General features: G+C 36.9%; 2 protein-coding genes and 1 long non-coding RNA gene across 14 annotated transcripts; 1 reads left to right on the top strand and 2 right to left on the bottom strand.

Annotated features, from left to right (window-relative positions):
- The first annotated feature begins 52,611 nt into the window (after positions 1–52,611).
- Positions 52,612–138,103, top strand: FN1 (fibronectin 1). Of its 12 annotated transcripts, none has more exons than XM_001368412.4 (46): positions 52,612–53,130; positions 54,203–54,331; positions 55,377–55,514; positions 57,599–57,730; positions 59,165–59,302; positions 63,156–63,314; positions 68,076–68,267; positions 70,682–70,861; positions 72,263–72,439; positions 73,640–73,792; positions 75,159–75,287; positions 76,469–76,612; positions 82,724–82,845; positions 86,136–86,316; positions 86,550–86,726; positions 88,191–88,319; positions 88,423–88,512; positions 90,356–90,550; positions 91,466–91,738; positions 95,409–95,675; positions 100,686–100,780; positions 102,700–102,868; positions 103,331–103,417; positions 106,121–106,312; positions 107,923–108,195; positions 109,310–109,492; positions 112,449–112,538; positions 114,849–115,118; positions 115,609–115,725; positions 116,212–116,376; positions 116,904–117,059; positions 117,597–117,710; positions 118,585–118,854; positions 120,155–120,342; positions 121,827–121,914; positions 122,743–122,919; positions 124,158–124,247; positions 124,746–124,925; positions 126,103–126,192; positions 127,122–127,576; positions 129,297–129,435; positions 131,354–131,518; positions 133,629–133,754; positions 134,633–134,739; positions 136,517–136,627; positions 137,313–138,103. In XM_001368412.4, the coding sequence occupies exons 1-46, from the start codon at positions 52,968–52,970 to the stop codon at positions 137,394–137,396; spliced, it is 7,449 nt and encodes a 2,482-aa protein (XP_001368449.1). In that variant the 5' UTR covers positions 52,612–52,967; the 3' UTR covers positions 137,397–138,103. The 12 variants fall into 12 exon arrangements, with proteins under 12 accessions (XP_001368449.1, XP_007501835.1, XP_007501839.1 ...); XM_007501773.2 differs by having other exon boundaries at positions 127,191–127,576; XM_007501777.2 differs by having other exon boundaries at positions 127,470–127,576.
- On the bottom strand, positions 128,851–133,718 carry LOC130455779 (uncharacterized). The gene is made up of 2 exons (XR_008913882.1): positions 133,605–133,718; positions 128,851–129,508 (listed from the first exon to the last, which is right to left on the bottom strand). It is a non-coding gene; the product is annotated as an uncharacterized LOC130455779 (long non-coding RNA).
- Positions 138,104–152,651: 14,548 nt separating the features above from the next.
- Positions 152,652–183,404, bottom strand: ATIC (5-aminoimidazole-4-carboxamide ribonucleotide formyltransferase/IMP cyclohydrolase). Its single transcript, XM_007501783.2, has 16 exons — positions 183,125–183,404; positions 182,213–182,339; positions 176,093–176,169; positions 175,060–175,126; positions 172,338–172,426; positions 171,922–172,073; positions 171,630–171,786; positions 169,164–169,289; positions 168,258–168,365; positions 166,558–166,643; positions 165,896–165,985; positions 162,907–163,035; positions 158,647–158,739; positions 156,433–156,615; positions 154,426–154,581; positions 152,652–154,226 (listed from the first exon to the last, which is right to left on the bottom strand). The coding sequence occupies exons 1-16, from the start codon at positions 183,141–183,143 to the stop codon at positions 154,107–154,109; spliced, it is 1,779 nt and encodes a 592-aa protein (XP_007501845.1). The 5' UTR covers positions 183,144–183,404; the 3' UTR covers positions 152,652–154,106.
- Between the last annotated feature and the right edge of the window lie 104,954 nt (positions 183,405–288,358).

Raw genomic sequence — 288,358 nt, forward strand, 5'->3', positions numbered from 1 at the left:
ATCTTCTCCAATACTTTCTTAAGTGTGGAGTGTCAATAAATCGAACTTTGATTTTAGCATTTTCTGATTTATAGGGTATAAATACAATGAAAAATTAACAAAACTGAACAATCTGTCTCACATAAGATCCATGGCAGGCATATATAAATGCTTATTCCCTACCCCCTTTCCTTCTCTTCCAGGTGGCTCTCTGGAGCCTATTCCAACTGGCTCCAGCAGACTCCTGAAGTCTTCTCCAAACCACAACAACGCATTAAAGTAGGATTTTGACTGACTGTGCTGAACAGTACTCTGGTGAAACCCCAAGCCCTATTCACTCCACCTGCACAAAGCTCCTCCACTGAACTTCTGCTTCACTGCTGTTTCTGGTCTTTTCACCCAGCTGTTGGATTATTCATCAATCACTTTTTTTTTACTATATCCTCATCATTTATCTCCCATTCCCTCATCATGGGTGTTCTTTAGGACTCTGAACAAATCCATCTTCTCTTCTTTCTCCAAGATTTTTATTTGTTGACATCATTATCCATGGTTTTTCTGTGCAGATAACTCCCAATTCTCCACATCTAGTACAAATCTCTTTGGACCTACAGAGCTGCTTCATCAACTGCCTCACCTAACCTATTGCAATTCCTTCCTAGGTGAGCTCCATCCCTCTTCTTCATCATCTTCACCATCTTCCATATGGCTGCCTGAAACACAATTGTGACCATGTCAATCCCTTGTTCTAAAGTCTCTAAGATCAACTACAAACTCCTTGTTGCCTTTTTAGACAGCCACAATCTGGGTCCTACCTACCTTTCCATTTGAGTTTTATGTTATTCCCCTTCATGCCTTGTATGTTACAGATTGGACTGGATTCCATTTCCTACTTTCATGGATTTCTACAAGCCATCCCTCCTCCTCTTCTCATCTCTACCTTTCAGAACCTTTTACTAAGATTCAAACCAAGTAACACTTTGTGTTCAAATTCTGCTTCTGAGGCTTACTACCAGGCGGATCTTAGTCAAATCACTTAACATCCCTACACCTCAGTTTCCTCACATGTAAAACGAGTGATTTAGACTAAATAATCTCTGAAGTCCTTTCAATTCTAATCCTTTATATTCCATGTAGCCTTCCCTGATCCTTCCCCACCAACCAAAGTATTAGTCATTTCTCTTTCCTCAAATTATGTTATAGTTTGCTTATTTGTGTACATGTTATATTCATTAACACCACCAAGCAACCCCACCCACATATAGCCTACCCGCTCATCTAGGAGAATCTCATGCCTTTATTTTCATTTTTATTTTTGTATTCCCAGCAGTTACCATAGTGCACCGTCCATAATCACTCAATAAATGTCTGGGATGGAATTGAATTGAGAAAAAGTAAGAGTTCGTGGAGCTAGTTCATGGAGAGAAATAATATGAAGTAAGACTGGAACACAGACTCACCATTTCACAGTGTTAATTCTACTGAAAAGAGATTCAGTGCCAGTAAGTTATGGCTCATTCAAATATTCCAAACCTGTGATCATAGAATCCTTAGTTATAGAGAAGACAGAGAGAGAGAGATGAAGGCAAAGAGAGACCTATATATGCCTTTATGTAGATAAATAGATTCAATCTACAAATATGCCCATAGATATACTTATACATGAAGATAGATAAATACCTACATAGATAGTATTATAAATAGACAGACAGATAGATAGATAGATAGATAGATAGATAGATAGATAGATAGATAGATAGATAGATAGATAGATTTTGATAGATCTACAGACAGATAGACATAAAGACAGAGACAAAGAAAGCAAAAGAGAGACAGAGATAAAGAAAGAATTCAGGTCTCCTACCTATACTGTGAAATGTGAGCTCCCTAAACAATTAAAAGCTTCTTTAGTTGTCCCATACCTGGAAGACAATGTGGGGCCACCAGCTCTTAAACATCTGATGCTATTTTATTCAGAGAACAAGGCAAATAAGTGTTGAATATTGAATAAAGGGCTGCTTCTCCATTGATGGAAGAATACTACCAACCAGAACCAATTAGAGAGCAGGAAGGACACAGCAAGAACACTATATTTGGGCCTTGAATTTAGAGACTCTCAAATTTAGCAAAAAAATATCTTTCAAATAATCTCTTCTGTGAGAGAAAAAATGCCAAACTGTGAGGTTGCACAAAAAGTAAATTCTCTTACTGAACCAGGAGTTTACTTACATGAAAATAAAAACATCTGTTAAGTGAAGAAATCTGATTTATATCAGTTTGGGGAACCTTCTATTCAATGCCTTTACTTTGGAGGAGATTTATGATTTCATCAATGTATGGCTCTTACAATGAGGAACTCTGACTTCCAATGCATATAAGCAACTGTTCTGCAATTTTTACTTTTAGACGGCTGTTTGGGCCACTGAAAAATTAAATAATTTGCCCAGAATCACTTAACCAGCATGTGTCAGAGGCAGGATTTGAATCCATTGCTTCCTGACTTGAGTCAGCTCTCTCCTGCTACTTTACACTCTTGAATTGATCCTGTCCCAATATTTTATTATAGGTTTGGACCTTGAACTCAAAGAAGCCTTTGAATTTAGTGAAAACACTTAACCTTTAGCTTCAAGACAAAGCACCAAAATAATCTGAGTTCTTAAATGATATAGACCAATGGAATATGAATTCTAGATCACCCTATGAAATGATTCAGATTTTGAGGTTCCCACAATGTGTTCTGTCATCTGATTGGGATGTCTAATTAGGTCAGGATGACTAGGGCTCTGAATTTAAAAGTCACTGAAAACATTTCTGGTGGCTGGTAAACTGGGGTCTCACCATCTCTAAAACTTTATAGGATGGGGGATCAAAATGATTCAGTGGAACCAAACCTAGAGGTGGGACATCCTGGATTCAAATCTGACCTCAAACACTTCCTAGCTTTGTGACCCTGGACAAGTCACCTAACCTCCATTGCCTAGCCCTTTCAACTCTTTTGCCTTGGAGCCAATATACAGTAATGATTCTAAGACAGAAGATAATTTTTAAGCCCTATAGAGGAAGATGTTGGTGTATTATGAGTAATATAATCAGTAATAAACTGAAAGAGAAAATGAGCCCAGACTGAAACCCAATTAAGCCAAATCATCTCAAGATCACTTAAAGATGAAATTGCCCAGAAGATCATGAGCAGATGAAATGAAATGGATAGGCCAGCATTTCTGTTTTCCTCATTAAAGTCAGTAGAAACACCACATTTGGATTCTTATGCTCAGTCCCCTGTGTTATACATGTTTTATGAAGAAACATAAATGAGATTAAAGTACGCAGAGATTGGAAAGGCAGCTGGACCACTCCAAATTTACACAGAGAAAATTCATGCCAGAAGTGACAGAATTCTGAGAATGGTGAGAGATTATTTCTCAAGATATATAAAAGGAGGGAAGTTTATCAAATGTTCTGGGCAGAGAGGTGATGGAGTAGTTTCAGAACAAAACAGACATTTCTAGACATGGCTAATGGAATTTTTTCTCTCAGGAATATGAGTACTTTTTACAAGGATTGGCTTCTATTGAGGGAACAGTGGGTTAGTGAGAAGTAAAAGTGCAAAAATAAAGATAAAAGCATTAATAAAATATTTCTTAAATACACCGCTTTTCAAATACAAACTGGGCAGTTTTGCTACTATCTTATTAAATTTAATAATGTATTTTTAAATAGACTATATAACAAAAGCTTACAATCTTCTTTGTTCTTTTTAATACTGAAATGGTTTTGTTTGTTGATAATTAAGTTCAAAATAAACTTTAAAAAAGAAAGCAAATGATTAGGGGGGGAAGGGGGAAATATGGGTGATATCACTACCAAAATTAAGAGGGCATCTCAAACTACTGATCCATATGTCTATTTTAGCATCTCTACTAAAATTGTCATGAAAATGATTGATATCTATTTCAAAGGCATTCATAATGAAAATGGGAGAAGGAAACGAGCAGGCTTCAAGAAGGAGTACTGTACTTCAGACTATAGCTGCACACAATTGATTGGAAGATGCAGAAAATACAGGATGTTACTGTTTTCATTGTAAGATGATTACAAATGTTGCCTTAAAAACTTTCTTCCAACAAAGTATATCCATGCATTTATTAAGGCATACTACTTGACAAATGTAAAAACTTTGTTCAATCATTTTTGTTTGTTGATATAAAGCAAGTCACAAAATAGAAATATATATATATATATATGTGGATATATATATTCACCAATCATGTCTGCCACTGAAAGGTGCCCAATGAATTGGTGAGCTCTTTTAGATATTCCTTTGCAGATAATATTGTGTTAGTTATATCAAACCATAAAATACTATAGAGCCTTCCAAATGAGGTCCCTCAACTACTCAAAAGAGGTTTAATTAGCTTGTTGACAAAGTTCAAAAAATTCCTTATCATATAGAATCTCAGTCCAACTTGGAATACCCCGAAGGAGATCCGCTGCCCCACTGTGTGATAACAACAGTTCTTGGATAATTGATGCAAGAAAAAAAAGAGAGTGATAAAGTGTAATAAATATTGATTTTGGAGTCAGAGGACCCAGATACTAATTCAGACTCTGATAGTTATTATCAGAGTAGCCTTGGACAAGTTGCTCTTGGTCTTTGGTTTCCTCATCTGTAAAATGGAGGGGTTGGACTAGATGAACTCTAAGATCCCTTACAGTTCTAAATCAGTGATTCTATGAAGAATGTCTTTTGTACAGACTATTCATGCATTTGGGTGTATAAGCTATTAAATTGAGCTGATCCATTATTGAAGGGAAAGGGTTGGAGTAGAGATTTATATTTACCTACCTAAATATGGATTAAATTTTATATTCATATATGAATGCATAAATATACAAAATTTTATGTGTATATGAATAATTATGTGAAATATTTTCTTTGTATATAAAATTTTACATGCAATATGTATTGTTTAATCCAACTAACATGTAGAGACACATTTCATATATACATATATGTGTGTGTGTTAATTAACAAAGAGTTATTCCCAGCATTAAATAGAAGGAAGAGAGGAGACCAGGTGGCACCGAAGAAATTTTGTGATATTTTTCAGGGATACCAACATGCTTAATGAAAAAAAAAAACATTTTAAGCACAAATTTTCTTCTAGTGATGCTACATGACTATGTTTTATGGAACACATGAGTTTATGGAAACATTACAAAAAGTGGTGAAAGAAATCTGCTTATAGATAAGCTGGAGTACCTTTGAATCGACTTGAGAGAGCTGATTGTTAAATTTTCAATGTAAACATTTACATCTCAGAATCAACATAAACTTCAAATTAGGACTTGAGCTATTGTTTTCTTGATTTCTAGTATTAATAAAGTGATGAAACTGTTAATACTGCAGATTAAATTTTAAGATATGTTTCCCGAGAAGCAATGATTAAACATCTACCAGCATGCCATTGGCAGTAGGTTACCAATACCTGGCATGTAGTGGGTGTTCAATAAATGCTTATTGACTGACATGCATAAAAGTGGCATAAAACATCTGCAAGATGTATGATTTGAAAAGGAAGAAAGCCAGTTATGTAGTATGAATGAGGGATAAGAGACAGACAGACAAGTTTGTCACTGACAATCACCTAATATCAAAGGACCAGTAGCAAGAGTCCTTAACATTTTTTGTGTCATGGACTCTCATGGCAAGTCTGGTGGTGCCTATGGACTCTTCAGATTAAAGTTTTTAAATCAACAATAATAGTTATCATATATACGATGCTTTAAGGTTAGTAAAGCACTTTAAAAGTATTATATGATGTTATCCTCATGACAGCCTTAAGAAGTAGATGCTTATTATCCCAATTTTACAGGTGAGGAAACTGAGACTGACAAAGGGTAAGTAAATTGTCCAGGGTCACTCAGCTACTAAGAGTTTGAGGTAGGATTTTAATGCAGGTCTTCATATCAGGTCCATTACTATACCATATATCTGTCTTGCATACATAAGATTTCAAAGAAAAACAACTATGCTGAAATAAAAATATCAATTAAAGAAAAGGTTCCCAGACTCTATGTTAACAATCTAGATCTAGAAGTAGACCTTCTGTACACTGGATGGACCGCCTTTGGAGAGCTCCTGGAAAGAAAGGTCAAGAATCACATAGGACAGGCATTGCCTGTGACAGTGGATGAATTTATCACATGTGTGAGATCAAGAATCTTTCAAAGGGTTAAAACATTATTACTCTCACACTTAGAAATGAATATTTCATCCCAATATACCCATTTTATAAATGTAGCATTCATAGGTCAAATGATTCGTTCAACAAAAATCACACTGAAAATATCAGCAAAGCCAACTGCATCTTCCATTGCTTTGGAAGGGCTCAACAACCTTGCCTTTCCCAGAGTGTAAACTGAATGGGCCCCAGTGAGATGGTTATAAATTAGTGGCACTCTGAATCATCAGAACTCTAAAGGGAGGCAGAGTCAAGATGGTGGCCTAGAAGGAGCAGAAGTTCAGAGCTCTGAATACCCTTCCACAAACTGAATGCACCCAGGGGACAAGGAACCCTCCTGCTGGGCTTAATTAAAAAGATACACCCCCTGAAAAGCCAGAATCGGAGAACACTAGGGTTTAAGGGGAAGACAGAAGGAAGGTCCCAGAACCCATCCCCCCTCCCACCCAGAGCACTGAATTTCCAGCAGCAGCAGGAACTTCTGGGCGGGCAAAGGTGCTTGTCTGAAGGATATACCATGTGAGCAGGGCTATGCCAAGTTCAGAGCGTCCAACACAGACAGCAGGGAAGGAGATAGAGAGGGAGCATAGACCTGGCAGCCTGGCCAGAGCTGTGGAGATCCTCCATATTTGCTCCAGCCTTCCAGGAAGTTTTGGATTCAGAGCACACACAGCCCAACTAAGCTGAACTTAATCCCATCAAAAGTCTCTAGAACTCAGGGAAGTCCAGGCTCCACACCCATTCTCATTGACTGCTTGACTTTAATCCAATCAAAAGCCTCCAGAGGACAGGGAAGCTCAAACCCCAACAACCCCCCACCAGAGACTATACCGAAAAATCTCCTGTTAAAGCTCCAAGAGGGGAGACTGACAGAAGCCCCCAAAACCAAAAAAATGAGAGGAGCAAGAGCATAGACAAATACGGGGAGTAAAGAAGGTAAGTAAAGAAGAAAGTAAAAAAGTGAATTTGAGCAAACAACAGAAAAAGAAGAAAGAAACTACAATAGACAGCTTCTATTCAGCAAATGGAATAGAGGGGGAGAGATCAGCAAACAATAAATCAGAAATCCCACCAAATTGGATACAGGCTGTGGAAGAACTCAAAATGCAATTAAAGAGAAGCTGAAGACAATTGGGAAAAGAACTTAAAAATTAAGATAAGTCATCTGGAAACAGAGGCACTTGAACTAAAATGAGAAAATAGTGTCTGTAACAAAATCAACCAGCTGGAAAATGAGGCAAAGGAGGTGAAAGATGAGGTAAAGAGGATGAAAGACGAACTTCAAAGAAAATCAGACCAGAAGGAAAAGGATGACCAAAAAGCCAGGGTTGAAATCCAGTCTTTAAGAACCAGAATACAACTGGAATTAAGTGACTTCACAAGGCAGCAGGACACTATAAAACAAAATGAAAAGAATGAAAAAATTGAGGAAAATATGAAGCATCTCAATTCACAAAACAGATGATTTAGAAAATCGATTGAGAAGAGACAATCTAAGAATCATTGGTCTACCAGAAGACCATGAAAAAAGAAAAAGCCTAGACATAATACTACAGGAAATTATTCAGGAAAAGTGTCCCAATATCCTAGAACAAGAGGGGAAAGTGGAGATTGAAAGAATCCACAGATCACCTCCTGTATTTAATACCCACCTGACAACACCCAGGAATATTATAGCCAAATTCAAAAATTATCAGACCAAAGAAAAGATATTACAAGCTGCCAAGAAGAAGCCATTCAGATACTATTGAAACACACCGAGGATAACACATTGAAGAAAATGACAATGGTGAGACATCCTTTCAAAACCTATGGGATGCAGCCAAAGCAGTACTCAGGGGGAAATTTATATCCTTGAGTTCATATATAAACAAATTAAGAAGGGCAGAAGTCAATGAATTGGGCATGCAAATTAAAAAACTAGAAAGTGAACAAATTAAAAATCCCAAGATGAAGACTAAATTAGAGATCCTAAAAATCAAAGGAGAAATTAATACAATTGAAAGTCAAAGAACTATTGATTTAATAAATAAGACTAGAAGCTGGAACTTTGAAAAAACAAATAAAATAGACAAAGTACTAGTCAGTCTAATTAAAAAAAGGAAAGAAAAAACCAAATTGACAGTATCCAAGATGAAAAGGGAGACTCTACCTCTAATGAAGAGGAAATTAAGGCAATCATTAAAAACTACTATGCCCAATTATATGGCAACAAATATGGCAATCTAGGTGATATGGATGAATACTTACAAAAATATAAATTGCCTAGACTAAAATAAGAAGAAATAAATTACCTAAACAACCCCATATCAGAAAAAGAAATTGAACAAGCCATCAAAGAGCTCCCTAAGAAAAAATCCCCAGGTCTTAGATGGATTGACAAATTAATTCTGTTAAACATTCAAGGAACAACTAATCCTAATATTATACAAACTATTTGACAGAATAAGTCAAGAAGAGGTTCTACCAAATTCTTTTTACAACACAAACATGGTACTGATCCCAAAGCCAGGCAGGTTAAAAACAGAGAAAGAAAACTATAGGCCAATCTCCCTAATGAATATAGATGCAAAAATCTTAAAAAGGATATTAGCAAAAAGACTCCAGCAAGTCATCACAAGGGTTATACACTATGATCATGTAGGATTCATACCAGGAATGTAAGGATGGTTCAATATTAGGAAAACCATCCACATAATTGACCATATTAACAAGGAAGCCGACAAAAATCACATGCTTTTCTCAATAGATGCAGAAAAAGTCTTTGATAAAATACAACACCCATTCCTATTGAAAACACTAAAAAGCATAGGAATAGAAGGGTCATTCCTAAAAATAATAAACAGTATATATCTAAAACTATCAGCAAACATCATCTGCAATAGGGATAAACTCGAAGCCTTCCAATAAGATCAGGAGTAAAACAAGGATGCCTATTATCACCTTTATTATTTACTATTGTACTAGAAACACTAGCAGTAGCAATTAGAGAAGAAAAGGAAATTGAAGGTATTAAAATTGGCAATGAAGAGACCAACCTGTCACTCTTTGTGGATGATATGATGATTTACTTAAAGAATCCTAGAGAATCAACCAAAAAGCTAATCAAAATAATCAACAACTTTAGCAAAGTTGCAGGATACAAAATAAACCCGCATAAGTCATCAGCATTTCTATATATCTCCAACCCAGTTCAGCAGCAAGAATTAGGAAGAAAATTTCCATTTAAAGTCACCCGAGACAATATAAAATACTTAGGAATCTATCTGCCGAGACAAACACAGGAACTATATGGACACAACTACAAAAGACTCTCCACACAATTAAAACTAGATCTAAACAATTGGAAAAACATTGATTGCTCATGGGTGGGTCAAGCTAACATAATAAAAATGACAATCCTACCCAAACTTATCTATCTATGTAGTGCCATACCCATTGAACTTCCAAAAAAACTTTTTTACTGAATTAGAGAAAACCATAACAAAGTTCATTTGGAAGAACAAAGGATCAAGGATATCCAGGGAAATAATGAAAAAAAATACAAAGGAAGGTGGCCTTGCAGTCCCAGATCTCAAACTATATTACAATGCAGTGGTCATCAAAACAATTTGGTACTGGCTAAGAGACAGAAAGGAGGATCAGTGGAATAGACTTGGGGTAAATGACCTCAGCAAGACAGTCTATGACAAACCCAAAGACCCCAGCTTTTGGGACAAAAACCCAGTATTTGATAAAAAAAAAAACTGCTGGGAAAATTGGAAGACAGTGTGGGAGAGATTAGGTTTGGATCAACACCTCACATCCTACACCAAGATAAATTCAAAATGGGTGAATGACTTGAATATAAAGAAGGAGACTATAAGTAAATTAGGTAAACACAGAATAGTATACATGTCAGACCTTTGGGAAGGGAAAGATTTTAAAACCAAGCAAGATGTAGAAAGAGTCACAAAATGTAAAATAAATAATTTTGACTACATCAAATTAAAAGTTTTTGTACAAACAAAACCAAAGTAACTAAAATTAGAAGGGAAGCAACAAATTGGGAAACAATCTTCATAACAAAAACCTCTGACAAAGGTCTAATTACTCAAGTTTATAAAAAGCTAAACCAGTTGTACAAAAATCAAGCCATTCTCCAATTGAAAAATGGGCAAGGGACATGAATACGCAATTTTCAGTTAAAGAAATCAAAACTATTAATGAGCACATGTAAAAGTGTTCTAAATCTCTTATAATCAGAGAGATACAAATGAAAACAACTCTGAGGTATCACCTCACACCTAGCAGACTAGCCAACATGACAGCAAAGGAAAGTAATGAATGCTGGAGGGGATGTGGCAAAGTAGGGACACTAATTCATTGCTGGTGGAATTGTGAATTGATCCAACCATTCAGGAGGGCAATCTGGAACTATGCCCAAAGGGCGCTAAAAGACTGTATGCCCTTTGATCCAGCCATAGCACTGCTGGGTTTGTACCACAAAGAGATAATAAGGAAAAAGACTTGTACAAGAATATTCATAGCTGCACTCTTTGTGGTGGCAAAAAAAATTGGAAAATGAGGGGATGCCCTTCAATTGGGGAATGGCTGAACAAATTGTGGTATATGTTGGTGATGGAATACTATTGTGCTCAAAGAAATAATGAACTGGAGGAATTCCATGGATACTGGAACAACCTCTAAGAAGTGATGCAGAGAGAAAGGAGCAGAACCAGGAGAACATTGTACAGAGACTGAGACACTGTGGTACAATCAAACGTAATTGACTTCTCCATTAATGGCAATGCAATGTCCCTGAACAATCTGCAGGGATCTAGGAGAAAAAAACACTATCCTTAAGCAGAGGACAAACTGTGGGAATAAAAACACTGAGGAAAGGCAACTGCTTGACTATAGGGGTTGAGGGGATATGATTGAGGAGAGACTCGAAATGAACACTCTAATGCAAATACCAACAACAAGGAAATGGGTTCAGAAGAAGGACACATGTGATACCCAGTGGAATCGCGTGTTGGCTAGAGGAGGGGTGGCAGGGGGGGGAAGAAAATGATCTCTGTTTCCAATGAATAATGTATGAAAATGACCAAATAAAATAATGCTTAAAAACTAAAATAATAATAATAATAATAATAATAAATAAATAAATTAGTGGCACTCCACTTCTCAATATACTTTAGTTGCCCCCTACTGCTCCCAGTGTCAATTATAACATCCTCTTTTTAGTTTTTAAAGTCCTCCACAATCTAGTTCCTCCCTACCTTTCTAGAATTCTTATAATTTATTGCCCTAGACATGTGCTATGATGTAGCGACACAGGTCTTCTTCTTTTTTAAAACCCTTATCTCCAATCTTAGAATCACTACTGGGATTTGATTCCAAGATAGAAGAGCAGTAAAGGCTGGGCAATTGGAGTTAAGTGACTTGCCCAGGGTCATAAACCTTGGGACTATCTGAAGCCAGATTGAACCAAGGGTCTGCCATATCTAGGTCCAGCTCTCAATCCAAACACAGATCATCTTGCTGTTCCTCCCACGTCTGTTGACTGATCCTTGACCTCCTGATTTCCTGATTTCCTTCCAGACCCAGCTGAAATCCTACCTTCTGCAAGAAGTCTTTCCCATGACCCCATAATGCTAGTATTCATACTGAAATTACTTCTGACTTTCTCAATATCTTATATATATATATATATATATATATATATGTGTGTGTGTGTGTGTGATTGTTTAAATGTTTTCTACCCCCATTGAAAGGTGCACTCCTTAAGGGCAAGGACTCTTTCATCTTTCTTTAGTGCCTGGTTTATAGTAGGTGCTTAATAAATGTTTGTTGAGTAGAATTTCCTTCATTTCCAGTAACAAGCATACTCATAGCTGGATCATAATATTTTTCCCCTAGAATTGACTATGTAGCCTTCAGTTTCTCACGCTGATATTTCCTAACATCTTTGGTCCTCACAGATGTACAAAATTGGAATGAATGAATACCCTGCAGAAACATTGCCTAAATTAGGAAGAAGCTCAGTTCCTGACTCATTACCTCCCAAGTGTATAAACCTACTGAAAAAAAAAAGAAGACAAGAAAAAATGAAGGAACCCTGATGGAATTAGTTCCTTTCTCCAGGGGAGAAAATATGTCCATTGGTGAATGTTCTTTAATCATAACCTGTCAGAAATTACCTTTTGATTTTTATCAATGTTAAACTTCAACTAGGAACTTTTAATGCCAGCTCCCACCTTCCTAAGGAAAATGAATATTCTTGAATATAGAAGTTGATGCTGAATAAGTTTGATCATGTCTTTTTAAAGTTATGGTTATGATCTCTGACTTCATAACAAAGCATGCTTCTTTTAGTCTAATGTGATGCACACAATTTGCATTTTTCCAAGTTTGCATGTTTATTTGTATGCAAATTTAATTTTAAGAATAGCATATATGTATGGGACGAGAAATATGCATCAATATTTTATTCCTACTGACTTCTACCTCATAGACTACCTGGCATTCTCATTAGAAGTAGCAACATATATATATATATATATATATATATGTATATATATATACATATATATATATATATATATATATATAGTTAGAATCAGTTAGAAAGACCTAAGTTCAAATTCTAACTCTCCTATTTACTAATTGTAAGACACTGGAAAAGTCATATACACTCTCTATTACACAATATCATCTGTAAAATGAGATCAGATTTAGTGGCCTCTAAGATTTCTCTACCTCTATGATTGTGACAGAGACTGGCACTAAAGAAAAAGTGCCAGGCTAAAGAGTGTGTGAAATTGATCACCTCAATGCGGGAGGGGCCCCAAGGGATTGAAATCTTGAGGAGGGGAAGACTCCAGCTGGTAGAGGAGTTAGTCTCTTGGTCTTGAGAAACTGAAGAGAGAAGGTGGAAAAAGACTTTCTCCTGAGGGTTACCCACCTTTCCTGCTGGTGACTGGAAATCTTTCCCCCCAACATTTCCCAATTGAAAAGACTATTGAAAAGGAAGTCTGAGAAAGATATTTTAAATCTCTGTCCAACTTTACTTCAGCTCCTGTTGCCCTGAGTCTGAACTGTGACCAACGGGCCAAATCCAAGGTGAGTCAACCTGACTTTCTCTCAGGGGGCTCAGGCTGCCAAGGCCTGAGTTCCCCCCAAACTCAAGGAGGCAGAGAAAAGGATTTTAGAAAGAAACAGGGAATCCCTTTTCGCACTTTCCTTTCCCATTCTTTCCCTACTAGTTATTCTTTGTTAACCCCTGATTGAGTTGACATTAAAATAGTTATCTGTTCCCCAAGCTGTGAATCAAGTGTGAGTGAACAGATCAAGGGGAGACCCTTTGGTCTTGAGTAGTGGTTGGGGGACAGGAGGGATAAGAGCGAATCTAGGAGAGCAGCCTTAGCTAAGGAGGGAAGGCAGAAGGAGGAAAATCTTCAAACCCCCTCTCCTCTCTCTGAGCCAACCCTAAAAATTAGCTGTCTCCCCTGAACCCAGCTTTGAGAGGGGATGTCTGCACTCTTTCCCCCTCTCTATACTGAAAGACTGAACCACTGGGTTACAACTTAACAACCCCTCGAATACATGTTCCACCATTGTCCCATTTGTCACAATCTATGTGTTATCTGCAGTTCTTTACTCCCTCTCCCACATTCAATTTGTTGCCAAGATATATCCATTCTACTTTTCTAACATTTGTAGGCATATCCTTCTTTCCTCTAACACTGCTCTTACATTGACACAGGCATCTTGTCAGTTCATTTACTACAATGAGCTATTGCTCTCTTCCTCATCTCTCTCTAAACTCTAGTTCATTCTCCCAACAGCTACCAAAGTGTGTGTCTGACCATGTCATCTTCCGAGTCACTGAACTCTAATGGCTATCTAATATCTCCAGATCAAATGTAAAATTCTCCATTTAGCAACCAAATCCTTTTGTAGCCTGACTACTTGCTATCTCTGGGCTTCTTACACCTTATTTCCCCTCAACATACTCTAGGATCCAAGGACATTGGCTTTCTTGCTGTTTCTCACATAAAACACTCCATCTTCATATTCTATGCCTTTTTCACAAGAACTCTCATCATCAGAGAAATGAATTGGCTTGACTTAAACGCATACAACCCTGGCATAAATCCTGGGTCCTTCTTTCTGCTCATTGTTGAAGGAGGTTTTTTGGTATGTTTGGTTTGGGTTTTGTTGTATTTAATAAGTCCGGTGCCTCTTGGATTCACTCTACACACCTGAATTAGAACAGAAACTCATGACTGAGAGGACAATAGTGGGGCAAGATGCTCTTCTTCACTAGAGTAGGAGGTGTCTTTGAAATTTTCCTTTTTAAGATTTCATAAACCATAAAATTTCCTCCATAGGAATTAAAAATCATCTTTGCTGCCTTAATCTCCTGGGAAAATGGAAACTCCAAGAAACTTTTGATGGATTCAGCTTAGGAGTTTAGTTTGATGACCATAGAAATCTGAGAATGACTGATAACCACTACCAGTTCTGACTAATATTTGGGCTATGGTTCAAATGTAGTCAATAGATACTTGCCGATTAACCCATTACAAATAAATAAATAAATTACCTTAGAGAAGAAAGAAAAAGAATTATTAGAATCTACCAAATACAAGTTTATACAAATAAAACACAATTTAAAAGAAATGGACAGTTTCCTTTTTAAAATATGCAAAATAAACAGATCATGGGAGAAATCTTGAATAATTCAACCTCAGAAAATTAAATTGAACAATCAAAAAAGAAATATCCAAAGAATGCCAATCCAGATAGATTTAAGGTAAATGCTATCAAATATATAAAAAAGCAGTCAATACCTATGTAGCAAAAATTATTTTCAAGAGGCAGCTAGATGACTCCATGAATAGAGAGAGATCTGGGCCTGGAATCAGGAGGACCTGAGTTCAAATTTGGCTTCAGATTCCTCCTTGCTGTGTGACCCAAGGCACATAACTTAAACCCAATTGCCTAGCCCTTACTGCTCTTCTGCCTTTCACCTGATACTTAGTATCAATTCTAAGACAAAAGATAAGGGATTTTCATTAGTCATTCTCAAAAATTGAGAAAATTGAGAAAGACAATACCCTACCAAATCCTTTTAATGAGAAAAGCTAAACCTTTAAAGGAGAAAGCAAAAGAAAAGAACTACAGATGAATAGTAGTAGAGAATATGGATAAAAACATTTATCAAAAATAATACAGCAATATATTTTTTAAAACACCCATTATGATCAAGTTGGAGTTATACCAGTCTGGATATAAGAGAGTTAAACAATAGAAAAATAATTAACATGATCATATTGCAAACAAAAACACTCAAAGTTACATGACTATAGATAGAGAAATATGGAGAAAGCTTTTAACAAAGTACAGCATGCATTTATACTTAAAAAATACAAATCAGGGTCAATAATGAGCATTTTGATATGATAAATCTATATATGTAAATATAAATATATGAAGCTGTAATTAGCGTGACCTGATGTTCAAGCCTGGACCCTGTGGATAAGACTCTTCACATTGGTGGAGAGGATGATGACACAACACTACATGATCATTTGAAGGGTAGAATTAGCAAGAGAGCTTAAGAAGAAAGAAACCTTCTGGCTCCTTGTTTGGAGAAAAGACATAGTTCTAGACCTTTGGAGAGAAACTTAGAGAAGAGAGCCAATACTGGAAGGCTCTTCTACAAGTCACCATTTTCTATATGAAGCTTTCCTGATTCCTCTAGCTGACAGTGTCCCTTTTCTTCTGTAGTCCTTACAAACTATCAGTACAAGGTAACCACTGCTCCTTTCACAGGTCTCAATGGTGCTGACACCCAACAGCAAGCCAAACATACGATGGCTTTCATTAAACAAGAAAAAAATTAGAAGGTGGAAGAAATACCCATGCAGAGGCAGAAGAATAGTTCAAAATTAAGAAAGATTTCATGCAAACTCATACAATGAAGATAATGAAATGTTATGAAGAAAATCAAATTGAGCAACAGGGGGAAGAATTCAAGATCAATGGGGTAAAATTGACAAGATTAAACATATTCAGAGCCTCAAGCTATCAAATGAAGCAAAGCAGAGACTCTCCAAGGTAGTGAAGATTCAACCAGGTTCTAGATGCCTTGGAATAGTTTGGTCTATCAGGATTTTTACCAACTGCTGGAGACCTGAATGATTGTTCATTGCAAGAAGCTATATCTTCCACTGGTAAATGTTGATATGCAAAAAGTAATCCCATCATGCAAGATTGTAGTCAAAAAAGGATAGTAGTGTCCAAGCTGATCAGAAGGCATATCTCCTGGAGGAAATCTGGTTATTTTTTCAAATATTAGATACTTTTGTGTCTTATAAATGCAACAGTTAAAATGTATAGCTTAGTCCAAAATTTTTCTGTTGGCATTGGCCCTAAACATAGCACCAAAGACTTCTGGTATTATCTATTGGACTAGAAGATCCATTCCACTTCCCAGGGCAGCAGACATTTTTATTTTTTATTACACTCACATCTTGAAGGAATCTAGGTGTTCTGAGAGGCAAAATTGAAGAAGGAAAACTTTGTGGGCAGGGGTGACAGCTAGTCAAAGGCATGTGGATGAGAGGTGGAGTGTCAAATGAGGATAATTTATTTTATCAGCCATATTTTGCAGATGAGGGAACTGAAACAGATTCAACAAGTTGCTAGTGTATCTTTCTTCTGGATCAGGTTATAAACAAGAAACCAAATACACTTAATATTCATTTCTAATCTTCTGAGTCTGGCATTCACTCATTCATACCGTCATTCAATAGACATCACCATAGTCTACCATAAAATGTTCTTTGTTATCATAGTCTGAGTTATAAAACTAGGCTATATGGATTCAAGATGTCACCCACTGAAGCAATTTTGATATTCTTTCTGTTCACTTCTCCTTTCTATTTAAAATTTTCTAGGCACTGGTAAAAACCTTGTGATTCTATGATTCTGATTCTCTAAAATCTATCAGTTAAAACATAAGCTCAAAAGATGGCGACTTAGAGAAAGCTAAAGTTCAGATCTCCGGAAACCCTTCCCTACCAAACTCAAAATATATGCTCCTAGGGCACCGAAATTCAAAACGAACAACAGCATAGACCCTGGGAATCCTCCTCCTGGACCTGGATCAAAAAGTACACCCCTCCAAAAGCCAGAACCCGAGATCATTCGGACCTAAGGGGTAGGCAGAAGGAAGGTCCCAGGACCCATCCCCCCCAACCCAGAGCGCCGAGTGCAAGGCAGCAGAGGGAACCTCAGAGCCTCAGGGCCAGCTATTCTGAAGACCGCTTCCTGAAAACAACCTGACTCAGACAAGGCGACACCCAACAGACAGCAGGGAAACAGAGGGAGATGGGGGGAGCTTGTAACCCCCTGGCTGGATCCTTCCATCCGAGTCTCACAGAAGGAGTATGACTCAGGGCATACTCAGTTCAACCCAGCTAAAGCTAATCTTATCAGGAGCCCTTGGAGCTCCAGGAAGCTGCAGCCCCTCCCCCCTCAGAGTGCTGGCTCTTCTGGCCAGCTAAGGCACAGAAACAAACACCCCGCAGAAAGGGCCAAGCCAGGCTCAGAGCTTGGAAGTAAGGCAATGGAGAAGCATCAGGAGGCAACTGAGGAGGGCAGTAACATGGAAACACCAGCAATTCCTGGCTTCCCCGGGAAGACAGAACAACAACTGCATAGAACGTACAATCTGCCTGGGGCTAAAACCTCTGAAGACAAGACAGAGATAAGAAAAGCTAGTCCTCCCCACTCAGAGATGGCAAACTCCACAGAAGCACAAAAGCCCCAAAATTCCAAGAAAAACAAGAAGAAGGGGGCAACTTTGGACACATTTTATGGAGCAAAAATACAAAATACAGAGGAGATAGAAGAGGAAACACAAGCAAATGCTCCGAAACCTTCCAAAGGAAATGGAAACTCTCCACAAACCCATGAAGAATTTGATTCGGAAAGGATCAAAAAGATGGAAGCCTTCTGGGAGGAAAAGTGGGAAATAATGCAAAAGAAATTCATGCATCTATAAAACCAGTTTGACCAAAGTGAAAAGGCCAGGCTTTAAAGGTCAGAATTAGGCAACTCGAAGACAATGAAAAAAACTAATAAAGCAAAGCCAAAAGACCAAGAAATTAGAAGAGAACATAAAATATCTCACTGACAAGGTCATAGACTTGGAAAATAGAGGGAGAAGAGACAATTTAAGAATAATTGGACTACCAGAAAAGCCAGAAATAAACAGCAAACTCGACATCGTAATACAAGATATAATCAAAGAAAATTGCCCAGAGATCCTAGAACAAGAGGGCAATACAGCCACTGACAGAGCTCACAGAACACCCTCTACACTAAATCCCCAAAAGACAACTCCCAGGAATGTAATTGCCAAATTCCAAAGCTTTCAAGCAAAAGAAAAAAATCTTACAAGAAGCCATAAAAAGACAATTTAGATATAAAGAAATGCCAATCAGGGTCACCCAAGATCTTGCAAGTTCCACTCTGAATGACCGTAAGGCATGGAACATGATTTTCAGAAAGGCAAGAGAGCTGGGCCTTCAACCAAGAATCAGCTACCCATCAAAACTGACTATATACTTCCAAGGGAAAGTATGGGCATTCAACAAAATAGAAGATTTCCAAGTTTTTGCAAAGAAAAGACCAGAGCTCTGTGGAAAGTTCGATATCAAAAAACAAAGACCATGGAATACCTGAAAAGGTAAATATGAAGGAAAGGGAAAAGGAGAAAAATGTTATCTTTTTCTTTTACTCAAACTCTCTTCTATAAAGACTACATTTCTATCAATCTATGTATACTAACATGTGGGGAAAATGTAATGTGCAAATAGGGGGAAAAGAAAGACCAAATAGAATAATCTTTCTCACACAAAGATTCACACAGAAAGGGGAGGGGAAGAAAACTCCTATAAGAAGGAGAGGAAGAGAGTTTTTACTTAAACCTTACTCTCAGGGAAATCAACTCTGAGAGGGAAGAACATCCAGATCCATTGGGATCTTGAATTCTATCTTACCCAACAAGGAAAGGGAGAAGGGAAAACCAAGGGGGGTAGGGGGTGGGAACACAAAAAAGGGAGGGAAGAAGAGGGGGGCAGGGGGAGGGAACAAAAAGGGAGGGACTAGAAAGGGAAACATATCAAGGGAGGGGACAAGGGGGACTGATTTAAAGTAAATCACTGGACTAAAAGGTAGAGCTGAAGAAGAAAGGTTAGAATTAGGGAAGGATATCAAAATGCCAGGGAGTCCACAAGTGACAGTCATAACTTTGAATGTGACTGGGATGAACTCACCCATAAAACATAGACGAATAGCAGAATGGATTAGAATCCAAAACCATACCATATGTTGTCTTCAAGAAACAGACATGAGGCGGATAGACACCCACAAGGTCAGAATTAAAGGATGGAGTAAGACCTTCTAGGCCTCAACTGACAGAAAGAAGGCAGGAGTGGCAATCATGATATCTGATAAAGCCAAAGCAAAAATAGACCTGATCAAAAGGGATAGGGAAGGTAATTATATTTTGTTAAAAGGGACTTTAGGTAATGAGGAAATATCACTAATCAACATGTATGCACCAAATAATATAGCACCCAAATTTCTAATGGAGAAACTAGGAGAATTGAAGGAAGAAATAGACAGTAAAACCATATTAGTGGGAGACTTAAACCACCCATTTTCAAATTTAGATGAATCAAATCAAAAAATAAATAAGAAAGAGGTAAAAGAAGTGAATGAAATCTTAGCAAAATTAGAATTAATAAACATATGGAGAAAAATAAATAGGGATAAAAAGGAATACACCTTCTTCTCAGTACCACATGGCACATTCACAAAGATTGACCATACATTAGGTCACAGAAACATGACACACAAATGCAGAAAAGCAGAAATCATAAATTCAGCCTTTTCAGATCACAAGGCAATAAAAATAATGATCAGTAATGGTACATGGAAAACCAAATCAAAAACCAATTGGAAATTAAACAATATGATACTCCAAAATTGTTTAGTTAGAGAAGAAATAATAGAAACAATTAATAATTTCATCGAGGAAAATGACAATGGTGAGACATCCTTTCAAACCTTTTGGGATGCAGCCAAAGCAGTAATCAGAGGTAAATTCATATACCTGAGTGCATATATTAACAAACTAGGGAGAGCAGAGATCAATCAATTGGAAATGCAAATAAAAAAACTCAAAAGCGATCAAATTAAAAACCCCCAGCAGAAAACCAAACTAGAAATCCTAAAAATTAAGGGAGAAATTAATAAAATCAAAAGTGATAGAACTATTAATTTAATAAATAAGACAAAAAGATGGTACTTTGAAAAAACAAACAAAATAGACAAAGTACTGTTCAATCTAATTAAAAACAGGAAGGGAGAAAAGCAAATTAACAGCATCAAAGATGAAAAGGAGGACATCACCTCCAATGAAGAGGAAATTAAGGCAATCATTAGAAATTACTTTGACCAATTATATGGCAATAAATACACCAACTTAGGTGATATGGATGAATATATACAAAAATACAAACTGCCTAGACTAACAGAAGAAGAAATAGAATTCTTAAATAATCCCATATCAGAAAATGAAATCCAACAAGCCATCAAAGAACTTCCTAAGAAAAAATCCCCAGGGCCTGATGGATTCACCAATGGATTCTATCAAACATTCAGAGAACAGTTAATCCCGATACTATACAAACTATTTGACATAATAAGCAAAGAGGGAGTTCTACCAATCTCCTTTTATGACACAAACATGGTACTGATTCCAAAACCAGGCAGGTCAAAAACAGAGAAAGAAAACTATAGACCAATCTCCCTAATGAATATAGATGCAAAAATCTTAAATAGGATACTAGCAAAAAGACTCCAGCAAGTGATCACAAGGGTTATACACTATGATCAAGTAAGATTTATACCAGGGATGCAGGGCTGGTTCAATATTAGGAAAACCATCCACATAATTGACCACATCAACAATCAAACCAACAAGAATCACATGATTATCTCAATAGATGCAGAAAAAGCCTTTGATAAAATACAACACCCATTCCTACTAAAAACACTAGAAAGCATAGGAATAGAAGAGTCTTTCCTAAAAATAATAAACAGTATATATCTAAAACCATAAGCTAATATCATCTGCAATGGGGATAAACTAGATGCATTCCCAATAAGATCAGGAGTGAAACAAGGATGCCCATTATCACCTCTACTATTTGACATTGTACTAAAAACACTAGCAGTAGCAATTAGAGAAGAAAAAGAAATTGAAGGCATCAAAATAGGCAATGAGGAGACCAAGTTATCACTCTTTGCAGATGACATGATGGTCTACTTAAAGAATCCTAGAGATTCAACCAAAAAGCTAATTGAAATAATCAACAACTTTAGCAAAGTTGTAGGATACAAAATAAACCCACATAAGTCATCAGCATTTCTATATATCTCCAACACAGCTCAGCAGCAAAAACTAGAAAGAGAAATCCCATTCAAAATCACCTTAGACAAAATAAAATACCTAGGTATCTATCTCCTGAGACAAACACAGGAACTATATGAACAGGAACAACTACAAAACACTCTCCACACAACTAAAACTAGACTTGAGCAATTGGAAAAACATTAACTGCTCATGGATAGGATGAACCAATATAATAAAAATGACCATCCTACCCAAACTTATTTATCTATTTAGTGCCATACCCATTGAACTCCCAAAAAATTTCTTTACTGATTTAGAAAAAACCATAACAAAGTTCATTTGGAATAACAAAAGATCAAGGATATCCAGGGAAATAATGAAAAAAAATACAAATGATGGGGGCCTTGCAGTCCCAGACCTTAAACTATATTACAAAGCAGCAGTCATCAAAACAATTTGGTACTGGCTAAGAGTCAGAAGAATAGACTGGGGGCAAGTAACCTCAGCAAGACAGTATACGATAAACCCAAAGATCCCAGGTTTTGGGACAAAAATCCACTATTCGATAAAAACTGCTTAGAAAATTGGAAGACAGTGTGGGAGAGATTAGGAATTGATCAACACCTCACACCCTATACCAAGATAAATTCAAAATGGGTGAATGACTTAAACATAAAGAAGGAAACCATAAGTAAATTGGGTAAAGACAGAATAGTATACATGTCAGACCTTTGGGAGGGGAAAGACTTTAAAACCAAGCAAGACATAGAAAGAATCACAAAATGTAAAATAAATAATTTTGACTACATCAAATTAAAAAGCTTTTGTACAAACAAAACCAATGTAACTAAAATCAGAAGGGAAACAACAAATTGGGAAAAAATCTTCATAACAAAAACCTTTGACAAAGGTCTAATTACTCAAATTTATAAAAAGCTTAACCAGTTGTACAAAAAGTCAAGCCATTCTCCAATTGAAAAATGGGCAAGGGACATGAATACGCAATTTTCAGTTAAAGAAATCAAAACTATTAATAAGCACATGAAAAAGTGTTCTAAATCTCTTATAATCAGAGAGATGCGAATCAAAACAACTCTGAGGTATCACCTCACACCTAGCAGATTGGCTAACATAACAGCAAAGGAAAGTAATGAATGCTGGAGGGGATGTGGCAAAGTAGGGACATTAATTCATTGCTGGTGGAGTTGTGAATTGATCCAACCATTCTGGAGGGCAATTTGGAACTATGCCCAAAGGGGGACAAAAGAATGTCTACCCTTTGATCCAGTCATAGCACTGCTGGGTCTGTACCCCAAAGAGATAATGGAGAAAAAGACTTGTACAAAAATATTCATAGCTGCACTCTTTGTGGTAGCCAAAAATTGAAAAATGAGGGGAGGCCCATCAATTGGGGAATGGCTGAACAAATTGTGGTATATGTTGGTGATGGAATACTATTGTGCAAAAAGGAATAATAAAGTGGAGGAATTCCATGGAGACTGGAACAATCTCCAGGAAGTGATGCAGAGTGAGAGGAGCAGAACCAGGAGAACATTGTACACAGAGACTGATACACTGTGGTATAATCGAATGTAATGGACTTCTCCATTGGTGGTGGTGTAATGTCCCTGAACAATCTACAGGGATCTAGGAGAAAAAAACACTATTCATAAGCAGAGGACAAACGGTGGGAGTAGAAACACCGAGGAAAAGCAACTGCCTGACTATCGCGGTTGAGGGGACATGACAGAGGAGAGACTCTAAACGAACACTCTAATGAAAATATTAACAACATGGCAATGGGTTCGAATCAAGAACACATGTGATACCCAGTGGAATCACGCGTCGGCTATGGGGGGTGGGGGTGAGGAAAAGAAAATGATCTTCGTCTTTAATGAATAATGCTTGGAAATGATCAAATAAAATATTGTAAAATAAAAAAAACCATAAGCTCCTTAGAAATAGAAATCATTTCATTCTTTGTATTTATATCCTCCATTCCCAGCACATAATATTTGAAATGTAATAGATATTTATTGACTAATTGTTGGTCTATTATTGTTATCTATTATTTCATCTAAAAAACAGTAAAAAATTTAAGTGCTAAGAGAGACAGTGTGATGTATTGGGAAAACCACCACATTGGGAGTCAAGAGAGACCTGGGTTCAATTTCTTCCTTTAATACTTATAAAACATGTTATCACAGGAAGTTATTTAGCCTCTGTAAGCCTCAGTATCCTCCATTGCAAAATGGAGATAAAAATAGAACTTGCCTAAGAGGACCAAATTCAATACTGTACCAAAGTGTTGTTGGTTTTTTTTTAAACCCTTACCTTCTGTCTTGGAGTCAATACTGTGTATTGACTCCAAGGCAGAAGAGTGGTAAGGGCTAGGCAATGGGGGTCAAGTGACTTGCTCAGTCAGGGTCACACAGCTGGGAAGTGTCTGAGGCCAGATTTGAACCTAGGACCTCCCGTCTCTAGGCCTGGCTCTCAATCCACTGAGCTACCCAGCTGCCCCCACTAAAGTGTTTTGCAGACCTATAAATGCCAAAGAAGTGTCAGCAGCCATTATTGTTTAAATCATTCATAGTTTTTTGTAAGAATTAAATTTGTAATATTTATATATTTTCTCCTCTTATTCTCCAGTACAATTAAGAAATTTACCTGAGAACAAGGTGAAATTATCTCTCAAGGAAAGTGTGAAATATAAGGAGGTAAATGTATCAACCATGTGTAAATTGATTTCTTTTCAATACACTTGTGATATTGTTGATTGTAAATTGATGGAGAGGAATCATTGGTACAAAAACTTTGTCATCGTGTAATTCAAACATGTACTCCCATAATGATATGCCAGATGGAGAATTTAAACTTGAAAGGAAGTTATGCTGTCTCTCTATTTTGTGTAAATCTTCAAAGACCGAATTAAAGGCAGAAGATGTATCATATAGTTGCAGAATCTAAAAGTCTTACCTTACTCCATCAATCCTTCAGTGGCATAAAAGATAGCACACTCATCTGGCCCAATGGACAGCCTTATCTCCTCTTTGGTGATTTTGTTTCATTTGGAGATGACTGGGTGGAAGAAAAATGTACCCTAAAGTGAGCAGCACTGACTTGAAATGTTCAAAATGAACCCTAAGGCCAGACTGGGTTTATTTTAGTTTCGGTTAACAATGTCCTCTGTGATGCATCGTTTTCAAAGTTCTCTCATTCACTAAGTATTTCAATTTTTCATGGTTTTTGCAGTGTCTATTTGAGAGAAGTCTCAAATGCACGAAGAAAACTGGAAATGATTTCCAAGATAGCTGCTTGAAATGTATTTTATTTCCTTTTCATATTGCCTGAATAATGTATGTGATGCATTTTGCTACTTAAAGAAATCAAGAGCTTCCCAAAATGTTTTAAACTATGAAACCTTTTTTTTTTCTTGCAAACATTAAGCTTGTGGTCATAAAATACAGAATAAAACAAAAGCCTAATATAAAAGTATAAAACAGTCAAATAGATATTTTTGCATTAGAGCCATGTCCTGGAATGAATGAAAAAAATCTTAAGCCATGAAATGGAATATTGAAGATAACAAAACCTACTAAGGAGAATAAAAATGAACAAGAGAATGTGCCAATCATTCCTATCTTAAAGGGCTAGTATGCAGGTGTTTATTTGTTTCTATGATCCGTACTTTTAAAATTAATTCATTTTCACAAACATTCATTATCCATTACCTGAGAGTTATTTTGTGAGCTCTTTAGAGATGGTTGGGATTGTTTTGACCTTTCCTTATATTCCCAGCACTTACCCAAGTGCCTGGCACACAAGAGGCATTTAATAAATGTTAGCTGGTTGACTAATGACTGTATATTCACTTTAAAGGTACTTGGTACTACAAAGATAAAGAAAGACCAGATGCAGACCTTGACATCAAGGAACTTAAAAATCTAATCGGGGATGGGGTATCTAGGTAACACAGTGGACTGAGAGCCAAACCAAGCAATAGAAGGTCCTGGATTCAAATCTAACCTCAGATACTTCCTACCTGTGTGACCCTGGACAATTCACTTGCCCACCCCCACCCCCACCCTTTCCTACCTCTTACAACTCTTCTACATTGGGACCAATACACAGTTTTGATTCTGAGACAGAAGGTGAGTTTTTTTTAAATGTCTAATGAGGAACAGATATGTGAACAAAAAACTGCAAAATACTATGAGAAACTTGAGGAGTACCTTGTGTTCAATAGATACATAAATGTTACATAATAAAATATGTACTGATATAATATGTAAATATAAACAATCACACAAATATAAAAATGTAAATAATGAATATGTAAAAATATAAAATAAAAGTGATACATAATAAATAAAAAAGAAAAGATCATTTTTAGTTGAAGAAGAAAAAAGAAATGGGAAGAGTGCTCTGAGAAGCATCCTTGAAGGGCATAGCATTTCATTTGGTCCATGAAGAAAGAGAAATATTTCAACAGAAGAATCTGGGGAACAAGGTGAAATGACACTATATGTATATATTTATTCTTTATATACTTACATTTGTACATGTTGTCTCCCATAGATAGAATATAAGCTCCTTGAGAGAATGGATTATTTTCATTTTTTTGTCTTTGTTTCCTTAGCACCTCGCATGGTAGCACAGTATGCAAATTATTCGTACTTGTTTATTAAATTATTGAGACTCATTATTTTATTGTGCACATTGAACATGTATGATCTCATTTGATCTTCACAACAGTTCTTTGAGCTTGAATGCACAGGTATTCAGATTTGCATTATCATGATAAAGAGAAGTATTAATAAGGAAGCCAGTGGTTTAGGGGAAAGGCTCTGGAATCAGAGGACCTCCATTCAAATCCTGCCTCTAACATTTATACTACCTGTATGACCCTAAGCAAGTCACTTAAGCTTTGGATGGGTCGATTCCATCATTATAAAATGTGGAGGTTGAACTCAATGACTTCTGAGGTTTTGGTGATAACCCAGATCTACAATGCTTTTCTTCATTGGCCACATCACAGTGCCATGGTAGTCCACTGGATAGAATGATTATTTTAAACTGACTGACTTGAGGGAAAGATTCAGATCTCAAGTGAGGATGCGGTCAGGCAGTCACTCCCTACGGTCACTTCAAGCACTATGACAATGACAGTTGATGACCTTTGATTAACCTGAAAGGGAGTGTGGTTGGCACTGGGAAAATAAAGAGAGACAAGATGTAGACGCTGACGTCAAGGAGCTTAACATCTAGTGGTGGAAAGATATATGAACAAATAACTATGCTACTTGGCTACTTTGGCAAAATCCTATGAAGAAGTGGAGGAGTGTGGCTTGTGTCTTGCCACTAGGTTCCAATGACTCTGGAAGAGTGAGGCTGACAACTTCGTGCAGTTCTGCCTCACTTCAATCCAAGCAAGTCAAGACCTTATCCTCTGAGGTCACTTGTCCTCTTCAAAAATGAAAGACATACAAGGTACGTAATAAATGCTATTGAACCAAAAAAGGGTGAAATCACTTTCAGCTGAAGAAGGGAAAGGGGACAGGGAGAGAGGGTCAAGGAAGGATTCTTGAAGAAGGCGGTCTCCTCCTATAAGCCTATGACCAATTGTAGGAATTGAGTTGAAGAGTTCAAGCCAGTGAATAATGGAAATTTTTTTTGAAATCACATTTTTTTGCCCTCTCCCTACACCATCTGTGCATCGTTCAACAGCAGTGTATTGTTCCTCTTACAAAAGAGATTCTACAAATGTTTATTTTTCTTGTGTTTCCATTGTTAATGCTGGCTAAAGTTTCCTGGATTCAAACTTCTAGCAGTCACTGGGTAAGCAGAAAACCCAACTGTGCAAGGAAGGACTCAAGTGGTTTTATTAAAGGAATAAACATTATAGTTTTATTAAAGAAAACGATGCTTGGCTTTTTGAAAAAATACATATGCAGGATACATGTGGAGAAGACTCCCTAGCAGCTCATAGCAGAAGGAATAAATATTTATTTTCTCTATAGAAAACCAGAAGAAACCAGTCTTGATACAGTTACTTATCCACACAAAATGCAAGGAAACTAATACACGTAACTGTCTGCAAAATCCCCTGCTTGTTGGTTGAAATTCAAATGCTATTTTGGTTTCTTATGTGCAAATCATTAGATTGGGTACCAGGTCATAAAATCTGATGACCAGGGAGAAGGAATGTCATGGTATCATTTCTTAGCATTGCTGGTTTCTCAGACTAGCCCTGAGCAAAACTGGAAAGTAAAATACTTTTCATCTTCAGCAAACGCATTCCCTCCTCCTCCACAAACTCTCCCATTGGCACTGAGTGCCATTATCAAGCCTTTTGCCTTCCCTGGGCAGTAGACCTTTCTCTCTTATCCAACCTTCCCAAAGCAAATTGTACTTTTCCTTTGTCTCCATCCCTCTAGAACTTGGTATCTGAAGTGACAGATAATTCTAGAGGCTTGTGTGCATGCCTATCTGATGATCTGTTTTCCTTCCCCTCCCAGGGGAAGAGGAGGAGCAATAATAATGCCTGCTGCATACCTATGTATTACTACTTGATAAATGAATCAAGGAGGGGAAAATGCACCTCCCCCAGTCCCAACTCCCTAAGTAACCTATGTGGACTTTAAGTCACCAGATTCCAGAAATTATGATTTCAACCAATTGTGAGAATTTCATATATGGTGGAAGGCTAATTGGGAATTTGGTTAGGAGTAATTAATATACAGCTCAGTGAGTGTCCCACAATTTGTAATATGTGGAGAGAGGAGGTTTTCTACTGCTCCTTTGGTGTGACTCCAAAAGATGTCTAGCTAGTTGCTGGCCTGATTGGTGACATTTCCTTTGCTTAAAGACTATACAAGGGGCTAGTCTTTGACACACTAACATGGATAATGTCAAGAATGTCAATACAGTGAATACAGGCAGGTAGGTGGCAAGATGGATAAAACACTGGACCTAGAGTCAGAAAGACCTGAGTTCAAAATTGACCTCAAAGGGGCAGCTGGGTGACTCAGTGGATTGAGAGCCAGGTCTAGAGACAGGAGGTCCTGGGTTCAAATCTGAACTCAGACAGTTCCTAGCCATGTGACCCTGGGCAAATGATTTGATCCCCATTGCCTAGCCCTTACCACTCTTCTGCCTTGGAACCAATACATGGAAGGTCAGGGTTTAAAAAAAAAATTTATCTCAAACACTGTCAATTAACCTCTGTCTGCATCAGTTTCCTCAATTGTAAAATGGGGATAAGAGCACCCACACCAGAGTTGTTATGAAGATAAAATGAAATAATATATTTAAAGTGATTTGCAAACCCTAAGATGCTACATAAATGTTATCTATTAGTATTATTCTATTTATAGAATAAAGTCTACCACTAACATATATGACCTTATGTAAGTAATCTCACCTCTTTTGGTTTCGGTTTTCTTTTCTGTAAATTGAGAATGCTGGATGAAGTAAACTCTAAGATCCCTTCCTTTTCTAAAACTCTGAGTCAATGAATTACCCTTATCCTCAGTTTTATGTCCTCCTCAACATGCCTCTGTCTCTACATCTATTTTCTTATACTTCTCTCCCAATTTCCTCTTCTCCCAACATAATTTCAAAGAGAAAAGTTGCCTTTCTTGCTATCTGAAGCTAACACTCCATCTGTGCCACAGATTCTGTCTTCTATCCTTAGTGACTTTTGTTCTCATATTTAACTTTTCCCTCTCCAGAGTCTTCAGCCCCTTTCTGTTAATTTTTTCATTCCCTTTTGCCTTCAAACATGTTCAGATATATATATATATATATATATATATATATATATATATCTTGAAAAAACTTACCTGATTTTTCCCTCACCCCTTTGTATATTTTAATCAGTCAGGGAAATGATTTGTTGTTTTTGTCTACGTGTATCCTTGAACTGTGCCTTATACACTATAGACACTTTTTTTTTCTATAACCCTTACTTTCTATCTTGGAATAAGGACTAGGCAATGGAGTTTAAGTGACTTGCCCAGGGTCACACATCTAGGAAGTGGCTGAGGTAAGATTTGAACCTAGGACCTCCCATCTCTAGGAAGGAAGGAAGGAGAGAAGCAAGCAAGGAAGGAAGAAAGTATCATATATCCAAATGAGCAAACCAAATCCAAAATCTACTAGATCAGCACGAATATGAAAGAGGCAAATTGACACACAGCATGTTGAGGAGCTTAGAGGGGCACCAGTAAATCCTCAACAATCAACCAGAGGGGGAAGAAAAAGGTTAATTTGCATTATAAAGTTTTTCTCTATCACTAGTCTAGATAATCAAAAGAACAATAAATTAAATAAGCATAAAGTTCCATTTGGCTAAGTGGTTTCAGGACCTAGGTGATCAGAATACAGATAAAAAGATAAGGAATTCAACATAAATAATGTTATCAAACCAAGACTAATGCCAGTGGTCTTTAGATAGAAGCCATTCTGATTTTGTGGTCCCTGCTTGGGACATTAGGCACATAGGTACTAACAACCAAAGCAAGGTAGAGTTCTGCACGTGTCAGCATTTCCTGAGCAGAAGGTTGGGCCTCATAGGGAGTCCTTGTACTTCTCATAAATGCCAAGTCCAAACTCCATTTTTTTTGAGACTTTACTACATGGCCTCATCCTTTCCCTTCCCCAACCCTAAGATTCTGCTCTGCTCTATCTAGCTCTTTCTCCTTGCCATATACCACACACATTCCTGACTTTGGATCTCCTTCCAGAAATGTCTTATATTTGTATCCCTTCAATTCCAACTTGAAATCTTCCTCTCCCTTAATCCTTCCCTACATTCTGCCGCCATGTTGACTTCTCCCTTCTATGGACCTCGATAGAGTTACTATCTATACAACTAAATACAGTTTTTTAAGGATTCTTGTTTTCTATCAAATGGGAAGTCCCTCCTCCATGAATGATAAGCAAAACCTTCACACCTTGGTAGACCATCTTGATGAGATGGTCGGAAAAAATCATCAATGGGCAGTAATTATCCAAGATGAACCCCTCTGAACTTAGCCAGGCTCTTCCCAGAATGATGGATACATAGTCTATTGCTAGGGATATACTAAAATTCTTTTCATTTTTGTAAGACCTGCCAGACTTTGCACTCCATTGGCATAACTTTTGAGGACACAGGGTTACTCCCCTGCCATAAGACATGGAAAGCAGACACCAATAGAGGATGAAATTCCTATTTGTACTTAATCATACGCTTTCTCATACTGTCATCTGTTTCAAATGTACATGTCTTACTTCTCCAACTATATCCCATGTTCCCTGAGATTGGGAATTGTGGTTTAGACTCTTCTATATCTCCCTTTAGCCTAATGTTAAACACATTGCTGGTACTCACTAAATACTGACAGAACTGAATCAAATCTATTACTTGGCCAAAAATTGGCAGTATCTCAAAAACCACCAGAATCCTTTAAAGTCTCTCAAATCTCAAAAACAGAGTTTAGAATTTTTCAAAATCACAAAACGGACCAGAATTATTACTTTCTTCCTATTTAAAAAAATGTGAAGTTAGCTCAGAATATATATTTTATTCTCTGAGGCCTTTCTTAACATGTTAATTTTATTTCTTATCACAACATTTTCCAACCATTTTTTAACATTGAGTCATGAAATAGCATAAGTGGTATTTTATTATTATTTGGGGAAGAACTAAGATGAGAACAAAAACATAGCCCTCTGTAAGAACTAAACTGCTTCTTCTGTACAGACTAAAAAAATAAATAAATAAAACCCTGCAAGGTATGTCAGTTTTTATGTTTGACAATCTTGGCAATGCTGTTGGGATTTTGTCATCCAGTTATGGGCAGAGAAATGTTTCCAAGACGGAAATGCCACTATTGCTATTACTCATTTAGTAGCCAAAATGTTTTAGGTGATAAACATCCTGGGCTCTCTTTGGAGAGGGTTCTTGACTTCCATGAGCTGGCATCCCAGTCAGGAAGATATTGATCCATCACTTAATTGATCAATAAGCATGAGTTTATTTAAGGACCTACTATGTTCCAGGCACTGGGATAAGCGATAGAGATAAAAAGAAAAAGCACAAAAGAATCCCTGCCTTTGAGAATCTTGCAGTCTTAGAAGGGAAAAAAAACAGGTAAATAAATAAAAACTAAGATACATACAAGGTAGATGGAAGGTGGCTTCCAAAGCAAATCATACTTTTCCTTTAAGGAAGGAGGATAAGACACTAGTAACAAGGGGGACCACAAAAAGATTGTTACAGAAAGCAGGTAGGTAGTAGAATGAGTAGAGGGACAGAAATGAAGTCAGCAAGATGAGTTCAAATACTATTTCAGATAGCTGTGTGACCATGGGTAAGTCACTTTACCCCATTGCCTACCCCTCACCACTCTTCTGCCCTGGAACCAATATACAATATTGATTCTAAGGCAGAAGGTAATGATTAAAAAAAGAGAGAGATGAACCCTGAACTACAGTGGTAGCTATATAAATGTAAACATGTTAGAGATTTCCATAGGATTATAGCTGGAAGAGACTTCAGAGACCATCTAGTTTAACCCTTTCATTTGGCAGATAAGGAAAATGAGACTTGGTGCTATTAAATGAAAAAGATCTCACAAATGCTAAATAGCTAAGGCAGAATTTTAATGTAGGTTTTCTCACGCAAGAGACAGTGCTCCTTCCATCATCTCACACTACTAAGGGGTGAGTGAGCCTGAGAAGTCAAGGATGACACTGTTTTAAACAGTGATAGGGAAGTTTGGAAGTAGATTGGGTTTGAGGCAAAGATGGAATTTGAGATGGTTCTGTGACAACCACTTTGAGCTGTCCAATAGAAGAGAGATTGGAGTTGGATACATGGGTTTAGGAACCATCTGGATAGAAATACTACCTGGGAGCTGATGAGATTACCAGATGAGAGAATAAACACAAGGAAAAGAGAATCAGTAGCATAACAGCTGATGTGAAATTCTTGAGACAGAGAAAGAGCAATTGAGGGAAGGAGAAACCAAGAAAGAACAATGGCACAAAAACCCAAAGAAGAGAGAGTGTTCAGGAGATGATTTAACAGTGTTAAATTCAACAAAGAGGCCAAGAAGGAACAGTGTTGAGAAAAGACCATGAAGATTGTCAATTAAGAGAATAATTGGTAACTTAATGACTCTTCTACTTTTTTCTCTCATGCCCCAAATTAAAGAAATTAAAAGTATTTACTCATGTTGACCATTCCGTTAATTCTCCACTACAAAAAATTTCTACTGCTCCCTATTCCATCAATGCCTTTTGCTTTCAGATGCAAACCATAACTTCTCACTCAAATCTGTTTCTCAAGTACAATCTAGAAAAGACTCCCAAATAACTTAAATAGTTAATGATTTTATAGTGACATAAGTTATGTGGATTCGCCAAGGAAAAATAGGATATTTTAGATGATTTATTATTCATTTTCTATCTTTGGAACAATTTGGAGGAAATTATTTAAAGTCCTAGAGTACATGAAATAATTTACATGATATAACCCAATGGAATTGCTTATCAGCTCCGAGAGGGGGGAGGGAAGAGGGATGGGAAAAATCATGAATCAAGTGACCATGGAAAAATATTCTAAATAAATTATTTTTTAAAAGAATTTACATGGGCTGGACAGCTGATTTGAAATCAACAAATATGTGAAGATGCTTTAAAAATAAAGAATTTTAAAATAATTGCCATTGGCATAAACCCAGATTTTGACATTCCAACCAATCCAGCCTACTCACTTTCCTGGTATTACATCTCCATTTGTACAGGCTATCTATCTTCCTTGCCTAGAATATGTTCCCATGTCACCAAGATCTCTTAAAAACTTTCCTTTCCTTTAAGGCTCATATTGGGTGTCATCTCTACTGGAAAGCCTTTTCTGATCCTCCTATATGTTAACACTATCCTTTCTCAAGTTATATTGTATTTACTTGTTTTTTGTGTTGTATAGCTCCATCAGAATGTAAATAAGGACTATTTTTGAATTGTCGTTATATCCCCAGTATTTAGTATGGTTCTTTGCACATAGTAGACATTTTTTAAAGTTTGTTAAAAGGCAGCTAGGTAGTTCAGTTGATAAAGCACCAGACCTATAGATGGGAGGTCCTGGGTTCAAATCTGACCTCAGAAAGTTCCTAGCTGGGTGACTCTGGGCCAGTTGTTTAATCCCCCTTTCCTAATCCATACTGCCCTTCTGACTTGGATGAAACATAAATGTTTTTTAAAAAAATGAAAAAGCTCATTGAATTGAATTATGTAAACATTCAGCACTTAATTAGCTTTCAACAAAGATAAGATGAATTTTCTTACATATCCATATAAGATAGATTCTTGTATTTTATGAATATATGCATATTTTATGTACGTACAATATTATTTTCCCTTTGCCTTCTGCATATATATAGAGAGAGAGACATGGAAAAATGTGATAAAAGCCTGTAGGAGTGGATACAATGTTTTCTGTGCCACAAAATCAGTCTTAAAATGGAGCAAAACCCAAACAGCTCCTCCTAGTTGGCAGAGATATTAATTCCTAAATAGGCAGTTGCAACTCATGTCCAGCACAGAGGTCATATGAGGAGAATTTGTCCACATCTGGCTGTGATGATCAAAGGGTCCCTCATCACTATGCTCCTTCTTCTACCTGGTGCTTTCTACTGTGACCATGGGAATCCATAACTAGCTCACAACCTCCATTAGTCCTGAAAACATTCCCTAAACTCCATGTCCTAGACAATACAAATTCTTAGGTTCCCACATAAAAATCCAAGACCTGCGCTCAGATCAGACAAACTCATTTAGAAGCTTCAGCAAGTCACTAGTACATTTTAAGATAAATAGAAAGTTTTCCTAAGACTTACAGACACACATATTGACAACATTGCTAAGTCTGATCACTCCTGTGAGTCCAAACTTTAGTATGTATATATGTATATTATAAAATGTTTATTATATTATGTTGGTATATATTGTAATTATTATATTATATTATGTGTTTGTATGATCTATTACCTGAACATATGTATTATGTATATGTGCATTTCTAAAACCTCTTACTCTTAACAACTTGGATCAATACAATGACAACCATGGTTCTAGGTCATTTATACTTCTTCCTTTAAATGTGGTGTTAGATTTAAGATGCAGACTGAAATATATTTTTGGACTTGTTCAATGCCATAATTTGTTTTGCTTGACCGTGTTTATGTGTCAAAATGTTCTTTTTTCCCCCATAGGAGGGAAATGAGGAGATAATTGAAGAGAGAAAAAATAAAATTTAGTTTATTGAAAAAATATTGTTAGAAGAACAGCTTGTGTGTGCCCACCTCCAGAGAAAAAACTGATGAATAAAGATAAATAAGACATGGTTTTATATGTGTATATATATATATATATATATATATATATATATATAAATGTTTTGTCAAGCAATGCTTTCTCTAGTGGGAGGAAGAGAGAGGAGGAATTTTCTGGATATTTTAATATAATAAACAAATAAATAAGTAAATTTAAATTAAAAAAGAAGAAAAAACACTTTTTAAATAAATCATCTTGGGAGTATATCTAGCTATACATAGTAGGTACTTAAAAATGTTAATTGAGAGGGCAACTAGGTGGCTCAGTGGATTGAGAGCCAGGCCTAGAGACAGGAGGTCCTAGGTTCAAATCTGGCCTCAGCCACTTCCCAGCTGTGTGACCCTGGGCAAGTCACTTAACCCCCACTGCCTAGCCCTTACCACTCTTCTGCCTAGGAGCCAATACACAGTATTGACTCCAAGATGGAAGGTAAGGGTTTAAAAAAAAAAAAACAACATTAATTGTTAGATAGCCTGCGGATGTCACTTTGTTGCCTGAACCAGTGGTAAAACTGGGCTTAATTAGAAGGTTATTTTATTTCACCAGATCAAATATTTTTCAGTAGCAAACTTTTATAAGGTCATAGAGCAAAGTTCCGCCACTCACATAAAATCAGATTAAAGTCTACATTGTAAACCAAAATATATTTCAATAGAAATCAAATCCCACTTGGGGGACTGTAATTCCTGAACAATAGATTCTAATATATTGTTTCAGAACCTTTGAAAGCCACTCTTGAAATGTATTTTTAAAACACTCAAATGTAGTTGTTGCTCCCTTCAAGCCAATTGCATAGAAAGAAAGAAAGAAAGAAAGAAAGAAAGAAAGAAAGAAAGAAAGAAAGAAAGAAAGAAAGAAAGAAAGAAAGAAAGAAAGAAAGAAAGAAAGAAAGAAAGAAAGGAAGGAAGGAAGGAAGGAAGGAAGGAAGGAAGGAAGGAAGGAAGGAAGGAAGGAAGGAAGGAAGGAAGGAAGGAAGGAAGGAAGGAAGGAAGGAAGGAAGGAAGGAAGGAAGGAAGGAAGGAAGGAAGGAAGGAAGGAAGGAAGGAAGGAAGGAAGAAAATTCCCTTCTTTTTAAGTGAAAATGTCAAATTAAATAATAGTAATAAAGGATCCTGACAGTGACACTGCACATGCTAAGAAGTATGTTGGTGAATGCTTACATTCCTTTGCAATGAACATCTGTAGAAGAAGGGGCAAGGACTGTTTCGTTTTAGATATGCCTATTGGAACATTAAAATGAAATTCGTTTCCTTGATTTATTTTGGCTTTTGCTAAGAAATGACATGAATTCATGAAGCTTTACCTGTAGAGAATAGTTCCTTTTTATCATGATTACAAGGAATGAAAGAGGTGGACCTGAAATGGAGAAACACAAACAAAGGCCTCTTCCTTGACTAAATAGCAGTTTGTAAAGGAAAGTTTTTGTTTCTGGAAATTTAAGTTCTCATTCTTTGTTGAGGTTTGGTGAGGTATTTGATACAGACAACAGTTAAGAATACTGTACAAACCAACGGTTTCTCATTAAATAGGTTATTCTGATATTTGGAGCTTATGTAGAAAGTATCTAGTGGAGCAATAGTATAAAACGATTCCTATTATATACTCAGGCACTTTGGAATACAAAATAAGGAAAATGAGACAAAGATAGTTCTTTAAAAGATTGGCACATCCTAAATAATTAAGAGACTTCAGGAACCATTTTGTAAAATTCTTGAGAAGTGGAGGCTAAATTATAGAGTAGGTAAGCAGTTTATTCTAGGTCACACAGATAATAATAATAATATAGTTATTATTAATTATTATTTGTAATAATAATACTGAGTCTTTATATAAGACTTTGAATTTTATTAAACACTTCACAAATATATTATTAAATTTGATATGAAATAACATAATCCAGGGAGGTAAGTGCTAATATTAGTTCTATTTTACAGATGTGGAAACTGAGGCAGTCAGAGGTTAAGTCAGGATCACATAGCCAGTAAGTGTCTGAGATCAGATTTGAACTCCGCAATCTATCCTCTATACACATAACTGCCTAATAATAGTCACAATGCCAGGATTAAAAACTGATGTTATTTCCTTTTTTAATCATTTTAGCCAATCTGACTAATACTTCATAATTGTTTTAATTTGCACTTCTCTAGTTAATAGTAATTTGGAGGATTTTTTGCTATGATTATTAATAGCTACAATTTCTTACTCTGAACTATCTGTTCATATTCTTTTATCTTTTATCAATCAAGGAATGACTTTTATTCTTGTAATTTTTTTCATTTCCTTATATGTTCTAAAAATGAGAACTTTATCAGAGAAATTTCATGTAAACATTACCCAGGTACTTTGATTTTCTTCTATTTTTATCTTTGTTTTTGTTTTGTGCAAAAACTTTTAAAATTGTATGTAATCTAAATGATCAATTTTGTCTCATGTAAGCCTTTCTGTCTTATTTTGTCATGAATGCTATCCTTAGCCATAGATATGACAATAAATTTATTCAATGTTCAAAAAATAAAATAAATAAAAATAAAAACTGATGTTATAACAACATCAAATCTATAATAAAGACAATGAAATTTTAACTTTTCAACCTATCCCTAAGTACCACCTTCTTTGATGGGTTTGAGTTGCTTTCTAGACATCATCTTACTCTCAATATCATCTCAGTGAGGTAGATAAGCCAGGTGGAATTACCCAGTGATGGAACAAAGACACAGAAGTTAACTTAGTTTGTTTGCCATTATCCCGTTTGAAGCTGCTTTAGGAGGAGAACACATGAACTCAGTTTGGGACCACAGAGGTAAATGGAGCCTGGACCTGACATGCTGAAATACCTACATTCTCTTCTACCATTGTGGGCACACTAAATCGCATGTGCCTGCCCTATGCATTTCTATGGTTTATATTTATTGCACTGAAGTGGATAGTAGGACATCAGCAGTATCCTCTATGTTGCCTTAAGAGCATTCATTCAAAAAAGAAGTCTTTGAAACATAGTGAATCTATCCTTGAGGATGTCTGACTTATAACAACAGAGTGAATGAGTCATCCAGAGAAGAGATGACAACAGAATACCCAAGTAGCTTCTCCAGGGGAAGTTAGAGGGGTCAAAATGATAACAAACAATTCTGTTCCTTGAAGAAAATCCAGTTGGGGAAGGGGGCAGGTGATAATTTGTCTTAATTAGGTTAAATCATTCCAAGAGAAGGCTAACCAGTCCTCCATACAGTCTAGCTCACACCCAACAGCATCATAATAACTCCCAAACTCCCAATGCTTGGTTGGAGTTAAGAAGGACCATGGGAAGAAACTGGAGGTGCTTTGGCAATGGTAGAAGGTAGAACTTGGAAAGGGAAATGATGATGATAGAATATCAGAAAGGTAATCATACAGGGGCAGGCTGTCATGATATAGGACTGGCTGGCCAGAAGACTACCTTGATGAAGAAGGGTCCTTCTCTCCCATCAGCCACCACCATTTTAGCACCAAGGAGCAAAACCCTAGTTGCCCTGCCCTAGATAGGGTTTTAGATATTGAGTAACCAGGAGGAATCATTAGCTATAGATTGCCAGAAGATAACAGAAGTAAACATTACATGCAACAATAGCAAATGGCTAACTCCTTTTGATGGAAGGTCTCAGGAATACTAGGAGATAAGAGGCTATGCAGCCAACAAAGAAAGGCTCTAAAAAGAGCCAAAGAAAGTTGAAATGAAATAGTCTTCCTATTAGAAGAAGCACAATGATCTCTTCATCTCAACTGCACAAGTAGAACTCATTAGTAAACTCTTCGAGTACAAAGGACCACAATAAATCATTTTACTTTATTAGCATACTAATTAAATTATAATAGTAATATTTGATAATCTGCTAATTAGCTTGTTAATCATTTAATTCAGCACAGAAGAAGACTTTGGTTATAGCACATATTGTTGTTCTCCATGTTGTTTTCTCCCTAGAGAGTTCATTAAATCTACTGCCTAATTTCTAATTTCTAAATTCTACTGACATTTTGTGCCAGGGGAATCAAGTTTACATGACAAGAACTAAATAGCAACAAAGGTTAAATAGAGTGTGGCTTGAAAGGAAAGACTATAAAGTCAAATAAGTTATCTTAATGAAAACCTCTTTAAAATATCATTACATAATGAAATAAGGAAAATTAAAGATTGTCTTGAAACTCCCTCAGAAAATACCAGAGTCCCCAATTTAATACTATATAAAATGATGATTCTTTTGGCAACAATTTAAAAGAATATAGCACAGTCAAGTCTTATAGCCCCTGGGAAAAAAAAGAAAAAAAGATTTGAGAAGGAAAAAAATTCTCCCTAGTTCCTTCATTCATTGAAATAATGATTGTTCAGTCATGACAATCTCTTCACATACTACAATGGGGTTTTCTCAGCAAAGATACCGAAGTGGTTTGCCATTTCCTTCTTCAATGGATTAAGGCAAACAGAGATTAAGTGGCTTTCCCAGAGTCACACAACTAGTGTCTGAGCTCATATTTGAACTCCAGTCTTCCTGACTTTAGTTACAACCCTCTCTCCACTGAGCCACCTAGGTGCTTCCTAGGCAAAAATCAAATTACTTACTCAAGCTAGCAAGGGTCTGAGGTTGCATTTGAACCCGGGTCTTCTTAACTCCAGGCCCAGTATTCTATCCACTAAGCTACCTAGATGCCTCTAAAAATTATAGCTAGCAGTTTAAGATTTATATTTATTTATTTGATCCTCACAACAACTCTGTGAAGTAGGTACTATCATTATTACTATTTCACAGATGAAGAAGTTAAGGCTGGGAGATGTTAAATAATCTGCTCAAGGACACAGCAAAGTAAGTGAACTTTGAACTCAGGTCCGCATGATCCAAATTCTGAACTCCACTGAACCACCTAACTTTTCCCATTACTTCAAAGCCATCATAGATCCATAATATTATTGATATGAGTATTCAATCAATCAAGTATTTCTCAAGAGCCTACTATGTGCGATGTACCACACTAAGTGCAGGGATTCAGAGACAAGGGTTGAAATAATCCCTTCCCTTGAGAAGCTTCTATCCTAAGGGGATAAATGAAGTGCATGAAATGTATATGAATAAATGAAAAAGGATTTATTTCACACTAACTGTATGCAGAACAAATACAAAAATAATAAATATAAATAAATGCAAACTAGATCATTACAATATTATGAGAGACAGAAAGCATTAGCAGTTGGAGGAATCAGGAAAGGCTTCAGCTATATCTTAAAAGAAGAAAGAGATTAGTGGTGAGGGGAAGGTGCATTTCTGGCATGGGAGATGGCCAATACAAAGGCATAAAAATGGGAGATTCAGTGTCCTGTGTGAGAAGCAAAATTATTTATCTTAGATCTTAGAGTATGAAATTTGGCTAGATCTTAGAGTGTGAAAAGGAGGAATCAAGTACAATGAAACAAGAACAATATGGGGGTAAGTTTGTAGAGGACTTCAAAAGCTAAAGAGAGGAATTGATATTTGATCTTAGAAGCAATAGGGAGTCACTGGAGTCTATTGAGTTAGGGATTGATATGATCATATTGGTACTTGAGGAAATGCAATTTTAAATTTTATTTCTTTAATTAATTAATTTAGAATATCTTTCCATGGTTACTTGATTCATGTTCTTTCCCTCCCCTCCTCTCTTCCTGCTCCCATAGCCAATGAGCAATTCCACTGGGTTTTACATGTGTCAAGATCAAGACCTATTTCCATATCATCAATATTTGCAGTAGAGTGATCATTAAGAGTCTACATCCCCATTCATATCCCCATCAAACCATGTGATCAAGCAAATGTTTTTTGAGGAAAAACATTTTAATAGCAGCATGGACAATGGAATGAAGAGGAGTGAGACTTGAGGCAGAGGGAGACTGTTGTATTAATCTAAGCAACAAATAATAAGGATCTGAACTAAGGTGGTGACTATTTTAAGTGAGAAGAATCAAATGTAAGTGATATGAAGGAAACATCTGGCATCCAGAATTGGCAACTGAATGGATAAAAGGAGTAAAGGAGAAGAGAGTGAGGAGTCAAGGATAACACCTGGGAGTCTGGAAGAATGATAGTAGCTTTTATAAAAAAAAATAAGGAAGTTTGGAAGGATGACTGAGGGAAAGATGAGTTATGTTAGGATAAACTGAATGTGAAATGTCTCTAGCACATCTATGGAACTGGAGCTCAGAGAAATCATTGTGACTATATATCCTCATTTGTGAATCATCCAACTTATAGTAGGTGATAAGACAAAGACACAGAAGGGAGAGAGACAGAGAGAGACAAAGCGAAAGGGAGAGAGAGAGGGAGAGGAAGAGAGAGAGGTGGGGAGAAGAAAAGAAGAAGAGGAGAGGAGAGGAGAGGAGAGGACAGGACAGGACAGGACAGGACAGGACAGGACAGGAGAGGACAGGAGAGGAGAGGAGAGGAGAGGAGAGGAGAGGAGAGGAGAGGAGAGGAGAGGAGAGGAGAGGAGAGGAGAGGAGAGGACAGGAGAGGAGAGGAGAGGACAGGAGAGGAGAGGAGAGGAGAGGAGAGGACAGGAGAGGAGAGGACAGGAGAGGACAGGAGAGGAGAGGAGAGGAGAGGAGAGGACAGGAGAGGAGAGGAGAGGAGAGGACAGGACAGGACAGGACAGGACAGGACAGGAGAGGACAGGAGAGGACAGGAGAAGACAGGAGAGGACAGGAGAGGAGAGGACAGGAGAGGAGAGGAGAGGACAGAAGAGGAGAGGAGAGGACAGGAGAGGAGAGGAGAGGACAGGAGAGGAGAGGAGAGGAGAGGAGAGGAGAGGAGAGGAGAGGAGAGGAGAGGAGAGGACAGGACAGGACAGGAGAGGAGAGGACAGGACAGGACAGGACAGGAGAGGACAGGACAGGACAGGACAGGAGAGGACAGGAGAGGAGAGGACAGGAGAGGAGAGGAGAGGACAGGAGAGGACAGGAGAGGAGAGGAGAGGACAGGAGAGGAGAGGACAGGACAGGACAGGACAGGAGAGGACAGGACAGGACAGGACAGGAGAGGACAGGAGAGGAGAGGAGAGAGGAGAAGAGAAGGGAATGGAAGAGAAGGGAAGAGAACTCCTAAAAGGGTCTTGGGAAACATCTACAAATAAGGGGCATAATGATGTCAATGATAAGCCAGCAAAGGAGATGGAGGGGCAGGGAAACAGATAAGAAGGGAAGCAAAACAATAGTGTCATGAAAACACCGAGAGGAAAGATTGTTGAAGAGGAGAGGGAGGTCAAATGCAGCAGAAAGATCAACAAGGATGACATCTGAGGAAAGGGCACCATATTTGTCAAATAAGAGATTATTGGTAGCTTGGGAGATAGCAGCTAAGGGATAAGATTGAAATACAAACTACGAAAGAGAGAGAAGAGAGAATTGAGTGTTCACAGCCTTTTATAGTTTGGTTGAAAAAGGGGAGAGATGGATAAGATTTTAGTTTGAGGATTTGAAATAGTCTAATAAAGGTTTGAGTGAGTCTTGGGCATGTTTGAAGGCAACAGGGAAGGGACTAGTCAATAGGAAGAAGTTGAAAATTAGATGCAATGATAACTGAGATTTCAGTTTGCTAAAGAACACAAGAAGACATGGAGAGAGAGGGGGCAGCTGGGTAGCTCAATGAATTGAAAGCCAGGCCTAGAGATGGGAGGGTTCAAATTTGGCCTCAGACACTCCCCAGCTGGGTGACCTTGGGCAAGTCACTTGACCCCCATTGCCTAGCCCTTACCACTCTTCTGCCTTCTCTTCTACACAGTATTGACTCCAAGACAGAAGGTAAAGGTTAAAAAAAAAAAAAAAAGACATGCAGAGGAGTTGGCCTTGGAAAGGAGAAGTAACACAAGTTGTTTGTTGTTTTTTTGTCAGAGACTCAGGGAAAGGAAGAGAAAAGGTGAAATAATGACAGGGGGTTTAGGAATTAAAGAAGAGGGAAGAAGAGAGACCTCATTGCAAATTTTTCTCATTAAAGTAAGAGATAACATATTCAGCTTAGAGAATGGAGAATGGGAAGTTGTGGGAGGTTTGAGTGGAGATGAGGTATTGAATAACTTCTGTGTAAAATGAGATAGGGAATCAATTAGGAAGGAATAAAGGAAAAACCACTCTAGGAGTACAATGGTATCTGGGGGTAGGGGAAGGTTGGGAGATGGATATGTGGCACACCTTTAAGCTTAATACAAGTTTATCAACATTCCCTCCATCACTTTCTTGAGTCTACAACAGGAGTCAGCAAACTTTGACCCAAGAGTCAAATCCAGCCCACAGTCTGCTTTTGTTGTTGTTTTTCAGTCATTTTTCAGTTGTGTTTAATTCTTTGTGACCCCATTTGAGATTTTCTTGGCAAAGATATGAGAGTGGTTTGCCATTTACTTCTCCAGCATATTTTACAGATAAGGAAACTGATGCAAACTGGGTTAAGTGATTTGCCCGGGGTTCCACATTCTCTGAAGCCAAATTCAAACTCAGGAAGAAGAGTCTTTATGACTCTAAGGTAGGCACTCTATCCATAGCACCCTCTATTTGCCTTTGTAGGGCCTGCTAAAACTTCTATTTAAATTTATAAAATCACTCAGCTTGTGGACCCTACAAGAACAGGATGAAGGCTAGGTTTGACTCCATGGACCATAATTTGCTAAATTCTTCTTGACTACCAACACAACTCTGATTTGTAGCATTTTTAGAGGTGTAAAGGTTCAAATGGAAAATTTAACAATCAGCTCCTAAGTTCCAGATTAAAGCTGGTTCTAGCACATCCCTGGCTTGTTCCCTCAAACTGTGCAAATCATAATCTTTCTATGCCTTTCCATCTTGTGTAATTTTTGTCTGCTGTCCCATAGAATGCTCTATGCATGATACATTGGTGAAGGGGCCCTTTTTCTGGGTCTCTTACCAGTACTTGAGCATCAGTTCAGTATGTAGGCAACCCCTCTCTTACCCCTTTTTCTCATTACATGAATTCTCCCCCACCCACCCACCCACTGCCTTTTTCTGATTTTTCTACTTTGCTTTTAACTTTACCAAAGCATAGTAAACTTAAAAAATCCAAGTCACAAGGTACAGAAAAATGGAAAACTTTAAGCCAACTTTTCTGAGTTGGAATTTTGTCTAAAGAATTCTCATTAAAGCATAATTAAGACATGGACTTGGGAAGAATAAGAAAAACAAAGATAAAAATTTTTATGCAAGAAGAGACATAGTTTATCATTTGACATATTGTGGGCTCAGATTGAAGTATGTAATTCCTCTGAGCCATCTGTATTAGGACAAACTATAATTAAGTGTGCCAATTATAATTTTCTTCTATATTCACCTTATATTGACTAGAATTTATATGAGTTTGTAGTGTTTAGTCTATAGAGTATTTGTTTTATACTGCCTCATAATTTGATTGTACAAAGAATGTGAGAAGACCAATTAAGATTTGTGTGAACACATTGTGAAGCAAATTAGTTAAGAGACTCAGAACATTTTCTTTAAAAAAAGGAAGAGAGAGAAAAAAACAAAATAGCCACTCTGCTATAAAACTAGAAAGAACTTGGCTATACCAAAAAATCCATGATTTCATTGGGTCTGGGCACAGCCTCCATTGACACAAGTCACAGGCTCTCTACACTTCGGTAGACAGTCTTTATAAATTATTACAGCCAAAAATTTCATCATCTGGTGGTTAACCCTCCAGTGGTGAACCTCTCCCAATTTAGCTAGAGGGAGCCTCAGATGACAGTCCACTGTAAAGCCCATAATCAAAGTTTGCCTGCTTGGTAGAGCCTTCCAGAACTTTGATGCAGCTGGCACAGCCTACAAGGTCACCTCCACACCACAATGAGGAATTTCCTCCTCCATGGAAGAAAACTAGAGGGTAAATTTACAAATGCTTCTTCACAATGTTTGTTTCTGGAAAGTTCTACTAATATGTCTTTAAGAATGTTCATCATAAGATTTCTTAAATACCCACCAGATCCAAATATTCTGGTTTTATGAGGCTTTTACCGCTTAAGTTGGCATTATACTTCTCTGATTTCTAAAGCTATGGAAAACTGCAAAATGTAGTCTAATTTTGTTTGATGCCTAATAGTCACATTTGGATCCCTATGGAGGAAAAGGCAAAAAGCGATAAAAAATATGGTCTCCAACAAGAAATGAAAGAGGCCAAAATCTTACAGATCATTCAAAAATCATATGCCAGTGTTGTATTATTAATATTCTAATCAAGAAAAGGGTTGGAGCATTTGAGAAAATAGCTTACCTTGAACACCATGAAAAATAAAAACAATTATAACATATTAGTTAGGAAGCAACAAATTACACATATAATATTCACTCTAGAGTCAATTATCCATGTTCTCCTACCTCATCATCTACTAATTACAGTAAAGGTAAAATTTAATATCAAATTAGAGGAAAAGATAATGATGGGGGGAGAAATTTTATATGATCACAGAAGCTCCCAACTGACCTATTTAAATAAACCATTGACCAAAAAAATGGAAACTACACAAAAGTGAAGATAATTCTATCATCATTTCTTAGAGAAGTTCAATCAATGTAAAGCTGCCACTGTATGAAGATCCAAATTGCCCAGAAATGGCTTTAGTAAGATGGACAGAGAGACATGGCAGCCAATGGCAACACAATTATGGAATAAAAGTTCATTTTCAAAATATTATGGAGGAAGATCACAGAAAACTAGAAGCAAAGTTGCCTCACAGTTCAACAAAAAGTTTTGGGAGAGAAAGGAAACCTGCAGAGAATTTAAAGTGAAATGCTGCTAAGCCAGATTATCTGAGAGAATTTAAAGATGGAATTGGAAGGAGAGCAAATAGATTCAAAATGGAATGGAATTGCTATGATATTTATAGTGATCATTTTGGATCAGAAATGATAGTGAAGCCACCATATTTTGACTCCTTCAATATTGTGTAAGAATATCAGGAGGGAGGGAGGAGAAAAAAGAGAGGAGTGAGAGGTATGTATAGCTACTGTCTGTTCCTGCTTTCTTGTCTTTAAAAAAAAATCTTTAAGGAAATGGTATATCCATCCATTAAGGGTATCTTGATGAAAACATGACATAGGTATAGGCAAGACTTGGCTAATTATTTTCTATAATCTTTACAGTCAACAAATTGAGATACAGAGCACATATGACTCAGGAAGCAGCAAGGTCACAATGTAGAAGAACATATCTAGATTCTGATCTCCACTCCAACAGATTCAATTATCATATATCTCCTACCAAAAAAGCAAAGTATTAAAAGACAAAGAAACTACCATTTCCAATCGCTTTTTGTGTTCATGGACTATCAGCAGAATTGGTGGGTATCCTTATATACAGTTCATCCTCTTCATTCCTATGAGACTGTGTATCTACACTGCAGGAAAATGATTTCATGAAGTGTGGATTCTGTTGCAAGGAGATTCTTAAGGAGAACGAGATGGAAAATGATCATAGTGGTACCCACTACAGGAAAGGGTACAGAGGCATCCCAGTTGGCTTTGCTCACAATAAGAATAAACTAATGAGAACAGAAAGACTTCAAGCTTTTCCTGATGGTAGAAAGGTATACTATATTGGATTGTTCTCAGAATTGTCCACAGGACTGATCACAGAAACTGCCTTTGACATCTTTTAGTCATTCCAGTAAAGAGATTGGAAGTTGAGACAGATGAATGATAGTCCCTTTTCCAGGGACTCTCTTTTGCCTCTTATTGTGTATCACTAACCTATAACACAGTGCCTGGCACATAGCAGGCCCTTAATAAATGTTAATTGACTGATTGGTTGATTCTCTTAGTAATCATGTGACCTCAGTCAAACCATTTAACCTATCTCTGCTTTATTTTCTTTAAGTATAAAATTGGAATAACACTAGTCTTTTGTTGATATGTTAGGAAGACAGTGAGGTAGTCAATGCCAAGTCACTTTAAGTTCTCTGGAAGAAATGCACCGTATAAACTGTTAATATGCATAGCATCATCATTTTTTTAGCCAAATATTCTATTTCATTAGTGTAGGGAACTTCCCAGTAAGGAAAACTCTTTCTACCATACAGATGGTCAGCTGCTCTGCAATTTATACTGTTAGCACATAATGTTGAATGTCCAGAAGACAGGTGACTTATCTAGGGTCATACAGCCAGTATATATAACATCTTGGGCAGGACTTAACCTAGATCTTCTTAATTCCCAGGTCAACTCTCTATTTACTATTATTATTACTATATTATTTGATTTTTACAATGAAAAGAAATCTTGTCTTAATCTCTCATAATAGCAAGAACCTACTGACCAAATATACAATATTTGAGGGGAATATGAAAGGTATAGGTTTTTTTTTTTAAGAAAAAAAAATACAATTGGATAATACTAGCATTTTCCAGGAAAGGCAATGGAAAGATCTTTGGACTTAGTTTAAATCAAGATAAGGAAAGAAAATCACCACCTTTTATCTGTATCCATCATAATAAAGGAAGAGTTCTTGGTCAAAAACTGTAAAAAGGCCAAAGATTCTTTGAAGTGAGTGGGGCCTCTAGGCGTCATTTTGTTTATCACCTGCCTTTCAACAAATTAAAAATAGGATAGAATGCAAACACGTTCAAGGAAGAAAGGCCATTTGTTTTTCCTATTTCCTTCCCATAAGGAAATCATTCATCATCTAAGCTAAGATTTTTTTGTGAATAAAAGGTTTTGGGGATAAGAAATTTGTACTTTGCTATGCACATGACAAACAATATGCTACAGGTTGGCAATACAATATGAGGCAAAAGACAATCCCTAGAAAAGGAATGAAAATTCATCTTTCACAACTTCTAATCTCTCCCATCTAAAATGATTGAATAAAAATAATCAAAAGAGCAAAAGATCTTATAGTTTCATAGTTAAGAAATATATATGTGCATATATAATTTACATATATATGTGAATGATTTACATCTCATAAGAAAATAAAATTTCTCAATTTGAAAAAAAAAAGCAAGAGCCCAACAATTTAATTTAAAAAAGTTTTATGTGCCTACTATATATCAGGCACTGTGCTTATCCTTAGGGATACAAAGGCAAAAAGGAAACTGTCCCTGCCTTAGAGGAACTTATATTCTATTAGGATTTTGTTTTTGCCCATATATTCCTTAATTCATTTAGACCCTTTTTAATTTTTTAAGCTGTACCTTTCTGGGGGAGGCGGTGGTATAATGTCTTTATTATATATTACTTTTTATATATATTAAACATAATCTTCAATTGAAAATTCAAGGAAATTAAATTCAGAAACATATGACTACTCTTCCTTCCCAAGAATTTCTTTCAACAAAAAATAAAAACAATGTAGCTACAGTTTTTCTTCTTACACTTACTGGAAACAAAGGAAGTCTTCCTGTGCTCTGAAAGACATTGAAATGCAGCTTGCTTTGGGAAATTCAGAGACAAGAATTAGAACTGGTCCACCAAGCCATTTGTCCTCTGTTACACTCTTCCAACATTGTAGTTTGGAGCCACTATGGTACAGAAATCCAGTTCATGATTAAAGAACTTTTTTAGGAAAATGAGGGGGAGTAAGAACTGTGTGTCATTCATCTCAGAAGTGTCATTGAAAAAAATCAAGATAGGTGAAAACTGAATTTAGCAAATAGTATTTTTAAATTTTCATTTCATTCTGTTAAGCTTTTCTTCCACAAGTTTAAATAAATAAAGGAAACGCAGTGATATACCATGTGAGGAGGGGGAGAGGGAAGGTTGTTTACCACCGTATACCCCACCCTATAAAAATATCCTCCAGAATTCCCAAAGAAGTCTTACAGACTATATATATATATATCACTTGTTTATGAACAGCAGACTTAAAATCAATGTGTTTTTTGAGATTTAATTATCTTTCCAGTTAGAGATAGTAGGCTAGCTTACTTATAAGTGATTCTGTAATAAAAGAAAACTGTGGCAAATCCTTTTATCTAAATCAAGGAAATGTCTCAATCTCCAATAGTTTAAAAAGGGAGAGGGAAGAATCTTTTTAAGTAAATAAAAGAATAAAGCTATCCTCACATCCCTATTTAGCACAGTCAAATATTCCTTCATTTTTGCTAACAGGACATTATTTCTCAATCTTTTGAATCATACTTATTTTAATGGAGTTAAAGAAATTTCTTCCTAGTCTTAGAGTGGGTAGGGTTTTTTAAATTCTTGTATGTATATTATTCTAATGCATTTGAGGAAGAGAAAATATCCCAAACTATCATGTTTTTCATTCACTAAATATTTTCCTGACCGCTGATTAACTTCTCTTAGAATCTATGTATTTTAAGTAAACTTTCTCCTGTATGTTTATTGTACTTATGCACAGATTTCCAGGTATCCTTGCTTGGGAATACCTGATTTCCCAGAAACTTGAGAAAACTTCTACAATGACCCTTTTTTACTTTTAAAGGAAAACACTGTTTTGTCAGGTAATGATGAGAACTAAAAAAAAACTCAGACCAGACAGACAGAGAACAAGTACTCTAAGTTTGGGAAAATCCACAATGCTCTTCCAACTTAAAATGTCAGTTGCAGTGGTCCCACAAGAGAGATTATTTTGTACTACTTGTAGGAAACCCACATTTGACTCTATTCCCTTTTTTGTTTTATCACTGACAAAAGGCTTTTGTTTTGTCATTTTAACAGGCTGAGTATTTTCCAAATCCTAGCATTAAGATTGCCTTATGGAAAAGGCTGGATGTGAGGCTTTCAGAGAAAATATCCCCAGAGATAAACAGTTACTGGTTACCAGTCAAGTTGCCATTTTTTTCTCCTGAAAGAAAACATAATTAATATACCTTTTTAAGTTAAGTGTGCAGAATTTTCAGGTTTTCATTTATTATAAGTTATTGAAAGAAGCTGCAAACTCTTCTTTGGAAACCTCTAAAAGCAGAATGATTTATAGTTCTCAAGAATATCCACTAAAGTTCTATTCAAAGACTCCATTAGAGCACTGAAGTAAACCTAGATTTTCAAAGGCCATCTCCATGAAATATAAGCATTGAGAGGCACATGTCAGTTGAAGAGGTGTTAAGTGTGAGCTTGGTGAGGAGGCCACATGTCTGTCTATTGTCTGAGGAATGGCCTGCCTAAATTTAGAAAGACTGATCACAAAGTTGGCTGTGTGCAGTGGTGCAAGGAGCCAGCTTGTGCAAATTCAGGAGAGTCCATTGTTAAATGTTCATTGTGAGCATTTATATCTTAGAAACAAGTAAATGCTACTGGTTGGGGCTTGATTAATTTTGGTAAGGATTGCCTAAACTTTAACTGATAGAGAAAATTTTAACAATATACAGATTTAAAGTTAAAGGTGTAGTGTGGATATCATTATATATAAGTACACATATATACATAAATATATAAATACATATATATAATATATACATGTATGTGTATATGTCAATATATAAATATATCATATGTCTATAGATATAAACCATAGATATGTATTCCCTTAAGAAGCCAGGTGTGAAACATTTCCCAACAAATGAGTAGCTTTCAAAGACGATGTTACCAAGTCATAGAAAGATTGTGATCTATACTTGAGGGAAGAGTATTCACCCCAATCAAGTCATGAATTGTTGAAGTAGGGATTTAGAGATATGGTCCTCCCTGAAGTGAGAGGCTTCTCAAAATGATCATTCAATGTTCCCTTCTTGCCTTGTGATTGTAGAAGGAAATAAGGGGACTTTTCAGTGGAAGAGTGTTTGACAGAAGTTCTCCTGGAAAATATAATTCAGAGATGGAAAATGATTTGAGTTCTTTTTATTTTCCTTGATTAAATGGATAATTCCAAAAACTATTCTCCCTTCTCCCCACCAAAAAAGAAAAAGAAAAGAAAAGAAAGCAGACTATGAAATGCTTTGGGGCTACTGATCTACACCTACTCTTACTGTATTCATCCAGAGGAACCAAGATTTAGATATTGGAAAACACCACCTCTGATACAAAGGAGGAAACTGATGATTAGAGAAATGAAGTAATTGTCCAGGGTCACAGAGAAAGTAAGTAGCATGGTTCGGTTTTGAGATGAAGAAACTAGGGGACTTACGAGTTAAATTAATTTCCCAAGATGGCAAAGCTACAAACACACAGCTAAAGTAGCATGGTGGTGTGAATAGGGTGCTGGACTTGAGGCAGGAAGACTTGGGTTCAAATATCACCTCAGATAATTAATGTGTGACTCTGAACAAAACTCTAAGCACTCTATGCATCATTTCCCTAATGGGGGATGCTAGTTGTACTTGCTGACATCTGAGTTCTTTTATTTGTTTTGTTTTGTTTTGTTTTGAAATCCTTAAGTATTGGTTCCAAGGCAGAAGAACAGTAAGGATTAGACAATGGGGGTTAAGTGACTTGCCCAAGGTCACAGCCAAGAAGCATCTGAGGTCACATTTGAACCCAGGACCTCCCATTTCCAGGCCTGGCTCTCAGCCCACTGAGTCATGTAGTTTCCCCCTGAGGTCCTTTCTAGCTTTAATTCTATGACCAAAAATTTGAATGTAAGCACTTGGCACAATGGCACATAGTAGTTACTTTACAAATGGCTTACTGATTGATTAATCAATGTCCAAGGATCTTTCTTCTACAGCCAAGGAGGACTGTTTGTGTTGTATATAATGCACCTTTTGGACAAGCATAGAATATCTTTCTCTTAAGATCATTCTGCTATTTTCCTGTCTCTGAAGTGGGCAATGTTTATCCTTGTTCATCCCTAGGTTGATTTTTATTTTGCTGACTGCCATGAAGATACCATGATATCTTATTTAGCAAGGAAGAGATTCCTACCTTAAAAAAAAAAAATCACTAAACTTTTTTTTTCATTCCTGGATCTCAAAGGGAACTCATTTACCCATGCCTTTCAATTGCTCTAGCTCATCCAGGGCTTGGCAGGTGTGGGCAATTATAGGGCAGAGAGATAGAGCTGAGGAAGGATACCTAATGAAGATGGAAAGGATCCCAAGTCTAGAACCGCAGTCCAAAGTGAAGAAAGAGTCTGACGGAAGACGAGAAAGGTCAGCCTGGGCCCGGGACAGTGGGCAACCTCTGGACTCTTGGTCAGTTTGCAAATGGGAAGCGGTTGGTTGGTGACTTTGGTTTGTCTTCCCTCAAATACCACTGGAGTGAGTAGACTTTTTCTGCTGAGGTGATGCAATGTTCTTAAACTAGAAAAAGAAAAAAAAAAGAAAAGAAAAGAAAGAAGAAAAGAAGAAAAAAGAGAGGAGAAAAACTTGGAACGTCCTCACTTCACATAACTTGCATGGCTCTCTTTCCTGCTTCTCTCTTGCCTCTCACCCCAGAAAAGGAGGGTGGGGAAAAGAAGAGGAAAAAAGTTTGGCGACTGTTAACCCCCCAAAAAAAAAAGTTCTCTTTTTTCCCCCCAGCCTGGCCCGCGATCAGCATCTCTTTTGTTAGCGGCCCGGCACAGCCTTCCCTCCGTGACGTCACGGAGGTCCTGGACCAATCGGCGAGGTTCTGGCCCCGGCTAAGGAATCGGGCGGGTCCCACCTCCTCCCGCTCGCCAGTGGCCTCGCGGGGGTCGGGAGCAGAGGGTCCCATATAAACCCCAGCACGCTGGGGCTCTGCCGCTCGCACAGGCTGCAGGGTTCAAGAAGGGCGCACTGCACGGGGGAGCAGAGCGACCTGCGGCAGCCCCATCTTCAGTTTTTCCTTCCCAGACCCCTTTCCCTCCCCTTCCCCACCCTTGGTCCCCTACCTTTCCAGAGGAGTTCAGGGCAAGCCAGCTCTCCATGCAACTTGGTCTCTTGCGGGCTGCAGAGTAAAGCAGAAACTTGGGGTGGGGTGCAGTTTGTCTCTGGAGGAGTCTCTCTCACTCCCTCTTTGCAAGATGCACGGGGACCCAGTCCCAGGACGGCGGCGGCTGCTGCTGCTGCTGCTGCTTGCGCTATGTCTGGGGGCATCAGTGCAAGGCGCAAAGACGACGAAAAAACGGAGGCAAACTCAGCAAATGATTCAGCCTCCTTCCCCGGTGGCTGTCAGCCAAAGCAAAAGTGAGTAACTTACTCAGAGAAAAAGACTTTCTCCCAGACTGGGACAAGTTCTCCCGAAGTTAGTGGAGAAAACTTTTCTCAGTCCGTTAAATGGATTTTCTTAAAGAACCCAGCTAGAGGTGCAAAGCCTTTACAGGGACTTCGGTGCCTGCTCCACCACTAATACTGGGTTCCTTTTCTAAAAGATCTAAGTTCTCTGGAGATGGGGGCTGGGGTGGGGGGTTATTTCATTGGAAAGCCCATCAGTCCTATAGATCGGACGCCTTTCCAGCCAGTTGGTACTTTTAAGGATGAATCCGAGCAATGGGCGTTTTCTCAGAATGTCCATTCAGGATTTGGGTGTCCCTTATGGACACTTTGCATTTTTCTCCTTGCTTCATTTTTAACTGGAGAGACGTTTTCAAGATGAAAAGAAGGTTGGGGTTGTGGGGAAGGAGTGCCTGCAAAATCTGCTACTATTCTTTAACCAACTCTAAAACTTGGGCGTTTGGTTTGAATTGCCTTCAGCCTCTGGAGATACTTCACTGTGTAAGGAAGATGGAATTTCTTTTCCATCTTGGAGAGTGAACAGTTTTTCAATGGTCTAATGGAAACCACTAAAACTTGCTGAGTAGGACATGTTTCTGTCATTAATCACTGCTCCACTTACCTCCACAATAGCAATGTGGCTTAAGGGAACTCGCTTTTCTTTTTCTCCGTCTGTTTTTAGAAACGTTTTCACTGGCCAGTTGGAAGTCATTTCACCAAGTAACATTTAGCTCAGTAACAGCGACCAAAACCCATCCCTACCCCCTAAATATTAATTTCTCTTGGCCCCAAAGATTGCTAGACAACTTTTTTTAACTCATTCCTGCCATGTCTTTGGATGATGTGCTGGTGCTCTGAAGGCTATTTTTATGAACGCATTTATCCATTCACTTCTCATCATAGCTATTTTAGTTTCTCTATTAATCCTCCTTTGTTTTTTTATTTCATTGTTGTCCATTTAGTTGAGAAGAAAAGTTTCCCTTTCCATACATGAAATGGAAAGTCTGTAAAGAATACTTTTTTTTTCCTCCCCAACTCTTTGCAGCTGGCTGTTATGACAATGGAAAACACTATCAGATCAACCAACAATGGGAGAGAACTTACCTGGGCAATGCACTGGTTTGTACCTGTTATGGAGGCAGCAGAGGTTTTAACTGTGAGAGCAAACCTGAAGGTAAGTGGGAAATTGTTAATTTCCTTCTCTTAGATGGAGAAGTGCTGAGTGTTAATTAACTAGACAGAGAAATTACAAATTAAATTTCTATGAAACTTTCCTTAGCTTGGAGTTTTTTTAATGGGCAATCTGTAATTTTTAACATCTAAACATGCTTTTAAGTACTTATTTTGTACACTTATCTCTGTCTTAGAGGTAAACTCTAGCGTAAAAGTAATTTTTACTTCTAAAGAGAAAAGAATGAATTGCCGCCTAAAACTCCTTCTAGTCCATATTTCAATGAAAAATAGACATATTATTTGCCCCCAAAATAAAAATGTGTAGTTATCACCATATATATCTATAGATATCAGCTTTTAAATGTTTAAGGGAAAGGGACTGGGCATGAATGTTTATTGGGACCTTCATAACTGAGGAAACTCCCTCAACCAAGCAGGTTGGTACCTTTTTGACACATTATAGTCTAAAAGTTTTAAATGTTTAACTACATAGAAGTAATTTTTGGGGACCAGAAAACATATGAGGAGGAACAAATATCTTTGCATTTCAGAAGTGATTTATCAATTATGCCTTTAAACCTGGCCTCTAAATTCCTAAAACAAACTTTTCCCCTTTGTAACCATTGATGTTTTTCTCTTAAGACTGTCAAAAACTCACCAAAAAATAAACATCATTGGAACTATAATGGAAATGTTATTAATTAATAATTTTGGTTGCCCAGTGTCAGGGAGTGAGAGGGGAAGGCATCAACAAACTGTAGACTAATGTATAACACTCCAGTTTAATTCCTGAGTCAAGCATCTATATCTGAAATCCCTTCCCTAATAGCATAGAGTCAAAAACGCAACACCTTATATGACACCTATTCTTTACAATGGAAATCAAGTCACAGAAACAACTTGAGAATTTGTGTAAGGCCATAGACCAAGAGGAGAATTTGAATCTCTAATTCATGTCCTTTGCTTTTCTTGATCCACTCTGCCATGTCTTTGGGCAGATGAAAGTCTAGAAATGTAAAAGTTATCCCTATAATGTTCCCTCTCAGCTGAAGAAACATGCTTCGATAAATATACTGGAAACACCTACAGGGTTGGGGACACTTACGAGCGCCCAAAGGATTCAATGATCTGGGATTGTACCTGCATTGGGGCTGGCCGAGGGAGAATCAGCTGTACCATTGCAAGTAAGAACACAGCACTGTGACTTCTTTTCTTTCTAACACTTTATGCCTTCTGGAAAAGTTCACTTAGTTCAGCAAAATGTGACTGTCCCTATAAGGGTGAAGTCAGTTCCAGTCACAAATAGCTTTCTACTACTGGTAAAATGGATAGGTCATTTTATGGATGCCCCTGAGCATCCCGTGCTGCTTGTAGGCAGCTGCCCAGCCAGGATCTGGAATGCTTTTGTGTGTATGTACCTGTGTCTGTCTGTATCCTTGGCTCCATTTCAGAATATATATTAATTGAAGAATTATCTGATGCCTCTTCCCTTCTTAGAACAGAAAAGGCAGTTATGGCAATACAATATAGATTAAAGAGGGAAATGTGCATATTTTTGGTACTTTATACATGACAGGTTAACCTGTGCATAAGTTTAACTGATTCATACATGTTGTCCTTTAACCTAATCTGAATGATGATCTTTAGCAGTTGTTAAACTCAGGAAAAGTTACTTTTACTCATAGATTGTTTTTGTTTTCATTGCTATAGTTCATGGATACATTCCAATTTCTTAATGTTTAATACATTCCTTTGAAAATAGAACTCTTCTGTATTTCTGAAGGGAAAATATAATCAAATATCCCAAAGTGTCCAATAGTGAGGGTGCTCTGAAGACTGCCACTTCTCATTAGTCCTAATAGGGTCAAGGAATTCATTTAGTTTGATCTGCTTAGTGTTATCAGCTGGTTCAACTAGATGGTTGTTTTGTGTGTGTGTGTGTGTGTGTGTGTGTGTGTGTGTTTATGCTTTTATTATTTTAAAAATCAGACACCATACTCAGATATCCCCTTATGATTAGGCCAGATCAACTCTCCTAATATTTTGGTTTGCAGATTTCCAAATTTCAAGGCTTAGGGTTTTCTCTAAATTTCCTCTCTCCCTTTCTCTGTCTCTGTCACTGTCTTTCTCTTTTTCTGTCTGTCTGTCTGTCTGTCTGTCTGTCTTTCTCTCCATGTTTACTACAGTGTCTTGATTTAGGATCATCAATTTAGAAATAGAAGACTCCATCAATGCCACTTAGTCTAACCTTCTCCGTGTACAGTTGAGGTAACTGAGTCCAGAGAAATTACATAACTTACCCAAGATAACATAGGCTATAGGCTTCAGAAACCAAGATTTGAACACAGATCCACTGACTACAAATCCAGTGGTCTTTCCATTACACTAGTGAGTATAATGTTTCTAGAAAAGAATCTGAGGTTTTCCTTTGTAATGCTTTCCCCATAATTGTATTTCCACTTCCAAGTGTGTTAGACTAAAATAGTAGTAGCAGTCTCTCGGTGACTGAGAATGACAAATTGTCTTTGTGCATTTTCATCTACGGTGTACCCTCATATGGCTAAAATAAACATGAAAATAACTCCCTAGTGTTGTTTCTGCTCACTCCAGAAAGGAGGGATAATATGTATGAAGCATTATCTCCATTAGAAATAGAGTTCAGATCAATCCAGCTGTTGAAGGGGGACACGTTCACCCCATCCTCCTCATTATTTTTTTTCAACCTGATCTTAGAAATAAGATTTCCTGTGATCTTTCAGGGAAGCAAAGATCTGAAATATATTTTGTGACTAGGGCCCTTATCTACCACTCAGATTTTCTGGTAGGTTTTCTATTATGAAATAACTGGAAGCGTTAAGGACAGTTAACAATTGCTCATACCTTATTACCTCTCTAACAAGGGAAGCTATGGTATGGAAACTTCCAATATATCTCATATTTTGGAAGCATTTCATAATCTTCTAAGATACTTTCTTCATATAACAACCCAGTGAGAGTAGAAATTTTATTATCTTTTAGGAAACTGAGTTTCAAAGAAATTGAGTGACTTACCCAAAATCTCACCTCTTGTAAACAGAAGTTATGACACTTGAACCTAAGCCTTCTGCCTTAAAGTCTAGACAATATACTGCTTGCTTCTCTATAAGTGAAGTGAACATGTGCGGTTAGTTACACTGCTTTGAAAACAACCCAGGAAAAATGCCTTCTGTTCTTGCCCCTCTTAATAACAAGGAATTAATCTAATTTTCTTTTTGATCAAAAAAATCAGATCGCTGTCATGAAGGGGGTCAGTCCTACAAGATAGGGGACACTTGGCGCCGACCACATGAGACAGGAGGCTACATGCTTGAGTGTGTTTGTCTTGGTAATGGAAAAGGAGAATGGACCTGCAAACCTGTAGGTATGTGAATTATGTGACTTTTTAAAGGTAGAAAAAGGGGACAGCTTTCAAGTAAAGGTGGACAGGAATTACATCTAAATGGACCCAAGCTCATAGGACAAGGACCTATGTCCTGATGAAAAAAATGGAATGGAGTCAAAACTCCAAATTTTACATTATCTAAATTTTGCTAGGTAAAGTGTTGATTCGGATCATATATATATGGAACTGGAAGGATCCACAGAGGCCATCTAATCTAATTCCTTCCTTTTTTTAAATTTTAATTAAATTTTATTTTTTTGGTTACAATACTCACTTTATTTCCCTCCCTCCCCTCCACCCACCCTTCCCACAGTCAATGCGCAATTTCATTGAGTATTACTTGTGTCCTTGATCAGAATCTATTCCAATGATGTTGTTCATTTAGAGTCTACATCCCCAACCATATCCCTTCGGACCCATGTATTCAAGCAGTTGTTTTTCTTCGGTATTTTTAATCCTTTCCTTTTAAAGAAGAGGAAACTGAGGTTTAGGAAAGTTAGGAGACTTAGGAGACTAACTACACTCAGGTAGTTAGTATTAAAGGCAAGATTTGGACACAGCCAGATCCTCTAACTCCAAGGAAAGCATAAGTGTATCACATTGCCTCAGAATAATAGAATTCTAACTATGTGTCCAAAAAAATATCCAACAGAATTGGTAGGACGAGGAACCATTTGCCTGAGGGGAGGGGAACATTTCTGACATCTGATATATCTGATTCCTGTGAGATTCAGAACACCCCTTAGGCTATGTCCTAAATTATTTATATGCGGAAAAATGCAGGATTTTTGTTTTTTATACATCTTTATAATAATGGGCCCTGAACTAAAACACAAAATGTTCTACTATTTCATCCCTGAACTATTTTCTTGAAACTGCAAAAATGTATAGGAACTTAAAAAAAAAATGAAACCTTTACTCAAATATTAGAATGAAAAAAAAATAAAAACCTTGAACTTTAAACTGTACTAACTTTGCCAGTCCTTACCAATTCAAAGGATCTGGGATTTTTTAAATAAAAGTTGGAAATTTGGAATAGCTTTTTGCCTATAGTCTTTCCAATGAAGTTTGGAATTTTATTCTTTTAGATTGTTTTTAGTCTTTCATGAAAAAAATCCAACTTTAAAGTTCTGAAGAAAATAATTTTCTTCAACTGAAAAATGATGGCAAAAGTCTTAATATGAATAGTTAAAATGCAAATAATCTCTTCATTGGAACAACAAAGAAATTTATCTCACATGATGCATGCAGCCTCTTTTATTGCTGGCTAGCTACTGTCTATCCATGACCTGATTTTGGCAACAGATTGCTTCTTTTTTTAAAAAAATGTGGCAAGATTTCTACTTACCTATAAACTTTAAATTATAAGGAGGTTGTAAAATTCTGAATAACTTATTTCTTTTTGTTCCATAGCTGAGAGATGCTATGACAACACTGCTGGGACTTCCTATGTTGTTGGAGAGACGTGGGAGAAGCCCTATCAAGGATGGATGATGGTGGATTGTACCTGTTTAGGAGAAGGCAGTGGACGCATCACATGTACCTCCAGAAGTATGTTTGTTTATTTCTAGAACCTTCATATAGAGTGATAGGTATCTGGTCAATGTTCAAAACAATGCAATGCAGTGTTTGCTATGACCTACAGTTCAGACACTAAGGCAAAGTCTTCATGGGGAAAAATGCATCCAGAATTACTTTACTTTGCCCAGTGAATGATAGAGTGAAGAATAACTTTGAATGGGCTTTTAGACAGAGTTGTCTTCTATGTTAAACTAGCAATCCATGGAAGTGGTTTGAAGTCAGTAATTTTAAAAATTCTGGACATCAATGAACCCACTGTTTCCCCAGTGTTGGGAGGGAGTAAGCAAGGTAGAAGAAAAGAAAAAAGGTGTCTAAAATATTAGGTTCTGAGTAAAGTATTTAGTTCAGAAGAGAATTTGGGAGTGGTATCTCCCAGGATATCCAGACAAAGGCTTTTTAAGATGGGGATAGCTTAAACCAGTGGTTCTCAACCTTTTTAATGCTATGACCCCGCAATACAGTTCCTCATGTTGCGGTGACCCCAAACCAAAAAATTATTTTGGTGGCTACTTCAAACCTGTAATTCTGCTACAGTTATGATTCGGAATGTAAATACCTGATATGCATTATGTATTCTCATTGCTACAAATTGAGAGGTTGAGAACCGCTGGCTTAAATCAATATCACCGATCTCCTTCCTTTCCCCTCTTGTTATTTCTTTCTTAGTTCTTTAGATTCATTTCATACTTGGCACCCCATCTCCAGACACCACCCTATCCTCCTTCACTTACTTCCTATTGAGAATCAAAACTCTTGATGGCTCAAGTGAGGTACAAAAAGGCCTCCCTGGCTTTCTTTTAAGAGAAAATGCAATCTGATATAATTCTTAGAACTCAAAAAGACTTGCACAGATTTTCAAAATCAAGTCTTAGTTGCAGGAAACATCTGCCACCTGGTTCTAGTGTTTGCAGTATCTATGTTACAGGCTAAACAAACATGATATTCAGAGAAAAATGAACCAATCATCCATTGAAAGGGAGCCCATAGAAATTAATCATCTGCAAAGAAAGGGGACCTCAATATTTATTCAGATGTCCTGATAACTTGAGTTGGAAATCATCAACGATCTTCACCCTCTCTTGATTTAGTTGAAGTAGGATCCAGATCAAAAACATTCAGGAAGGAAAAGGTTCACTTAATCTGATGTCCCTCTGCTTTTACAATTTGGGACATTTAAGATTTAGCAAATAGAAGCAAAGCACTAAAATGTGAGTCTTCTTGGTGGGGATTTGAACTTTGAATGGTGCCTATCTCTTGGCTGAATTACTGGGAGAAAAATTAACTTGGAAGTCAAAACAAGTTGTTTGAAGTGGCTAACTGCAGTGAAGTATGACTTCTCTTCTCTGGGGCCTTTAAAAGACTTGAAAGCAAGCTGTAAAATACCTGGTCTTTTGAATCTTTGTCATTCAGTTTCTCTAAAATTTCCATGTGAGACCATTTATTGTCTTAGGGATTCAAAGCTTTTCATAGCTTTGAACTAATGAAAACTGTAAGGTTTTGCAGAATCAAAATAGTAAGGATCAGAGGGCAACTTATAAAAATATAAAAATATAAATCTGAATTTAAGAATGCATTATTAACTAGTCTAAGTTGCTATCTTTTTTTAATCTTGTGTGATGTTATCTTTTGAGAATCCTTGGTTTTTTTATTTGAATTTTTGATACATGTAAGCCAAAAAAAAAAAAAAGCAACAAATCAAGCCACATCTTATGTCATGATGCAGTGGAAAGAGTATTTCCTTTGATATCAGAAAGAACTGGGTTCACATCAGTACTCTGATAATTGTCTACATCATCTAGGGCAAAACATTTGATCTCTTTATGCCTCAGTTGCCTCACCTTAAAATGAAGAGGTTGGACAAGACAATTTCTAAGGTCTCTTCCCATTCCACATTTAATTCAAGAAGCATTTTTTGAGTTCCCACTAAGTTCCAGGACTTGAGTCTAGGTGCTAGAGATACAAAGGTTACCCTGTCCTTGTTCAGTCCTTTTTTCAATCACATTCAACTCTTTGTGACTCCATTTGGGGTTTTCTTGGCAGAGATTCTAGAGGAGTTTGTCATTTCCTTCTCCAGCTCATTTGGCAGATGAGGAAATGGAGGCAAACAGGGTTAAATGACAAGTGTCTGAGCCCAGATTTGAATTCAAGAAAATGAGTCTGTCTAACTCCAGGCCTGGCACTCAATCTACTATGCCACCTCGCTTTCCCTACACTATGTGTACCATGGCAAAATGCAAGCTGCACAACATTTACCCTCTTCTGGTCAGTCCTTTTGAGTGGAATCGGATCATTTCATAGTTTTGAACCAAGTTAATCCTATCTGATTATAATCACTAGAATTTCCATGCCTAATTGTGATATTCCATCTTAAAAATAAATGGAATGCTCTGGAAAGAAAAATATATCCATTGCTAATGTTTGTATTTTCCTAGAACTATGAGGAGGGAAGGATATCTTGAGAGAGAAAATTGATTCAACAAGGTAGTAGGAAACTTTAATATTTGTTTGGGGCAAGATCCTTTGGTAGGCTACATGGGAGATGTGAAGATGGGTATGATGAGTCTAATAGAGGAGATGAGATACTCAAAAAAATGACAAAAATAAGAATATGGTAAGTGCCAGGCACTCTGGGAAGTCACGAGTTCATAGATTTAGAGCTAGAAGGAATCTTGGGAGACCATCTAGTCCAATCCCCTTTCTTAACTTAGCTAGTAAGTTTTAGAGTTAGAGATCAGCTCCAAGACCTCCAACTCCAAAAGCAGCACTCTACCAGCAGCATCACATTGTAACTCCAAATGGGGGAAAGAGGGAGGGGAATGACTCCTAGAGAGTGATGATTATTTCATCCTTTGTCTTTGTATCCCCTAGCACAGTGCTTATTAGACATGGCAGGGGCTTAATAAATGCTTGATGGTCGATTGATTTGAACTTTTACCCACATTCTGGGGATTTTTCCAAGTTAGGGTCTCTTCTCTGAATACATAAGGACATCATGCATCAAGCATGCTGAACTCATTTACTCGAAACCCAGCAATTTTCCATAAAGTCTAGGAGAGCAGTGTCAGTCAGTTGTGCCCCAAAGCTCTTGTCCCTTATATTCAAACTGTGTTTTATGAACAAGGTGTTTGATTATTTCAACCCTTCCAACTCATAGACAAGTGATTTCTTTGTTTGGCTAGCAATGTGCAACAATAATCCCATCTTTCTTTGCCCAGAGGAGGGACAATGTTTGACCCTTCTCATTAACTCTGAGCCCCTGAATACAGTCAGCTTTTCTGGGATTTGGAAGGTATTATCTGGAGGGGAGAAGCAATTGGTGCCTAAAAGGTTGTTGATCTCCTGTGGCTTTTACATAAAAATAGGATAAAGAAACACTTCTATCTTTTGAATCTGCTTCCTTTGGGCTTGGGAAAACCTGCTGCCTTCTTTGTTTTTAATTCCCCAAACAAAGATTCTTTCTAAAAGATAAGCCAGTAAAGAACAGTTAAAACCTGAGTAGAGAGTTTGGAAGAAGGACTAGTGGGATAATGATAAAAAAAAAAAAAAACATTAACTACAAGAAGTAGGGGGGCGGGGGAGCTTTTTCTTTTGGCCACTGAAAAGGGAAGAGAGTCCAAATCTATTGCTCTTCTCTCTCCCCAAACTCATTCTGTCTTTTGCTAGGTTAAAACTGGGTGCTGTAATTCTTGCAGAGTTTAAATATGACACACACACAATCTTGAGCTATTGTGAGATTTTCTTGTGTACCAATAGAAACACTAATCATTTCCCCAGTTGGGGGCTGCTCAGCTCATTCTAATCCCTTCTTGCTTGTCACATGCAGATAGATGTAATGATCAAGACACCAAGACATCTTACCGAATTGGAGATACCTGGAGCAAGAAAGACAATCGAGGAAATTTGCTTCAGTGTATCTGCACTGGTAATGGAAGGGGAGAATGGAAATGTGAAAGACATTCATCTTTGCAAACAACTGCTACAGGTAAGAGCCGCCTTCCTTCCTACCCAATGGAAACTTGGGTTACAGGGACATGTTCAGAAATATGTATGAAAATTATCCTTTCCACTGAATTTACCCACTAGCTGTGGTTCTTTAGTGTGACTTTTCCATACAGTTAGTTAGAATATTTGGATTTGCAAATTAGTCACTTAAGTTTATTTTCTAAATATTAATTTTTCATTTCTCCCAATAATGATTTACATTTACATGATATATTAAGGTTTACAAAGGGCCACTTTGAACCACCCCCTTCCCCAAAAAAGGCCTTGAAGCTCAGGTAGTGTAAGTGTGACTACATTATTCCAGAATGAAAAAGCTAAGGTATACTTCTCTATGACTGGCCAGCTCCAAAGTGTCTAAGTCATGATTCAAACCCAGGGCAGCTCCATGGGTCACCAATTTTTCTACTATACTATATTGCCCCTCTAGAAGCAATGACAACAACGAGGAGGATAGTGATGATAATAATGATAATAATAAATGACTGGATATTTGAAAGTGTGTCCTTCTTCTCTCCCCAACTTATGGCCCACAGATCAGAAACAAAACATTTACTCTAGAGAATTTAATTTAAAAAATCTTTATTTTATAAACAAACAAAAACAACTTTTTTACCTTTCTCTACTTTTCAAAAGTGTTTTTTCCCCTCTTCTTGGAGATGAAAGATTAGGATTCTGAACTACTATACTGTATGTCTTGTTTGCTCCTCCGCTAGAATAAAGTAAAAAAAAAAATTCTTCAATTGCTTTATCTCAGAGGGAGTATGTTTCCTTCATATGATATTTAGCTCTGTAGCTCTTCGGTAGAAAACAGTCTGTATTTTGTTGCCACAGTGCACTTTTTGTATCCCTTAAAAAACTCATGATCATTGCCTTCCTGTATTAACATGGGTCATCTGATAAATTCAAAGGATTGCCAGAGCTATGGCTAAATTAATTTGTGTATTTATTTTAGGTGTTCCTTATTTTGTGGTTGAAAGGGGTAGGAGGGAACCCTCTGCATTGGGGCCATTATTTTGTGGTAATAGGAAGAAAGGAATGTAGCCATAAAAAACTATTTTCACCCATTTTGCTTAATGTGTTTTTCTCTATCAAATTTTTTACTTTTTATGCCGACTCAAATGTGGTGCCAAAAACAACAATAACAACAGTGGTTATAGAGTCACATCCTTGAGCCTCAGTTTCCAAATTTGTTAATGAAAGGGTTAGACTAGATGGCATCTAAGTTCCCGTCTAGATCTAAATTCATAATCATATAAGCTTGTAGATCTATTCACTAATAATTATTCAATCAAAGAGAGGAATTTAAGGATCATCTGGTACAACCTTTTCACTTTAGAGATGAGAAAGCTGGGGCACAAAGAAATCAAATGACTCGCTCTACACAAGTAATAAGGAGCAGGACCAAGCAAAATCTTTAGTCTCTAAATAGTTAGTCTTTATATAGTACTATGCACCAGGCACTATGCTAAGCACTTTACAAATCTTTTCTCATTTAATCCTCAAGACAACCCTGGGTTCCCAGTACTATTGTACTTGGATTCTGATTAAAAATCCATTTCTTTTTCCACTATACCACATTATTTGTGTACAAAAGGTGAGAGGAGAGACTTAGATGAATTCAAAAGAGTAACATGATCCTAAAAGAATAGTAGAGACCAAAATGAGCCAGGGGTTGTGAATGACCCTAATTGTAAGATAAAAGAAATTTTAAAGCTATTCTTAAACTAGAAGAGAAATGAACAGTGTAGACCCATTGCTTGGGACCAATGAAGGAGAGAACTTGTTTTGCTTCCATTTACTCTAACAAGGAGAAAGATCTTTATAAAGTAGGTAGATGACTCTTCTGCTTGGGTCCAATGCACAATATTGATTCCAAAATGGAAGGTAAGGGTTTTTAAAAAAATGTAGATGGATGAACCTAAGTACTTAGAAATGAAGTACAAGGTAGGCAAGGAAAGAGTAAGAGAACAAACTTGTAAATGTGGTTGTAGAACTTCATAATACTCTTGGAGGATTCAAAGAATAGAAGAGATGAGGAAATAATATAGATAGGCCAATGTCCATTTTTAAAATGGAATTTCAGAAACTATAAAAAACCAAACTTGCTTTCCATTACCAGCAAAATCCTTGGAGTAATTATTAAACAGATAATGTATGAACAGTTCAGAAAGGAAAGAGGGATCACCAGGACTCATCATAGGTTCACTAAGAATAAGACAATCCAAGGGAAAACCTTATTTTTTGACAGGATGTCTAGGTGAATAAAGAAAACATTGTCTATTGCTGAAAAACGAGGAATTACAGCCTTGTGTACAAGATGAAGAGGAGATAGGTAGGCAGTTGGATTCATAGATGGATTTCATTAGTGCCAAGACTGATCAGTGTCAGCTTAGAAGGTGGTTCCCATTAGTATCCAGTAGGGCTCTGTTCTCAACTCCAATCTGCTTGAAACATTTATTGATAATTTAGGAAAAGCTACAAAAAAAGCATGCTTATTAATCTGGTAGAGTACAAGTTGAGAGGGCTAGCTATATTTGGAGTGAGATGATAAGTACTCAAAAGATCTAAACAGGCTGGAACATTGGGCCAAATTTTACAAGTTAAAATTGAAAATGAATCCATGGAATGTCCAATTGTCCATTTAAAATAAATGCTGCCCAAGTACAGACCTGCCTAAGAATTTTTCATGTGAAAAAGTTGACTACAGTTGGATTACAAGTTGGCATGGCTGCTTTAAATGTGAATTCTATCCAGGAGAGTGTCCAGATCAAAGGAGGAAAAGTGCTACTGTGTTTTGTGCACACCTGGGATATTGCATGCCAAATTTGGAGTCATATTTTAAAACAAGAATTGTAAGTCATATATGAAGATTGGTTAAAAGAACTTGGTGCTCTTTACTTTAAAGATTTAAGGGAAACATGATAGTTGTCCAGATATTTGAAGGACCTGTAGAAGAGAAATTAACTGTATTATCATTTAGCTCAAGAGAATAGAACTAGAATAGAGGGGTTGAGGTTATAAGACAAAACAAGGACAAATGGGCTATAATAACTTCCCAATCATTAGAGCTATCTGAAAATTAAATGAATTGACTTGTGAGATAGTGAGCTAACAGTCACTGGAAAGGTTCAAACAAAATCCAAATGATAAGATGTTAGAGATACTGTTGACAAGATACTTGCATCCAAAATGGATTACCTAGAGTCTTCTTAATTGCATCCCTCAAATCATTTGAAGCTAGACGTCAAAGTTGCCTTCCACAAAGGAAAGTAAATATTTCTATTTGGTCATTGTACATAGTGTGCTTTATAGCACTTAAATATTTTAGGCTGTTGTTATTCAGTTGTGTCCAACTCTTTATGACCCCATTTAGAGTTTTCTTGGCAAAGCTACTGAAGTAATTTATCATTTCCTAGCTGATTTTACAGATGAGGAAACTGAAAGGAATAGGAATAAGTGACTTGCCCAGGGTCATACAGCTAACTACTAAATATCTGAGACTGGATTTGAACTCAAATATTCCCAATTCCAAGTCCAACACTATCCACTGCACCACTTAGCTGCCCCTATTTCAAGCTTCTTAAACCACATTTACTTTCTTGTGGTGTAGAAAAAAGTTCATTGCACTAGACTGGAAACTTGAATTTTGAGCCCAGTATTATTACAAATCACTTCAGGATCTTGAAGTCCCTTAGTATCCCCATCTACAGATTAAGGGATTCGAATTTATTTTGCTTCACTATTCAAATTGGTTACAAAAACTTTGGTTTTCTTTTTGTCTTAATGGGGATAAGAGGGAATGTAAATAATTTTTACTAATTAAAAAATAAATTGATTTAAAAACAAAGCGAGAGACTAAACTCAGTCTCTCTCCAACTCTAAGGCTCTCTATTGTTGTGATGCCTTGCTGAGTTGATGTTCTTCATAGTTTCATGAGGGCTCATTTTATCTCTCCAGTGAGACCATAAAATCCCTCATGCAAAGCATGTTGTCCTTTTTTCACACACTTTCCTAATAGGTTTTTCTTCAAAATTCTGCCTTCAGCTGGTTCTTGGCAAATGCTGAATGCCAGAAATGTCACTGATCTAAAGTCCCTCAAGGCAATTGGAAAGATCCCTATTGTAATTGCTGGCATGTCTAGGGCACTTTGGGGAGCAGCTTGGTGGCACAGTGGATAAAGTGCTAGGTCTGGAGCCTGGAAGACTCCACTTCTTGAGTTCAAGGTTAGCCTCAGACACTTACTAGCTGTGTGACCCTGGGCAAATCCCTTGGCTCTGTTTGCCTCAGTTTCCTCATCCATAAAATGAGCTAGAAAAAGAAATGGAAAGCCACTCCTGCATCTTTGCCAAGACAACCCCAAATGGGATCACAGAGTCAGACGTGATGAAAATGCCTCAACAAAAAAGGCAGCGTGTATGCATTGTCACAGTTGATCCTCATTCCTAGTGAGACCGGTACCACAGGGGTTATTATCCACATTTTAGAGCTGAGAAAACTAAAGTTAAAAGAAATTAAGGCACTGACAGCCCTTCCTGGGTACAAAATGGAAAACAATCTGCCCTCAGAGAGCTTCCATTCTGTTACACTGTATCATGCTTCTTTATGTATAGTCAATAGCTTAAACTTTTCTCTCATTTCAAATGAAAAATATGTAAAGTGCTTTGCAAACCCATAAAATACTATTGAAATGCTAGCTACTATTAATGTATATTTTTTTAACTTTCATCTACCTTCCCTTTAGGACCTGGCACCTTCACAGACGTCCAGACAGCACTATACCAGCCCCAGCCTCAGCCCCAGCCTGTCCCATATGGTCACTGTGTCACTGATAGTGGCGTGGTTTACTCTCTGGGAATGCAATGGCTCAAGACCCAAGGAAACAAGCAAATGTTATGCACGTGTCTGGGCAATGGCGTCAGCTGCCAGGAGACAGGTGAGCACCATTCTGACCATAGCTTTGGAGAGTAGATTTTTACAAGAAGAATTCAGTGATTAGAGCTGGCTTTCCTTTATATAATAGCTAACAATTAGATACATATGTGGTTATATCTTAACCATTAACTATATATTTTATAGATGGAATATATTAAATTATATCTATATTATAATATAGATATAATATATACAAATATATTGTATATTATATATTATTCATAGTATAGAGCACATAATATAAATTATATAACATATACAAATAGATATGTTTAATTATATAGATTGTATATTTTCTAAAACCTAATTAGGGATATATGATCCTTACTGCCTTGACATAATTGTAGGGTGCTAGAGTGTTATGGTCTTTTAAAATTTTTTTTAAACATATCATTCTTCATTTTATTTTCTTCATGAATTTTTCCCTCATATAAGTATTTTTCATATTTTTCGAAATGACAACATGGAAATATGTGATTATATATATATATAATCTATATCATATTACTTGCTTTATTTTGGGAGGGAGGAGGAATGGGAATGAGTGAGAGGATATAGATTTCAAAGTGTCAGAAAATGAATATTAAAAATTTTATCAACATGGGAACAGGGGAAAATTTTTTTAATTTTAAAAAATACTCTAATATCTGTTTCTCAACTTATTTATTTTACATGATCTAGTGCTCCACCTCAAATGCTTCCTCATTAGACTTCCCAAGGTCATGAATTCTAAAATTCCCTTCTCTGATGACAATCTATTGTCATTCTGCCTCTCCCTATGCATCCTGGCATCAACACAGTGTATTGATTGCAAGGCAGAAGAATGATAAAGGCTAAGCAGTGGGGATTAAGTGATTTGCTCAGGGTCACATATTGGATTTGTACAAGAAGAATTCAGTGATCAGAGCTAGCTTTCTTTCATATAATAGCTAATGATTAGATATTAGATATAAATATATCTAGTCATTAACTATATATTTTCTAGATAAATAGAATAAATACTATTATATATTATCTAATATGCATTATTTATAGTATATAACAATATAAATTATGTCTATATAACATATATAGATAGATATCATGTTTAATTATATAGCTTGTATATTTTCTAAAACCTAATTGGGAATATATGATGATGTAAAACTTTCTTTATTCCCCTGACACAATTGCAGGGTTCTAGAGCATTATGTTTTGTTTTGTTTTTAACCCTTACCTTCTATCTTGGAATCAATACTATGTTTTTGTTTCAAGGCAGAAGAATGATAAAGACTAGGCAATGGGGTTACATGACTTGCCCAAGTGGTCATGTATATGAGGTCAAGTTTGAACCCAAGACCTCCCATCTCTAGACCTTACTCTCAACTCACTGAGCCACCCAGCTACCCACTAGAGTAGTTTCATCAGTTCATCTATAGGAAGTCATGAGTCAGAGAAGCACAGGAATTAGTAAATATAGATACGTTCTGATCTGATTCATTGGAGGAATCCTCTAAATTAATGAGATCACAGATCTCTGAGTATATGTATATTGGCTTCCCCCCCCTCCCCCAGGAATTTGTAGGAACAAACAAACAATCAAATTTGTCAAAAGTTACACTTGTATGTGGAGGTTTCATGTTTTGACCTTATAGAGAAGGACCGCATGTTAGCCTCAACGACTTACTTTCCGTCATTGACATTGTCCAAAAATGTGTCTCCTGGTCCTTCCCCATCACCAGGTCTGAAGATTTAGAAATAACTGATTTTTAAATGACTTTAGGAGCCCAAAAAAGTGACTTGATAACTTTTCAATGTTAGTCATATAATACTGGGTGAACCATGTCATTGATTTAAACTTTGATAAACCCACAATGGTTTGTCATATCAGTAAACTTAAACTGATTGTTGCTTTGTCTCTTTGTTCGTTAGTACACCTACAAACATTTTTTGAAATCAAAAAGCAGTCCATGTGAACAGAGCATTCCTCTGCACTAAAAGCCCCTTGCAGGATGCTCTTTAGACAAAGGAAATATCCTCCAAATTCCTTGTGAGGGGCAGTCAGGAAGCAAATAGCATTCATTTAATAAGAGGAAGCATACGTAGCAAGTCAGCAGCAGAATCTAAAGCAAAATAAAGCAAAAAAAAAAATCTAAAGCAAAATAAAGCAAAAAAAAAATACACACTAACTTTGCCTTACCTGGGATTTTACATTCCAAACTTGGAGTTGTATTTTTAAAGAAATCTACTAAAATAACATGTTATCTACTTAAATAATATGTTATATCTGAGATAAAACAGATGATCATTTAGCGTCACTTATCCAAGTAAGTTACAGAATCAAGGGCTTCTGATTTTTTTAACTAAATGAAAAGCAGTAACTTGTCTCTTGTCATTTTCCTGTGATAAGATGCAACTCTTTTGCTTTGTTTACAGCTGTAACTCAAACCTATGGTGGCAATTCCAATGGAGAACCATGCGTCCTACCATTCACCTACAATGGCAGGACTTACTATTCTTGTACAACTGAGGGTCGTCAGGATGGACATCTCTGGTGTAGCACTACTTCAAATTACGAACAGGACCAGAAATATTCTTTCTGTACAGACCATACTGGTGAGTGTCTCCTAGAAAGTAGGGGTGACTTGGGGTAAAAAGTTAAGCAAACTTTGAACCTACCACTTCTTATATGAAATTGATACTGTTTTAGATTCAAATTACATCGATACATAAAATCTTAGAATTGAAAGACTCTTAAGAGGTCTCTTTGTTTCATGGGTATAGATGTCTTCTCTGCAACACTCTTCACAAGTAGTCATCCAGGTTCTAATTGGAGAAATCCAGTGATGGAGAAGCCATTTCCTCCTTAGCCAGCTTTAAAGAAGCTCTCAATGTTAGGAACATTAAACCTAAATCTGCTTCTGTTCCTTCCTCCCATTGCTCCCAAATAGCACAAGCCCTTCTACAGGGAAGACCTTTAATACTTTTTTACTTTTTGAAAATCCTTACCTTCTGCCTAGAATCAATATTCTTTATTGGTTCTTAAAGCAAATGTTAACGGTTAGGCAATGGGGGTTCAATGACTTGCCCAACGTCACAATGCTAGGAAGTATCTGAGGTCAGATTTGAATCCAGGAGCTCTCATCTCTAGGCTCTTAGACCTTCAATAATTGAAGGCAGCTCTCATGTCCTGCCTAACTTTGCTTTCATTCAGAATAAAAATTCCCAGTTCTTTTAACTTGGTTTTGGATAGTATGCTCTCATTCTCTATTACCATCTTAGTCATTCAATCAGTCAAAGAATATTAATTGAGCATCTACTATGTGCCAGGTAAGAACTGGGTCTGGACATACTCCAATATCCTTCCATCTAAAATATGGTGCCTAGAATTAGGCACAATGTTCATCTTTTTTGCTTTTCAGTTTATCCACTGATTTTTAGGCCTCTCTTGAAGTATCATTTTATTTAGTTGTTTGGCCTAATGACATCTATAAGAAAAATCTTTTTCCATTTCGTTTATTTTTGGCAATTTGGGATTGTTGTGCTATTCAAGATATTTGTATTGCAAGCCCTAGAAAATCCCCAAAGGTTGGAGAATATACAGGATTAATGTCTGAATATCTGGGCTCATTTTCTGCTTATTATGGCAGGTTTTCTTGAAAGTTAGGTCTTTGTCCAAAGCATTATTTCAAAATTTCTTTGCTTGGTAGAGATGAGTGATAATGAAAATTAAATCTAGTTTGAAGGTGAAGACGAATATGTACAGAAAAATCCCATATCATCAAACATCTTTGAGGCAGGGCCCTAAGAGTAAGACATCTTTGGAGATTCTATTCAGTTCCAGTCCACCACTTGGGTTCCAAGAAGATATCAGTCATGAGTTCTGTTGAGTATAGAAGCCATGAGTCATCATCCTTTTCCATGTTCCCCTTATGCTTTAATTACTTCGTGGTAAGCATTAAAGATGTTTGATTACAATCTTTTTTTTTCCTTCTATTTTTATATTTTTTTCCATAGTTTTGGTCCAGACTCGAGGTGGCAACTCCAATGGTGCCTTGTGTCACTTCCCATTCTTGTACAACAACCGTAATTACACTGACTGTACCTCAGAGGGACGACGAGACAATATGAAATGGTGTGGAACCACCCTCAACTATGATGCTGATCAGAAGTTTGGATTCTGTCCTATGGCTGGTAAGATGAACTCCACACCTTGAAAACTGATGCCTTGGGGAAGGGGGGCAGGTATCCACCCTTTGTACCTACCTCACTAAGTTAATGAGAGGCTCACATGAAATGTCCTAGACTATATGTATGAATCAATATATATTCGGTTATTTTTACTTCATAAATCTTTAAGATATGATTAATGTTTTTCATAGAACTCGATAAACAAATAAGAATATTTATAAACAAAAGCTAGAAGTAGGAATTTGGTAATGATTTCTTTTTTCCCTTTTATAAAGTCATTTTTGAATATTTTGCACATGTCTAGACTAGAACACTCATTGTTGTAGTCACCTACACATCCTAACTTACTCTATCACGTTGAAGACTATCTCATTCACTTTGGCTCACATGTCCTATATGACTGTTCTGTATTTCATTTTTATAATAGCAAGTTGAAAGAGTCAAGCTTGGTTGTCTTGAAGGAGGAAGGGTCTTATACATATATTGGAGCCCTTCAGTAGACAGTCCTACCATATGGGCATAAATGCAAGAATTATAGAAATCATTTAGTTTGCATTCATTGAAAAGAAGAAAGCTAATTCTATTCAGTTTCAATCTACCACTTGGGTCCTAAGAAGATACCAGTCATGAGTTCTGCTGAGAATGGAATCTATGAGTCATAGTGTTCCATTTTCCCCTCATGATTTAATTAATTAAGTTAGAATCAATTAATACAGTCTGAACAATCATATAATAATACTCTATAGATGGGCTACTGGCTTCTCTCTCTTTTTTCCTCTCTCTCTCTCTCTTCCTCTCTCTTCCTCTCTTTCTTCTTCTCTCTCTTCCTCTCTCTTCCTCTCTCTCTTCTTCTCTCTCTCTTTTCTCTCTCTCTCTCTGTCTCTCTGTCTCTCTCTCTCTCTCTGTCTCTCTCTGTCTCTCTCTCTCTCCCTCTCTCTCTCCCTCTCTCTCTTTTTATATATCCTGTATCCTCTTTTCTCCCCCTAACCTTAACCCTAATTAGATTTTGCGAACTGGTACCAGGTCATTTGTTGGCTTACAAATCTGTGGTTGAGTTCTCTCTGAGCCTAACTTATGCCTTTACTTAGAAAGGCACACAAGGCTCTTACACAACTTGCTATTCTTTTATTTCTAATATAAAAAGTGTCTGTTCTCAGATTATACTCTTCCTCAAATTGTCATCATTTATTTTTGTCCATATAGCCCATGAAGAGATCTGCACTACCAATGAAGGGGTCATGTACCGCATTGGAGATCAGTGGGACAAACAGCATGACATGGGCCACATGATGAGATGCACGTGTGTAGGAAATGGTCGTGGGGAATGGACCTGCGTGGCATACTCACAGCTCAGAGGTATGTGGACCAGCCAACAAGGTCTTGGCCATTCTGCCAAACTGAAATGCCATTCAGCTAGTCTACAGCATTGGGTGAATCGAAAGGGTGATGACATAGCCAGCTCCTTAATTCTGCAGTGCTGAAGCAGTCCTGGTGTGTAAACACTTGGGGAGAACCCAAAAATGACTTCAAAGGGGAGAACACAGATATTTGATCACCCTCTTCCTAGTTTTTACCATTGGATTTGTGTCTATAAAAAGGATAGTGTTTCTGTGAAGACTAAAAGAGAAGGAAAATAAAACCATACTGTGGCTACAAATGGACTGATAAAGATCCAGTTTCAAACAGATAAATGGAAAGGAATATATATGAGGTAACTTGTGCTTAGAAAAACATCCCTAGCTTTTGAGCACTTTGAGACAGATGACCAGTGTTATGTCCCCAAGTCCACTATTTTTTTTAATCTACATCCATCTAGGAAAAGGGGCTTTGGCCCAAGCACCTGTTTGTACCCTTTTGTACCTGACTCAGTAGCTAGAGAGGTGAGAGGTCCTGGGTTCAAATGTGACCTTAAACACTTCCTAGCTGTGTGACCTTGGGTAAGTCACTTAACCCCAATTGCCTGGCCATTAAGACTCTTCTGCCTTGGAAATGATACTTAACACTGATTCAAAGACGGAAGTTAAGGGTTTAAAAAATATGTAGTATTTACCTGATGGCATTAATGTTGGATCATGGAATTTCCAGATTCAGGGCTACAACTCTACAGCAAAACTCCTTCTACTACACCACACTAGTTCTAAATAATAGATACATTTGATTACCTGGTAAGAGCTAGATGATTGGGGTTAAGTGACTTGACACAGCTGGGAAATGTCTGAGGTCAGATTTGAACTCAGGATTTCCTGTCTCTATCCCCTGAGCCCCCTAGTTGCCCCACCATTAGAACAATGGAAATTCCAAATTGAGACATGGGTTAGCAAATAGTCTGAAAATTTCTTTTTTTTTTAATTTCATAAACTTTTTATTCATGTGGATAATGTTTAAATTCTTATGCAAATTTGTTTTAATGGGAAAAAATTCATTCAAAATATAATTACAATATATACTATAACTAGTCAGATAATTTTCTCCATATTCCAATAATGCAGGATACATAAAGATTCTTGAAAAACTAATAAAGATATATTTGCCTTGGCTACTTTTAATATAAATTGAGAATTTCTTAGGGGTGTCGAAGTTAAGTGACTTAACCACAGTCACACTGCTAAAATTTGTTCATGGGAGGTCTTGAACCCAATATCTTCCTGACTCCTAGACTAGCCTGCTCTTTAAAATGTCATATTGGCTCTAGAACAAATCTTGCCTAATATTTCCGCAACAGATCAATGTATTGTTGATGGTATCACCTATAATGTGAATGACACCTTCCACAAGCGTCATGAAGAAGGTCACATGCTGAATTGCACATGCTTTGGCCAGGGCCGTGGAAGATGGAAGTGTGATCCTATTGGTGAGTTAAATATTCATCAATTTCCCTACCTGTGGGTGTCAATTATTAATTAACTTTTATTAAATTAATTTAAATTCAATTTGTAGCTAGTAGAAATTAAATTATAGCTAATAATTGAGAGGCTTTGTGGTGAGCAAATACTTCCCACCTTCCAGATAAGAGTTTGAAAGAATGTGGATTGATGGATTGTTCGTTGTGACATGACTCTCTGGCTGAGATCTCAGACCTGAGTACTAAATACACTTTTATGTATCAAGGTCCTAAGTGGGACAATGGGAACCTGTGACCCAAAGTTATGCTTTTTTCCCCTCTTAACTGATCATTTTATAATTTACTGACTAAGCCAAAAGGGAAAAAAGGGCAAAAACGATGCCAACAACCTTTGCCTCCAGGAAAAAAAAAATTATTTGGCTGCCCCTTAAGGGTTTTTTTTTAAGATCTTTGAAAGATTTTATTGAAAGATCTTCATTTGTATATATCAACTTGGAAGGAGAAGATTGAGGCTTAGAAGAGTTGTGTTCATTCAGCTTCTTAAGGCAGCCCAGAGCCCGTTATTTCTTTAGTAGAAGAGGCAGCCATCAATGTTTTCTAACTAATAAAACAAACCTTGATCAGGTGATAAGATTGGTTTGTTTGATCTGAGATTGCTAAATCTAAAAGAAGGGCTTACAAGGTATGCCTGGAAGCTCTTTGTCAAACATTACAAAGTTAATAAACAAATTCATTCATTTTACCTTATGGAAAGGCCAATGGTGGGGGTGAGGGGAGAGTTGAGAAAAGCAAGGATGGAATTGTTGTAAGCTTTTGCTTTTAATTTTTCAAATTGTAAGCATGCTGTGATGACATGAGATAAAATTCATTGGTGCTGCTCAAGGCCATAGACATATAAAGACAAAACAAAAAACAGTACCTATTCCCTAAGTAGCTTATAATTAGCAAAAAATAACCATCAAAGAAAACAAGCAACATTTTTTAGCATGACTGCCCAAAAAGGATTTCTATGTATTTTGAGAGAGCTTTTATTTTAAAGAAAAGATAAGATGGAAGTTACCAGTTTTAGATTCAAAATTCAAATGTATAATTCAGTATGTTCAAAATGTAACATTTGTTTTTGATGTTGAAAACCATTATGAGCAAATATATGTATGTAATGTTGATTCTATTATCTGTATGTATTATAGACCAATGCCAAGATTCAGAAACCCGAACATTCTACCAGATTGGAGATTCATGGGAGAAATACGTTCATGCTGTTAGATATCAGTGCTACTGTTATGGTCGGGGCATTGGAGAGTGGCACTGCCAACCTTTGCAGACCTATCCAGGTAAGACTCACTAATAATAGTTAAATTGTTGCAAATGTCAGTATATGCAATTAAAAGAACAGATTGTATCACTACCTATCCTGTAATATCTTTTTATAGACTTAGAGCCCGAATAGAGACCTTAGAGGTAACATAATATAATCTGCCCATTTTTACATATGAGGAAACTGAGACCCAGAGGAGTTAATAACTTGTCTAGCATTATAGAAGTAGTAAGTAGATTTGAATCCTGAAGTTCTGACTCCAAAGTCATCACTACTTCTACCATATCACTATAATTAACATGATATGTTATATATAATATAATATGACATATTATATTATTATATTATACTGTTTTATTTTATTTTATATATTTATAATATATTATATGACATATATAATATAACATTAAAATGTAAAATTCTAAGGCATAGATAATAATGCACATCGGTAGTCTAACCCCTTCATCTTAGAAATCAGGAAACTGGGTACCCAAGAGTTTCAGTGACTTACCCAAGGTCACAATTATTAGTACCTGAACTAAGGCCTTCTGAATTTATATTCAGTGCTCTTTCAACAAAACCATATCTTTTCTTGTTACTTTACAAAATAACTAATTATCAAACAGAACAATCCCAGAATGCTTTTTTCCCCTGGTAGCTGAGGTTATTGAAAGTTTTCGAAATGTGTCTCTGTATAATTTAAGTTTTACTCATGTAGAAAATTCCATCTGAATCAATCATTTCTATTGAATTTTAAAGCAGAATCTTTTATTACACTGGAGGTATCCAGTCAGATGCCACCAACTAACATTTCTCAGAAATAAAGTGTTCAGATTCCATACTGTGTCAGTAGGGACAGTTTTTTCTAAATAAGGTAGTTACAATTCAATATAAAGCAAGGCAATCTCTGAATCCCACCTTTCTGATTTCAATCCCTAACTAATTCTTATCCAATGGACAAATACTTCTCAGTTTGATCTGATGAAATCTGAGTCAAAGTGCCCAGGATCAGTCAGTGTTTGAGTAACCTGACCCATTCCTACCCACACAGTTCTAACTGCCCTCAAATGATTGACTAGAGTCAATTTGGAGAAAGACATAAGGCACAACTGATATTCTTAGACTGATTTCTCTGAGACTACATCTGAGTTTTCTTTTGCTCTTCAGTGGTTATTATGGTATTAAGGCCAACATTTCTTATTCCCGTGTATATTCACTTTGTTGTTAATACAGTAGAAATTGAACAAGAATATTTTTGAGAATCTTATGCCAGGCAGACAGTCATGGGAAATCTTGGAGGAATCCAGGAGGAGAATGAGATTAAATTAATTAAATACCTCCCCTGATGATGAATTGAATATGCTGCAATATATGAAGGAGGCAACACAGAACTTGTTCAGGAGAATTGTGTCCCACTCTGAACTTTGGCTATGAGACCTTTGGTTCCATATCTCTGAGCCTCATTCCCCTCATGGGTACCATGATGGGTTAGGTTCAATAATTTCTAAAATCTTTTCAGTGTCTTAAATTCAAACGCTTCATTTTTTGCTAACTGTAAAATCTGACTTAAATGTAGATTTCTTGACTTCCTCTAGATTAATAATTCAGTTCATGATATTTCTTTGAGCCTGAATATAAAGGTGATGTGCTCTTTTTTCATGGTGAAAACAGTAAACACCTAAGTATATTCACATTTTTGAATATGCCATGAAAAGTTTGCTGAATTTGGTAGAACCTAGTTAAAATTTCAGCTTCCCTACTCACTGTTTGACTTGTCCAAGTCACTTAACCTTCTCTGAACTTCAGTTTCCTTGTCTGTAAAATAAAAAAGGTGGACTAGATGATCTCCAAAGTCCCTTTTCAAATTCTAGTCTTCTTTTACAGAATATTTCCTTTGATTACTAGAATTGTAAGGTATCTTATAGAACATTGATCATTGATTCATGGTATCATATATTTAGAGTTCGTTAAGACCTAAGCAATCAGGTAGACCAACCCCCTCATTTTATAGATGGCAGCACGAGAGGGTAACTTGCTAAAAATCATACCAGTAGTCAGTAGCAGAGTTTGTCTTTGAGCCCAGATACTCTGACTTTTAAATCCAGAGCTCTTTCCACTATGCCATGAAACCTCAGTCCCAAACCTTTTGTTTTACAAATAAGGAAACTGAGGTTTAGAGATGCAAAGTGATTGACCTAAAGTCACACAGCAGGGTACTGGGAGAGTACATGGGAGAGGCATCATGACACTGGAGAATAGCATTTCTCCCTTCTAGAAGATAACAACAAATATCCTATGATCCATAAAAGACAGATACACATGGGCAGCAGTTTACTTTTGCCCTTACCTGTGTTGCTGAGTATCTACGTACATGTTCATTCAGTTTATCTATCTGTTGTTAAGGTAACTCAGTATATGATGCCAAGTTTAGGCTCAATAGAAAAAAAAATATTTGTTGTTTTAGTCATTTTCAGTTATGTCTGACTTTTTGTGACCCCATTTGGGTTTGTTTGTTTGTTTGTTTGTTTTTGGCAAAGATACTAGAGTAGTTTGTCATTTCCTTCTCCAGATCATCTCATAGATAAGGAAACTGAGGTAAATGGGTTAAGCCCAGAGTTATACAGTTAGTAAGTATATGAGGTTGGATTTGAATTCAAGAAGATATTCCATGTAGGAAAAGGGAGACAGACAGAGAGACAGAGAGAGATGGATGGATAAATGGATGGATGAATACATAGATACATACATACCTAGATTCATAGATACACAGATAGATAAATACATAGATCAGTTTAGTAGTTGGTATATATAGGGCATTGTACTAGGCATAAAGATCAGTGACACAGATCATGACCTCAAGAAGCTTTACGTTCCTGTTAGGGTTGTGGAAGGAAGAAAATAGCAAGCAAAGCACAAATTGCCTCTGAGCTTGCTCTGTTTAAAGAATTCTGCTTGGCCCTCTGTGTGAACAAGCCAAAGGAAGATAAGGAACATTTGGTGTGTAAATAAGCAAGTAGGAAAACAGAGTTCAGCAAATTAAAGGGGGAGATTTTGTAATGGAGAAAAAAACAACAACCTGGGTAGAAGACTCATGAATGTTTAACTTCCCAGGGTTACCTCTGTGGGCTTTTATTTGAACAATTTTTAAAACTGTACAAATTTCTCATATATTAATAGCTTTACTGATCAGGATCAAAAAGGTTCATAGAGTTTGTGAAAAGCTTTTTTAAAAATTATTATGATAAATAGAATTACAATGGAGAAACTTCACCAATTAAAAGCTTCCAGTTGTTTATCAGAGCCCAGGTAATGGCAAGGATAAGAGGATTAGGTCTGTAGAATGGCATTCATCTTTTAACCCTTTTCATCAACTAGAGCATTTCATGAAGCTAACCTTAAAAACCTCCAGGATTCATCTCTGCAGGCACCTCCAGGCATCCTGTACCCTAGATCTTAGGCGATATAAAACACAAAGCAGTATTGGAGTCTTCCAAAGATAGTTTGGTTGTGGGGTCTTTGGGGTTTTGTTAGGTAAGTACCGACTAGAAATTTAGAAGAGCTGTGACTGCACCAGGTTGCGTAGTGCTTCCATGGATGTAGTTTGCAACTGTGGCCCCACCACCACCTTAGTAAATGGTCTTCATCATCCACTGGTGGCCAGTCTTGTTGGAGCATATCTTGGCTGATGCTCAAGTGATAACTGTATAGTGTGGCATTAGGCTTATAGTAGAAGCCTCCCTAGATTGTTCAGTTACTAGAGCTTACACTCCTGGCACAACATGGAAGAACTCAGAACTATCTCTATGCCATGATGAATGAATGTCAAAAGAGGATGTTCGTGGAAGCAGTTGACAAGTAAGTTGATAATTGAGGGTCTAGTCTCTCCTTAGTTTGCTAGGTGTAAAATATGACTTGAACATAGATTTTTTTATGGCTTTCTACAGATTTTTAAGGTGCAGGACACTAAGATCCATTTGCCCATATTGTTGAGAATAAAATAAATACCAAGCCAACAAATGAGGTAGAAAGAGCACCAAAATTTTGGTGTCAGTACAGTTATGATCCCTCACTGCTAAGCAGTATGAATCTTTTGAAGACCCTCTCCACCATGTTCTAATTAAATCCAATCCAACAAAATATACTATATTGAGGAAACAGTGCTAAGTGCTAGAGATATAAAAATAAAACAAACAATTAATCTCAGAACTTACATTCTGCTGGTGACATAAAATGTGTAAACACTTAGCTACATACAAGATTATTGGAAGGGAGGGAGATCTGTTAAAAACTTAAGACAATCAAGAAAAGCTTCCTATAGGTGGTAGTACATAAGAGGATTCTTGAAGGATGCCAGGGGGTCTAAAAAGTATATTTGAGAAGGATGAGTGTTCCCAGGCAGTATGTACACAAGTACAGAAGTGAGAGAATAATATTCAGTTCTGGGAACACCAAGTAAGCCACTTTCATTGGAAAATAAAATGCATAAAGGAGAATAAAATAAAAGAATCTTGAAAAACAGGCTGAAGTCAGCTTGTAAAAAAAAAAAGCCTGGAATGCTTAACTTCAGGTTGTTTCTAATCCTAGAAGAAATAAAAAGCCACTAGAGATTTTGGAGTAGAGGGGAATGGCATGACCAGACTTGTGTTCTAAGGAGATCATTCCAAGGATGTACTGAAAAGGAGAAAGACTAGAAGCCAAGATTTCCAAAGTCTAAAGCCTTGGACCTCTTCTGGCTTTTGTTTTCTTCCTCACCAAATCATGGAAGTGGGCACAGGGGCTTGCTCAAGCTTGACCGAGGGCAAGGAAGTAGAAGTGAAAATATCACTGGGAGAAAGCATTCCTAGTTACTTTTCTTTCCCCTATTAAATCCCAAAGTAAATACACATGGCAGTCTTGCCAACCTTTTTATTCATAGATGAGAAAGTTAGTCATACTGAATTTCATTGGCAAAAAGAGAACCAGAAATCGACTAATAGTTCCGATTCTTAGAATTTAAACTATGTAAGTGCCAAACACAGATAATTTGTTGGCATACTATGCTTGATTCTCAGATATCATTGCTATTAGTGTAATATAAAAACATTCACTGCTCTCTTAAGGACTTGTGTCATTATAGTTCAACATGAAGGGCCTCTTCTTCCAGTTGTTTTTAGATACGTTTGTTCATTCAATAAGCATACATATAAAGTTTTGAAGACCTATCTTAAGTCATGGGCCATTTCTGATCAACTGGGAACAAAGGAAGCAATGATGAATTGCTGCTTGAGTTCTTTGCCTGGTGTCCCTTAGGTTCCACTGGTATCTAACAAATGACTCAAGCAAGCATCTTGCTGGACTGTAGTATGATACACACACACACAAAAAAAACAAAAAACAAGGATTTTGCTTCCCCACTTTTGATGGCTTAATGATTAGGAAGTGTGTGAAGAAAATGGAATATAGATGAGAAAAATATAGCTTTTAGTCTTCAATCAGCTTGGAATTGTTCCCAAATTGGGAGTGGGTTTGTTTTCATGGAGTTCTGAGTCCATACAAGTATGCAAGTCGTATATTTGTTCTGAAAAAGAATTAAAGGGAATTAAAGGAAACTTTGTGTATAAAAAAAACCTGTAACAGCTAAGATAACAATTAAGGTTGAAAATGAAGGTTCTTTTCTTGGTGCTTTCAGACAACTTAAACCTGTCATTAAGCCAGTGAAGTTCTCCATTAAACAGGCATACATTTTCTGTATTTGATTGAGGGGGAAAACCTGCCTTCTGGAAAATGTTAAGGAATTTGGATTTTTCAATTTTGTTTTAATGAGTTTTAGGTTCCCAAAAGCTAGAATATGAAAAAAGTGGTATGTGATTTTCTGATGTGTAAGCATGTATGTTTCAGATGGTCCTGTTCTCCATTTAGGGGCTTAAGCAGTCTAAAACATTTACTTATCCTTCCTTAACTTCAATTTTTTCAGATGGGCTCCTTAGTGTTATTCACGTTTGTCTTACTAGCCATATCTAACAAGACTTAGAAGCAAGGTCTTCTGGCTCTAAACAATTGTCTTTAAATAGTACCTACAATGTGCCAGGAACTGTGCTAAGAGCTTTATAAATATTATCTCATTTAATCCTCATGTTCATTTTTTTAGGTACATCTGGTCCAGTCCAAGTAATCATCACTGAAAGTCCCAACCAGCCCAACTCTCATCCTATCCAGTGGAATGCACCTGAGCCATCTCACATTTCCAAATACATTCTCAGATGGAAACCAGTAAGTACCATTTCCAGGAACCCAGAGCCATATTTATCTGGCACCACTAAATGAAGCAGTTCAGGGTCTGCACTATTATTAAGAAGCTCAGTAGATTGGTGGTGGAATACTCCGAAGTGCTCTAGTTACTTTAGTTATCAAGCCAACCAACTTGGATTAACCATTTGTGATCCACTTGTTCATGTAGCAATCAATCTATAAATGGACAACCAAACTAACATGAAAATTGAGAATTTTAGACTAGTAGATTTTTCTCTATGACACTTCCTAGAATTGGGTAAGATTTTTTTGAATGGGCTGAGTAACAGCAATGGAGACAGAGAGAGGGAGAATGAGAATGAGAATGACTTATTCTCTTGTACAAACAGAAGATTAGGACTTTTCATAGGATCATAAAATTTAGAACTGCCAAGACTCTTAAGTCATTGAACCAAACCCTTCATTTTAAGAATTTAAGAAACTGAGGCCCACTGATGTTAACTGACTTCCCAAGTTGGTACATCTTGCTGTTCCAAAAGTGAGTTTAACTGTCTTAATGTCCACTGGACTTTAAACTATACTTTTTCATCCTGAACTCTCATGTATCCACAAATATATATATATATATAATAACATTATATAAATAATAAACATATTTCTAGTATAACAATATATAATATTTTAAAGCATGCAAATAAAACATATAGATAAAATAAAATTGATATAAAAATTAGAGTTGGAAGGGACTTTAGAAATTACCCTAAACTATTCATTTTACACATGAGGAAATTGAGACTTGGCTTTATATATGGCTGAGTGATGAAAAAGTGGGTATGAGACTCCAGGTTTCCGAGAACATGTTATACTCTGGATAAATTTGTTGTTGTTATTTTTTAGAATTTGCAAAGTTTTTTTAAACTTGCTCTAGCCAATCTATTGTTTCATTTCTTTGGGCTTCCATTTTTGTGTATTTTCATGTTTACTCCATATTTGGGCTTTTAACTATGATGGTTTCTTAGAATTAATAGTCTGGTTGGATTATTACATAGGAATAAAAGTGAGCAACTCCTGGGACATTTTTTTTAATTGGAAGACTTTTCAAAAAGCTACAGTTTTAATGACTTCGAAGCAGGTCTTGAATGACAAAGAAAATTAAATTCTCTTCTTGAACCAATTGAAAGCTCATTTTTCTGTCTTTTCTTCCTACACTCACCAGCAAGGACACAACATTGATGAGAGGTGTTCCAATTTAAGACACAACGTTGTTGGGTGAGGTGTTAGAATTTAAGGTGGTGGAAGTTATACTGTAGAAATGCTAGAAATAGAGACTGCTAGATAGCACAGTAGATCGAGTGCCAGATCTGGCATCAGGAGGACCTGGCTTCAAATCTGACCTCAGACACTTCCTAGCTGTGTAACCTTGAGCAAGTCACTCAACCCTGATTGCCTAGCCCTTGCCACTATCCTGTCTTGGGATTGATTCTAAGACAGAAGGTAAGGGGGTTTTTTAATGCTAGAAATTTAGAAAAGCTGTGTTTTTTGAAAATGTGAGCTAAATTTTAACAGTAAAGAAAGTTGTGACTGTTTCTATTAATTCAATTAATTTGAACATTTGAGGTAGATAAATACTGGCTGATTTGATCAGGGTTCTTCTGATACCAGGCATTTCAAATATTATTTTGGCCTGCCATGGTTTGAACTATATGAATATCCTGTTTTAAGTCGGATTGGTTCCATACCACATCTATCGCCCTGCTCTGATTTGTGTGGTCTGTACCACATGAATGAAGCTGAACAGGATATGGATGTGTAAACATCAGCAAAGGATTCACTCACTTTCTTCTACAGGCATGCCCAAAGTTGGTTAACCTCCTTTTGCTGGGGCTGTTCATTCCTTTTTGAACCACTTCCAATTAACCTGGTTTATGATGATTCCAGAAGCGGGTCTCATAAAAAGAACTGCTCTTCTAAGCAAGGCAGATCCTCTATTTCCCTACCCACTCCACCTTCAAAGCAAGAGAACCAAGTTGGGTCTTGCCAACTTTAAAAAAAATAAAATGGAGTATTTCAGACACTTAGATCTCAGTATAAAAGATCTCTTTCCTAGTGGTGTTGCTATCAAGGATGAGATAAAATTAGTTAAGTTAAAACAGATTGTTCATATTAAATTTCTGAAAGAAAATAATTGACCTAGAGGAAAATGAATATACCCTCACAGTGCAGTGGCTCACCCTCTTCTTCCTGTCCTAAGGATCATTTTCATAATGAACTTTAAAAAAAGGATGAATATAGTGCTCTTCATTAGAGATTTTAGAATATATTTCATAACTATATCACTATAATTTGCATGTATTTGATCAGTTAAGCAACAACCATTTATTAAGTTTTCACCTTGTGTCAGGCACTATCCTTGGCAGCCCAGATGCAAAAACAAGGGAAGGGAGGAATGAAGGAAGGATGGATGGAAGGAAATAGAATAGATGGAAAGAAGGAAGGAAGGATAGAAGGAAAAAAAGAAGGATGGATAGAAAGAAGGAAGGATGGAAGGAAAGAAGGATGGATGGAAAAAGGAAGGAAAGAAGGAAGGAAGGAAGGAAGGAAGGAAGGAAGGAAGGAAGGAAGGAAGGAAGGAAGGAAGGAAGGAAGGAAGGAAGGAAGGAAGGAAGGAAGGAAGGAAGGAAAGAAGGGTTTATTAAATGCTTACTGTATGCAAGGCAGTAGAGAATACAAAGACAAAAAAGCAAGAGAACCACTGATTGGGACAAAAATGAAGTGTACACCCTAGCAGCACTAGATGATGGTGGCTTCAAAGAGTCAAAGTGAGTCTGGGTCTGACTTAGTTACAGAGAACTCTCAACAATCAGAATCCTAGGACTACAAGGTAGGGATTGGAGTGCCACATTGAAGGAGAGTGAGCGATGGAAAAGGAAACATGAGATAAAGATAATCCACAGAAATAACAGATAAATAGAAATAATTAAGACATAATTTTATGTATATATAGATCTTTTTGTCAAATGATGCTTTCTCTCATGGAAAGAGGGAGAGAGAAAGTTAACTGGATATTTTAATATAACAAAAAAATTTTTAAGTACTGAAAACTGAAAAAAAAGATATCCACAGAAAATAAAATATTTCTGTCCCCAAGACACTTATCAGGGGTAATAACATAACGATAAATATTTAGGCTAAATATAAGGAACATTTTGGGAAGAGGAATACTAGCAACTGGGGAAGATCAGGAAAGACTTACGGTGAAGGTCTCACTTGAGCAGAATTCCTATATTTTCAAAACTTTTTTTTTTTTCAAGAAAAATTCTCCAGGTCGTTGGAAAGAGGCTACTATTCCTGGTCACTTAAATTCTTACACAATCAAAGGACTCCGGCCTGGTGTGATTTATGAGGGACAGCTTATCAGTGTGCAACACTATGGACACAAGGAAGTCACTCGATTTGACTTCACTACTACCAGCACTGGCCCTCCTGTGTCTAGTAAGTTAATCCAGCTTGCCTGATTTTTCCCTGAAACTTTGGGACATGAACTTTCCTGCCCAAATTCCTCTGGAGAAATTCTCTACCACTGTTTTTGTTTGTTTATTTGTTTGTTTTTTCAGTATAGTTTTTGGGTTTTTATTTTCCTGGAGAAGGACAGGGAAAAACATTCTAGGAGCAGTGAGGATAGATATTCTTTTATGTATACACCTGTTTTTTCTCTGTGCTTCTAGCCAACATGGTCACAGGAGAGACAACACCACCTCCTCCTGTTGTTACTACTTCGGAATCTGTTACGGAAATTACAGCCAGTAGCTTCGTGGTCTCGTGGGTCTCAGCCTCTGATACCGTCTCTGGATTCCGTGTGGAGTATGAGCTGAGTGAGGAGGGTGATGAGCCACAGTATCTTGGTAGGTTGACTCATTCTATAATTTTTAGACAATAGTGGGGTACATGAAGAGCTTAGAAGAAGGGGCATCAGGAGAAGAGGACTCAGGCGTTGTTCTAAAATTGTTGATAACATAATCTGAATTGTCCTTTTGCATGTACAAATGAAGGCAATTGACCTTTTCTTACAGTGGCACTGAGTTAATTCTCATACATAGATCTCTTTTCCTAGTTTTCCTTATGAGCAGTCAGTAACATTTTTTTACAAGAAGCCAAAGAACTTTTTTGTAATTGTGTGGGTCTTGTTTCCACATGTTTAGCCCTGTTGGTACCCTACTTTTCTAATATGTGGCTTTCAAAGGTGTTTTTTTTTTAATCTTTGGCTTATTTCAATATCTCCTTCCTTACCCCAGGTGTTAATATACCTGGTGCTCTTCTCAGTTCAATGTTTTATTGACTAATGCATTTAATGCTATACGACAGAACATGCTAACTGGTATGCCTCTGAACTGATAACAGGGGATATAGCCATGTCCGAGACTGATATGGTGATCACAATCTCAGAGACAAACACAGATGCAAATGCAACCCTTTTTCACTAAATTCTGGAAGGTGTCATCCCCTCCCATGTCCGGAAGCATTTCAGTATTACCTTGGCACCTTCTTTTCTCAGGCATCTCTAATTCATTGATTCATTCAGTGGGATTTGTTAATACACAAACCATATCAAGAATTCTACTGGTTCCCCAAACCACACTTTGATAATTCATGTCTAACCCACTGAGCTAAAAAACCCAACTGGGGCGCCAATCATGACTTGGAAGAGGACATTCTAGGGAACATGAAATATTTGTGAGATAAAGCAAAATGGCAAAACATTCTGGAGCAATCATCCTTCACCTGAAGTCTATGAACTTCTTTTTTGTTTTTTGAAACTTGATAACTATTTCAATCTAATTTGTTTCCTTTGTAATCCTGTGTATTCTATGTAATGCATTCAAAAACATTATTCCTAGAAAAGGACCTTTGGCTTCACCAGACAGCCAAAGGGGTCTATGATACACACACACACACACACACACACACACACACACACACACACACACACACACACACACAACTCTAGGAACTCCTGATCTAGAGGAAAAATTCCATCATTTCCTATACATACGGTTTCTTGTTCAATCCAAGATTTGCTATTGTTTGCATTTTCTGAGTTATCTATCCTTATGCCTCAGTTTTGCAATTAAAATAGAAGGTATGTTGTGTGTTTTTAAATTAAGATAATAAATAATAATAATAATGAAGATAATAAAATTAATTTAAAGAAGAGAATTAATGAAGAGTAAAAGGAATTTTGCCACCTTACCTTCTATGTATAATTGAAATTGACCGTTGTAGTAGTAAGGCAGATGGGCATTGGGACAGGATGCTATTTTTGCTCTTGAACAGAACCTGCTTAGTAAATTTGCTTTTTCATTTGCAAGATCTTCCAAGCACAGCCACCTCTGTTAACATCCCTGACTTGCTTCCTGGACGCAAATACATCGTAAATGTCTATCAGATCTCTGAAGAAGGAGAACAAAATCTGATCCTATCTACCTCCCAGACAACAGGTAAGTTTGGGCCACACAGACACCCAGCACTTTTTCTGCAAGGCAGAATCTCTGATTTTGAGGGCATTTTGCTGATTTCTTCCTTGTCCCTCTCACTTATCAGCACCTGATGCTCCTCCTGACCATGCGGTGGACAGAGTAGATGACACCTCGATTGTTATTCGCTGGAGCAGACCACAAGCCCCCATCACAGGTCAGTTTAATCTCTTCTTCTCTGCTTTAGATTTCTTCTCAGATAGCAGGTGAGGGAGCAAATTTTGAACCGGGGCAAATACCTATTTCAGCAATATAGGATTTTGCTAAAAATAGGGTTATTTTTGCAACAAAAAAAGTGATGGGAATAGGTCTTATGATCTGACAGAGCTTGTTTATCTTTTAATTCTCTCACACATCCATACTACATGATACATGTATATTACATATACATATAAATATACATATATTCCAAGTGTGAGATACAAATATATAGCAACCATATACATAAATATGAAAACCCAAATGGTAACAAAGCAGAATTATTGTTTACAAAACTGAACCTTCCACAGAGTATTTTTAAAAATCTGATTATTTCCCACTGGAACATTATTTCTAGATTATTTTAAAGCAATAATTTCTTTAAAAATCTAGTTCCAGGGAAAAAGTAAAAAGGGGATTCTGGGAGAAGATAAGTGACTGATTGGATTGAGAGCCAGGCCTAGAGATGGGAGATCCTGGATTCAAATCCAGGACACTTCCTTGCTGTGTGACCCTAGATAAGTCACTTGACCCCCATTGCCTAGCCCTTGCCATTCTTCTGTCTTGGAACCAATACACAGTATTAATTCTAAGACAGAAGGTAAGGTTTAAAAAAAAAAAAGTAGAAGGAGAGCTTTCTTTTTGCTATTCCAACCCACCATAATCACAAGATTTTTTTTTAAAAGCATATACTATTTGTAAGGGCTGGAAATATCAAAACCATCCCTGACCTTAAGAAGCTTATCATCACTTCTCCCTTCATATGACATATTATTCTGAGCTCAGTGAATACATTTACTTGCTGCAAAAATTTTAAGCCTTTTGTTTCTCAGTGGGCATTTATGATTGTACATGAACCTTTATGTGACATATTTTGGAGAGTCATTGTTGTAAAGAGAATAGAGAAGTAGTCTCAGATTCAGAAAGCCTTAGATTCAAATCCTACTCTAATACATGTTGACTGGGTGACCCTAGGCAAGAATCTTAGTCCCCTACCCTACAATCTTCAGGCTGGAAAATGCAGATCTACATAGATAAATAATTTTCTCATCAAAATTGCAAGTCTTATCTGGGGAAAAAAGCATATTTTAAAATTCTTTATTATTTTTTATTAAATTTATTTTTACTTATAATAAATAAATAAAACTATTATTATTCTTTATTAAAATTCATTAGTACCTATCTTCTAGAATTCTATCCTTCTTGGCTTCTTATTTGTGGGAGCAGGTGATCATTTTTGCAAATGATACCATTATATGATTTCAGCTCAATTCAACAAACATTTTTTAAGCCCATGCTACATATAAAACACTGTGTTAAACAGTAAAGATTCAGATATATAGCCCCTGCCCTCTAAAAACCTGTAATGATAGAAGCAATATGACTTCAGTTAGGAAAAAATTCTCAAATAAATGTTATGGGAATTTTTTTTTACAGCATTTTTCTTTTTTCTTCTTTTTTTAAAGTTTTGGAAATTTTTATTTAATTAATTAATTTAGAATATTTTCCCATGGTTACAGGATTCATGGTCTTTCCCTGCCCTCCTGCTATCCCCCCTCCCGTAGCTGATGCACAATTCCACTGGGTTTTACATGTCATTGATCAAGACCTATTTCCATATTATTGAGGTTTGCACTAGGGTGATCATTTAGTTTATATCCCCAATCATATCCCCACTGACCCATGTGATCAAACAGTTGTTTTTCTTCTGTGTTTCTATTCCCACAGTTCCTCCTCTGGATGTAGATAAATAAATGTTTTCATAAGGAAAAAATAACTCAAATTTTTTTACGGCTTTACAGGTTACAGAATTGTCTATTCTCCATCAGTGGAAGGAAGCAGCACAGAGCTCAATCTCCCAGAAACTGCTAATTCTGTAACTCTTAGTGACTTGCAACCTGGAATGCAATATAACATCACTATTTATGCTGTGGAAGAAAATCAAGAGAGTACCCCAGTATTCATTCAACAAGAAACCACTGGAGTCCATCGCCAAGGTAACATTAAAAATACTATCAATAAAAGCATTATAGAACAAACTAATCATTCCATAAGCTTTTGTGTTATGCTAAAAAAAAAAAAAGCTTTATCTTTGGAGTTGAGTTTTAGCTTTCTGCTGATACTTCAGCTGGATGCCACAGTAGATAGAGTCTTAGCCCTCATCAGGAAGATCTGAGTTCAAATGTGGTCTCAAATATTAATCTATATATGACCCTGGACAAGTCATTTAACACCATTTGTCTCATTTCCTCATCTTTAAAATGAGCTGGAGAAAGAAATGGCAAACCACTCCAGTATTTTTGCCAGGAAAGCCCCAAATGAGGTCATGAAGAGTCAGACATGACTGAAATGACTGAGCAATAATGTCATATATGTGCAAGTAGTCTTGGTGGCATTAACTAAAATGTTCTATGTATGTGTGGTTAATTATTACTGATTAAAGATTAAAGATGAATGTTTGCTGTAGCATTATCAAAGGATTACAAATGAACTAGATGCTTAATAACTGCTCTTAAAAGTTACTCCATAACTCAGGAAAACAAAAAAGTACAATGTATAGAAACATAATGATTTTTTCCCCTGAGAATATATTACACGTACTGGAAACTCATTCTGTTATCTAAATGTTTCAATTAAAAATACCAAAGGCCAAAATTTTAAGTTATTTCAGCAAACCGAGAAAGCACTTAGAAGAACCTTTAATGGAAAATGTCACGATCAATTCAATTCAATAAATTTTGTTTTAAGCATCACCTGTATGAGGGTTGGGGATGCAAAGACATAATCCCTGCCCATAAGAAGCTTATAGTCATTTCTCCCTTCCTCCCTTTCTTTAGATTAATTTTTCAAAATATAAATTTCCTCCATTATTTTAAATGAAAACTCATTGCACTCTCGTTCCATATTTTTAGACAATGTTCCTCCCCCTACGGACCTGCAATTTGTGGAAGTGACAGATGTCAAAGTCACCATTATGTGGCGCCCCCCTGAAAGCGCAGTGACTGGCTACCGGGTGGATGTGGTCCCCGTCAATCTCCCTGGGGAGCATGGGCAGAGGCTGCCAGTCAGCAGGAATACCTTTGCTGAGATCAGTGGGCTCTCACCTGGGGTCACCTATTACTTCAAGGTTTTTGCAGTGAATCAAGGAAAGGAAAGCAAGCCATTGACAGCAGAACAGACCACCAGTAAGTTGTTTTGTACCCAAATTCTTCAAAGTAAAATATAAGGGGCTTGAGGTCAATTAGTGCAATGGAGAGTGTGTTGCATTTGAAGTCAGAGTCAAAGCTGAGTGCAATTGCAGCTCTGTCATCTGGCACATCACCTATCCTGTCAGAAGGAAAGCTAGATGTCCTCTGGTCTCTCATTGAGCTCTATTTCTGTGTAAAGCATTTTGCAAGTCTTAAAAGTGCTTCAGACCTTAATGTTGTTATTATTGTTCTTGTTATCTTTTGTCATCATCTACAATTCAGTTTTTGTCAAAATTAGCAAGTCTTTGGAGACCGCTTGGAATCATTCTGTACATTGGGTTTATAATAGTAAAACTGGACATGGGCTATTACCTGGTATGATAGATAAAGGACTGGCTTGTAGTAAGACAGACCTGAATTCAGACATTGCCTCTGTTATTTATTAGTCGTGTGATCCTAGGCAAGTCACTTCACTGCTCTTGGCCTCAGGTTCCTTCTCTGTAAAAGATGGGGATAATACCAACACTTATCTCCCAGGGTTGATCAACTGAGATACCATGCATGAAGCACTTTACAAAATTTAAAGTATTCTTTAAATGTTAAGATGATGATGATGATGATAATGACTACATTCAGCCCTAGAATGAATAGCATATGGGATACAAACTGCTTTTTTAGAAATTCAAATTGATACTTGTGTGTCAAATAGCATTTCATAGAGGATGCTTTTTTGCAGACCTGAAATGCTCTCCCTCTCTCTCATCTCTACCTACTGACCTGCCTGGTTTCCTTTAAGTCCTAACTAAAACCCCATCTTTTACAGGAAGCCAATGTGAAATATACCAGTGTGTTGAATTAGGCTAGGATCAGTTCACTGCCAAACAAGAAAATCGATTGCCAGTAGTATTTTTTTTCCACTGAAAGTTTTCATGTATATTGGAAGATCATAATAGCAATACAGAGAGGCTGATCTCATGAACTCCAGTGCATTTGATTAGCATCTCCCTGCTGATGATTCTGAAATCTACCCACCCTGACCTGTCCTCTCTCCTGGCTTCCAACCTTGCATCTTCCTTGTCTTTTGGACATCTGTAAGAATGAAATATTTCTACCCAGATATGTATTTTATAAAGTTTATTAGGAAGGGGTAGACAATTATTCCTCTAAGTAACCTGACTGCATGGTGCTTAGCCTGCATGCCTCTTTCCTCTTTCCCTCCTCACCTGCCTGCTCTGTTCTCTTCTTGGTTCTCCTCTGATTCTCTTTCGATTCTCCCTCTCAGAAGCCCAAAGCCTTGACTTTTATTGATATACCTAACATACAAAGATGCAAATCTGGTGCAACTATGCTCTGTCAGGAATGCTTGATAGACAGGTAAAGTTACTCAGGAAGGGGAGGGGATGAGCTTCATTGACACACATCTCAAATGGAATGTCCAGGAGATATCTTAAATATGTCCAAAAAAGAAGTTCTTCCCTATCCCCCATCCCCTCCCAACCTCCTTCTTTCCCCCTTACTATAAAGGGCATCAGGATTCCTCACTATCTCTCACCCCGCCCCAATATTCACGCCATTGCCAAACCCTGTCAATTTCACCTTTACATCTCTCAAACACTGCCCCCTTCTCTCCTCTGACTCCGCCTCCACTCTGGTGCAAGCCTTTATCAACTCTCACCTGGCCTATTGCAACAGCTGCCTGCCTCAAATCTCTCCTCATTCCACTTCATCCTCCATTCAGTCCCTAAAGTGATTTCCCCAAAGCCCAAGTGTGATCATGTCACTCCTCTGCTCAGTAACATTGAGTAATTCCTTATTGCATCTGGGAGCAAATACAAAATGCTCTATTTGGCATTGCCAGCTCCCTTCTACCTTTCCAGGCTTCTTATACCTTAGTCCCCAATAGTTACCTTGGATCCAGTGACACTGGCCTCCTGACTGTTTCACAAACAAGACACTCCATCTCTTGGCTCTGGGCATTTTCTTTGGATGCCTCCCAGGCCTGAAGTACTCTCCTTTTTCAACTCTTTATTTTATTGGAAACCTTCCTCAAACCCTCTTAATTTGAGTACCTGTCCTCTGTTAATCATTTCCTATTTTTCTGTATATTTAGATTGCTTTGCAAACATTTGTTTGCATGTTGTCTCTCTCATTAAATTGTAAGTACTTTGAGGACAGGAACTGTCTCAAGACTGTTTTTAGTCCTTTAGTCCTTCTTTAGTCTTTCCCACAAAGCCTGACATGTAATAGATACTTAATAAATATTTGATTGATCAAAGAGATTTGTCCAAGGTCTCACAGGTATTATTTAGCAGATCTAGAATTAGAATTCATTTCTTCTCATTCTAAAGCCAGAGTATTTTCTGGTAAACCAGGGGTTCTTAACTTGGGTTTTGTGAGTTTTAAAAAATATTTAGAAAATTATTTCAATGTGATTGTGGTTTCCCTTGTAACTCTATGTACTTAATTTTATTATTTGAAAACATTATTCTGAGAGGTCCATAGGCTTTGCCAGACTGCCTATCAGAGGGGCTCTGTGACTCAACAAAAAAAAAATTAACTCCTAGGCTAAATCATGGACCAAAAAAATTAGTAAATGTTCCTGTGAATAGTTCTTAGCCCTGATGGCAGGTGCTGAGTTATATGCTTTGGGAGAAAAGCCACAATTTCTGTAACTCCTCAAAAGTGAGAATCCAACTCTGAAGCTGTGGGTTTTAAAAATATCAGTTGTAATAATTCTGTAATTCTTTCTCATAGCGCAAATTTGACTATGAAACTGAAGGTAGGTTTAAGCATGTGCTATAATTACAGATGGTTTCAATTGAGAGCAGGAAGCATTATCTTTACTTGAATCGCACAAAGAAAATTTCATTTCTTCAAATAATATTATTGTGAAATGTTATTGAAATTTTCTATCATGGAAAGACTTCAATTTTCTTTTATTTTGTGTATATGATGATGAGAAAATCATACACTGAAGTGAATACAATAGGAAGTACTGTATTCGAGGACAGTCGGCTGTTCCACAAGATTCCAGCGAAACTTAGCTAAGTTTCTATGTTGATGAATAAATCAGGAACTATTTATTCAATTCTTACTATTTACCAGACACAGAGCAAAGCTCTGAGGATACAAAGAAAAAGCACAAACAGTCCCTGACTTCATGGATCTTATATACTAACAGGGAGATGGCATGGACATATATGATGATGATAATAATAGCTTCTAGTATTTATGTAGATTTTTAGAGTCTATAAAATACTTTACAAATATCTCATTTTATCATCACAGCCACCCTAGGAGATAGATTCTAACATTCCCCATTTCACAAATGAAGAAACTAAGGCAGAGGAAAGGTAAATGATTTGTCTAGAGTGACCCAGATAATAACTATCTAAAATCTGGATTTGAACTCAAGCCTTATCTTCCTGACTCCAAGCCCAGGGTTCAATCCTTTGAGCTACCTATGTATTTAGATACAGAATTGAAATATCTCAAAATGAAGCTGATGATAACTCCAAATTTCTTTTCTGTTCTGGTTTATTCACAAAATTTCAAACCTGTCAAGACATATACACTATGTATTTGTTGCCATCTTTAATTAATTGATCGTTTAAATACTTCCCAAAAAAGGACCTATTCCCTAATATTTCTTTGCCTTCTTTTTTAGAACTGGACGCCCCTACTAACTTGAGGTTTGTCAACGAAACTGACACCACTGTCTTGGTTACCTGGACTCCACCTCGTGCCAGGATTGCAGGTTATCGACTGACTGTGAACCCTACCAGGGGAAATCAACCTAAGCAATACAATGTGGGACCATCTGCCACCCAGTACCCATTGAGGAATCTACAGCCAGGATCTGAGTACACTGCTTCCTTGGTGGCTGTCAAAGGCAATCAACAAAGTCCCAAGCAAACTGGAGTCTTCACTACTTGTAAGTCAAATCTCTGTCCAGTGACATTGAATTGGTCAAATTCAAATATACAGGTTTCCCTAAATACAAGGTATATAAATATATGTGTGTATATACACATTATATACACATATTATATATTTTATATGTCTATATTATACATATATAGATATATATTTGTATATATACACATTTTTCCAAAAGAAAGGATTATCAATAATGCATTTCCCATTGGGACATAATTCATAGCACAAAAGGTTACATTACTAGTTAAAAATTTCATTCAAATAGATGACCACTTGTTGAGTATGCTATGGGGGGGAAGTCTTTTCCTATTATAGATAGAACTAGAAGGCTGCTCAGATACCTTCTATATCTCAAATTCTATGAGTCTTTATAGCCAAACAAGTCTCCAAGGACTAGTTAGATCAAGATATGGCAGAATAAAGAGAAAATCAGAATTCATGCCTTTCTATTAATATTTTAGAGGTATTGGATGCAAGCCAATGGATATAAGACAGGGCTAACAGCTACATTGAAAAATAATAAAGATAACTTACATTTTCAAAGCCTTTAGAGTTTACAAAGCACTTTCCTTATAACAGTACCATAAGGTAAGTGGTACAAGGAATATTGTTATTTCTGTTTAAAGGATATATAAATATAAGCATAGAGAGGTTAAAGGACTTGCCCACAAAGTTAAATGGCTTGTAATGGTTAAGGCTGGTATTCAAGCCCTCCGATATCATGGATAAAAAGCAAACATCAGACTCGCCAAACCAAGAAACAATTCATTCTTATTTTTAGGGTAGCAGTATCAGGAACAGATTAAAACACATCTATAGAGCACAACAGATTTTTTTAAGCTTCTCAAATTCCAAAGCAATAAAGGCATGAGAATAAATCGTAGGCATATGCATATCTACTCTTCTCCTGAAATTGTTTTATAGAAAATGGTCCTAAATGTACCACCTTAAATGCAATGACATTGTAATAAAAGGACTTATTCACAAAGTTATTTCTATTAAGTGCCCTCCCATTGACACTACAAAGGAGAGTACAAGTTAAAACACTGTGCTTCATTGAGACAATCATCTTGAAATATGGCAGCCTCTACATCCACTTTTTTTTCCCAGAGCAAACTGAAAACCACTGATCTGCATGAATGATGTACATTTGCCAAATGCTTTCAGCAGATCGTGCTCATTGAAGGGAATGAAATGGATGGGTGAAAGGCAGCCTTCATTAAGCACGTACTGTTTTTAGTCAATAACATTCATTTTTGACCTAATGAAAATAGACTTCCTAGGATAAGAGTCTTTGAATTTGTCAGTTGTGGCCCATCTTTTCCTGATTTCTATTGATCACATCTGGAATTGAAGATAGGTTTGTACGTGACTCTGAACTATGTGGGTCCTGATTGGAATTTTCTTGAAATAATTTCAATTGTGAACTGTTCCACCTTCCAACCCGCAGGGAATTTTTGATGCAAATCAAAATTTATTCCACATTTAAGTTTGATGAATGAAGCCTGACCAGGGGGCTCACCTCCACCTCTAATTATTGTATTTTCATCCAATATAAATGACATTTCCATTTAATCATGTTAAATGATGCCTTGGTATAAGAGAAAATCAATAATTCAACATTTCTAGCCATGCTATAATGTAACTTATCCTCAGAAGATCAATTTCTCTCTTGTGATGATCTAATACTATTAGGAGAACACAAATTCCTATACAGAAGGAACAGTTATCATGGATTCCTAAAAATATTTTATAGAATTAATTTAAAAGTGGTCAGAAACTATTATACTGTATTAGAACTATTATACTGTAGTAGAAATTTTTGTGGCCTTTCTTTGTTAAATGTGACTCCCATTAAAGGAAAAATGGCTTCAGTTATATCAAAGCAGACATGTCAACAAAGAAGCCTTTTGGATATCCTCTTAGCCACCCTGGCCTCTCAGACTTGTGAATGAATGTTCACCTCAATTTGTAGGGTATGTTTTAGACCCCTCACAAATGTGAAGAATGTCAATGACTTATTGAGAAGTTGAAAGCAGAGTCCAAACAAAAGGTGCATGGAAGAAGTTTGGGACATATTTGAGGGGTACTGGCTGACCCAGTTTAGCTGGAAGGGATGAGAGCCCCAAGAAAGGTAGGGTAAGCCCAGACAATGAAGACCTTTGAAGACTAAGAATTTTGAATGTTACTCAAAAAGACAATAGTGAGCTACATTGAAGGGTTTTGAACAGAGGAGCCAAAGGAACTTTGACATCATTGGGACGTCACGTAATGGAAATAACTTTCAAATAAGGTCCTTTATTATAAGGTCATACTTAGGGTGGTAGATTTAAAACCATTTTCTATAAAACAATTTCAGGAGAAGAGCAGATACACAGATAGATACCTGCAATTTATTGTCATAACTTTATTTAGGATAGGGAGAGTGGAAGCAGGAAAACCCTGTGTATTATCATAGGATTATATAGTCTCCAGGCAGATTATAGAAAGGGCTTCAAATGGGGCAGAAGGAATGGGACTTGAAAGAAAAAGGTCGATGTAAAATTATATAAAGGTACCCAACGCTAAAGCTTTGTTCCAACGAGGAAAAGTTATGACTGTTGACTTCAGATGCCCTTACGCAGATAGCACTTTTGAAAATGTTAGATGGGATTCGGATTTAAAAGAAATTCACCACTGCTACATGTCAGTGTCACATCAAGTGGTCTTTATCTATAGACAGATTGGGTGACCATTTACTGAGATATGATTTCAGGGAGAGTATTAATTCTGCCATTAATGGTATTTAATGTTGTTGGGGTGGGGGAATTTCCCCCCTTTAGCTTATGGCTTTAATCCCTCTTAAAATATAAATACCTTTCAGAAGGATAATATCTAAAACCTTTTAAGCATCATTTCTGCTTGGGGTAGTTAGGTGGCTCAGTGGATTGAGAAATAGGCTTAAAGATGAGAAGTCCTGAGTTCTACCTGGCTTCAAATACTTCCTAGCTGTGTGACCCTAGGCAAGTCATTTCAACCCCATTTCCTAGCCCTTAGCACTCTTCTGTCTTAGAACCAATAAGGGCTAGGATTTTGAAAAAGTCATTTATGCTTATGTAAGAATGAATTTATCATATTTTTATGAGAACAGATTTTTAAATGGAAAACACTTAGAGCTTAGGAAAAGGAACACCTGAGCCAATGTTAAGGGGTTTCACCAAGCAGGATGGAGACAAGACTGCTGAGTGCTGAAGACAAGCTTTGTCTGCTTAACAATTTTCCTTCAGGCCTGCCCAGTTAGCACATTGGACATCCTTCAAATTGGCTAGCATGCCCACCGAGTACCTACCTCTTTGACTCCACGAGTAGTTCTGTCCACGTTGGGGAGGAGCTCCTTTTCCACCACTGTGAGAGGGAAAGGATGAGTCATTGGAGAGCCTGCTCTCTTCATTAATAACTTTCTACCTTTCCCTCCAGATCTTTTCCCAAGTTCTAAATGTGGGAAATATTTTTAAGGCTGTTGGAAATGTCTACCTCAGCCATACTTATACAAGGCCCTTTTTTGTTCCTCTTGTAAACAGCAGGTCCCCGCTAAGGGAAATAAGCATGTGGTCAAGATTCTAGGAGACTCAAAATAACAAACTTTTGCTCTGTTCCCTGATTTCAGGTTCATCAAATAGATGCTATTTTTAAAATAAGAGCACTATGATGTCTTCAAGGGAGAAGTGATGATAATAATAGGGATGTAATACTTGTGTAGCCTGAGCAGGAAATGTGTCCTATAAAAATACAAAATATGAGACTATATCATCATCATCCTGACTGACATTTATATAACAGGGAAAAGGGATAAATATTTAGAAAACTTACTAGGTTCCAGGCACCATGCTGCACATTTTTATAAATATTCTCTCCTTTGATCTCACTACACATATATTTCCAAATAAGGATTTTGTGACCTTTCTCCCATCCAAAACATCCACAACAAAAAGATGGTTTAAAAAATAGTCTATGTGCGGTAGTATAACACCAAGAAACTTTTAAAAATCATAACCTTGAAGATAGCCACTTATTATTGTCTAGTTAATCATTGAAAATGTGGACTCTAGGGGCAACTAGGTTGCTCATTGGATAGAGAACCATGCCTAGAAATGGAAAATTCTATGTTCAAACTTGGCATCATATACTTCCTAGCTGTGTGGCCCTGGGAAAGTCATTTAACCCCCATTGCCTAGCTCTTACCACTCTTCTGCCTTGTAACCAATACACAGTATTGATTTTAAGAAGAAGGAAGGAAGGAAGGAAGGAATGAAGGAAGGAAGGAAAGAAGGAAGGAAGGAAGGAAGGAAGGAAGGAAGGAAGGAAGGAAGGAAGGAAGGAAGGAAGGAAGGAAGGACGGAAGGAAGGAAGGAAAAGAAAGGAAGGAAGGAAAAGGAAGGAAGGAAGGAAAAGGAAGGAAGGAAGGAAGGAAGGAAGGAAGGAAGGAAGGAAGGAAGGAAGGAAGGAAGGAAAAGAAAGGAAGGAATCAAAGAGAGAAGGGAAGGAAGGAAGGAAGGAAGGAAGGAAGGAAGGAAGGAAGGAAGGAAGGAAAGAAGGAAGGAAGGAAGGAAGGAAGGAAAAGAAAGGAAGGAAGGAAGGAAGGAAAGGATCAAAGAGGAAGGATGGAAGAAAGAATATTAAAGAAAGAGAAAGGAAGGAAGGGATCAAAGAGGAAGGAAGGAACCAAAGAGAAATAAAGGAAGGAAAGAAAGAAAGAAAAAGATCCTAAAATAATAATCAACATTTGTAGCATACATGACTTAGAAAAAGTTTTGTAATTAAAAGGAAGCTATAGAAAAAGATAATGGTATTGCCAGAACCATCACTCCAGCCATTAAGAAATCAGAATAAAAGAATATTAAAGTGAAATTGTGAAACTCCAAAGAAGGTCTAAAATATTTATGTAGCTTTCAGTTTGTGCTAGGAAATATTAAAGTCCAGTGTGGTGGGACTTGAACATGCCTCATTCGTTGATTTCACTCCACAGTGCAGCCTGCGAGTTCCATTCCTCACTACAACACAGAGGTGACTGAAACGACGATTATCATCACCTGGATCCCTGCTCCAAGAATCGGTTTTAAGGCAAGTGGAGCTGGATTTTAAGCCTGAAAGAGCTTTGAGGCTTTCTATTTTGGGGGGATTTGGGGGTGGTGGTGGAGGAGTGGAATAAAACCTTTAGAAAATATAGGAAAATGGAAAATTCATCTTTAATAATTTCTATCATCCACAAGTTCAAGAAACATCCACTTACACTCGGACTCCTTTGGCAATAATACTTTTATTCATTCTACCAGATTTTGCCTTGTAAGAACTGAAATATTCCATGTAAAAGGCTGATTTAATGTTCTGGCTCTTTTCAGAAATGAAGATGGGGAGAGGAATGTTGAATACCTATAAATGCTATTATTATTATTATTATTGTTTAATATTATTTCACTGAAATACAAAATATAATTAGGATAATCAAAATGGTTATAAGTTGACTATAAATCAGGGCTGAATACATCTATGTAGTGTTTGGGGCCTGAGGGTTGTTTTGTTTCTTTGTAAAATCATTAGGAGTCTGAGGCAGTATGTGAATAGTCATGAACAAAGCTATTTTTTTCAAGAGAAAGCTTTGCTATAGGTTACCAATGTGCCATCTTAAGTCCCTTCTTTATATGCCTTTCTGGCTTTCACAAACCTTTTATATAAAATGTCTATGCCCACAATTAATGCTTTTAAAAAAGATAACTGCTTAAAAATAGATGTTCAAAAGGACTTTGTATTCTTCCATAAAATTCCAAATTGGTTCTTCACTTCTAATAAATCATTCTATAATGAAAGGAATATTCATAGCTTCTTAGGGTTTAGAGCCAGGTATGGTAGTACATCCATGTGACCCTTGCTACTGGGAAGGTTAAGGCTGATGGCATGCTGAAAACCTCTTGTGCCAATCAGTGATGTGATCATGATCAGCCCATGATAAGCCTCTGTATTTTTAATCTGTACAAGAGAGAGGACACCCCCACTCTGTTTCTGTACCTCATACCCCTAAAAATATTTTGTCTTTGCTTTTTTTTTAACAACAAAATGCAGTACATGCTAATGACTTAACCGCAGCCAAAAATTGTTCTGATCATGAATAGATCTCATTAAAACAAGCAGAGTTAAAGGAGTTTCTGGCACATTAAATATTAAAGAAAATTAGATATTTTGTATTTGTATAGCATACCACAATTCATAAAGAATTTTTCCACACCCAATGTCTCCTTTCATCCTCAGCACATTCCTATGAGTTAGGCAAAACAGGTATTATGCCCCATTTTCACAAATGAATATTCAGAAAGGGCAAAGGGATGGGGGGGATGGGAAAGGACCTACTTGTTTAAAAATATTCAGTAACGGCAAAGAATTGGAAAATGAGGGGGATGTTCATCAATTGGGGAAGGGCTGAACAAGCTGTGGTATATGATTGTAATGAAAAACTATTATGCTATAAGAAATGATGAACAAGATGAGTTCAGAAAAGACATGGAAAAACTTATATGAACTGATACAAAGTGAAGTTAGCAGAACCAGGAAAATAGTATACAGTAACAGAAATATTATACAAGGATCAACTGTGAAGGACTAAACTATTATCAGCAAAACAAGGTCAACTTATGCTGCTACTAAGTATGGGAAGTGACATTCAAACTCAAGTCTTTTACTGAATCAATGTCCAGTGTACCAAGGTGTCACTCTACTCCCCTTTTGTCCTTCTAGTCACCATCTTCCTGCTAGGGAAACATGCTAAATTTCTAGTCCTAATGGATAAAACAAGATTCTTGTGTACTTTGCCTAATTATCTGTGTCTTTCTGGGATTTCCCAATGGGAACACATTTCATAGACTTATATGACTTTTATATGATCTTTAATCAGGAACCCATAGCATTAGAGGAATTTACTTGATAGTGGTCAATCAGAAACCAGATAAATGAAACATTTTATTCTTTTTAATTTGTTTATTTCCTTTCAGTTGGGTGTACGACCAAGTCAAGGTGGAGAAGCTCCCCGTGAAGTGACATCAGAGTCTGGAAGTATCGTTGTATCTGGCCTGACTCCAGGAGTGGAATATGTATATAGTATTTCAGTTCTACGAGATGGTCAAGAGAGAGACAGTCCAATTGTAAAGAAAGTGGTTACACGTAAGGAGATTTAACTTGGCATTACTGTCTTTTCTAAAAGGTGACATATCCTTTTTCATTTAATTTACCAGCATAAGCATTTCTCTCTAGGTTACTCTCCCATTTTACAGATAGAACACTAACTTTTTTTTATCTCAGCGATGAACTCCAGGATAAAGTCATGTTACATAGCTTGTGGTTTTTTAAGATGCCCTTTCATGCTTAGACAGATTTTAGCCAACACTACCAAAATAATTACTGCTAATAAGAAATATACCTGGTAGCACATTTGATTTTCTACAACTTTTCCTAGTGTGCAAACTCTAGGATTATTTGTTACTTCAGTAATCATGTGCCATTTTTCTAGAAAACACGTTAATGAGTCAAATGATGTGTATTAACTTTCAACAATATTTATATATAATATAATATATAATATATATTTATAATAACTTTTTAAAATAAATTTATTGTTTTTTACAGCACTGTCTCCACCAGCCAATCTTCACTTGGAAGCAAACCCTGACACTGGAATCCTAACTGTCTCCTGGGAAAAAAGCACCACCCCAGGTAAAAGACTTCGGAGGAAGCTTGGTGGCTTGGTGGATAGACCAGGAGATAGGTCTTGGGTTCTAATCTGACCTCAAACACTTCCTACCTTTGTGATCCTGGGCAAGTCTCTTAACCCTAACTACCTGTTCCTTACCACTATTCTGCCTTAGAACCAATATATAATATTAATTTTGAGACAGAAAGTATGTATTTAAAAGGAGAGAGCACAGAACAGAGGACCTACGATGCACAATACCCCCATGAAATAGTATTTTCTATAGCAGTGATGTCAAGCTCAAATAGAAAGGGAGGGTCACCAAACTGCACAAATTGACTAAGAAAACCATGTATTAATATTTTCTATATTCTATTGCATGGTTGTTTTGTTAAACATTTTCCAGTTACATTTAAATCTGGTTTGGGCTACACTCAGGAATGAGACGTCTTTGACGATTCTGATCTAAATCCATGATTATACTGGGGGGCTGTTATTAGCAGAAACTGGGGTCTCCCATGAAGTGGAAAAGAGTAAGAGGAGTGGTTGGAGCATTAAGATCAGAACTAGAGTGGTTCATTTATTTTGTCCTTAATCCAAAGTGCTTATGAAGGCTGAGAAAAGTCAAGAGGGTAATGTTTTCAGCTTAATGGCATGCACAATGGGGAAATAAATATCTTTGGGTTCCATAGCTGAATAGGTTCCACTTTTCTTTGATTATGAGTGGATATAGCTCTTCGATACAACTCCATCTGAAAGACAGGAACTATTCTCTGGCATTCTCTAATACTTGATGAAATGGTTCTGGACAGCCTCTTTTGTCTATTTTTTCTTAAAGCTAATATTATTGCAAGCATAATGGAAATGTAGTTTGACATTTGCAATAAGAGCAAATTTGAAGATAATCATCTGAAACTGGACTGATTTATATATGCTTTTTATTCATCACTGAAAATTTGGTCAAGTGGATACACAAATGTGATTTTTCAAAAGGCTTAAATGAGTTTTATCCACAAGACTCCTAATGCAATTCTTTATACTTAAATACTAATGCAAGTCCTAATACTTATATGCTAACATGCAAGCAAACCAGTGAGAATAAACTAGCTTACTCCCTGCCACCATTTTGAAAACTGCCCTTAAATTGTCTTCTGTAATGGGGCCTTGATGCAATGAAAAGCCTGTGTTTTGCTCCTCTTTAAAAATATATGTTCCCAGCTGTGTGACCCTGGGCAAGTGGTCCCCCCATTGCCTAGCCCTTACTACTCTTCTGCCTTGGAGCCAATACACAGTATTGACTCCAAGATGGAAGGTAAGGGTTTTAAAATAAAAAAATAAAAAAGTAAATAAAAAATAATAAAAATATATGAGAGTTACCATCTCCAAGAGCAGGGATGAGAGAAAGGGAGAGACACAATTTGGATGTTATAATTTTGGGAAACATGTCAAAAAATGTTATTACATGTAACTGGGGAAATTAGCATGTCTTTGACTTATTTTTAAAAACATATTAGATGGGGACAATGAAGTGACTCAGTGGATTGAGAGTCAGTCCTAGACAGGAGGTCAATCTGACCTCAGACACTTCCTAGCTGTGTGGTCCTGGGCAAGTCACTTAACTCCCATTGCTTAACCTTTATCGCTCTTCTAAAATCCTAAAAATTTTACTTTCCACCTAAGCAACCCTAGCACACAAGAACAATAAAAATATATAATTAGAACTTATTTTATATATACTATATTAATTCCTGCATATTAGAGAGAATCTTGTATCCGAGTCTTGGATCACAGGCTCCAACTAGTCTGTTGACTTTTTCATTTTCTTTGTTTTTAGGAAATTTAAGGAATGCTTTCCTTTTAACACAACCTGGTTAATAGGTAAAGGAGACCATATTTTTCTTCTGGCATGGCTATCATGTATGGTCATGGAGAGGAGTTGAGAGTTTGATGAACCAACTCCTAATTAGTTATTTATCAGATCTCTTAAATATTTTAACTTTGATAATATTCTGAAATTTTTTAAATTATGGATATTTTTGTTTCAAATGCCATCAACCAAACACAAAGGGAAAATGTCTTGTTACTTAGTGCTTCCCTTTGGAGCAAAACATAAAATAAAACAGAAGAGATATTTTAATGGGAATTATTGACAAACTTAAATATGTTTTCTGCTTCACTGATATAATAAGAATAATGATACTGGTTCACATCATACTTTAAAGTTTACAAATTACTTTATATAGTTCAATCTCATTTGACATGAGGTAGGTGTGATTATAACTTCCATTTTCAAGTGAGAAAATTGATGGTACTTATACTCCATGGGTAGGAAAGGCATAAAGTAAGAACAAAGAGTTCTCAGAAACCATCTTGTCCAACTCCCTCATTTTAGAGATGAGGAAATTAGCCATAGACAGGTTGATTTGCTTGCCTAACATCATGTGGGGAGTCAGAAGCAATATTTGAGCACATTTATGATTTCATCCATTTCATTGAAAAAGACTAGGGCCACTCTATGGTATGATAGATGGTGTTATGAGCTGCTAGGGACAACAAGATTCATTCTTTTGGAGCTAACCTTGTGCTGATAAACTTTTAGAGACTTATAGGCATGCAGTCTCTCTGCAGGGCATTGCTTGAACACCTTTCCAAGGTTTCCCACCATTTAGATCCTCTTTGTAGAGTATAATACTCTAACATTCGTTGTCCATTTTGGTTGTATTTAGACATCACTAAGTACAGAATAACTACAACGCCTACAAGTGGCCAAGAGGGCTATACTCTGGAAGAAGTGGTCAATCCAGATCAGAATTCCTGCACTTTCGAAAACCTGAGTCCTGGTGTGGAGTACAATGTCAGTGTGTACACTGTCAAAGGTGACCAGGAAAGTGTCCCCATCTCCGATACCATCATCCCAGGTAATGGCAAAACAAGTCGTAATCGTGGCTATTGATTGCAGATGAGCAGTTTCAATAGCAATGGGGATTCATCTCTTAATCCCCAAGGGGTTCTGTATTATCTAGCATATTTGGGCATTAACTTTTTGTCTCTCCACCAAGCCAAGAATACACCAGCTGTTTGGATAAATGCTTGCTGATAACACAGCTTTAAATGTCTGTGCTTTCCTGGGACGCTATTTGCTCCTTCAGATATCTGATGCAGTGGCATAATTATAGCAAATATTGGCATTAACCCTGCACTGTTCTCTAAAGTGAAAATTTTACTAAAATGTTGTTATTTGTGCATATTCAATATTCACTAAAAGTAATATGGTAAATGCATCCTCTTACAGCTTTGACAGATAACTCTTTTCTTGTATTTTGCAAACATATCATAATTGTTCCCAAAACTAAACCCTGACTTGAGCTCACTTATGAAACACATGAGCATTTTGCAATTTCTTGGCCAATACAATTTTTTATACTTAAATCATGCTGGTAAAGAGAACACCTTCAGGGTGTGATACCAAACCCAGCATGATTTTCTTGGTCAAAGAAGTAAATGGGAAAGTTCAAGCTGTACCGTTTAGTTTTCCTTGGCTTGTGATCCATCCAAAATGAGATTGCTACAGAGTGCCGAGCACTGGACAGATATGCATGGATTGTTGCCTTTCATTTAAGAGTATTGTTGACCAGTGTGGGGTGATTTTGATGCATATACTAAACATAGAGAGGTAGCATGTGGTACTGGTCAGATTGCTTAGCTTGGGGTTTAGAAGACTTGAGTTCACCTCCCACTTCTAATGCTGGCTAGATATGTGCCAAGTTATTTAACCTCTATGGCTCAGGCAATTCCCTAGGACTTATCTACTGAGTTACAGAGGGTTTGAAGACTACTGATAAAGGAAATTCGCACACCCTGTGAATTTTCCACAGTGACAAAAACAGATTCTGGACATATTCATATTCCTTGATAAAACAAAATTGTGTCAAGAAGGTCTACAATCCAGACCTATCTGTTCTATGCTTACATGCATCTTTGGATGGTAAATTACATGTGTAAAACACAGCATTATGGGATATGTTGTTGCTTTTAGTTTTCTATAGAAAACCTATAATCCAACAATCTTCTTAAAAAACGAAACAAGCCTTTTCCAAGCAAGCTTCACGTTACTATTCCTAAAGAGTTTGGATTGCAGTTCCATTTTTTCCCTGTGTTTTTAGTAACTGATTCATGTTGAAGATGTGATATTGGGATTCTGGGAATAATTTTGGCTTCCTAAAGAGTTTTATTTTATGACCCTATGTGGTTCAAATTGTACAGTTGGGGGGGGGGGGAACACTTTCAAAATCCATAGAAATGCAAAACAGCAGTTTTTAATGTGGTTTGTGCTGTAAAGAAGCCAGAAAAAAATAATGTTGATCTGGAAATCATTTTCAGATAACTTTGACAGGAAAGTTTGCATATTACCATCATTGCTTTAACATTCCATCAATTTTACTACTTGTCACCTGATGAACACTGCTTTATTTTTCCTCTTTTTTTGCCTCTATTTTTCCTTTGCTCCTTTTGCTTTATAACCAAATAGAGGTACCCCAACTCACTGACCTAAGCTTTGTTGATATAACCGATTCAAGCATCGGCCTGAGGTGGACCCCGCTAAACGCCTCCACCATTATTGGGTACCGTATCACAGTAGTTGCGGCAGGAGAAGGTATCCCTATTTTTGAAGATTTTGTGGACTCCTCAGTAGGATACTACACAGTTACAGGGCTGGAGCCGGGCATTGACTATGACATCAGCGTTATCACGCTCATTAATGGCGGAGAGAGTGCCCCTACCACTCTGACACAACAAACGGGTGAATTTTGAAAACTTCTGTGTTTAAGACATGGATGGTGTTGCATGTTGGTACCAGCTACTTTGGTCAAAGGTGCGGTATTTTCAAAGGAGAATCAAGTCATTTGCCAAAGTTGAAAAGAAGGGTGAATGTGTATTTTATAAGGCGGATTATAAAGGGAGAGGACACAGAAGATTGAGCCAGATGGATTACATCTTAAGTGCATATAAAGCTACCCCTAAATTAGACTCTATTGGAAACTCTGTAATGCAAGAAAATATATCCGATGCCTTTCATAGTCATATCTGAATGACACAATTAGTTATATTTACATATTGCCATGCTCTCATTACAAACCTGAGTCCTGGGCTCTTGGATGAGCATTACTGAGAAAAAGCCTACACTTGCTTCCAGGTGACTATTTTCTAAAGTATATTGGTCTGTTCTCCCCTCTGCTCCCCAACAAGGTTCTGTGATCTCTCCTTTTACATTGGCTGAGTCAAAGAACCCATTAATTGCCTCTTTTGAAAGAAAACCAACCTTTAATCAAAGGCTAGTGACAAGCATGCAGCACTATAAAGGATCTCTGCTCTGCATGGTAAGAAACATGCTGAGAACCTCTTTGCATGAGTAGAACCCACTGACTCAGAAAATGTAGCTGTACCAGTAGCTGTAGAAGGACCAGTCACGGGCACATACAGGATACTCTTCTTTTTCTTTCTGTGTGCATGCATTTGTATTTGGAAGTCCTGCTCTGTCTCTCTTTGCTGTATGGCAACTTAAGCCTCTCTTAGCCTTGGGTTCAATAGTGTCTCCAATGGCACTGAAAAAGTACTTGAAATTTGTTGTTGTGTTTGCAAAATAGGTAAAAATAATGAATAAATATCAAGGATGGCAGAAAGGTTAAAGGAGCCTAACAGTATTCTGTGTGTGATTTTATTTTCAAAATAACAGTAGTGGAAAATTATGTAGATTAGAAAAGTGTTTGCATGGGACTGGTTGTCATTTTTCTTTTCTTTTTTTTTGCATGAAAGTGTTTTTTTAACTTCCTTATAATTTTAACTTCCTCATAATTTCATTTCAGATAGATCCTTTTCTCCAATTTAACTTACTCTTTCTTCTTATTTGAACTTAGCCGTCCCCCCTCCCACTGACCTGCGATTCACCAATGTTGGCCCAGACACCATGCGTGTTACCTGGGCTCCGCCATCATCTATTGAATTGACCAACTTCCTAGTAAGATACTCACCTGTGAAAAATGAGGAAGATGTTGCAGAGTTAAGCATTTCCCCTTCAGACAACATGGTAGTTCTAACAAGTAAGTGATTCATTTGAACCATCCGCAGAACATATTGAATATACTATTTGCATACCAATGTATTTCTAATTCAAAGCAAGAAATGTATTGGAATACTTACAAGTTCACCTCTTAACTCCAGACAGATAATTACGGGAATCTTTATCTGTGTTTCTAGTTTTGTTGGCATGGCTTTGATTCTATTGGCACAGTTTTGTTTGTGGATGGAAAACTTTGGTAGCGAGGACCTAAGGTAGAAACCAAAGAAACACATGCAACTCAAGCTAATGTCAGAATGAATTATGTGAAATCTGAGCCAAATGTTTCGGGGAGAAGGGAATAGATCTAAACCATTGCCACCACAGCCATTTTATTAAAATAAAAATATGTCATTGGGCCATATGTTTAGCACTTGAAAACTTAGAGTGATTTTTTTAGAAGGACAAAATGAATGATTGCTTGATATAATAAAATGTGTCTTTGCTTATTTTAAAGAAAGAGAATAGACATTCAAATTCAGCCTGTAGTGAACATCTGTTAGCTAGATATTTCAGGAGAGTAAGAACTCAGAGAAAGTAGCACTTTGAAAAACTGACTTCTAGGGACAATATGTCTTTCTGGCTTATGTCCTCATAAAATAAAAATAAATATAACTTGCTATGAGATGAGAAGTTATCAGAAATTATTAAGTAATGCCTAGTAAGGATTTTTTAATTAGGGTTAAAGACCTAAAATATACATATATATATATATACTTATATTCACATATGTACATATGCATATGTTTCAGTTATAATTACATAAAAACATATATGTCTTTATATATATGCATGCATACATCAATTTTGTTCTTTAGTTGTTTTAGTCTTGTTTGATGCTTCATGACCCCATTTGCAGCTTAATTGACAAAGATACTAGAGTAGTTTGCCATTTTCTTCTCCAACTCATTTTACAGATGAAGAACTGAGGCAAACAGGGCTAAGTATACATATATGTGTGGAAGGGCATATGTAATTATAATGAAAAATACCACATCAACTGAGGAAAATTTCACTTCTAGGCAAATGACCTAGAGAGTAGGTTGTTTTCTATATTCCCAAAACATTTCAAGATAGGCATTTTCTCTTCCACTCATCATCAGTTCTTTCCTGTGTTACTTCCTTTGACAGTGGCTGAATTGAAGAACCTGTTAGTATTTCCTTGAGGGCTTTCTTTTCAGGAAAGAAGGATAATTGAAGAGCACTCTAGTCTTATTTGCCTTCGTAGAAGAAGTATCACAGTGTAATTTAACCATAGTTATGGGTGCAACATTATATGAGTTCTATATCATGCAAGTTAGGCAACATGCTGGGAGAACCAGCTTAATATTATGGTGAAAAGTCTTAGATTTCCCATGAGTAAGAGAGAAAATGTTTGCACACATATCTGGCTTTCCCTCTTCCAGTGGTATTTTGTTGTGGTACCTTTTAGCACTCTCCAAAAGTACTTCCCAACCTAGTAGCTCACCACGAAATGATCTCTTTCTATTTGATACTTTAGAATAAAAACCTGGAATAAGGGAAAAGTACATAAAGGAACCCCACCACAGATCTTAGAAGTAGGTAAAACCTCAAGATATCTTACCTTCTTTAAGCATTATTAAGCCACATTTTGCAGATGAAGCCCAGAGATGTTAGATGTGGCTAGAGGGATGGGGCAGTGATAGATAGAAGAGGGTAATCATAGAGTTATCAGACTGTGAGAAGGAAGAGTTCTCAGACTCTTCAGAGAAGACCTCAGAGAAGGAGGTCAACCCAGCTTTGGGGATGGGGACTGGTAAAAAACTAGGCATAAGGTATTTTCAGACCTAACTAGCTTCCTTAGAAGCTCAACTCAATCATTACTTACTACATTCAGACTTTCCTGACCCTCTCAGATACTGAGGTTCCCCCATCAAAAATTATCTGCTCTTTATTTTGTATATATCATATTTATATATTTATACATGTTATCTATTTCAGTAGGATGTAAGTTCCTTTAGGCAGGAACTATTTAGTTTTTGTCTTTGCATCAGTGTTTCTCATTCAGTGACTGACTCAGAGTAAGCCCTAAATAAATACTTAATTGATTGATTGTTCAATTGAAATCTATTTAATTAATTTACCCAAAGTGTTAAACAGGGAAATAACACAAGTCATGAATTCCTTCCTCTTCATATAATACCTTATCATGACATGAAAGACCCTCATTACAGAAACATATTAGCCCAAATTGTTGTGAAAAGTCATAATGAAGTCAAAATCTAAAGACGTTTAGAGCTGGGTGAGGATGAGAAAGCCTATTAAGTTCCCACTTAAGTATACTCAAAATGAAAGAAAGAGAAACTGTCATATCAATGGGTTTAAAACTGGTCTTAAAGACAGTAGGATCTAAATTTTAAGTCCCACCAGACATAGATTGGCCCCATGACCCTAGACAAACCATTGAAGGTCTCTGTGCCTTATGCAACTGACTTAAGATTGGAGAGAAGGTGCCAATAACTATACCAATGAAAACATAAATCCAGTTTCTATTCCTATTTTCAACATAATGTCTTTCCTTTCTTTACCACACCACCCTCTCCCCCATGCAGTGGTTGCAAAAAAGCAAGCTAATTACAGTGATTGTTTGAGTCTGGGCTTAGTATTTAACTCCCTTCAAAGTGATTCCTCTGGCTTTTGTTAATAGATGACAGGAATGTTGTGTCTTTCCTGGAACAGATCCACATTCCCATGGTGCATGGCTTTATACAGCACAATGTAGTGCCAAAGGAGATAAGCTTCCCCTCTTCTGAATACTCCCAGTGCCAATGACATGTAAAAAACACATGATATTCCTTGTTTAAGATGAAAGAATGGGTCAAAGATTTGCTCTCTCATCCACTCAAATGGCCCAGGTTATACTTGATGTCTGGGTTTTCAAACTGAAAGCTAAAAATGGTCTCTTTTTGCCTCTTCAGATCTCCTTCCTGGTACTGAGTATTTGGTCAGTGTTTCCAGCGTTTATGAACAACATGAGAGCATACCTCTTAAAGGAATACAGAAATCAGGTGGGTCATATCAGCATGGTTAACTCATTCAGTTTGCCAGGATGCTGGCACCTGCCGATTGCAGACAACAAAACTAACTGATTTGTTACTAGCATTATTATTACTTCTGCTATCATTGTTATCACTACTACTATGGATAAAAAATACTCCATGCTAAATAATTTTGTAAATCCTTTTAGTCCAACAGATTAAATCGAGAAGAGTTCTGCCTCCTGAGAGGGCCATCAATGATAAACAACTCTAGGGAGCTAATTACTTGTCTTTTCTCTTAAGGTCCCAGAAAAGAAGTTTTACAGTCCTTGTTTATCAAATCAGCACTTATAATTCTCTTTATCAGAAAATTCTTTCTAATGACTAATTTAATCCTCTCCCATGGTATCCTTTTATTCTTTCTTTGATGAAAAAAAATGAGCTTCCTAGTGCCCTCATCTGCCTAGAGATTTAGTACCCTTCTCTTCACCAAATTAAATATTCCTATAACCGTGTGCAGGTGGGATTTATTACAGCCTGTCATGACCATGTTCAATAATTATATTTCTATTAAATATTAGCTCATCTTTCATCACTTTTACTTTCAACCAGAATTCAGTTCAGGGCTTGTTTAAGTAAAATGCTTCAGATGAATAAAATTACAAACTATTAGTGCCAGAAATGTTCTTTTGAGATCATCTCCCCTAATCCTTGATTTCACAGCTGAGAAAACTCAAGTCCAGGGAGCTTGATGTTAGGGGGTAAGAGGTAATGAGGAATCCAGGAGAACTAGATTTTGATGGGGGTGTGGGGGGAAGGGAATGGTGTCTGGGAGCGTTGGTGTTGTCCTCTACAGTAATAGAGCAGGTAGGAGGTTGGGAAAGGCTGAGGGCAGGGGAATGTATTCGTTGAAGTCCAGAGAGAGTTGGTGGCAAAAATCTTGAGTTTTCAACTCACAAAAAATCCTAGAACCACAAAGGATCTTAGAATTATCTGTCAGGAAATAGGCTTTGAAAGGCAAAGAAACTCCGGAAAATCACTTATCCAGATAAAGACAAGAACTCAAGTCTTCAAGTCCAGTGTTCTTTCTACTATATGATGTTGTCTCTTATTGGGTTTTTGCATTGAATAGGAATATGGACATCCAGGTGAAAACCTTAGGAAACATGTCCGTTCCTCCTAAATTAGTGTTTCCATTTGCTTTTTGAAGTGAATTTCCAGCATATCACCTATATCCATATTCAAATGTGAATCCATAAATATATCCCAAAGAGGAATGGAAATTATTTTGGCATTATCTTCAATTCCATTTGTGGAATTCCTTTAGAGTTGCCTATAAATGAGTTTATAAGTCATTATTCATTTAGGACTTTGATGCTTATATATTTTATATTACACATCATCTTTCTCCCCCTAGCTCCTCCCCTCCTCCCAGTTTCCCTATTACTGTAGAGGGCAGCACCATTCTCCCAGTCTCCAGACCCTAGGAGTTATCCTAGACACCTCACTCCCTCTCACCACCCAATATGCAAGCTGTTACTAAAGCCTGTTGATTTCAGTTTTACAACATCTCTCAAATACACCTCACCCCTAGACTATTGCAATAGCTGCTGATCTCTCCCCATTCTGGTCCATTTTCCATTGTCACTAAAAGTGGTTTTTCTAAAGCACAGGTCTAAACATGTTACTACCCTGCTTGATAACCTCCAGTGGTTCCTGTCGTCTCTGGGAACAAATACAAAATGCTCTGTTTGGCATTCAAAGTCTATCATAACCTGACCGACCTTCACCTATCTTTCCAGTCTTCATATACCTTACTCCTTACCACCTACTTGTTCATCTCCTGACACTAGCCTCTTGACTGTTCCATGAATAAGATCCTCCCTCTCTTGGCTCCAGGCATTTTCTTTGACTTTCCCCCATTCCTGGAAGACTTTCCCTCCTATAATTTATTGATTCCTTGTTTCCTTTAAGTCTCAAATAAAACCCTTCCCCAACCCCTCTTAATTCTAGTACCTTCCCTGTATTAATTATTTGCTATTTATCTTATATATAGGTTACTTTGTATATATCTGTTTGCCTGTTGTCTCGCCTGTTAGATTATAAGCTCCTTGAGGACAGGGACTGTTTTTTTGCCCCTTTGCATGCCCCACACTTAGTCCAGTGTCTGGTACATAGTAGGTGCTTAATAAATGGGTAATTGATTGGTTGATATATTTTTCAATTCAGTAGATCATACCTGGAATATTCATTATTGTATTAATAAGGTTACTTGGTTGCTTTTGCCCTTGCACTCCTTTTCCCTTCCTGAGTATTTTCTTTGTGTTGGTGGAAAAACAGGTCTTGATTCTCCAACTGGCATTGACTTTTCTGATATAACTGCCAATTCCTTCACTGTCCATTGGATGTCTCCACGAGCCCCCAACACTGGCTATAGGATTCGGCACCACCCTGAGCATGGTGTTGGAAGACCTCGGGAGGACCGGGTTCCCCCATCAAGGAACTCCATCACACTTACCAACCTGAATCCAGGCACAGAATATGTGGTCAGCATTATATCTGTCAATGGCAGAGACGAAAGTGCTCCTTTAGTTGGCCAACAGTCAACAGGTAAATTGCTTCTGAAACCATAAGAAAATTCAGAGGGCCATCCTCTATTATGTCCTATCTTCTATGATAGAGGTTTTTGGTTTAGCTGCCTCCATCTATTTGACAGACTAAGGGTAGAGATGGGGAGTAGGAAGGGAAAACTCTATCATCCCAAGAAACTTATAGAGTGAGTGAATTTTTATGCAGGTATTTATGTCTACAAACAAGACACAAAGTTTTATTCAATATCACAGTCTGAATGGGGAATCTGCTATGTTTTTAAATTGTCCCTAGGAAGAATTCTTTTCATAGTTTTAATCTGTGATAGTTAACACATTTGATTTATTATACCTTTCGTAGATTCTCTGAATCTGAATTAATTTTTACCCACAAATCCATGTGTAAGATTTATGAAAAATGTATGTTAGGGTTGTCATTAAAATATTTGCAAACTTATAATAAATCTCAGTCTGACTTGAAACTAATGAAAATTTTTTCAATAATTTCCCAGTTTCTGATGTTCCGAGGGACCTTGAAGTTATTGCCACCACTCCAACTAGCTTGCTTATTAGTTGGGATGCACCTGCAGTTACTGTCAGATATTATAGAATCACCTATGGTGAAACAGGTAAGATAACAAAACAAAATTGACCTCACTCACTCACACCCTATTTAAGACAAATAGTAAGAATTATATTCCAAAGCTCTTCTACTCTTCTATCGCCAAGCCCAATGCAAGAGTTCTTAACTTAATTTTTGTTCTCTTCTGTAGTTTTTCCATTGGTTGGAAGGAACTGTAATTAACTACTCTTTAAAAGGGAACGAGTAAAGGGCAGCTAAATAGTCCAGTGGTTAGAAAGCCAGGTCTAGAGATGGATGGTCCTGAGTTCGAATCTAGCCTCAGATACTTCCTAACTATGGGACCCTGGGTAAATCACTTACCCCCTTGTCTAGTCTTACCCCCTTGTCTAGTCCTTACCACTCTTCTGCCTTGGAACCAATATACAGTGTTGATTCTAAGATGGAAGATAAGGGCTATTTTTTAAAGTAAAAAAGTAAAATACACTTCAGTTTTCTCTGTTTGAAAGATTTATCTACCACTTTGTTTCTACAGGTGGAAGCAGCCCTGTACAGGAGTTCACTGTGCCTGGCACAAAATCTACAGCCACCATCAGTGGCCTTAAGCCTGGAGTAGATTATACCATCACTGTTTATGCAGTAACCGGTCGTGGAGACAGTCCAGCCAGCAGCAAACCTGTGACCATTGCATACCGAACAGGTAGAAACCATTCTAGCGCTTCTACAGATTTCTTTCTACTGAAGACAGTTCCACTTTTGCTTTTGATCTCATTTTTTCTTAAGTCACCATTTAGCTACTAGCCACACTGTTACCTTTCTTAAGAAGGGAAGCCCACCTTCCCCCACAAAGAAGGAAAGCCAATATAGAGAGAGAGCCTATATATATGGCACTGACACCAAAATTATTTGGGGGGGTTGGGGGGGATGCGTACCTTGAAGTTGAAGATATGTAGAAATAAAACAGAACAGCTGTTTTGAAGGTTCTTTGTGTGTAGATCATAGTTCCACTGAAAAATTATGGTTCAATTGCATTGATTTCTTATACGCCAAAATTAGCTGTTCACAAATAATCTGGACTTTTTGCCATCTTTTCCTCCAAGGGACTAACGAAAGGAAATGGCTCCTAGTTAGGCAAGCATTATCAGATCAGAGCATTCTGAAGTGTCAAGATGCAAATTTACCTAGACCTCTGATGGTTTCCTGACTTCTATTTGTTTTTCTTTCTAGAAATTGATAAGCCATCCCAAATGCAAGTGACTGATGTGCAGGACAACAGCATCAGTGTGAGGTGGTTGCCTTCAAGTTCCCCAGTTACTGGTTACAGAGTGACCACTGCTCCCAAAAATGGCTCAGGACCATCTAAAACAAAAACTACAGGCCCAGGTAAGAGGTTTCAGTTTCTCATTCAATAAGATAAAGATAAAGGAAGCAGTCATTATTTTCTTAAAATAAACATTAATTTGATTAAATTGGATGGACACATTTATTGTGTAATTACTATTTGTTAAGTGCTGTGGTAGGCACTGAAAGATGCAATGGGGAGCAAGATACAATCTCTCCTTTCTAGCTATGGGAAATTGTCTTACATTGGCCCCATGATGAAAACCAGTCTATGCTATTTTAATGATTAATTATTAGGCATAGCTTCTCAAATAATATATAAATATATATTAATGGAGTTGAGAAATTAAAATGCTTATTCTGGAGAGAAAAATGCCAAATTCCCATTGGTTTTCATGATGGAGCCCCATAGCTATGCCTTTAAAAAAATTTTTTTTTTAATTTTGATGCCAAATTCTTCTGCTCTGTGAGTTTGGGGTAGAGTATTTTCCAACATCTTAGTGGCTTAACTTAAGCACATTATGAGTCTCACAATACACTAGTTACGTCTGAGTCTTATGTTCAATTTTTTTCCCCCAGATCAGACAGAGATGACCATTGAGGGGCTGCAGCCCACTGTGGAGTACGTGGTTAGTGTCTATGCTCAGAATCAAAATGGAGAGAGTCAGCCTCTGGTGCAGACGGCAGTTACTAGTATGTATCTTACTTATTTTTAAATTTCAAAGGTAAAACTGACTCTAGGTGTCCAATAGCCCTGTGCACATCTTTGCTGCTAAAACAGCTGTCTGCTGGTTCGCATCTTCAGCCAATCCCTCAGCAGTCAATTTTCCTTTTCAGTGGCATCTACGTGCACTTGTAGGGAAAGACGTTGCCAAACCACCATACTTAGGTGCTATGCTTCAGATTCCTGTTGCTCAAATGGCCTTGGCAGAATGTGATTTGGCTTTAGCAAATCTACAAAAATGGGGAGGTTTTTGCCAAGACTTCATTTTCTATGTCTGGATGGTAAAGTTGAATTTATGTGCTCCTCCCTCCATTTAGTAATAAATTTCGTAGTAAAATGTAAAGTATTTATTAGACATCTGGATAGCATTTCATTGAAAATACCTGATAGAGGGGCGTAAAGAACAGGTGTTGGAGAAATATGTAGAACAGTCTAAAACTCACTTTGGAAATCATCTTTACCAACCTCAAGGCATAGAAAAAGTAGGTCTGTAAAACTAACATCACATTGCAAAAAGGAAAGAAAGAAATAAGAATTATTATCTTGGAATTAAATAGAGACATAAAATCCCAATCATGGGTATATTTTGCTAGGTGTCTGGGTTTCTCATCCATATGCACCTGGCTTTTGTTTTAAAGGATTATAATTTTTTTTTTAATTTTCTAAATAAAAAAATTAATCTTTTGAGGAAACCATAAGTAATATTACATTTAATTAATAATGGTTTGATTGGAGTTAATTTGTAAAAGGAAATGATATCTGCGAAACTGCTTTGCATGTTATAAAATGCTTATTTCACTCCTTGCTTTTCCCATAACCTCTCACCATTAATTTGCCTAACAGACATTGATCGCCCTAAAGGACTGGCATTCACTGATGTGGATGTCGATTCCATCAAAATTGCTTGGGAAAGCCCACAGGGGCAAGTTTCCAGGTATAGGGTGACCTACTCAAGCCCTGAGGATGGAATCCATGAGCTATTTCCCGCCCCTGATGGTGAAGAAGACACAGCAGAGCTGCAGGGCCTCAGGCCGGGGTCTGAGTACACAGTCAGTGTTGTTGCCTTGCACGATGATATGGAGAGCCAGCCCCTGATTGGAACCCAGTCCACAGGTATACCTTTCATTGGACCACTCAGGTGGTCATGGGAACAGTGGCTTTATGCCCTCCTAAGAGAAAGGGACTTCCTTAAATAACTGGTGCCCATCACAGGAACTGTAAAAAAAAAACAAAAAACAAAAAAAAACCTGCAAGAACAGAAGCTGAATGACTCCTCTTTGGAGAAGGAAATGTGATCTACTAGATGCTTAGGTGAGGTCAGAGCTTATATAAACTTAGATAAGCTTACTACAAGGAAATCTCTGAAATGCATGGCTTGTGCACAAGAGCAGGACCTAAGAGGAGCAAGCTAGGAATTGGTGCTTTGCTTTAAACTAAAATATGTGGTTTATTTCCTAAATCATGTTTCCTTGTGGTTTGCCTTCCCTGTATTTTTAAAGACCTGGCATCATATCTGCTTATTTTCTTTTTTTAAAAAAATGATACTTGACAGCAGCATCTTTCTGAGGCAACAAGGGTAAGTTTGGGGGTTTGTTTGGGTTTTTTCAGTTAGTTATCTGCTGAGTATCTGATCACATAATCTTCTTGAAGGATTATTGATTATGTGCATAGAAAATGAAAATATATAAAGCTAAACTTTCTGAAAGTTATTGGAAATATGGTTATATTCCAACAACTTGTCCCTATTTGCTTTGGGAACACAGAATGCAGAAAGTTTGTAGGTATAGTCTTGAGGTTCTATGAAAACTAAATCATCCCCTGAGTCTCAACTCCAGTGCTATCTGCAGATGATTTATCTTCTTTGGATTGCAAATAGATGGTGCTCCAAAGCTAGCCAAGAACTCTCCATCAGAATTGGAGACCCTGAAATGGTTCTATATATTTAAAAATGTAGCAAATGATTCCACGATTAATTCATTATTACCTTTGCACACTAGTGGAAAAAATAGGGAATAATGGTCCTCAAATCAATTAGGCTTGACAGATCCATGGATTGTAGGATGTATCAGGTCTCTCTTAGAGCAAACATTTCTTTGAGAGAAAGAATCCAAATGACCAGCACTCAAGAATTTTTTCAGAGAGCTGACAGTTATCCCTGATGTTAAATTAAGTGGAAACAGAAAGAAAAGTCATTTGTGCTCCAACATGCCCTTTTCCCATAGTCTGTCTCATCTGTGACATTTCTACATCCTTCCCTGGCAAAGAAACCCCAACAATTTCACAAGAATGGTCTGTTCCCTCAGATCTGCTTTATACTTTTCACAGATTGATCCATTTTGCTTCCTTGAATGCTTATGACTGCCCATCCCCTATTTTCTGTAAGGTAACCTCTAACTAATGACCATCTTGACAGCTATTCCTTCACCAACCAACCTGAAGTTCTCTCAGGTTAGTCCAACCAGCTTGACAGCACAATGGGTAGCACCCAATGTTCAACTCACTGGATACAGAGTTCGAGTGACACCCAAGGAGAAGACAGGACCAATGAAGGAGATCAACCTTTCTCCAGACAGCACTTCAGTGGTGGTGTCAGGACTGATGGTAATTCATATTGTTATCTCTTCTTGACAGTTAAAAAATGTTAAGGCCAATTCGTAATCTAGCTCAGGTCATACCAAAGAGGTAAGGATTAAATTTTATGATAAAGCTAAAACTGTATTACATACTCTATTCTTCAGGTGAAAAATATTTCCTGCTTACATGTATTCTTTTTCATTGATGCTATATACTTACTAACCACCACAGATGGAAAACATTTAAACAAATGGCATAAAAATTATGTACAAAACTACAAACTCCCATTGTTTTACAGTTTCTTAAAAATCTGTAAATTTATATAATTTGTGTGCTAATATAAATGTCCTCTGCTTGTATGTTCCCTTTGAATTTGTTTTACTTGGATCCTTTTTTCTCTTGATTTTGTGGATGCCCTATATTTTTATCAGTCATTTCCCACTATACTAATCACCTCTCACATGACAATATAGAACTATTTAAACAAAACTTACTGATCAGATTACATAAAATAGCTATGCAAGATTCCACGGGCATCATCTCCCATTCCTTTATTTAGTGTTGGGAAATATTATATATCTTCTTAACTGCAATTTAAACTGAGAAGGGTTTTTTTAGGGGAGCATTAACTTTTCCAAAAATATCTGGAATATTGAACTGATGGTGATGGAGAATCTGAAATTATTAACTTCTTTGCTCAATAGATTCTCTTCCCCCTGATCCCTCAGCCACGTTATCTCTGAAAAAGGGTGGGAGAGTAAGCCTTTAATTATATTCCTGGACTAAATGCAGACATTCTGCTGGCACATTTTAAGAACTCTGCCTCACAAAAAGAACAGATTCTGGGATGGATAGGGTATAGCCATCTGCCACAATGGCAGAGTAAGTGATGTCCAGTTGGCACTCACTTCCCTTTGACAAGCCTCCATTACAACTTCCTCTATTTAGAGAAACTGCCACACAAATATATTACTTTGCCCATGGCAGTCATAAAAGCTAAGAACTCCCAGAAAAGGATGTTATTCTGGAACCTTATTATAATCAGTTCAAGGAGAGAACCTAGGAAAAACAAGGAATAGAAAGTATTTTTCCTGCCCCACCATAACTAGGAGCATCTATAGCTGGTTCCTTCCCAGCACTTATAAAATATAGAGTCAATTATGTATTATCACATGTCTCTGTGGTCAACACTTTAAGCATATGTCCCAACTATTTAAATTTGTCTTTTTATGGTTACTGTTCATTTTTGCCTGACCCCAAAGAGAATGTCTTTGGATAAACTATTAGCCAAGAAATTACCCTAATCATTATCCTAAAACTAAAAACAGAACTCATAGTAATTGTTTATATTATAAATCTCATCTACTATTATTCTCTGTTTGTTGTGACTCTCATCTGTATTTAGCTGTGTCTTCAAAGACCTTCCCTCTGGGTTTTTTGTTTGTTTTATTTTCCAAAGATTACATTATTAATATTGATAATTAATGTTCCTATGGTTTCTTTATTTGTAGGTGGCAACTAAATATGAAGTCAGTGTCTATGCTCTTAAGGATACTCTGACAAGCAGGCCAGCACAAGGCGTAGTTACCACTTTGGAGAGTAAGTAATTCAAGCTTTCCTATATCCGTGACTACCCAGTAAGAAAGACAAAGAGATCAAAAATAGCTCCCAAGTCTATTAGGGGCATGAGGCAACTGTTGAAAAGATGCAGACCTTGAAAATAAATTTATTTTGAGGATGATACTTTTTTCTTTCCCCACATCTCAATTCCCTGAAAATAAAGAACTCATTGGTATATACGGTAAAGCTCCTGGATAATGCTGCAGAATAAGACCAGAACTTTTCTTATAGGGTGCTTATTCGAAGAGACTTTTGTTTGAATAGATTGATAGCTTCTTTGGCAACAATGGGCATGAGGAATAGAGATGTTTCAATCCCTACCATATCCAAAAATAGGAGTGTTTGATCTCTAATAATAACAAGCTTTGAGACCTTTGGTGAAAAATTAAACTTCCCTATGTCTCTCTTTTCTCGTCCATGTGACAGAGGCAACTACTTATCTCTTAGGATTGTTAGGAGAATCAAATAAGTTAGGAGATGTGCAGTATATCTAGTGTGATATCATTAATATTAATAACAACTCATTATCTCCTGGGATATGGCAATAATAATGGATCATTGTCCTAATAGCAAGACTCAAAATCACTGATGTTAATTTCCCAAATTATTACTCATTTTTCTTTATAAGTGACTAGATAGCTAACATCACAATCATGAGTCTGACATCATGCCCTAGTAATCTAATCTTTGTAATAATTATATTTGTATGTAGTACAGAATAAGAAGATATGCTTTTTTAAAAACCTCCAAATCATCATTTCTGAGAACGATAGCTACTAATAACCTGTGTACTTTGATGTCATGTAGATGTCAGTCCTCCACGTAGGGCCCGTGTGACAGATGCCACCGAGACTACTATCACCATCAACTGGAGAACCAAGACAGAGACTATCACAGGTTTCCAGGTTGATGCCATCCCATCCAATGGCCAGAGTCCTATTCAGAGAACCATCAGCCCTGAAGTCAGAAGCTATACCATCACTGGTGAGAACTGAGGGTTCTTGACTTTCTCTGGTTAAATAAATAACCTAAAAGTAACTTAGTTGGGAAAACATAAAAGTTCATGTTTTCCATGTTTCTAGATTTGGTGTATGAGATGCTCTTCAAGCAGAGTTCCTTAGGTAGCCAAGTATTTTGTAGGATTAGGAAAGGAGAAAGCTGATTTTGGTCTCTGATTTTTTTCTAATCAGTAAAGGAGTGGCATTATTTGTTAATCAATATTATTCTGAGAGCCAGCCAAATGCAGTGGAGGGAGAGCCAGCCATGGAATTGGAAGCCCTAGATTCATGTCTCTCCAGAGTCACTGTTTATGTGACCCTACACAAATCACTTAACCTTGAAATGCCATAGATAAATTTCTAATTTGATAACTTAAAGAGCAATTGATGACCTGCATTGTAGAGGAAATCTCCTCACTAGAAGTTCCCTGCACCAACAAAAATCATAGGCAAAATTCTGCCATAAACCAATTTCATTTAATTGCTCTCTTTAGAATAATTAGCCTGTGGTTTAATTTTTTTCATCATTATAGGCTTCTTTTCTACCCTGTACACAAAATCATGTCCTCTAAAAGACTGGATTCCTGTAAATGTTGATCAGAAGAAGGGAAATAAGTCTCAAATTTGAGTTCTCTTCCAACCTCATCCCCTTTTTAAAGGCACTCGCACCAGTATTAAAACAGAAAGTAGCTAATTAGTGGCATGTATTTTTAAACCCTACCTTTGGTTCTCAGGATTAATAGAAGAACTGACACTACAAATAAAGACACAAGACTTAAACAAGATACTAAACATTTGTCCAGGGAAAGCAGGAGAAGTGAGGTCACTCCCAGCTCCAAAATTCTGATTGTTTCTGGGGACAAGACATTTAAATATTAATTCTATCAAAAGGATCTCCTTAGGAGAGTTTTTAGTTTTTATTGTTCCTATTTAGGAAGGATTATCAATGCATATTCTCAGTGGACCTCTTTGCATATATGATTTCCTTTTGGGTTTTAGAAGATCTTTTAGCTCCTACTAGGTGATATCCATAGTACCACCAAGTTACCCAACTTAAAAATGAACCAGCTTTGTGATTACCTACTTCTTTAAAGAAAAGAGAGTAATAGAATCCATACAGTCAAAGGATATTTTTTTCATATGTAATGTAATTTGAGACTATAATGTAATATTGCATGTATTATAATGTAATAATGGAGACATTTTTAAAAATTCCAATTCCAGGTTTACAACCAGGCACTGATTACAAGATCCACCTCTACACCCTAAATGACAATGCCCGGAGCTCACCCGTAATTATTGATGCTTCAACTGGTAAGTATTTTTTAAAAACAAGGAATGATCCATTATTTTGCACTGAACTTTTAAAAATGAATAGATAATATATTCATACATCTACAACTATCTCCATGTAAAACTAATGTTATACTATATCCATGACAGCTTATTAGTTCCTCCTTTTATATACTCTTCTGTTCTTTGACTGTTCATTCATCTCTATTTGAAAGAATATATATTCTTTTTTCACATTTATTATTAGCATGCAAACTACTCCTGGTTCAGTTTTCTTCTGGTTCAGAAATTTCTAGTTTTTTCATTTGTTTTTATGTTCTAAGCAATGTGAACTTAGGTGGGAAAAGTGGGTACCTTTTTGTATAGTTTATTATGTGTACTCCATTTCTTTAGTTATTATGGAAAATTGAAATATCCATCCTTTGATTATAGTTAGGCAAATAGATATATGAAAGTGACTTAATTTTCATTGAATGACTCTTCGTTTTTTTATTTCATTCCAACTTTGATTTCTTTCAGCCATTGATGCACCATCCAATCTGCGGTTCCTCACCACCACCCCTAACTCGCTGCTGGCTTCATGGCAGCCACCCCGAGCTCGGATCACTGGCTACATCATCAAGTATGAGAAGCCTGGATTACCTCCCAGAGAGGTGGTTCCTCGACCTCGTCCTGGGGTCACAGAAGCCACTATCACTGGTATGTCTCCACTCCAGTGAGAATTTTCTGCCTCACTTCCCTTCACACAGATAGCAAACTTTTAAGTATTTCCTTGCAGACATGCTAGAGAGAACCTTTAGTGACAAGATTATTCTGGGACATTGATGATAGGGACCCAAGGGGACCAAAATCACCATCAGGCCACTTCTAACAGTATTCTCCATCTAATCACAAGAGCAGCTAGGGGACTGAGGTCACCCTTCCATACTGTAACAAAAGACTGAGAAGTGAAGTAAAAGCTGCTATTTTGCTTCCAGGAAAATGGCAACAATTGGATTTTTTCAAAGCAAAATGTTTATAGTTACCTGAAATTAGTCTTTTTCAACCCCAGATGAAGGAATCCTAGAGCCATCTACCCTAATCATCTCAATTTTTTTCCCTTTATATGTGAAGAAACTGATGCCACAGGAAAATAAGTAACCCTCCCAAAATAGTCATTGGAAGCAGTTAGGTTGGAACTGTTGAAAGTTCCAGTGCTCTCTCACCTGCACCATGCATTACGGACAAATCAAAAACTAATGGCCCCATTAGAATCTCTTATATTTATTTATCCAATTTCTACAGAGATTACTCAAGAACTTCCATGAAGTTCAGCTTTTATCTTTTTTGAACAAGTACTATTTTTTTCCCCCAAAGTTGAAGAAAGCAAACATTCCCCATGGAAGAAAAATCTGTGGGTGACCCTGGGCAAGTCACTTAACTCCATTGCCTAGACCTGTCCTTCTGTCCTATAGTTGCTACTAGGATAAAAGGTAAGGGTTTAAAAAAATTTTTTAAAAGGCACCCCTATATTCTTAGCATTCAATTAGTGCTTCATTAACAATTATTTGAAAGCAGCTTCTTTGTTCTGTTGGACATTCATTATATCAGATTTTTTTACAAACAAATGAGTTATAGCTATCGTCATGGAGAAGCTGACAGTCTTAGCTAGTTTCTAGGAAGATGCTAGCCTTCCCCATAATGGCATGATCAACTTAGACAATATACCTAGAGCTTCGTAGGTAAATGTTAGCTGTTGTTGGTGGGTATCAATGAATACAGAAGACTGCCTGATTCCATTTTAAACTTATAGTAAAGCAAATATGATACTGGAAGGTTGATTTTCATGAGAACTTTTTGAGAAAGAGATAACCTAATTGTTTTGTTTTTCCTCCAGGTCTGGAACCAGGTACTGAGTATATCATCTATGTCATTGCCTTGAAGAACAATCAGAAGAGTGAACCACTGATTGGAAGAAAAAAGACAGGTAAAAGAATGCATTGGTTTCCAAGAGAAATTCTAACCAAGACTAAAAGTGAATGACTATGTTGGCAGTATGAAAGACCACGTCTAACTTACTATTTTTTTTAACAGCTTAACTTTAATCTCTTTTTCTCTGTCAGTAACAGCAATTGTTTAACACATTACAGGTATTTTTCCCCCCTCTGAAGCAGGAAGTATAGAAGTCAATATTGATTGTAAATCAATTCAAACAGAACCTCAAAGAGGCTGAGTTCTTTAAAGCCCAGTGTCAAAATTCAAAATGTTAAAGAAATGGATAAAGATACTGCCAAATCTTTATTCTTTTTTCCCCCCTCCAAAGCCATGGTGCTGAGGAATGTTTGGTTGCCTAGTTTGTTTTATTTGAACAAAATGTTTCATTTATGATTAACTGAGAACTTTTTTCTTTTTAGAATTGTCTGAAACATGTATTTATCTAGCTTATTATTTGAATCCTTGGAAAACCATGAGATTCAATGAACTAGACTTCCCCAATTCTCATCCATCATATGCTGACATGAAGAGCCTGAAATTACATCTTCTCAGATGTACTTCTCAAGTGACAAGAAAATGATAACAATAATTTAAAAAGATGCATATTATAGTTCCATTTACTATGGTTCTAAATTTGAGAAGAGGTAGCTTCTTTGTGGTGCATGGGCTCATAGCTTGATCTAAATGGTATGAAGAATTCATACTAACACTTTTTCTTTCTAAGCTCTAAAGAAGCTTTTGGAAAAATCATAAAGATTTCTCCTTGGAAAAGTGTGTTGGGATTTATAAATTGCTAATTTAGAAAGTGGCTTTGATCTGATTGAAAAATAATTTGTAATTATTGCCTGATTTGATAATGATTAATGCTGCTTTTGTTTTCGGGAGCTTGATATGCTTTGCTTCTAACCTCTCTTTGGCTAGATGAGCTTCCCCAACTGGTAACCCTTCCACACCCTAATGGACCAGAGATCTTGGATGTTCCCTCCACAGTTCAAAAGACCCCTTTCATCACAAATCCTGGGTATGACAATGGAAATGGTATACAGCTTCCAGGCACTTCCGGCCAGCAACCTAGTGTTGGGCAACAAATGATCTTTGAGGAACATGGCTTTAGGCGGACTACACCACCCACAGCAGCAACCCCCATAAGGCATAGGCCAGGACAATACCCACCGAATGTAGATGAGGAGATTCAAATTGCTCACATCCCCAGGGGGGATGCAGATCATCTTCCATACCCTCTTGGGTTCAATCCAAATGCCTCTACAGGACAAGAAGCTCTCTCTCAGACAACCATCTCTTGGACACCATTCCAGGAAAGCTCTGAATATATTATTTCATGCCATCCCATTGGCATTGATGAAGAACCCTTACAGGTAATTACTTGTTCTCTTATCATCTGCACTGTGAGACTAAAAGAAGGCATGAAGCCAAATGGTTTAACCATAGTTTAGTTGATTTCTTGTCATGAGACCAAATTCCAAATGGCTTCATTCCCAGAAGCGTTTGGGAAGATATCATAGCTAGAATCTGGCTCTTCCCTCCGGTCTGATCCCATCATTCCTTCCTAGCACTGGATCGTTAGTCTTAAATGAAAATGGGGAATGAAGCCATGATGAGCTGTTGAAGCTCAGCAAGCAAAATTTGTGTAATTTTCTTCCATCTAGGGGTCTTGATTGACATATCATTTAAAACCCTATAATTCTGCCTGAATTTACAGTTATTCTAGCAGTGAGTAAAATACTGTCTCTGCAATATGCCCATGCAGGTTCCCATCAAGGCATCTATGAGAAAGAAATAACAAATCTTGATATTAGTCCCATGTGTATTGCCAAGGTTATATTGCAAAACCAGCTTGAGGAGTTGTTTTATATGACTGTTATAGTACCAAAACTTCCCTTGCCGATAGTTACACATCCATTATTATTATTCTCTTCTTGTCCTCTCTCCCAGCTAAAAGGATTCTCTCCCTCCTCAAATTTCCTAGAGTACTTTATCTCCTTTGCTCCATCACACCCTACTTTGCACTATATTTTTTAATGTGCATGAGCTCTCTCCCTATCAGAATATAAGTCCCTTATGGACAGGACTCTGTAATAGTTTTGCCTTTATATTCCCCATCCCTCTCCCTCCATTTCTGGTTCCTAGTACAGAGCTTTGGACTTAGTAAAGGTTCAGTGAGCTTTTGGCGAATTGTATTGACTATGTGCCCAAAGTTCACACACTGCGAGAGTTAAGGGGGTAAGGGGGTGGGTCTGTGGGGATATAAAGAAATATTGCACCCCACACTCGTTATCAGAAGCAGATAGTCATTGCCCCTACGTGGCCAAAAGACATGGGATGTGCTAATGTGTTCTGTGCTAAAGAGTCCAGTCCTTGTTTCTCATTCTGCTAAATAATGCTTTGGTAGCAGAATTATGGACTGTACTGTCTCTAATATTTTGAAAAGCAAAAGTTTCATGTCAAGTAGCCGCTTAAATGTTTTCCCCATTAAATTATGAGCTCTTCAAAAGCTCAAGTCTTTCACCTTTCTTTATGTCACCAGCACTTAGTATAGTGTCTGGAACATGGTAAACATTTAATAAATATTTATTCATTGAATACTTTGCCTTTTGGCAGAAAAAGTAAGGCGAGAGAGAGAGAGAGAGAGAGAGAGAGAGAGAGAGAGAGAGAGAGAGAGAGAGAGAGAGAGAGAGAGAGAGAGAGAGAGAGAGAGAGAGAGAGCTGAGGAGATGTTGGCCCAAAAGATAACACATTCCAGTGGAGACAGGAGTAATTGTAGATTCAGGAGACTCAGGTTCAAACCCTGCCTCTAATGTTTACTATGTAACCTTGAGCAAGTCACTTAATTTTCATGGGCCTCAGTTTCCTTGTTTGTAAAATAAGCAGGTTGAACTAACTGACTGTAAAGTCCCTCTAGATGCCATGATGCCTCATTACCCTCCGCCTCATTATTGTCTTCTCCCTGGTCCTTCCATTCCCCATCTTCCCTTGTTAATGTCATGAGGGTTGTTCAATGACTTCCCATTAGGAAAGGCCATGTCTATTCCTTTCTATAATGCTTTTCCTCTGCCTTGGATTTACTGATAATTACAGTTCAGAGTTCCTGGAACTTCAGCTAGTGCCACACTGACTGGCCTTACCAGAGGGGCTACCTACAACATCATAGTGGAGGCACTGAAAAATCAGAGGAGACACAAAGTTCGTGAAGAGATGGTCACAGTGGGCAACTCTGGTATGTTCAAATTCACAGCGTGTAGTCAGAGCTTTTTCCTTTGATCAGTAGCAGAAGTGATCTTTCCAAAAACCTAAAAAAAAAAAATTACAACCTGTTTAATCTCAATATCCACGTGGATTCAATTGAATTAGGAACTTTGCCTTTCAAAGCAATAAATCAACTTTAGTTTTATAATTTTTTACTGCAAGTTTTCCTTTTAGAAATACATACATATATAAAATATCAATTCTAAGATATTTTCCTTTCAGGTACTTTTTTCAGAAGTGAAGTTCTAGAGTTTCCTATGATTGAATAGGACTGAAGTATTTGTGCCTGGCACAAAATTCAGCTCACTTTTTTTCTTTCTAAAGTGTGCTGTTTTCTTTTAGGGCTGTTTTATTTCTGTTCTTCTGATTATATCAAAGAGAATATTCTAGTAAGCCTCTGATGGGTTCAGCACTTCTCTGAATTACCCTTCAATGTCTCTTTTAACAAACTTATTATACCTAAGCCTCTCTTGTTAGTAGAATGCTCGAAATAAATCTAGAAATATTCAGAATAGGGAATCCTGAATCTTCTAATCATTAGGATTTTCTGTACTATACAACTGAAAACCTTAAGTATCTAAATATCAAGAAGTTATGGTTTATTGAGGGCCAGTTTCTAAGCTCTAGTTCATTTCCTCACTTAGTTTGAGGGTATATATATACATGTATATATGGAGAATTAAATTATGAATTAAATTGTTGAATATTTTTTGAAAAATAGCTAGGGGGCTCAGTGAATTGAAAGCCAGATCTAGAGACAGGAGGTCCTGGGCTCAAATCCAAATTTCAGACACTTCCTTAGCTGTGTGGCCCAAGGCAAGTCACTTAGCCCCCATTGCCTAGCCCCTACTGCTCTTCTGCTTTGGCAATACACAATATTGATTCTAAGATGGAAGGTGATGATTTTTTAAAATTTATATGTATATTATCTTTTTTTAAACTTTTTAACTTTTGTACATATAGTTAATCTGAATATAATACTTATCTAATGCTTATTCCTGGTAGAATTGCCACTGGAAAGTGATTTGCATTAAAATAAAAGCCTCTTGATTTACCATGATAGGCAAATCATTTTCTAAGATTCATTCCCCCAACTATGAACATGAAGGGATTTTAACTTTTAGCTGTTTTCAGAAAATTGGAGTCATCATTGATAGTTCCAAATTACTTTAGTTCCTCTTCTCATTTCTTCAGCCCAATAGCCTCAGCTTGGGTTCCAGCCAACTTTTCCCTGGTTTTGAGAGCTTTAAGACTTTTTAGATTATAGCAAAAATTCAATTTTTCCAGTGAGATGTCTTTTTAAATATAAGGCACTTCAAAAAACCATTGCCTTTTGATTCTTTCCTTGTGAAAAGAGCCATATCATCCCCAATTTGAGTCTAAAATCATTATGAGTTTGTTTCACACAGTGGAGAATAACTTGGAATATACTTTGCTCACATCCTTTACTTTAATATGAGCTTTTCCAAAGAGATCAGGGCTGGGGTAACCTGCAGATTCAATGTTACTTAGTTTGCCCGAGTATTTCCACTTCTTTTGTTAGCCACCATAGCATTAAAGGTTTCTCTAATGTTCCTGTCATGATTAAACACAATTAAGGCTTGTAATTTTACTAAAATATGTTCTACGTTCTACATTTTCTAACCTGGTCATTCAAGTTTGTGGCTACTAGAATGGAAAGGTATTATATCTCCTTTGGCAAAACTGCCAAGTAGCTTATCTTTGGCAAACCCAAATAATACATTTGGACAATAATTTTGCACTAAAAGTAAGAATAAAAACCATTAGGTATTATTCAGATTCTGGTGCTTGATTAAGCATTTATTCTGTGGTAGTTTGAAAAACACCCATAACTTGTCTCTTTTTATCCCACTTTTCTCCCTGAACAGTTAATGAAGAATTGAACCAACCTACAGATGACACATGTTTTGATCCATTCACTGTCACTCACTATTCCATCGGAGAGGAATGGGAGCGATTATCTGACTCTGGCTTTAAACTCTGGTGCCAATGCTTAGGTTTTGGCAGTGGTCATTTCAGATGTGATTCATCTAGTGAGTAGCCTGCTTTGTCCATCCGTTCATCCATCTTCTATCCATTCATCCATTCTTACAGATTTCATGCATTAGCACTAAGCATGTTTGGCAGACATTGGCAGTTCCAAACATGGGGCAAACAAAGTAGCTTAAAGCAATATTTTGCATCATTAAAGGATGATGGGAAATTCTGCTTGTTGAACACTGCCATTAATCAAAGGGGTCACATGTGGATATCATTATTTATCAGAAATTAGTTGCTAATGGTAATAACATTTTTTCTCCTCCTAATACAGAGTTCAACCCTTGATTAACAACATTAATGGAAGAGAGTTATTTATTATTGTTGTCTTTTACTTGGGGTCATTTAATTCTCCCAATAACCATGTAAGGTGGAAGGCATATACATATTAAGGTTTGGAGAGATTGAGGCATATAACTTAAATGATATAACTATCACTTAAGATAGTTATAAAAGAAGCATTAGAGGCTGGCATCAGGATTTATCAAGACATTATCACTACTTAGACTTTTAGAGGACCTTACCATTGCTGACCAGTTTTTAATTCTTCAATATTTGAAAGACCACTCTGATGGCTTAATAAATGGTCTTTGAGAGTTGCTCTAATCAAAATCTTCATTATTCTGTGGTCAGTTCAGGCTCTTAGGCTAGCCTCAGAAAGTCATCACAGAAACCATCCATGATTTCATATACAAACTCCCTAGATTGGCTTAGTACTGTCAAAGTTAGTGCTCCAATGTCATACTGGTACCGAGGTCACTACCTCCATAGAGGCACTGGACGAAGGACTGCCACAAAGCATTACTTTTTGTATATTTTAATTATTATATTGAGTGGGCAAACTTCTGTGGACTGATCAAAATATATGGATGAAATCATTCACTCTTTTGATAATTGGAAAAATAACTTGTTCAAAAACTACATTCCTAGAAACCATTAGTCAAATATACATACATTTGAGCCAGCTAAGTTTTTAAACTTATTCTTCTCAACATTTTACTTTAATGTAAATGAATTGGTTTAGTCCAGATTATCATGGATATTCTGAAAAAGAAAAGAGTAATATAGCTACTGGTATTTTGTGACATTGATATGTGGGAAAACTCAGAAACATGAAAGCAACTAATTATTTGGGGGGGGGTTAAATGCTAAATGTGCTCCACTTTGGGGCTTATAAATAGTTTCACTACCTAAGCCCCTAGGTCTGGTGATAATATAGTCTATATAGTCTCAAATAATCCTTTAGTTCCTCTTAAATATTCTTTGGTCAAATGCCCAAACTGTTCAATGGTGATCTTAAAAGTTTAATGATCAGCAAAGAGTGCCTACTAGAACTGAATCAACTAAAAGAGTCTTTGTTTTATGCTGTATTTTGATGTATATTTTGATATAATCTAAACTTCATGGGTGAAAATACATCTTAGATGTGTTATAATGAAATGTACATAAGAGTAGCTCAAAGCATACAGTTTTCAGAATATGACTTTAATTTGGACGTGTTACCATTGGATTTTATATTTGTAACATGGGTTTTAAATGTTTTTTTTCCTTCCAGTTATGTGAAATAGATTGTGACTTACAGAATCCTGAAAACACCACATCTTTGTTTCTCATTTTATCCAACTTTATCTGTACTCATCTCTGGAGTTCCTAAAAAGAACATTCATCTATAATCTGTTCTTTGAACCCTACAAGTAGACACTCTAATGACAGTCACTGACTCATTTTTCTGAACTGCCAATAATGGAATGAAATGGAACCTATTGAATTGAAAACTTATATTTTTTAAATCCCACAAAATGACATCTTTAGCTAGGTCCCAATTAATATAGACAATGAATCCTATGAAGTAGCCACATGTATTTGAATTCACATAGCTTGATATGATAATTATGTAAGATATGATCATTGATTCCAACTCAGTGGAAATATGTCACATGAAATTCAAATAATGAGACCTCTTCAAGGGATACATTTTCCACGTTAATGGGGACCAAGCTGTAATCATATATTTCCTTATAAATTTGTCTTCTTTCCTATGACTTTCCTTATTATGAGAATCAGACATAAATAATTACTCACCTTTTGTTACTCATATCTGTTCAGAATGGTGCCATGACAATGGCGTGAACTACAAGATTGGTGACAAGTGGGATCGCCAAGGAGAGAATGGTCAGATGATGAGCTGCACCTGTCTTGGAAATGGAAAAGGAGAATTCAAGTGTGATCCTCGTATGTAGTAACAGATCATTTTTAGTGCCGCATTAAACATTTTCATTTGTCAGTGTTAGGCTATAACTGCCACAACTCTCTCGTTCAAAGGAAAGATTGGAAACTTAGGTCTCTTTAGGAGAGGGACTAAATATGCTTGTTAATCTTGTAATTTAAGAAAAAGCAGAAAAGTTTTGGAAATGAGAAATGTTTTGAGGTCATTATGTGGCTCTTTGACCCTTTTTAGAAATGAGTGAGTGCTCTGAACATTTTATACATTTAAAGAGAACTGAGTGCTTTGATATAATGTTCAGCGGAAGCCATGTTTTTTTTTTTTTTTTACTGGTCTTTGTATTCCTTTGCATTCACCTTTTTTAAATGACTTCTATGAGGGGGCAGCTGGGTAGCTCAGTGGATTGAGAGCCAGGCCTAGAGATGGGAAGTCCTAGGTTCAAATCTGGCCTCAGACACTTCCCAGCTGTGTGACCCTGGGCAAGTCACTTGATCCCCACTGCCTAGCCCTTACCACTCTTCTGCCTTGAAGCCAATACACAGTATTGATTCCAAGATGGAAGGTAAGGGTTTAAAAATAAATGAATGAATGAATGAATGAATGAATGAATAGATAAATAAATAAATAAGTAAATAAAGAACTTCTATCTTCCCATCTATTTAATCTTATTGAGTATAGAAGATTGATTTGGGGGAAGTTGGTAGTCTGTACAATAGGTTTAGTCTCATAGAATCCACAGAGTCTCCTATATTCCTACAAAAACCTAGAAGCCCAATTCTCCAGTGGCAAGAAGTCAGTGTTGAATAAAAATTCAAATGCCATTGATGAAATGAAAATCTCTAAACTGGGTCTTGTTTATACCTCTGCCTTTTTTTTAAAAAAACAGATGAGGCCACATGTTATGATGATGGTAAGACATACCATGTAGGGGAACAGTGGCAAAAGGAGTACCTTGGGGCCATCTGCTCTTGCACATGTTTTGGTGGACAGCAGGTATGTCTGAATATTATTTACATGATTGTTCCAAAAAAAATACACCAAAGAGTATATTCTATGGCAAATAATGAGGGAAGGAAGAAAATGCTTTTTCATTCAATCAAAAAGGATTTATTGAGAGGCAATCACATGTCTGCCTCTATATTAACTGCTTAGAGAATACAAGCGTTCATTAGGTATGGTATCTTATTATCCAGTCATAATGGGAAAAAATATAGGAAATAGAATACAATTTAAAAGTCAGAAGTCAATTCTATGGGAGCGGAGGTGAGAAATAGAGAGAAGTGTATGGATTGGACTGGATATCCAGTATCTATACATCTTACCACAATTGCCAAATCTTAGCATTTCTGTTTCCACAACATCTCTCATAAGTCAACATCCTCTTTCAAGACCTCTTCACTCCTATTACAATAGCCTCCTATTTAGTCTTCCTGCCTCCCTTCCTGTATCTCCTTTCCAATCCATCCATACTGCTAGGAGTGATTTTCCTAAAGCTCAAATCTGGTCATACTTCTCTAACACCCTACTTAATAGACTCCAGGGGGTAGCTGGATTGTTCAATAGATTGAGAGCCAGGCCTAGAGACAGGAGGTCCTGGGTTCAAATCTGGCCTCAGACACTTCCCAGCTGTGTGACCCTGGGCAAGTCACTTAACCCCCATTGCCTAGCCTTTACCGCTCTTCTGCCTTGGAACCAATACACAGTATTGACTCCAAGATGGAAGGTAAGGGTTTAAATTAAAATAAAATTAAAAATGGACTCTAGTAGCTCTCTGTACCCTCCAGGTTTAAATAGAAAACTCCTTTAGGACATTAACAACTTTTTACAACCTGTCTACTTCCTGTCTTCCTAATCTTCTCACATATTACTCCCCTCACCACAACTAGCCCTACTGGGCTGTTCATGATTCTGAGTACCTGGACCTTTATATCCCATCTTGCTGTCTTTGGACTGGCTATCCCATCATTAGAATATTCTTCCTCCTCTTCACCACTTCTTAGAGTCCCTCATTTCCTTCAAGATGCAGCTCAAGCTTCTCATTTTACATGAGACCTTTCCTGATCTCCAGGAAATCCTTCCTCAAGATATCTTATATTCACTTTATATATATTATGTCTGTACTTACATATGTACATGTTCTCTTCCCAGTTAGAATGTCGACTTCCTTGAGGGAAGGGTCTTTATCACATTTGGTTTTATATTTTCAATGACTTGAACATGGACAGCACTTAATAAATGTTTGTTGAATTGATTTGGGCTAAATTGCCAAAATTAGCGCCATATAAGGAGTTAACTGACCCGGGTTCCAGTCCAGGCCCTGCAGCTACTTTGCCACATGTTCTTGATCAAATTATATTGGCTTTCTAGACTTTATTTATAAAATTTAAAATTTTCTCAAGATGATCTCTAAAAAATCCTTTTCTGACCTAGTTTTGAGAGGTTCCTTGAAGGGGATGAGGCTTAATTAGAACCTGAAAAATGGGTATAATGTGGATGGTGAGTAGAGACAGAGGAAATCATTCTAGGAAGGGGAGAAAGAATATGAGCACAGAGATATCAATGAGGATCAATATTTGCGCTTCATACCAAACTTCCTTATAAGAAGAATAAAAATATGCATGATATATTAGTTGAGATTCCCTTGAGTCTTAATTTTTTTTTTTATGTTGACCCTAATCCCAGGTGGGAAGCTTGGAGCAGCTTACTCCATCCTGGCTTTCTCATCACAATCCAAAAGCCCCTCTTTATGCTATTATCTTTGCTTGGACAGGGCTGGCGTTGTGACAACTGCCGCAGGCCTGGAGTCGAGACAGCTCCTGAAGGCTCAGCAGGCCACTCCTACACTCAGTTTTCTCAGCGATATCATCAGAGAACAAATACTGTGAGTATAGAGACCCCGTGCCTTTTCCCCCTGGATTTTTTTGGCTACAGGATTCTTCCTTATTACTGTCATTCTAAATCTGAATTAAACATAGTAAATTTTAATGATAGGTCAGTGTTACAGTTTATAACACTAATTCAAGACAATTATAAGTCAATTCAGTTATTGATTGCTTACTGGGTACTTTGCTAAGGATTGGGAATGAGGGGAAGTTGGGGGAACTGGGAGAGAAGAAAGTCTTACTGGCTAAAGTCTTGGGTTTGATCCCTGGGTATACCATTAGCTGTCTAACCATGGAAAATTCTCTTCTCCCTCAACTCTTGTTCTGTATCTGTGAAATGGGATAATATGTCTTGCACTATTTAACTTGCTTTCAAAAAGTGCTTTGTAAACTTTTAGGTATAGAGTATGAGTTCTCTGTTACATGGCACAGTCCCCTCCTTCTTATACTTCTTGTACTATCTCCCCTAGGAGTTTTTGTTTGTGTGATTCTTCCCTTTTACCCTTACTTTCTGTAAATGAAGAGAAACACCTTAGGTCTGGGTAGAGTGCACTGTAATTTGCAACACAAATTCAAGGAAAATAGCATTCAGTTCAGTTGCTGATTGTCCATCTTGTACTCTTTAGCTTTGTTGGCTTTCAGGATTTGTTACTAACATATTTTTTCCCTTCTCCCTTTGAACAGAATGTCAACTGCCCAATTGAGTGTTTCATGCCTTTAGATGTACAGGCAGACACAGAAAACTCAAGAGATTCACTAGAAAAGTAATATTCTACAGCCCTGATGAGCAAGCAACTTTCCGCTGAGACACCGTCCAAACTGGAGTGATGCTAGCAAACCCATCTTTCAAAGTAAACCATTAAAAAGCCTTCTGCTCTGGAGCAACTTCCCCAGCTTAAGCTCAACTCACAGCTTCTCCAAGCATCACCCTGGGAGTGTTTTAAGACTTTTCTCATGATTGGCAAGCCGGGCATTGTCAGTTATGCCCCAAAGTGTTCCGGACTGCTCAGTATTTTAAATGCATTGATTTTGACTGCTGATTTGGTTGAGATCAATTATAGGGAAGCATCTGGAACCAACCAAAATGCTGCGAATGGAAATGACATATTGAAATTTGGAAATAGGAAAGTCACCAAACACTTCTGCTGTCACTTAACTGTGTGGCCCACAATCCTAGAGGCCCTACATCTCCCTGTCACTGTGATATTTAAAATATGCACAGTCCTAATTTTGTTTCCTAAATGATTCTAGTAATTTCCTAGCAATAGCTCTATCTTACCTGTTATTTATCAATTTCCCCCCAAGGTTTTTTTTTTAATATGGAAAAAGAAAATTGTATTGGAGATACTTAGTACGAAGTTGACAAGAAGAATTTGGTGTAATGATGGTTGGTGATTATTTTTTTATACTGTAAGTGCCAAAGCTTTACTACTGTGGAAAGACAACTCTTTTAATAAAAGATTTACAAACCAGAATTCCATGGTCTCGGGTTCTTCTTTTTACAAGAAAATGAAGAGAAAGGGGGCAGCTGGGTAGCTCAGTGGATTGAGAGCCAGGTCTAGAGACAGAAGGTCCTAGGTTCAAATCTGGCCTCAGACACTTTCCAGTTGTGTGACCCTGGGCAAGTCACTTAACCCCCATTGCCCAGCCCTCACCTCTCTTCTGCCTTGGAACCAATACACATTATTGACTCCAAGACGGAAGGTAAGGGTTTTAAAAAAAAGAAAAGAAAATGAGGAGAAAGCATGAGTATTCCTCTTTCCAAAAATGTGCCTTGAAAATAAAGCACCACTGCCTCGATGGAGAATTATGAATAATAATAGAATAGAATTTATAGAAGAATAATAGGTTTCCATAGGCTAATGGATAAAGGCCAGATCTGGGGTCAGGATTAAAAAGCTGTTTTAGTCTATTACTCTAACTTTTTGAGGGAAAAGAGGGTTCCAACCTAAAAACTGAGCATTCATGGGAAACTCACTCCACCAATGTAAAATACTAACTAATCTCTTTGGAAGTTGCCTGGCCTCTGAGCAGTTCAGTGAAGAAGCCATATTGTTACCCAGATCTTTCCAGCTCCAAGGCTTGTTTGTATCCACTAAAGGATACAAACCGTATCTGCCTGTTCCCTAAAATTTAAACTTAATATTCATGAATATTATTCTAAATCAAATGAACAAATACTTACTGAATGCCTACTATATACCAAGCACTTTAATAGAATTAGTTCTTGGCCAGGCGATTTTCAAGCAGCTAAGTTTATAGTGCTGTCTTCTTTCTCTTGGTCATTTAAACCTCTTCAATGATGTATTCACTAAATCACTTTACCATGTTACTACTTCATACTGATTATAATCAACTATAATTGCCAAATGTTAATTGCTGCTCAAATCTAAATCTTTACCAAGCCAGGTTCAAGGGCCATCTTTGGAAGTGAAAAAGCCATTTAAAGAATTTAAGATCATAGGAATCTGAGCCAGAAAGAAATAAAGATTATCTCATCCAGATCTTCTATTTTATGATGAGGAAACTTGAGGACTAGAAAGGTTAAGGAAGGAAACAAGAATTAATTGCTATGCCAGCCACATTACAAATATTATCTCATTTGAGTGTCACAATATCTCTGGGAGGTAGATGTTATTATCCTCATTTTAGAGTTGAGGAAGCTGAGGCAAACAGATTGACTCCTTAAGAGTCATATAACTAGTAAGAATCTCAGGTCAAATTTGAACTCAGGTCTTCCTGACTCCAGACCCAGGCATCTATCCCCTCATCTTCCTCCAAGAATTTCTCCAAGATCATAGAAACAGAGCAGGATAGCAAGTCAGATCCTCTCAACTCTCCATTATACCATGTTCCCATTTTCTACATGACCAGCAATAGGAAGGAAGAGCATCTCTAACCATTATAGTAAGAACTATGGTGTACCTTTACTCATTAAATTTCAAACTTTATTACTCCCAAGATGAAATAAAAACTCCTTTATTTGGTATTTAAAAATACAACCTGGCCCCTTCCTACCTTTCCAACCTCTGTGTGTTGCTACATCCCACTACCAGTTCTGTCTCTGTGCACATGCTCTGGCCCCTTAGCTCTATCCCTTTGTCCCTAATATATCTTCTTTTTGTTGTGCCCTTCTAGGGCAGCTCCAGCCTCTGACCCTCACCTGACACCCAGCTCTCACTTGTGGCTCCCAGTAGCTGCTAACATGTGGCAGCGGCCACACCCTGGGCAAAGGCTTCGACAGGCCGGCTAAACCTTGTGAGGGTAGCCATTGGGTCGACATCGACCCCTGGTGAACCAGGGCTTTGCTCACCCAGCATGTGAAGACTGCTTCGGCAGAACAGGCGGAAGAAACCAATAAGAAGGTTCAACGGCTGAGATGGCGATACAGCAAAGCACTATGGAGTGCTTAGAGCGTGTTGGAGCACAAAAGACAACACGGCCATCCAATGCAGCTGAGGAAGTCTCCAGGTGTAATGACTTTTCGTGCCACTGGACCCAGGCTTCCAACGCCGAGAGAGTGGGATTGTCTCTGTGCACCGACTTTTCCACTTAAATCTCCTTCACGCACAAGTGTCTTTGATCGTCATTCTCGGCTTCCGAGAGACTACTACTATCTTCTTTCAAATCCCACCTTCCCAAGAGGTTTTATTCTCTACCACCATCCCTAATGGCTTCTTCTCTGAAAGTGTCTTCTATCTCTTTTATATATCTTGTACCCAGTTATTTACGTTAGAATGTAAACTCCTAGTGGATGGGAACTACCTTTTTTGTCTTTCCTGGTATCCCCAGCACCATCACAGTGCCTGGCACACATTTAATAAATGCTTCTTAACTGACCTGACCCCAATTGAGTCTGTGGTCTTTAATACCAAGAAGTACAAGCGTCTGGTTGGCATTTGATTCTCATTCCATATGATCTCAGACTGATGACTTTACCATTTAAGTTTTAGGATAAAGTAACTGACCTCTAATGACTTCAACTTTAACAGTATTGATCAGTAGCCAATGACATTCCAAGTGCCAAGGATAAGAAATTAAATATTAGGGCTAGAAAGGACTTTAGGGATTTAGCCATGCCTTCTCAGTTCTCCTTGTTTTGCCAATCAAGATATATACATGCAGAGATGAGGAGTGACTTGACAAGATTACTCAACTAGTGATTGACATAATCAGTTCTAAAATCTGGATCTTGACTCTCAGTCTGGTGGTCCTTCCAATATACCCACACTTTCAATAAACATTTTTATACAGCCGAATAAATCTGAAGGAAATATTTCTCTAAAAATGGACACGTAATATCTCAAATGTCCTCTGTAGCACTTCAACTCCAGGCAAGAGCATGGGAGCACAGGGGCAGCTAGGTTGCTCAGTGGATTGAGATCCAGGCCAGAGACTCCTAGGTTCAGATCTGGCTTCAAACTCTAGTAAAAATTAGATAGGGTAACGAATCATATATGCCATGATGGTCGACCAGAAATAGAAATATTCTTTGGTTGGGAATGGGAGGTATTCTGCAGGGAAGTGGAAAGTATCTAGATCTGTGATTTCATCAGTGTAAGGATATGTCCTCCTCCAATGATACAGATATGTATTTGTATTGCTCATCTACAACTTTAAATTTAAAGAATTATCTAGCAGTTGCCTAGAGTAGTGCTAGAATAAGTAGCTTGGGGGGGGGGCGGAGTCAAGATGGTGGCTTAGAAGCAGCAGAAGTTCAGATCTCTGAAAACCCTTCCTTACTGATCACAAACTAAATGCTCCTACAGGACTGAAAATCAAACCTAACAGGACAGAACCAAGGAACCCTCCTGCTGGACTCAATCCAAAAGGTACGCCCCCCCCCCAAAAGCCAGAATCCAAAAACACTCGGGTTTAAGGGGAAGGCAGAAGGAAGGTCCCAGGACCCTTCCCCACACACACACCCAGAGCACTAAGCCTCTAGCGGCAGCAGGAACCTCAGGTTGGGCAAAGGCACTGGTCTGGAGGGTGTACCTTGCGGGCAGGGCTGTGCCAGGCTCAGAGCGTGGAACATAGGCTATGGGGAAGGAGCTGGAGAGGGAGCGCAGAGCTGGCAGCCTGGACAGAGCAGCGGAGACCCTCCATATTACTCCAGCCTTCCAGGAGATTTTGGCCTCAGGGCACATCCAGCCCAACCCAGCTGAACTTAATCCCAACAAAAGTCTTCAGAGGTCAGGGAAACCCAAACTCCAAGACCCCTCCCCCACAGACTGCTGGACTTTAATCCAATCAAAAGCCTCCAGAGGACAGGGAAGCTCAAACTACATCACCCCTCCCTCACAGACTGTAGGGAAAGACCTGTCAAAGTTCCAAGAGGGGAGACTGACAGAACCCACAAAACCAAAAAAATTAGAGGAGCAAGAGCACAGACAAATATGGGGAGCAAAGATGGGGGTAAATATTAGCAAACAGAAAAAGAAGAAAGAAATCACAATAGATTAAGTAGCTTGTTCAGTCACACAGAAAGTATATGTGTGTATATAGGCTGTATTGAAACCAACGTCTTCATGCCATTATATGACCTTCTAGCCACTATTCTCTGCTGCCTCTCCATCCCACAAATGCTGTAATGATTCATAAAAATTATAGAGAATTGCATCTGGGTAGCTTAGTGGAGAGTCAGGCCTAGAGACAGGAAGTCCTGGGTTCAAATCTGATCTCAGACACTTCCTAGCTGTGTGACCCTGGATAAGTCACTTGACCCCCATTACCTAGCCCTTACCGCTTTTCTGCCTTGGAACCAATATCTAGCATTGATTATGAGGTGGAAGGTAAGGGTTTGTTTTTGTTGTTTTTTTTTTTATTGTAGAGAATTAATGATGTGAATTAAAATTTTATCTAAAGCTTTAAAACTCAAGGTCCATTGCTCAGCTAGCTCAGCTGTTTGATTACCATGTTATCTAAAGGAACCATGGAGCCAGTGGTCCATCATTGTATGTGTACACCAATTAGCTTTCTTCTGCTACATATTCTCCTTAAACTCAGTCAACAGGTTTACAAGCCTGTCATTGATCCCAAGGGAGACCAGATCAGCTCTGAATAAACACTTTTTCTTACAAATAGGAAAAACAGGTTAAAGAATATGTTCCATTGATATAGGTGGTGGAGAGTGAGCTGAATTTTATCTTTGTCTATGAAGAGACAACCCATTCCCTTCAGTGTTGAAAAACATGTCTTGGGTACAGGAAGGTGGCTCAGTGGATTGAGAACCAGGTCTAGAGATGGAAGGTCCTGGGTTCAAACCTGACCTCAGATGCCTAGTTGTGTGCCACTTTAACCCCCATTGTCTAACCCTTATTGTTCTTCTATTTTGTATTGATTCTAAGACAGAAGGTAAAGGTTTGAAAAGGAAAAATACACATCGAGTTCACTTGTTGAAAAATAATTTTTTTGGACAAACTTAATGAAAGAGTAGCTTTGGGTTGAGGTAGCAAACCTCTCCAACAACTTTGCCAGAAATTTAAAAATATCCCTAAAGAACTGTCTGCCCTTTGATTCAGCCATAGCACTAATGGGTTTGTACCCCAAAGAGATAAGGAAAAAGACTTGTACCAAAATATTCATAGCTGCACTCTTTGTGGTGGCCAAAAACTGGAAAACGAGGGGATGCCCTTCAATTGGGGAATGGCTGAACAGATTGTGGTATATGTTGGTGATGGAATACTACTGTGCTCAAAGGAATAATAAAGTGGAGGAATTCCACAGAGACTGGAATGACCTCCAGGAATTGATGCAGAGAGAAAGAAGCAGAACCAGGAGGACATTATACACAGAGACGGATACACTGTGGTATAATTGAATATAATGGACTTCTCCATTAGTGGCAATGCAGTGATCTAAAACAATCTGAAGGGATTTATGAGAAAGAACACTATCCACATTCAGAGGAAGAACTGGGAGTAGAAACACAGAAGAAAAATTGCTTGATCACATGGGTTGATGGGGATATGATTGGGGATGTAGACTAAACAATCACCCTACTGCAAACATCAATAAAATGGAAATAGATCTTGATCAATGACACATGTAAAACCCAGTGGAAATGCACATCAGACATGGGAGGAGAGGGAAAGAACATGACTCTTGTAACCAAGAAAAAATATTCTAAATTGACTAATTAAATAAAATTTTCAAAAAAAAATATCCCTAAAGAGTATTTCAAGTAAAGCTGGTAGGATTGTAATGAATTAAACAGGATGAGAAACTTCTTCCTTCCTCTCTACATAGCAAGCCACAAATTTGTTCCCCATTTCAGAAAATGACACAAGCTGTCTTTCCAGAATGTCTATCTCTTTTCTTTATTTTTTCCTTCTTTTTAATAAGTGGAGCACAATTTGAAAATGAATGACTTCCAATAAAAGGTCAGCGGCCACATTTATTTTATTTTATTTTTTTAACCCTTACCTTCTGTCTTGGAGCCAATACTCTGTATTGCCTCCAAGGCAGAAGAGTGGTAAGGTCTAGGCAATGGGGGTCAAGTGACTTGCCCAGGGTCAAAAAGCTGGGAAGTGGCTGAGGCCATATTTGAAACCAGGACCTCCTGTCTCTAGGCCTGACTCTCAATCCACTGAGCCACCCAGCTGCCCCCTCAGTGGCCACATTTAAATAATCAGAACTACAGAGCAAACTAAAACCCCATCATAGTAAAAATGTCTTTATGGACTGGTTCTTAGAGAAATCATTTGGTCAAAGGCACGCAGAATAGATTTCTAAATACCATTTCACATTTGTCCCAGCATGTATAACTAATACTTCTAGAAGAGCTTTTTCATCAGCAAACCAGCCTTAAAGTAAGAGTTCCTCAGGGGAATACAAGAAGACTTTGACAGAGGAATACTGTTTATTGTATAATATAATATGATATTATAAGCTTAAAATTAATATACAATTAACTCCAAGTATTATATATTATAAACTTTATTATCTAACAAAATGGAACCACATGACTAAGTTTTTCTACCTGCTCAAAAAAGACCACATCCACAGGAAGAGCACCACAAGAAGAGAAGAAAGCTAGACCAGGAACCCCACCCAATTTATCTCCTGTCTATGTCAGCACGTAATGACAGGAAGTCAGTGGGCTTCTGGGAATTGTAGTTTTTAGGATAATAGATTTCTAATAACATAATGTGATATATGCGATATGATACATGATATGATATATGATATAATGTAGTATGATAATATAATTAAGAATTCCAGAGTATAAAGAAATTTCCAGTGAAAAGCAATGCTTTCCTGGGCGTGTTAAGGTTGCTTGCTAAACTTATGGGAAAAAAATTGATATAAAGATACAGATATGTGTGTGTGTGTGTATATATATATACATATATATATATAAAATTCTAAGGACATTTTTGCCATGGTGCAAGTTTGATTCTTCATTTAGTATGCAGGCATCCATGGGTCTCTCTGCTGCAATGACCTCAATAAAGTGCAAATTAATTTCAATAATAATAATATCACTAGAAGCCCATGGTGCATGCTTTCAGAGGGGAGTTAAAAAAAAAAAAAGAAGAAATGATCAGGTGAAAATTACAAGTATAGAAGATTACTTTTCCATTTAATTATGTTTCCATTGAAAATTCCATTCCACTTCTATTTGTATGAAACTCATTAAAGTGATTAAGAAACATCCCATCAGCACATTTAAGTGCTAAAATTGCTTTTCATTCAGTAGTTCCCATTACTATGTTGTAGGAAGAAGCAGGCAACAATTACAAAATCCCATTTTCAGGGGATACAAGTGAACCATAAAAAAAAACAAACAAAAAAAACACACACAACTTTCTCTTGTGACTTCTCATGTTTAGGAACATTTAAAGATCAAGTATGAGCACAAAGATGACCTTGACCTGCTCCATATTTTTCTCATAAACTCAGAGAAAATGAATATATTCTTTGAAAAATAAAGATTTTCATAGCCATACCTTCTCCCTGTCCCAATTTAAATAATGTGACTCATTTTGGATTGCAGACAAAAACTATATTAAATACAAAACAATTAGGAGAAGGAAATACCATAAGTAAAAAGTGTAAAAGAATATGAGTTGGGTTCCAAAAGGCACAATCAGGAAATGTCTTTGTTAATGCTCCTCAGGTAGCAAATCTCTTAAGGCATGTTTTATACTTGCCAAAACCCATTTTTTCTTTTCTTATTTCTCAAAGGAATGTAATACTTCCATGTAATCTTGGGTACTAGGTTTGTCATTGCTAGATTTATTATTTCACTTTTAAAAGACTTCAAATTAGAATCGTTTTAGAGTTGTAAGAATTCTCAAAATATTTCAGAGTAGCCATGTGGGAAAGACATGGAAAATGTTCTATATCTGATTTTTCACTGTGGCTGAGAGAATAAATTACCTAACTCTTAAGCTATATACTCTATGTAGTATATAATCACCACTATATGAGGATGAAACTCTATAATATCCATTTCCATCACACTGTTACTTGGAAATTCTCCTTTCAGGCCAAAACGAAGCAAGGTCGATGCCAAAAACAGAATGGAACTTTGAAACAAAAACCTGATTTATATAATTTAACATTCATAGAAGGAGAGAGTCCAAGTCCTTTGGCTCTTCCAAAATATGTCACTTACAGCTTTGAAATTATAAGATCAAAGATTTAGAGTTGGAAGGGACCTTAAAGGTCCTTCTTATGAGGCCTCTCTCTAATTGAAATCCCAGGCATCCAATTCTCTAATTTTTAGAAAATAGTAAATATGGGACATGGGATTCAAAAACTGATCTTCCTGATTCCAACCCAAGTCTTCTATATTTTGTACCATTAGGTTTGGGGGTAAGAAGGAGAGGAAGAATTGAGGCAGAAGGAGTGAAAATAATTCCATGTTATTTATAAAGCTACTTACACTGGAAAGCAAATATAATGAATAATAGTTCAAATGAGCACTGCACGCTTAGTATATTCAGTTTAACAAACATTTATTATATGGGTGCTAGGTGCTGGAAATAAGAAGATCAAAAAAAGGAAATTGTCCAAGCTTGGCTCATCAGACTTACAAGAACCTTTTGATGTAAGCAGAGCAGCTATCATTATCCTGGGTTTATATCTAGGAAAGTCAAAACAAAGGAGGCTTGATTGTGATTGGTCAGTTATAGCTAGTTTAGTGACAGACAGCAGACTAGAATTTAGATTGAACTAGTATAACTCTAAGATCCTGTCCACACCAAAATCCTATGAGCCTAAAGTTCCTCAACTTAGAACAGTGTTCTTTCCTTATTTAACAACATTTGATCATTTAGTTTCTATTGTTTGTATGGCTTCTTCTAAATTATCCCTCAAGATTCCTTTTCCAGGTCTTAAATGAAATGACTTAGTCTCAATTCTATCATAAATAATGATTATCATCACAAAATAATACTTTAAAAATCATCGACAGGCTGACCACCTATTTGACATGAAGTCATTCAATTCAACAAGCATCTATTAAATACCTATTAATATCAGACATTGTGCTAGTAGTTGGGATATAAAGACAAAAAAAAACTTTACTCTTAGAAAGTTTACCTTCTACTGGATCGATTAAGAAATAACTATTAAGGTAATTGGGGAAAATATTACTTTAAAAAAAGAATGAACTGTTAATTTAAAATCTACTTCATTGGATGATTGGGCAAAGATAATCAATGTCTGTGGAATTCAGCACGTAACTCCCTTCCCTACAAAGACTCTATTTCAATCCCTTGGTGAACTAACTCAACTTTAGACTATCTTCCACTTTTAATTCCTCCTTTGCCTTCCTCCCACCTGGTCTTATTGCTTAGTATGCCTTGGCAAGCTCAATCTTGTATTACTCCTACCATACACCACTTTCACTCCTATTCAGCAATATGTTGCTGAGCAGAGCTTGAGAAAAATATGAACCATTACTACAAATTTACATTATTTTTCCTCCACTGGGCCCTTGCTGTTTCAAGGCAACATTCTATTTCTGCATAATTGATTTACCAGCCTACGCTCCACAATAATTGTTTCAAACCTTGTTTCTCCTCAACCTCCCATAACACTAATTCCTTCTCAAAGACCTCACTCACACTTGACTAAAAATTGAGAGCCTTTGCCAAAAACTCCATTTTTGGTATCCTTATCTAACATCACTAAGACATCATTGCCCTCTATTTCCTCCTTCTCCCCTGCCTCACATAAATAAGGGGCCCTTCTCCTTTACAAGGCAAACTCTTGTTACATGTACTCTTGATTTCATCCCATTTCTTTTCTGGAGATTACATATGCTCTTACTAATCTTCAATGTCTTCCTATCTGCTGTTGTCTTCCCTGTTATTTTATGAGTTCTCCCTCACACTAAGAAGGACTCTCACTCGATCAATCTCTACTGTCATTTTTTTTAAACCCTTACCTCCCATCTTGGAATTAATACTGTGTATTGGTTCCAAGACAGAGGAGTGGTAAGGGCTAGGCAATGGAGGTGAAGTGACTTGCCCAGGGTCACACAGCTGGGAAGTGTCTGAGGCCAGATTTGAACCCAGGACCTCCCATCTCTAGGTCTGGTTCTCAATCCACTGAAGCACCCAGTTGCCCCCTCTACTATCATCTTATATAACCTCCCTTTTCTGATTAAACTCCTTGAAAAAGTAATCTACAACTGGTACCTCAACATTCTCTCCTCTCATTCTCTTGTAAACTCTTTTTAGTCTGGCTTCTGACCTCATCATTCAACTTAAACTCTCCTCTCCAAAGAAACCAATTATTTGATTTGCCAAACTGGCTGTTCTTTTTTTAGTCCCCATCTTCCTTGTTGTCTCTGTAGCACTTGATGCCTTTTAAAATTAAAATTTATTTTTTCAGTTACATATAGAAACAATTTGACAATTATTTTCTGACATTTTGTGATTCAGATTCTCTTCTTCCTTCCCAAAGTGGCAACTAGTCTGACACAGACTAACCAAAGCTTTCATGCAATGTATATTTCTACATTCCCCATGTTTACTGAACATACATAACACATATACAATAAAAAAAATCATAAAAGAAATAAAGTGAGCTTTGATCTGCAATTAGATTCCAAGAGTTTTTTCTTTGGCTGTGGATAGTGTTGGGTTTTGTTTGTTTTTGTTGTTTTATCCTGAGTCCCCTAGAATTATTTTAGAACTTTATTTTGCTGTAATATATTAACAATTGATCCTTGTACAATATTTCTGTTACTGTACATACATTTTTCCTGGGTTTGCTCACTTTGCATCAGTTCATGTTAAGTCTTTCCAGGTTTTTTCTGAAGTCATCCTGTTCATTTCTTATGGCAAAATAATTTGCCATCACAACCAGATACCACAACTTATTCAACCATTCCCCAACTGATGGACATTCCCTCCATTTCCAATTCTTTCTCTTACGAAAATTGCTGCTAAACATACTTTTTTTATAGGTAGGTCCTTTCCCTTTATCTCTGATCTCTTTGGGATACAGATCCAGTAGGGATATTGCTAGGTCAGAGTATGCATAGTTTTATGGCCCTTTGGGCATGGTTCCATTTTGCTCTCCAGAATGGTTGTATCAGCTCACACTTCTGAAAACAGTGCAATTAGTGAGCACTTGACACTTTTGATCCCCATTTCTTTCTGGATACTCTTCTAGTGGTTTTAATGATTCTGATCTCTTTTGGTTCACCTCCCTCCTTTTAATTTTCCAGTCATTAATTCTTGGGACTGGTTTTCTCATTAACCATGGATGTTCCCTAAAGTTCCACTCTGGGGCTCCTCTTTTCACTCTGTATTATATCATTTGGTGATTTTACCAGTTCCCATTGGTTCAATTTTCATGTCTATACAAATGATTCTTTTATTTTTTAAACCCTTCCCTTCCCTCTTAGAATCAATTGGTTCCAAGATAGGCAAGCTCTAAGAGCTAGATGATTTGCCAAGGGTCACACAGCTAGAAAGTGTGTAAAGCCAGATTTGAACCCAGGCACTCCCATCTCTAGGCCTGGCTCTCTTATCCACTGGGCCACCACCTACAGCTTATACTGATGATTCTTGAATCTGCATTTCCAGTTCTACTTACTTTCCAATCCCACATTATCAACAATCTCTTAAAGACATCTCATATTGGATGTCACCTATCACATTCAGTGAGTTCAAAACAGCTCCATATCTTTCTTCCCAAACTCTCACATCTTCTAAATTTCACCATTACTATTGAAGATACCATCATTTTCACAGACCCAGGCTTGGAAACTCAGTATTACTTTTAAGTCCTCACTGTAACTCACCCCATATCTAATCCATTGCCAAATCTTGTCATTTCTACCATCACACCATCTCTATGTCCCCATCTCTTCACTTGTTTAGCCACCATTCTAGTTCTTCCATCACCACTCTTCTGCCTCCTTAAAACTCTTGATACCTTTCTCCCTTTTCAGACTTCTTAAATCTTATTCTCTTCCCCACCCTTGAGCTGTATCTGCTGGCCTGACTGCTGTGAGTGATCCCCAATGCTCCGTTTCCATCTCCAAACCTTTAGCTATTCTCCTCGTCTGGAATGCTGTATGCCCTGATTTCTGCCTAAGTTTTCTTAGCTTCCTTCAAAAGCTACAGGAGTAGTCGTGGGTTTTCCTCATCCTTTAGCTGCTTTCCCTGTCGGATTTCCTTTATCTGCTCATATACCTTAAAGGTAACTTGTTTTCTACCTATTAGAATATCAGCTCCTTAAGAGAAAATTCTGGAGTTTGGCCTTTATTTGTACTCCCAGAACTTATAAGGCACAGTGCCCAGGATCTAGTGTGCACTCAATACTTAACCGACATGCACATGTATGTACAAGCCACATGCAAAGTTGGTACAAATACAAAGTAGAAGGGAAGTCAATAGGACAGAGAGGAAAATGACAGGTGTTGGAGGGGCTGTGAGGAAATAGGCATGCTCATGTACTGTTGGTGAGCTGTGAATAGGTCAAGTTTTTCTGAAAAGTACTTTGGAACTAGGCTAAAACTCTGCCTACTCATTCACCCAACTATGCTATAACTAGTCTGATTCTAGGCTGTTTGGGGTGTTCAGGGAGGATGAATGCCTGTGATGAGGGATTTCAAGTCCTTTTCAGGACTGCTCATCCATGTTTGGTGTCCACCTTTCACCTAACTCTCACTTAAGGTTCTAAGAAGCTGCAACACGGCCACATCCTAGTAAAACCATCTCAGCAGATGGGTTAAACCAGACTGAGAGTTGACACGTCTCAAACCCATCAGTGAATTAGAGAAGTGTCTATCCCGGCATGTGAAGACTTCCCATCAGAATTGGTGAGTGAGGATAATTTGTTCCAATGGCTGTAAAGGCGGCTGAAGAAGATGACATGGAGCACTTAAGAGATTGGTCATATATTGAAGGCTCCAAGATCATCACCCACTGCATGCCAGACTATCACTGGTCATCCTGACTTTTGTCTTGCCATTGGACTTTGATGGCTCTGGAAGAGAGGCTGACAATTTTGTACAACTCTGTTTTACTTCAATTCATATACATGTCTCTAAATAATGCCATAAATGTAAATAATTTCTCTAAAATCTATCCTTTCATTTTTTTTCCCTGTCAAAGGCACCACCATCTTTCAAGTTATCTAGGTTGCAACTTGAGTCATTCTCAACTCTTCCTTCCTCTGATCATCCATTCACATTTTCACCATCCTGTCAATTCTACATGGACACACTTTGCATCATTCTCTTTCTTACTAGCTATAAACTACAATCTATTTCCCTGTAATTTCCTCTCATAAAATGAAATACATATTATAAAGGAAACCAACTATATTGAGTAATCCATTTAAAAAAATAAGCTCAGGGTCAGGTGTCTGGCTTATTGGGAGACAGCCAGGCCTCAGGATGAGACATCCTGAGTTACAATCTGGCCTCAGATAGCTGTGTAACACTAGGCAAGTCATTTAACCCTAATTCCCTAGTTCTTATCCTTCTTCTGCAGTAGAGACCTGATCTTTGGGCAGCTTTTCCTGAGCTCCCAGATGTTAGTACTCTTTTCATTATTGTTACTTTACATTTAACCCATGCTATATCAACCAAGTCTCTTTTTCCCTAATGAACTGGAGGAATTCCATGGGAACTGGAATGACCTCCAGGAATTGATGCAGAGTGAAAGGAGCAGAACCAGGAGAATGTTGTACACAGAGTCAGCTACACTGTGGCACAATCAAATGTAATGGACTTTTCTACTAGCAGCAATGCAATGATCCAGGACAATTCTGAGGGACTTATGAGAAAAAATACTATCCACATCCAGAGAAAGAACTGTGGGAATAGAAAAACAGAAGAAAAACAACTGCTTGACCACATGGGTCGATGGGGATATGATTGGGGATGTAGACTATAAATGATCACCCTAGTGCAAATAATAATAATATGGAAATAGGTCTTGATAAAGGACACATGTAAAATCCAGTGGATTTGCTCACTGGCTATGGGGAGGTGGGGAGGTAAAGAACACGAATCATGTAACCATGGAACTTTTCTTAAATAAAATTTGAAAAATAAAAATTTTTAAAAACCATATATTTGTATATAACTAAGAAAGTAACTAACAAAGGGTAACTAAGAAATGCTTATTGATCTTTATGATATACTTTTTTTCCCCACAAGAAAGCATGGGTACTTTTACTGCAATGAAGGATTTTTAAAGTGTCATAAAACTGATAAAATGGCCATCAGAAGATGCATTTCACATTAGCTTTGAGACGAGCCTCCTCCAGCTAGGGACAACTAATCACAAAGGTTGGATTTAGTAGATTGTGACTCTTAAGTTGTGGATAAAGGAAAGCAGTTGGGAGCCTAAAAAATTAAGATCACCATTTTCTTGGCCAAGGTTTGCAATTTAGGGGTCATTTTTAGGCCTTCACTAGCTCACCCACCTTGCTAAACCATATCAGCTGTCATATCTTACTGACTACTTCCAATTCCACATCAGATTGTGAAGAATGGTGTCTCTAAGAAGTTAAGAATCAAAGTTTCATGCACTAGAAAAGTTGAGTAACATGGACATTTAATTCAAAGTTCACAAATCACATAAAAAACTGAAAGGAACTGTAGGAATAAGAGAATTTTAAACAGCAAGATTTTAAAATGCAAAAAAAAGAAAAAAAAACATGCTAAAACTCCATTCACAAAACCCAAAATAGAAATGATTTAGAGACCACTGAGGTCTAATTTCTTCTCCATTAGGCTAGGTCACAATTCTTGCTGCAATGTTCATTCCAAAGAATGTTTTACTTAAATATGGATGTGGTATGCAAATCAATGTGTTAATGTGTGAAAATTGGCAATATTACTGACATAGACTAAATGAGGCTGCTATATACTTGCCTGTGAGGATGTTTAGAGAACTGAGATAGCTCAACCTAAGGCACACTTGAGCTGAGTTCATTGGAAAAAAAGATGCCATCTACATGAGTAGAACCTGAGGCTTTTCTTCGCACCAACAAAGTTTAAAATTTCTTAAGTATAAATCATGAGGAAGCATTTATTAAATGCAACCTGGAATAGCAGATGGTGAGAGGGGCCTGAGGAGTCATTAAGACAATGGTTTACATCTCACTTTTAACATATTGGTATGTGACCCCAATCAAGAATCTTATCTTTTTAGTACCTCAGAAATGTTTCTAATACTCTTAGGTGACAGGTTAATTTGTCCTGGAAGAATTTTCTCACCAACTTTCAATGGGAGTTGTTTTTTTTAAACCCTTACTTTCTTGTTTCCGTGGCAGAAGAGTGGTAAGGATTAGGCAATCAAGGTTAAATGACTTACCCAGGGCCACACAGCTGAGAAGTATCTCAGATCAAATTTGAACAAATTTGAAACCAGGATCTTCTATCTGGTTCACCATCCACTGAGCCATCCAACAGCCCAGGAGTTTTCAATGAAATCAAAAGGTCTACATTTATAAAGAAACACAGAAAACTAAAAGATTTCAAGGTTGTTGTATTTTTGCCTCTACACTTTAGGTCCACTTTAAGCAAACTTAATTTATGCAGATATAAAGCAGTAAAAAATTTAAGGTAAAAAACAACAGAAATATCATCACCTATTTGTAGGCATTTCAGCACAAAATCTAGGCAAAAGGCTCAAAGGTTAGCCCAAGAGGATCCATGTGAAGAGAAAACTATTAGAAGGGAGGACCAACCTGAGGCTGAAACATAGACTGAAAAGGTCCATTTTTCCTTTAAACATTTACATAAAGATGTATATTAGAGAAGATCCTATACAGTAGCTGTTTAATCCTCAATGATGAAATTATGTAAACTTTCATGATTTAGATTTCTGATAGTTTTCTAATATAATTTTTCAAAAGTTTCAAAATCCAGAGAATGATAAAGCATTAAAATTTGTTTTTACAAGACATCCATTAGAATTTTTCATACACTTTATCACGATTATCCACAATTATTGCAATATATTTTTGTAAATACTCCATTAATCAGAATCAGTGATGAAATAGTCGAAGATTTGTATGAATGAGTGTAATTCCAAGCTCATCACAAGCCTCAATCACAATCTGGTCAGCAGTTGAACCTGAGGGGGCCACAATGAACTCTACACCACTCTAAAAGAAAGAAAAAACTTGTTACAAGGAATCAACTGGGTTTTCTCAAATAATTCAAGTCATTGACCCTAAAACAAAATAAAACAAAAACCTAATAACTATATTTTCTTACTAATTCAAAGACACCTATGTTAAGAAAATCAAAGTTATTTTGAAAATATCTACATTCTGAAAAGGTTTTCTCATTCATCAGACTTACCCTCTTAGCTCTGTCTACATTATCCCTAAAAGGGAAAAACGCATCAGAACTGACAGACACTTGTTTCAATGTATCAATCCATTCCTTCTTTTCTGTATCAGTTAACAGTTTAGGAACTTCCTCAAACATTGCTTCCCATTTGGCCAAATCTTCATCCTAGAGAAAGAAGTTCACTTGCTATAAAAATAATTTTTACAAATTTCTTCTGGGAATTTTTTATTTTTTAATTAAAAAAAAATCTAGACTCATGAGTTTATTGACACAGGAAGATTTCTTGACCAATATAGGTAACTCTGCAATTTATATTTTCAATCTAAATTAAATGATTTGCCCAGAATCCCACTCCCAATATGTAACACATGAAGACAGTGAATGCAGACAAGTTTTAGTAATACCTACTAACTCCTCTATTAACAATGCTAGCCTGCCTTTCTACCAAAAGGAACAATAATCATTTTTTCACAACCTAATTCACATGTTCTATAGTCCTTTTTTAGGTGTGGTGTTATCAACTTTTATGTGGGAAAAGTATTAATAATGGAATTCCAGGTCATAACAAAATTAGTCATAACGACATCATTTTTAATCAACATGTCTTTCACAAATTTTATTCCTTAACTCCTGCTTGTTTAGGTGATGTAAATGCCCCATTTGAAGTAAATTTGATATTATCAAGGATTTTCAAGGGTTATGAGAAATGAAAAACAGGAATTTCTGATTACAATTCCTTTTCATGAGCTATACTCATATAATCAGTCTCTTAAATAAGTGATCTTCAAGACATCAATCATATGGTGATTCAAATATTTTTATTTAATAAAAATCCTTGTTTTGGATAATGGATAATGCTTTTTGACTTTAAAAGGCTATATTATTAACTAAGCTAGTTTTTGACAGAAGAAATCTCACTTAAGTTTCTAGGAATCAGATTACCTGGAGCTACTACAGGCAAAATCAAAAAAAGTAATAAATATGCTTAACAAGAAAAATGCTTAAAGTTTTAGAAACTCAGCTTCAAAGATCTTCACTGGCAGTTGTAGTGAACTACATAGTGTATGAAAAGAAAGATCACTCTCTGATATCATGCAATAAAAAATTGTGTAGAATGTTCTTACTAAACAGGAATAGAGGAGAAAGATGTAGAGCTCAAGAGCATGACAGAATGAATTATTCAGGAGGCCATCTATCATATAAACATGTGCTTCCTTTACTTTTTTTGTGGGTTCATGTCATTTCAGTAACTATTAATAACTTGGAACAGAAGGCATTTAAAAAGTTGAAATGTCAATCACAGGAACTCATTATTGGTAGCAGATCTTGTTGGTGACGGGCTGAAACTAAAGGCTGAGGAAATTTGTATTAATCCATCAACTCTAACACAATATTCCCTTAATATGACCAATTCCTGATAGAGACCAAAAAGGTAAGAAAAAATAGCAAAAACAAAATTATTACCAATTATTAGGTAGACTTCCTTATGAGTGATCCATGGAAGATAATAATGTGAAGAAATAAGGAGAAAAGTGTTTCAATAAAGAAAGGCTTTGCTTGCAAAATGCCTATTTGTTGTTAATTTTTCTACTCCATTATTTTTGTTGTTACTTAGTCATTTCATCATTTCCAACTCTTTGTGATTCTACTTGGGGTTTTCTTGGCAAAGATACTAGAATGGTTTGCCATTTCTTTCTCCAGTTCATTTTACAGATGAGGAAACTGAGACAAACAGGCTTATTGACTAGATATGAACTCAGGAAAATTATTCCTCTTGACTCAAGGCCTGGCACTCTATCCACACTGTCATCTACCTGTCCTCTTCTTATAATAAGTGTGTAATAAATGCTTGTTGATTGAATTAAATTAGACGGCCAGTGGAGACCAGATTTGAATTAAAGACTTCCTGGCTTAACCTTCTTCCCACTCTTATGCACTGCCCCTCCCATTCAGTTAGGCCAAAATCATGTCAAGAAATATAGCAAAGAATGCCATGGATACTTGCCCTGCACATACCTCACCAATCGTGCCAGTCACATACTGATCAATTGCATTAGAGATTTCTGCTCTCTTTACTCCAGCTTTAAATTTCATTGAAAGCACTCGAGGATGATGTCTAAGCCACCAATTATTTGCCTTATCTCCTGCAAGCCGTGTACAGTGTATTCGGGATTGCTGACCTGCTCCAATACCAATGACCTGAAATATGTCAATTAAAATGATCAACACATTTTCACAAAAGTGAATTTCCTCACAAAAGCCTTTCTTTCATATGCTTACAAGCAAATAATTTTCAAAGTAATTATACCATACGATTAGAAATATATCAAATAAATAAGAGACAAAGATTTTATTTTAAAATAATTAGTTCAAACACCACCAGTTTCTATACTCACAAAGTAAATCTTCCCTTTTTATTTACTAATTTAAAAAAATAGAGTACTTGTTACTCAGATTAACTTCAACATCACAGAAAAATATCATAACACACACAAAAGAAAAATATCATAAATTTCATATTTTCTAAGTAAATTATTGAAGCAACAAATGTTAAAACCACAAACTGGGAAAATAGCAAAATAATGGAATTACTTGGCATCACATTCATCAAGTTTCACCTTGTAGCACAATCAAATGTAGCAGCATGTCCCTTAATTAAAGGAAAGCCCATTATAGCTAAATGATTAATATCTACAGCTATGTTTAACTCAGAATTAGGGAAGCATAATTTTTTCTCGTTTCATGGTTTCTCTAGTTTCTTCTCAAGCTAATTTCATCTTTAAAACTACCAGTTTACTTGTACATGCATGCATGAACTGCACAGGCAAGTCAAGGGAATTACGATAATGCACTTTTGTATTTTCTGAGCAAACTTTGCCATAGTCCAAACTATGCCAGTATTAGGGTCAATTAGAGACTTTGAATCCTCACTGTAACATCACAGGAACTGTTTTGTCACAAAACAAATCACATGCCATGGACAAAAGGAGGTTGTTATATTTATTGGGAAAGGAAATGGAGGATTGGAAAACCTGGGAATAATGGGAGGTTTGTATGGGGTATGGAGGAGTTGAAAGGAGAGAGGGAATATTGCTCAGTGAAGCAAAGGAGAGAGAGATGCCCCCTGCTGAGAGGAAGCAGCAGGGGTCCTATAAGGTCTGTTTGTTTTGAATGACTGAACTGAAGTTCAGCTCCCTTTATGCCCAGAAAAGATAATCCACTTATCTGACTGTGAATTAAAATAATATAAAGTTTAATAACCAGTTGGGATTGGAGTTTTTTCCTCAGCTTCAGAGTAGAGGCCAAGCCCAGAGGCTGGAGGAGGGTTTCTCCCACTCCCATCTACTCTATATCAGTCCTGCTTTGTCAAATTCAGAATCTTAGCACTAGCTAAAAAGCAAACAAGAACAGTTCTAACCTTCAGAAGCCTGTGTCTTCGGGCTGAACCAAGAAGAGCATGCCGCTCCAGACTGGGCTGAATGGGCTCCTCCCTCCTCCAACACCAGGCCGCAAGTCCAGCCCAGCAGGAAGGAAGTGCTAGTCACAAGACCCAACTGCCACTCCCAGTTGCCCCTTCCCCCACAAACTGTCAGTCTTATTTCCTTTCCACAAGGTTCTAGTTTTAAAATTATGTACATTTAAAAAATTTTTAATCTCTAACTACAAACTAAGCACCCATCTACCATTAATCTCAGCTCTTTGAATAATATGAATCCACTGATATAATTTATAGCAAATGAAAGTCATAATACATTGAAAGCTAGCTTGTAATACTATGAGAAGTATGTAAATTTGTCATGATTTCATGGACTTGGACATAAAAATACTAAGGAAGCAAATAGCTTCTGAGATTCAATAGCTATTCATACATCTGTGGTACATACAAAGATTCTGCTTATGAAAATTTAAGGACATGCCACATCCACTTCAGAATAAAGTCTATGCCTAAACCATAGAGGACAATCCCAAATCCACTGAACCCCAAGATTCAGTGATCACCGAACAGTTTATGGTAAAGGGCTGGTAACCCTTGCTATAAGAACAAAGAAAAATGGCAGAATAAAAAGATTCTTTATCTCATTACCTCATAAACAGTGATATGGGATATATTCTCCAAAAAAAATATAGAACAAATCTTTTCTGGTCAGAAGGCAAACTGACTTACACACTATGTGCAAAAAACATCTGTGACACAACAACAAATAGATGTCATTCTTTAAAACAATTTACCTGACCATTCTTGGCATAGCACACTGAATTGGACTGAGTGTATTTGACAGCAATAGTAGCTACGATGAGGTCTCTGATAGCAGGCTCAGGCAACTGGGAAAAAAAAATTAAATAATTATAACTTGATATTTCATAAATGTATTAAAACTCTTATCTTATTCCTTTATTGTAAAAATATAAGTATATTAAAACAATTGTATCAAGATTGTTTTTCATTGATGCAGCAGAATGCTATTAGATTATGTGTAATTAGAAAATCTTGAACCCTTGGACTTCATCTCCCATAATCCTTTTCCCTTCGTCCACTTGGCATCCTATTTGTATTGTTTTTAAGTTCAGTAACTCCACCTTTTTCTCTCTCTTCTCCAGCCCTGGCCGCTGAGTTAGCTCCCTTTTTATGCTAGCTCTTTATTTTAGTTATTATTAATAAATCTTATAAAATACAATATTGAGTTATTGTATATCAATTTTTAAGCTTACAGTTATTTGCAAGTATGTCAAATCCCTTATCTACTTATGTCAGTGAATTACTTTAATTGACCTAAAAAATATACCTAACTTAAGAAAACATTATTTTTAAACTCAATAAATGTGCCTTAAAATATAGAGCCTGTTTACAAATCTTAAAGCACTCAATTTATGTCATAGTGTGATACCCTATATTACTTGTTTTTATAATTCATGCTCTAAACCAAACTCTTACTGGCACCTCACCACATATCCCAGAGTTTATTTTCTAAATAATATTTTCCACATCAAGTCATATCTTTTCTCAACTAGGGCCAAAACAATAGTTGCTGAAAAAAAGGCAAGGCAGATTCCCTGCCAATCACTATTATAAAAAAAAAAGATCATCAGTGTAATGAACATTTTATCAACTCACAGAAGCAGCTAAGAGAACTTTAATTTATTCTCATGGCAGAGATTTATCTCCTTTTTATTTCACAAAAAAGTGAAGCACAATTTCCAATAGTTGCCAGATCAGCTTGAAGCCAACAAAGAAGCAAGAAGTTACACTTGGCTCATTTTATTTTTCCCATAGTCACTAAAAATGAATAATATCATCTGTAACTGAAAACACACACCATGAACTTTTTACTTGACTGTGCCTGAAAATGTTTCAGCATTATCACCCATATTCTTATTGGCCTTGGTATTTGATGCCCTTTTGTACTATGAAAAGAATAAAAGTAAATATGTTTTGAGTTTTTGGTAATTGGGGGGGGGGGGGGAAGGAAGAATAAACAGAAATTTAACTTTGTGCAACATTTCCCCAGTGATAAATTTATTTGGATTCCCAGCCCTAGCACAGTAAGTACCTGGCACACATTAAATGTTTGATAAATACATGTGAAGTGATTGAACTGACACTTCTAAAGAAACTGAAAATGTCAATAATGACATTTTGGCATTGCATGAAAATTAAAAGACATAAGGAAATTGCAATTGGAACTAGTTTCATCATGTAGCTAAAGAAAATAAGAAATATGAGAGGTAGCATTAGGTCACTTTACCTTTCAGTATTCATAATAATAATAGCATTTACATAGTGTTTTGAGGTTTACAAAGCACTTTATGAATATTATCTTGTTTAATCTTCACACCTCCAATAAAGTGGATGCTATTATTATTATTATTATTACTTTTCCCATTTTACAGGAGACACTCAGGACTAAGAGGTTAAGTAACTTGCCCAGGATCAGTGTCTGACGAATCTGACCTCAGATTTCCTGACTCCAAGTCAAGTACTTTATTCATTGTATATGTAGCTACCTACTGATGAGTAAAAACAGCTAAGAATACCACAAAAAAAGTATTTCACAGGATGAGAATAAGGAAGTCTACTAAGACCTTGGGAAAATATCCCCAAACAAATCAATACATATATAAGAGTTAATAGCTTCATATGTGATGGTGGGCATAAGGGAAGGACAGCAAGAAATAATGGAAAATACAGTACAGGGTGATGAAATCAAAGATAATTCTTAGATAATTCTCAAATCACTGCATTCTTACCAAGAATATTTTCTTGACAAATTTTCTTGACAATATTTTCTTGTACTAAAAAGCAGTGGTCATCAATAGAATGGCACTGGCTTAGCAACAGAAGGGTTAATCAATGAAATAAACTTGGGGTAAATGACCTCAGCAAGATAGTGTCCAATAAACCTAAGCTTTTGGGACAAGAACTCACTATTTGATAAAAACTTCTAGGAAAATTGGAAAATAGTACAGGAGAGATTAGGTTTAGGTCACCATCTTACACATAATATCAAGACAAATTCAGAATAGATATATGACTTAAATGTAAAGAAGGAAATTATAAATAAATTAGGTGAACATAGAATAGTATACCTGTCAGATCTATAGGAAAGGAAAGAGTAAGACCAAGCAAGAGACAAGAGAATATTATAAAATGTAAAATGAATAATTTTGATTACATTAAATAAAAAGGGTTTTATACAAACAAAACCAATGCAACCAAAATTAGAAGGGAAGCAACAAACTGGGAGAAAAATTTTGCAACAAAAATCTCTGACAAAAGATCTACTTTCTCAAATTTATAAGCTAAGTCAATTGTATTAAAAAAAAAAAATCAAGCCATTCCTCAACTGACAGGTCAAGGGACATGAATAGGCAGTTTTCAGATAAAGAAATCAAAACTATGAATAAGCACATGAAAAAGTGTTCTAAATCTCTCATAATGGAGAAATGCAAATCAAAACAACTCTGAGGTAACACATCACACTTAGCAGATTGGCCGATATGACCATAAAGGAAAGTAATAAATGTTGGACGGGATGTGGCAAAATTGGGAGCATTGCTGGTGGACCTGTGAATTAATGCAACCATTCTAGAAGGCAATTTGGAACTAGGTCCAAAGGGCTTTAAAAAGACTGCCTGCCCTTTGATCCAGCCATACCACTGTTGGGTTTGTACCCCAAAGAGTTAATAGGGAAAAATACTTATACAAAAATATTAGTAGCTGTGCTCTTTGTAGTGGCAAAGAACTGGAAAATGAGAGGGTGTAAATTTATTAGGGAATGGCCAAGCAAATTGTGGTATCTGATGGTGATGGAATATTATTGTGCTGAAAGAAATAATAAACTGGAGGAACTCCATGTGAACTAGAAAGACCTTCAGGAATTGATTCAGGATGAAAGGAGCAAACCAGGAGAACACTGTACACAGAGACTGACACACTGTGGCACAATTTAATGTAATGGACTTTTCTACTAATAACAATGCAATAATCCAGGACAATCCATAGGAAAAAGAATGCTATCCATATCCAGAGAAAGAACTGTGGGAGTAAAAATGCAGAAGAAAAACATAAGATCAATCACATGGTTCGATGGGGATGATTGGGGATTTTGGCTTTAAAAGATCACTCTATTGCAAATCTTAATAATATGGAAGCAGGTTCTAAATAATGATACATATATAACAATGGAATTGTTTGTTGACTCAGGTAGGGGGAGGGAAATATGAATCATGTAACCATGGAAAAATATTCTAAATTAAAATTTCTTTTAATTTTTCTTAATCATTCTAAAGAAATGGATATAGCAAACAATGAATAAATATAAGACCAATTTTTGAATGAACTGGTGAATTTTAAATTGATCTTCTCTCTTCAACAGTTTCCCTTTAAGGGAGGAATTCTATGTTGGTTTTCCCTTTCGTATTAAACCATGACAAAAAGGTTATAGGGACACTTATCCGCTGGCCATGACTGGGACCTAGAGAAGAAAATAAATGAGGCAATGGGAAGGTGGCCAACCTGAAAACTGCCTGCTGAGTTTTTTTCTAACAAGCACCTTTACATCTGATACCTGTCCCCATCCCATCCCTTCCTTACCATCTGCACCTATGTTTCAAAGCTACAAGGGCTACACCCAGTGGCTTTGAGCTGAAGGAAAAGAAAAATCTGATCCCATGGGGCAGGTGACTATTGATTTGTTCCTCCATTCTTAAAGCTTGAACATGAAGTACTTTTTCCAATAAAAACATTATTATTACAGATTGGTTAGATTTTGTAGTACATTTCCAAGTTTCCATAGGCTGACCTGAGAACTTAACCAATACATATGGAACACAAGAACTAAGAAAAAATATCTTTTTTTTCACAAAAACAAATGACCCTTTGGGATGCAACTTTTTCATAAGCTAGAGGCTGACTTTTGTTAAAATAATTTATAAGTCAATCCTATGATAAAACATTTGATATAGCTGAAATAAATTGTACTTTAAACTTACATCTTTATGCTTTGTAACAATATTGTTAAATAATGACTTGTCAATAACACCATTATTCCTCTTCTGACTTAGATGTAATCCAAAGAGAGTACGAATTTCATCTTCTTCTGGTTTGTAACATGGGTCCATCTAAAAACAACAAAAATTAAAATTTTCTTCTGGCATAATTTTATGAAACTAATGGTAAATAAATAGTTCTTAAAATAAAAATTTCTGGAATCATAATCATATCAAGACTTGTCAATTCATCTCAGTAGAAACAAATGTAAAATGGTTGGGTCTTAAGACTAACAACACAATAGCCAAAAACATCTTTGCTTGCCAAGTATTAGCAGAAAAGTTGATCATTTTAAAAGAGTAGATAGGGTAGAACTAGTTAATGACATAAAAGAGTAAACCAAATTTTGTTTTTCCTTCTAACTGTACTAAAAAGTTAGTAAACATTTGATGATTATTAGTGATCTGTGCCTTTAAAATGTCAGAACAAAATTTGATCTTTTCTTCTTATTGTAAACTTTAAACTTGATAAGGAAAAAAAAGGATATTTAATGGAATACAGAATTTTCAAGCACTTCTGATAAAAAAAAAAAACCGAGAGAAACCTAAAAAGCTCTTATTTCAACAAGTAGAAACACTTGATGATAATATACTGCTAATATTTTAACAGGAGGAAAACCCAAGTGTCCCTTCAGAACTTTAATGCCTTCAGAATACTGAAGGAATTAATTAGGAAAAAACAAAGGTCCTGGAGATAAGATTGATTCTTTTCAGAGGATTTAACACAGAAAAGAAGGGTTGAAGGATTACATTAGAGAAAGAAAAAGGTGGATTCACTATTTCTCATACTTGGGGCTAACGAGAATATACAAAGGGCTAGAGGAGTAAGCATCAGATGAAATGAACAAAAGATGATACATATAAAATTCAAAAGGGAAATAAATGAGAAAAAATACGAGATGGATAGGACAAAATATAATACCAAAGAGGGAACAGTCATAAGCAAAATCTGTTTCCTGAGGGGGAACAAATTTGAGAGCCAAGTCTAGAGACAGGAGTTCCTGGGTTCAAATATGGCCTCAGACACCTCTAAGCTGTGTGACCATGGGCAAGTCAAAACCTTCCCCATACCCATTCTTCAGCCTTGGAAGCAATACATAATATTAATTCTAAGACAGAGGGCAAGGTTTAAAAATAATTTTTAATTCATTTCCTAATTCTGAAGGGTGGGACTAAAAGGAAAAAGGAGAAGCAGGAGATGCAAAGAACCAGAAATTTAAAAATTTGTGGAATGGGAATGTGGTGGAATGTTACTAGAAGGTTAATAAATGAGAATAAATATTTTCAGAGAATTCTGGTTTGTATGTATGGACTGATAGCAGGGAAATGAATAGCATCAGGAGAATAATGTATACAAAGCCTTTAACATTATAGAGAAAAAAAATCAAACTTAAGAACCATAACTAACCATGTCTCCTGTAAAAATAAATTTGATGAGTTATAAAATAAAATATTTAGATGGGAAGACTCTTCCAATATAGGTTCAAAACTGTTAGATGTAATCAAAAGTATCCTCAGTGATGAAGTGAAGCTCAAATGTGAACTTCCCCTCAGGGCGAGGCGCAAGGACACCAAAGAGACTCTTATTATAAAAATAAAATGTTTATTTGAAATATATAAGAATAAATAAAGGATTTCTAATTCTAAGGGATTCTAAATCCACCCAAATAAACTCCCAGGTTCCACAAGGAACAGTTTCACCTATGTTTCACAGGCTACACTAATCCTCCCTGATCTGACTAACCCAAATTTATACTATCTAAATAAAACTACCATTATTATTCTTAAAAATCTTAACTTTGCCTTCAAATTATAAAATAGCAAAGGCTAGCTGGTTAAGTCTCAACAAGAATCAAGTTAGGATTCTGAGCCTTAACAGATCAGAGTTCAAACCAAGGACCAGGTCTTTCTTTGGTCTTCTCAGATATAAACCAATCTATTAAAACACACACACACACACACACACACACACACACACACACACACACACACACACACACACACACCACACACACACACAATATTCAGTAGTGTTTCCCAAGTTGGGAAAGGAAAACACTGAGCTCCTTCAGATCTTTCCCTCAGAGAGGCAAAAAGATGTTACCTCCTCCAGCCCTGAGAGAGTTTGAGAGTGTGTGGCCAGAGACCAACTCCCAACTGCCAGAGAGAGTAATTGACACAGAAAAATGGCTATAACTGTCACATCTGAAATTAACACGCTCTCTCAGCTCTGCTTCAAACTCCAGTTCTTTCCTCAAGCCAGCCATTACTTCTTATCCCTAAACTAATAAAACAATACTTATTTTCTAATATCATCCTTAAAACTCCAGAAGACTATGATGAATGAAGCATACTGCTCACTCCCTAAGAAATCATAGTAATATAAAGCCAAAATATATTTGGCTTGTGGCCAACTCTGAGGATTTCTTTTGCTTGGCAATGTTCATTTATTACAATGTTTTTCCTCACCTTATGCTTAGTTTTTAATTGGGGTGGGGGAAGAGAAGCTAACCCTAACAACATCTGAAAAAAGAAGCCATTGTAACATTTTAAAAGTAGAATGAAATACTTTCATGTAGATTACTTTATATTTTCTATATATAGTGTTTATGGAAAGTACATTTTTTGGAATTGAAAAATTCTAAAAATATTTTTTAAACAGAAGAATATAATCAAGAAGGGAGTGTATCTGCATGTGTAGAGATAGATACTAATGCATAGAGAAACAAAAAGGCAACAGTGTATTTTGTCTTCAAAGGAAAATACAGTAATATCCCTAGGGACGAAGATTCACTAGGGAGAAGGGGAGTTGTAAGGGAAGACTTTAGTAAGACTGGATGAACAAGGCAACAAAATATAGTATTAAAAAATATATATATACAATATATATATGTATATATGTACATACACATACACACACGTCTACACCAACCTGAAGTACACAGTAACTTCCATTTTTCTTTTTGGAAAGAATCTTCAAGGCTTCCTCTTCATATCCAGGTGCAATAATACCATCAGATACCTGTTTTAAAAAAAAAGGCTTGTTTTGCGCTTAGAAAAACAAGAAATCACCTTAGTTACTATATATGACTTTAGAACTACTTTCTGAAATTGTTAATCTTAAAACCTTTCTGCAAAATTGCTTGTTAATTTCTAGGGGAAAAAGCGTTTTTTTGTTTTTTTTTAATCCATGCATTCTGTCTAACAATACTACAGCAGAAGAGTGTTAAGGATTAGGTAATTGGGTTTAAGTGACTTGCACAGGATCACTCAGCTAAGGAAATGTCTGAGGCTAGATTTGAAGCCAGGTCCTCTGGACTCCAGATCAGGCTCTCTATCCACTGAGCCATCTTGCTGCCCCCTAAAAATTATTAACTTGGCAACAATTCAATAAGCAATTTTTTAATTGTAAAAATTATTATATAACAAAAGATACCAGTAATTTGTAAATGGTAGAAATATATATATGTATGTGCATGTTTGTGTGCAAATATTATGTTTGAGTAAAATAGCTAGGAGATAGTTTTGAATATTTTATTTTTTCAAAAAGATTTGCCAATACTTCAGAATAAAGGGTCAAAAGTTTTTACTAACCTCTCTGGAGATAATTTTAGCAGTAGTGACATCACAAACATCAGAAACAGCAATAAAATCACCAAATGATGACATTCTATCAGCTCCTGCAAATAAAATGCAAAAGTGATATTTTTTTCAAAATACTAAAATGTAATCCTTTGCTGCTTTGGGAAAAAATCTGTAAATATTCTGAAAACAGAATTTCTTGGAATCACAATGAGAACTACAAAATACCATTTGGGGAAGAAAAACCCTTAACTTTAATGAACAAATTCAAAGCTCATACTCATAATGTAAATTCTTAAACCCAACCCCCTCTTCTTACTTACCTATCTCTGCAAATAGCAATACCGGAAATTCTAGTCACCAAGAGAGCTATCTACTCCTAGATTTTAATTAATCCAGGCTCTCCCACTTAGTATCTTTGTGTCCTTGGACAAGCTATAACCTCATTAAGCCTGTTAATTCACATGTAAAGTGAAGAAAGGAGAGGTTGGATAAGATGACCACAAATGCTCCTTCCAATTCTAATTATGTGCTCCTGTGATCTACCAGTTGCCAGTCTTATGATTCTACCTCCCTATCAATTCTTCCTTTTTCACCTTGTCTGACTATTTAGGAGCTTTCTCATTGATCTCTCTACTTCTAGGCTCTTCTCTATTCCATCCTTTCCACTGTTATGTCTTGCCTATAGCACAAAATTCAAATTCCTTTTTCTGGCTCCAGAGCCCTTTACAATATAATTACCTTTCCATTCTTTTATTCTCTTTGACATTCTCCTTAGTATTTCCTAAACTAACTTTATTCTTCTCAACCTCTACTCAGTTGTTCCCACCATCTCACTATCCCTTCTAGATATTTATAGCAAACTCTAAGAAACACAAACCATTACTGAAGCAACAAGTTTGACTGAGTATCCATTTCCCTACTCAACCCCTTCAAAAAGGCTGCTTCAAGCATTTAAAACCCTCAAAAAAGTATTCCACAAAAAGTACCTTATAAAAGTTACTAAAACAGAATATAAAGGCATTCTCCTCTTAACATCAATTTGTTCTATGACCATAGAACATTAAACCATTATAGGAAATGTTTAGATTTCGTTGAGATTATAAAAGGGTGATTAGCCAAATAACAATATCATAGTTTCAAGATCACATAAAAAACCAGGTATTTAGATCTAGAAGAAACCTTAGAAATTAGTCTTTTAAAAAAACAACTGAAATAAAGCCCAGAAAGGTTGGTGCCTTGCCAAATGTCAGGAAGGCCATTAAGTGCCTCTACCTCCATTGATAGCCCAAGGCCGAGTTTTTCTCGCTAGCACACTGCTTCAGAAGGCCTGGAAATAAATTTATAAATTATATTCACCTAAACAATTTACTTAGATGTCTGGAAACCTTTTTAAGTCTCAAGAAAGATTAGTTTGCCAAAGATAAAAATCTTATAACTTTGATAAAACTAAACCAAATTCAATAGCATAATTTGAGGAATCATTTATGTCAAACTCAAAGGCAATATGTACTGCCTGGATTAAAATGACACAGAATATCTACAAAAAATAATTTTCAATTTATATTCAAGTGCTCAGATACAACTTTTTTTAATTCCCAAAGGAAAAATCTAAAAAGCTGAAATCACACTCTAAGAAAGTACCATTAATTTCTTATCACAATGCTATTCAAGGTAAATAATATTTCTTTCCAAAATTAGTATTCTTCTACCTCTTGCTCTTGCATATGCAATTGACAATGGAGTTAGGCTCTTGTAGAGATCATGAACCATGCAAACTTTAGCCTCTTCCTCACTAAGTGGTACTCCAACAGCAGCACCTGGTGGACAAAACCATAAAATCATTCAAAAATCTGTACCAGGGCCTACAAGTTGTTTAATGAAAAGGCACTAGCAATGTGTGAATAGGAAGGGAGAACTAAATGCCAGTTTTATTGGGTTTGGACTAGGTGCATCTGTGGTGCTTGGGCTACAAGGATAAGTAAACCCACTGCTCTAGCTTCTTGGGTATTCTTTTAGTTTTCTCAGAATACTAAATGATATACAAACATAAGTCACTTAGGCACATCCCCTGCCTACCCTCTTGAGGAATACTGTGATCCCATTAGACTCTGGCTATATTGAAATATGGACTATAGAACCATGAATTCCTTTTCAGTCCATCTGTTATTTATCCTTTTGTAAGTCAGTTTTTCCTTCTTTATCTTACTCTTTAATCATTTGCTTTATGAAGTATTCATTTTCAATCATTTGGAAAAATACAGAACATAAATTTGGCTTCAAATAAACTGTTATGACCTCAGTTTCATATCATTTCAATTCCTGTCTCAGATCTTGATCTACATGATAATTATGTCACTTACCCTTCCTATGTCATAAGGGCACTTTAACCTTTATCAGAAATGCTTTGTACTGTTCAAAACAAAAATCATCATATAAACTGACTGTATAACTTACAATGGTAACAAGGACATAGCAAAGATGTTTTCAGACATCACAGACCTTAACAGCAGTTAAATACTTAAGATGGTAAAGGCATTAACTAAAATAGGTTCAAGAAAAATGTATTTTGAGCATCACTAAAGAAAAAAATTTTGGCTGAAAATATGGTATATTACCTGCTGGACTGACATGCTTGAATGAGGTAGCTGCTGAAATACCTAAAGCTTCTCTGAGTTCTTTTACCAGTTGCCAGGCATTCAAGGCATCACACAGGTTTATAAACCCAGGGGATCCATTCAGAACTGCATATAAAACATAATCATGCATTATAAAAAACAGCCATCAAAGTTCAAATAGAGAGCATATTTCTCTTAATATTCTCTTTCTTATTGGGTGTATACACACACATACCCCAAATAATTATGATATAGACATAAAAGATATACATCAAACAACAAAACAAACAACTGCCCAGTTATTACTTTAACAAGAAAACATGCTGTTGAACTTACAAATAAATTGTAGGTCATTTTACCAAATTAAAAACAATAGCAACAAAGGATATTTAATATGCAGAACCATTGAGGGACAGGATATTCATTCTCAAAATAGTACCCTTTCTTTTCAAAGCTACTTTACTACTAAATTCCAAATGTATGAAAGAAATGTGTGATCCTGGGAAGTTCGCATAGTTAATATTACTAGCCTATCCCTTATCCAATTAAAACTTAAATTGTCAGATAACCATTTAAAATGTACCAAGAATGAGGTATTCAAGGCTGTTTAACTCTCAAATCACTGCCAAGCTAAAAAAATAGAACTGTCATTTTTCCTGCGATAAAAACAAGCTCTAACTCTTTCCTTCAAAGAAAAATCCCTTTGAACACTATTTATCATCTTCCACAGAAGTATCCTGCATTCTCAGTCTATACCAGTATAACAAGTGACAGTATATCCTACCAAACACCTAGAAGGCCTCGAGTAGTATGTCAGTGATACTATATGCTATGCTATGTTGTGTATGTACATGTGTCTATGTATATAGCAATGGATATATAAAAGTTTCTGTTCTCTAAGGAATGGGCCTACCTAAAACTGGAGACATTTATCATCATCAGAGTGACTATTTTGTCCATAGCAACTAGGAACCATCTACTGAGGTACAGCTGAGTTCCAATCAACATGAGAAGAGGGAGTGACTAAAATGAAATCACAGATCTTTGGAAGAACTTAAGTCATTATATGCCTCACAAACTTGAAAATCTGAATTAGACCAAATACAACTACCAATGGCATTGGGGAGGGGGTCATTGGAAAGAAGGGAAGATCTACTGTGTGCCACTAATTTAAATTGGGGTGTAGGAACAGAAGTATTATTAAATTAGGTTTATTTCCATTAAGTACACTCTGACTGGATCTTTGTACACTACACTAGGAGCAGCATAAACCAGGTCATAATGAGAAATTATTAAATGAAGATGAAAATCTGTTATATAATCTAGGTAACTGTAACCTGATTTTAACACAACTCCAAATTTTAAATTTATTAATGAAGTTATAATTCCCAACTCGATGACAAACTAAAGGATTACCCCGTTAGCTCTTTTTAAAGAATTCTCTGTCTCTGTCTTAAAGTAGATAAAATCATTCAAAAATCTGTACCAGGGCCTACTTAAACACTCAACATACTAGAGAAGTAATTCTACATTCCTGAGAGGTTGTGATATTGGAACACTGGGCATGACTAAGATAGAAAGAAAATCAGTCGTGGAAAAACTATGGCCCTGACAGTATGTTAAAAATGAGAACCAAAAAAAATAGGAACATGGAAAAACAGGCCTAATATTACATTGCTAGGGCAGCTATTAATTATTTTTTTAAAAACAAGATGGAAATATACATTAAGAGCTATAAAGTTGTTCATGATTATTGACCAAAGGATCCCATTACGAAGGTTGGACCCTAAGGACATAATTGAGAGGGTAAAAAGCTATGTATGTATGTATAAGCTTTGTTTACAATGACAAAATAACTGGAAATAATACAAATGCAATGAATGGGAGAAATGGCTGAAGAGAACGTCATGTTGAATGTAATAGACTAAATTACATTATTAGAATGAACAAATATTGGAAATGTAAAGAAAAAAGGGAAATATATGAAGATATAAAAGAGAATAAGAATACGTACTATATTAAAAAATTATAGGAACAAAATTAAGAGGAAAAATGTATCAAAGTAAACAAATCCAAAGGAAACTCAATAGGATGTCTGTATTAGCATACATATAATCTGCATGTTTAAAAACAAATTATAAACAATAGTTTGCGCTTTTGCATGTAATTTTTTATGCATTTATTTCAATTTTTTTTGGTTGTTGGCTTCTAAGTGAAAATTGTTTTTAATATTTTTTGCTCCCTTTGGGAAGAAGACAAAGGAAAATTATTGTAACATGAAAAAATAGACATTGATAAAATCTTACTTTAAAAAAAAGATAAAAAACATAAGAAATAAAGACTTCTTGTGTTTCTCATAGAGGACTATGATAAAGCCAACATTATTATTTTAGGAAGTAAAACAAGTTAAGATATTCACATATACACAGAAACTATTCCACTGGGCAAACAAAATTTGAACTTTACCTGTAAGAGGAAGTTTGGGCTTCACTGTATATAACTGTGCAGGTTTTTGGTGCGGGTTCATTCCATATCTTAAAGGAATCTGAGATATTCCTTTACTATATTCCTTTCTGAAATAATCTGATATTGCTTGATCATACTGAGCAGTATGAGTAAAGGCCTATAAACAATGAAACAAATTTTTGTAATACAACTATTTTCTTTTTCTTATTCAGAGATATTTTTCTCAATTAAATGTAATAACAATTTTCGAACGATTTTATTTTTCAAAAAGCTTTTTAAAGTACTTTCATACCTTTAATGCTAGTTGCCGTCTAGTCTCCATAGTAGTATCTTTAGTATCAGAGTTTAGCATCTCAGTATATACCACTTCATAATCTCCTGGTTCACATACTACTGTCACTCGAGCATGATTTTTTGCAGCAGCTCTGAGTAAAGTTACTCCACCTGCAATAAAATATCAAGATAAAATTATCTTTTCAAAATAAAACTTCAGGTCATTCAAATGGTATATCTCAATTTCACTTCTTGAGGTGAAAACTAGACCCAATTTTTTAAAAACCCTTCACCAAATACCAAAAAAATTAGAACACTCTTTACAAGAATAGATGGATAGAAAATGATTACTCTTTATTTGACAGTGAATGTCAGTATCAAATCTCATACTGTCCCCCTCATTACATTTTCTACCAAAAATCCCCTTCAACTTACCAATATCAATTTGTTCAACAGCTTCCTCAACAGTTACATTTGGAGAAGCCACAGTTTTCACAAAGGGATACAGATTACAAACAACAATTCTGAAGGAAGAAGAAAATTAGAATTCACTAAAAATGGACATTATAAAATTAAATTTCTTATAACCTATTAATAATCAAGTAAGCAATAGATTGGAGACTAAAATCAAATAATTAAAATCAGAAATATAAAAGTGGTGCAGTTTGGGGGCAGCTGGGTAGCTCAGTAGATTGAGAGCCAGGCCTAGAGACGGGAGGTCCTAGGTTCAAATCTGACCTCAGACACTTCCCAGCTGTGTGACCCTGGGCAAGTCACTGAACTCCCATTGCCTAGCCCTTAGCACTCTTCTGCCTTGGAGCCAATACACAGTGTTGACTCCAAGACAGAAGGAAAGGTTTAAAAAAAAAAAGTGGTGCATTTTACCAACATCTAGAAGTTAAATTCAGTGTGCATATATCGGTCAATAAATATGATTGGTCTACTAGGTGCCTTCTTAAGCCTGATGAAGTTCTATATGGTACAACTGAAATAATACTGGATATGGAGCCAACAGATCTAGTTTCAATTCCTATGTGTCTTGAGCAAGTCCCTTTATATCTCTAGACCTCTGTCTCCTTAACCATAAAAGAATTCATCTATGAGCCCAAGACTTCAAAATATACTAACTGGACAAGTTATCTTAATAGCTGTTTCTGTCCACATGCAAACAAACCCCTGAGGTTTGGCAGAATTATTTAATGCTATTATTGCCTTTTAGGGAGTAAACTCTGGGGCTAGAGAAAAATAGGCTGGGTTGGGAGGACTTGTCCCACATCCCAAATTTCATTTCCCTCCTCAAAAAATTCCTCTTGCCTTGAGGAGGTTCAGAGCATGCAATGCAAAGAGGGCTGGATTTAGAGTCAAGTCCTGCCTTAAGACACTAACTAGGCATGTGACTATGCTTAGATCACTTAGCCTACCCCAACCTTGGTTTCCCCATCTGTAAAATGGGAGTAACAATTAGTATCAATCTTAGAGAGTTGCTGTGTGGATAAAAGGAGCTGATAAGGCAAGTTTTCTGCAAACAAAAAAAAGAGCTAAATAAATACTTGCTATTTTACATACTACAATGGCTGTCCTCTCCCTAAGTATAAAAGCCCTGGAGAGATGAAAACAAAAACAAGAAAAGTGAGAAATGGCAATGATGTAAGAAAGAAAAAAGCAACAAAAAATATCTTTCATGTTATTTCAGTAGCTTGGTACACATATAGCCAGTGTGATTCATGAGAAAGAACATTGGACTTAATCAACAGACTGGACACTATATCTGCCTCTTTCTTACTAAAAGTGATTTTGACCAAGTCTCTCAGCCCCTGTTCTATTCGCCTGATCCCCTCTCCATCTAAAACAAGAAGAGGGTAGGGAGACAACTATATGATTTATAAATTCGTTCAGGATATATTTATAATATACTAGTTTATACTGTAATCAATTGCAACACTGTAAATAACCTAAACATAAATAGTCTAATAAAACCAAGAGATAGGAAAAATGATTTCACGGTTATTAGAAAGGGCCATCATAATTAGATATAAGCAAGAGAAGAATATAAAAGACAAAGTAGGCAATCTTGGTCACATAAAATAAAAAATCTTGCACAAAACAATCAATTCAGGTAAAATAAAAAAATAAGTTTTGTAGAAAAAATCTTTTTATAAGTCTGAAAAATATGGTATCTAAATTCTATAGGAATATGAAAAAATAACATTGAAAGTTATCTCTTAATGGATAAATTATATTAAGTTGTCAATAACTAGGAGGAAAATGTTCAAAGGTACTACTGATCAAAGCAGTGCCAATTAAAGCACTTCTGAAATATCACCTCATACCTTTCAAATTAATAAAAATACTAAACTATGACAAAATTTATTGTTTGAAGGGTTATAGAAATACAAAGATATTAACTGGCCACTGCCTAGAACTGTCAATTGTTTCAATCTTTTTTGGAAAACAATTTAAAGTTATGCAACATAGAAATGTTGGAGTTGGTTCACTATGCACCATTTCCCCTCACAGTTGGCAGCACCTGAACCAGCTCTGTCAAGACAATGGTTTGTATTACAGGCTTATACAAATCATGGGAGGCTAGAAACAAAGGGAAAAGTAAGTCAACCTGGGAGAGGGTGAATAAAGAAATGTAAACTAAGAATGGAAAGGCAAGTAAAGAACCAAACAATGAAGGACTTTGAATAGCAGAGGGGCATAGCCTTTTATCTTAGAGACAGGATGGAGTCAGAGGAGCTTCTGGAGAAGCTGACGTGGCCTATGCTTCAGTAACATCAATCAGGCAGCTCTGAGCAGGTTACCAACAGGAAGATGGGCAAACCCAAAATTTCCAAATCAGATGTTCAACTGGGGCATGGCTAAATAAACCATAGTGTATAAATATTATGTCAGGTGGCATACCCAAAGTGAATTCAGAAGTACAGGAAAATTTGCAGTTGAAGCAAGTAAGGTCAAAAGAACCATATGCACAACCACTTCAACAATGTGAATGGAAGTTAAAGTCAGAGGCAGTACAACTGAGGCCAAAGCCCTGTCAATCATCTTTGCTGCTAGAGTTCAAGGACAGAGCTCTTCCTTTAGTCAAACACAGCAACATATTTAGCATTTCTCTAGCCAATCTTGTGAAATTAATTATTATTGGAAAAGTTACCTTATAAGACTGAAATCAAGTCTGGCCATGTCAGCTTGATCTTCTGGAGATTTGCGTGCCAAGATTCCTGTTAATCAAAATTAGAAAAAAATTCAATAACAATATTAACAAAAATTACTTGCTCCAGTTTTACCTTTTTTAAAATCAGTATCATTGTATGCAACCATTTTTCAGGAGCCCCTGAGTCATTTTTATTTTCCTTCTACTACCCAATATATAGTTACAATCAAAACGAGTGGACATAGTGGAAAACTAGCTCAAAATCACAAATGTACAAATGAATCTTGGTAGGCATGATGAGCAAATGGAGCAGTGGCCAAACTTAAGGGGGTGCATGTTAAGTAAACTTAGTAGCATGATCTACCTAGACCAATCGTCCTGATCAGGACTGGGATGGCAGAAAGAAATACAGAATAAGGTCCTAAAAAGTAGGCAAAAGAAATATTTCTGGTGGCTCCCAGGGTCCTTTCTCCCAGAGGCTTCCCAAAGGAAGAGGTGGCACTAGAATTAAACTTATGGGAAAGTGAAGGTGAAGGAGTATATTCCAGAACTGTGTAAAATATGGGAGGCAAGAAAAGAAAAGGAAATAGGACAGTTTTAGCAGAAGATGAAAAACTGCAAAACAAGGATTGAAAGGAAGGCAAAGAATACATCTATCAAGAGCTTTAAATAGCAGACTGGGTAGCTTTTATTTAATAAATAAATAACACATCAGTAAAGCTTCTTGAACAACAGAACAGTTAAGACCTCTGGAATATCAATATGCGAAAAGGGAGAGACTGGGTGACTGGAGACCAATTAGAGGTTATTGGAGTGATGAGGGCTTCAACTAGGAGAGTGGCCATGTCAGTGAGTACAAGAAAGGGAATCAAAAGATGTTATGAAGAACTGACAAAACTTGGCAACTGAAATGAGTGAGGAAGATAGAAGCTGATGTCGACCTTTCCTTCTATTCACTTATTAAGTAAGCCATTCAACAATTTTCTTGGAAATCATTCTTATGCATCAACAGGTGCACCCAGCAAGTACTTACCAGCATGTACTGCAGGATGCAGTGTTTTCACACGTCCTCCTAACATTTCTGGGAATCCTGTCAGTTCAGAAACATCTCTACAAAGTAAAAAAGAACAGTACAATGGTTTCTTTTCAATGAATCACACAATTCCTAATTTCATAAACATATTTAAGGTGCATAATGATAAGTAATCATATAAATGGACATTTATTTTTAAGACGTGCTTATTGATAGCTGTTGTTTTTAATCAGCAAGACTTGCCTATGTCTCCTTTCCCCTCTGACTTGTAGAGCCATCTATTACAGGAAAGAACTTTTAGTAGAATAAAATTTTTAGCAGAAGTAATCAATACATTGGAAAAAAAACTGAGGTATATATAAATTGTTCATTCTTCATTTTGATGAAGACCTGTGACATCAGAGAGTGATGTCTTGACATTTGAGTAAATTGGGTTTAAGTAAGGGAGAGTTGCACAAAGTTATCTGTCTCATTCTCTTTTCCAGAGTCATCAAAGTCCAGTGACAAGACAAAAGTCAGAATTATTGGAGATGCAGTGGATAACCTAGGAGTCTTTGCTGACTGGCCTTGCCCTAAATGCTACATTAGGCCTGGTTTAGCTGTCTTCATGGCCACTGGAACAAACTGATCTCATCTGCCTATTCTGCTAAGGAAGTCTTCACATGCTTCAGGCAGACATCCTCTTACCATAAAGTAGGTTTGAGCCCTTTCAGCTACCTTCAACCTGCTTTAGCCAGTCTGCCAGGACAGTTTTACCAAGATGTGGCCAATGTGAAAACTACAGCTTCTTGGAGTCATAGGTGAGAGTTGAGAAATGTGGACACCATAGGTAGATAAATTAGCAATCCTAAAAAGGAGCTTAGTAAGCCCTAGTACCAGAGATGCTAGTCCTCCCTAAATAACCCCATCCCATACATCTCACTAAGAGATATCCATTCCCCATCTTTACAAAAAAAAATCAGGATGGAGTATATCTTCTCATATTTTATTTCTTCTTGCAAGTCAGCCTGGCTCTTTACAAGTCCACAATATTTTCAATTGTTTTACTTCCATTTCAATTGTTATGGTTCCTTAGTCTATTGTTTCCCTGAACCTGCTTACTTCAGTTTGTATCATTTCACCCAATCTCTCTATGTTTCTCTAGTCATGTTTGTGAACTTATGCAAACCACTTTTTTGTCCTGCCTCTTACACTCCCTAAAAGTATATCAAGACCAAGTTCTGCAGTTCAATGGAAATACCCAATAGATTACTGTGGGTTTTTGTGGAGACTGGTCACTAGGTTGGTGACCCTTATAATCTCCCTCACGCTGATTAAAGACTTATTACTACTCTGGTAGTTCTATGTATTTTCCAGGTTGACAAACCTCATAGGCATGAATCGAAAAACCTGACTCCTTTTGCTGAACAAATGTTGAAACATATTCTATTTTCTGCAATATAGTAGTAAATTGCCCTGAAATTTTACATTCTGCTATAAAAAATGATAAGCAGGATTTCAGAAAAAGCTGGAAAGATCTACATGAACTAAAGCAGAGTAAAACGAACAAAACCAGGAGAGCACTATATATACTATCAGCAATGTTGCATGATGGTCAATTGTGAAAACTTGGCTACTCTTAGCTATGCAATGATCTGGGACAATTCTGAAGGGTTTATGACAGGAAATGTTATACCCCTCCAGAGAAAGAGACGCAGATGAAAGTATGCTGTCTTTTATATCAGTGTATTTATGGTTTTATTTTGGGGTTTTGGTTTTGTATGAGTGTGCTCTTACAACAATGGCCAAAATGGAAGTATGTTTTGCATGGTACTACATATATGGCTCAGATCAAATTGTTTACCCTCTGAGTGGAGAGAGGGAAAGATGGGAGGAAGAGAGTTTGAATCTTTTAATCTTGGAAAACATATGTTGAAAGTAATTTTTACACATAACTGGGAAATAAAATATCTGAAAATTTTTAAAAGAAATTTTAAGTTAACTAAACATATTTTATAAAACTTAATGCATTAACAATCTTCATATGTAGGACTGTCACTTCCTTTGAAATTGGACAAATCTCAAGTATAAAAGACATAATGCCTGCAAGACCTTTGTAAATCTAGGGCAAGAATCAACTACCTGACACTAAAGCTAAGAAGCATCAACATAATATAGTTTAAAATTAGATGCCCTAAAAAACCTTCAACTTAAAAAGACTGTTTCTAAATGGGTTCCATGAGATATGAGTTCTTCCAATGGCATTAATGAATCAAGAGTAGTGCCTGAAGATCTCATGCAGTCACAGATAACATCAATGACATGTAAACATGGGTATAAATTTCTATGGCATCTAAAATAAGGAAAAGTAAAAAAAAAATCATTTGTCTCAAGCACTGTCCAAGAAAAAGGGCACTCTAGCACTGGTAGCAATTTCTTAGAAATAATTTTGGACCAAAGAAACACCTCTGACTAAGAATTTGGTATGAGTTTCCTAAAAACATTGGCCTTCATTCTTTGTTAAACAAGTATGGAAATGACAACAATCTGATTTCCTGAATTACCTACCCCAACTAAGAAGGAATATGTGCAAATGACCAATACCAACTATCTGACCAGGTTTAATTTGTGCCATTAGGAAAATCATTTTTGCACAGATTGATAAAATGGAAATTTATGTCCAGAAGAGATAGATACTCAACTACAATTACAACTTGAAGCTCTGCTTAAGCCTTCTCTCTCATAAATGTATCTTTTTTTATAAATTCAGTGTACCATGGTTAACTTCTCATTTCAACAGTTAAGTGGCACATTTAAATAGCATGTATGTGCCATGCATTAAGTCCTATGGAAACAGAAAAAAAAAACAATAATATAGTCCTTGCTCTCAAGGAGTATACTATACTGTGTGAAAAATGAATTATTTCCATAAGCATAAAAGGTCTGGCTACACACACAAATGAGAAAATGAATTAAAAAAAAAAACATGAATTTTATTCTAGAACTATTTCAATTTGAAGTTTTTTCTTTTAAAAGAAAATCCAAGAACTTGTAATGTTTCTAGTTGCATAAAATAATTAAGGGGACTGACTCTGAAAATGAAATCAAGTAACTTTTAACCCTATAGTTGTTCTACTTTCAGAAACCTGATCATCTTAGAGTCAAATGCTATGAACAGATTGACCACCCAATCAATACCTCTATATCTGCTTCACAAGGCTGTGACAAGTAACAATTTACAAATCTTGGATATCAATTCTACTCCTTATAGGCAACTGTTTACAAGATATTTCCCTTCCATCCCATTCCAACTAAAGCCTAAAATAGAACTCATCTTTCACTCTTAATTCTAGAGAGTTGTACAGGATGGTGGTATGAAATTCAAATAGAAACAATCTAATCAATAGGAAAGGATTCCTATAGGCCACATAATGACTGAGTTTTAAAATGTAATGTTACTTATGTTTTGTTGCAGGGAGTTCTGGAGGCCACAGCTAGTCCAGGATACCATAATCACGTTACCAGGTTCATAATTTTGAAGTCATTCTTCTTCCTCTCAACTGACCAACCTCCAAACAATCAGGTGATGGAAGTTTTGTTGATTTCACCATTTGTTCCCCACAGACTATATATTATTATGCCACAAAATAATCTTTTATTCTGGAGATTGCTTCCATTCCTAGATGTACCATCCACCCCTGAGGCCTGTCTTTGACTGACTGGTCCTTCCCAGAACCTCCATTTTAAGGAGGATGCCCATACTAGACATGTGTTCATTCATGCTGTACTCCTGTCCCTCTGACCTTTTTAACACATTTCCATACTTGACACCATCTTCTCTTATTGGACTATAATTAACTAGAGGGCAGGAGTTACATTTTTGCTTGCATTAATTAGTATTCCCAGTGCTTAAAGCAATGCCTGGCAAATTGTCAGGGATTAATAAGTGCTCATAGCCTTATTTCCACCATCTTATTTCAGGCCTCATTTGTCATTCCTCAATTGATCAGTTAGAAGAGTCATTTAATCCATTGCCCTGCCTTTATCCTCTCTTCAGTTTATTCTACGGAGAGTTATAACAGATATTCTCAAAATCAAAAGAGACCATGTCACTCTCTACTTAAGAAGCTCCAGGGGTTCCCAAATATCTTTGGGATAAATTCCACACAGCTCTAGCTAGTCTTTCCAGACACATCACCTTTCTTTCATGTACTTTTCCAGTTAGACATGGTTTTTCCACTATACAATATTTCACCTCCCAGTTGCTCTTCCTCCTTTGGTAGAAGATTTTTGATCAACATTTCCCACATGCTGGGCAATGAGGATATAAAAGCAGAAATTAAGATTTCCTACCCTCAAGAAGCCCACACTCTGTGTGAGAAAACAAAAGATAGACAAGTTAATTTTTTTAGGAAAGCTACTAAAAACTAGGGGAATAAGAAATAGCTTTCTGTATAAGACAGTGCTTGAGCTAAGTAAGTCCTGAAAAAAAGAGGGATTCATAAAAGTAGATGTGAGGAAGAAGCATATCTCAGACACTGAAGACAAAGTATAAAGGCAAAGTCTGAGCAATAGAAAAAAGGCCAATTTGACTAATCCAGACTGTGGAAAGGCTAGTGATGCATTAGACCTCAGAAAAACAAAGAGGTTATAAAGGGTTTTGTCAAGTTTATATTTGATCCCTGAGGCAACTGGGAGTCAGTGGAATATCATGACTCAGACCCTACACTTGGGCAGCTGTGTGGAGGACCAACTGGAGAGACATACACAAGGAAGATCAATTAAGTTACTTTACTACCATAATTCAGGATAAGTGCAATGAGGGCCTGAAGTATACTTATGTAAACATATAAGTAAAGAAGAGTCAGAAGCAAAGAGATCTCCTAGAGGGAGATGTAAGGTTATAAAGAGAATGAAGAATGGAATATGACATTGAGAGAATAGCTGTGCCTTCAATAGGAAATCTGGGGAAAAATTAGCAATTCTGCAAATATTTGGACCTGTCCTGTCTAGGGCAGTGCTTCCTGATTGCCTCATCTCCAGTTCATTTCTACTCCAACTCCTAGAAAAATTCTATTGTCAATTATCAGTCAACAAGCATTTATTAAAATCAAGAACTATTTTTACTTGTATTTATTGTGTATATATTCTGTACTTGGTTATCTAAACACATAATATTCTCCCATTTCAACTTAAAACATTTTGAAAGCAGAATGTTTTGTTTGTTCTTCAAGACTTCACAAAGACACCACTCTGACATTTAAAAATGCACACGCAATTGAGAAATTACCACTATTACTATAAGCCACCTATTCTACAAATGACTAGTAGAGCCTTGTAGAAAAACTCCACTTAACACTCTGGAAGAGTTTGATCAAGGGAGTTCCTCAATTTCTACTTCCCTCAGTTAATTCTTCAGATTTAAGGTGCTAAATGTAAAATAGATCTCCCATTGAACAGAGTTCTTACATACACACCAAAGTTTCCTAAACCAAGTTATAATTCTATGACAAACTGGAAGCAAAATTAAAGCAGATTATCTTGGGGAAGCTAGTTGGTTCCCTAATTAAAGAGTAAGGCCTGGAAATTGGAAGTCCTATTTTCAAATTCGGCCTCAAGACACTTCCCAACTGTGTGACAGTGGGTAAGTCACTTAAATCCAATTACCTAGCCATTACTGCTGCTCTGATTTGTAACCCATACTTAGTGTTGATTTTAAAATGGATAGCAAGGTTTTTTTGGTTGTTTTTTTTTTTTTAAAGAGGGATAAGGGGGTAGCTGGGTAGCTCAGTGGATTGAGAGCCAGGCCTAGAGATGGGAGGTCTTGGGGTCAAATCTGCTCTTGGACACTTCCCAGGTGTTTGACCCTGGGCAAGTCACTTAACCCCCATTGCCTAGCCCTTACCATTACCACTCTTCTGCCTTGGAACCAATACACAGTATTGATTCCAAGATGGAAGGTAAGGGTTAAAAAAAAAAAGCAGGATACAGAAGTCTGACTATCTGACTCTAAGTTAAGACGGGAAATAAAGGTTTAAACAATAATCAAAGTATCTTGTACCTCAAAGATACCATGCATCTTTTGCAACTTTATACTACTAACTCAACTTTATATTTAAACAAAGAAAAGCAGTATCTTACCTGACTGTGAGACCAGCATCTCTTAGAGCTTTTGCAGTCCCTCCAGAAGCAACTAGTGTCAAACCAACCAAATTCAGATTTTTGGCAAAGTCCAACAGTCCTGTTTTGTCAGAGACACTAAGCAAGGCTAAAAAAAAAAAGGGAGGTTTTAAATTGTATTTTGCTGTTTGTTTTGTTTTTAAATATTCTTCACCCAATCCACCCTCTACCAACCCCAGCTTTTCTAGAAACAGAAATCATGTTATCTGCACTCAAGACACTTCCCAACTATGTGACCCTGGGCAAGTCACTAAAACCCAATTGCTGGGACTTCACTGCTCTTCTGTCTTGGAACCAAATTGGTTCTAACACATAAGACAAGGATTTAAAAAAGAAATAAATCATGTCCACCAAACTTAGATGGCAGTGGAGAAAATCCCAACCTCAGAAACTTCAAGGTTAAAGGAGTGTCTTGTGATAGCCCCAGATGTGGAGCCAAATTCAGGCTCTACCAAGGAGAGAAGCATTTACTATGCTCCTACTGTGTGCCAGGGATACAAAGACAAAAAGGGTTCCCGCTCCCGGTCTGACAGGGGAATCCCACAGCGCACATGCCACTAGGTGCCAAACTCGAGTTCGGCTCTTGCGGAGGAAGGAACATCAAGGCCTGGGGGACCCGGGACAAGATCCGGTTCTGCTGATTCGAGACCCAGTATGGGACTTGGAATCCCCTCCACTGTAAGGCTCAGCTCTTCCCCACGCAGCCCTCGGGGGCCCCCTCGCTCCGGATATAGAGAGGGCGCCCACCCCGAGGCCTAGCCGTGCCCCCAGGCTCTCCCGCCCGGAGCCGGCACCGCTAGCCCAGGCGAAGGGGGCGGATGCCACCTTGTCCTGAGGGGTAGAATAGGGGGCCCGGAGTGGGGAGATGATTACCGAGCTGGTGGGAAGCCATGCTGGAGGAAGCGGCGGTCTAAGAGTTCTTGGGGCGGGTGGCGCGCGCGCTCTATTAAGGGCCCGGAGAAGCTGGGCGAGTAGCAGAAGAAGACAAGGCCAAGGCCAACACGCTCCCTGCGGGGACCCTAGAGTTTAAGACGCGTACGCGCACCACGTGTGCAGTCAGCCCCACCCACCATTGCCAGCGGGCTGCTCCGGAAACGGCGAGGAAGGCGGAGCTAGGGCAGAACTGGTAATGGCGCGCGAGGCAGGGCGGAGCTAGCCGGCTATGGTGGGGGCCGCGTATTTGAGACTCGTAGTCGGGCACCCTCCGCCCCGGAGCGCGCACAGAAAAGTCATCCCGTCCCCTGTGTTCTCCCTCTTGCCCGCCTTAAGTTGTTTCAGTCAAAGCAATTTTGCTACCTGCTTTCTATACCTCAGAGCGGTGACCCAAAGCATTTTTCAGGTCTTCCATGCGGTGGCTTACAAAGTGCATTAGTGCAAGTGAGAGTGAATATATGACACTAATGATAATAAGTGTTTATATGGCACTTTCCAAAGCAATTCTTGATCTCCATTAATTTTCTCAACACCCTGAAATTAGTGCTATCATTATTATCCCCATTTTTACAGAAGAGAAAATTGAAACAATGAATATTCACACAACTAATATCTAAATCAGGATTATAACTTTTGCAACTTGGAAAAGAGTTTCTTGCCCTGCAAAGAAGTCTGAAGTGACCATTTCCCTCCCTCCTCCAAGGACAACTAGTAAGATAAAGGGTCTACTTCTCAAAACCAGCTTTTAAACACTTCTCCTAAGCTTTTATGTGTACCCCTCCCTAGTTATACTCTTAAGATCTTGCCCACTCTTATCTTAACATAGACATTGCTGAGTATTAGTGGGACCCTGAATTCTAACTATATGGGGGGAGCTACTGCTGACTATATTAAATTTTAAAACATGCTATACAAATCCCCATAATAGATTTTCAGGAACTTTCTAAGGCTTCAGCTTTGGCTTCATTCAGCTCTCTTCTGAGGAGAATGGAAGTTAGTCAATAAACATTTTTTGAAATGGAATTTCCATTAAATATATATTGAGATTGTTAGAAGATTTTAGCCAGAAACATTCTACCCAGTTGCCTTTGAGTTGTGATTATATTAATATTCTAGATCTGAAATACATCTAGAACTTTAGGTTGGAATCAGAATGTGAAGAAATTTAGGTCCTGATTCCTCTAGTTTGTTCAAATTCATTTTTTTTAATGATGTGTATACACATATATTTACACATTTTCCATAAAAAATAATTCATGTGTATATATAATATATATGTATATAAATACATACATGCATCTGGAATATTTTATGAATATGGAATCTATCCAAATACAAATTCTTAGAATTGATTCTGAACAGCCTAAAAATAAAAAGCCTAACAATACATCATGTTTTGAGAAGCTGAAAGCAATTTCATAAGTGTGTGAAAAGAAAAGGTCAGTTGGCAAGGTTAAAGTAAAATCTTCAATCTCACATCTGGAAGAGTTCCATGTAAAAATCAATAGCAAAAGAAAAATATTTTGGATCACTTGAACAATAAAGGAATAATAAAAAAAAAAATTGAATGTTTTCCCTGGAGCCAAAAAAAAAATCCTTTCAAGAGTAGAAAAAGAAAAATCTCAGGGCAAGTGAGGTTGATAGATAGACAGACAGACAGACAGACAGATAGATAGATAGATAGATAGATAGATAGATAGATAGATAGATAGATAGATAGATAGATAGATAGATATGCTCAATTGAAAGGTGGAATAAAATTCCCATTTGTCATATGTCTACATTTCCACAAAGAATTCAGTTTAAAATCAATAGTAAAGGGGGCAGCTGGGTAGCTTAGTGGATTGAGAGCCAGACCTAGAGATGGGAGGTCCTAGGTTCAAATGTAGCCTCAGACACTTCCTAGCTGTGTGCCACTGAGCAAGTCACTTAACTCCCATTGACTAGCCCTTACTACTCTTCTGCCCTGGAACCAATACACAATATTTGTTTTTTTTTTTTAAAAAGTAAGGGTTTCAAAAATAAATAAATGAATGAATGAATGAATAAATAAATAAATAAACAAATAAATAAATAAAAATCAAGATTAAATACCAAATGTTAGACACCACAAAATGTATCTTGTCTTTACTCATAGACAATGGGCTTAGCTTCCTTCATGTTGGCTTAAAAAAACACAATATCTTCTGTCTTAGAATTAATACAAAGCATTCATTCTAAGGTAGAGGGACAGTAAGGGATAGGCAGAGGAGGGTCATACAACTAGTAAATATACAAGGTCAAATTTGAACCCAGGACAAACAATCTCTAGGCTTGGCTATTTCTCTATTGAGCTACCTAGCTAACCCCTATGTTGGCTTTACAACAAATATTTGGGAAAACTATATACCTTATTTCCTTGTAAGTCTTGTTTTCATTGAGTGCCCTGAGTGTACAAAATGCTATACTAAACCCTTGGTTTGCACACCAAACTCCTGGCCATTTTAGGGGCATCCATTCTTTTGATACATTTGAACCTACTGTCAGACTGTCTTCTGCCACCCCTGACACAGTGTTTTTTGCTAATGATGAAAAATTCCTCTTATGACTGTCACCAATAAACTTCCTCCAGCCTTTACTGAATACCAGTCTTTATCTGTTCCCTCTCTCTCAGTTACCTGGCAAAACTTTGGTTCCTTTGATTTCCCCCTAGTACATTGTACAGGTTCATTCTTTCCCCCTTCCTTTAATCTCTTTGGGAAATAGAACTAATAGTGGTATTGCTGGGTTGAAGGATATGCACAATTTGATGGCCCTTTGGGCATGGTTCCAGATTGCTCTACGAGGCAGACCCATTACCTACCAAGATAACCCACTGGATTTTTTTAAACTGCTTTTATTAGGAAATCTTTCCTTATAGAGAACAAAACAGTCTTTTTTTATTTTCTTCCCCACTTCTCATAGGTATTTCATCTGGGTCGGAGCAAAACAAATTTAATTTCCCTTCCATATAACTGCTCTTCAAATACTTGGAGATGGTTATCATATCCCCAACTGTCTACTCTTCTTTAGGTTAAACATCTTCACTTCTTCCATCAATCCTTGGTTGATGGTTTTCATATCTCTCATCATCTTGATTATTTTCCTTTGGATGTGTCAATGCCCTTAAAACATGGACACCAGAACCAAATACAATACTCTAAATATGTTCTAACTGTAAACCTTAAAATTTCCCAGACCCTACTTTATAAGATTGGATTAAGACCATTCCCCATTTGGGCAGTGAACTCTACTTAAAGCAGGAATGTGAGAATTCTACTTTACCTACTTGGGTCTGCCCTAGGGGAAGATAAAGTTGTAAACTCTTTTCTGAATAATGAAAAGTACTTAAACCCATACTTTTCTTAAGCTAAGTTCCTATAAAGGTCAACTTGTGAATTTACAAGGAACAAAGAACTGGAAAACTTACTCAGAGCTTTCCTGGTGTGAATTACTCAAAAATCCACACCTTCTTAGGTGTGGACTAAGAATGGGCGGTCCTTTAGAAACATCTACAGTGATTGGTAGATGTAAGGACTTAGGGGAGGTGACAGAGGAACTTTTGCCCTTAAAAATAAGAGCTCAGGGAAGAGCTAGGAATTAATTCTGAAACATTCAGATTGGAGAGACTCATTCTGAGGAGACTGATTCTGAAACATTCAGATGGAGGAGGGAGCTGGTGAAAGCAGCTGAGATGCTGCTGGCCTGGTGTCATTAGAAATCCTTACTTGGACAGATCTTATGGTGAGTTATAAAAAACTGACTGATCTCTCTTCTAAGACTCAGGTCTAGGCCATATTGGCTTGAGGCCCTTCATACTTATTCTTTTCTTACTCTCTCTCTTTTCTTTGATTACTCATTGTATTGTTAATTAAAATCTCTATAAAACCCAATTGACTTGGGTATTTGAATAATTGGGAATATTTCCCTGGCGACCACCTTATATTTGATTTTAAAACCCAAGACACTGTAGTGAAACATATTTCTGCGGTCAAATTAACTCACCCTCTCTTATGTCTATCACAATTTATATCTTCCACTATTTTAATCACTACAGTTTAAGACCTCAACCATTTTTAAATGTCACATAACCAAAGCAAAACATAGTCAAACTCTGACATCTCTATTTTGAATAGCATTTCTATGAAATGGTACTGAACATCTCAATTAGGGGAAAAAAATTTTTTTTAATATTTTATTAGGGGGCAGCTGGGTAGTTCAGTCTATTGAGAGCTAGGCCTAGAGATGGGAGGTCCTAGGTTCAAATCTGGCCTCAGACACTTCCCAGTTGTGTGACCCTGGGCAAGTCACTTGACCCCCATTGCCTAGCCCTTACCAGTCTTCTGCCTTGGAACCAATATACAGTATTGATTCCAACACAGATGGTAAGGGTTTTAAAAAAAATTATTTATGTAATAAGTTGGGAGAAAAAAAGCAGAGAAGAAGGAGGAGGAAAAGGAGAAGAAAAAGGAAATTAAGTGTCTCAAAATTCAGGATATTGGCAAAAAAATGAAAATAAAATAAGTATTCCTATCATTGGAAAGGGTATGGAAAAATGAGGACACTAATACAATGTTGGTATAGCTGTGGACTGATACAACCATTCTGGAAAGCAATCTGGAACCATGCCCAAAGGGCCATCAAATTGTGCATATCCTTCAATTGACCCAGGAATACCACTATTAGGTCTATATCCCAAAGAGATTAAAGGTAGGGGGAAAGAATGAACCTGTACAATGTACTAGCAGGGAATCAAAGGTACCAAAGTTTTGCCAGGTAATTGAGAGAGAGGGAACAGAGAAAGAGCAACACCAATTCTCCCTCCTCCCAGACAGAGCTGTCTGGAAGATGGAGTCAGATCTGACTAGAGCTGAAGGGTAAGGGAAAATCCCCTTCAGTCTCTTTCTTCTTTAGTTGATGATATTTGTAATCCCCCTCTAGTACATTTAAGATGTCTGAGTTCTCAGTAAAGTAAAAATAGCTATTTATTGGATAAGTGGGTTGGGTATAAATTAGGATGGAGGAAACTGGAAGTCCCTGAACTAATTCCCTCCTATAGATGTCTTCAGGGATTTGAGGCACAAGTCTGGGACTAAGTCCCAGGCGATCTTAATGTCTTTATAGGTTCAAGATGATGGTATTTCTTGTCACAGAGATAGAGTTTTGAATGAGTCTTTTGAAGGATAGGCTATTGTCCTCCCAAAGGGAAAAAGTCTCTATCCCACCACTGTAACACATGGTTATTCTGGATCTTTTTCTGCTCAACAAGGGATTTGTAGATTTGTAGCTAAGTAGGCTCGATGAGGATTTTGTTCCTTCCCTCTTCGAGTCTAAGAGAGAAAAGACCAGCAGCCTCTAACTACTCCTCCTTTTCTTAGCTGGAATGTCCCATTCCCCATCCCCCATTGTCAGCTAGAGTTCCATCTCATCTTTTCATGAGATAACCGAGCAAAATTCATTCCTTGCATTAATTTTAACATTTCTCTCTTCCACAACAAAAAATATTTATAGCAGTTCTTTTTGTTGTGGCAAAGATCTAGAAACTGAAGGGATGTCCATCAATTGGGAAATGACTAAATAAATTATGGTATATACTTGTAATAAAATAGTATTGTGCTATAAAAAATGACAAAACAGATGACCAAAAAAAAAAAAACCTTAGAATTATATGAAAGGATACAAAGAGAAGTGAGCAGAACAAGAAGGTTGTACATAGTAAGGACAATAATATATGATCAACTGTGAATGACAACTATTATCAGTAAGGCAAGGATCCAGAACAACTCCAAGGGACTCATGATAGAAAAGGCTGTTCACTGCCATAGAAGGAACAGAGACTAAATGCAGATTAAAACATATCATTCTTTACTTTATTTACTCCATACATTTTTTTCTAGTGTAAGTAATATACATCTCATTTTACAACATGATGAACATGGATATATGTACTACATGATAATGTATGTACAATCTATATCATATTACCTGGCTTTGGGGGGAGGGGAAGGGAGAGAATATAGTTAGCAAAATATGAGAAAATGAATATTAAAAATTATGTAGACATATAATCTAGACAAAATTAAAATGTATTATAATAAAAGAAGCTGAGTATACTACCTAAACTGCAATTAACTTAAATGTCAATAGTTATTAGACATGTTTAACTGATTGTATTGATGTACAATATTAATGTTTTAAGAAAATATTTTTTAAAAATAAGTATGTTACTACATTGCTAGTGGTACTCTGAATTGCTTCAATCCATTACAAATATGGGACAGAATTATATAATTAGGGTTACAAAAATGTTCATGGTCTTTGCCCCCATGGTTCTACAACTGGAATTATAACCAAAAGAAACTGTTGGGTGGGTAGGGGGTGTAAGTGGGGAAGAGTAGAGTAAGCTATAAAATATTCTTAGTCAAACAATATAATAACAAAACAAACTAGGTGGTTAACAATTGGGTAATGTATGAACAAATTATGGTACATGAATGCAATAGTATATTATTGTTCCATAAGAGAAATTCCATGAGAAATATGAATACTGAAAAGAAATATGGGATGTCATATGAAGTGTTAAGAGATAAGAGTAGAATCAAATGAATTTTAGACATACTGACTATAGCTATATAATTACAGATAACCATAGCAATAATAAATTCATATTTTATTCAGAGAAAAGTAGTTTTCAAATGTTCATATATGACTCAGTTACTCCCATGTTAAAGCCCAAATGGCCATATTTTATTTTGGGTTTATGGATGCAAAAAGCTACCTTTTTACTTTTTTTTCTCCTGTCCTTATTTATGTATAACATATTATTCAATAAAAAGTAAAAGGAATTCTTTCCTGAGTATAGTTACTCTAAAAATAAGAGAGTGGCAGGAGAAACTGTTAGGTTTCAGCCAAAGTGAAGACTATGTCTAAATTTTGTTGCCTTTTCTGGGAACACAGTGTGGTCACCTTGCCCATGACCTAGAATTATGTTACTGAATTGCTTGACTCCCAACATTTATTCTACTCTCAGCTTTAATTTAGTTGTGTTGTATGACATTTGGCTCTGTCTACCTCTACTGTCCAAGTTAACAATTGTAGGTACTAATCTGATAAACAAATAAACTAAGGCTACTCTTTCCAGGAAAAAGTGTTATTTAAACAAGCACTTATCTTGATAATTCACCTAATAAGATACTTGAAAACAATTTTTATTTTCTCCTTTACTTATACAGTGAATACATCATTTAACTGCTTCCCATCTTTGCTCTTTGACCCAAAGAAATGGCTATAGCCATGAGAATTTTAGGCCCACTCAGAGTACTATTGCAGATAGTAATCAAGTTATTTAGGGGCAAGTTAGGTCTTGTGACACTCTATAGATGAAGTCATATGCTGTGGTTAAGTAGTTTTTCAATCATGTCTAACTCTTTGTGATCCCAATTGATATTTTCTTGGCAAAATATTGGAATGTTTTGCCATTCCCTTCTCCAACTTATTTTACAGATGAGGAAACTGAGGCAAATGGGGTGAAGTGACTTGTCCAGTGTCACACAACTAGTAAGCATCTGAAGCCATATTTGAATCCGGGTCTTCTTGACTTCAGGTCTGGTGCTCTATCATCTGTGCCACTTAGATGCCCCAGTCATGTGGATGACTGTGGAAAAGGCTGCCATCTCCACTTATACCAAGGGCCAGCCTGAAGGATACAAATACTCCTTAATATTTGTGGAGAACAGGGACTCAGAAGCCTCTCTTTTTCATTCCTCTACCTACTCAAGATCTAGGTATTCAGTCTGAGTAACAGTAGTTGGGAAGAACCAAGGAAAAGTCATGGACTATCATTTCAATGACTCACTACGGAGCCTATTAGAGTATATACATTTAAGTAGAAAGCCTCTCAGTTGCAAGCCCTCAATTTACAAATTATCCATACATGCATGTTGCCACTGTGTTACTACATCCATTGCCTTGGAAGCTGTTAACTTCAAAATAACAAAGTAGTGAGAAAAACCAAGTCTTTAATCAGGAAAGAGATAGGTCCAAAAATCGCTGCCATATCAGAGTCAAGCACCACAGACTAGAGTCAACACCTTGGGGCTCTGAGGATGTATCCCTGGGAGAATGCAACAAGCTAGATGAGTCTCCAAAGAACAATAGAACTTGGGGAACTTATATACCATTTAGGGAACTTAAGGATGGGGGTGTAAGATTGATTGGCATTACCATGGCCACAAGGGAATGAGAAATCCAAGACAAGATTATCAGGGAGAGGCTGATGCTTTATAGATGGATACAAAAGGGAAGCGTCCAGCCAAGGGCTGGGCTACCAGGGAGAGGACTTTGATACAATGGGAGAAACTATTAGGACCAAAGGATTCTTAAAATTTGATTTAGATCTACTAGTCCCACCTGGCCTGGGATCCTTAACTATCTTAAAAATCCATTTTTCAGTCTGAAAGGACTAAATCTGGGACTTCCTTCAGAGTAAATTCTCAGGTACTGGGGCAGAATTGGGATCTCCAGATTTCAAGTTGTCAAAGCAATGATGGGGAGAAGCAGGCATTTGGAGTCAAGAGCGAGGGAAAGAAATGTTTCTCTTTGCTCTACTGCTTGGAATTGGGACAAATTAGATATCAACTTGGTTTAAGCAACAAAGAGTAATGGATTGAGTGCCCAGAGTCAGGACAACCTGGGTTTGAATCCCACTTCTGATATACATCAAACCTGAAGGCACTAGTTTATGCCCTCAGGCAAATGTCAAAGACTGCCAGTTGCAGAATAGTCACTGAACTGTGGGGATAAAAGGAATTCCTCTCCCTGCACAGATGAAATCTGACACAGGAATAAACAGATTCTTAAAAAATTCAAATCCTGCAAGGGAAAAGAGCTATCTATCTCTGATTTACACATAATCCTGTGCTCATAGTTCAGTCTGATTGCTTTTCTACTAATTCCTGGGTGAAAATGAGCTGGATTGAGGAAACAAAGGCTTGAATTGGGGTTTGAGGAAGGGAAGCAAAAAACATGGAGTTTTTTTGTACGCAGGGCAAACCTAGAGATAAGGAAGCTGAAAGCTTAGAGGTGCCTAGAGAGAGGAGAACTAAAAGATAGAAGAGGATGTAGAAAGGAAAATGTGAAGCTATCAGAGGCATTACTGACTTTAAAAATTTGCCAAGGACTAGCTGTGTCACTAGGGAAGAAGAAAACTCTCCTATACTACAGGATTTTCTGTTCCAAGACTCAGAATATAGGATTATACTTCTTAGTATGTTATGCTTCTGCCAGATTATGAAATAGATGGGGCTTTGTGGGATTGTCTGGGAATCTCACCTCCACATAACACTTTTCAATCAGAAAATGTGTTGTGTTATAAGCAATGGACAAAAATAAACTGGAAATATAGGTAGGGGCCAGGCTATAGCCTGGCTTTTGGTATGTGACATGATCAGACCTGCACTTAAAAAAAAAACAAAACAAAAACTCACCTTCTGACTTAGTATTAAGTCTAAGACAGAAGAATAGCAAGGGCTTGGGAATTGGGGCTAAGTGACTTTTCTAGGGTCACAGAATTAGGAAGTGTCTGAGGCCACAAACCTGTACTTTGAGATCACTGATATCTAAAGAAGAGAAAAAAATCATCAAAGTTGACCACTACAACAAAAAATTCATATATATATATGTTATGTTGTTGTTATGTTGGTTGTCTCCCGAACCGAGGATGACGATTGTCTTTGTGCGTTTTTGTGCACAAAGACACCTGTGCATGAACATTTAAGTGGAAAAGTCGATGCACAGAGACAGTTCCACTCTCTCGGCGTTGGAAGCCTGGGTCCAGTGGCACGAAAAGTCGTTACATCTGGAGACTTCCTCAGCTGCATTGGATGGCCGTGTTGTCTTTTGTGCTCCAACACACCCTAAGCACTCCACAGTGCTTTGCTGCGTCGCCATCTCAGCCGTTGAACCTTCTTGTTGGTTTCTTCCGCCTGTTGTGACAAGGAAATCACTTTAAAAGACTGATATATATTAATTTAAGGTTGCCAAGGAATTCAGCTATGTAATTCCTAAATGAAAACTCAAGTCAGCAGTCAACCTTTTATGGAGTTTAATTACAAACAGGAGGAAGAAAGGTATTAGAGAGAGAGAGAGAGAGGGAGAGAGTGAGAGCGAGAGAGAGAGAGAGAGAGAGAGAGAGAGAGAGAGAGAGAGAGAAGGGAATAGGGCTTAAATACCCCCTCTGTTTAGGCTGGGACAAAAGGCCCAAGCCCTTAGATAGCTGAGGCAAAGAAAAGAGGTCAGTCCCTATCACTCACATGACCAAAATGGAGAAACAGTCTCAGGGGCCTCCACCTCCAGCTTCCTTCAGAGCAAGCCTCTCAGAGCAAAACCTCTCCCACCCCCTCCAGTCCTCAGACCCCTCTATCTTTAAGGAAACCATCTCAGTTCCCTCCCCTCAGTTCTCACATCTACCAATCACTGTCCATGTCTTCCCTGTGCCAATGGTGGCTCTAGCTTAACCCAGGACCGCCCAGAGGTCTGTGGCTTTGCACATGTCTGTTGAAGGTCATATTCTCAAATAATTAAATTTTGATCTATGCTGCAGCCCTTCCTAAATCCTGTTAGGACTGAGTAGGGTAGAGATTGTATCAATTCTAAAATCAATCATGACTCAAAGAACTTCCTGGTCTATGCTTAAGCATAGGTCAAAGCCCTTTCCATTGTTCAGCAAAAGGTTTCTGTCCTAAAGTAATCTTAGGTAGGGAGGAGAAGGACCCTCCCTACCTAATGTTGGAAATGGGGAAATTTCCAACATTCATAAGTCTAAGAAATTTTAAGGTTTACAATCCTCCCTGATGATCATTGGGAGACTAGTCTCCCCATTGATCATTTAACATAATCATTTTGTAGTTCTAAATGCACTTCTAACTATAGATATACACAATATTCAATTTTCTAAGAGAAATTAGAATAGTGAGAGAGGAAATAGAAAAGAAAAGAAAGCAAAACCAATGTTTTGCTAGGTGCATTGACAGAAAGCCAAATTAGGGGCAGTCCCTTTTGGCATAAATGTGTACAATTACAATAAATGTTCAATCAAAAGTTCAGTCCAATCAATCATATCCAAAGTTCATTCTTGATCTTCTTGATGAAGTGTAGGTTTTCGGCATCTTTCTGCAACAGTTCATTCTCTGGATATAAAAGTTTCAAGCTTCTTTCTTGAAGATCATTTCTCGAACAGAATCAAAATCTTTGATTTTTTTTTATAACAGTAAAATCTTAAACAAAATTCAAAATTCTTGGATTTTCATAAAAATACAATCTCAAAAAAAATTCAAAAATTCTTAGATTTTAAATTAAAATACAATCTTAAACAAAAAAAGTTCAAAAATAAAAAAATTCTTAGATTTTAAATTAAAATACAATCCCTCCTGCAGTAAGTATTAAAAAATATCAAGTTTAGCTCAGAATGCAATGTTCAGTTATGGGGGTGTATGTGTCAATTATCAAAAGAATAGAAAAATAATCAAAAACATAAGAAAAATTCAAAATAGGCCTTGTATAGGTCCAGTTTAAAGTAATTTCTATCCCACATGTATGTAGGACAGAATGCAGTAATATTTCACTTAGCCATTTGTAGCCAAGACTACAGGAAGTTGCCATAATATAAGAAGAAAAGAATTAGAATTCTATTTTGATGGGGAAATGTTATTCCCTCGTCTGATTTTTTTTTTCTTCAGGGATATAGGGAGCCAGCATGATAGTCAAGCTTTGTACTTGTTTGAGTACTTCACCAAGAGTGTAGATACAAGGAAGTCCCACGACTTAACATAAGTTAAGCGTCGCAACCTCGAGTCTCACTTTAATATTTCTTGTGTGCTCTATTGGCACTATTCAGGTTTAGTCTGTGCTCCTTGTTTTTATCCCTTTTCCTGGAATCAGACACAAGCATTAATCACAGTCCTATAATATTTTATCAATAAATGGCAGGTTCCCATAGTTTAAAGCTTTTAGGCATATATTGATATTATAGCAAGAGTATATATATTAACTTGTATTACTGCAGGGAAAAATATTAATATTAATTATGTGTACCTTCAGTACAAAAAATGAGAAAAAAAATCAAATATTCTGATCAAAAAATAAAAGAAATAAGAAAAAATAAGAAAAAATCAGTAATTCGATATATTCTTGAAAAAAAACAGCATCCATTTGTCTATGGATTATTATCTCCAATTCATATGATAAGATAGAGTCACAATTCATATGATAGGATAGAGTCAATCAGTCTCAGCAGAAGATGCTTTCTTCACATGTGAGCAGTGAATCCAAGAGTCTCTTTCTCCAATCTTTATAGATGTTGGAGTAGTTAATAATATTTGGAATGGTCCTTCCCATGAAGGTTGAGTTGCTCCAGTTCGCTTGAAATTCTTGATATAAACTTTATCTCCTGGGTTCAGGTCATGCAGAGAAAAGTCTAATGGTCCAGCTTGTACTGCAGCTCCAGATTCATGAAGTTCACGTAGTTTGTGCTGTAACTCCTGTATATAGGAAGCAATAGTAATATCTCCCCCTAATAGCGATGTATAAGCCGGGGAGAAAGGCTTAGCCTGTATAGGCAGATGTCCAAAAAGCATCTCAAATGGTGAAATATGTAAGTCTCCTCTAGGCCTGCTTCTAAGATAAAATAGGGCCAGAGGGAGAATTTCAGGCCATTTTAAATGGGTCTCAGTGCCTAATTTGCCAATCATAGTCTTAAGTTCTTTATTCATCCTCTCCACTTGGCCTGAGCTCTGGGGGTGATATGGAACATGGAATTTTGGAGTTATCCCCAAGCAAGAATATATTTGGTTTAAGACAGAATCAGTAAAATGACTCCCTCTATCGGAGTCAATACGTGCTGGTAGGCCAAAACGAGGAATAATTTCTTTTAAAAGTAACTTTGCAACAAAATCTGCTGTGGCTCGGGTCGTAGGAAATGCTTCCGGCCATCTGGTTAGTTGATCTACAATTACTAGACAAAATTTATAACGTCCAGCCTTTGGCATCGTTATGAAATCTATCTGTAGGTGTTCAAAAGGTGTGTAAGCCAGAGGACGTCCCCCAAAGGCTTTTCCACGATATGCATGTTGGTTATATGCCTGGCAGATAGGGCAGGCTGAACATACTTTAGAGGGTACAGTAGTTATACCAAAAGAATACAGATTTGTATAAACCATTGGAGTCTGAAATGCCTTAAAATTATATAACCTCCAGTCTTTAAAGTTCCTTGGGTTGTTATCCATTTAAATGTCTATTGTCCAAAGACAAATTGATAAGGGGTAAGCAATGAAGTCCAAGCGATCTGCTCAGGACCACATGGCCATGAATTGTCTCAGGCCAGATTTCAACCAGAGACCTCCCGTCTCTAGGCCTGGCTCTAAGTTCACTGAGACACCCAGCTGCCTCCCCAAAGTTAGCTAAAAGGTTGTACAGAGCTGAATATTTTCCCTGACATGCAGGTGAAGTCAATAAAAGGATCAGTGCAATTAAAAGATATCCTTGTAAAATAGCCATGCTTTTAAGTTCCTGCTTTGAAAGTCTCTTTATTCTCCTCTCCCTTTTCTCTCTCCCCTCCTATGATCCACCCACATGGTCAATACCCGTGTCCGCAGAGGCTTAGCCTAAGGGAAAATTACCCCATTTGTTACCAGCTGGTTTTTGATCCTGAAAAAAACTGGGTCTGCTACCAGCAGCCTGGGTGATGAGCCGGCTGGGGTTGTGTTCATGGGTCTGGGGCGCAGAAACAGGCAGGCAGCGGCCAGCAGATGGTTGCAGGCAGGAACACAGGCAGGAACACAGGCAGGCAGGGGCGGGAGAGCGGGCACCAGGTGAGAATGGAGAGAACATTAGGGTGGGCAGGGCCGGGACAGGAACGCAGACAAGCAAGGTCCAGAGCCAGAGAGAGCAGGTGAGCTGCAATCTGGGTCCAACAGCAAACAGATGGCTGCAGGCAGGCAGGGAGAAGTGGCGGAGCCGGGTGGGGTGAGCTATCTAATGGCTGGAATGAGCAGCAGCCTTGAGAGGGTAAAAAAAACCTTGACCACAGGGGGAAAAAAAATTCTAGGCTAAAAAATTTGAGAAGTTCTCATCCAATCTAGTGGTCGCCATAACTGTAAAGATTTAAATTTAGGGAAACTGAGGCAGGGTAGAAATTAGTTCTCTCTGCAAAGAGTATGATATTTTTAGAGGTTTATTAAAGGTTGAGAATTTAAGAAAAATATAAGTAAGAAAGGCACGTGCCAGATGGGCCAAGAAGCACAATTCAATTTCATTCACATCATGAGACACGTCTGCTTGCAAACGGAAACAGGAAAGAAAAGTGCCAAAACCCTTTCCAATCAGGTTAAATACCCCATCTCGATCTCGGCCTACGTGAGAATTCAGTGATATTACAAAGTATTCTTGGGAAGTGGAGCAAGGACTTCTGGGGATTGAAGTCCTGGATTCAAGTCTCCATTTTTACACCATGCCAGTTTCATTAGTGTAGGGTACTACTGTATAAATGGAGATTTTGAACCTTTGACTTCATTACCCAGAAGTCCTTAGTATTTCCCAAAATTCCCTATAATCTCTCCTGGGTCTCCACATTGGTGAGATCGTGTGATTGGTATTTAACTAGCAATAACACCTCCCACTGGCTCTCTTTTTTGCATGATGTAGCATCAGCAGTGATAGTGGTAAAGTGGGGAAAATTTGAAAATGGCTAACCAGCCATGGGCACGTGGTTTTTATTTTGTATCCTCTTGATTTCTTGATTTCTGATGATCTTTAATAAACTTCATAAAATATGATATTTTTATTATTAGAGATATAATTTTAGATTTTACGCTACCTTTATCAATATAGGTTAGCACCTCTGCAATTGGCATAGTGTTTGAGAATTCCTTAGATCAGTCAGTGTCAACCTCAAGTAGAAATGGGGATTGGGGCAGCTGGGTGGCTCAGAGTATTGAGAACCAGGCTTAGAGACAGGAGGTCCTGGCCTCAAATCTGACCTCAGATACTCCCTATCTATATGACCCTGGTCAAGTCACTTAATCCCATTTCCTAGCCCTTACTGCTCTTCTGCCTTGGAACCAATATGCAGTATTGGTCCTAAAACAGAAGGTAAGGGCTTAAAAAAATAGAAATGGGAGCTATTCAACCACTTCTAAGTATCTTTGAGGCCCAAATAATGACTTTTTAAAACCACATATTAAGGTTATCTGTATTTTATTATGGGCAGATAGGTGGCTCACTGGATAAAGTATCAGAAAGGGATTCAAGAAGACTCATCTTCCTGAATTCAAATCCAGCCTCAGACATGTGTTGCATAACTCTGGGCACATCACTTAATTCTGTCTAAGTTTCATCATCTGTAAAATGAACTACAAAAGGATGGCAAACCACTCCAGAATCTTTGATAAGAAAGCCCCAAAATGGGGTCACAAAGAGTTGGACATGACTGAAAAAATGACTAAGCAACATGCTTTATTATATTTTTATTTATTATCATTTATTTTTATCTTGTTAATAATTCCCAATTACTTTTTTGTCTGGTGGGGCCAGACAGTAATATTATGGGCTACATGCCACCCATGCCCAATGTGTCTGATATCTCTGGCTTAGAGTACTATGAGGTTAGAAGACTTATCCAGGATCACATAGCCACTGTGTATCAGAGGAGGGATTTGAATTCAGGCTTGCCAGCTCCAAAGCCAAATTTTTATTCATTTTACCATGTTGCTTCTCATTTATTAATAGCACTAGTTATTAGAGATGTGGTAGAATAGTAGTTTAAAATTAATGTACTAAGTGAAATTTGGGAATTAATTTGTGAATTTTAGATGTAAAGATATAAACTAAAGTTGCTTAATTAAATTATCCTTTACAACAGGAAAGAATTATTTCTACCACTAGCTCATGAAGCCTTCTAAAATATGAGCTATATTCTTGGGAGGCATTATTTTCAGATATGAAGCTAATATCATTGGATCTGCTATTCTATAGGATATGTGCTTAAATTTTTCAAATATTTTATTTTTTCTAATTACATACAAAAAAATTTTAACATTCCTTTTTTAATGTTTTGAGTCCTAAATCTTCTTCTTTCCTTGCTCCCTTTCCCCCTCATTTAGAAGGCAAGTGATCTGATATAGACTAGGCATTCAGTCTTGCGAAACATTTCCATGTTATTTTTTTAAATTTAATAATTTTTTTTAAACCTTTACCTTCTGCATTAGAATCAATACTATTGGTTCCAAGGCAGAATGGTAAGGGCTAGGCAATGGAGATTAAGTGACTTGCCCAGGTTCACACAGCTAGGAAGTGTCTGAGACCAGATTTGAACCTGAAGTGCCTAGTGAATCGATACCAAGTATGAAACAATAGCCAACAATGTAACACACAGGAGGGAGTTTATTAAACAAACTGTGGTTTCGGCTTGGCACTCAAAATAATGGCTCAAGCCCTGAATTCAGAGTTTGAAGGTTTTTTTATACACTGGAGTGGGCAGGAACTTCTAGGGTTGGGGTCTTTATCAGCTCCTAGCTCATTCCAGGGTGTGGTAACTGGTACTTCATTAACTTGCCTGCAGGGGCTCTAGGGGCAAGGGGATCAGGGAAGGGAACAGGAGCTGGTTCGCCAAACCCAAGACCTCCCATCTGTAAGCCTGGCTTTCAATCCACTGAGCCACCCAGCTACCCTGCCACATTAGTCATGTTTTAAAAGAAAACATAGGACCCCCCCCCAAAAAAAGGGAAAAAAATGTGTATTTAATTGGTATTTAGACACCATCATTTTTTGAGGTAATTTTAATTAATTTATTTAATAAATTAATATTTTTCATCATGAGCCCTTTGAAATGGTCTTGGATCATTGTATTGCTGAGAATAAAAATTAAATCATTCACAGCTGATCATATAATATTGCTGTTACATTGTACAATGTTCTCCTGATTCTGCTTACTTATATCAATTACATCAATTCACTTTCCCCAGGTTATTCTGGAAGAAGATATGAGCTTGAACATCAGTCAATCAAAAAGTATTTAAATGCCTTTGTGTGCTAAGTGGCACAGGGAAGAGAACACCAACCCTGCAGCAAGAAAGACCTGAGTGTAGATCAGTCTCAGACACTTACTAACTGTGTGATTCTAAGTGAGTCACTTAAGCCTATTTGCCTCCATTTCCTCATTTGTAAAATGAGCTGGAAAAGGAAATATAGTAAACCACCAGTATCTTTGCCATGAACACCCCAAATGGAGTTACACAGAGTTAGATGTGATCGAAAACCAACTGAATGATGAAAGTGTGAAGGATAGATTGGAGAGGAAAGAGACTGAAGGCAGAGTCCAATTTGGGGGCTCTCAGAATGGTTCAAAGGACAGATGATGAAAGGCTAAATAAAGGTGTTGGTCATGTGATGTAAGAAATGCTGTAGAAGAAGAATTAGTGAAATACAGCAACTAATTATATAGGCTAGAAAGGGGAGTAAGAAAGCAGTCAAAAATGACTCCCAAGTTGTGCAAATGGCTGACTGGGAAAAATGGTGATGCCCTTGAAATCCAGAATTCCAGAAATAAGAAATTTAGGAAGAGCTGCCTCTTTTGCTAGAGATACAGAAGTAGAAACATAAAACAAAATTACGTGTGATAGTAAGAGGCAGATGTCTCCTCAGCAATTTTGCTATCATACTTAAGCTATTTTGATAAAGCAGCAGTGAAAAACCCATAGCCACCAGCAAGGAGAAAGAAAGCCATGTCATGGCTCCATCTCTGATCAAGACTCTTCTTAAATGTACTTGATGGAGTGACCAATGGACTTGATCCATCACAGAAGAATAAAACAAAGCCATATGACCAGCAGATCAAACCACATTCTCTTTTTAGCATTCTTTGCCAGGGTAGAGGATCTTTTATAGTATTTTTGGAATTGGTGAAGTGGGTTTTATTTGCTTTTGAAAATATTTTGAATATTGGTTAATGAATTATGAGTAATTAGAACAGGAAGCTTCAATTCTGAATATTCTGATACTTTTTGTTGGTAATAAAAAAAATGTATTTGAATGAATTGAAACAAGGCAATAGCTACAGTAGTTTAAGCTGCCACCTTAAATACAATTTTCAGTTTTGAAAATTTTAATGGTATAAGGGAAAAAATAAAGGATGTTATTTATTGTTTATTAAAGACTATTTCTGGATTATGTGTAAATCCCCATAGTAAAATATTAACTGTCAGAGAACAAAAATTGTGGGTTTTTTTGTTTTGTTTTGTTTTGTGTTTCTATTTCCAAGTCTTTGCAGATAGGCTGCATAAATGTTTATTTAGTTGGATTCTTCCAAATGAAAGAACCTGATTTTATAATACCAAAATCTTGTTTGTTTGTTTTTTTTTATCTTTCCAAAAATGGAATCATTGTTTGTATGGTGGATGCTGTTGGGGTTGAGTGGTAAGGAGTTGGGGAGAAGGATAAGGTATTAAAGGCTTTCTACTACTTCTAAAATGTGCATTTAAAAAAAATGTAAAACCACAAATCTTTATTACATGCATTCAACTTGCTTTAATTTCTATAAATATTTATGTATACACACACATATATAGATATATACATGCTTTAATATTTCAAAATGTGCTAATACTTTTGGGATACCCTGAATAATAAATTCAACTTCCAAGGCTATTGTGCTCATCTCTACTTGATTTCAACCTTCCTTCTGTTCTCTTCTGAGAATTTAAAAAACAAAAACAAAAACTTCAAATTTACCCCTCCCCTATACATTTTTTTCTTCTTTGTTACAGGGGATGGCTTGTTGGGTACGGGAGAGGGAGAGGTTTTTGTTTTGTTTTGTTTAAATAAAGGTAATAGAAAAATCAATAGAAATAGGACATTTAAAAATGTTCCTATATTTTAATATTTTTTTTATCTGCTTATATGACAAAGTAGAAAACACGTACTTTGTACAGGAAGCTACCATGTGAATTAAGATTCTGATTTTTTCCAGTTTTTTCTTTCTTTTTTCATTTTTAAAAAGATAAAAAATTTATTTTATTGCTTTTCTTTTACCTATGTTGCTCCCACACCAATAATTGGAATTGATTGAACTTTGTTGTCCACAAATTTAACCACTTACACACTGAACTGTAGAAATCAATGAACAACCTTAAAACAAAAATACACTAAAAGTATTTATCTCTGTCGGCAAGATAGAAATATAAATTAATATTTTTTTTAAATCTCTGAGTCTTATTTTTAAAACTTCAAGATATATTTTTAATGTTGATAATTAGTGAGCTATTTTAAGTAAATCAAAGATATCATGCAAGGCATATATAGGGAAAGGAGAAGGTGATCCCTCTTTCACCCAATTCAGTTGATTTTATCAAAGAAAGCTAAGAATATGATTATTATATAAGATAAACTAACTATAAAAGATGTAGCTATGACCCAGTCTTTTTAGGAGATATGAACTCTTTTCAGATAAAGTAAAAAATAGAACTTTAATTGGATGAGAAAACAAATTAGCCCCACCTCTAAATAATTAAACTCTAAAGAGCTGGCAACTGCTAGCTATAAGAGTTATATAGGAAAATCCCCCTTTACAGTCTTGTCTTCCCCTTATTAATAGCAGTTCAAGAATTAAGGACATTGCAAGATGCAGCTTGTCGAAGAATCCCTATGATGGAGAGAAGAGTATTTCTCTCTTATGATCCTCACTTTGGTCATGAGGTTTTGAAGGGAAACTTTTGGACCACTGGGAAGCAGAGCCACAAACTCTTGTCCAGCATAGAGATAGAGAGGAAATATCTTCAAGGATGCTGATCACTGACAATGGATAGATGGGTTCTGAGGAGGAATACACTCTAGGAATCCAATGAGAGGACTCGATCTGGAGAGAAGGAACTTCTACACTTTAAAAGTACCAGAAAGTATGAGTTGCTTTTGCCACACAGATATCCTAAATGAGTTCCTCATTGTGATTGCACTTTTAATTTGAGTCACTCTTTCCATGGACATAGTGTATATTTGTGAGAATGAGCTCCAAGTTTATGGAGGGAATTTTTTTAAGCATTGAATTTATTATTATTTTTTTCAATCTCACCTCCATAGTTTGTTGCCCAAGCTGGATCTTTGCTTTTTTGAGAAGTGGACAAAATTATCCTCTTCTTCAGTAAGTATCATGAAATTGGCAACTTCTAATAAGTGTACTCAATGTTCTTTCTCACCTTACCTCCTTTACCAACCTTTTGCCCTCTTTATTATACCTCGAACTTGTCTGACAGTTTTATGTAACATATAGATCCTCTTCTTCTTTGAAAAAGACCTACTTTAGGTATGCTGACTCCATCATATTCACAAACAACCATTTTGCTCTTATGATCCCTAGTGAACTGCAAGCCCAGCTGCCCCAGCAAGCATCCTTCAGTGCTGTCGTTCCATCTCTTATCAGTATAAAAAGACTTAGCTGGTGAAGATAGAGGATTCAAGAGTCATGGAAAAGTTCCTCTCAAGACAGTCCAGCAGTTTTCTTTGATTTAATGAAACTAGCTATAATGAGAGATAACTCTCTTATCTGTATCTTATCTCCTGTAAATTAATAGTTATCCCTGACACATTTGTGTGTGTGTGTGTGTGTGTGTGTGTGTGTTTGCATATGTGTGCATGTGTATGTGTCTGTAGGTGATTAAGGATATGGCATCCCATAAAAGTTAAATTTAGGGTTGAGACGGAATGTAATAATTATTTGGTCGCCAAGAATCTGATTTATAAAATCCTAAATGAAAAACACTCAAGTCAGAATGGAGTTTTATGGTGATTTAATTATAACAGGAGGAAGAAATTAAGAGAAAGGGGGGGGGAGGGGGAGAGGGAAAGGAGTTAACTTAAAACTGCTCTGGCTCAGGATGAGCCAGGTGGGAGTTTAAGGCCTTGGAGAGCCAAGGGAAAAAACACTCACATGACCAATCTGAAGGAAAGCTGTCTACAGGGCTCCTCCAAGCTCAAGCTCCAGGATCGAACTGGCATCTAGCCCTCTCCACAGGAAGTGACGAGAACTCCAGAGGCAGTTTTCTACCTTACTTCCTGCATCTCACATGTGCCAATAGTGGCTCAAGCTTGGCTTAGGACAGCCCAGGGGAGGAGTCAGTTGTTTCTGATTTGTCATTTGCTAGCTCCTTCCCGTGTAGTGTGGGTGTGCACATTCCTGGGTGCTAGACCAAGCAAGATGGAGAAAATCTAAAAATCATAATCCCCAGGTTCTGAAAAATTTGGGTAACATTTTTGGCCTCCCTTTGTACCAGAGAAATCTATCTATCTATCTATCTATCTATCTATCTATCTATCTATCTATATATATATATATTTTCTTTTCTTTTCTTAAGGGACATTTATAATATCGTATTGTAAAGTTGAGGTTAAGTTTGCATTTCTGAGATTCTATTCTTTTTCTCTGTTGTCTGCTGGCTTTCTTATGTCATCTGTGGTTTCTGCAAAACTCCCCCAAATTTCCCCACTAAATTTCTTCTACTGACCTGTTTGCAATATGAAAGGGATAACTGTAATATATTTTTTTCTTCAATAAGTATATTATTTTTATAACACCTATTTTTTTTAGAATAGTCATCTTTTTATCTTTGTTTTATTCAATGATACACTGAATAACGTTTAGCTTATGAATGCTGCCCCAAAATTTTCTACATAAGAGCCACTTATAGGTTCATTATAAATGCCTTCCAACTCAATATTCACCTATTTCAGTATCTACCCTGACTGACTAGAAGAAAAGTCTTCTCACTTCACTCTTTGTTTTAAACCTTTACCTTCTGTCTTAGAATTGACACTAAAAAGGTAAGGACTAGGCAACTGGGGTTAAATGACTTATCCAGGGTCACACAGCTGGGACGTATCTAAGTCCAGAATTGAACTCAGGACCTCTAGTCTCCAGACTTGACTCTATCCACTGAGTCACCTAGCTACCCCTATGCTTCATCCTTACTTGACTTTACTGCTATTTACTACTATCTGGTCTCTACATCAAAAACTTAGATTAGTAAGTACCAACCTACTTGGGTACCCCAAAATGCAACTACATTTTATTTTATTAATTTTTATTTTTTTGAAAATTTTATTTAATTAGTCAATTTAGAACTTTTCCCCCTGGTTACAAGTCATGTTCTTTCCCTCCCCTCCCCTCCCCCTCCTTTAGCCAACACTCAGTTACACTGGGTTTTACATGTGTCCCTAATCAAAACCTATTTCCATATTATTGATGTTTGTACTAGGGTGATCATTTAGAGTCTATATCCCCAATCATATCCCCATCAACCCATGTGATCAAGCAATTGTTTTTCTTCTAAGTTTCTACTCCCACAGTTCTTTCTCTGGATGTGAATGGCGTTTTTTCTCATAAGTCCCTCTGAATTGTTCTGGATCATTGCATTGCTGCTAATACAGAAGTTCATTACATTCGATTGTACCATGCCACTACACTTTATTTTTTTTCTTTATTTTTTTTTGAAACATTTATTTAGTTAGTCAATTTAGAACATGTTTCCTTGGTTACAAGAATCATATTTTTTTCCCTCCCCTCCCACCACCTCTTCCCATAGCCAAGACACAATTCCACTGGGTTTTACATGTGTCCTTGATCAAATCTATTTCCATGTTGTTGATGTTTGCACTAGGGTGATCATTTAGAGTCTTCATCCACAATCATATCCCTGTTGACCCATGTTGTTTTTCTTCTGTGTTTCTATGCCACTACACTTTAAAGAGAAGCAGGAGTTTAGTAAAAGAACTTTGCAATTTCTCAAAAGCAATCCAGACATTCTTCTTTTTCACCTTTGGTTCTAACTCATTGTCCATTGTCCATTATTATTTGTTCTAGATATACATACTGTTGGACAAGTTCATTACTAGAAAAACCTTGCCACCTTGCAAGATCCTGTCAACCTTGATAATCCATCTATCAGTACCAACTATCTATCTGATTAGAGTGTGGAGTCATGGACTCCAAAGTTTCCATTTAAGGAAGGGGCTCAGCTTAGAATATATCATTTCTCACCTGGCTGCACTACTTTAGAACCTCTCTCACTTTATCACCTTCCTCCCTTCCTTGTGGGTACCTTTCCTGGTTGACACCCATCAAATGATCCTTCAATGGTCAAGTTTCCTGGAAAAAATGTTGGATTTTCCTCCCCTTTTTTTATTTAATTTTTTTATTTTACTAAATTTCTTTCTATTATATTTATTTTCTATAAATTCTATTAAATTTAGTTCTATAAATTTATTTTCTCTCCTTTCTATCTCCTGCCTTGGAATGGATGGTGGTACTTTTATTTTAAAGATATTTTATTTTTTCCAATAACATGTAATAACAAATTTCCACACCAGTTTTCCAAAGTTATATGATCCAAATTATGTCTCTTCCTTACTTCCCTACCCCTTTCCCAGAGGTGGTAAGCAATTCAATTTGAGTTATACATGTATTATCATGCAAAACATATTTCCTTATTGATTATTTTCATAACAGAATGATTATATAAAAGCAAAAACCCAAATAAACTAAAGTGAAAAATTGCATGCTTCAGTCTGCATTCTGAATTTAAAAGCGTTTTTCTCTGGAGACACACACAATTCTTTATCATAAGTCCACAGAATTGTCCTGTATCATTTCATTACTGAGGGAAGTTAAGTGGATTACTGTTGATCATTCCACAATATCACAATATTGTTGTCATTGTGTAAATGTACTCCTGGTTCTGCTTATTTCATTCATTCTATTCATGTAGTTCATGTAGGTCTTTCCAGCTCTTTCTGAAATCATCCTGTTCCTTACAGCATCATAGTAATCCATCACCATCGTATACTACTATTTGTTCAGCCATTCCCCATTTGATAGATATTGTTTCAATTTCCAATTCTTTGCCACCACAAATAGAACAGCTATAAATATTTTTATACAAGTAGGTTCTTTCCCCCTTTAAAAAAATGTTCTTTGAGATACAGACTGTGGAAAGGAAACAAGACTGACAGTTGATGGGGAAGGGGCAACTGGGAGTGGCAGTTGGATCTTGTGACTAGCACTTCCTTCCTGCTGGGCTTTACTTCCTTGATTGTAAAGACTGATATATTCATAAGGTTCTTGGTCTTCTTCATTTTCTGAATCAAATATTATTGAATATAGTGATTCTGTGTGATTCATGTCTTACATTGACTCTTGCTTGGTGATTTCTATATTCCTGAAGTCTTTTGTAAGCTCTTTAACTTGTACATAACTTGTGATTTGGCTGTCTTCAGGAGATGTTTTTAGAATAGATTTAGTTGCTCCTATCGATAAGATCTGGGTAGATCTCATTACCCACTTTTATCATGACCCTTGGTTCTGTGTTCTCCTTTTGTTGGCACACTTGGACCACAGATGCCTCTATTTCTATTTTGTTCAAATCCCAGTTTTGTTCTTCTGCTACAGACTTTTCTTGTTGCTTTGAACATTCATTTTACAATCCATCATCAGTTTGCAATGGAATTGCATTATGGAGACTTAAGGATGGCATAGTAATATTTGTGTTTGCTTTTTCTTGTGCAGTTACTATTGGTTGGAATTCTTCTGCATAAGAATTTAAGGTTGATTTTTCTATTATGTCATTGGTATTTTCTTTTGTAATATCATGCCTGCTTTCTGTGTCATTATCTCCCGGAGGTATGCTAATTTGAATGTTCTCTGTTATTGCATTTTCCTCCCCATTGGACCCTTCTGTTGTTTGCTCATGTGCTTCAATTAATTCATTTGCAGTTTGTATATTATAGACTGTTGCCAGTTCTGTTTCTTCCTCATTCTTTGTAGCTTGTTCTACTGTTCCAAAAATTTTCTCTTTAATCTCTGTTACATCATTAATTGGATTTCTTCTTCTATCTGTTCTTTAGTTTTATTTTGTACTTTTTTAACCCCAGATTCTATCAGCATTCAGTCTCCTTCCTTTTCATTTTTCCCATTTCCTTTCCCAATAAATATTGCAGTTTTTGGCAGAACCAGCTAGGTTTTCCAACCTATTTTGTCAAGAATTTCAGAAAAATCAGGCCTGCAGACATTTCAAAAGCCTGTGTGACTGTGAAAAGCAACCATTTTGAGAGCAGTGTTGAGTGCAACTAATCTGCCTGGTGATACCACGCCCAAAAGAAACCACTCCTCTTGAAGGGAGGAGGCGACTCTTAAAGGGCCAGACTTAAAAACATTTTTTCTGTTGCAAAAAGCTTTTCAAGATACAAGACAGCAAAGAGACTATTATAAATAATGGGGGCTACAGAGAAAAAGCAGAGAGTATGAAAACTAAAATAAAAAATGGTAATGCTAGGACCCCTAACAACAGAACACACATTCTTGTTAATCCCAGAATGCCCAATCAACCTTCGTGGGAGAGACTTTTTGTGTAAAATTGGAGCAATTATTCAATGTGATAAATCGTGGAAAATCTTTCTACATATACTCAAAGCTACAACGGGTCATGCCTAAAGTGAAATACCTAGGATTTATCTTGCAAAAGGGGAAGAGAAAGATTTCCCAGAAAAGAGTAGAGGACATACTGAAGCTCAGTGGGCCAAAGATTAAGAAACAACTGAGATCCTTTTTAGGAGTGACAGGTTTCTGTAGACAATGGATCCCAGGCAATAGCCAAATAACAAAATGACTTACGGACTTAACCAAAACACAGTCATAGAACCTTTGAAACTAATGAAAGAGAACCTCCAAGCCTTGGCACAGCTCAAAGAAGCAATCATAACAGCTCCAGCCTTAGGTATTCCAGACTACAACAAAGAATTCCATCTCTTTGTACATGAAGCAAGAGGCATAGCTTCTGAAGTATTAGTCCAAACTTTAGGACCCAATTTTAGGCCAATGGCATATTATAGTACACAGCTGGATATAATTGAGAAAGAAATGATTCCCTGTTTGAGAGGAATTGTAGCTACAGCAACCATGATTCAAAAGTCATCTGATTTGGTATTAGGATAAAAACTTAATGTCTACTCTGCACACCAACTAGAATCCATATTGAAGAAATTCCATTTACAAGCTTGCACACAGCAAAGACTTTATCAATATGAAATTGTATTACTAAGCAATGAAAACATCACTTTAAAATGTTGCCAACCATTGAATCCAGCATCCTTGATTCCAAATATGCCGTTGGAAGGGAAACCCATACAGAATTGCCAATAAACAATATCATTAGTAAAAAAAAACAAGAAATGATTTAAAAGACATTCCCCTGGAACATCCCAACATTGAAATGTATACCGATGGTTCGAGCATGATAGTCAATGGAGAAACACAAACAGAGACATTATGGTATGCGTCCTTACCAAAGCACGTGAGCGCTCAAGGGGCAGAGCTAGTTGCTTAATTAAATGCTTTGCAAATCGGTAAAGATAAACAGGTCAATATTTACACAGATTCCCAGTATGCCTTTTCAGTAATTCGTGACACAGCATACATTTGGAAACATAGAGGATTTTTGACAAGTGCAGGCAAAGAGATCGCATATGCCAAAGTAATAATGCAACTTCTTGAGGCTGTACAACTTCCCAAGGAAGTGGCAATAATCCACTGTAGATCACACACAGGGGCTAATGATCATGTGTCCTTAGGAAACCATAGATCTGACATTACAGCAAAATTTGGAGCTAGAGAAGAACCTTTACATGTATTGAATTTCTCAATAGTTGAACAGGACAATCTAACTAATGCCTATAATGAACAGGAAATTCAATAATGGATAAAGAACTTAGGAGCAAAACAAATAAGAGGAATATGGTTTTTGCAACTAGGCAAGCCCATCCTGCCTAAAACTTTATTTTATCACGTGTGCAATGCAATACATGCACAAGGACACTGTGGAACCCAAGCTGTGATCGATTCACTGAGACGATTTTGGACTGCACCAGGAATATTCTCATATTCCATAAGAGTTTGTCAAAAGTGTAAACTTTGTATGCAGTTCAATCAGGGAGTTTATAAGATCAAAGGGTTAGGAGGTCATCCCTTAGCATATACTCCTTTTGAATGCATACAGATAGATTTTTTCAATATGCCGAAAGACAAAGGGTTTAAGTATTGCCTTGTCATCATAGACAGACTGATTAGGTGGCCAGAAGTTTTTCCTGCCAAAAAGAACAACACAGCATTTGTGGTCAAAATCCTATTAAAAGAAATCATACCTAGATTTGAGATTCCCTCAAAATTGGACTCAGACCATGGAAGTCACTTTACTCAATCAATATTAAATGAAATTTATAAAGATCTAGGAATACAAGCAACATACCACACACCGTATCATCCCCAAAGTTAAGGGCAAGTGGAGAGATTAAACAAAGACATTAAAACATTGACAGGAAAATTTTGTGCAGAAACACACCAAAAATGGACAGACATTCTACCATTAGTTCTGTTTCATCTTAGAACATGACTTAGTGGAGATTTGCACATCTCGCCATTTGAGATGCTATATGGACATGCAATTTTGCAAGGAAGGACTTGTAAACCTGTTTACATTGCAATGATATGTGGAGACTGTCAATTAACAAAATATATACAAGCTTTACAAACAAGAATAGCAGAGCTGCATGAAATGGGCTTGATATAACAAACAGTACCCCTGGATTACAATTTGCACAACACCAAACCAGGAGACATAGTATACTTAAAAAATTTCAATAGAAAATTGGTTACAGACATAAAATGGACTGGACCACATGAAGTATTGCTTACTACCCCAAAAGCTATAAAAGTTGCAGCGAAGGACTCATGGTTCCACTGTTCCCATGTAAAACCAAAAAAAATTCAGCACCACTGTAACAGACATAGAAGATAATTAGACAACAGATAATGCTGAGAAATGAAAACAAAAACTGATTAACATAAGAAATACACCACAAAGAAATAATAGTGACACATAATGTTCAAGACAACTTTCCAGCCCAGAGGAAAAGCATCCCAGAGGAAAAGATTTTAAACCAGCCCGTTAATAAACCTCATTAAATATAATACTTTTATTTACTAGAAACTAATTTAACTGTTACAGAATCAAAAGTTCAAGATCCTGCTTCTTCTCCTCTCTGTGGCCAGACCTTCAACTGCCTCTCCTGGGAACATTCCGTTTGGAACCTTCTTCTTGACTGACAGACAGGTACCCAGCCTTGGTTCTTGCATCTTGGCTTCTCCTGCAAAACCTGTGTCTCTTAAAATCTCTTGATATTCTTGATCTTTTTTTTTTCCTGATGAATTTTTACAATTATTATTATTTTTTTAATTTTATAAACTAAGATTTTTTTTGGTAGTTTGATTGGCATGGCATTGAACAAGTAAATAAATTAAGGTAGAATTATCATTTTTATTACATTAGCTTGGTCTACACATATCAATCAATGTTTTTCCAGTTGTTTAGATATAAATTTGCATGAAAAATGTTTTGTAATTGTGTTTATACAATTCCTATGTTTGACTTGGTATATGGATTCCCAAGTATCTTATACTATCTAAAGTTTTTCTAAAAAGAATTTCTTTTTCTAACTTTTTTGTCACTTAGTTGACTAGTCTGAATAATAATAGTTAACATTTATAAAACCTTTAAGGTTACTGGAGCACTTTACAGATGTTATCTCATTTGATCCTCAAAAGAACGCTATCAGATAGGTGCTATTCTTATTACCATATTACAGGTGAGGAAACCAAGTCTTAGAGAAATTGGCTAGTACCTTTGGTGCTCAGCTTTTCTCCTCCCTGCTGTGCCTCCTCTAGTCTTGGACCACTCCCAAGGTCACCAGCTCAGGATCTACCTCTCAAAGAATCTTTTCTGGCATGTGTTCTTTTGTAATTGCTTTGGTGGTTCTGTTTTTTTTCCCCCCTAGGTTGACAATGTTAGGGAGATCTTAATCTGAAATATTTTGTTAAGTGTTACCCTTAGAAAATCACCTACTAGGGGGCAGCTGGGTAGCTCAGTGGATTAAGAGTCAGCCCTAGAGACGGGAGGTCCTACGTTCAAATCTGGCCTCAGCCACTTCCTAGCTGTGTGACCCTGGGCAAGTCACTTGACCCCCATTGCCTAGCCCTTACCACTCTTCTGCCTTGGAGCCAATACACAGTATTGACTCCAAGATGGAAGGTAAGGGTTTAAAAAAAAAAAAGAAAATCAGCTACTAAAATAATTATAATAAAGAATCTTTAATAGTAGTCAAGAAAATTGCAATATGACTACCATGCACAAATGTTACTTGGACTCCCCGTTGAGATATAAAGAAGGGGAATTAAATAGTTTTTTTTGAAAGGAAGGAGGGACAACAGCAAGGCTATTAGGGTTCAAAAATGTTTGGGAAAAGCCAAATACTAAGGTAGAAGGGAATCTGCCTCTTTTTTAGGTTTTTTTTTTAGGTTTTATTGTCCTCATTTAAATTTAGTCCTCCAGTAGGCAAGACCAACTCATTATCTGTCTTTTGAGTTCTTTGAGTTCATTCCTGGGAATATTAGTAAAGGGATTATCTGATTATCTGAAAATGATGTCATAAGTGTGTTTCATTATAATTGATTTTCTCTATAGTCCTATATATTTTACTTTACTTTTTGGAAAAAAAACAACCAAAAACATTATTTTGAGAAGGTATCCAGAGGCTTCTCCACACTGCTAAAGAGATCTGTGGTATAAAACAAAGTTGAAGAATCCTTGACTAATCTCTCTGGGTCCTTAGTTCCCTGTTCTATAGAATGAAGGTATTGGATTTGATGACCTCTAAGATCCCTTTCAACTTTAAATCTAAGATTCTGTGAATAATATAAATAATTTGTTAACCAAATTAATAGTTTATATCCCCAAATCAACAAGAAGTCCATCTTAAATGAAAATTTGCATAGCACATAGAAACCTGTGATCTTATAGTCACAAATAAATTGCACTATCTCTCAAAGCCCCAAAGTGTTGGTTATTCTCCTTAGAGCCTCAACATTCAATTAAATTGTGTTTGAAAATGTGTGCACAAATTCTTTCAACCCCAATTGCCTACTGCTCTTCTGCCTTGGAACTGATCTTGTAGTGGGTTGAGAGTGATGAATATTTGGAGCTGTTCCAAGAATGAAAAACTCAGACTCTGTCCATGGTAGGAAGTATAGTTTTATTGGGTCCAATAGCTAAGTTTAGAATGGCCAGAGTGGTGGAAAAGAAACCATTCTAAACAACAACCACAACAACAACAAACCTTAGTCTTGGGGGAAAAAAACCCCAAAACAAAACTGTGCTGCCCTTGCCCCAGCCCCCAAGGCCCCCTTCCTCCTGAAATGGGGGAGGGGGAACGAGGAAAGCAGGTTGTCTTCCAATGATTTAGCATCAAATGCTCCATACACATGCACTGTTGCAATGACTGAGGTACTGCCCTCCTCCCATCCTTGGGAATTCTCTACCTTTTCTCACATCATTCCTCCCCTAGGTGTTCCAGAGGGCATTCCAAGCTGAGAAGTAGATAATGGACAGGGAAGGGATACAAAGCTCACCTGTGTACCTGTGTGATGTTCCCTCCTGTGTCCTGCTTAATGTCATCTGTCTGGCCCTTCAAGGTTGCTTGAGTATCCTTCTCTCAGCCTTGCAAGCTCTTATTGACTGGAAAGAAGTCATAACATCACCTCTGGACTTTTAAGTTTAGCTAGGGTGCTTCCCCCTCCCTTCAGACTTTTCAGGTCAGGCAAGCCTTTACCAATTGGGAGTAGGGCATAGAAAAAGTACAAAGTCAGAGTCTACATTCTAATTGGCAATATCTGTTAACTAGTTAAAAGCACTAGATCTCAAAGTAGCATTTAAAAGAGGATTTCAAAGCACTGTTTAAAATACTGCCAATCCCCATAAAGAGTATGATTCTAAGACAGAAGGTGAGGGTTAAAAAAAAGTATACACATATGATGCTCAAGGTTGACAAGCCTTCAGATGGATTACTCACTAAAAATCATTTCAATGTTATAACTAATCCTTAATAAAAACAGAGTTTTTTTTAAATATGAGACTAATGCCAGTGACCAGTCAACAGTAGAAATTAGCTTTTGAGTTGTGTTTTAGTAGCAAAAATAGATTTATGCTGATTGATCTACACTTTCTCTTCTGATGACTGATGGTTGTCAATCTATTCAAGTATAGTCTGGCCACACAAATCAGAGTAAAACTGAGTGTGAGAGAGACACTGAGAACCGGAAAGAGAGGCAAAGGCATGATGTTTTATTATTTTCAGCACCACAGCATGCATTTGGAACTCCTTTCCTAAGAAAGGAACCAGCCAGCTACTTTTTATTACTCAAAACCACATAGCTCAAGGTGAGGAGCATAATGATTATTTTCTGGAATAGGTTTAGGAGCTCCAGAAAGAGGTGGGTTAAGTTGCTTTATCTTGATAATAGCTACTTTATCTTGAAAGTCTCTGAGGCTGCTTCTGGTCAGGGTTCAGTTGGAAGTTGTTTCTCAAGCTTAGCTATAGTCATATAGTCTGAGACCCCTGGAAAGCAAGGAAGCTCAAGCAAAGCCAAGTGATTATCATGGCCAGTATTCCTTTCGTTTTCAAATAGTTAAGGGTGCTTCTCTACAAAACATCATCCTGATTGTAATTTGTGGTGACACCCTTGGCTATGAAAGAAAGCAAAACTCTTCCATTTGGGGACTGAGACCACAATAAGGACCTTATTATTATTGCTGTGCCAGAACTCAGAAAATAATTTCCACTTACAAATATGATCTGTCTTCACTTTATTTTATCTTGTACCTAGCTATACTGTCCTAGACATTAAATATGCAGCCAAGTAGAATTAAATTGCAGGAATATCAATCAGGTACTGATACTACTGTCCATCTATATTTTTCAGTGACTGTGACTTATAGGAGTCAATAATAGAGAAGTCAACTCTTGAGTGGGTTAGAAACCATCATGGTGCTCTCATGTCCCATGCCTCACATTGTTCAGTATGCTTGGAATATCTTCTTTACCAACTAAATTTCAACTCCTAAAAAATTGGACTTTATTGCCACCTTCTTCAAAAAAGTCTTTCTTCCAAGAACTATGGGAGTAGAAACACAGAAGAAAAACAACTGCTTGATCACATGGGTTGATGGGGATATGATTGGGGATATAGACTCTAAATGATCACTCAAGTGCAAATATCAATAATATGGAACTAGTTCTTTTTTTTTTTTTAAACCATTGCCTTCCATCTTGGAGTCAGTACTGTGTATTGGCTCCAAGGCAGAAGAATGGTAAAGGCTAGGCAATGGGGGTCAAGTGACTTGCCCAGGGTCACACAGCTGGGAAGTGTCTGAGGTCAGATTTGAACCTTTGACCTCTCATCTCTAGACCTGGCTCTCAATCCACTGAGCTTCCCAGCTGCCCCCATGGAACTAGTTCTTGATCAATGACACATGTAAAACCCAGTGGAATTGCCTGTTGGCTATGAGAGGGGTGTGGGAGGAGGGGAGAAAAAGAACATGAATCATTTTGGAAAATTTTTCTTAATTAAATAAAATTTAAAAAATAAATTAAAAAATCTTTCTTCCTTTCCTTGTTGAGTAATATTCTTCCTAATTTTGTAACTCTTAATTTCAGGAGACCTATAATTTTTTTCAGTATAAGGAACTCCCACTGTGAAAATTCCCTTTGCCTATGCTGGTCAAAAACTCCTTGGAATCAGATGGCACTAAATGATTCTATAGGGCATGGATAATATTCTAGATATTGTAAAATAATTTGCCAATTTGCTAAAATGTGTAGGAAGCAGAACTTGAACCCATAACCTTCCTGAAGCTATGGCTGACTATCTACTACAACATGCTACCTCTCAACTCTCTAGCACTCATACTAACACAAAAATACTAATACATTAAGTACTTTTATATTAGTGTTTTATTCCACTATAAACTTGTTGATGGCAGAGATTGTATCTTATCTAATTCTCCCCCCTTTGCACCTCTTCCTTAGGACTTTATGATTCAGCAGGTACTAAATAAATGTTGGTTATATTACATTTGTCTGGACTTTGATATTTCCAGTGAAAAGTTTTTTTAGCCTGGAGAGGCCAAGAAGTGATGTCATATACTTTTTACCTATTTTTATTAAAATGGAAAATATAATGAATAATTATTTATAACCACTGAATGCATATGAATTAACTAAAGAAAGGAATTTTGATTTTGCTACATTATTCCATTTAGTCCTAACTAAGATCTAACTTTCGAGTTTATTGCAGCTTGTCCTTTTATTTAATCAAATGTTTGTCCAGTTGAATTCATTGAATTCAATAGTTCAGTGTTGAGTTATTGAATGACAAACTCTTCCTCAGGAGAATGGAATTCCAAGGTCAGTTCTCACCCTAACAAAAATAGAATTGTTTGCTGCATTTAAGGATATCTTAGCAAACTATGCCAACCTATGCATTTTAAAGGTTTTTTGTCTTCATAGAATCATATGTCTAGAGATAGTAGGGAACCTCAGATGTTATCTAATTCAACTCCTTCATTTTAGGAGAGAAAACTGATGCCCAGGAAGGTTAAATGCATCAGAAGCAGTATTTGAACCCATATTCTCTTCTTCTAGACCAGTATTTTTCCTACCTTCCCATAATTTCTCTCATGCAATCCTTCATCACAAATCTGCTCATCAGTAGTTAGACAGCTAGAAGTTCTACAACCTGGTTTAGAATAAAATGATGGGAATGTATAAGGTTCTCCACTCTCACCCCACCCTGCCTAAGTGATTGTATAGAATTAATAGAAGAGTTTAGGGATTGCCTTGCTAGGAGATTGCATATGGGTGTTTTGGGATCGACTCTCCAAGAAGCTGATCCACTCTTTGAGAAGACATAAGATTAGTGACATTGTTTCATGTGAATCAGAAGTGAACCCAAGGCTCCAGAACACAGATTGCACCATCTTCCCCTCTCTTCTCTCCTCTCAGCTCCTCCTCCATTATGTATGTGGTTTTAAAAATCATTTCTTTCAAAGGTGAACATCTGTTTCCAGATATCCCCAATGGTTTACTTTGGCAGCTGGAAAGCTGGAAAGATTAACCAGAAATTCTTCTCCCTCACTCCTAGCTTTCTGTAACTCCAGAGGTGCCTCATTCTTTTGGCATTCTATTCAAATTCAAGGGAGACTAAGATTCTAGCTCTTGCCTGTTCATGTGTGGGTTATGCAATATTTAGATGCTATGAAGTCATAAAAGTAAAACTAAGCATCAGCTAAAAACCACTGGGTGCAATAATGGAATATTCTACTTTTATGTTCAACTTGTTGAAAGTCTACCATAAAGAAGTTAATTTCATCTCTAAAATTAATTTTGGTCAATAGTGAATCATAGGATCATAAATTTAGAAAAGGGAACTCGGAAGTCATCTAGTCCATTAATTTTATTTTACTAATGAGGAAACTAAGGCCTCTTGTAGTCTGAGTCTGAGACCCTGACTTTCCTAGTGATAAGATTTGAAAGTCAGTTCTATTATTTGGGACAGAACCTTTCTTTCTTTCTTTCTTTCTTTCTTTCTTTCTTTCTTTCTTTCTTTCTTTCTTTCTTTCTTTCTTTCTTTCTTTCTTTCTTTCTTTCTTTCTTTCTTTCTTTCTTTCTTTCTTCCTTCCTTCCTTCCTTTCTTTCTTTCTTTCTTTCTTTCTTTCTTTCTTTCTTTCTTTCTTTCTTTCTTTCTTTCTTTCTTTCTTTCTTTCTTTCTTTCTTTCTTTCTTTCTTCCTTTCTTCCTTTCTTCCTTTCTTCCTTTCTTCCTTTCTTCCTTTCTTCCTTTCTTTCTTTCTTCCTTTCTTTCTTTCTTTCTTTCTTTCTTTCTTTCTTTCTTTCTTTCTTTCTTTCTTTCTTTCTTTCTTTCTTTCTTTCTTTCTTTCTTTCTTTCTTTCTTTCTTTCTTTCTTTCTTTCTTTCTTCCTTTCTTCCTTTCTTCCTTTCTTCCTTTCTTCCTTTCTTCCTTTCTTCCTTTCTTCCTTTCTTTCTTTCTTTCTTTCTTTCTTTCTTTCTTTCTTTCTTTCTTTCTTTCTTTCTTTCTTTCTTTCTTTCTTTCTTTCTTTCTTTCTTTCTTTCTTTCTTTCTTATCAAGAGGTAAAGAGATGACCAATAAAATCAAAGACCATCTATTTAGGAACCATAGGAAGTACAACATCAACTTTTATTTATTATTATTTATTTCTCAAGTAAATAAACATCAGAACATAGTTTCAATCTTAAAATAATCAAATACCAAAGTTGTTATAATAAAAGGTCTTAAGTGGAAGTCAGAAAGATTGCAATCTGGATTCCCCCAGAGCATTATGTATCATGGTACTTAGCTTCCACCAAGAGATACAGAGAAAGGATCTTTTGGCAAGAAGTGAGAGAGCACAGCAAGATTATTAGGTTTAATAAAGGTTTGGGAAATGCTGTAATAGATGCATACTGAGATGCATGAGAGTGGGTCTTCATTTCTTTAGGTCTGAATGTTCTTTTTTTTAAAAATTCAGTTCTGGAGAAAGCAAGACCAATTCATAGTCAATTCAGTCATCAAGTCATTGAGTCTTTTGAGTTCCTTGAATTCCTTTTTGGGAAAGTCAGTAAAGTAATTCTCTGATTGATTATCTGAAAATCAGGTTATCAATAGCATAGATTGAGAGTTATAAAAGACCTTAATGGTGATCCAGCCAAACTTTTATTTTATAGTAGAGGAAATGGGGCCTAGAAAATTAAAGTGATTTTCTAAGTGATGATTTGTAAAATGTACAGAATTATATTAAAATATCTAAGATTCTCAAAACATGTTTTCATCTGGATAATTTTGAAAATTAGCCCTTTTATCATATTGTTGGTTGTCTCTCGAACCGAGGAAGACGATTGTCTTTCTGCGGTTTTGTGCACAAAGACAGCTGTGCTTGAAGATTTAAGTGGAAAAGCCGATGCACAGAGACAGTCCCACTCTCTCCGGTGTTGGAAGCCTGGGTCCAGTGGCACGAAAAGTCGTTACACCTGGAGACTTCCTCAGCTGCATTGGATGGCCGTGTTGTCTTTTGTGCTCCAACACGCCCTAAGCACTTTATCATATAATGATGTGATTATATCACACATTATTATTGCTACTATTTTATAACACTAGTAATAGCAAACAGTAGGAATTTCATCAATGTTGACTAAATTGAGTTGATTTTTTTTTACAATTGACTTAGCTACTTATAAATTTAAGAAATTAGAGCCTTTGTCAGAGGTTTTTGTTATAAATATTTTTCCCAACTTGTTGGTTTCCTTTTAAGTTTTGTTACATTGGTTTTGCTTGTACAAAACGTTTTTAATTTAATGTAATCAAAATTATTCATTTTTCATTTTATAATATTTTCTATCTCTTCCTTTGTCTTAAATTCTTTTCTTTCCCATAGATCTGACAGATAAACTGTTCTATGTTCACCTAATTTACTTATAACTTGAAAAGAATGGTTTTTTACCCTTATTATTATTATTATTATTTTAAATAATTTTTTCCTTGGTTACAAGATTCATGTTTTCTCCCTCCCCTCATCCCTCCTCACTTTCAGAATTGACAAATAATTCCACTGGGTTATACATTTATATATATTATCACTTGAACCCATTTGCATATTATTCATGAAATGAATGTTTTAAAATATCACCTTTGGTGTTCAGTTTGGTGATAACTATTAGGTTTTGAGTTCATCATGATTTGGAATTAGAAATTAGATATTTTCTAAAAGTCTTTCAAAATTCAAAATTAAATTTTAGGATCATAGTTTTTGAGGTATCACTTTATAGATGAAGAAATTGAAGTCTAATGAAACTTAGTAAAGATTACATAGGTAGGTTTTCCTCTCCTTTCCTCCTCATTTCTTTTCCCACCTCCCTTCCCAAATCTTTCTCTTCCTCCTAACATTTCTGTTTACTGCATTTTCCTTAAAGGTAATATGAGCTGGAGAAGGAAATGGAAAACCACCAATATCTTTGCCAAGAAACCCACAAATGGGGACATGAAGGACATGACTGAAAAATGAATAAACAACAACAAAATTAGTCGTGTTAGTAAATGGTAGAGATAATATTGACAAATAAACCTAAAATAATAAAAATGTTTTCTATGGCTTTTAGGTAGAGATTCCATTTGAGAGACTTCCCAAAACTGTATAAATTATTACTGACCACTAGGGTGCACTAGCATTACTCAAAACCCAGTTGGCATCCTTTTCAGCATCAGTCAGAAATACAAATACCAGAAGAGCAGTTTGCAAAGATCTCCACATGTTTATTTATCTTTGTTTATAGATTTCTACATGAAGCATCTGATATGTTTTAAAAACTGCTTTCCTGTTGGAAGCTATTTTGATATTATAATCAATTTCATAATGCAAATTGAAAGGAAGGGTAAAGGAGCCAGAAAGTATTATTTTTTTAAAGAGCTAAATAGATAAGAAAGCTAGATTTGGGTTATGTATTTCTCTTCTCTTATAGATATCTATTCTACTGCTAAGAGAACAATCATCACTCATCTGGTTGGCATTTCATTATTAATCAAATACTGTATCTTGGGGCTTCCACATACATGGATTCACATATACATACACATATTATAGCTTCTTTAGTAGTTAACAATGTACTGCAAATGATTCCTCATCATCTATGCAACTGGTGTACACATTAATTCTTTGGGAACATTCCAGACCCTTCTTTTGTCAATTAAGAAAAGGTTGTGAGCATCTTGGCTCCTGGGAAGCTAGAAGCTAGAACTCTGGCAGAAAACATTACATTTCTGTGAGCATCTTGACTAAAAACAGCATCTGTAGGAAACCTGGGGCCAGTGAAGGATTTCTGCCACCTGACTGCCTCTCTGTCCCACCTGAGAGGCAGAAATCAGCTTTTGTATCCCCTAAAATCTTGATGAGGGGGAGGGGAGTTCTGATCTTCCTGACTTGAATGCTTCTGCCCATCACCTTTCATTTTTTTCCCTCTTTTTAAGAAGCAAGGGGAAATAGAGCTATAAAATACTTTAGCAGTGTTATAGACAAAAACCTTTACTTATCTTATCCCAACTTTTATAGTTTATTCCATTTATCTACATTCTCCCTCCTTCTTCTCCCAACCCCTACCCCCAGATACAAGACTTTCTTCATTCTAATTGCTGACTGACTTGTTGGTACCAGACCTTGCTCTTCTCTGGGAGCCAAAGTATGTGTACTACTGGTACTGTTTGTACCAATTTTTTTGTTACTTGCTGGGAGCCTTATGAGTTTAGAGAGCAATGCTACTCTCTGACCCCCTCCCCCTTCCCCTTTCTCCAGGAGTCCTAAACTATACAATGAAGAGAGTTGGGTGAGATAGGAGATTCTGACCCTTTTTGTTGTTCTGATTCCCTTTGGCAGCTTGGTAAAGTTTATGATCTCTTCTCAGAATATTTTTAAATATATAGAATTACAAAGGAAAAAATTATATTGAAATATAGCTATCGAAATATTTGACAACAACAACAAAAATGAGTTCATAGATCCCAGGTTAAGAACTTTTGGATTAAATCATCTCTAAAGACCTTTTGAACTCAAAAGTTAAAAATTAAATTTCCTGATCTACAGCTTACATGTATTTCTTTTAATGCTGTCTATTAGAACTAGAATTAATTATATATTATTTATTGATATTTTTTATATTATACATTGAGGATTCAAGACAGGAATTTTCTCCATTGTTGAATAGAGAAGAGGTGATTTGGGCAGGGCACAGAAGAACAGAAATTTTGACAAGACCAAGGCTCCTGGACTCAGTTTGTATGAGGTCATACCCCAAGACCTGAGATAACTTCTAAACTTCTAAACCTGAGATTGCCCCACTCTTTATCTAAAGAGTTGAAGTAGATCCACCAAATGGCCTAAAGAGGAGAGAGTTAGCTGATCCAGAGAAAACCTGGAAGAAAGGAGTTACAAAGTAATTAGGTAGATCCAGAATTAACTCATAAACCTTCAATAAGCTTATAAAACTCCTTTTATTTGTATTTTATCTCCTTGGTGGCTAAGCTCTGGGAATGGATCAATAAGCTCCAGCAAACATTAAAAAATATGCTACATTTTGTTCCATTTTTATACTAAGGTTATGCAAGTTTGATTTTTTATTCAAAGTATGGTTAAACTACCCCAGTTCTTTGTTCAGTCCAGATGACTAATGCACAGTCCTTTCATTTTCCAGAGTAGTTGAAAGAAAACAGCAGGTGACTACTGAGCTGTCCTTCCAGTCCACCTTAGTTTTGTCTCTCCAGTGAAATCATAATCATTTCCCAGAAAATCTAACCATCTACAGAACTATATATTTAAAAGGACATCATTCAACTTTATTTCAACAGTCCCTGCTCTATGACAAATATACTGTTATATTAACCTTAATATAGTATTTAGAGATGGATGACACTTTGACAATATTCAGTCTAATGCCTTTCTTTTATAAATGTGGAAACCAACATAGTTTAGGTGACTTCTCTTAAATGAAACAAGGACTAAATTTCAGAGTTCAGGTTCCTTGATTCATAATCTAATGTTCTCTTCATTAAGTTGCCTTCCTCTTTCATTTTGATATCAATCAATTTTTACAGCATTATAATATAGGCAATAGAAAAATTTGGCATATAACTGGGCAAAATAGCTCATAGTAATTGTTTTGATTTTCTCATCATTGGTAGTGAATTTTTATTTTTGATAATTGTAATTTGGTTTTCTTCTTTCTTTTTAAAAATAAAATTAACCTTATCTATTTTATTGACTAATAGACTTATCGACTTATTTTATTGACTAATAGGCTTATCTATTTTATTGACTAATAGAAAAATTTAATCAAATACTTGAAAAATTTGAAAATTGGTAATAATTTTGTAATAGTAATGTAACTTCATTTGTACAGGGTATCACTTTTTACCATTTGCTACTCACTCAAAGTTCAGTAAGGTAGATAGGTCAGGTATATTCCTATTTTGCAGATGAAGAAACAAAGTTACCCAGAGTAATTATTTTTTCTGTCACATATCTAATTAATGTCAAAAAAGGTTAATTCTAATTTATCCAATACCACCAAAATATGAAATATAAAATTTCTAAAGGAGGAATAACAGTTTAATTTAACATTATTCATGAGCATCATTTCAAGACAGACATATTGAAAAGTGAGCATTCTTTCCTAGATTTTCTAATAAAATGAAATCAGGAAATTTCCCTTAGGAGACCATTGTATTAAGAGAGGTCAAGGATACTATTACATATTGTCAATGGAAATATAGTAATTTGTATATGGTAGACAAATCAAAAAATTATTAAAACAAACAGCTTTTTTTCTTCTCTGGGTAGGACTCTATTTCCCAGCACACGTTTTGGGATCAACTGATTCTATCCTTCCTTTTCATTGTTAGAGATCTTTTAGGAAGCAGGCATGGGATAACTTGAATAAATCCATTCAACTGCTTAAAGGATGGTGGGATGAAATGATAAGTGAGGAAAGAGTGAGATTCCCCTCAGAACCCCAAGACACAGAGGCAAGTGCTAACATGAGTAACGTTGTCTTCATGTTGAAGGAGAAAAGATGAGAATGGGCATAATATTCTCTGAGACCTTCAAAGACAGAAAACAGTCTGTAATACTAAGGTGTACAAAAATGGACATTTTTGAAAAAATGGAGTGGTTGGGGGCAGGTGGGTAGCTCAGTGGATTGAGAACCAGGCCTAGAGACGGGAGGTCCTAGGTTCAAATCTGGCCTCAGACACTTCCTAGCTGTGTGACCCTGGGCAAGTCACTTGACCCCCATTGCCTAGCCCTTACCACTCTTCTGCCTTGGAGCCAATACACAGTATTGACTCCAAGACGGAAGGTAAGGGTTTAAAAAAAATGGAGTGGTCTAATCAGGAGGTATGTTTTTGAGTTATACTGTATTAATTAAAAATCCATAGTTATGTCTCCAATTGGTCTGGTTTCTCTAGAGCTCCCTTATACCACCTTGAAGATAGAAAGCGCATCAATGGATTGCCATTTCAGGTGCATTTCATTATTTGGATAGTACATATTCTTCATTCATTTTGGTTTCCCTTTGTAGATGGAGTTCCAAGTGATCTCTCACTTTTGAATGGTTGTGGTTCTCATTGAAGAGGTCTTGATACAATCAGTACAAAGTTATTGGCAAGCAGGAGAAATCTGGATATAGCCAAGAAAATCATATCAGTAATTATAAAGGTACACTTGTTGGAAAACTATATCCTCTGTACTGAAAAACAAAACTATTCTAATTCTCTTTATTTTGTTATTTCTTTTTTTTCAATTATTTTCTATTTTGGATGTTTAACATCAAGCAAACCATAATGGAAATTTTATCATATATGGGGAAAGCTTAAGTTTCAAAAACCTCTGAAAGAATGGGTAGGTGAAAGTGAAATTTCAGGGCTCCCCATGGTAAATCATCTTATGAGTAAAACAACTCCAGTAAAAAACCTCTTCTAAATGCTATTTGAATTTTTGTATTTAAAGTCTAAAGAAGCTGATAAAAGTCTTTCCTTATTTAAACAGCTAGTAAATTTAAGTTTAAATTTAAAAGGAGTGTATAGTTAGTAAACTACCCAAATGTCATTCATTTCAAAAGAAATTTGTCAATTTGTTTTTATGAATATATATATATATATATAAATAAATATATGTGCATACACCTAAGTGTTTGCAATATGTATTTTAAAATATATATAGCATCTATATATAGTCACAACAACTATATATACAAATTGCAATCATTGAGAAATTACTTCCCCCCCCCCCCATAGCAATCAGGTCTTCTATAAATCATTTCCAAAAGAGGGAGAGATTTGTTCCCTGAATTCTAAAAATTTCATTGCTAAATTATATTAATGTGCAACCTACATCAAGAAATCTCTAACATTATGATCTATATTGGGCTAAGCTCTAAACTTTTTGCTGCCCATTCTACCACCTATACAACCTTTGCCAATTCAATTCATTCCTCACATTTGATGATAGAAAAGGAGCTAAAAAATATCTCATTTGGCTGGCCTGTGTCAGCAAATTTTGTTTCTGGGGTGTCAAGAAATTAGTATTTTGACATGGAAAAAAATGCTATTTTTAAGCCATGAGCATACGAAAAAATATATGTTGTGGGAATTACCATTACCAATCTCTAAATCGATGGATAAAGCAACTACTTTGAGATGAGTCACAGTTGCTATTAAGAGAGTACATAAAAAGCATGTACAATAAACAGAAGCACAACTAATATGGCATAAATAGGGCTTTGCCATGGGGTGCCTATATCTGGGGGGGCATGTTTTCTCTTTATGCTGAACAATGTTCGCATACTTCATCCCATTGTCCTCTCCCAATTCATACTTTAACAAGGCACAGACACCATTCCTAGTGTCCCAATGTGCTGCCACTCTCCAGAGCCACCTTCCTCCCAAACTCTTGTGGAACCAAGAACCAGACCTTCCCTTTTACCCGCTGTCACTGCCCTGGTGGTAAAATTGTCTTCTGCAATCACTGCTGCTGAGGATGTAGAGAAGACAATTCATGATCGGTTTTGCCATAGGTAAATAGAAATGTCAAATTCCAGTTCTTCTAATGAGCTGCTCCTGGAAATACATTTTAATAAAGAAGCTGTGAGGATTAGGTTCACAGATGATAATAATAATGATTTTTATGACCATTGACATTCATATAATGATTTGATGATTACAAAGAACTTTATATATGGAATCTTTTTTCATTCTGACAGTAATCATATGAGATAGTTGCTATTATTATCCTCATTTTATGTATGAAGAAACCGAGGCTTGTATAATTGTCATAGGGATTTCAACACCCTATGGGGTTGAATAGGGGCAAATGCATACTTGTCATGGGAACCGTATAATTGCCATAAAACTAAAAAAAGCTTTTGAGAAAAAATATTTCAGGAAAGAGAGTTTGATAACTCTTTGAATCTAGAAGATGAATTGTTTGAAGGAAGGCACTATGAAGATGCCTGAAGAAACCTCCATAGCATCAGAAGATCCAGCATAATCTTTGGAGTATAATTGATTAAACTTTGGGGAGTTGAACACAAGTATTTTGAATGTAAACTTGTATGCCCCCAATTGATTTATTGTCAATATTGTAGTTTCTGATTATGTTAAAAGGATCCATTGGGGAGACTAGTCTCCAAAAGGATTACAGGGAGAATTGTGAAAGAGAATTCTTTACTCTATTGCCTATCCTGAGTTAACACTAACTTAAGTGAGGTCACTGGATTGTGAAGACAGGATCAACTCTCCTTTGTCTACCTTTTGATTAAATCAACACAAGCTTGAACTAGATGGAGGAGCTCATAAATCACTTAGTGAATTCACAACCTCAGAAACTCAATCAGCCAAGAAGAGTATTCACCTCTCCAAAAGGTGAGAACGTAACCTTCAAAAAGTGACAAATTGATCCCACAGGCACTGTCCTCTGGACAGTGCTAGACAATTTGGAAATTGTGATTAGCCTCTGTGAAGTGGGGCAGGGGCAAGAATTCACCATAAAAGCAAGCCCTGAGCTCCCTCAGAGGAGATTGTCTTTGAGAAGATAGACTGAAGATATTATCTTCTGGAGGTAGTCTTCTGACTGGGGAGAGTCTTTGAGGGAGCTTTGCTGGAGACTGCAGCTTGGAGCTTAGGTCCTGGGCTTGGAGCTTGACTTCAATTTAGACTTTGACTCCTGAACTGACTCCTTTCCTAGTTTCTGGAGAGACTAGTTTCCATCTTGGAGGAGGCCGCATGTTTACTCACTACCCGCCTTCCTTGTTGAGAGCTAATTAATCCCTGCCTGGGTTAAGATAGGATAGATAACTTTTCTATCCCCTTCATATTTCTCTACTTTATTGTTTCCTCTCCATTTTTTAAATATTTGTGAATGAATTTCTGACTTGAGATATAATAAATATTGGCAACCTCATAGTTTTATAAAATTATTGTCCAACCATTAATTTTTACCTTTACAGACTGAAGGAGGTTCACTCGGGTAGGCTCAAAAAGCTAGTAAGTATCTATAACAGATTTTCCTCCTGATTCTCTGTTGTTCTACCAACCAAGTTGCTGAATGACATTACTCAAGGCAAGTGGAAAAGAGAGAAAACCAGAGAAGTCAGAAGACCATATCTGTTGTGATGTTGTTATTTAGTCATATTCAACTCTTGGTAATCCCATTTAGGGTTTTCTTGGCAGAGATACTAGAATGGCTTATCATTTCCTTCTCTAGATCATTTTACAGATGAGGAAATTGAGGCAAACAGGGTTAAATGATTTATCTATGTTGGAAAGGGTCAATTTATTCTGGGAGTGACTCAACAGGCATTTATATATGCATATAATGTGTGTATGTATGTGTGCATATATTTTTCTATGCCCTTACCTGACTCAGCTTTTATAACCTAAGGTAGGTCAAGTCTTCCTGATCTACCTCTATTGATTTCTTCTTCCTTCTTCTTCTTCCAACCCCCAAATGTTCCAAGCTATCACCCTGTATAAGTGTACCATTTTCACTTAATTAAGGTACTACTAGCCTTGGAACCATGAATGATTTTAATAATTGATCTAATATTCAAAATAGCACCAGGGAATGGAGTTGTGTTTTGTTACTTGCCTTTATCATTATTAACCAAGTAAGGGCTTATTTATAATATTTTCACTGACAATAACTCATTAGACATTGTCAGCTAAAATTTTGTTAATGGACTTCAACTGTCTGAGCCATATGCCATCTTCCTCTCTTTCTTACCCTCAGGGCTATTTGGAATGAATGATTCTCTTGAAATGGACAACATATTGTCAAAAGTTTGAAAGCAGATGGGGCTGAACAGAATTCCATTGAATGTTCATTGTTATATGATCCAATATTTATAGCAATTAAAGTTCACCAAAGTCCATAAAAATGTGTCACAGCTGTGAGTCAAATTAGTGCCTTGACCTACCCAATGAGATAAAAAAATCAATATCATAATTGAACTGCTAATGCCCCCCCCCTTTTTGAATTAATGTAAATAATGATTATCCTTTAAAGTCAAATGAATATTGTATTTCTAAATTAGAAAAGCAGAAGCCCTAAACCCTAAGGGAAGCTGTTTTATTTCATAATGGTAGAATAGCCACTGGCTCAAGGCCAATTGTTTTTCAAGATAGTTTTAAAAGCAAACAACTTTTAAAGATTACCAATTGTGTTAACATTTTAATATTAGGACTTGTGACCGAGGAAATTCACTTTGGAACCCTGCTTACTAGTCAACTACAAAGGCTTAATGTATCAAGTTCCAGACTTGGGATTTGAAAGACCTGGCATATTCAAACAGTTATCAAACCTTCTCATTTCTACCTTTGTAACATGATGGATCCAAGCCCTTCTCTCCACGTAAATAATCACCAACCTCATTCAAGTCTTATCGCCTCTTTTCTGAACTATTGCAATAGCCTTCTAATTGATCTTGTTTCAAGTCTCACTTCCACTCCAATCCTTCACACAACTGTCAAAGACAATTTTCTAAAGGGCAGTTTTGACTGAATTACTCCCCCACTCAATAAACTCCAGTATGTTTCCTATTACCTTTAAAAGAAAATATAATCTCCTCTGTTTGATCCTTCATATCCCGTTCCCAAATTACCTTTCCAATCTTATTACATATTATTCCCCTTCATACACTTTATGGTTCAAACTGTCCTCTTTTCTTCATATACTCCATTTCTGATCTCTATGCTTTTTGCCTCTATTGTCCTTGTGCCTAGAATGCTTTCTCCCCAAACCCATGCCTCTTGGAATACCTAGTTTCCTTCAGTGCTTTGCTCAAGTGCCAATTTTTACATCAAGCCTTTTACATTAAAAAAAGTAATTTGGCAGGACTTCATTCGACATGAATATTTCTATGTACAGAGAACAGAAAAGATGACTATATAAAATTATTTATTGTGCCATAGGAAATAATGATGAGGATAGTTTCTTTTTTCATTATTTAAATTTCTTTATTTGTTTGCTTCCTTTGGGATGGCAAAGAACAGGAAATTAAAAGGATGTCCATCAATTGGGGATATCTAAACAAGTTGTGCCATATGGTTGTGATGGAATATTATTGTGTTATGAGAAATGACAAGTCAGTTAATTATAGGAAGAGGGGAAAGCTTCAAGGAAACCTGAGAAGATTTGTATGAAATGATACAGAACGAGATGAACAGAAGCAGGAAAGAAGAAAGGGAAAAAAGGGAAATAAGAATTCAAGTGACTACTATGTGAAAAGCACTGTTCTAAAAAACATTGGGAAGTAGATGCTATTATTATCTTCATTTTACAGTTGAGGAAACTGAGGGTTGCAGAGATTAAGGGACTTTCTGAAGGTCTAGAGTCTGAGGCTGAATATGAACTTGAGGGTTCCTGACTCTAGGACCAGAGCTCTATCTATTGCATTATCTGGTTACCTCTAGAAGAGCACAAAGAGAACAATTTATATAGCAACAACATTTTAAAAACAGACATGTGAAAAACTTTGTAACTTTGACTAGTATAATGACCAATCATAATTCCAGAGGAATCCTGATGAAACACACTTCCCACTTCTAGATAGAGAAGTGATGGACTGCCTTGGAACTGATACTTAGTATCAAATCTTTTTTTTAAACCCTTACCTTCTGTCTTAGAATAAATATTATATATATTATTATGTTATAATATAATATAATTATTATATTCCAAGGCAGAAAATCAATAAGGGCTAGGCAATGGAGGTTAAGTGACTTGCCCTGGGTCTGAGGCTAGATTTGAATCTGCAACTTCAGGTCCCTAGGCTTGGCTTTCAATCCACTGAGTCATCAAGTTGCTCCTGCTTAGTATCAATTCTAAGACAAAAGACAAGCATTTAAAAAAAATAAATAAAAGGGCTAGTAATGATTCAAGACAGTTTTCAGAGGACCCATAATGAAAAATGCTGTTCATTTCCAGAGAGACAACTGATGAACTCAGAGCAAAGATTGAAGCATTTTAAAATTTTCTTTATTTTTCTTGGTTTGTGGGTACTTGGGGTGTGTGTGTGTGTGTGTGTGTGTGTGTGTGTGTGTGTGTGTGTGTGTGTGTTTCCTTTGCAACATGGTTAATTTGAAAAAAATATTTTTTCATGACTTCACAAGTATTATTGAAATAGTCCTTGCCTTCTCAAGGAGTGGGAGGGAGGAAGAGATTTTAGACCTAACATTTTTATTGTTATACAAAACACAATTCCACATTGGTCATTATTGTAAGAGCAAATACATATATAACCAAAACCCCCAAATAAAACCATAAATACGCTGATGTGAAAGACAACTCCAACAGTTCTTTTTCTGGAGGTGGATAGCATTTCCTGTCATAAGTCTTTCAGAATTATCCCAGACATTGCTGAGAATAGCCAAGTTTTCACAGATAATAATCTTCCAATATTGCTCTTACTGCATACAATGTCCAGAACTCAAATTTTTTAAATTATGAATGTGACAAAAACATTTTAAAATGTAATTGGGAAATATTCAAAGAAACAAATAAAACATATTTAGAAAAAAATATTGGGGGCAGCTGGGTAGCTCAGTGGATTGAGAGCCAGGTGGTCCTGGGTTCAAATCTGGCCTCAGACACTTCCCAGCAGTGTGACTCTGGGCAAGTCATTTAACCCCCATTGCCTAGCCCTTACCACTCTTCTGCCTTGGAATCATTACATAGCATTGATTCCAAAATGGAAGGTAAGGGTTTTTTTCTTAATTATTTTAATTTAATTTTAAATTATTATCACTTGTTGGATCTTGGGTAAGTTGGATCTTGGGTAAGATGGATAAGACAATCCTAGGACTCAGTTCCCTCATCTATAAATTATCAGTAGTTTAGAAGTGATGACCTAGAAGTAAGGACTCTTTGCCTCTAGGCCCCTAATTGAAGAGAGTGGAAAGTGGACTTTGGAAAGCTCCTCTTAAATTCTTTATTTAAGGAGGATGCCAGGGCAGCCATCTTATGATTGCCACTTGGCTCACTCTTCTGTATGTCATCACGTCCAGTTGTGTAGCTTCCTTCTCTTGATTCCTTTCTTTGCTTCTTTTTATTGTCCCTTGAGTTCAGGGACTGCCTTTTCCTTTTATTGTATCCCCAGTATTTAGCACTGTATTTGGCATAAAGCGGGCACTTAAAAAATGTTTATTGACTGACTTATGGCTATATAAGATCCTTTGTCCTTAATGGCAGCTGAACTTGTGGTATTCCACTCAGATTTTTAATTAATCATTTAAGTAGTCTTTCTGGGCACTGAAATGAGGGAGGGGACAGGGGAAAAAAGTCACACTGAAGTTCTCTGAAACTTGAAAGTATCCAATTTTTTGCTTTGCTGTTTTTCTATACTTCACAAATATTACCAAACATGAGTGTTGTCATATATAATGAGCAGAAAAGAGAGAAATCAAAATCTAAAATGTGAAAATAGTTCTACCCTACATAAAAGTCCCCTACAAAGATTACAACATCCATCACCTACCTTTTTCTTTTCTTAAACCAGCAGTTTTTCACAGATTTATTCCAAATCAGGCTTGCTTAAACAGAGTAATCACTGCTTCCACTGGCTAGTTATTTGCTCCTAGAGGTGATTTCTTCTCTTTGTAAGTAAGGAGAAAGAACTTCAGTGCTAGAGAAAGGAGACTTCTGTCACAGAATAAGAAACACTAGCAAAAGTCTGAAATGTCACCTTTTATTGATAATTAGAAGTCAACTTTTTTGTCCTCCTTCAGGGGAAATATACTGGGAATTAGAATCCTTCCTTTTCTAAAGAATACTGAAAAATACTGCCAAAGATTCATAATCAAAGGGGGGAAAATCTCCAAGATAAAAAAAATGGTGCCTTTTTCTGCTGTCAACTTGAAATCTGGAGACCCCAATTCTTCCCTTGTCCCCTGAGAATTCACCCTGAGGGAAGTCCCAGACTTAGCTATTTCATACTGAACAATAGATCTTAAGGTATTGATGGTCCCAGTTGCATGGGACTAGTAGATCGTATTAATCAAATGTTAAGTACCTTTTTGTCCTAGTAGTTTCTCCCATTGTCTCAAAGTCCTCTCCCAGATAGACCAGCCCTTGGCTGGACCCTTCCCTTTTGTATCTATATATTGTAAAGCATCAGTTTCTCCCTATCTTGGACTTTTCATTTCCTTGTAGCCAGGTAATGCCAATCAATCAGATTTCCCTGTCCTTAGTTCCTCAAATGGCATATAAAATTCCCAAGTTCTGTTGTTCTTTGGAGAATCATCTAGCTTGGTGCATTCTCTCAGGGATAAGTCCTCAGAGCCCTAGGGTCTTGACTCTGTGTAGTTTGTGGTTCTTGGCTCTGATGGCAGCAATTATTGGACCTATCTCCTTCTGATTAAAGATTTGGGTTTTCTGACTACTTGAGTAGTTCTGTATTATTTCCAAATGAACACTGTGAAGGCTATTTTAGTTAGTTTTATGCTATTTGGCCTATGTTTATAAGACCAGACAGTGGTGTGGCTGTTTGGTTTTCTTACTTTAGTCATCTGAATGTGGGGAAGAGTGGGAGAAATCATGTAGATGTGGCTGTAATATTTTATTTGCATGTTACTTCCTCGTATATTCCTTGTGTATTGTTTCCAGTATTTGTATATTATTTCCTTCAGTGAGTTCACAACACAATATAATGGAAATTTGAAAAAAAAAAGTTAGATACACTATTTTTGATATCACAGGGTCTCTTCACATAATAGTTTCTGTAGCTTAGCTGAAACTGTACCCAAAGGGAAAAATCAGAGTATAGCCTGGTGTCTGACAGACGAGGTTATTGTATTGAGTATGGAGGGCAAGGTATATGGAGACATGATCTCTAAATAAAGGTTCAAATCATAGTTCTGACACATATTGCCTGCATGACCCTGGGAAAGCTACATAACCTCTGCGTGCCTCATTCCACTCTCTGAGACCATAAATTGCAGAGCAGACTATAAATTGTTAACGAACCTTGGTAAAAAGAGTTTCCTCACCAGGTAGTCTCTATATCAATGAAATCCCAGCTCCTGTCCTTATCCTTCCCATTTAGAGTTGAGATTGATTAGAATGTGAACCCTTAAAGCCTGAGGGAAGTGACCCAAGCTTTTTTTCCACTTAGGGAAGGTGGGTATGAAATTATTTTAATACATCCCTTTCCTTATAATAGGTGAGTGCCCCTAAATCCTCCATTAAAGCAAGACTATGACAATAAGACAAGGAAAAGGTTTTGTTTTCCTTAATCTAGTTAATAATTTCCTCATTGTATGCAAATCAAATCTTCTGTTTACTTAAGGCAAAGAAGGAAAAATTCCAATCTGTTATTTGCACTCGGTGCAGTTTTAAGATGGTCAAGACAATGTTTTCTAACATTTGGATTTTCTAGTTTTAAAAGAAAGTAACACATTTTTATTTCCTTCTTTCAGATTGTTAATGAACATCTCAATAAAAAGTGAATTTTCTCTCATCTCCTGTAGTTCTTTTGCTTTAAACATTGTAATTCACCATGACCATTTATTTATATACAAATCAATTTGAATAAATTTTGTGATATTTCATTAGGCTGAATTCATTAAACTGGATAGTTGGTAAAAATCAAATTATATTGTATAATCTTGTTCATCGTACATAACAATTCATTTTTCACAAATTCATCCATATCCCTGCTCTGAAACCAAATCCATTTTCTTTCTCTCAAATTTTTATTTAGTCAAGACACTTATTGCTAATACATTTTGTCTTTGTTGTTTCTATTACTTTTCTGGGTATTTTTGTGGCTATTTTGAGGTTAATTGCTCAAATAATTTTTTTTTGTTTGCTCTAAACAACAAAATCACATTTATTCTAGTTCCCTAGGAACTTCTTAGTTTCTCAAGTCTTTTCACAAATAATTCTTGGCTACTGTTTTCTTTAACAAGTAGGATTCAAGTAAGACCTGCAAATTTGCATATTGTTATTAAAAATGTGCATTTCCCCTAAATGTTTTTTTTAAATGCTTACTTATATTTTGATATAATATATACTTTGATGTATTTTATAAGATATTTATATTTGTGTGTTGTTCAATCACTTTTCAATTGTGTCTGGCTCTTCATGAACCCATTTGGGGTTTTCATGACAAAGATACTTGGAGTGGTTTACTATTTTCTTCTCTAGTCCTTTTTTTATAGATCAGGAAACTGAGGCTAACAGATTTAGTGACTTGCCCAGAGCCACATAGCTAGTTGGTTACAGTCTGAGGCCAGATTTGTTCTCAGAAAGATAGATGTCTTTCTGACTTTAGGCTTGTCATTCTATCCACTGCCAGACTTTATCTATGTATACACACATCCATATACACATATCTGTACAAAATATTTGTATGAATATATCTATATATATGTATATGTGCATGTGTATATTTGTTTAGACAATTTATTTTATTTAAATGCAATTATTTGTTCTAAACCCTTTCTGCTCTTTCTCAATTTATATTGGAATTGCATTATGTCAAACAAAGGCCATATGACAATATTTGATAAATTCATTTTATTCCCTGAGATTCAATGAACTAACATTATCATTCTATTTTTATATATCATTATTATATTATATATCATATTATATATCATTCTATTTTTCTGTTTTTAATTACTCATCACTTTCTCTATTTTGGACAGTTGGCTTAGGTTTGATTATTGACTTTTCTATTTCTTTCCAAATTATACTTCATTCTTGAAATTTGTCACGCTGCTCTAGGAAACTATAACGGATACCTCGATAATATCCCTGGATCTCTGAAAATAATTCTTCATCCAGAGAAAGAACAGTTGGAGTTGTCTTTCACATCAGTGTATTTGTGGTTTTATTTTGTAGTTTTGATTATATATGAGTGTGCTCTTACAACAATAATCAATATGGAATTGTGTTTTGCATGACAAAAATAAAATTATAAACAACTAAAAAGATCTAAAAAAAGAAAAAGAAAATAATTCTTCATTGGATTGTAAGAACTCTGAGATTTTTGAAACACCTTTTATCTTTACCAATTTGATTACTAAACCATGCAAACTTCATTTTCCATACATAACTATTCAGTTCACATATTGTATTTTTTTTCTATCTGTACCACATTTCTGCTAATTATCTCCCTTCCTTATATTCACATAACTACCACTTGTTAGAGAACTTTTTTTTACACCTTTTTTTTCTCCACCTTGAATCTGACTTTTTAAGTTTTGTTTTTTTTTTCTTCTCTGTCTCAAGCATCCATCCTCCACACTTTGGTCAAAGGGATTTTTCTGAAACCTAGGTCTAATAGTATCACCTCCTTTAATCAGGAAACTCCACTGGCTCCCTATTACCTCATGAATCAAATATAAAATGCACTGACATTTAAAGTTCTTTACAACTTGATCTCTTCCTAACTGAGCCTTTTAATTCTTCCCCCTTACATACTACAATTTGATTTATTTGCTATTTCTCAAATAATAGAATCCATCTCCCATCTGTATACCCTGGCACTGGCTGTCCCCCACATGTGGAATGCCATCCCTTTTACTGCCTGCACATAGTAATCACTCAGTAAGCACATGCTGATTAATTGATTTCCCCCCCTGTAAAATGGGGGTAATAATACTTTTAATATCCTTGTCATAGGTTGTTGTGAAGATTAGATAAGGTAATGCCAATGAAACACTGAAAACTTCAAATGTTAGCTATGTGTAGAACTAAGAGACAGATTCTTGTTATAGCGCCTAGAAAGCTGACTTAAGTGACCCTTACTCAGTTATCCTCTCAATTCTTCCAAACTTCTCATTAAGATAAGAAGTGAGGGAGTTTACCCCCATGAGAAGTTCTCTACATGTATGAAATCAATTACAGACCTATATATATATATATATATATATATACATTATTTTAGTGCTTAGCACACAGTAGGCACTTTTAAACTAATTACTGAATTGAAATTATTACATTTTTGTTAAGTTTTTTTTTCTCTTTTATTGATGCTACCCATAAATTTTTTTTCTTATTTTCAAGAATTCAAATTCAACTTTCATTTTGACATTCTGAATTAATTCATTTTTACTTATAAGAAATAGCTCCAGAATAGATGCTATTCTTTTCTATCTGAATCATAAAGTTGCTTTGCTTCCAAGAAGTTCATAGTCTAATGGGGCTTGGAGGGAGCTGTTGTGGGGGGCTTGAGGTGAGCCCCTGGGGTTCAGGAAGGGTACCTTTTGCAACAATGCAAGACTCTGAAACTTAGGTAACTTTGAATCTGGCCAGGAGGATAGCATAGGGGGAAGAATGCCGCCTAGATAGAACAGCATAGATAGAAAGCTGTTCCCAGATGACATCAATTCTGGGGTCTTTATACTCTTTACAACAGTGAAGATGGGGTGAGTTCTCAGGGCACAGGGGCAAAATCTAGTCAATTCAACTGTCAACATGGAATCTAGAAACCCCCAAACTTGTGGCCATGTAGGATCTGAAAGCCCCCCAAGTTCAGTTAGTTTGAAAGTGAAGACCTGCAGATTGACCTTGTCACATGAGAATTTCTCCCAGAGGGAAAGCCCAACCAACTTCACAAGTTTCAAATTAATAATAGACCTTAAAGTATATTAGGTGGAGCTAGCAAATTCAGTCCAGTGTTAAGTGTGCTTTTTGTCCTGGTAGTTTCTCTCTTTGTGTCAAAGTCCTTTTCCAAGGTAGCCCAGCCCTTGGTTGGAACTTTCCCTTTTGCGTCTCTTGTAAAGCATCAGTCTCTCCCTAATAACCCTGTCTAAGACTCCTCATTTTCTTTGCAGCCATTGTAAAGGCAATAAACTATACTCTCCTGTCCTCAGTTCCCTTAAAAAGTTTATAAGTTCCAAATTCTTTTATTCCTCAGAGCTGTCAATCTTGTGCAATTTGTGCTCCCAGAGGTCAGTAACCAGAGTGGCTAGAGTCTCAGGGTTCTGTGTAGGTGTTGAGTGTGCATGTACTGAACCTCTCTCCTAATTAAAGAAGTGGTTTTTCTGACTATTTAATAGTTCTGTGGGCTTCTCCCCCCCCCCCCCCCCAATTTAATACAACCAATTTAGTTTTTTGAGTTCCATTTTTTTAATTGTTTTTTAAAATTCTGGGAAAGTCAGTAATGGGATTAACTAAAAATGAGATCTTGGGGGAAATGAGTAACTGGGAGTATGGTAGTGGCCTTAACCATAATAAGAAATTAGGATGAGATGAAGATTCAGCTGGGGGGGGAATAATGAGTTCAGTTTTGGACATGTTGAGTTTAAGTTTTCCACAGGACATCTAGTTCTAGATATTCAATAAACAGTTGAAGATGTGAGACTAGACAAGAGTTGGGGCTGGACAATTGATTTAAAAATCATAGCATAGAGATAATTGAATCCATAGAACTTGATAAGATTCCAAGTGAAATAGTATAGAGGGAAAAAAGAGGATTGAATTAGTATAATCATGGAACTATAAATCTATAGAACTATAAATCATCTCAGGAAATCACTAGTCCAGTCTACTGCCTCAATGTAATTCTCTCTCTAAACAGCACAAAAAAAAATTCTTATATGTATATATATTCCCTGTCTTTCAGTCATCTACCTTAGTCATTCCCTATAATGATATTCCTTTTCTTGTTAAAATTTAATGCATTTCCTCTGTAAAGATAGTACTATTTTGCTGTAATGATGCTTCCTGTATTAGAAATTTTTTATTAAATTGTTCTAGACCACTCTTCTATGAGGTAAATAATTCTCATGATGTCCCAATCTTTGATAACTTTTGATTCTATTCTCTGAAACTTAAATATGTGAAATGCTAAAAATTAAGCATTATGCCTCCCAACCCCAACTAAAAATGTCAGGTAGATACATGTTATCCTTATCTGCCAGTGTTCCAATTGCTTCCTTTTTAAAAGAAAAGCCCCATCCTTTCATATGAGTAATAGAAACATGACATTTGACTCATGTGTCCTCTACCATTTATGAACTCCCAGATCTGTGTTTGGGAGGGTTAGTCTCTGCCTCATAAACATCCTACCTCTAATTTCCATTTCCCTCCTAGCTACTACCTTATCTTCCCAGCTAACATTAGCATTCCTCCCTTAAACTGCCCCCTCCTTCCTTCCAAATGAGCTTGTCTGAACCAGTTCTTTTACATTCCCTTCCCTAGTCTGGGCTGTATTTTTGCTTTGTTTTGTTTTGGAATCCTATATTTTGAGAAAAGGGAGAAAAACCCTTTTCAGAGCCCTTCACATCACCCACAATGGGACTCCAGTCCCTCATTGATTGCCCACATCCTTGTCCCCACATCCTTGCCCCAGTTCCTCAGCTTCAAATGTCAGATAAGACCCCAACTGACTCCATCTTCTCAATCAATATACAACTTGACCATGGCTCCTTATTTCACAATCAGTCTCTTGCTTCTCTTACACCTAGATTCCAGATCTTTTCTCCCTGTGACCTTATCACTTCAGATATATGGAGTGCTGAGCTCTTCCTCTGTGAGTCAAACAACATTCATTAAGCACCTATTGTGTGTTAGGCATTGTGGTCTGTGTCTTTTAGCCAAGTTTGCAGCCACACACATGAGAACAAGGTTCTTTAGAGTCTACAATTATGCTTGATACCTGTTACTTGCTTCTAAGATCAAATTCTTATATGTTTTAGAACCTATTAAGCTTTCTAATGTTTTCTATGCCCTTATCTTCCATCTTGGAATCATTTAGTAAGTATTGTAAAGGCTAGACTATTGGGATTAAGTGACTTGACCAGGGTCACATAATTAGGAAGTGTCAAAGGTTACATTTAAACCCAGTATCTCCTATTTCTAGGCCTGGATGTCTAAGTATTCTATTTTTAATGAACTATTTCTGCAATTTTTCAGGATCATTCAAAATTACATATGATTGTCAAAGGGTGAGTTCTATTTAAGTTAGTCTTATCCAAAACCCTAATTATATATTATGTTAATTGAATTCCAGAAGAACTTAATTTACTTCCATGAAGTACTTATGTACTGGCATAATCTAGTTCAAAATTAAGTGTATTAATAACTAGTTTCAGAATAGATAGATCCCTATGGGTTGTACCTAAGTATCCCTGAGGTCCCCTCAAAAGGCCTTCATGGCAAGTGTCTTTATTTTTGAGCCCTTCTCTTTATTATCTCTGATTTGTTGTTTAATTTCCAATTCTAGAATATTTGGAAGTTGCATATTTGGGAAAAGATTCAAGTTTCCATGGAAATAAACAGAATTTGAGCAATGTATAGTTCCTTTAAAGGGTGGATAACATCACTGTGCTTCTGTTTTTATTGGAAGAGAAAAAAGCCTGAAGTCTTTCTCCTTAACCTAAGTATTACATTAAGAGAACCCTTTGTTGTGGGGGGCTTAAAGTGAACCCCTGCGGTCCAGGAAGGATACCTTTTGCAAGGATGCAAGAACTGAAACTTAGCTTAAAAATAAGAAGAGAAATTTATTAATTTAGAAGGTAATGTTGAATATGATCATGAGGACAGCTTAGGTGGAAGACTGCCTCCTAGATGGAACAGCATAGATGGAAAGCTGTTCCCAGATGACATCAATTCTGGGGTATTTAAACACTTTATAACCATGAAGACATGACTCTAGAGTGGTATACACTGAGGCATGGACAAGGAGGAGGTTTGCCTGAAGACATAGGGGGTGACCCTCATAGTTTAGAGGACAGATGGATGTCTGAAATACAACTTGATGGTATCAAGGAGGTGTATCTCTCTGTCTATCTCAAACCTAAAGGACAATCCAAGGAGAATAATCTCCTCATGTCCTTAAAGGAGTTATCAGATGTTTTGGGTTGGGAATTATAAGAATGTAAGGGAACAAAGGATTTCCCTGCTTATAGTTTTGGGGGTACAATGCCCATGCCATCTCAAGATCTACACAGTAAAATATTGACCAACAGAGGGACTATTCTTATTTAACTGTGTAGTACTAACACTCCTGCAGTATGTACATTTTTTTAGATAGTCTCAGTTCACTTATAGATAAAGGATAATCACAAATTTCAACATATAACATGTTATAATAGAAATAATTCTAGATTTGGAGTTTGAGAATCAAGATTCAAACCTCAACTCTGTAATTTACTATTTTTGTGAACTTCAGCATATCCTCTCCTTTCCCTTAGTTCTGTCTCCTCATCTGTTAAGTGAATGTGTTGGACATATTGATTAACCAACCAAAAAGTATTTTTTATTTAAGTGCCCAGGAACATGTTATGCTCAGGCGATACAAAGAATGAAACAATTTCAACTCACAAGAAACTTACATTCACATGGGAGAGAAAAAAAATGTAAAGAGTGAATACAAATTAATCCAGAGCAGATGGCCCTGTTTCAATGCTAAGAATGAAAACCCTTGCTCTCTTCTTTCAGAAACCCTGCTTTTCTTTCTTGGTTAGCTCAAGAGTTGCCTTTTACATGAGGTCATTCCTGACATTTATAGTTATTGATGTCTTACCCTTCTTAAATTATTTCAAAAATAAAATTTTACTGATATCTTTTTATATTACGTTGCTTAAAATTTTACCTTTCCCTATCTATTTTCAGGGAGCCATCCAATATAACACTTTTTTTTAAGAAAAAGAGGGAAGAAAAAATATAATTCAAACCAATCAATATGTTGAAATATTCTGAAATGATATAGATCTTCCACTTCTGCAAAAGGGTGAGAAGAGGTTTCTTTTCTCCCCCTTCCTTGAGTCTGTTACCAGTTTATTTTTTGAAATTCTATAGCACTCACCTTAATCTTTTTTAAAAATCCTTATTTTTGTGTTAGAATCATACTTTCCAAGTCAGAAGAAAAGTAAAGGTTAGGCATTGGATGTTAAGTGCCCAGGTCATAGCTGGGAAGTATGGGAAGCCAGAATTTAACCCAGGACCTCCCTTCTCTAGGCTTGGTTACTGATCCAGTGAGCCTCCTAGCTGGCCCCTTTTGGATGTATATAATATTTATTTATATATTGTTTATTTTTATTGTTTCTTGTTAGAATTGTTAAATATAACCACCACGTGTCTGGGAGATTGCAGGACAAGGATTTCCCCATAACCCTACTGTGTGCTTTGAAAATGTGTACCCCAGGGATTTCATCCCCCAGCATTCTCTACTCTTCCCAAAGTTCCCTTTTCTTATGTTCCTGTGTGACGTCCTGGCATGGGTTGATCTATAAATTAGCTGAACCCATACTGGAAGGTTTTTTTCCCCCCCTGGGGCTTGAGTGTGGAAGGCTGCTGGAGTTCTGTCTCTTATCTCTGCTCACACCCCTTTCTCTCTTACCTTTGTTTTCATACTCACAGTACCAAAACAGAGTATTCCCTCATCAAATAATAGATCTTCATATGCTATAAGACAGCTTTCTTCAGTCTAAACATTTCCATCTCTTCCAGTCCATCTTCATATGGTACCAGTTGAAGGTTAACTATTCTGATTATCTCCCTTTGAATTCTTTCCAGTTTACCCCAGTGATAAATTCATTAATTGAACGAGGTTAATAATTCCATGCAAATCTGAATATAATACACCCATCCTACCTGTTAAAAGCCAAAGTTAGGTCCCAATGTAAAACCTGTCTATAGATTCATCCAGAACTTAAGGGCTGTGTATAATTATGTCATAAAAAGACATTTTATGGTTTCAAACCTAAACTCATTTCTCTCTAATATTCCTAACACATCTATATACTTTACTGTAGTAGACTTGTGCTTCCTATTCTTTTCCATACTGATTCATGAGAATTCCAGGCATATATTTAGCTTCATCTGGAAAGGTTAGAATAACCTGGGTTCATTTGCCCCAGGGGTTCATGGACAGCCCTACACTGTTCTCAGAAATTTTGAGTGACGATACTATTAAATTTGATTATAGCTCTTTAATTCAATATATGAATGATTTGCTCTTGGCCTCACCAAATGCCACAGTGTGCTGAGAAAATAGCAAACATCTCCTTTTAGAGCTGCATAAGAGAGGCCACAAGGTCTCAAAGGTAAAAGTTCAGTGGTGTCTCCCCAAAGTAAAATATTTAAGGTTCATTTTAATTGCTGGTTCCTGTTCTATTTCTCCTAAGTGCATTGAAGATATTCAAAAATTGTGTGCACCCTCCACTAAGAAGCAATTGAGGGAAGTTCTTGGAGCAACAGAGTTTTGTAGGCAGTGGATCCCTTGCTTTGGGGAAATTACTAAGCCCCTTATTGCACTAACAAAAATTTGGTCCCTGAACCGCTAAAATTGGAGGTGGAATACTTGTTAGCTCTTTCACAATTAAAACAGCCTGTCCTGTCTGCCCTTGCTTTAGGCAACCCAAATTACCACAAACCATTTATTTTGTACATACATGAATGGAGAGAGGGTAGATTCAGGCATTTTAACTCAAACTTTGGGACTAGCTCAATACCCAGTTGCTCATTATTTGGCCCAGATGGACCCAGTAGCTTCAGGAGCACCACCATGTCTTAGAGGCATAGCTGCCACAGCCTTACTAGTGACTAAATCTGCTGATTTAGTATTAGGATGCCCTTTTAACCATAATGTGCCAACATGAAGTTTTTAAGAGAGGAGAAATCCAATTTATGCAAGGAACAATTTCTGACAGAAATCATATGCAGAGAGAGAGCAGGGAAGGTGCAAGAAAAAAGAAAATCCTGAAGATTCCAGGAGGTAATCTGAAGGAAAAGAACTCTAACTGATCACACCTCACTTCCAGCTGGGGGCCCAGAAAGAGAAGAGGAAAGACTTGCAGCCCAGGATGAAGCTTGGGTCCCTCTGGGGATCAATTCTTTCTCTGTGAACCCCAGGATATGTCTCATTCAGCTTTCAACAACAGCACAGCGTCATCAGTGAATATTGTGGACCGGGAGTTGACAAAAGCTGTCTACTGAGATCCTCTTTTCAAGGATCTTATTCTCCATATCTCTCCCTAAATTGTTCCTGGACTCCAGTACTCAAGATAGTTAGCTCAAAAGTATGGAACAAGTCAGCATCTGGCCAGAAGAGCGGGTCAAGGCCAAGAGCCTTGAACCTCAAGACCTCGGGGGGGGCAGTTTGCCAGAGGGGACAAGTCAATAGGGCTTCCTACTAAGCCACTTCCCTTACCTGACACTCTTACATCTTGTTTCCAGTGTGAAAACCCAAATAAATTGTCTACTACTTAGAATTAGGTCTGACTAGTTTCTGATACTAGGAAAGGGGTCTGAAGATTTTGGGGAGAACCATACCTCCACCAAAAAGAAAGGTTATCTTAGGATCCCAGTGATCCAAACAACCAGACCCAAGGAGAAGCATCTTTTCTGGGCTGTGGAGTAATCCAAGGTTTTTTTGGGGGGGAGTGGCAGTTGGTGTACCTGAAGGATCCAGAGGCAGAAGAGTCCATCCTGCCACTCAAGAATAGCTGGAACTAAAAGAGGGACAGTGTATCATCTTACCAAAACTTTTACCCTCTAATTCTTATCCCTCATCTCCCAGAACCATTCTCTGAAGAGACATACTCCTTCCCTTAGGGATAAAAAACTGAAGAGAGGGAAAGGTCAATCTCTTCCCCCTCTCCATTCTCTCAACTCTTTCTCTCTCTCCCTCCATTTCCCCTGTGTGTTCCCTTTCTGACCATACATTACAAGTTGAGGCATTGTTGCTACAACATTGAATACAGGGATTTTCTGATCAGAGAATTAAAAGATATGAGATAACCTTGTTGAATAATGAAAATATTATACTAAAACTCTGTACAGTTCTAAATCCTGCAACCTTGCTTCCTGATTTACCAGTTACGGGAGAACTTTTGCACTGTTGTGAATCTTTAGTGTCCATGGCTGAAAAACTTTGAAATGATTTACTGGACACTCCTTTAAACAGTCCAGACCTAGTATTAGTTACTGATGGTTCTTTATGAAGAATGGCATATGCTAAACAGGAGGTACTGTAGTCACAGAAGTTGCCACTCTGTGGTCAGCTTCACTGACTTCAAATATAAATGCTTAAGGTGCAGAATTGATAGATCTAAAACATGTCTGTCTAATTGCCAAAGATAATGTGGGTTTTTTAATTAATAATCAATAACCAAATATTATATTTTATAAAGTTTTATTAATAATAACTAAAACAAAAGAACTGCCTGACTTCAACCCAGTGGCAGTTCCAAGAGAGGAAGAGGGAGGAGTTACAGCCATTTAAATACAATCACGCAAAATGTGGGAATGCAGGAAAAAGGAATTTTGGGAAATACTAAGGGACCTCTGGGGGATGAAGTCCAAAAGCTCAAAATCTCCATTTATATGAAAAGAAGGCAACAATTTACACAGACTCTAGTCATGCAGTGGGTATGCTTTGGCTTCAAAGGAGATTTTTTAACATCAACTGGAAAATGTATAGCTAATGCAGAAATTATTAATGAAGTTCTTTCTGCCCTCTGGCTCCCTGAATCCCTAGCTATAGTTCATTCTCTGCCCATACATGAGGCACTGATCCTGTCTCTAGGAGGAATGACTAGGCAGGTACCACTGCAAAGCTAGTGGCCTTAGGAGGGCCTGATTTAATTTTAACATTGACAACTACTGATGTTTTAAATCTATCCCTTTCTTATAATGAAGATGAAGTGGGAAAATGGCAGCAAATTTGAAGGCCAAACAGATAAATGGAGTATGGGTATCATCTGAAAGAAATCCCCTGCTCCCTAGGAGTTTTAATCACCAAATTTGCCACTCCATTCACAAAAATGGTCATTTTGGTACCCAGGGCATTGTGGACTCTGTTCAAAGAGTATGGATAGCCCTTGGCATACCTACCATAGCCTCTAAAGCATGTATATCCTGCCTTACCTGCCAAGCATTTTATCAGCATGCTTTTCATGGCAAAGATTTTGGTGGGCATCCTCTGGTTTACATACCTTTTGAACATTTGCAAACTGATTTTATCACTATGCCCAAAGCTAGACAGTATAAATTTTGTCTGGTCATAGTGGATCAGCTGACCAGATAGCCTGAAGCATTTCCTACTGCTTGAGCCACAGCAGCTTTTTTTGCAAAAGTGCTTCTAAAATTAATTCCTCACTTTTGCCTGCCAGCATGCATTGATTTGTATAGAGGAACTCATTTTACCAATTTGATCCTGTCTCATATGTATTCATGTTTAGGGATAATTTCTAAATTCCAGTGACCATACCATCCTCAGAGCTCAGACCAAGTTGAAAGAATGAATAGAGAACTTAAAACTTTGATTGGAAAATTGTGCACTGACACTCATTTAAAATGGCCTGATATTCTCACTCTGGCCCTATTTTATCTTAGAAGCAGGCCCAGAGGTAATCTATACATCTCACCATTTGAGATGCTTTTTGGACATCCTTCTATACAAGCTAAGTCTTTCTCTCCTGCATATACATTGTTACCAGGGGGAAATACTTCTATTGCCTCACATATATGGGATTTTCAGACCAAATTGCAAGAGCTCCATGAATCTGAAGCTTCTGTACAAGCAGCTCCTATAGACTTCTCACTCCATAACTTGTATCCAGGAAACAAAGCTTACATAAAGAACTTCTGGCACAGTGGGGCAACTCAGCCTGCCTATGATGGTCCATTCCAAGTCCTATTAATTACTCCAAGAGCTATTAAAATTGGAGAAAAGGACTCTTGGAGTCCAAAGTAAGAGAATACCTTCTATTGAAAATGAGTAACTATATCTTATCATAATTATTATATTTTACTGATAGCTTTGAGATTTAATTTTGTTTTGAAATATATATATATGTGTACATACACATATATATACCTGGGAAAATACCTTTATAAAAGTCCATAAACTAATTGGACAAAACTTATATTAGTAGCCTTTAGATAAGTTGATGTGTTGTGAATTTTGAGAATTTTGGTACTTTCTTTGAATGTGCATTACCTATTATACTATTGTTTTATAAAGCTGTTACTTTGTAAAAAAAATCATGGCCAAGTTAAAAAGAAAATGGATCTCATTTTTGGGGGTGAGAAACCTTTATATTCTACCTCTCCTTGCCTTGTACAGTGTGTCACTGATTGTGAACTATATATTTTTGATTTTTGAAACATTTTTATTCTTGTTTTTCTTTGAATGTGCAATATAGTATTTGAATTTTCCTTTTTTCTTTCTCCCATTTTTTTGTACTTGAAGCACATGTCACCAGTATTAAAAAGATTTTCTGATTTTGCACTAATGCATGTTTAAAATGTCCATTAGCCCTAAATGTAAATGCATACCCAGAACCTTTAGACTGTGGAAACCTGCCACTGGTTGTTTAAATATTATGGAACTTTGAATTCTGAAAGTGTCTAATTCCAGAAGAAGGGATCACAAAGGAGCAGGGATCACAATGGAGCACAGATTTCACAAAGGAGCATGCCAAGAAAGCACAGACTTAATCTGAATACTGTGAATGTTAAAATTTCTCAATATTGTGAATCTTAAAAATTCTCAGACCCTACTTCAGAAGATTTGGTTAAGACCATTCCCCATCTTAAACAATGAAGGTACTTGATCAGGAAGGTGAGAATTGTACTCCACCCATACTTAAGCATACTTTAGGGGAAGATAAAGTTGTAAACTCCCTACTGAACAATGAAAAAGTACTTAACCCATACTCATAGTGAGGCAAAAGCCTTAAGCTAAGTCTATTTTTAGATCTAATACAAAAAGGTGCTAAGTACCTATAAAGGTCAGGCAACTTGCAAACTTGCAAGTTGCAAAGAGATGTGAACTTACTCAGAAGTTTTAGTCTACCCAGAGAAGTTGAGAACTAAAGAATGTATGAATTAAAAATGGTCAGTCCTTTGGAAAACATCTACTGTGATTGGTAGATGTGAAAACTTAGGGGAGGTGACATAGGAGAAAATTCTCTTTTAAAGGAGGTCAGAAAAGGTCTCAGAAAAGGTCAGCTTGCCAAAGCTGAATTGGAGGGTCCAATGGCTGAACTTAGTTGAGCTGAGGAGCTGAACTGGTGGGTCTCTCTCTGAACACTAGAATCTTGCTTGGGACAAATCTTGTAGTGAGTGGATTAAAGACTAACTGATCTCTCTCTTAAGGCTTAAGCCTAATCTGTCCTAGGCTGGCCTAGCCCTTTCTCATTATTTCCTCTTACTCTCTCTCTCTCTCCCTTTTATTCATTCCTTAATTTGTATTAATTAAAATCTCTATAAAACCCAGCTAACTTGGGTATATTTCATATTTGGGAATTTTCCCATGGTGACCACTATATTTTTGATTTGAAACCATATTTTCATGGTCACAATTTATGGCCAACACTCTTTTATTTATAACAATAGTGCCAAATGAGCATACAGGTGAAAGAGACAAACCAATACTAGTAGGATTAATGAACTTCTGAGACAATACAAGAGGACTTGAACCTTATGTGAGACTTGAGGTTGTGGTTGTTAGACATATGTTAGATGCAGGACTCCTTGTACCACACTCCTTGTACCGCACTTTCTATCAAGTACCTAACATTGGCTTCTCTGGCTCGCTCCCCTATCCCTAAGAGACTAGGAAAGATCAGATCAGGGAATGATATTTCCCATCTGCTTCAAAAATATAGTCCCCTTTCTGTCTTTCATACTGTGGCAATTTACTGTAGTCCTGACTGCCGAGTGAGTAAGTGCTATTGCTATTGCTATTACAGGCTTATTGGACATAAATCACTTTAATTGGGCCCTGATTCAAGGTCCTGCTATAATTTTATTTTTCCTTACTTAGGATTTTTATATATAAGACTTAGATATTTTATAGTTCATCTAGTAGTTACTTTTTTCTATTTTATTTGATTTTTGGGATATTTTTTGATATTTTTTTTTTTGGCAATGATTCATATACCTCCTACCTCAACCATGCATCCCTGTGTGATTTCTGTGTTTGTCAATATCCTCCTCAGGGGGGGAATGGGTTATTATCCTATTGTGCAAACTTTAATTTCTTTTGAGAGTAATTTTATAATAAGAGACTTTCTACCTCCCAGAATCCAGAAAAGTGAACTACTTGTAGAAGGTGCCATCATGATGCCTGCAGAGACTACACACTGCTCCAATAGATACTGAGCAAACTTTTGGATGTGCTGAATTGAACTTTAGAAGGGTTGAAAGTATTTGTTTTGAATGTACACTTTTATGCCAAAGGGAACTACCCCAATTGGTTTTGTTCTTTTTCTCTTTCTTTCCCTCTTATCCCCAAATTATTGTAATTTCCCCTTAGCACCTACAATTCTGTATGTATCTTTAGTTAAAAATCTTTAGAGTTATAAGTTGGTTACATTTAAAATGATGCATTGGAGAGACTGGTTTCCCAATGGATCCCAGAGGGAGCTTTTTGCTGGGCTCAGGGGAAGTAGGCTGCTTGGGATTTGTCTCTTGCCTCTGCTCACACCCTTTCTCTCTTACCTTTGTTTTTATAATTACACTACAAATGATATGTGGATTCTTTTGATTGATGCTTTATGTTCTGTGTTCAGTAGTTCTGGGCATTTTTCTTGTATTATTTTTTGCATTATGGTAACTGGGGTTTTTGATTTGTCATGGTCTTCTGAGACACCTTTAATTCTTAATTCTGAAATTATCTTTATGCATCCTATATTCTAGATAAATAGTTTGCTTATATATAGATCATCTTTTTCTTTAACTCTATTGCTTTTTGCTCCTCTTCTGCCAGATTTTCCTTGATTCTGTATATTTCTTTTGTGAGATTTGCCTCTGTGGATTCATTCAAGATTTTTTGTTTTCAACTAATTATTAAACACTAACACATAAAAACATACACACACATGTGCTCAGAACCACTTTCCTCTGTTCTTCAGTTTTCTGGCTGAGCAACATAGGAGTACATCCTGAGCAGTGTAAAAATAAAGTGGATACTGAAGGTAATACTTTACTTAGATGATAATAAAGTAACCTAGTTATCCCCTTATAGGGAAGTTTAAATTGGTTAACTTCCCTTCTCTGGGCTCAGCAGAAGGAACTATTATATTCCTATTATAGCAGAGAAATCTTTCTGCTTTCCTGTACCTCCACCCATATAACAGAGTGGGTGGGTGGGTGAAAGCAGAGATGAGCTCTGCCTCAGATCTATGGGTCACATTGTATCACCCCGTTAGTCTTGTGGCCAATAGGTGAAGAATTGTTGAGTGAGTCCTTTGGGAATTAGCCTCCTTTTCTAATTTGTTAGTTTATCAATTTACCTTATTGGGGTTTTTGGTCTATAATTTAAACTATAGAGACATTTAAAATTGCTTTATTTCTTACACACCATTCTTATTTTGTAGAAGTCATGAGGATTGGAGAAAATTATCTAGTCTTCCATTTTCCTTAACAAATGACCAGATTTAGAGTTCATATTCTAATGGGGGAGATAACATGCTAATCATTATATACTGAGAGAACAAATGGTAGTTGTTCTCAGAGAGAAGGCACTAACGGTAGAGGGGGTGGGAAGATGCTTGGGAAAGGTCTTGATTCAGCTGGGATTTGAGATGAATCTTGAAGGAAGCCAAAGAAGCAATTGTACTGAGGTAAGGAGAGAGAGTAAGTCAGTAAGAAGATAGGAAGCTGAGAACATGGAGTGTCAAGTGCTATGAACAGCAAGTAGGCCAGAATGGCTATATTAAAGAATCAATGGAGGAGAGGAGACATCTAGGATTCAGTATCACTGGGATTAGGAGAATTAAAGAGTTAGGAATGGAGTGGACTCAGGTCCACTCAGAGTTGGAATAGGTGAGAGCAGCTCCACTGCAGATGATAGGTGAGTAAAATGCTTGAGGTCTCATGAATTGCCTCTTCTGGACTCAGTACCACCTTGAATTGTGAAGTGACTTGCCTATGATCACAAAGTGAATGTGTTATAGGTAGGATTTGAATCCAGTGCTTCCTGACTCTAAGCCCAGAATGCTGCCCATTTCTTCCAGGCATTTAAAAAATATATATTTTCTCAATTTACATTTAATTCCAACTGAATTATCCTAGATCATTGTATTGCTAAGTAGCTAAGTCTTTCACAGCTGATCATTCCACCATATTGTTATTACTGTGTATAATTTTCTCCTTGTTCTGCTTATTTCGCTCTGCATCATTTTAAGTAGGTCTTTCTAGCTTTTCTGAAACCATTCTGTTCATCATTTCTTATATAAACAATAGTATTCCATCGTGTATCACAATTTGTTCAGCCATTCCCCAATTGATGAATATCCCCTCAATTTCCAATTCTTTGCCAACACAAAAAGCAAAAAAATGAATAAAATAAATATTTTTGTACAAATAGGTCTTCTTTTTCTTCTTCTTCTTCCTTTGTTCTTTGTTCCTTCCTTCTTTTCTTTTTTCTTCTTTCCCTCTTCCTTCGTTCCTTCAATCCTTCCTTCTTTCCTTCCTTCCTTATTTTCTTCCTTCCCTCCTTCCTCCCTCCCTTCCTTCCTTCCTTCCTTCCTCCCTCCCTCCCTCCCTTCCTTCCTTCCTTCCTTCTTTTCTTTCTTTCTTTCTTTCTTTCTTTCTTTCTTTCTTTCTTTCTTTCTTTCTTTCTTTCTTTCTTTCTTTCTTTCTTTCTTTCTTTCTTTCTTTCTTTCTTTCTTTCTTTCTTTCTTTCTTTCTTTCTTTCTTTCTTTCTTTCTTTCTTTCTTTCTTTCTTTCTTTCTTTCTTTCTTTCTTTCTTTCTTTCTTTCTTTCTTCCTTCCTCTTTTTTTTATCTCTTTGGGCTACAGACCTAGTAGTGGAAATTACTGGATCAAAGGGTCACATCGTTTTATAGCCTTTTCAGCATAGCTCCAAATTGCCCTCCAAAATGGTTGGATGAGTTCACAACTCCACCAATAATGCATTAGTGTTCCAATTTTGCCACATCCCCTCTAACATTTATCATTTCCCTTTACTGTCATATTGACCAATAGGATAACTATGATGTGGTACCCCTGAGTTGTTTTAATTTGCATTCTCTAATCAAGAGTGATTGAGAACTATTTTTCAGATAATTATTGATAGCTTTGATTTCTTCATCTGAAAACTGATCTTCCAGAAGAACTTTGTTATTTTTTCTACTTCAATAAAATATTTTTTTCTGGTACTTTAATTGATAGTATTCAATATGGCACTGAATACTAGGCTATCTCTTAACCAAAAATAGGAGGAAGTAAATGATAAGTGGCAAATGTATATTTTTGGACAACAAATACTAAATAAGACATTGGAGGGAAAACTCAATCCTGAGGTCAAATGTAGTCAGAGAAAGCTTCAAGGAGGAAGTAGGACTTGAACTTGTTTCTTAGTTAGGGCCTTTTTTTAGAATAAAAGAAATGGTCTTTTACATGTTGAAATTATCCTTGAGTATATATGTGTAATGGAAATATATTTCCCAAATGGTAGCCCACTGTTGGCACTTTCTGGGTTAGATTGTTCCTTAGGGGAATAAGTTATAATTGAGTGAATGACTACCTTCCTTCACTCAGTACTTTTCCCAACTAGGCTCAGCTTGAACACAAGGAAGGAAATTGCTTATGAAGCAACCTAGTTGAACATGCTAAATAATAGTTAGCACAGATTGATAGGTAGGAGTATTGCATTTATATGACTGACAGGGATATTGATTTGTTTGTAGGCTTAGGCAAGGCACCAACTCCCTCCAAATCTATTTAACTGAAAAACTTGGGCTAGTACTTCTCTGAGTAGCTAGAGATTAAAAGCATTACCACCTAATGGTCAAATCATCAATAACCTTCTCTATTAGCTATCAATAACTAGAGGGGGTCCAGACTCTGGAAAATATTTATCTCTTTAATTCCATTAGTTCAAGTATTCAATGAACATTGAAGGTCAGAGAAAGGAAAATGTTTGCTTTTCTGAGCCCTGTGATTAGACTATTAATTAACAACCTGTGCTTGAGTATGATTTAATTCTTAGATCATTAACCTAGGAACCATGAACTTATTTTTAATAAATTATAACTATATTTCAATTAAAATGGTTCCTGTTGCAATCCTGTTTATTTTATTTTGTATGTTAAAAAATATTATTCTGAAAGGGATTCACAGACCTCACCAAACTGCCAAATGGATCAATGACACAAAAAAGATTAAGAATATTTTATTTTATTGAATACTGTACCTCAGTTGATATAACACCTAACCTGCAGCAGTTAAATATATACTAACTTTCAGGGTCTCATTGATTTAATTTTTGCCAAGAGGCTTTTATCCAAACTGGGTAGTAAAGTACATTCCATTACAAACTTTTACAGTTGAAAACAAATTAAGCTCTAGATCAGCACTCCTTCCTGCCTTTGTCATTCTGCTAGGCTGCCAGCAAGCCTATTAATGATAGAACTTACCTTCTGGCTTTCTGACTCAGTTACATATTGGTGATCTAGGAATTACTGTCATGGTAAGGAGTGAGGTGCATATTTAATAGACACAGGGAGCTTCTATCCAAAGAAATGGTGTCAATCAAACTAGGTCCCATGCTCAGGCTGTTATCAGAAAAATTCAAATAAAGAACTGTGCTGATAAGGTAAATGGGACTATAGGATTTGAAAATTCTGCAGTTACATTACTATCCTTTTGTAGCAAATCACTGAAGTACACTTTAGCCTTGGCATCAGTATAATCTGAAACTCATAAATCCTTCAAAAAAACATATATTGAGGGTTTACTATATGTAGAGCATTATGCCAGGCCCTGTGGGGTGGGGAGACAAGCTATAAAGTTTAAAGAAGACTAATTTCCTGCCTTCATAGGGCTTATTGTTATGTATGAAGTCAGAAAAATATAGCGGTTAATATCTCTTGAAGTCAATTGAATTTAACAAGTATTTATAAATAATCTAATACATACATAAGATACTGTACTAGGTATAGCTATACATACATACATACATATGTATATATATATATATATATTGTGTGTATATATATAAAATAAAACTTACAAAAGAAAGTCTGTGCCTTCATGAAGTTTACACTTAATTGGAAAGAAGTTAACAAATATACAGGTTTCATTATTTGTTCAATTATTTCAGTCAACTCTTTGTGACCCCATTTGGGATTTTCTTGGTAAAGATACTGGACTGATTTGCTATTTTCTTCTCTAGCTCATTTTACAGATGAATCAACTGAGGCAGAGTTAAGTGATTTACCCAGGGTCACACAGTAAGTGTCCGAGGCCAGATTTGAATTTAAGAAGATGAGTCTCTTGACTCTAAGCTCAGCTCTCTATCCACTATGCTATCTAGCTGCCTAGGTAAAAAATATAAAGTATAAACAAAGAAATACAAATTACATTAGTGGTGGGGATTAGAAGAATCTTGCACAGAGATGGCATATGAATTGAGCCTTGAGAAACACTCAGGATTCCAAAGAGCAGAGCAAAGGAAGGAGAATATTCCAGGTATAAGAGATAACTCATGGAAAGATATGGTAGCATTCCCTTCATTCATTAACATTGGACCATTTGTTGAAGTGGAATATGGGTCTTGTGTGGGTGGACCCTTTCTAAATAGTCCTTATCATTTCCTTTGTCAGAGAAGGAAGCCATTGTCATAGTTTCATATCACTGCTCTTCATAGTAATGAGGGAGGACAGATGAAGGAGATGAAGGCCACTGGGGCTGTATATCTTACTGAATAGGTGCCTTAGGTCAAAGTGCCTACTATTGTCTTACTAGTGCAGCCTTGGGCAAATCATTAATTTCAGTTTCTTCACCTTCTTAGGTGGGTATAAAAAAATTAACCACCCACCCTCTCTGGGTGTTGTGAAAACTGCCTAACAACATCATGTGCATTATGCACAAGAAGTTATTGTCTTTCTTAATGATATATCTGAACTAGAAAAATAATGCCTCACTCTGACTAATATAGATAGCTTGGAATGCTTACTACCTAGGGGCAGTAGGGGCAGAAAAGTTGGCTAGATATGGAAACCCTGGCACTGATGAAATTAATATCTTTAACCTGTGATGACAACTACTTAAGGGAAAAGGTGAAAAATATCAGCTTTATAAATAATGCCATGAATAGGCTAAATCCAAACAATTGAATCTTTCAGGAAAATTTCTTCTCCTTCTCCTTTCTCCTTTCTTCCTAAATATAGCAGGGAGGAATTAGGGAGTGGTGTGGGGTGTGTGTGTATGTGTGTGTGTGCCCGTGCACAATATGATGTCAAGTAATAGAAGAGAATTACATGCTGTGTTCTTCCCCACAATCTCTCAAAGGTAGCTTGTATGACCTGTGATAACCAGTGCCCCCCCCAAAAAAAACCCTTGTTTCTTGTAACGTCTGTTTCTTTCCTCTCCCTCTCTCTCTCCACTTTCCTCTCCCTTCCTCTTTTCTTCTCTTCCCCCTCTTCTCTTTCTTTTTTTTGTCTCTCTATCCCTTCCCTTCTCTCTGTTGATTAACTTCTCTCCCTCTCCTCCTCCTCCTCTCTTCTTCTTCTTCTTCTTCTTCTTCTTCTTCTTCTTCTTCTTCTTCTTCTTCTTCTTCTTCTTCTTCTTCTTCTTCTTCTTCTTCTTCTTCTTCTTCTTCTTCTTCTTCTTCTTCTTCTTCTTCTTCTTCTTCTTCTTCTTCTTCTTCTTCTTCTTCTTCTTCTTCTTCTTCTTCTTCTTCTTCTTCTTCTTCTTCTTCTTCTTCTTCTTCTTCTTCTTCTTCTTCTTCTTCTTCTTCTTCTTCTTCTTCTTCTTCTCTGTCTCTATCCTAACATTCAAGTTCTATTACTACACACAACTCTTAGAAACTTGAAAACTGAAAAGGATTTCTGTGTGGGAAGGATATTGGAAATTGTAAAGCTTTACATAAATTTCTGATGTTATCATATTATCATTATTATGAATCAAGTAAATATGGGGGTTGGGGGTTTGGAGAGATTGCCTGAGAACAAAATTGCCATTTATAACACTTTTTTCCTTTTTGAAAACAAAAGTGTTACATATGCTTTAAAAAAAGGGATTTATTATTGAATTTTTGAAATGTGCAGTTGTGTAAATTTGGAACACTTCTACAAATCAGCAGCATAAATATGTTGGTCTATATATTCTAGAGTCCCTTATAATTCTAAAGAACATAGATTATTTAGACATAATTGTTTCATGTGCTATCATTCTTTTTGCCCCCATTCCTAAAATAGACTTGTTCCCTCCCACTCCATGCACTCTGTCCTAGCTTTTTGCCTGGCAAAATCCCTACCTTTCTTCAAAATCCAACCCAAGGGCTACCTCCTATAAGAACCTATATTGATAACCTCATCCAATATTTTCTCTCTTCCCAAATTACTTCAAATCTCCTCTGTATTCATTTGGTATTTGCTTTCCAGTGTACATGCTGTTTTCACCAGATAGAATGTAAACTCCTTGAGGGAAGAGACCTTTAACAACAATGCATAATCACAGTGCCTGTCACCTTATAGTAACTGATTTGATCATATATCATTGAATACTAGAGATCAAAGAACCTGAGAAGTGACATAGATGTTCAACTTCTTTTTCAGATATAATTGAAGATGAGAGAAACGAAAATCTACATAAGGTCACATAGGTTATTTTTATCCAATAAATAAAACTATATATAGGATTATATATGACTCTCATTATAACATTTAAAATTTGATGTCTTTAGGCCTCTTTCAAACTTATACAATGCTTCTCCACTATGAGAACTGAGTGTTAATTCCTTTCTTGATATATAGATTATAGGGACTTTATTAGTCTCACAACTAAGTATTTGAGACTTGGAAAATTTTTTTGAAATTAAATTATTTGGGGATTTTTTGGTTATATGAAACCCACTCTCTCTGCACTGGAAAGGCACCATTTGACAAAAAAAAATATCTTTCGTGTTTCTATTTGTTAGTTCTTTCTCTAGAGATGGACATTCACAAATTATGCTTCCAACATTATTTCTCTACCTATACATGTTCTCTTAGTTCTAATCAGATCTATTTTTACTTTAGCTTTGTCAGATATCATGATTGCAACTCCTGCCTTCTTTCTATCAGTTGAGGCCCAATAGGTTTTGCTCCAACCTTTAATTCTAACCTTGTGAGTATCTACCCATCTCAGGTGCATTTCTTGTAGACAACATATGGTAGGATTTTGGATTCTAATCCACTCTCCTATTTGTTTTAATTTTATGGGTGAGTTCATCCCATTAATGTTCAAAGTTATGATTGTCACTTGTATATTCTACAGCATTTTGATATCCTCTCCTAGTTCTGTCCTTTCTTCTTTTGCTATATCCTTTTATACCAGTGGTTTACTTTTAATCAATCCCCCTAATCCCCTCCCTTAATATGCTTCCCTTTCTGTCCCCTCCCTTTTTGTTCCCTTCTTGTTTTTTTTAGGGTCTGTTAAGTTCCCTCCACCCTCTCTTTCCCTCCCTTTTTTACTCCCTCCCCCATACTCCCCTTAGTTTTCCCTTCTTCCTTACCCTGTAGGATAAGATAGACTTCAAGATCCCAATGGATCTAGATGCTCTTTCCTCTCAGAATTGATTTCACTGAGAGTAAGGTTTAAGTATTACCTATTAGCACTCTCTTCCTCTCCTTCTTATAAGAGTATTCTTTCCCTCCCCTTCCCATTTTTGTGTGATAAAGATTATCCTATTCATTTTGTTTCTTCAAGTATCTCTTGGTGCCATCTTCAATTCCCCCTCCCTTTTTCTTTTCTTTTTTTGCATATCATCTTATAGCACTTATTACCCCAATTTCTTCCTGTGAATGAGTCTTCTAATTACTATAATAGTGAATATAATTTTTGAGAGTTACAAATAACATTTTCACCATATAATTTCATCTAATTGTAGCACTTAAGGAAGAAAGTTTGAATAAAAAACGTTTTTCCCCTTTTCCCTCTCTTTCTTATTTACCTTTTTTCATGCTTCTCTTGATCTTTCCACTTAGTTCTGGTCTTTTCTTTACAAATAGTTATAAATCTTCTATTTTGTTGAATGCCCATACTTTCACCTGGAAGTATATAGTCAGTTTTGATGGATAGATGATCCTTGGTTGAAGACCCAATGCTCTTCCTTTGTGAATATCATTTTCCAAGCCTTGTGGTCCTTTAGTGTGGAAGCTTCCATGTCTTGTGTGATCATGATTGGTGCTCCTTTGTATCTGAATTGTCTCTTTTTGGCTTCTTATAGAATTTTCTCCTTAGCTTGAAAGCTCTTGAATTTGGTCATTACATTCCTGGGAGTTGTCTTTTGAGGATTAGTGTAGAGGGTGTTCTATGAACTCTTTAAATATCTATTTTTCCCCCTTGTTCAAGAACATCAGGGCAGTTATCTTGGATGATTTCTTGTAGTATGATGTCAAGATTTCTGTTTATTTCTGGCTTTTCAGGTAGACCAATGATTCTCAAATTGTCTCTCCTTGCTCTGTTTTCCTAATCTGTCATCTTCTCAGAGAGATATTTTATGTTTTCTTCTATTTTTGTCAGTCTTTTGACTTTGCTTTATTAATTCTTGCTGTTTTGCAAGATCATTGCCTTCAAGTTGCCTAATTCTGGTCTTTAAAGACTGGTTTTCCTTTTCAGTTTGGTCTATCCTGCTCTTCATGGTTTCCAGCTATTTTTCCAATTGGGAGTTCTTGTCCTTTAAACTGTTATTTTCTCTTTGAATGAATTCCCACTTTCCTTGCCAGAAGGCTTCCATCTTTTTGATGAGCTCCAATTTAAATTCTTCAAGAGCTTATGAACAATTTTCATTTTTTGGGAAGGTTTTGGTACATTTATTTGAATTTCTTCTGTAGCCTGGGTTTTTCCTCCATAAAAAATTTCCAGGGTCAACCCCCTCTTTTTGTTTTTCTTGGTGGAGAGAAGTTGTTGTAACTAGGCACAATTTGCCATCACTGTGGAGATTTTTCCTTCCCTTTTTACTCAGAAATCTGAATGAGATGGGCAGGCTGTCTGTGTATGAAGTTAAGGAGCAAGGATTATGCCTGAGGCAAGGTCTCAAATCTTCACAGCTTCTGCTGTTTGCTTCCCTTCTCTGTGCTATCTTCCTGAGAGTGCGCATGGTCTGCACTCTTCAGCCTGCTGGAGTATCACATGTAGCTGCTCTCAGGGGTAGATCTTTGGTGGTTTTAGTCAGCTCCCAGGGACCTAGAGGTGCCCCTTGCTCACTTGCTGAATCTGGCATGTGCTGGCTCTGACTCTGGCTCTGTAGGTGGAATGGGGGAGGGTAAATCAGCTCATGTTCTGGTGGGAATTTTTTCACCCTCTTATAGTGGGGAAATGCCCAAGTACCTCCAATGCTGCGCCCTAGTGTAAAGTCCCTTTGTTCTTATGAATTTGTTTTTTTTTTTTTGGTCTTTTGAGGTAGTCTGTATTGGTGGGTGCTGAGGAGAGGATGAGTTTTGTGTCTAGACTGCCGCCATGTTTACCAGGAAGTCCTCTCTTAGTTCTATATTCTTCACTTTTCGTAATTTCATATTGGTCACTCTATGGATTCTTGAAATTAATCTACTCATCATTTCTTAGAAATATATTTTTAAAAATAACAAAAAGTTCTATATATAATGATAACAGAGGTAGTGCAAAAAAGTAAATGATGCTTGAACTCATTGCATTTCTAAGCCTAGTTTAGATATACAAGAATGCTTTGGAACTAGGGCTTCCCAAGGAAATTGGAAGGAGTAATAGTATAGAATAGTGGTCTTAGTTATTCTACCTAGTTACAGAATTTCTGAGAATATCTACTGGGTTGACTCCAAATTATTTTCCTTTTATCATTCTTTATAACTCTATTGCCCATAACCAAACCCACGTCATGAGGATTTTGGGATTGGGTCATTCTAGATGTTATAGTGTCACTTCCAATTAGAAAGAAAACAAGGATAATTCTAATCTGAAACCATATCATATCTTCTGCCAAACAATGTGATCGACTGCATCTAGGAGTGTACCAGTTCTTACCAGTTCATAATCCAATTGTTAAATTTTAGTGTTGTGTAATTAGAATTTGCTCCCCAGGACTCTAAATCCCAGCATCCCACTTTCGTTCTCATTTTACATTCTTACGTTTTGGAGATAAAGTTTGTTTGTGACCCTGCCCCTCTCTCTTTTCTGGCAAAAGCAGGTGGGAAAGCTTTCTTTACTCAGGCTTTTACTTTTGTCCCTTTATTTCTTTTATTTCAAGTTATTATTAATAAATCTTATAAAATATAATACTTAGAGTTATTGGATATTAATTTTAATCTTACAGTGTAAATACAGTATTTATACCTAGGAAATTAGATTTGCAGCCAGAAAGATTTGAGTTCAAGTGTAGCCTCAGTAATTACTAAACTATTGTGACTAATTAGCTATTATGGCAAGTCACTTGACCTCCCTCATTCTCAGTTTCCTCATCTGTAAATGGGAACCATAATAGCACTTACCTCCTCAGGTTATTGTAAGGATCAAATTGATGTGGTATGAGATTAAAGTCTTATCCAAAGAATTAATGACTCAGGCTATCTCCATGGTGAGGGAATAAGCTTTAATGAGAGAGGAAGGCAGTTGAATGGCCCTTGTGATGGAGTGGTCATGGTAATGGAAAGGCTCCAAGAAATTCTCAGGAATGCTTTTTATCTTGTTTAGTTATCAAGGAAGAGGTCTTTTACTTGGGTGATTATTGCTCTGCCATACCTTGGTCTGCATTGTTCACTCTATTTATGGTTCACCTTGTTTTCTCACTTGGGAATGCAAACTGCAATGCATGGAATGCTAAAGATATACTAAACTCTCTTGGCTGACTTTAGGTTACTTTTGCCTGATTCTGCATAGACTGCAAAGGATGGAAAGTTCAATTTGCTGTGCCTATGCTGATTGGACAGTTGCAGAGATCCTGCCTACATCCTTATAGTAAACTGTTAATATCCTTACATCAACCTGCCTTCAGGGAAACCTTTATCATTTCTCCTTTCAAATAACCCAGGGCCAGAACCAGGACCCAGATGAAGAATCAGTCTTCTGGTACTATTTTGGAGGTAGAGAAGCAGGGATCGACATGGGGTCCTGTATTATTTGGTGGAACTGGGGTTATCACAGTTTCTAGGAATGAAAGACAGCAGCAGTGCCATCCAATGGTTGGAGGTATACTCTTTGCTTATAACTGCCATCTATATTTGGAACTGGGAGAGTCAAGAGGTCACAAATTTAACAAAGCAATTAAACAGGCAAAAGCCATATAGTAAAAGGAACAAAAGTAAGAGCAGAGAATAAGATGTAATATCACCAGGTGCTTAAGGGGAGAAAGGACTTACAGGAAAGCCAAGGGGAATGTTGGATTATGGTTTACAACATGGAGCCAACTGGCTTGTTGACTTGGAAGCAAGGGATTTGGGTTCTTGCACCTGTGGGGTAGAGGTTTCTAAATTATAGAACAAGACTTATTGGTTAGAGAGGACCAACAAGAAATATTAGTGATAGGGATACCCACAGACATGGGTTATCACAGTTGGTTTGACATACTCCACAATTGTTAAGGTTCTCTCCATGGGTCACAGTCATGGAGAGCTGGAAGATGGCATTTTGGGCCCATTGTAGTGGTCTAACAGTCTGTAGAGATGCAAATAAGAGAAAGGGGAATTAAATACACCACATTATTAGTTTAGAGAAAGAAAACAGTTTCTGATGGTAGAAATTCTCTTGAGAGTTTGGTTTTTGGATATCTTCTCTTGGACATTCTGGAACTGGCTTTGGTCTCAGGACAGCTTTGAAGGAGGCTTTGCCTCTTTTGTTCCAAATCATGTGTAGACATTCTTATATTAAAATTTGTCAAATAAGACTTAATACAATTTTGTACAATCTCTTAAGTGTGTTTCTCTAACTTGAAACTTTGGAGAATTTCAAATTTACAAACCACTTACTATTTACCTGACATAAATATATTCTGTACAAGTACTTTAAAAACGGGAAAATAATTTTACTTTCTTTACAGTTATGTATACTATATACATTTGGAGGAGAATATCATCCCTATATCATAGTTTCATCACAATTAAAATTCTAATAGTTTTCAATTACATTATAGTAACTCAGAGATGCTCCAATATCACATATATCACAACAGGGGGAAAACTCCCTCATTCCAAATTCTATAGGAAGATCAGATGCTATTAGGGCTCTAGTCCATTGAACTAGATGAAAATATAAATAGCATCATTATTTTTGCAGATAAGTTTCTCTATCCCTAGGTTTAATAATCACACAAATGTATTGGGTTACAAAAGACTGACTATACTACAGTTGAAACAGATCTTGGAGTGGGGTAGAGTAATTCTCAATTGTATACAGAGTTTAGTGTATACTAAAAGAGTTGCTTATAGTAAAACATGTCTAGTTGTTAACCATATTCAAAATAGACTTAATCTTCTGGACTACATATTAATAGGCAGATAATATGTCCCAATACTCATTCACTCTAGTGGTTTACTACACTTTCAGATTGAAAACAGCTTACATATTTTCATTAGCTCTTGCTTTGTTTATAGAAATTTGCTATAAAAGGAAAAAGCAATGACAGGATTATAAGAGCATCAAAACTAGCCTCTTCCCAAAAGGCACAGAGTGATTGATCACGTGTTCACTAGGACACTTTACTCAGAATTCAGGTAAGAGTCACAGTTGGCAATCAATCATGCAGTAGCAATTCCCTCTCAGAGCCAGACTCAGAATAATCTGATAACTTTCCTATTCTCATAAACTGGGAGGATCCCATCTCAGCTGTGCTGAGATTGTCCTCTCAACTTTTTCCAGATGAGGACCTTCACCTATCACAATTCGGGATCACAATTCTGAGTAAATTGTGGCTTTTTCTCTAATGGGAGATTACTGACTTAATGATCCATCAGACAACTGTTCCCTAATTCAAAACTCAAAATTATATTAAATTATGGTCCCAAGAGCTTTGACCTCCAATTGCAAAATTTTAACAATTATAAAATAGAGGTAATGACTCAAGTCTAGTCAGTATGTTAGCTCAAAAATACTGTGCTTGATGTGAGTTAAAAAGGGCCTCCACAGTGTGGAATTTGGCCTTGAAGCCCTCTCACAACCACATTCAGATTACAGCTATAGTATCTCAAGAGGGCAAATTGTCTCCTTATGCCAAGCATTCCCTCTTTTAATACAAAAAAAAAAAGGTGGCACAGGAGTGCAGGGTTGGGTGGCATCTGGGCAGGGCAGGGAGAACAAAGGAGCCTTTAGTCCCATGCTTATAAGTTAAAACTAATTACACTTTGGTGTTGTAGCAAATACAGTAATAGTTGAATTCATATGAACTTATTGAAGTTACATCTTTATACCACCTTACATGTTTTTGCAATTTTTAAGGTAACAATAATTTCTCTTTTCATAGTCAAGGAAGGGTAAAATACCAGGTAAATTTAAACTGCAGACAACTTATATATATGCATGTATATATATTTTTTCTTTACTCTAGATACTTTTGTTTTGTTTTCTTTTAATTCTGGAATTACTTCCAAATTATCTTTCCTTCATGACACTAAAACAATGAGGCAATCAATCTCTTCCACTGAAAGTCAATGGTGAGAGTTAGTTCTGTTCATGGGGACAATTCCTTTTTAAGCACGTAACTTTGTTGATCTTTCCAAGCATATTAGTACTTCAACTGCAACTTTTTAGAAGTCTTTCTATCTAGCCATTTTTTCCTTTTAAAAATCTTTCAAGGTAACATCTATAAATGACATTAAAAAGGACAAAAGACAAAGATTTCCCTACAATAACATATGGCCAAATTAACTAAAACAAATGATCACATACTTGCTAGCTTTAACTTTTTCAATTTGCAATAATGAAAAGAACCAAATTTAGCTAAAACAAATCATCATCTGAATTTATTATAGACCAGAATTAAGTATGACTGCAAGGAGTGAAGCTGGTCCCCCACCTAGTAGCTTTGTACTTTCAAAAGCCTTCTTTTAACTGAAGTTAGATTATGTTTGACTTCTCTTTCAGCTGTTTCTAATTGCCAGAATCCAGTGAAGAATGGTTTCATCATTTCTCTTTTAAGTCCTCTAGTAAAGGACAGAGCAATGGGCCCCAAAATCAGGAAACAGGGGAGGGAAAGAGAAAAAAGAACTCTGAGATCAAGGCAGCAATAATCCAAATCCTGTCTGGCCTCAAAATGGGTGCAGTGGCAGCCTATTCTGGCTCTGGGTGCAGTGGCAGAACAAATCTCTCTGAGGCCCCCAACATGAAGTTCCAGTAAGGCACCCCCAAATAGGAACTCACTGGCTATAAAGGCCCAACTTAGTTCCCCCTGCATCACCTCAGGGGCTGGGAGATGGGAAAAAAAAGAACAAAAAGGAAGAACTAAGTAAGGGTGCAGAGAAAGGGGGTACCACTTACCTCAGGATGGGAAAGCTGGAACCAAAGACAATGTGCCCCAAACTGGGTACCAAAAATTTTGTAAGGTGGGGTCAGATTAGGGTCTTATTCAAGGAATTAATGACTCAGGCAAGGGTTTACCTTGTTTTCCCACTTGGGGCAAACAAACTGTAATGCAAAGAGGATGCTGAAGGTACACTAAACATCCACACCCTGGGGTAACTTATGGTTACTTTTGTCTGATTCTGTACAGATTTCAAAGGATGGAAAGTCCTTAATTTGCTGTGCCTATGCTGATTGGCCAGAAGCAGAGCTCCTGCCTATATCTTTATAGCAACCTAGTCATCAAAAAGAGAAAGAAAAATGCAGATGGGTCCACAGCTTGAAGATTTGTTTAAGACTTGTGGGTTATCAACGATTTCATCAAGAAGAAATATACTATCACCATTAACAAATAATGCCATAACAGAAATTCCTAGCAAGGCATGCTGGTATGCCATTGTTGATCTCAAGAATGAATATTTTACAATCCCCTTGCACCCTAAAAACCAGAATATTTTCACATTTCAGTGGGAAAAGTATAAGCACTGCTGGACCTGATTAGTTCAGGGTTGTTGCAAAAGTGCATCAATATTCTGTCAACTGTTAAAGAGAGATCTGGAATCTATAAAGTTTAAACATAGTAAACTAGTATACTATGTAGACAATCTGCTCTTTGCATCCCCAGATGCTGAAACATGCTTAAAAGACTCCAAAAAATCTGTTAATAGAATTATACAAGAGAAAGCATAAAGTTTCCCAAAAAAGTTACAATGGGTTTTACCTAGAGTGGAATATCTTGAGTTTATCCTGGAAAAGAGAACTAGGAAAATCTCCAACAAAAGGATAGCTAACATGCAAAAGCTGATGATAGGTTATTCCAATATTTCCAAATGTCTCACTGATTGACAAAGAAAGATGTAAAAGAACCACTAACACTCACAAAAGAACATCTATACGCTTTGTCACAATTAAAACAAGCAACTTTTTCAGCTCCAGCATTAGGAATTCTAAATTATGAGAAAGATTTTCATTTGTTTGTCCATGAAGCAAAGGGAATAGCATCCAGAGTTCTATCACAGAACTTTGGATTGCAACTAAGACCTATAGCATATTACAGTTCAATCCTAGACCTCGTGGCAAAGGGCATAATACATTGCCTGAGAAGCATAGCCACTGCTGCTCTCATGGTCAAGAAAGCAAATAAGTTAGGACTTGGATGCAAATTACATGTATATTCTGCACACCAGACTGAGAAACTTTTAAATTGAAGAATTACATCTGTAAGATTACCTCAGTATGAGATCATTTTGCTTGGAAATGAAAACCTGACCATATATAGATGTGCTCCACTAAACCCAGTTACATTAATGCTTGACTTGCCATTAAAAGAAAAATTGCTACACGAGTGTACCCAAAACATAGAAATAGTCCACAAGATCAGAGGAGACTTGAGAGATACACCAATTAGCAATCCTGACTTAGAAATATTTTCTGATGGATTCTCTTATATCTACAGGGGAAAAAAATCACAGGAGCAGTTGTAGTGACAAATGTCAGCACCCAAGGTACAGAACTAAGCTCTCACAAAAGCACTAGAACAAGCAAAAGATAATAGAGTGGATGTTTATTACAATTCTGTGTATGCATTTGCTGTGCTGCACGCTAATGGACAAACCTATAGAAATAGGGGATTTATTACAACAGCTAGGAAGAAAATAGCATCTGAAAATCTGATATCCCAACTCTTATCAGCAGTGGAATTGCCAAGAGAGGTTGCAGTAATCCAATGTAAAGCACATTCTTCTGGCAATGATGAGATATCCCAGCGCAACAATAGAATGGATATTACAGCAAAATATGCAACAAGATTTGGTCCCATTAGTGTACTGAACTTCTCTCTAGTTGAAAAGCACAATATCACACAAGCTTACAATGAAGAGGAAGTATAGTCATGGCAAAAACAACTCGGGGTCAAATTAGTGAAAAGAATATGGACAGCAGAAGGAGGAAAACCAATTCTACCCAAAAGATTATATCAACATCTATGCAATGTTAACCACTCCAAAGGTCATTACAAAGTGAAAGCATTGTTAGATGAAATTAGCAGATTTGGGGCAGCACCAGGGATATTCACACATGTGTAAAGGATAATTTAGCATTGTGACCTAAACTATGTTAATTATTTGGTCGCCATGGATATCCCAAATATAAAAGAAATATAACTAAGTCAACTGGAAATTTATGGTGATTTAATTTATATAGTGGAAAGAAATTAAGAAGAAGGAAGAAGGAAAAGTGTGTAGGATTTCTCCTGCCTGGCTAGTGCCAGGAGGACGACCAGAGGCTCTAGGAAGATAAGGTTTTGAAGAGTAAGGAGGAAAGAATCAGCCTGAACTCCAAAGGGCTCAGCCAAGATGCCTGAACCTGTATCAGTTCAAGGGCAAACTCACTGCCAGACCCATACAATAGCTGCCACCACACCAAGATGTTGGAACAATTAAATCTTTGAGTATGGTGCAGGCATCCTGACCTTGTTAAACTAAGTAGGGTGGAGAAATGTATAGTTCCCAAGACTTGATTCTATTAAACCAAGTATCTCCATTGTTACTAATCAGGAAATAGCTAAATCAGATCTTCTAACATCCTGTCTGAGTAGGGTGGAGTAGTTTTAAAATTCACACATGCTATAAGAGTTTGTCAGGCATGTGACCTGTGTAGAAGATACAATCAAGGTCATTTCAAGAATAAAGCATTGGGGTTGGGGGGAGACCATTAGCTTACATAACCTTCTAAAGGTTGCAAATAGATTATATAAACATGCCTAGTGATAGACAATACAAATATGCTTTAGTAATAAACTATAACAAACTTACAAGATGGACAGAAGCATATCTGGCTAAAAAGAACAATACAGCCATGGTAGTGAGAACATTGCTAAAAAAAATAATCCCAAGATATGACATTCCAGACACTATGGACTTGGATAGGGGAACTCATTTTATATCACATATATTGTAAGAAGTTTATAAGAATCTGGGAATAAAAGGAAGCTTACATGATATATGGTTGGTTGTCTCTTGAACCAAGGAAGACGATTGTCTTTGTGCATTTTTGTGCACAAAGACACCTGTGCTTGAAGATTTAAGTGGAATAGTCGATGCACAGAGACAGTCCCACTTTCTCGGCGTTGGAAGCCTAGGTCCATTGGCATGAAAAGTCATTACACCTGGAGACTTCCTCAGCTGCATTGGATGGCCATGTTGTCTTTTGTGCTCCAACACTCCCTAAGCACTCCACAGTGCCTTGCTACATCGCCATCTCAGCCGTTGAACCTTCTTGTTGGTTTCTTCCGCCTGTTCCGCCGAAGCAGTCTTCACATGCTGGGTGAGCAAAGCCCTAGTTCACCAGGGGTCGACATCGACCCGATGGCTACCCTCACAAGGTTTAGCCGGCCTGTCGAAGCCGTTGCCCGAAGTGTGGCCGCTGCTGCATGCTAGCAGCTACTGGGAGCCACAAGTGAGAGCTGGGTGTCAGGTGAGGGTATGAGGCTGGAGAGCTGCCCTAGAAGGGCACGACAAGCCCTCCTTACCAGAGATATTACCTCTCCCTGAGCACCCCATATACCCCATGACATATATATATATATATATATATATATATATATATATATATATATATATATATATATATATATATATATGCCAGAGAGCTCAGGGCAAGTGGAATGAATGAATAAAGAACTAAAAACAGTGATAGGAAAACTCTGCACAAACTCACCTCAAGTGAACAGAAGTTCTTTCTCTTGCACTATTCTATCTCAGAACTAAACCCAGAGGAGATTTGCATACTTCCCCTTACAAGATACTGTATGGACAATATATATGATGGTTTAGTGGCATGGAAGGACCACTAAAACATGTTATATATCCACGCTAGGTGGAGAATGCCAACTATACACCTATCTGACAGAAATACAAGATAGGCTGGAAGAACTGAGAAAATTAGGATTGTTAGTACAAAGGGTACTACTAGATTTCTCATTATATAACATCAAACCAGGAGATAAAGTATAAGTGAAAAATTTCACCAAAGAAACACCTACAGAACCAAAGTGGAATGGTCCATTTGAAGTCATTCTAATTACTTCCATCAAAGTAATAGGAAAAGGACTGTGGTACCATGTTTCTCACGTCAAGCATCATTATGCTCACATTGAGACATTAGAAAATATCAACAGAAATTGATATAGAGCCCATGCAAGAAATTCAAACTTCCCCGAATGAAACCAGTACATAAAATGCCCTAGAAATGACAGAAACAGACACAGATTTCCCTAGAATACAATCAAGAAACCCACATTCCAAGACAGAATGCAAAGGAAGAAGAGACACTGAGTATAGGAAGCACCAAATGAAAGTGAAAATGAAATAGAATAATGCTCAACACAAGAAGAACATCCATTCAATTCTCCATCTCAAACCCCCTGAAAACTCACATCATAATGCAAGAAGATAACACATAAGCACACATGAAACAATACAGATATTCTCTATGAAATACCTCACTAGCACATACCCAATACAAAATAAAAATCACTCTTACTAGCACGCAAACAACAATGACCAAATAATCTTATACACATTCATGATCCTGTATGTTTCAGTAATTAGACAAGAGAGACAACATTCAAGGTGAGACAACAGACAAATGGGTTGCAGGAAAGGAGAAGACATCCAGACCTGAGAAAGCTCCCATCAAAACACTAAACACTGCAAATAGACTTAAATAAGAAAAGGACTGTCAATGAAGGACAATATAGCAAATGAAATTCCATAGAGCAGGTCATGTAAGATTAACCGTCATACAAATTAACATCACACCTAGGGAATTACACACACAGGCACATAAACCTACACAAGAAGAAAGAAAATGATCAGATTCATCAGGCAATATGAAAAGAGAAATACAAGAAGAGACATAAGTATATGCATCCACACTACACACTTAGAACACAAACACAATATCATACTGATTTTTTAGGACCTATCTCATAAATAAGAATAGTCCATTATATAAGGAAAATTGTGCATTTGTAAATAAGCCTCTGACAGAACTTATACAGGCAAAAAGGGGAATAACTTTTCATATGGATGACTTCAAAATAGAGCTTATTTATATATGTAATATGAATGCATCATGTAATAATTGTATAGGAAACATATGTATACATAATGTAAAATACTAACATATTAATGAACTAACAGAATAGGAAAGAATAACACATTAGCAGCAAGAATTAGAAAGAGAAATTCCATTTAAAATCACCCTAGACAATATAAAATACTTAGGAATCTATCTGCCAAGACAAACACAGGAACTATATGAACACAACTACAAAACACTCTCCACACAATTAAAACTAGATCTAAACAATTAGAAAAACATTGATTGTTCATGGGTAGGATGAGCTAACATAATAAAAATGACAATCCTGCCCAAATTAATTTCCTTATTTAGTGCCTTACCCATTGAACTACCAAAAAACTTTTTTACCGAATTAGAAAAAACCATAACAAAGTTCATTTGGAAGAAAAAAGATCAAGCACATCCAGGGAAATCATGAAAAAAAATGCAAAGGAAGGAGGACTTGCAGTTCCAAATCTCAAACTATACTATAAAGCAGTGGTCATCAAAACAATTTGGTACTGGCTAAGAGACCGAAAGGAGGATCAGTGGAATAGACTAGGGGTAAATGACCTCAGCAAGACAGCCTATGATAAGCCCAAAGATCCCAGTTTTTGGGACCAAAACCCACTATTTGATAAAAAAAATACTGGGAAAATTAGAAAACAGTATGGGAGAGATTAGGTTTGGATCAATATCTGACACCCTACACCAAGATAAACTCAGAATGGGTGAATGACCTGAAAGTAAAGAAGGAAACTATAAGCAAATTAGGTGAACACAGAACAGTATACTTGTCAGATCTTTGGGAAAGGAAAGACTTTAAAATCAAGCAAGAGCTAGAAAAAATCACAAAATGTAAAATCAATAATTTTGATTACATCAAATTAAAAAGGTTTTGTACAAACAAAACTAATACATCCAAAATTAGAAGGGAAGCAACAAACTGGGAAACAGTCTACATTACCAAAACCTCTGACAAAGGTCTAATTACTCAAATTTATAAAACCAATTGTGAAAAAAATCAAGGTATTCTCCGAATGATAAATGGGCAAGGGACATGAATAGGCAATTTCCAAGTAAAGAAATCAAAACTATTAATAAGCACATGGGGAAAGTGCTCTAAATCTCTAATACTCAGAGAAATGCAAATGAAAACAACTCTGAGGTATCACTTCACACCTAGCAGATTGGCTAACATGGCAGCAAAGGAAAGTAATGAATGCTGGAGGGGTTGTGGCAAAGTTGGGACATTAATGAATTGTTGGTGGAGTTATGAATTGATCCAACCATTCTGGAGGGCAATTTGGAACTATGCCCAAAAGGTGATAAAAGACTGTCTGCCCTTTGATCCAACCATAGTACTGCTGGGTTTGTACCCCAAAGAGATAATAAGGAAAAAGTCTTGTACAGGAATATTCATAGTTGTGCACTTTGTGGTGGCAAAAAATTGGAAAATGAGGGGATGCCCTTCAATTGGGGAATGGCAGAACAAATTGTGATATATGTTGGTGATGGAATAGTATTGTGCTCAAAGGAATAATAAAGTAGAGGAATTTCATGAGGACTGGAACAACCTCTAGGAACTGATGCAGAGTGAGAGGAGCAGAACCAGGAAAATATTGTACACAGAGACCAATACACTGTGGTACAATTGAATGTAATGAACTTTTCCATTAGTGGCAATGCAGTGATCTTGAACAACTTGGCGGAATCTATGATAAAAACCCCTATCCACATTCAGAGGAAACATTGTGGGAGTAAAAAAACTGAAGAAAAACAACTGCTTGAATACATTGGTCGAAGGGTTGTGGTTGGGGATGTAGATTCTAAATGAACATCCAAACAACAACATGGAAATAGGTTCTGATCAAGGACACAAGTAATACCCAATGAAATTGTGGATTGGCTGCAGGAAGGGTGGGTGGAGAGGAGGGAGAGAAATAAAGTGAGTATTGAAACAAACAAAAAATAATAATAATAACAATAATAACATATTAACCCTTAACTGACAAGTACAGAGTTAGTTTAGGGAAGAACGGGAAGTACACAGAGAGGTAGCTATAGGGAAAGAATGAATCAAGTTGTAAATAAGAGAATAGTACATACCTATGCGTTATAATTGATACATTTAACATAAGCATAAAAGATATAAGGAGTAGAAGAAAATACATTGATTTCCACAGTTACATAGTACATTGAGGGGTCATAACCAGAGCAGATTGAAGGGGAAAACCAGACTCATTCTCTTTCTATCTCTTGACTTGTTAGGGGTAAATTTAGGGTTGAGAGTGAATATAAATTTTAGTTGGTCACCAGGGATTTAAATTCTAAATCCCAATGAAATACTCAAGTCAGAATGGAATTTTGTGGTGGTTTAATTTACAAAAGAAGGAAGAAATTAAGAATGAGAGAGGGAAAGGGAAATAAAACTGCTCCAGCCCAGGCTGAGCCAGGCAGGAGTTCAGAGGCCTTGGCCAAAGGGCCTCTCCCGAAAGCCAAGGAAAATGGGAGTCAGTTTTATCACTCACCACATGAACATCTAAAGGGAAGCAGTCTGAGTAGCTACTCCAGGCTCCAGTTCCTGGGCCAACTCTGCCAAAGCTCCCACTCACAGGAAGTGAGGCAAAATATAAAGGCAGTTCTTTACATCACTTCCTGTATCTCACATGTGCCAATCAATGGTGGCTGAAGACAGCCCGGGGGGTCAGTAAGTTGTTTCTGATTTGTCACTTGCTAGCACATGCTAGTCATAGGCCTTCTTACCCAACACTTAATCCTTAAGTGGGAGTGTATAAATTCCTGGTTGCTAGAATTTTAAAGACGAAGCAGGGTGGAGTAAAACTAAAATTCACAGACTTAACATCATCTCCTCCTCCTTTGTCCTTGCCTTGAGGGAAGGAAGACTCCATTCTTTCCCTCTCTTCTCTCTCAGAACACAATATCCATTATTACACTATCAACAGCTGTACACCAATCTGTCTGTACGGAAAACCACATTAAAGTAAGATAATATATGTAAAATATCTTGCAAATCTTAGGTAAATTTTAGTTATTATTATTATTACATTCCTTTCAGGTCTGAGTTGGACTGTATGTATTCTGAGGTACTTTTCAGCTTTGAAATTGTGGGACTTTTTGATATATGCTTAAGGCAAAGAGATATATTTAAACTTATTCCAGTGGTAATAAGTATCACATTTATGACATCAGTAAGTCCATTGGTATTTATTTGCTATGTACCATGTCCTGTGCTAGACCACAGAAAGACAAAGAATAGCAAAGATATTTCCTGCCATCAAAGAAATCAGATGCTATCTTGAGAGATAACTACATATAGTCTCTTCATTCATAGGAATTGGTGAGAAGACCTGAAAAAGCCTTTAGCAGAGGGTGGCATTTAAGGTGAGTCTTTAACAGCATGAACTCTGACATCCATCATCCATGATTCATTTCTTTTCTCTTCTTCTTCTTAGGAAAGGGACTTCATTAAAAAATAAATAAATAAAAGCACGTGGAAGAGATGCCAATGAATTTTTCTTTATATTGAGGGCACTTGTGTAGTCTAGTGGCATGCCAATTTCTTGTCCAGGTCCCAGCTTGTTTCATTCTGTTTAAGCCACTAGAGGGCACAGCTTTATTCAAAGTTATTGATGAAAGCTATTAGTAATATTTTTTCTCTTCTTTTTCTTCTTGTTCTTTTCTATTTTTCTTTCTAATAACTCTTTCCCTATCCCCAGCAGTGTTTTAAAGTATAGTCAAGATAACAAGCATATATTACATGCTCATTACAGGTCAGGCACTGGTAAGGCTTAGTACTGAGAATGCAAATAAAAGCAGGGATAGACAATCTCTGCCCTGAAGGATCTTATAGTCTAATGTAACAAGGCAGCAGAGAAGAAAAAGCAGAAAATTGATGTGAGTGGGAGAAAATACTGAGGGTGGGGTGGGGTGGGAGAAGGGCATGGTGGAGAAAGAAGTCAAGGGAATCAGGAACAGAGCCCAGAAAGGAATGAAGACATAGATGGCCTGGGCGCCATCTTGAAAATGGAAATTCTAAAAGGAACTAGCCAGAGGAAGAAGGTATAGGGGGAAAGGGTTCTTTTAACATGTGAAAGTCCAAGATGATAAGGTTCTTATGACATGGAAGAGAAAGTTTAGAATGTAGTCTAGAGAGGAATAAAATGTAGTGGTAAAAAACAGACATTAAATTTGGTAATGACTATGCAATCATCAAACTGAAAAAGTGTGTGATTTTTTGGATATATTCTTAAGGCAAAGAGACATATTTAAACTTACCACACCGGTATAATTAAGTATCATATTTAAGTAAGTATATAATAAGTAAGTATGACATCAGTTAGTCCATCGGTATTTACTTGTTATGTGCTCTGGGAAGACAAAGAATAATAGCCCAATAAAGACAAATGCAGAATTAATATTTTGTTTAAAGGAAAATGATTAATTATATTTAATTATTCCCCCCTTTTTTACTGTAACTAAATGTAGTAAAATTATTGCATAGGAGAATTTTTATGGGAATGGGTGAAGATATTTGATAATATATCATTGTAGACTAACACAGACAAACAGAAAGACAGTGTGATGGATAAAGGGCTGGACTTGGAGTCTGGAAGACCTAAGTTCAAAACTCATTTTTGACATTAGCTATGTGGCATTGCACAATTAATTAAGTCCCTTCATGTCTCAGTTTCCTCATATGTAAGATAGAGATAATTATAAATGTATCACAAGACTATTTGTAACCTTACCTGAGAGACTGTATATAGAGTCTAAGTTCAAGAGTTCCTAAGTACCAACTATCATAAAAAAGGGGGGGGAGGGGGAGTACTTTAGAAGGAAACATCAATCGACAATGATAGAAATTAATTGAATTAATTTTGGCCTCAAAAATTGGTTGGATAGAATTGGTATCTCCATTAGTCTCTGAAAGCAAGTAGAAATTACAAACTCATGACATTCTGGACCCTATAATAAGACAATTTATTTTTAATAGAACTCCTCTAATTGTTTATTTACTTTGCCTGTAAATGGTAGTAGTTAGAGATAAAGTATTTTGTACTTCATTTCATCTGAGGAAGTCCAGGAATATATATTTCTTACAACAATTTCTTATGAAATATTATTCAATTCAAGAATAAATATATTTTGTAAGCATGCATGTGTATAGTTTATGTATAGAGCTGGTAAGGCTTAATGCAGAGAAGTGATTTACTAAGGCTTTCGTAACCACTTTGGGACATGTGGGGACACTGCCACATTTTCGGACATATGAGGCCCAGCTAGAAGGACCTTCTTTCCTTTATTCCCTTTATTCTCTTCTTGTTAATGGTTGCCAAAGACTCTAGAGTCCTCTAAAGTTTTGGTTATTGTACTGGTATTCTGTCATTTCCTGGGAATGGAGAGAGACAGGGAATGTAATGTGTTTCACCACATGAAGGTGCCTAAGGCCTGGATCATTTTAGAGGATTTCATCACTCCTCTTGACTCCTATGTTCTTGCTAAGTAAATAGAAGCAATGTTTGCATACTGCTTTCTCAATAACTGACACAGGATCCTCACCGAGAAAATATGAATTTCACAGTGTTTCAGAAGAAAGCTTTATTTTTTTAAATATATTTTATTTGATCATTTCCAAGCATTATTCGTTAAAAACATAGATCATTTTCTTTTCCTCCCCCCCACCCCCCATAGCCGACGCGTAAGTCCACTGGGCATTAGATGTTTTCTTGATTTGAACCCATTGCTTTGTTGATAGTATTTGCATTAGAGTGTTCATTTAGAGTCTCTCCTCTGTCATGTCCCCTCAACCTCTGTATTCAGGCAGTTGCTTTTCCTCGGTGTTTCCACTCCCATAGTTTATCCTTTGCTTATGAATGGTGTTTTTTTCTCCTGGATCCCTGCAAATTGTTCAGGGACATTACACCACCATTTATGGAGAAGTCCATTACGTTCGATTATACCACAGTGTATTAGTCTCTGTGTACAATGTTCTCCTGGTTCTGCTCCTCTCGCTCTGCATCACTTCCTGGAGGTCGTTCCAGTCTCCATGGAATTCCTCCACTTTATTATTCCTTTTAGCACAATAATATTCCATCACCAACATATACCACAGTTTGTTCAGCCATTCCCCAATTGAAGGGCATCCCCTCGTTTTCCAGTTTTTGGCCACCACAAAGAGCGCAGCTATGAATATTTTTGTACAAGTCTTTTTGTCCATTATCTCTTTGGGGTACAGACCCAGCAGTGCTATGGCTGGGTCAAAGGGTAGATATTCTTTTGTCGCCCTTTGGGCATAGTTCCAAATTGCCCTCCAGAATGGTTGGATCAGTTCACAACTCCACCAGCAATGAATTAATGTCCCTACTTTGCCACATCCCCTCCAGCATTCATTACTTTCCTTTGCTGTTATGTTAGCCAATCTGCTAGGTGTGAGGTGATACCTCAGAGTTGTTTTGATTTCCATCTCTCTGATTATAAGAGATTTAGAACACTTCTTCATGTGCTTGTTAATAGTTTTGATTTCTTTATCTGAGAACTGCCTATCCATGTCCCTTGCCCATTTATCAATTGGAGAATGGCTTGATTTTTTGTACAATTGATTTAGCTCTTTATAAATATGAGTAATTAAACCTTTGTCAGAGGTTTCTATGAAGATTTTTTCCCAATTTGTTGTTTCCCTTCTGATTTTAGTTACATTGGTTTTGTTTGTACAAAAGCTTTTTAGTTTGATGTAGTCAAAATTATTTATTTTACATTTTGTGATTCTTTCTATGTCTTGCTTGGTTTTAAAGCCTTTCCCCTCCCAAAGGTCTGACATGTATACTATTCTGTGTTTACCCAATTTACTTATGGTTTCCTTCTTTATGTTTAAGTCACTCACCCATTTTGAATTTATCTTGGTGTAGGGTGTGAGGTGTTGATCTATTCCTAGTCTCTCCCACACTGTCTTCCAATTTTCCCAACAGTTTTTATCGAATAGTGGATTTTTGTCCCAAAAGCTGGGATCTTTGGGTTTATCGTATACTGTCTTGCTGAGGTCGCTTTCCCCCACTCTATTCCACTGATCTTCCTTTCTGTTTCTTAGCCAGTACCAAATTGTTTTGATGACTGCTGCTTTGTAATATAGTTTTAGGTCAGGGACTGCAAGGCCCCCATCATATGTGTTTTTTTTTCATTATTTCCCTGGATATCCTTGATCTTTTGTTCTTCCAAATGAACTTTGTTATGGTTTTTTCTAAATCAGTGAAGAAGTATTTTGGTAGTTCAATGGGTATGGCACTAAATAGATGAATAAGTTTGGGTAGGATGGTCATTTTTATTATATTGGCTCGTCCTATCCATGAGCAGTTAATGTTTTTCCATTTGCTCAAGTCTAGTTTTAGTTGTGTGGAGAGTGTTTTGTAGTTGTGTTCATATAGTTCCTGTGTTTGTCTTGGGAGGTAGATTCCTAGGTATTTTATTTTGTCTAAGGTGATTTTGAATGGGATTTCTCTTTCTAGTTCTTGCTGCTGAGCTGTGTTGGAGATATATAGAAATGCTGATGATTTATGTGGGTTTATTTTGTATCCTGCAACTTTGCTAAAGTTGTTGATTATTTCAATTAGCTTTTTGGTTGAATCTCTAGGATTCTTTAAGTAGACCATCATGTCATCCGCAAAGAGTGATAACTTGGTCTCCTCCTTGCCTATTTTGATGCCTTCAATTCCTTTATCTTCTCTAATTGCTACTGCTAGTGTTTCTAGTACAATGTCAAATAGTAGAGGTGATAATGGGCATCCTTGTTTCACTCCTGATCTTAATGGGAATGCATGTAGTTTATCCCCATTGCAGATGATATTAGCTGATGGTTTTAGATATATACTGTTTATTATTTTTAGGAATGACCCTTCTATTCCTATGCTTTCTAGTGTTTTTAATAGGAATGGGTGTTGTATTTTATCAAAGGCTTTTTCTGCATCTATTGAGATAATCATGTGGTTCTTGCTAGTTTGCTTGTTGATGTGGTCAATTATGTGGATGGTTTTCCTAATGTTGAACCAGCCCTGCATCCCTGGTATGAATCCTACTTGATCATGGTGAATGATCCTTCTGATCACTTGCTGGAGTCTTTTTGCTAGTATCCTATTTAAGATTTTTGCATCTATATTCATTAGGGAGATTGGCCTATAGTTTTCTTTCTCTGTTTTTGACCTGCCTGGTTTTGGAATCAGTACCATGTTTGTGTCGTAAAAGGAGTTTGGTAGAACTCCCTCTTTGCTTATTATGTCAAATAGTTTGTATAGTATTGGGATTAACTGTTCTCTGAATGTTTGATAGAATTCACTGGTGAATCCATCAGGCCCTGGGGATTTTTTCTTAGGAAGTTCTTTGATGGCTTGTTGGATTTCATTTTCTGATATGGGATTATTTAAGAATTCTATTTCCTCTTCTGTTAGTCTAGGCAGTTTGTGTTTTTGTATATATTCATCCATTTCTCCTAAATTGGTGTATTTATTGCCATATAATTGGGCAAAGTAATTTCTAATGATTGCCTTAATTTCCTCTTCATCGGAGGTGCTGTCCCCCTTTTCATCTTTAATGCTGTTAATTTGCTTTTCTTCCTTCCTTTTTTTAATTAGATTGACCAGTACTTTGTCTATTTTGTTTGTTTTTTCAAAGTACCAGCTTCTTGTCTTATTTATTAAATCAATAGTTCTATCACTTTTGATTTTATTAATTTCTCCCTTAATTTTTAGGATTTCTAGTTTGGTTTTCTGCTGGGGGGTTTTAATTTGATCGCTTTCGAGTTTTTTCATTTGCATTTCCAATTGATTGATCTCTGCTCTCCCTTGTTTGTTAATATAAGCATTCAGGGATATGAATTTACCTCTGATTACCGCTTTGGCTGCATCGCAAAAGGTTTGAAAGGATGTTTCGCCATTGTCATTTTCCTCGATGAAATTATTAATTGTTTCTATGATTTCTTCTTTAACTGAACGGTTTTGGAGTATCATATTGTTTAATTTCCAATTGGTTTTAGATTTGGTTTTCCATGTACCATTACTAATCATTATTTTTATTGCCTTGTGATCTGAGAAGGCTGCATTCATTATTTCTGCTTTTCTGCATTTGTGTGCTATGTTTCTGTGACCTAATGTATGGTCAATTTTTGTGAATGTGCCATGTGGTGCTGAGAAGAAGGTGTATTCCTTTTTATCCCTATTTATTTTTCTCCATATGTCTATTAATTCTAATTTTTCTAAGATTTCATTCACTTCTTTTACCTCTTTCTTATTTATTTTTTGATTTGATTTATCTAAATTTGATAATGGTTGGTTTAAGTCTCCCACTAGTATGGTTTTATTGTCTATTTCTTCCTTCAATTCTCCTAGTTTCTCCATTAGAAGTTTGGGTGCTATATTATTTGGTGCATACATGTTGATTAATGATATTTCCTCATTGTCTAGAGTCCCTTTTAACAAAATATAATTACCTTCCCTATCCCTTTTGATCAGGTCTATTTTTGCTTTGGCTTTATCAGATATCATGATTACCACTCCTGCATTCTTTCTATCAGTTGAGGCCCAGAAGGTCTTACTCCATCCTTTAATTCTGACCTTGTGGGTGTCAACCCGCCTCATGTGTGTTTCTTGAAGACAACATATGGTAGGGTTTTGGGTTCTAATCCAATCTTCTATTTGTCTACGTTTTATGGGTGAGTTCATCCCATTCACGTTCAAAGTTATGATTGTCATTTGTGGACTCCCTGGCATTTTGATAGCCTTCCCTAATTCTAACCTTTTCTTCTTCGGCTCTACCTTTTAGTCCAGTGATTTTCTTTGAATCAGTCCCCCTTGTCCCCTCCCTTGATGTTTCCCTTTTTAGCCCCTCCCTTTTTGTTCCCTCCCCCTCCCCCCTCTCTTTCCCTCCCTTTTTGTTCTCCCTCTCCCCCTCCCCCCCTTGGTTTTCCCTTCTTCCTACCCTTGTTGGGTAAGATAGAATTCAAGATCCCAATGGATCTGGATGTTTTTCCCTCTCAGAGTTGATTTCCCTGAGATTGAGGTTTAAGTAACCCCCCCCCCTTCCTCTCCTTCTTATAGGAGTTTTCTTCCCCTCCCCTTCCCATGTGAATCTTTGTGTGAGAACGATTATTCTATTTGGTCTTTCTTTACCCCCTATTTATACATTATATTTTCCCCACATATTAGTATACATAGATTGATATAAATGTAGTCCTTATAGAAGAGAGTTTGAGTAAAAGAAGAAGATAACATTTTTCCCCTTTCCTTAATATTTACCTTTTCAGGTATTCCTTGCTCTTTGATTTTCGGTATCAAACTTTCCACAGAGCTCTGGTCTTTTCTTTGCAAAAAGTTGGAAGTCTTCTATTTTGTTGAATGCCCATACTTTCCCTTGGAAGTATATAGTCAGTTTTGCTGGGTAGCTGATTCTTGGTTGGAGACCCAGCTCTCTTGCCTTTCTGAAGATCATGTTCCATGCCTTACGATCATTCAGAGTAGAACTTGCAAGGTCTTGTGTGACCCTGATTGGCATTCCTTTATATCTAAATTGTCTTTTTCTGGCTTCCTGTAGGATTTTTTCTTTTGTTTGATAGCTTTGGAATTTGGCAATTACATTCCTGGGAGTTGTCTTTTGGGGGTTTAGTGTAGAAGGTGTTCTGTGAGCTCTGTCAGTGGCTGTATTGCCCCCTTGTTCTAGAATCTCTGGGCAATTTTCTTTGATTATATCTTGTATCACCATGTCCAGTTTGGTGTTTATTTCTGGCTTTTCTGGGAGTTCAATTATTCTTAAATTATCTCTTCTCCCTCTATTTTCCAGATCTGTCATCTTGTCGGTGAGATATTTTATGTTTTCTTCTAATTTCTTGGTATTTTGGCTTTGCTTTATTAATTCTTGCTCTTTTACACGATCGTTGTCTTCCAGTTGCCTGATTCTGGCCTTTAAAGCCTGGTTTTCTTTTCAGTTTCATCACACCGGTTTTGTAGATGCGTGAATTTCTTTTGCATTATTTCCAACTTTTCCTCCCAGAAGGCTTCCATCTTTTTGGTCATTTCTGATTCAAATTCTTCATGGGTTTGTGGAGAGTTTCCATTTCCTTTGGAAGGTTTTGGAGCATTTTCTTGTATATCATCTTCTATCTGCTCTGTATTTTGTATTTTGGCTCCATAGAATGTGTCCAAAGTCGCCCCTTTCTTCTTATTTTTCTTGGGATTTTGGGGCTTCTGTGCTTCTGTGGAGTTTGCCATCTCTGAATGTGGAGGATTAGTTTTTCTTATCTCTGTCTGGTGTTCAGAGGCTTTAGTCCTGGGCAGATTGTCGGTTCTATGAGCTTTCCCTGGGTTAAACTGAATATGCCTCACTGGAACTGGAATGGAAGGGTCAGACCAGGAGGCCACACTCTCCCCCGACTCTCTGGGTCGGGTTGCTTTCAGGAAGTTGCCTTCAGAATAGCTGGCCGTGAGGCTGTTTTGTCGGCCTGCGGGGGGATGGGCTGCGGCTTCCCGGAGCTCCGAGGGCAGGGACTTTCACTGAGACTTGGATAGCAGGATCCAGCCCATGAGGCTGTCTTGCCCGCCCTGACGGTTGCTGTTGTTTCGACCCTGCTCTCTGCGGGGGGGATCTCCGAGGGCAGTGACTTTCACTGGGACTCGGATAGAAGGCCCTGAGGGTTGTTGTTCAGACAACCCTGCTCTCTGAGCGGGGCGGGGCTGCGGCTTCCTGGAGCCTTGGACTCTGTGCTCCTACCCCTTAGGTCTGAGTGATCTCGGGTTCTGGCTTTTGAGGGGGGCCATACCTTTTGATCCGGGTCCAGGTCCAGGAGGAGGGTTCCCAGGGTCTATGCTGTTGATCGTCTTGAATTTCGGCGCCTTAAGAGCTTATAGTTTGAGATCTGTCGGGAAGGGTTTTCTGGAGATCTGAACTTTAGCTTTCTCTAAGCCGCCATCTTGACCGGAAGTCCCAGAAGAAAGCTTTATTAAAGGAGGAAAAGGGCGATGGTTAATGATGAGTGAGTAACCATTAGTTTCTATCTCAAATTAAGAATATCCCTAGGGGCAGTGAGATTGCTCAGTGGATAGAGAGCTAGACTGGGAGATGGGAAGACCTGGTTTCAAATATGACCTCAAATACTTCCTAGCTATGTGACCCTGGACAAGTTATTTAATCCCAATTGCCTTGCCCTTATCTCTCTTCTGCCATGGAATCGATGCTTAGTTTTATAAGAACCGAATTCTGCAGGAACTGATGCAGAATGAAATGAACAGAATTGTGAGATCATTGTATGCAACAATATTGGAAAATGACTTTCTGTGAAAACTTGGCTACTCTCGGAAATGCAGTGATGTGGGACAACCCTAAAGGACTTCCCAATCCTAAAGGATGGGGAATGCTGTTCACCTCCAGAGAAAAAACTGTTGGAGTTGTCTTTCACATCAATGTATTTATGGTTTTATTTGATTGTGTATGAGTTTGTACTTATACCAATGACCAATATGGAAGTGTATTTTGCATGACAATAAAAGTAAAATAAAAAATAATAATACTGAGCAAAATAAAATAAAACTTCTCTTATCTGTGACACCAAGATAGTCATTTAACCTTCCAGGCTCTAATATGTAATCTTAGAGATTACAATATGTAATCTCTAAGATTACATATTGCTGGGAAGATATACCATTCTTCCTCCTTACTGGGAGTTTCTAGAATCTCTGGTCTAATCTAAAAAGAAACAAAAAGAAAACACAAAATAAAAGTCAATTAATGGAGCATTGTAAGTACAAAAGTATATTTTTAAAAACAGAACTCTTAATATATTCCTTCTCCTAAAGGAATCCCAATTTGTTTGTTTAGTTTAGTTTAGTTAGTGGTAGTCTCTCGGTGACTGAGAATGACTATTGTCTTTGTGCATTATCATCTATTGATGTATCCTCATGTGGCTTTGGAGTCCAAAGGCTGAGGCGCAGAGTTTGTGGCACATGGGGCATGGGACGCCAGTTGTTACGGGAGCTGTGGTTGTGGCCTGGTGTCGGCATTCACACGCAGCGGCAAGACGTCAAAATCTTTCATCTTCAAAGGTGGCGGTGGCATGGTGAATGTGGGTTCGCCAGCTGCTTCTGACAGAGGCAGTGAGTTCTAGTTGCTTTGGTGTCATGCCAGCCCACTTCAAGTTTGACTTTAGCTGATCCTTGAATCTTTTCTTTGGTCGGCCTTGTTTCCTGAGTCCAGCTGACAGTTCATCACCATAGAATACCTGTCTTGGTATTCGCTGTGGGTCCATGCGGACGACATGTCCAGACCATCGTAGCTGGGTTCGGAGGACCAGGACTTCGATGCTGGTGGAGTTGGCTCTGTTGAGGACTTCGTGGTTGGTGATTCAGTCCTGCCATCGGATCCTCATGATTGACCGGAGAGAGCGTTGGTGGAATTGCTCCAGATGTTTCATGTGCTTCTGGTACAGTGTCCATGTCTCGCAACCGTACAGGAGCGAGCTGAGGACCACTGCGTTATACACTTTGAGCTTCGTCGCAGTGCTTACACCGCTGTGTTGGAGGACTTTGTAGCGCAGCCACCCGAGTGCCTGGCTGGCCTTTTGGATCCTGGCATTGATCTCATGGTCTAGGGATCCGTCCTTGGCGAAGGTGCTGCCCAGGTACTTGAAAGTGTTGACGTTAGAAAGCTGCATGCTGTCTATTGTAATGCACGTCTGGTTAGTTGGCCTCCCTGGTGCAGGTTGGAACAGCACCTCTGTTTTGCTGAGGCTGATAGTCAGGCCAAACAGTTTTGTTGCAGTGGAGAACCTGTCCACAATGGTTTGAAGATGATTTTCTTGGTGGGCCATGAGAGCACAGTCATCTGCCAAGAGAGCTTCCAAGATGAGTCTCTCTGTTGTCTTTGTTTTTGCAGTCAGGCGGCGAAGGTCGAATAGTGAGCCATCCAGTCGGTATTTGATGTAGACGCCCAGGTCTAGATCCATCACAGCATGTCATAATACTTGGGTGAAAAATAGGTTGAATAGTACCGGAGCGAGGACACAGCCTTGTTTCACACCATTGGAGATGTTGAAGCGATCGGAAGTCTCTCCACCAGATAGGACTTCCCCTGTCATGTCGACATAAAAGAGCTGGATCAGTTTGACGAATTTTGCTGGGCAACCGAGCTTGCTGAGGATCACCCACAATGCGTCCCTGTTCACTGTGTTGAACGCCTTTGTCAGGTCTATGAAGAAAATGTAGAGACTCAGGTTCTGCTCAAGGTATTTTTCCTGCATTTGCCTCACCATGAAGACCATGTCGATGGTGCTGCGATCTGGTCGGAAGCCACATTGTGATTCAGGCAGGTTCTGCTCTGAAAGAGATGACAGGAGTCTGATGAGTATAACATGGGCGAGGATCTTTCCAGCAGTGGAGAGTAGTGAGATGCCTCTGTAGTTGTCACAGGTTGTTTGTGAGCCTTTGTTCTTGTATAGGGCTAAGATGGAGGCATCTCTGAGTTCTGGGGGCATGTCTTCCTCTTCCCATATGCTGGTCAGCACTAGGTGGAATGCCTGGAGCGCCTTTCCATTTAAGGCCTTGTACACTTCAGTTGGGATCCCATCTTTACCGGGTGCCTTGCCTGCATTCATTTGTTTAATGGCTTTTTGGACTTCCTCTATTGAAGGAGGGACGTCAAGTTGTTCAATGGTGCGGTTTTGGGGGATCTGGTCAAGTGCGTTTTGGTCGACTGAAGAGGGTCAGTTGAGAAGCTGACAGAAGTGTTCTTTCCACCTGTTGCTGATGCCTTTTTTATCTTTTTATGAGAGTGTCACCGTCAGAGGATAGCAAGGGAGTGGTGGTGGGTTTTAATGGCCCATAGACAGTCTTGAGGGCACTGAAAAATTGTTTGTAGTTTTTTGTATTAGCAAAACGCTGGATTTCTTCTGCCATTTTTTCCCCACCATCGGTCTTGCATATTTCTGATCTCACACTGTGCCGTGGCTTGGAGAGACTTGAATCTGTCCTTTTTAAGAGCAGAGTTTGGGTTATTTTGCCACTCCATAAAGGCTTTGTTCTTTTTGCTCAATAGGTCTTCAATAGCAGTGTTGTTCTTGTTGAACCAGTCCTGGTGGTTGTGTTGTTTGGGGCCTACGACTGCCTTTGATGTTTCCTTCACTGCGTCTCTGAACTGGTTCCATTTCTCTATTGAGCTTCCAGTGAGTGGCCCCTTGGCAGACAGCTTGTTGTCCAGGCAGGACTGGAATGTTTGCAAATAAGATGGATCTCTAAGACAACTCATGTTGTAAAATGCACGAACTGTCTGGGCACGTTTTGGATGGCGAGGCACAATGCACATTTGAAGTCGGTCTAACCAATTGGTGGTCTGTCCAGCATTTAGCTCCTCTCATGGCTCTGGTGATCTTTACATCCTGGATGTCTCGCCGGAGTACAATAATGTAGTCAATGAGACGCCACTGTTTTTATCGTGGGTGCATCCATGTTGTTTTATATTTGTTTGCCATTCTGAACACAGTGTTCGTGATGGTGAGTATGAACTCTGAGCATTTGCTGAGTAGTAGTAGGCTGTTGTTGTTCGTTTTGCCCACATCGTGTTTGCCGAGCACTCCTTTCCATCTTTCATGGTCCTGGCCAACGCAGGCGTTGAAGTCTCCCAGTAGTATCAGCTTGTCATTTGTGGGCACTGAGTGCAGGACGGCACTCAGGTCAGAGTAGAACTGTTCGATGGTCTCCTCTGTGCTGGTCAGTGTTGGAGCGTATGAGCTGATGATTGTGGCATACCAGTCTTTGCTGAGAGGCAAACGGATCTTCATGAGCCTCTCGCTGATGCCCACAGGCATGTCTGGCAGCTGTTTGAGCAAACTTTTGTATGGCATTTTAAACAATAGGGTCTAAAAGTCAATAGACTATGGCAATGCAGGAATAGGAGGAAATCTCAGGAAGTAAGAGAACTCACCTTTCGACCAAAGATCTGAAACATGCATTTTATTATTAACCCCAATTTATATATGTGGAAATGAAAAAGTTTAAGGAACTTGATCAAAGTTGTTGATTAAAGCAATGAAGAGTTTCCAAGCTCTTAGCTAGAAGTAAAAGATTGTGTTGATAGGAGCAGAGGCCTACAGATTGTTTTCTTTCTTTTTTTTTCTTTTTTTTAAACATTATTTTATTTGGTCATTTTCATACATTATTCACTGGAAACAAAGATCATTATCTTTTCCTCCCCCCCACCCCCGCCTTTCCCTCTCCCATAGCCGACGCATGATTCCACTGGTTATCACATGTGTTCTTGACTCGAACCCATTTCCCTGTTGTTGGAATTTGCATTATAGTGTTCATTTAGAGTCTCTCCTCAGTCTTATCTCCTCCAACCCTCTAGTCAAGCAATTGCTTTTCATCGGTGTTTTTACTCCCACAGTTTATCCTCTGCTTGTGGGTAGTATTTTTTTTTAGATCCCTGCAGATTGTTCAGGGAAATTGCATTGATACTAATGGAGAAGTCCATCACCTTCGATTGTACCAAATTTATCAGTCTCTGTGTATAATGTTTTCCTGGTTCTGCTCCTTTCACTCTGCATCACTTCCTGGAGGTTGTTCCAGTCTCCATGGAATTCCTCCACTTTATTATTCCTTTTAGCACAATAGTATTCCATCACCAACATATACCACAATTTGTTCAGCCATTCTCCAATTGAAGGGCATCCCCTCATTTTCCAATTTTTGGCCACCACAAAGAGCGCAGCTACGAATATTCTTGTACAAGTCTTTTTGTCCATTATCTCTTTGGGGTACAAGCCCAGCAGTGCTATGGCTGGATCTGTAAACCTCAAAATTTCTTAGACTTATAAATGTTGGAAATTTCACCATTGGGAAATTTCATACTTGAAAAATTTCCTATTGATAGTGGGTCTTGACTATTGGAATGTGAACCCCATTGGCATGGGAGGTTCCTTCTCCCTTCTTAAGATTACTTTAGGACAGAAACCTTTTGCTGAACAATGGAAAGGACTTTGACCTATGCTTAAGCATAGAACAGGAATTTCTTTGAGTCATGATTGATTTTAGAATTGATACAATGGAGATACTTGGAATCAATCTCCACCCTATTCAGTCCTAACAGGATTGAGTAAGGGCTGCAGCCTAGATCAAAATTTAATTATTCCAATCTCTACCCTACTCAGGTTAACAGGATTTAGAAAGGGCTGTAGCAAAGGATCAAAGATTTAATTATTTGAAAATATGACCTTCAACAGACATGTGCAAAGCCAGAGACCTCTGGGCGGTCCTGGGTTAAGCTAGAGCCTCCATTGGCACAGGGAAATTGATGGACAGGGATTGGTAGATGTGAGAACTGAGGAGAGGCAACTTGAATGGTTTCCTTAAGGATGGGGGGGCTGAAGACACGAGGGTGGTTGAGGAGTTTGTCGGAGTGGTTGCGGTGTGCTCTGAGAAGCTTGCGCTGAAGGAAGCTGAAGGTGGGGGCCCCGGAGACTGGTTCTCCATTTTTGGTCACGTGAGTAATAGGGACTGATCTCCTTTCATTGCCCCAGCTATCTAAGGGCTTGGGCCTTTTGGCCCAGTCTAAACAGAAGGGGTATTTAAGCCCTATTCCCTTCTCTCCCCTTTCTCTCTCCCTCTATCTCTCTATCTCTAATTCCTTTCTTCCTCCTGTTTGTAATTAAAACTCCATAAAAGGTTGACTGCTTACTTGAGTTTTCATTAAGGAATTACATAGCTGAATTCCTTGGCAACCTTAAATTAATATATATCAGTCTTTTAAAAGTGATTTCCTTGTCACAGATCAAAGGGCAGACAGTCTTTTATCGCCCTTTGGGCATAGTTCCAAATTGCCCTCCAGAATGGTTGGATCAATTCACAACTCCACCAGCAATGAATTAATGTCCCCACTTTGCCACATCCCCTCCAGCATTCATTAATTTGCATAGCTGTCATGTTAGCCAATCTGCTAGGTGTTAGGTGATACCTCAGAGTTGTTTTGTTTTGCATCTCTCTGATTATAAGAGATGTAGAGCACTTTTTCATGTGCTTATTAATAGTTTTGATTTCTTTGGCTGAGAACTGCCTGTTTATGTCCCTTGCCCATTTGTCAATTGGAGAATGGCTTGATTTTTTGTACAATTGATTTAGTTCTTTATAAATTTGAGTAATTAAACCTTTGTCAGAGGTTTTTATGAAGATTGTTTCCCAATTTGTTGCTACCCTTCTGATTTTGGTTACATTGGTTTTGTTTGTACAAAAACTTTTTAATTTGATGTAATCCAGATTATTTATTTTGCATTTTGTAACTCTTTCTAATTCTTGCTTGGTTTTGAAGTATTTCCCTTCCCAAAGGTCTGACATGTATACTATTCTGTGTTCGCCTAATTTTCTTATAGTTTCCTTCTTTATGTTCAAGTCATTCACCCATTTTGAATTTATCTTGGTGTAGGGTGTGAGGTGTTGATCTAAGCCTAATCTTTCCCACACTGTCCTCCAATTTTCCCAGCAGTTTTTATGAAATAGTGGATTTTTGTCCCAAAAGCTGGGATCTTTGGGTTTGTCATATACTGTCTTGCTGAGGTTGCTTGCCCCCAGTCTATTCCACTGATCCTCCTTTCTGTCTCTTAGCCAGTACCAAATTGTTTTGATGACTGCTGCTTTGTAATATAGTCTGAGATCTGGGACTGCAAGGCCCCCTTCCTTTGTATTTTTTTTCATTATTTCCCTGGATATCTTTGATCTTTTGTTCTTCCAAATGAACTTCGTTATGGTTTTTTCTAAATCAGTAAAAAAAATTTTTGGAAGTTCCATGGGTATGGCACTAAATAGATAGATGAGTTTGGGTAGGATGGTCATTTTTATTATATTGGCTCTTCCTACCCATGAGCAGTTAATGTTCTTCCAATTGTTCAAGTCTAGTTTTAGTTGTGTGGAAAGTGTTTTGTAGTTGTGTTCATATAGATCCTGTGTTTGTCTCGGGAGATAGATTCCTAAGTATTTTATTTTGTCTAGGGTAATTTTGAATGGGTTTCTCTTTCTAGTTCTTGCTGCTGAGCTGTGTTGGAATTATATAGAAATGCTGATGACTTATGTGGGTTTATTTTGTATCCTGCAACTTTGCTAAAGTTGTTGATTATTTCGATTAGTTTTTTGGTTGAATCTCTAGGATTCTTTAAGTAGACCATCATGTCATCCACAAAGAGTGATAACTTGGTCTCCTCCTTGCCTATTTTGATGCCTTCAATTTCTTTTTCTTCTCTAATTGCTACTGCTAGTGTTTCTAATACAATGTCAAATAATAGAGGTGATAATGGGCATCCTTGTTTCACTCCTGATCTTAATGGGAATGCATGTAGTTTATCCCCATTGCAGATGATATTGGCTGATGGTTTTAGATATATACTGTTTATTATTTTTAGGAATGACCCTTCTATTCCTATGCTTTCTAGTGTTTTTAGTAGGAATGGGTGTTGTATTTTATCAAAGGCTTTTTCTGCATCTATTGAGATAATCATG

Source organism: Monodelphis domestica, chromosome 8 (genome assembly GCF_027887165.1).
Source record: "Monodelphis domestica isolate mMonDom1 chromosome 8, mMonDom1.pri, whole genome shotgun sequence".
NCBI classification, from domain to species: Eukaryota; Metazoa; Chordata; class Mammalia; order Didelphimorphia; family Didelphidae; genus Monodelphis; species Monodelphis domestica.

Excerpts from the sequence above, each read along its gene's own strand:
- ATIC (XM_007501783.2), bottom strand. Across the intron at positions 175,127-176,092 it reads GCATCCTGCAGTACATGCTG|GAATCTTGGCACGCAAATCT; the intron begins GTAAGTACTTGC and ends TTTGATTAACAG. Across the intron at positions 163,036-165,895 it reads GAAGTTACTGTGTACTTCAG|ATGGACCCATGTTACAAACC; the intron begins GTTGGTGTAGAC and ends TGTTGTTTTTAG.
- FN1 (XM_001368412.4), top strand. The coding sequence starts at position 52,968 with ATGCACGGGGACCCAGTCCCAGGACGGCGGCGGCTGCTGCTGCTGCTG. Across the intron at positions 76,613-82,723 it reads ACCTTTGCAGACCTATCCAG|GTACATCTGGTCCAGTCCAA; the intron begins GTAAGACTCACT and ends TCATTTTTTTAG. Across the intron at positions 120,343-121,826 it reads TGGTGGTGTCAGGACTGATG|GTGGCAACTAAATATGAAGT; the intron begins GTAATTCATATT and ends CTTTATTTGTAG.